The sequence below is a fragment of the Candoia aspera genome, chromosome 13 (genome assembly GCF_035149785.1).
Source record: "Candoia aspera isolate rCanAsp1 chromosome 13, rCanAsp1.hap2, whole genome shotgun sequence".
NCBI classification, from domain to species: Eukaryota; Metazoa; Chordata; class Lepidosauria; order Squamata; family Boidae; genus Candoia; species Candoia aspera.
In genome coordinates, this window is record NC_086165.1 from 21403484 (window position 1) to 21691841 (window position 288358).

A 288358-nucleotide genomic window follows, 5' to 3' on the forward strand; every position below is an offset into this window, starting at 1 on the left:
TTCTCCAACCCCAAAGTTCAAAGGCTTCAATAATCTTTCAATCCTGCTTCCTCAAAGTCCAACTTTCACTTCCATAGAGTGTCACAGGAAATACCATGGCTGCCACATGAAATGGTGAATCTTTTTCACCAGAGATTTCAAACAGAGGCTGGATGGTTATCTGTCAGAGATGTCCTAGTGGATCCTGTACTGAATAGGGGATTGGTCTAGATGACCTCTAAGTGGGTTGAGTGGCCATGCTGTAGAGGCGGTCTGTTTCCTATTTCTGGTGTTCTGGGTTGCTGCAGTGTGTAAGTGCTTGTCTGAATAATGCCCTTACGCAGCTCCTCTGGTGGGAGGTTGGGTTGTTGCTTTGGTAATGGAGCATTTGGTTAGCGTGGGTTGTTTTTCAATAGTCTTGCATTTCCAATTTGCCGTCATCTCCTCTGCTGATGAGGATATCCAGGAAGGGTAGGGGGTTGTTGTTTTCTTCTTCCCGTGTGAATGTTATTCCTTTGAAGATGTTGTTGATTTTTTTCATGTGTTTCTCTAGTTGTTCCTTTTTTATTATGACAAAGGTATTGTCTACATACCGGATCCACACTTTATGCGTCGGAGTGCTAGAGTTTCTGGATGCTGCATTACGGTCTCTGCTTTGAGTCCTGAGAGTGGGTGATCCCAGGAGTGTTCCTCTGATTTGTTGGTATGTTTGTCCATCAGACTGAAAGTAGGCGGTGAGGCAGAGGTCCATGAGGTCCATGATTCTGGGTATTTCGACCTTAGTGTATTTGGTTAGGTTGGGTGTGTTGCGTACAGCTGCTGCCATGGATTCTTTCACTAGTTCTGGATCTATGGACATAAAGAGTGCTGCGACATTGAATGAAGCCATAACTTAGTCTTCTTCTATTTTTAGGTCTTCGATTTTCTGGAGGCACTGTAGTGGGGAGTTGATAGAATATTCGTTCCCCTCTGTGAGATGTCCAAGCTTTTTTGTAAGTTCTTTGGCTATGTCTTGAGTATTTTGATTGTTGATCCCAGCTTATTTCTCTTTGGGGCTAAGTGTATGTGCATTGGGGGAGTGAAGCTGTGAATAATTTACCCTGGGCTTCTGATTGCCAACTACCAAGGCAATAATTAAAAATAATTGTTGGCCATAGATATATTTTCATAATGATTTGTTTTGCCAGACTGTCACAGCTCTGTCTACATTTTATTATGGACTGTCTATCTTGCTAACTCTTCATGACAAACATTTGAAAATGAAATAGATTTACCAGACTATTTTTCAGAAGAAGAGCCTTCTCAATTTAGCCAAAGCATCTGTAAAGGATTTTGCTAGACATTTTGGGTGTTCTAATACCCCACCCCACCCCTTTTTTGTGCAGGAGCCCACAGCTCTTTTTGAAACATCTCCACTGTAAATATGCTGAGGTGGAAAGAAGAGAACCTATCGAAGCGAAGAGAACCTATATAATGTTTCTGAATATCAGTGTTTGAAAACAGCCAACATTCCTGAATCTCTTTTTGGGGAGGTGGATTTTCTTCCCAAGGGTTGAGGGGTGTTTTCAAAAACCAAGGTGGCAGCCACAACAGGCAGAATTTTGATCATCGCAGCCATATTTACTTTCTTGGCCACACCCTACAGACACCCCTGCAAAGGTTGGAGAATTTCAGCAAGAAATCCACTGAAATCACCAATTCACCCTACATGTCTGGCAAAGCACTGCAACTCAAGGGGGAGAAAGGCCTCCCTGCTCCCTAAGAGTGCCTGACAGGCTCACAGTGCCTGCCAAGGGCAAATACTTCTTGTGTCCAAGTTGTAGGGAAAGCCAACAAGTGGATAAAAGCCCACATGTTGTTCATTATGGAGACTGTAAAGAAAAAAGTAACAACATAGCTGAGCATAGTGAAAATCCCACCTCACTGCTATAGCCTCCATTCCCTACAGCCTCTTGCCCACAATGAAGGCAAAGTCTCTTTCATGCTACAGAGCTATTCCTTCCTGGGGAAGTTTGGGTTTCCTTGTATTCATTGCTCAGGCTGGGGGAAAGGATGGCCTTCATTTACCAAGGAATCTTGGAACTGAAAAAGAGCTGCTGATGCACTCTTTCTCTTCCTGGGCTGGGAATTCCTCTCCTGAAAGAGGACCTCTGCTGAGATGCCCTTGACTGCTGTGATAAGACCTCATGAGCAAAGTTTGGGTTCATCTTCATGGCCCCCAGACTGCAGCACAAATATAACTATCTAGATTGTATTTACTTGTAAGGAAAAACTTCTTGGTGGTAAGTACAACAGTGGAACATCCCACCTCCAAAGGTTGTGGGTTCTCCATCTGTGAAAGTTTTTCAGGAAAGGCTAGTTAACCACCCCTCAAGGATAGTTGAATTGATTTCCATGCACCTGGCTGATGGTGAACTAGATGGTCCCTCAAGGCTGTGTTAGGTAAACCATCTCCCCTCCAGTCCCCAGGCACTGTCCTCCATGGCCATTTGGATTTGGCAAGAGAGACTGGACCCCTTTCTTCTGCAGAGACAGCGGCCTGCAGAATGCCTCACCAACACTTCTGGAAGTGCTCTTCAGGTCTTATGCAAGCTCCTTGTATCTGCAGGTTTACAGTTCTTCTGAAAGAATGCTAGATCTGCTTTGGTTAAAGCATGAGGAGTCTTGTGGTACACAGACAGGCAAGGGGGAAAGAGTGCTGGATTCAGCAGGTGGTTCTTGCTGGTCTGTCACCAGTGAGGGCATTAGTGCATTACAGCTTTTCCACTGCTTTTGTCAATGAGGATCTTTTGCAGCTTTTATTACTGTATGGAGGTGGGGTGGGGTGGGGTGGGGTGGGGGAATGCTACTGTTTTGCCTGCTTCCACACCATTCTGCCTATGTCATGGTTACTTCTGGATGCTGCTGGTCAGTCCCTTCCAGAACCAGTTAACATAGAACTTGCTTGTTATTGGTCACATCCTGTGCCTCTCCCCTCCTCCACACCAATGTCCTGTCAGCCAGGCTGTTTTTGGACATGGGTTTAGCGCTTTTGAACAGGAGCTGTAAACTCATGTTCAAAAATAGGTTGACTGATGACATGAAGCACCACCATCTCTGAAACCTGGTAGTTGGGCAACTTGGCAGATGGCTAAAGCAGCTGTTTTAATGCCAGCCCACTCTTGCCCATCCCACCACTCCAAATGTTTGTTGTTTATTCGTTTAGTCGCTTCCGACTCTTCGTGACTTCATGGACCAGCCCACGCCAGAGCTTCCTGTCGGTCGTCAACACCCCCAGCTCCCCCAGGGACGAGTCCGTCACCTCTAGAATATCATCCATCCATCTTGCCCTTGGTCGGCCCCTCTTCCTTTTGCCTTCCACTCTCCCTAGCATCAGCATCTTCTCCAGGGTGTCCTGTCTTCTCATTATGTGGCCAAAGTATTTCAGTTTTGCCTTTAATATCATTCCCTCAAGTGAGCAGTCTGGCTTTATTTCCTGGAGGATGGACTGGTTGGATCTTCTTGCAGTCCAAGGCACTCTCAGAATTTTCCTCCAACACCACAGTTCAAAAGCATCGATCTTCCTTCGCTCAGCCTTCCTTATGGTCCAGCTCTCGCAGCCATATGTTACTACAGGGAACACCATTGCTTTAACTATGCGGGCCTTTGTTGTCAGTGTGATGTCTCTGCTCTTAACTATTTTATCAAGATTGGTCATTGCTCTTCTTCCAAGGATTAAGCGTCTTCTGATTTCCTGACTGCAGTCAGCATCTGCAGTAATCTTTGCACCTAGGAATACAAAGTCTTTCACTGCTTCTACATTTTCTCCCTCTATTTGCCAGTTATCAATCAAGCTGGTTGCCATAATCTTGGTTTTTTTGAGGTTTAGCTGCAAGCCAGCTTTTGCACTTTCTTCTTTCACCTTCATCATAAGGCTCCTCAGTTCCTCTTCACTTTCAGCCATCAAAGTGGTATCATCTGCATATCTGAGATTGTTAATGTTTCTTCCAGAGATTTTAACTCCAGCCTTGGATTCCTCAAGGCCAGCTTGTCGCATGATGTGTTCTGCATACAAGTTGAATAGGTAGGGTGAGAGTATACATCCCTGCCGTACTCCTTTCCCAATCTTAAACCAGTCTGTTGTTCCGTGGTCTGTTCTTACTGTTGCTACTTGGTCGTTATACAGATTCTTCAGGAGGCAGACAAGATGACTTGGTATCCCCATACCACTAAGAACTTGCCACAATTTGTTATGGTCCACACAGTCAAAGGCTTTAGAATAGTCAATAAAACAGAAATAGATGTTTTTCTGAAACTCCCTGGCTTTTTCCATTATCCAGCGGATATTGGCAATTTGGTCTCTAGTTCCTCTGCCTTTTCTAAACCCAGCTTGTACGTCTGGCAATTCTCGCTCCATGAACTGCTGAAGTCTACCTTGCAGGATCTTGAGCATTACCTTACTGGCATGTGAAATGAGTGCCACTGTTCGATAGTTTGAACATTCTTTAGTGTTTCCCTTTTTTGGTATGGGGATATAAGTTGATTTTTTCCAGTCTGATGGCCATTCTTGTGTTTTCCAAATTTGCTGGCATATAGCATGCATTACCTTGACAGCATCATCTTGCAAGATTTTGAACAGTTCAGCTGGGATGCCGTCGTCTCCTGTTGCCTTGTTATTAGCAATGCTTCTTAAGGCCCACTCAACCTCACTCTTCAGGATGTCTGGCTCTAGCTCACCGACCACACTGTCAAAGCTATCCCTGATATTGTTATCCTTCCTATACAGGTTTTCTGTATATTCTTGCCACCTTTTCTTGATCTCTTCTTCTTCTGTTAGGTCCTTGCCATCTTTGTTTTTGATCATGCCCATTTTTGCCTGGAATTTACCTCCAATGTTTCTAATTTTCTGGAAGAGGTCTCTTGTCCTTCCTATTCTATTGTCTTCTTCCACTTCCGCACATTGCTTGTTTAAAAATAATTCCTTATCTCTTCTGGCTAACCTCTGGAATTTTGCATTTAATTGGGCATATCTCCCCCTATCACTGTTGCCTTTTGCTTTCCTTCTTTCTTGGGCTACTTCTAGTGTCTCAGCAGACAGCCATTTTGCCTTCTTGGTTTTCTCTTTCTTTGGGATGTATTTTGTTGCCGCCTCCTGAACAATGCTGCCAACTTCTGTCCAGAGTTCTTCCGGGACCCTATCTACTAAGTCCAGTCCCTTAAATCGATTCTTCACCTCCACTGCATATTCCTTAGGAATATTAGTGAGCTCATATCTAGCTGATCTGTGGGTCTTCCCTAATCTCTTTAGTCTGATCCTAAATTGTGCAAGAAGAAGTTCGTGATCTGAACTACAGTCAGCTCCAGGCCTTGTTTTTACCGACTGTACAGATGTCCGCCACCTTTGGCTGCAAAGGATGTAATCAATCTGATTTCGGTGTTGTCCATCTGGTGAAGTCCATGTATAAAGCCGTCTCTTAGGTTGTTGGAAGAGAGTGTTTGTTATGCAGAGTGAATTGTCTTGGCAAAATTCTATCAGCCTGTGTCCTGCTTCGTTTTGTTCTCCCAGGCCATACTTACCTGTAATTCGAGGTGTCATTTGACTGCCCACCTTAGCATTCCAGTCTCCTGTGATGAAAATAACATCTCTTTTAGGCGTGTTGTCCAGTAGGTGCTGCAGATCCTCATAGAACTGCTCTACTTCAGCTTCTTCAGCATTTGTGGTTGGGGCGTATATTTGGATCACTGTGATGTTAGATGGCTTGCCCTGAATTCGAATTGAGATCATTCTATCATTTTTTGGGTTGTATCCAAGCACTGCTTTAGCCACTTTACTATTAATTATGAAGGCTACTCCATTTCTTCTGTGGTCCTCTTGTCCGCAGTAGTAGATCTGGTGGTCATTTGATGTGAAGTGGCCCATTCCAGTCCATTTCAGTTCACTGACGCCCAGAATGTCTATCTTTAATCTTGACATCTCACCAATAACCACATCCAATTTGCCCTGGCTCATAGATCTTACATTCCAGGTTCCAATGGTGTGTTGATCCTTAGAACATCGGATTCGCCGTTCACCACCAGCACCGTCGGCCGCTAGCCGTCCTTTTGGCTTTGAGCTAGCTGCGTCATCATGTCTGGGGCTAGTTGAGCTCATCCTCTGTTCCTCCCCAGTAGCATTTTGACCATCTTCCGACCTGGGGGTCTCATCTTCCGATGGTATACCGACATATCTCTGGTTGTACTGATCCATTTAGTTTTCACGGCAAGAATACTGAGGTGGGTTGCCATTACCTTCCCCAGGGATCGCATTTAGTCTGACCTCTCTGTCATGACCTTCCCGTCTTGGGTGGCCCTTCACGGTTTAGCTCATGGCATCATTGAGGTGCTCAAGCTCCAGCACCACGACAAGGTAACGATCCTTTGCTGAAGACTCCAAATGTTAAGATGAGCAATTGGTGGTGGTTTTCCCTGGTGGCAGGCAGTGGTTGCAAGGAGGGGAAGCAAAGCTGGGGCAATCCGTTGTTACTTTCCTTGACTTGTAATTGAACCTGTAGGAAGCCCACTCGCCACTCTCCTTCTGAGCAGTCAAGTCCAACTGGTACTCATTGCAACGTGAGGGAAGCCCTGTTCCTTTTCTAGGCAAGTACAAAGGGGTATTGCTGTGAATACCATCTTGGTCTTTTTGACTTCTCCCCACAGTTTCTTACACCCAAAGCATAATCAAACCTAGTAAACAAAAAGGGGGACTTCCCTTGGAAAAACATACCTTCAGCAAAAAGAGAACCTGAAATTCATCTGCTTTAAAAATTAAATACCCTTTCTGGAAGTTTGAACTGAACATTAGGAAAAAAAGTCCTAATCATAAGAACAATTTGACCATGGAATCCGTAACCCAGAGAAGTGATGGCTGTTTATAGGTTGGATATGTTCAAGGAGAGGCTGGAATGCTTTATTTTGGATGCAGGCACTGAGCAAGGGTGGGAGTCCATGGTCTCAAAGTCCCTTTCTGACCCTGTTTCTGTGATGCTCAAAGCCAGAATACTGGAATCCTCCCATTTCCATTGTTCAGCACTAGCTGGGTCTTTGCAATGGGAAATGTAGCTAACACACCTTCAGTCTGTAAAAAGGAGTTTAACACTCCATTAATAGAATAGGCTCTTCCTCCCACATCCAGCCCGGAAAAGTTTCCATACAATCCTGTGCGCTGCATGGTTATAACGAAGGTGACAGTTCTAGCTCTTTCTTTATGAAGGCACCACTGAGCCGTGCTTCTGTGCTCTGCTGCACAATGTTGCCTTTCATCTTGTTGGAGGAATTTCTCCTTTTTAAAACTGCTCAGCATAAGGAAGAAAGAGACAGATAGTTTGCCCTCTAGTCGAGTCCCACCTCTGTCCAGCAGAGGAATCCATTACTACAGCACAAATGCAAGACTAATGCACACTGGGTGAAGAGTTGTTATTATATAAGAACAAACCAAACTCAGATATTCCTTTTGGATGCCCCACCTGGGTGCTGAACTTATAGTGAGTAGAAGTAAGATGGGGCACAAGAAAAGGAAAAAGAAATGATAAATATTACAACTCTTCCCCCCCTACACACGCTCACTCACTCTGGTTTAAATGCTCCTGAGCATTTAAAGCAATGCAGTGGACAGGGGCATGGGGGTGGGGGGGGGGGTCAGCTGCACAAAATTGGTGGGTGTGACTGAGTGACTGAAGCCCTGCCCATTTTCATGAGCATGCAATGCATGCAACGCACATTAAAGAGGTCAGCTGCACTCACCACCATTTCAAAGCTGTTAACTTGCCCCCCACCCCTCTGCCGGACACCCTTGGCCACGGGGGTTTCCTAACTTCCCTTCCTTTTTCTTCAATGAGATTGCTTAGTGCTCACACTTCAGAGAAGCCACTCTGGACCAAGACAAACACCCATCTACCCCAGCATTTGCCTCTCTCTGTGGCCATACCACAGAACTTTGATGCTGAGGCATTGAGGCATGCATGAGGTTCTATGGCCTGAAACTGTAGCTCCAGGTGGCCTCATCCTTCCTGGATTGGTCTAATCCACTCTCCCTCCTTCTAAGTTGGTGAGAAGTGTTTTCGCCTGCAGGGTTGTAGCATGTGTGTACAGGGAACACAAATAACAGTGGTATCCCTTTCATGTGCTGATCTGTGGAACTAAACTCTACACACATGAAGCTTTGTGGTATCTCAAAAACTACCTTCACCCAGGCTGGACACTGATGGAGAGGGGGGTTGCTAAAAGATGACTTTGCTCCTTGGACAGTTATTGTCTTGTGGATGTAGTTGCTTTTATGACAGAGTACAAACATCTGAAAATATTAAATCTCAAGGATGAGTTAATACATGTAATTGCTTCTTACTGAAATTGAACAATTTATTTAAATAAAGTACTAATTTCACTGCATCTCCAACAACAATGTCATTTCTATTATTTCTTCTTGAAAAGAATGTAATCTAAATATCTGTTGAAAATTTGGCATTTTTTAAAACTTCTTCTTTGTTAAGTAAAACATACCAGCAAAAAAAAAAGTAAAAAGCAAAAGAAATAGAATTTTTCTCTCTCAAAATCCTTTAAGTATATGTGTGCTTGTGTGTATGAGTGTGTGTATACACACACACATACATACACACATACAAACACACACATAGACAAACATACACACTTAAAAGATTTGAGAAAAAAAATTAAAATGCAAAATGAGCAAAAACAAATTAAAACAAATTATGAAAAGGGCATTCTGGTAGCCCCCTTCTTTTTCTTTCTTCCCCTCTACTTTTTTTTCCTCTCAGCCACCAATTGCTACTTGGATTTTTTTTATATTTTACAGTACTTTAGACATTATTACTCATTTCTTTTTGGATCATTTTAATTGTTAATATTTTAAAGCAGTTTCTCTTTTTCTTCAAAAACCATATTCTAAATGTGTTGCTATTATGGAATTGTTCTTTTTACTTTGTGAAGCCACCCAGAATCATTTGGGGTTATGTGGCCTAGAAAATAAATAGGAAACAAATACCTCCATTTTGTTATCACATACACTTCATAGATCACAAGATGAACATGATTCACGAAAGCCTGTGTGCCAATGGAAGTTAATCCTTCAAGTGCACAAAACTTACTATGTCCTGTGCTGAAAAGAAAAAACACTTTATTTATTAATTAAAATATTTTAAACTGTCAATAGTTGAAGGTCTCTGGGTGATTTACAATGAAACACCACATAGTGGCCACAGTGATGTGCTCCAACCTCTGCCTGTTTTTTATATGTGCTGTATCAATAGAGGCATGATGTTGAGGCCATGGAAAGTGATAGTACCACTCTGTACCACACTGGCCAGACTGCACCTGGAATACTGTACCATGTGTTGGAATTATCAGGGGTCAACTCAGCATTGTCTCATAAGCATAAGGGGGTCTCTCTAGCAAACACATCTCTATTGTGCTTGTGGGATGTCACATGGGTCACCTGATTTCCACTTCATCCTCCTTCTTGGGCTTGGGGATTAACAATCTCCATTATCCTTCTGGCTGTGAGGTTTTTATTTTAAGGCCTAATCTCAGAAACTCACAGCACAAGCCACAATGGATATGCGAAGTTCTTTATTAGGTCCTTCCCTCAGACTGTCAAAGCCACAACTGGCTCCACTTCCTCCCGCCTCCCTCCTTTGTCTTCCCACCTTTTCTTTGTCCCACCCCTTCCTCTGCATTGACAGCTTGCATGATGGTGGCCTCTCAGTCTCTCAGTTGTGAATGGGGTTGCTGCCATCTGCTCTCTTCTTATCCCTTGCCCCTCCATTGCTTGTAGTCTCTCCTGTATCCTTCCTTCCCTTTGAAGTGTAAGGTTAGAGCACCCAGGTGCAATTAACCATTGACCCTGGGTTCTCCATCCTTACATGCCACCTCCCTGAGGAAAGATGGCCTCCCCCCCCCATTTCATCCCCTGGATACAGAGGCACCTGGCAAAAAAAAAAAAGAGCTAATTAGGAGGTACATATGACAAAGCATTCTGTTTAAGCTATGTAGGTTTAGTGGGATATTGCTTATGGAACGCCCTGACTAGGCGGGGTGCTCGGACATGGTGGCTCGCCACCCATTCATTTTCTCTGTCTGGTAGGTGTTTCCAGCGTACTAAGTATTGTAAGCCCCTCGGACATAATCTGGAGTCTAGAATTTCTTGTATCTTGAAGTGCTGTTCACCATCAATCAGTGTGGGGGTGGGTGGGGGTGGTTTAGGGTGCCATCGTGTCGACGTTCGTACTGGTTTAAGAAGACAGCAATGGAAGACCGGGTGAATATTGTGCAATGTTTTTGGAAGTCAGAGTTGCACTGTGACATTGTTGATAGGTCGCGTGATTGGAAAAGGGCCGACATACTTTGGGCTGAGTTTCTTTGATAGCTGATTCGATTTCAAGTATTTAGTAGAGAGATAAACCATGTCTCCCACTTTTAGGGGCCACTCGGTGGACCTGTTTCTATCAGCGTATTTTTTGTAATTGGCCTTGGCGTCATCAAGCGCCTTGACAATTGTAGGCCAGCTGTCCCTGAGTTGTGCAATCCAATCATCCAAGGAGAGTATTTTGGTGTGGAGTTGTGGGAGTTCCGGGATGGGCATGAAGTCTTGTCCAGTGGCAACCTGAAATGGTGTAAATCCTGCACTCATGTGTACTGCATTATTATATGCTACCTCGGCGAATGGGAGTAAATCGACCCAATTGTCTTGGTGGCTGACGTAGCAGCGCAAGTATTGTTCGAGGATTTGATTCCTCCGTTCACTTGCCCCATCAGTTTCTAGGTGGTAGGCGGAGCTTAGGTCTTGGTCGACACCAATTAACTTGAGAAATTGCTTCCAGAATCTGGAAGTAAGTTGAGTTCCTCTATCACTTATGATACATTAGGGAGTGCCATGAAGGTGATAGATGTGGTGAATGAACATCCTGGCCAGTTGACTGGCTGTGGGAAGTGTGGCACATGGGACAAAGTGAGACTGTTTTGAAAAAAGGTTGGTGACCACCCATATGTCTGTCTTCCGTTTGCGCTCAGGGAGTTCAACAATGAAATCCACAGCGATTTGTTTCCATTGGTGGCTTGGACTCACCACGTTTTGTAAAAGGCCTCTAGGCTTGCCTCTGATACGTTTAGCTATGGCACAGATGGGGCAAGCTGCTGTGTATTCCTCCACATCTTTCCTCAAGGTTGGCCACCAAAATTGTCATCAAACTAAATGAAGGGTTTTCACAAACCTGAAATGTCCCGCCACTTTGGCATCATGGCAATGCTCCAGGATGTTCCTTCGTAGGATCTCTGGGATGCACAATTTCTCACCCTTCCACCACAGTCCCATCCTTTCCATGAGGAAAGATTTATTGAAAGTCAGCCAGATATCTTGTTGAGAGTCAAGTTGGATCTTGGCTCTCAAGTCTTTGTCCACCTTTGCTGCTGTTGTTTGGCTCCGTGTAGTAGCTGCCAGCCCAAATTGGGTATTTGGGATGATGGAGTCAACTACCTCCTTCCGTAAGCTGTTGTGTTGAGGTAAGCAAGAGAAGGCATCTGCCAAGAAGTTCCTGCCTCCAAGTAAGTATTTCAGTGTGAAGTTAAACCGTCGGAAAAATTGTGCCCATCGTATCTGCTTGGGGTTCAATTTCCGCAGAGGTTTTAGAGCTTCTACGTTCTTGTGGTCCGTCCAAACCTGGAAAGGGCGAGAAGCCCCTTCTAGGAGGTGCCCCCATGTCACCAGTGCCCACTGGACTGCAAACACTTCCTTTTCCCACACGTGCCAGCGTCGTTCGGTGTCTGAAAAATTTTGTGAGAGGTAAGCGCATGGCCTCAATTCACCAGCATTGCCTTTCTGTAGCAGAATGGCCCCAATTACCACATTCGAACCATCTGCCTGGACTACTAAGGGTCGTGTGGGGTCAGGATGGCATAGAATCGGTTCTGATGTGAACAATACTTTCAGTTGGTCAAATGTGTTCTGACAGTCAGAAGTCCAGGCCTCTTCGCTGCCTTTGAGTTCCCTCGCTCCTTTGTTTTCAGGAGGTTGGTCAGTGGTAAAGCCACCCGTGCAAACTGTGGGATGAATTGTCGGTAAAAGTTTGCAAATCCCAAGAAGCTCTGTAGTTGTCTCCTGGTTTGAGGAGGTTCCCAGGCGATAATGTCTCTGACTTTAGCCGGGTCCATCCCAACTCCATCGCTGGAGATTCTGTATCCCACGTAATCCAACTGCTTCTTATGAAATTCGCACTTGAAATATAAGTGGTTATTTAGCAGTTGTGTTAAGACTTCGTTGAAAAGTGCCACATGGTCCTCCATTGTTTCAGAATAGATGAGGATGTCATCCAAATAAACGAGGGCACCCCGGTATAAAAAGTCATGTAGAATCTCATTTATGAGATGCGTGAAGACACCTGGCACCCCCTGTAGTCCGAACGGCATCACGAGGTATTCAAATTATCCTAGCTGGCAGTGGAAGGCGGTCTTCCACTCATCACCCTCTCTTATACGCACCTGGTAATATGCCTCCCATAGGTGAAGTTTGGTGAAAATCTTGCCCTTTGAAAGGTGGGTTAACATATCCCTCATCAGGGGAAGAGGGTATTTGTTTGAAGTGCAGACCATGTTTAAGCCTCGATAGTCTGTGAAGAGCCATAAGGACCCGTCCTTTTTAGTCCTGAATAGTATGGGTGCAGCCATAGATGAAGTAGCAGGGCAAATAAGCCCCGTCATAAGTTTTTATCAATGAACTTGCCAAGGACTTCAAGCTCTTTGGTGGTCACGGGGTATAGTTTTGCCTTGGGGAGTTCTGTCCCCAGGATACGTTCTATGGTGCAATCTGATTTTCGGTGGGGTGGTAGCTGGTCTGACTCAGTTTCACCAAAGACATCCTTCCAGCATCTGTATTGTCTGGGAATGCGGGGTCACTCATTTACAGTTTCCTTCTTAGCCAATTCCTCAAGTGCTCCCATGAGCTCAGATTGTGTGTTCAGTGGCCCTACAGATAATTGGTTGTGGCCCCCATCAGAGAAATAGATTTGTCCTGACCTCCAATCTATTCTTGGATTGCATTCTCAGAGCCAGGCGAGCCCTAGGATCATGGGGTGGTGAGCAATTGGGGTTATGAGGAATCTCAGGACTTCTTTATGCTTCCCCACCTGCATAAGTATTGGCTCAGTACAGTATTTGACAGGGCCCCCTTTCATATCCCCCCCCCATCAAGCTGGGTGAAGATGACAGGGTTGTCTAATTTATCCACCCATAGCTTTAGTCTGGCCACCATTGTAGGGTGTAGTAAGTTGCGCATGCACCCCAAGTCTAGTAGTCCAGCTATTGGGATGGGGTCCCCACCTTAGTGTTTTCAATCGTGCACATACCAGCACTACTGGGTACTTCCCACTTACCATGGGGTCCTTGCACCCATCTTTCCATGCCTGCCCTTCAACGCTGTTTAGAGCAGGCTCACGTCATTTCTTGATGGGGAGTTTGTCTTTGGCAGCGTCCTCATATGACCCATGCCATCCCTTCTCAGAGGCTGCCGCTGCCAGTGTCTTGGGTTTCTTAGCTGGGGCCTTTGGGTTGCTTGCATTGGTCTTGGGCTGCCCCTGCTTCATGGGGCCTGGGCAGTTGGCTGCTCGGTGTCCCTCCTTCCCACATTGAAAGCACAAGCCTCTATGTGCTCTTCGTTCTTTTTCTTCACCCCATGGCCAGTCCACCACCCATCGTCCACTGGGGTCTTTTGTAGTGTTGTAGTGCTATCCCATGACATATGATTGTTGTTGGCATCACACTTGGGCTCGTACTTCCTCTACCTCTCCTGCTCCAGTCTCTCAGCAATTTGGGGTTTCCTCACGCTAGGGACCACTCTAGGATCTCGGGGCATAAGCCTCCCTTGAAATACTCAATCTTTAGGGACTCTGGCCAGTCAGTCAGCCTTCCTGCTAGAGTTTTAAACCCTATAGCATAGTCAGGAACCAATTTGTTCCCTTCTCTTATGGTTTGCATGCTGGCTCTGGCTCTCATTGTAGCCAGTGGGTCCTCGAAGCGTTCTTTTAGTGCCTTCATGAAATTCTGAAGCTTTTGGAGTTCAGGAGCTGCTGCCTCATGTAGTCCCTCCAGCGATTCAGCTGCCTCTGCCCTGAGGCACCCTGATACATAGCACACTTTGGCATCCTCTGAGCAAAATGTTCCTTCAAATTCACTCATAAACCCTCTGACATGTGTTAGAAAACATGCAAGTTGCTTGGGGTCTCCAGCGAATTTGATATTGAGGCCTCTGTCCCCAAAAAACTCCTCCCACATTCTTGGGCTGCTCAGCCCCCCTGTGATTGGTGGTTCTAATTGCCAAGTGCCTGGGGTGACACCTCCCCAGTTTGTGGGCCTCCTTGCTGTGTCTGGGCTTATTCCGTTTTCTCCTGTAGGGAGCACCCATCTCCCTTGTAGCTGAGGGATGGCTGTTGCTGTTCCTGACATTTTGAATGTCTGGTGCTCTGACTGCAGCCGGCCCTCTCTCTTCACATGCTCCACGTGCCTCCCTTAGAGTGGGGTTCACTGCCACTTCAGGGCCTCATGCCATCTCCCCCTAGGTGGGTAATCCTCCTTTTCTAAGCATTTCTACCCTAGATGTCTGGCTGGGTTGCACCCCTCTCCCTATTGCTGCCACGCTGTTCGCTTCAGCTGTATTCCTTAATTCAAATCTCCCACCTTCGGTTAGCTCTGCCCTCTCCTGCATTTCCTTCGCTCGCACATTCCCTCGCCCAAGGCTTGTGGCCCTCAATTCTCGTGTACTCTGCCATCCAGGGCTCGAGGTCCGTGGGCCCCATGGGTTCGTTGCCACCCTCTCTCCAGCCACGGCCCCGCCCATCTTCCCTGCAATCGCTCCTCCTGCCCCTCCCTCTCCCATTGCTACTGGATTCCACGTTCTGGCCTCAAACCTCTGGAGCAGGCATTCTACTGCCCCTCATAGGGCCTCCATATCTTGATCCAGCCTTGTCACTCTGCTCTCCGATCCTGCTGGTAAGCCTCTTGTTTTGGGGCCAGGGTTTTCTGCTCTTTCTCCCTCTATGCTCACCCGCGATGGAGTTTCTGGGGTAGGCAGGTTGCTCGGGAACCACGTTTCACTCGGCGGGGTGCGTGGAGCTTCTAATCGTCTCGGAATTTGCTCTGGGTAGGCCTCTGCAGTTCTGTAGTTTGGCCTCCCCTGTTCTCCCCACGTTTGAGGTGATCGGCCTTCCGCGGTGTCTCCCCATGTCATTGCCTCATGTGGGTCAGCGTTGGGGCATTCCGTTCCCTCCGGTAAGGTCTCCATGCTGTCAGTTCTGGCTTTCTGTGAGGTTTTTATTTTAAGGCCTAATCTCAGAAACTCACAGCACAAGCCACAATGGATATGCGAAGTTCTTTATTAGGTCCTTCCCTCAGACTGTCAAAGCCACAACTGGCTCCACTCCCTCCCGCCTCCCTCCTTTGTCTTCCCGCCTTTTCTTTGTCCCGCCCCTTCCTCTGCATTGACAGCTTGCGTGATGGTGGCCTCTCAGTCTCTCAGTTGTGAATGGGGTTGCTGCCATCTGCTCTCTTCTTATCCCTTGCCCCTCCATTGCTTGTAGTCTCTCCTCTATCCTTCCTTCCCTTTGATGTGTAAGGTCAGAGCACCCAGGGGCAATTAACCATTGCCCCTGGGTTCTCCATCCTTACACTGGCACACATGCAAGCAGGAGGTGCTGCAAGAATACAGCCCTCCCGCTACCATCTTGCTTGCAGGCAGACTTTCTATTTCCATAGAAAGTGTCTACAAAGAACCAGTGATGATTAAGTGCTTTCTACTATGAATCTACCTGTATCCAGATCTACTGAATAAAAGTAAGCTATCTCTATTTTCTTCATCTAACTGCAGTGTGAAGACTGAATTTATTTCTAAACGTAATTAAGCTTAATGTGCAAGTTCCTTTTTTTGGTTCACGCTTCTACTCTGCAAGATTGCTGTTAGCTGCTTGGAGTTATTTTATTAACATTTAAAAACTCCATCACCATGCTCACTCAAAAGAGTGGTGGAGATAGTGAGGGGCTCAGGGGCTAAATCCCATGAAGAACAGTTAAGAGAACTGGGCACGATTAGCCTAAAGAAGGGAAGACTAAGGCAGTCTTCTGGTGCTTACAGAGAGAGGCTGTGGATTTATTTATTTCTATAGTATCCAAAAGTAGAACACGAACCAACAGGTATAAGTTTTACAGAGAATGTTCCAAACTTGAAAAAGGAAGAATTTCCTGACTGTGCGGGCTCTTCAGCATCTTCAGCAATGGACCAGCTGGCCTCCTGGACTTGTGGGGGCTCCATCCCTGGACATTTTCAAGACAAGATGGGACAGCTGTTTGTCTGGGATGGACTAGAGGACCTCCACAGTCCTGTAGAGGAATGTGATGATAACTGTGATGAAGGAATAGATGAATGGGGCGGGGGGAGTCAACTCAGTCCTGTGAAAGTTGAAAGTGGGAGAAAGAAATTCAAACTAGCCCAGCCTTGATTCTCTTTGGCATAAGAGGGGCCAGAGAGAAACTCTGGCAGGCTCTATTTGGGACCAGGTTATTTGCTGGACTGCCTCTCCCAGAGGGGATCTGCCCATCCCACCAGGCCAGGGAGGGTGGGCGCATTCCAGGTCTCTCCTCTCAAAGGTTGTCATCTGGCGAGACCTCGAAAGTGCATCTTCCCTGTCGCTGTTCCAGCCGTTTGGGATAAACTGCCACTCCTTCCCCTTCCAGAAGACTGTTGAGACCTGGTTCTTCCCTCAGGCACTGAGCCAGGATGGGGTTGAGTCAGGGGGTCATAGGTACGGATGGTCTGGTGCCTGCTGGGAAGGATTTGACCTGTGTGTGTAGGGTTGCCTTTATTGGTTCTTATGAGCTGCCCAGGATGACTGTGTGAGACAGACAGCCACATAAATTCTTGAAATTAATTCTGTTATTATGCCCTACAACAATAAAGTAGCATTCGTGTAATGTTTGTAGTGTCTGTTTCCTGGCCTGGCCCACCTGAAAGGGCTGATAAATGCCTCCAACCCTGGAGGGGCTTTATGATTCTCGAGCACCTTTCTTTGCCACTGGCAGCCCCTTGTCCTCCACCACCCACCCCAGAAGCTGCCATTGCCTTGATGAGCATTATTTCTGCCCAGCCTTCTCCTCCTTCCTGAAAGGGCAAGGTGGACATCCAATCCTCTCCTCTGCTCCTCTGTTGTTGTTCAAGCCCTGGGTAGTGTTTACCTCCCTCGGTGAGTGCAACAGACAGATTGGAGAAGCAGCTAAACGCTGCTATCTTGTCACGCTGAAATAATAATAAGGAATGAACTTTGGGCCTCATGAGCTCACTGAAGTCTGCAAAAAACATTAAACCCGGCAGGCGACTGTGCTCTCCCCTGGAATAGCTGGGAGCAGGTCCCAGACTCCCATTATTTCATCTGTACTTTTTTTCCACAGAGAAACTCTTTTGGGAGCTTCAGGCTCTAAGCTGCTTTTTTACTGGCAAGGGAGAAGGCAGGGATGGGTCACTAAGAACAAGGCGGAGGGCCTTTGTCCACCCAGGAGAATGAAGATGATTAGTCTTGGCCAGGAGCCGAAATGAGCTCAGCCCCAAACTTGTATTGCAAAGGGTTTTGGATCAGGGGAGAGCGTTGGCCTCAAACCCCAAATGCTTTGGCACAGAGGCAGCTCTCCCTCCACACTGTCCCAGACGTGCCCCCTTGTGGACAGTCCAGGGACTTCCTCCAGCTCCCATCAAAAGCATCCTGCCGCAAAACGAAACAAAAGGAGGCTTGCTGCCGGTGAAGGGACTTTCTCATTACACAAATCTTGCTAAACTATGCTTAAGCCATGGCTTATTGTAGAAGTTGGTAACCATTTGGCCACTGGGGGATGCATCCTCAGGAGTTTTTTTTTAAACCATGTTAAGCCTATTTTAGCAGGTAAACAAGGGTGTCTGCAGGGTATGGTCAAAAAAGTCAAGACGATGGCTGTGATGGCGCAATTGAAGCTCCACAAAAACAGGGTGCTGGGTGGCATGTAGCTCTGAGGGAGGCCTCAGATTGCCCACCCTGGTTGGGTCAGAACAATGTTTTAAGCTAAAACAAAGACACACACACACCCCCCACCCTTGCAGGATGGTGTAGTGAGAGCTGTGGGCCTGTCTGTGCTGGCAGCGCTCCTCTTTTCCTCCCAAAAGGACAGCCAGCCTGCTGACCCTGCAGCCGGAGGTATAAGCCCACATCACCTAAGTTGCACCTTGTTTGACTATGGTTGACTGAACAAATTACAATTAACTGTTGCAAAGCCATAAGCCATGGTTTACAAACTGCAATGGATGGATTTGCACAATTTGCTAAGCCAAAATCAAACACAGTGGGGTGTCTGCAGATAGGTTGAAAAAACTCAAAAAGGGACTGTGTGGTTGAGCCTCATCCTTTTTTAAAATGTGTTGCACGTGTGATGCACATTAAAAATAGGCAGGGCTTTGATCACATGGTTATGGTTGCAAGCCGACTTTTATAACATTCCCATGGGTGCTCCAGAACTACACGATAGCCTCATGCAAAGTGTGGCCCCAGCGAACATGTCTCAGAACTTAAGGTTTGTTTGCTAAGAGCACTTTATGCCATAACAATTTGTGTTTTTTATGTAGAAGAGGCCACAACATTCTTGGTAGTGTTTGTTGCAAGAGGCTTACAGGACACTCCTCTAAATATTGTGGAGCAAAAATTTAAGTTTTCATTCTACAGGGCGTTTGTTACTTCTGCTAGCTTGCTACAGTCTAATTTATTGTATGCATTTGCTTAACAGATTTATGTCCCTCCTGATCAAATCAGCCCACATGAAGCTTGTTTTCCATCTCCATGCTGGCCAAGCCAGAAATGGCCACTCACTTCCTGGCCAGAGAAGGATCTTAAGGAAGCAAACAGACCTTTTGTGGCATTTGGGTTGGTTCTAAGGCAGAAATGTCTCCCACCTTCTTTTCTTTGGATGAACTGATAGGAAAGCGATGGGAAATGATAGACTGGTCCAACATTCAACATACAGTAATCTCTCCCCACTACCCAGTTCTCTTTTTCTTAACTGTTGGGCAGAGACAGAGGTTCCCTGGAGCAGTTTGTTTCCAACAACCTCCTTTCACCACCGGAATGAATTTCAGCAAACTTTGAATCATTCTTTTCTCTTGCTTGCTGTCAATTTTTAAAAGCTATAAATTATTTAAAGAAAAAGTGGATTAGGTGTGAAAAATATCCCTACAGCTTAGAATAAAGGAGATTGGAGGGTTGTTTCTAAAAAAGTTTTCTAAATAGTTTCTAGTTTGAAAAAGATTGCCTTTTCATGACATTTCAGTGAATCAGTTGTGATTATTCATCAAGGGGCCTTTCCCTCCTTGCATCAAGCCACAACACAAAGCAACTGTTTTCTGCCACATTTTCATGATATTTATTTATTTACTTTTATACTATCATATGCCATATGAATTGATGGAGGTGCATAAATGGAATAAATCAATATAATAAAAACTACAGCCAATAAAACCACAACTTCAGCATTATTATTATTATTATTATTATTATTTTGATGACACTCAATTCCAACTGACAGTACAATTAAAACTAATAAAAATAAGCATCCTTGACAAATGCCAAGTGCCAAATGCCCTTGGCATAGCGTTACTTTGCAGGCTTCCTCCCAACTCGGGCATGAAGGTCTTTGCTTCAAAGGGTGGGTGCCGCCAAAGAGAAACATGCATTACTTGCTCGCCCCTGAATCTACTGTGGAGGAGGCATCTGCAGTATATCTTCCTGGGATGAATGCATCAAACAGGTTGTAGGGCTTTCCAGATCAAAAACAGTACTTGGAATTGTACCTGGCAACTTTGGGCAGCCAGTGCAGCACCTGCAACACACCAGTTTAACATGAGTAGCCGCTGCATTTTGCACCAATTGCATCTTCTGAATAGTCTTCAAAGGCTGCACCTGCCCCCATAAGGCGCACTGTGGTGATCTAATCATATTGTGACAATGGTGGGAGTCACTGTAGCCAAGGCCTCCTCCAGAAACACCTGCAACTGGTTCCCAGCCAAAGACCCCCAGCCACTTGCCTATCCAGCAGTGGCCACAAGTCTAGGAGGAACCCCAACCCAAGCTGTGGGCACTGCTCCTTCGAGGGGAGTGCTAGCCTTCCAAAGGTGTCAGTGGAGGAGAGCGAGCACCAAGTGGTCACTGGAGAAACAACAGCTCCATCTGGCTGGGATTCAGTTTCAGCTTGTTTCTCTCCATCCAGATCCTTCCAGACTCCAGATAGTAGGTCAGGACTTCCACCACATCACTGTCTTGGCCTCAGGTGACACACAATACAATCTGGGTATTGCACTGATGATATTTCATCCCAGACTGACTCTGACCTTACAGTGGAGCTATTTGCACTTTGTTACTGAACCTGCACTTGACTGATGAACTCTAGACTGGACCTGGCTATATTATTGTCTTCTGTAGGGACCCTCTGCTGAACTTTGACCTGGGACTGTTGTGTGAACTATGGAGAACATTTCCTTCACCTTTGCAGCCTCATCTATGGGCTGGGAAGGGGAGTAATGTGGAGCAGCAGCATCTTGAACTTTCCCATTTGTTTCACACAACAGCTAGAGCACCTTTTTCAGCAACCCCATCCAGGTATCCTGGGGAACAAGCTGTGTTTCTTTGTGGTGCTGCAGGGCCTGAAAAGGAATAGATCTCCAACTTTACTTATGGGCATTTGGCATCCCCTCCTGTGTGGCCGCTAGAGGGCCTCCTTGGCCTTCCCAAGAATCCAATGGGCGAACTTCACACGGGGCAGAGCAGAAGCATCCTATGTTGGGATCTGTATCTGACAGGGCACAGATGCCTCAGGCAGCCCAGATTCCAGCCAAAGCCAGTAAGCGCTGCTTTTCTTTGTCTTAGGGAGGGAGCACACATTTAGTTAGTGTCTTTTCTGAGATTGGAACAAATGTATCAGTGCAGTTCTCAGCAAGTTGTTTTTCACCAATTCCTGCTTTCTTGGAGAACCTTCTCCTTTAACATAGCTGTCGTGCCTCCTCCCCAGAAGTTTTGCACATACTGATTTAGCCACTAGAAATATGTGTAAGGGGAAATTCTTAACTTAAAAATTTAAACACGGATGTAAAACGATAGCACAGAATTTGTCTCCACTTTCCATTACATGGAAACTCAGGATCATCCAGTGAGTAGCCTGGGACCAACTAAATGACCTCCTCCTCCTCCTCCTCCTCCTCCTCAGCATTATTGTTGTATTGTATCTTTGTTAATGTCACTGACATTTTTTAAAATGACACTAACTAACCTTCATGTGCATTACTCCCCCAACACCGACTGTTGCTCAGTGGCAGAGCAAAGAAATCAGTCCCCTTCAGCCCCCAACAGCATTTGCCTGAAATGCTGGGAAGCTACTATGAGGCTGTAGTGGAACGATTTGGAAAAAGATGGTTTCTTATGTAACGAGGAGGGTCAGCAGTTTTGATCAATATTATTTTTAAAGGGTTTATGAAAATATACATAGGATGGGTCTTCTAATAACTACTGGAACCTCCATCTTTAGATGCAGCGTACACCCCAAAATTAAATAATGGCAGCAAACAGGTTGTTGCTTTCAGGCAGGGATTGTGAGTTTCTGAGCGTCTCTTTGCTACTCAATTTTCAGAAGAGAACCCTGACCATCGGTGGAAGGGTGAAGTGAATGCACACATTCCATAGTCAGGAATCCAGATAGCAGATTCTATCATCTGCAAGAACAAATTAAAGACCAGACTGCATCCTACAAGAGGAGAGCTTTAGGGGTTGCTTCAAGCAAATTCTGCTTTATGGGAATGGAGAACTTTGGAAGAAACTGGGTTCTCTTTCTGCTATGACCATTACAAGACTAACATTGAGCTTTCTTGAGACGAGCAAGGGGAAAAAAGCAAAGATATCCAAGCTTCTGATACATTCTCCCTTAAAACTGAGGGCTGTTGTGTCTGTCTTCTCCCCAAAGAGGACAGATGAACAACATCCACATGTGCCTTTTGAGAGCCATTTAAGCTGTTTGTTCATTGCATTCAGCTCATAGTTGGCACAAGTAGAAACAACTCTGAATTTTTCTTTCAGTTCCCAAACCAAACAAGGATGAGATCTACTATAATCCAAACCAGATGATGATGCTAATGGCAGGCAATGGGAGCTGTTAAAATAAAGGCTCTGGCTTGTTTCTAACAGTTTTGAAAAGGACAACTTCCTGCTTCAAAAAACCATTAGGACAGCGCCATGAATGGTGCAGGAATTGCAGGAGAACACAGCACAACTACAGTGTAGAGAGAAGGGAAGTGCCCATATAGCGTTCTCGACCTGCTCCCACATTTTTTGGGAGTGCCGAGTCAGTGTTGACTCCTGGTGACTGCCTGGACAAGTCCCTGAAGTTTTCTTGGCAACATTTTCAGAAGTGGTTTGCCATTGCCTGCTTCCCAGGGCTGAGGGAAAGTGACTGGCCCAAGGTCACCCAGCTGGCTTCATGCCCAAGGTGTGACTAGAACTCAGGGTGTCCCAGTTTCTAGCCTGATGACTTAACCACCACACCAAACTGGCTGTCCTGTTCCCACATATAACCTACTAAAATGTTCTTCTCACACATGGATTGGGACATAATTACTTGGGTTTGAAGGTGGTTTCCTCAATCCCATTGCTGTAATACACCAGAAAAGGGAATGGTTCTTGGCCTCAACTGCATCAATCAATGTTACCCACATTTCCTTAATGGCCTTGTGTTTTTTCCTCTTTCAGAGTGTTTCATAGCAGTTTTTGATGTCATGAAGCAATTGGCAGTGATTCTGGCTGGGATGTTGTTGAAAAGCTTTATACAATCTCCTAAATTTCATTTTAAGATATTGGCATTCCATATCAAACCATGGGTGATACCTAATGAGATGGTGTATGTTGGATATATAGTGAGTCCTATTATGTGACAAGCATTGCTTCAGTTCAGGTAGTGTTTCCCCAATGTCATAAGTTCAAAGTTCTCCAAGTGGTTGTGGTTGGAGGTACTGAGGATTTAAAACATCTTTTTCCAAGCCCTTCCCTTCCCCCCACCAACAAACATGGAGCATTTCAACCTAACTATACTCTTGCCCATTTTATATTTTGCAGGGATTTTTCATCTTTGGGGGAAAATATGGGGGAAAGCGAAAAAAAAAATGCAATTTTATATCTCTGCTGTGCTGGTCAAAAGCTTACAGAATTTAGGAATCCCTGGAATACTTATGAAATCAGGGTTCTTTTTCATTCTGTTTTAAATTGCAGCTAACTTAAGCACTTACATATGTTACTAGTACTATAAATAGTCCAGGAAACACTGTGACCAAGCAGCATTGAAACATGGCCATGGGATAGGCTAAGAATTTTGGTTATAATATACAGATGGATCAGTGGGAAAGCATGTGATTAAAAGGGTTGAAATTTACATTATGATCTTAAAGAGAATTTTTATAAAATTATGTATGTTGGTACATGACGTCAGAGAAATTATCTAGTATAAAGGCACTTCAAATGTGTGTTGGAAATGTGAACAACATGAAGGGACATTTTATCATGTTTGGTGGATATGTAAAAAAGCCAAAAAAAATTGGATTCAAATACATACATCGATACAGAGGATTTTAAATATTAATATTCAATTGAAGCCAGAACTTTTCCTTTTAGGATTAATGGATAAACAGTTAGAAAAAAGCCATGGAAGATGATTTCAAAATATGATTACTGTGGCAAGATTATTATATGCACAAAGATGGAAGGATTCGACTCTACCCATCACGGAGGAATGGTTGGTGAAATTGACAGAACTTGCTGAGATGGACAGACTGACTTCTTTGATTAGAGAAAGGGCAATATCTACATTTATCGGTGACTGGACACCCCTTATGGACTTTTTGTGCGTAAAAATGAAAAAAATGAACTTGTGATTTATGGTTTTGACAATTAGACAGGATAGATTATAGAAAGGAGAGAGTCACAATGTAACTTTAGAGAGAGAGATTAAAATATAATTGTACTTATAACTGCTGTGAAGAATATTGGAAGCCACTTCTTTATACCTTTATATCTTTCTCTTTTACTTACTTCTCTTTTTTTTCTTATGGCACTTTTAGCTTTTTCTGTTATTTCTTTCTTTTTCATTTTCTCTGTTCTATCTTAGTTTGCATTTATTGCTGTTAAAACTTTCAATAAAAACTATATGTGTGTATGTGTGTATGTGTATATGTGTGTGTATTGTTGTTTATTTGTTTAGTCGCTTCCGACTCTTCGTGACTTCATGGACCAGCCCACGCCAGAGCTTCCCGTTGGTCGTCAACACCCCCAGCTCCCCCAGGGACGAGTCCGTCACCTCTAGAATATCAATGTGTATGTATATTTATATTTATATGTATATGTGTATATGTATATGTATGTGTGTGTGTATGTGTGTGTGTGTGTGTGTGTATACACACACACACAAACACACACACATACATACATACTGTATATATATAAAAACATGGCCATGGGATAAATGAACAATTTATTGCGGCATGTCACAACATTTTTTCCTCAAACACCGGAGCAGGGATTCCTCAAACGCTGGCTGACTGATGCACAGTCTGCATTTTTAAAGGCCTGCAGAAATTGGCTCAGTCTAGGTCAGCCTTGAGGAACCCGACTTTTGGAAGGAGGGAGAAAGCATCCGCCCGAGGGAGATGCAGCTGACACATTACTGCTTCCTGGTGCAGGGATTCATTCGGGGCTAAATGGGATCCTTCCAGCTTCGTTCTTTCCAGAGGTCTCCACAGAGCTAAAATAATCCAGGTGATAAAAAGTACAGAAGCCGACCGGATAAGAAGCAGGGAGACACCAGGCATTGGAGTCCCCCTTCCCCTGAAAAGAAACCTGGCTGCTCAGCAGCCAGGCCAGGCCGGCGGCCTCCAGGATCACAACTTGTGGTGTCCCAACCGTTCACATCCATTCAGTATCCCCCATCCTTGACGGAAACGTTGTGGGTAAACAAATATTTGTTTGTTTGTTTATTAGATTTATATTACCACCCCTCTCCCCCAATGGGGAACTCTGGGTGGTTTAATATGATGGAGAGCCGAAGGGTGGGGCCTTACAATATAACCCGTTTGGATTCTTAATGGAGTGGAAAGAGAGAAAAAGGGAGAACTTTTCATGGATCATCCTAGAAATTCTCATTTTGTCATCTCATTCTTCATCTGGTATTACTCAATCTGCCCCGTTACTGGCCCAGAGAGTGTGTTTCCCTATCACACTGCTCCTTTCCAAACTGCCTTTCGCCATCCAGAAACATCATGGATACCTCCTGGGGGGGGGGGGAAGGGGGACAAAAATGCCAAGGTGGTGACTACCTGATCAAGCCCATCCTTTTTCAGTCACAACATGCTGTTGGGAGGGTTTGAGGCAAACCCCCCCCCCCCCGCCACTTCTCTCTCAGAATGCCATTTTCAAAAGGCATCTTCTCCCTCTGGACTCCCTCCCACTTCTCCCAATATTGCCTTCCCCTCAAGCAAGGTAAAAGGTTAAAAGTCACAAAATAGAATGGGTCTATACAAAGAGGATGCCAGAAAAATAAAATATGACAGGAAACATCAACTGTTTAGACAAAAGATTCCCTTCAGACTTAATCAGAGACCTAGTCAGACAAAAGGTCGCTCATTCACAGAATTTAGCAGAGCCCATTCGGGTGAACATTCTTCCCCAGCCAAACAGATCGGCCCCCTCTGAGGACAGGAGACCCTAACCGCAGAGCGCCCCCTCTCCGACCCCAGGCCAGCTGCGCTTGTCTCAGCGGTTCCTGGAGGGCGGGAGGCCTTTCGCATAACAACAGCCGAGCCCTCCAATATAAAGGGCTCGAGGGGGAAATACAAGTGTGGCCACCTCCAACCAGCAGCCTCTGTACACGCTCTTGGAAAATAAAACGATCTCTGTTCAAGCAATCGCCTAAGAACTTTCATCCCTGGCTCGGAACGGACCTGGTAAGATTTCCTTCCAACAACACTTAAAAAGGGAGCATCTTCGATCACATGGCCACAGCTGCCTTCTTGACTTTTTTGACGCTCTCCCCCGTGGATGACCTTGGTCCAGTCTTAGCTCTACAATAATATTGTTAATGCAAGAACTTGGGGCAAACAGAAAATATTATCCAACAAAACCTCTCAGCTTTATATTCTAAAAATCCCCTTTTCCCTCTACCGTTCCCCAATATTACAAATGCTATTTGGTTTATGAGTTTTAGGGGGACAGACACCAAGGGATGTAAAAGTGCTAGATTTAGCAAGAGAGTGTGTTAGTTGCTGAATCTTTATCAAGAAGTTTTGAAATGCTGTCCAAGTTTCAAAAGGGTATTTCAAAGTATTCACAATTGGAGTGCAAGATGCTTTTGCTACTTTGTCTTAAGGTGGGGGTGGGATGATATTTCCCCTGACTCCCAGGGAGACCAGTGGAGAGAGGAGACAATGCCAGCAAGGTCTTTGTTTCCTGCTAGAATCCTGGTATTCCTGGAATCTGGCCTGGTTTCCAAGCTGACTTGCAGATAAGGCCCAACCACTTCACGCCCCCCATCCCCCATCAACCAAAGCACATTCAGCTGCAGGCACCGGAAGGGGCCTCGCCCAATCTAAGCCTGCGGCCCCCGACCTAGCAGGAAGCCCCCGGTTATTCTTGCTGGGGCCCCCACAGAGCAGAGCGCCCTCCCACTCTGTCCAAGCAGCAGAGCCTTAAAGCTGCCAGAGGGGGCAGGGGACTGTTTTCCTCAGGGAGTTGACAGTGGTTTGAGAAAGGGATCAGGGCTGGAGACCACTTCAAAACTGTTTCAGCAGAAGCAGAGGAACCAGATCCCACTGGAAGTGAGAGATATTTCAGCTCAGTTCCTTCTGGGAATGGAATTATAACAGAGAGGCCCTGCTGACAGCCACTGGGCTAAGCCATGGCTTGTTTGAACCATGGCTTGTTGAACAAAGCACCCTTAGTCCTACTTCATGGTGCCCAAACCACAGTGGCTAAGTTCACACCCAACCAACCATGCTCCAACTACTCTGATCGTGAATCTGGTTGTTGACTTTGTTAGGAGACTTTTGCAGTCTTCCATGCCTTATTCCTATTTTACAGGGTAGGAAGAGACCCTAGGAAGGGAATGAGCACCCAACAAAGAGTCCAAAGTAGCTGTGATGTAAAGATATCGGGATGAAGGCATGTGCAGATCAACATGGGAAGGACAGGGAGCAATCCCTGCGCTTGGAGAATGCGGGTGCAGGACTCCCCTGCTTTTCTCAGCAACAAATCCCACTCTTGACCGTAAGTGGGAGCTGTGGGCAACCTCACCAGCTTCTCAAAGCAGCAATTATTTCACCCAATGCCAGGCAGGGCGACTGGTGTCACTGTAGCTTTCGACAAGGGACGGATTGTCTGTGAAGGAGATACACAGCAGATGCCAAATCCAGGATGCTTAAGAGGGCAGCTCAGGACTCCTGATCTCCAGATTCCACGATGTCGTCATAGCGATGCTACTCCAGGCTGCTGCGAGTCACAAAGTCTGCAAACTAAAGCCCTACTTATTTAAGGAGAATGTTCTTCCCTCTACTATACATTGCTTCATTGCAGCAGATACTGCAATACTGACAGCAGCAGAAGCATGCATGTGGTGCCTGGAATAGAGTGTGCAAAAGCTTGTATGATAACCAAAATGCTAGTCTTTAAGGTGCCCTGAGACTTTTTCTGTTCTACCCAATACTACTACCCAGAGTATGCCTTATATCTTAATACACGTCTCTCTCATACAAATACCCCACACTTTTAAAAGAATTTCCAGTATCATATAATAAATATCACCTAACAAGATAGTTTTTAATTAAGTGGTTATTTATATCAATTTCTATTCTTTTGAATACTAATTTTTGCTCATCCCCTAGGGACCGGAGAAGTCAAGGTATGTTGAAAAATAAAAGCTTGTGCCCAGAGCTGCTACAGCCAATGTATATAGGAAAAGATCAGAAACAAAACTGTATTGCCCCCTAGCAACAGAGGAGTGTATTACAACATCAAACAGAATGGAGAGGGAGGAACCGGACTAGAGGGGGAATACAGAATTTGCAGCAATCACTGAGGCATCAAACACAGGTTAACCCTGACTGGCAACAGCTCTCCAGGGTTTCTGGCTAAATTTGGAGTTTTATCCATGCAGATCATGGGCTCTACTAAGCCTCCTCTTCTGTGCAGGGACGTGCATGGAAATGCTATAGTGATACTGGAAATTCGTACTGATTTTTTTTAGGAAACCAATATTCTGACTTCCAATTTCTGGGGAAAAAAAGTAGACATAAGGAGTTTTAAGTCTAATGGAATTAAATGGAAAATCTAATGTTTTCCATATGTGGCATGGATAGTCCACATGTTGTCCTCCAGATTTTAATTCCATCAGTTCCTGCAATCGTGGTTAATTACACAAAATTCTGGGACTTGCAGTCCAAAGCCATTTCAAGAGCACCCGATTGTCCAGCCCTTCTTCAGTCATTCCTGGCGCTTGCTCTGTGGCCTGTTGGACTCCGGTTCGCCAAGACTGCCAGTAACTGCTTCTTTGAATCCATGCAAGCCTATCCTTGGTCATCTGTGGTTGTTTCTAGCCACCGTGTCTTCCACCAGCCTCTTTTGCAACTGCCTTGAATTTTTCCAAATATCAGGTCTTCTCCTGATTCTTGCTTCCCATCCTGTGCCCCAAATACTTATTAGCTTTCTTATTAGTGCTTCCAGTGAACAGCCTAGTTTTATTTTATCTAGTATTGAATTTGTTCCTGTTCTTTCTCAACCTTAGCAACTTTAAGATAGGTGGACTTCAACTCCCAGAATCCCCCAGCCAGCATGTTATTTTTGAAGTCTGGGCTGCAAAATCTTGAGCATGTGAGGTAAGTGCAGTTATTCAGCCATTTTGACTATTCTTTAGCACTGCCTCTTTTCAATACTGGAATACATATTATTTTTCCCAGTGTGTCTTGGCCACTGCTGTTTTCTGCATCTGCTTACCAATTGGGAGCAACAGCATCACCATGCAAGATTTTAAACAGCTCCTGTAGCCTTGCTGGTGATATTTCTGGGGGTTCATTTAACTCCATTCTCCAAAATATCAGGCTGTAGCTCAGTGATCATACTTTCATACATATCAGTTTTTGGAATCTTTTTCTATTGTTCTGTATATCTGCACCATCTCGTTTTGATATCTCCTTTTTCCAGGAGATCCTTGCTTTGTCTTTTAGCGTTCCAAATTTTGCTTAAAAATAGCTTTGAGTTCTTTAATTTTCTTATATAAATCTCTTGTCCTTCCCAGTTGACAGCTCTCCTCAATTTCTTTGCACTGCTTATTTAGATAAACCTGTTTATCTCATCTTGCTCTTCCCTGGAATCTGGTGTTTAATTAAACAAATGTTTTGTTGCCTTTTGCTCTTTTTCCTTTTCCTCAACTATTTTCAGCAGACAACCGTTCCCCTTCTTTTGCTTTTCTATATTATTTATTTATTTGTCAAATTGTAGGTCTCCTTAATTACAAAATGACTATTTTTAATAGCTTCATCCTTAATGATACATTTCAATCCAGAGTTTTTGAGACATTAATGAAATGTCGTTCTTCAAATCTGTTCTGTCTTTGCAGCACTTGTATAAAATACTACTCAGATCAGACCTCATTAGCGTGATGATTTTACCTTCTTAGTTTCAGTTGGAATTTTGCAAGAAGACATTCATGGCTTGAGCCATAGCCAGGACAGATCTATTTGGCTGAGTGACTAGTTCTGACCAGTCTGACCAGTGACCAGTCTGATTTAAACACCCCTGGGACGATCTCCATGCAATGTTGTCTTTGTTAGAAAAAGATACTTCTACAGACATTGAATCCTGCGGGAGACCCTGATTTGTCTGTTGCCATCTTTGTTTTATATGCCAAAGGCCAATTTCCCATTCTTCCAGATCCAGTTTTACTTCCAACTTTAGCCTATGAGGAATGTGTCACCTGGTTTTGGGGCTGCGCTGACAAGGTGCTGCAGGTCACCAGAGGATGGTTCGATACCAGCTCCCTTGGCATTTGCAGTCAAGGCTTGGATTTGTCTTGCCTTGGAGTTGGGTTTCCAGGCTGTATCCAAGCACCCTTTTAACAGTTTTAAAAACATGATGATGGTGATGATGATGATGATGATGATCATGGCTACTTCATTTTCCATAGCAACCAGTACCAAAGGCTTGCTAAAGAGAGTGAGCAAAAGCCCTGTATGGAATGAGAGCTTTTCTTCCTGAATGTTTGCTTCTAGCTGCAGTATCCGAGGGATGGTGGTGAGGCCTTAGGACCGCATGCATCCAAGCATTTCAGCATGGAGCAGCCTCACCAATCATGCCGGCAGCTCAGCCTCTTCCAAGTCCTGTGTGCTGAACGGGACACGATGCTCTTCCCATTACCACTCAGGCAGATTAAAGGCAGCTCAGAGGTTCCCATCAGAATTTACTGCATGGAAGCAATTTGGAGAGAGCATCCTATCTGGCACAGCTCCCCACTCCACTCTCCTCCCCAAAGGGAAGAAAAGCAAGCTGGGTTGCCTCAACCAATTAATTGGTGCTAATTAATTCAGGCAACAATCCCTGGCTGACTGCAGAAGAGGAAACAGGACTAGGAGGAGATGTTTAGAGCCGTGCACGCAAAGAGCCAAACTGCCAGTAGCACCCAAACTTTCCTTCAGGGTATCTCGGAGTTCAGCGGTGAGGGCATCCAGGACAGTGACCTGGAACAACCCTGAATCGGAGGTCTGGTCACGTCCTTTGTGCAGAATGAGAATTCAATTTCTTAGTCCACTGTGGAAGGATTTCTTGTTGTTAACATCACTTGTTGCCGAGCTACAGAAGTGCTTTGTCCACTAATTTCCATGGATAGCCTTCACTTGTGCCGAGTGGGGAGAGGGGAAAACAACAGTGCCACTGCAAAGCTTGGCCCCCTGTGGCCTGCCCCTTGGTTTGTCTCAGTGGACACGGCCCCCCGGGCGACACAGGGGGCAAAGGCATGTCTGAGTCAAGGCCAGCCGCATTCAAGCATGGAGAAACAAAATGTGGAGTACTTTAACATCTGATCCCAAAACGGACGGCCCAGACTGGTACTGACTTTTATGAGTTTAATTTGGCAAACGTAGCTGATGCTTGATTTCGTGTATATTTTATTCAAAAGAATATTCCTCCCCTTCTGCATTCTCATGTGATACATTTTTGACATAAGCTTTTAAGCCCACCAGCTGCTCTCAGCACTAACAGGGCAAGACAGGAATAAGGGAATACAGAAAAAGTGCAAAGTCGTGTGCTGGACACATGCTTTTGTAGAGGATTCTGCCGGGGATCCCTTGTTGAGAATCCAATTTTCACTGTATCTTGCAAAGCGCCAGTTGGAGCGTTCTAGCCCACCACCATATAAGCCCTTCCTGAACTGACATGCACTACTTTTCCCAGTGGAACTTAGTCCCTGACGAACACGCCACAAAGAACATAATCAGTCCAAGCTTGGCACAAGTCTGGCACGTCTTCTGCTGCAGCACTGAGCCGTGGGGCTTTTGAAGCCAAGGATCATCCCTGGCGGCGGGCGTACAGAAATGCAAACGCCAGGCGGTTTCTTCGCGGCCGCCAAAGTGAGGCTCAGCCCCCCGCCCCGCTCCTCCGCCTGGAGAGAAAGCAGGCGCCTCCTTTCCCCTCGCCCTCCAGGTCCAGGCAGCCTCTCTCACCCCTCCGGGCCTTGCAAACAGACCGGGCTGGCGAAACGCCGCTTCAGCGGCCCGTTCGAAGCCCGCACGGGGCACGCGCAGCCCCCGTTTCCCCCTTGAATTTCCCCAGCTGAGGTAGGGAAGCCAGGGGGTGGTGAGGCGGCTCAGCCATCCGGTCTGGGGGGGAGAAAGACTCGGATGCTGGCCCGAAGGCCGGGCAGGGTCTCCGTCTGCCGACCCAATCGAGGCGGCGGTGGGGGGAGGGGCTCTCCTGCCCTTGCCACCTGCCTGGATGCCGGGGCGTCTCCGCGTGCCCTGAAAAGCCCGCCGCTCTAAGACGTTGGGGGCGGGGGCAGGCTGGCCCTGCCTTCCGCCGAGCACTCGGCACCCCGGCACTTGGCTGCCGGCCAGGGGCTTCTGCGAGCCCGCCAGTGGGAAGGGGCCGCCTCCTCCCTTGGCCTTACCCGGATTTTGCCCTCCGGTGCGCGGAGCTCCGCGGAGGGCCCGGCGGCCGCGTGCCTCTCCGCCTGCGCGCGGGAAGGAGGAAGGCTGCTCCCGGCCAGAGGCTGCCGCCGCCGCCGCGGCTTGGCTTGGGGCCAGCGAGAGACGCCGGCAGCCGCTGGACCGGGCGGAGGCGGCGGCCACGTGCGGCCCTTGAAGCTGCCCGTCCTTCGGCCCGCCCGGGTTCTCCCGCTCCCCGCTGCCGGCCGGCGCAGAGACCCACCCAAGGCGGCGGCAGGAGGCGGCGCTGGCGGCTGCGGAGCGCTGGGCGCGGTGGGCGCCGCCTTCCCCGCCCCACTGGGGCAGCAGAGGACCAGGCAAGCTCCCCGGGCTCCAGCAGCAGTGCGCCCCCCGCCGCCGCCGCCGCCCCCGCGACTCCGTCCGGCTCCTCCGACGAAGGAAGGGCGGCGTGATCGGCTTGCCCGGGCGGGGGCGGGCGGGGGTGGTCCTTCGGCGTCCTCAGCCTCTGACGCCGATTCCTCCGCAGGGGAGCGCCGGCCGCGGCTTCTCGGGGCAGCCCCCTCCCGCGCGAGCCCGGGAATTCGGAGGAAGGGCCGCCGGCTTCCCCCGCCGGCCTTCGGGGAGCTTGCCCGTTCGCCGAGAGAACTTTCTGCATGACGGTCTCCAAGGTAAGGACCTGCCGGCTCGCCTGGCAGCTCCCCGGGCCGGGAGCGGAGCCGGCAGCCGCTGCGGCGAGAGAACTAGCGGGCTGAAGGGACCGCGCCTTTCTTCCCGGGCTCTGGCCGGGGTCGAGCGGGCACGGCTGGCTCTCCCCGTCCCCCGCCGCCGCCTCTTCCTCCCTCAGGCTTGTCGCTGATGCTTTGTCATCGTTGCTTTTCCCTCCGCCACTCTGGAAAGGGACGGGATGCGGCGGTGGCTTTCGCGACGCCCGCGAAGCCAAGCCACCCTCTCCGCGGGGCGTGCTGGCGGACTGCGCGGCTCTCCGCCGCGGCTGAGAGAGAAGCAGACCCACCTTTGCACTTTTAAGACTGAGCAGTAGATGCGCTGCATTTTTAACCCTTGGAGAGGTGGGCAAGCCAGGGCCGCGTGGCTCCTCGTCTTCTTCCCTTAACGCCTCGCGCTGCCGGGTCTCTAGATCTGCCCGGTGCCTGCCCGGGATTCCGCCGATATCTGAGACTCCGCCTTGCAGAGCAGAAGGGCCCGAGCGACTCCCCTGCAGAAGTTCTGCCTGGCTCGGGGGCCGCGGCCCTTCCACAGGCGGCTGCTCGTGCTTCTGAGCCAGCTACCCGAGGCAGCTTTCCCTCTACAGGTGGTTGTTGGAGGAGGAGAAACGGAACTCTTCCCGGGGGGATCTGGCCGGCAGGATAGGGCCTCCCCCAGAATCCGCCAACTCCGAGCTGGCTGAACCGTCCAGCCTTCGGCCGAGTAGCGCAGGGGCTGTTTCACTGACCCGCGCGTCAAAGCTGGTCAGGGTCCACCTCGCCTTCCGGCCCAGGTTGGACTGCAAAGCATTTTCTGCTCCCCCAAGACCGGGAGCCGGGGAGGGGGACCCAGTTCCACAGCTTTCTGAAGCCGGGAGAATCACAGAGGCATTTGCAGTGAAGCAAATGGGGCAGGCATTTGGTTGGCACTGCCCGGGATTCCCTGCTTTGGGAGAGAAGATGGAGGACCACATAGAAAGAAATGCCCCATTTTCCTTGCTTGGGATATTTTTCCTCAATTTAGCAGCATATCCCATTTCTTTGCAGGTATGGGTTACCTGCTCTCTTTATTTCTTTTCTACCTGATACTACTATTTTTCCTGCAACAGAGAAAGTTTTTTTCCTGGTGTTTAGACAGGTTTTTGATCTTGCCAGAGACAGTAGCCTGGCTGGCTAGGGAATTTTGGGAGTTGAAGTCCACACACCTTAAAGTTGCCAAGGTTGAGAAATACTGTTCTAAGAGGACCTTCCATTGGACAGAACTCAGTCTCCTGTTCAGAGCCCTGCAGAGCTCATGCAAAGAAGTTATCTATGATGGTCCAGATGAGTAGAGGCTAGAGAGAAATACTTTCGCATCATCTTCATTATACATCTGCTGAGTATTTTCATCTTTGATAACCATCAGAACCACCCCTGCAATGTAGTGTAAAGCAACATTTGAAACCATGATTTTTTTTCTGATTTACAGTATATCCTATGCAGGATTATATTGCAATGGCATTTATTTATTAATCAATGTTTGTTGCTAGGGGTTCAAAATAATAATAATAACAATAATAATAATAACAACAATAGTAATTTATTAAACTTGTATGCCACCTAATTCTCATTGATTCTGGGCAGCTCACAACAATCAGAGAAATTACAATCAAGTCAATAAAAGATAAAAAGATGACAAACGCAATGGAACCAGGGGTCTCCCTCTCCATCACCATGTTCAAAATGTTTAAGTGGTATGCTTCACCCTGTGGAAACCTGGAAATCCACGGATGTGAAATCAGGTTTATATACTTGAATGTATGTGTTTGTGCCCCCCAGACCTACCCTGTCCTTAAATATGAGGATAAGCAATAAAGGGGGTTTCTGATCAATATCTGATTAAAATCACTTGGCTGATAGTCAAGGGTAGGGAATGCTTGCCAACTTCCCATGCCCTGGAAATAAGGTTGTGGGTAGAGAGCGGAATCTGGGGCTCTGAGACGGAGGATCCCAGGCTTTGCTTCATTCTAGCAGATGAGGCTGGGGGTGGCTGTTGCAGAAATACAGATGAATTGTGCTTTTTTTAGCCTTGTAGACACAGAATCCCCTTGCCAGGCGGGTTGGGACTCCTGAGTGTGAGGCCTCCAGATGCGGAAGCTGGTGCAGAGAGCAGGTTCAGGCTAGGCTAGATGGGGAGGGTGGGCTGCCCCTGCACCCAGCAAAGCCCTGGGGGTGGAGGGAGTGGACCTTGCCGGGCTTCTCTGGCTGCCTTTCTGGGGCAGGGAAGGTGGGGGAGGCTGTTTGCTTCCTGCCCAGGTTCCTCTCTGCCTTTGTCCTTTTGGCACCAAAGGTGTGGTGAGAATGGTGGTGCGCTGGTGCCCAGCTTCTTGGATGCAAAAGGAGATAGGACTGAATCTCTTCTAAAAAGTAATTAAGCACTCATTCTAATCTGGCTTGGTTGATCCTTTGGTTTGCCGTAGGTTAATGAAAATTATTCACTTAATCCCTTCCTGTATTAGTTTTGATAACTGTGACCGGCCTATGACTATGCATGTTTACTAGGAAGTCATTCTGGGGATAATGGAAAAAAAGTAAAGTCTCCTTTACATCAAATGTGACTCCTGGTGACTTTGTGAACATGGCCAGGTAGTTCCTTGGCAGTAATGTGGAAGGGGCTTGCCACTGACGTCTTGTGGGAACTTTTTTTTTTTGTAAACTTTCAGCCTACAGCCATAGAATCTCTTGGGGGTCTCCCATCCAACACTAATGAGGCCTGTAAGTCAATTGGGTGTGGCTTCCAAGTCACTGTGGATAGGTGTGTTTCCTGGAGCCCTGCAAAGGCATGCATGAGACATATCTTTACAATCTCAGTGGTTCCTTTTAATAATATAAATCTCTGGGTTGAGGATATAAGCTTGAAAACATCATCATCATCATCATCATCATCATCATCTATTTATTTATTTATTTATTGGATTTTGCCACCGCCCATATCCCCCCAAAAGAGGGACTCTGGGTGGTTTACAATAAAGCCTAATCTTCTGAGAATTTGGAAAGAAACTAAGTAGATCTTGCAGTAATGGGGGGGGGGGGGGGGACAGGAGCTATTGTATGTTGTGCTTAAATCATAATATGGTTTGTGTGATTTTGGCTTGCCTGTTGTGTAAATCCTGCCATGCTGGTTTATACATGGTCATTTAGAGTGCAGTGTATTCCACAAACTTAGCCAATTGCAGTTCATTAAACTGACCATGGTTAACCTAACCATAGCTTTCAATGAGCCATTGACAGAGAGAAGTTCTTTTTGACAGCCCTTGCTTCTCTTTAACTGAAAGGGGTTATGGGGCTATATGGGGCTAAGATTAGGGTTTCTGCCACCATTGACCTGCCAAATGCGACAAGAATTTGAAATATGACCCACGTCTACCTGGTCATGAGCACACAGTTGCTAAAGTTAACCTAACAAGTATACTAACCTGAAGATCCTTCTACTGATAAATTGTATTAGAGGAAATCTAAGTTTAAAATAGAGCCAGTCTGGGTAGTGGCATTAGGCTAGAAACCAGGAGTTCTAGTCCTGCCTTAGGCATGAAAGCTGGCTGGGTGACTTTGGGCCAGTCACTCTTTCTCAGCCCTGGGAAGGAGGCAATGGCAAACCACTTCTGAAAAACCTTGCCAAGAAGACTGCAGGGACTAGTCCAGGCAGTCACTGGGAGTCAAAAACTGACTCGAAGGCACAAAACAAAAAAAGTTAAAAATGGTTAGCAATGGGAAGTAGCAGCTGTTTATCTGTTGGATTTGGGGCGTGGAGCCCATACTAGGTTGGAGTCAATCAGAGTGCAAGAACATTACCATGCAGCAGGGCAGTTGAGCAGCTCTTGTCCCATGTTTCAAGTGTGTCAGGTGGAGAAAACTGAGGATCTCATCCTGATCCTCACCCCATGGATTTTAGACATGTTGCAAGTACAGGAAAATTTCCGCCCATCGGGTATTGTATAGGAAAAGGCCCAAGGTCAGCAGACAGCATGTCCAGACTGAATTGAGCTTCAAGGTCACTGTTTCTAGGCATGCAACGGTGGAAGTATTTTCTCTTCCACATCCTCAAAATCTGGAAGTATTTTCTACCCAAGATAATTTACTTCAGAACCCCAGTGCTAAATGTAAAGGTGCATAGATGCTATTCAAAGGGACAGAAAGCAAATATCTGGTGTTTAATTCAGTGATAAGTGCATTTCATCTGATTTGCAGTAAACTGAAATCTGCTCCACAGAATCTGTAATCTGTCTTCTCTGGATGGGATGGAGAAAGGGGTCGCCTGCTCTCTTGTTCCTCTCAACGTTTCCTGAAAGCTTGATAGGTTGTTTTCTGTTGGGGGAATGCAAAGAACTCAGCAGGCACCGACCGTTTTGTATCTCTTAGGAACTTTCCGTGCTGCTTGCTGCTGTTCCCAAACAGAAGCATTTGGTGCTACATGGAGCCGAGGTTGGAAAAGGGCTTGCCGTTGGTATGGCAACGTAAGAATGGTGGGGGAGGCTAAAGGACAGCTTGCAGGCTGGGTACGGCAGGCTACCGATTACTGAACACGTTTTGGGATGCCTTGGGGTTCTGAAATAAATTATCTTGGGTAGAAAATATAGAGAAAACTGTATCCCAGACTGTGGGTTCGATTGTCCCACATTGGTCTAATGGCTAATTAGCACTTTGTTATTTCATTAACAAAACATTAAGACTGGATATAGGAGACTAAAATTGGTTATTTGTGGTTCAGTGTGTTGTGGGAATCATAGAATCATAGGGTTGGAAGGGACCTTGGAGGTTTTCTAGTCCAACCCCCTGCCCAAGACCAAGACAGGAACCTTCATACCATCGCAGACAAATGGTTGTCCAATCTTTTCTTGAAAACCTCCAGCGATGGACCACCCACCGCTCTGGGAGGCAAGCCATTCCACTGCTTGCTAGTTCTCACATTTCTCAGGAAATTCCTCCTTGTGTCAGGTTGGAGCTCCCTCTGATGAGCTTCCACCCATGGCTTCTTGTCCCACCCCCAGGTGCCATGGGGAATAAATCGACGCCCTTCCAAGTATGGGAAGGCTGCTATCACGTCTCCCCTCAGTCTTCTTTTCGTTAAGCTAAACATGCCTAGTTCCTTTAGCCGTTCTTCATAGGATTTGGCCTCCAGACCCCTTATCATCTTTGCTGCTCTTCTCTGCACTCTTTCCAGGGCCTCAGCATCTTTTTTGTATTGTGGCCAGAACTGGTATTCCAATTGTGGCCTCACCAGTGCAGTATAGAGTGATGCTATCATTTCCTGTGATCTTGATGCTATCCCTTGATAGTATCCCACAAAATATCAAGGGGAATCCAACCCCTTGGTATTTTGTGTGAGCCAGGCCATTATGTTAATCCATATTAAGTTACTTGTTAGGCATAGTATGTGTTGTGAATACAAATACTGAGTTTTATTAACCTGAGAACAGTGTGTTTTTGAAGCTGATCTTGCAAAATGAGAGCTTTGCATAGCCCACTATCTATTTAATACTATTTTCCTTTTAGGGGACCATTTTGGAATTTTGAGACTACATTGGCATAAGGCTTCCATACAGCAGGGTTTGACTGTGTACCATGTTGGAGCTATAGTGAACATACATAGAACATACACGATGGCCTGGAAACCAAACGACTGAAAGCAAAGTAGCTTCCTTATAAAACTAAGCAGAGGGCAAAAGGAGATAGGAGCGCCAAAGCACAAAACTGCTCTTTGAAACCCCTCAGTTTCAGTTCCAATATCTATTTCAGTGATGACTAATCTGGCCAAATAAGTGAGGTCCAAGGAGTGCGGGAGGGCAGCGGGGTGCTGCGGGCGGGCACATGCTACAGAGTGTGGGCAGCTGGGTAGGTGCTACGGAGTATGAGATCCCTGGGATCGTGCACTCTGCAGCGGGACTCCTTGGGAGAAAAAGCAGGAGGAACTTGCAATCTTCCTGGCTGGTTTCCCCGTTGACTTTGCTTGTGGGAAACCGGCAGGGAAGGTCACAAATGGTGATCATGTGATTGCAGGACGCTGCAGCCGTCATAAGTGCGAGCCGGTTGCCAAGCACCCAGATTGCAATCACGTGACTGCGGAGATTCTGGGACAGCCAGAACTTCGAGGACCAGTAGTAAGTACCACTCATTCAGCCCTTTCACAGCTTTGAACAGTCACTGAATGAGTGGTTGTTAACCAAGGACTACCGGTACTTTTATTGTAACAGCTTAGTAACAGAACCTTGCAAGTCTGAATGTGCTTCCTCCTCCTTCACTTTATCTTCAGGTGAACCAGGGAGGGGCTTGTCTGAGACTTTCTCAAACTAATTTCTTGGCATTGGCTCAAGCTCTGTTTATCTGACTGTTGCCTTCATAGCAGCTCTTTCTCCTGTCCTTCAAGGCCATTCCCTATTCCCTCTGCATAGTGGAACAACATTCAGAATGGCTTGAATATTGTGACCATAGAAAAAATGGGAACTTACAAATAGCCTCTTGCTCCTTTGTTTCTTAACTCATGGTCACAAGAGTAGATGAGGGGGCTGTTCATGCTGCCTCCTACCTGCCATTCAACGCATAGGCAATAACTGCAACAATTTAAAAGCATTCTGAAGCTGAACATCAACAGGGGACTGGAGCACACACAAAGGACACACAAAGCTCATCAAACTATCCCAAGATAGCACTGTTAGTGGTCTTGGCATTTATAAGCAACAGTCGGTTGATCAGGTGGTTGCAGCAATGGTCCTGGATTTTTCTGTCCAGCAACAAAACAGAGACTATAGTAGCTTTTATATATATTTTATTAAAGAAATTTTAAAAGAATAAAAAATACAATTTTGAAGGAAAAAATTAAGAAAGTAAAGAAAAGGAATAGGTAAGTGAAGAAAGTGCAAAGAAAAAAATAGAGAAGAGGAAGAAAAAAGTAACAGTTATAAAGAAGTGGCATCCAATCTTCTTAACAGCAGTTACAAGTACACTTATATTTTACCCTCTCTCTCTAAGGTTACAACATAATTTCCTTCTTTCCATAATCTACCCTTGCTAATCATCAAACCCTTAAATCACAAGTTCATTTTTTCTCTTTTTCCAGCAACAAGTCCATAAAGGGTTTCCAGTCACTAATAAATGTAGTTGTTGTTGTTTATCTAATCAAACAAGTCAATTTTGCCATCTCTGCCGATTCTGTCATCTTCACCAGCAATTCCTCCATTTCAGAGCCTTTCCATTTTTATGCATATAATAATCTCGCAGCAGTGATCATATATAAAAACAATATTCCATGACTCTTTTCTGATTGCCGATCCATTAGCCCCAACAAGAATATTAATCTTTAACATTCTTTATATCACTATCTGTATTTGAATCCAAAATTTTCTGGCTTTTTTGCAAGTCCGCCAGGCAGTCTGTAGTGGCTTTTAGATTACGAGCCTTATGCTTAAGTAGCTGCTGCTCTTCCCCACCCCACATCACCCAGTATAGTCTAAGTCAGTAGCAGTCCTTGCTACTCTACTGGCTGGACTGGAAATTAAAATAATAATCTATAAAACAACAATCTAATTTTAGTGCTCTTAACAGGAGGAACAGACTTCCAGAACACAGGTATTTTATTTTGATCTTGGAACAAAGAATGACTATTTTTAGCTTAAAACATTTTGAATTCCAAAGCTTCTGGATGTCCCTATACTGTAAAACTCTTGTCTATGCAGTGCACCATATCCTTGATGGGTGTGTGTGGGCGGGAAGCACAGGCTAAATATAAATACACCACAGAGAAGTCCATCTGCACCATAGTGTTAAATAATTTAAGGCACACACCCAAAAATCAAAGCAAAAGGCCCACACAAAGCTAGGTAAACGCTTACATGCACCACACACAATTCAACAAAAGGGGGAAACCCCAGAGCCCCCCAGACAAAAATTCTGGAGGAAAAGCTTTTCATTACAGCTGTTCCCCAAACCCCAGGCAAAATATGGCACACTCCTGCCCAAGGAAAGAAGCAAAAGACTAAACAGACACACTACTGGTAAAGAGCTCCCAGTACAATTTTAGTCTTAATTATTGTGGCCTTACAGCCAGAAAACACAACATACATCAAATATGGGTGTTAGATATATTCAGAGACATATACAGCTAAAATCTATAGATATAAATAAAAAGCACAACATATAATAAAATAATAGTACAAATAATAGTGACAAGCAAGATGGCTGATCGTGTTGTCTCCCAGCATTCAAACCCATGGAAAATTGCTGTCCTGCAGCCTCCTCACAAGGAGCAGCTATCCGGAGCACGTGGGCAATATCCCATCCTCTCCTTATCCAGAGAGGTTCCAATCCATTGCTACGTCTACTCCTTGGTCTTTGCCGCAGTCGTTGGCTCTGCTTTTGCAAAGCTGTCTCCCGCCATCTCCATACCTCCCCTGGAAGTCCAGACCCAGATAGATTCTTGGTAAGCAAGGTAGTGTGGTGGTGGTGCTTCATAGGGGTCTTCCAGTTAAATAGCTGCTAAAAAGTCAAAAACAGTACAGAAGATCAGATGCTGTGGGCACCATGTTGGAGACCTCCAGGTATTTCAGACATAATATGTTTTAGCAGTTAACCCAAACTGACCTAAGTGTACTCAGCAATGGCTTAACTATGGCTTGTTCAATAAACCGCAACACACCAAGCCATTAATTATGGTTTCTAAATCGGAGTGTTTGGGTTCATTCAACATGCTAAGTTGGTATCAATCTGTTAGAACAAGAATGGCAACTTTTTTCAATCCAAGGCCTCCCTTTGGCCTTTGAGTGGCATTCTAGCAGCCACACTCCAAAAAAGTAGGTAGGACCTGAACAAAACCTTAATTTGATTTGATTTAATTTATACTTAATTAAAATCAAAGCTTTGGTTTCCACAGCTGTCCTTTCCATAAGATTTAGAAAACTTCACTGTTAGTGGTAGGACTTAGAAGGGGTGTTGAAGGCTTCATCCAAGGCTTGAGGGGCTGCAAAATGCCAGCGCCTTCTGTGAACAGATTAGACAGCTGCCACTCATCCGTTCTTCTTAACATTTAACACCTGCCTGTTTGGTTGGTAGCTGAACTGAAAAGCATGGTGCTTCTGAGAGGATGGGAAGGGGAAGAGAACTAGTTTCACCAGGGATTGGATGTCTTCTTGCATGCAAACTTTTCATCCTGCGGTGAGCAGGTGCAGGAAATCCAGGCCTTCACTTTCTCAAAATTGGGCCATGAAAGTGCCCATGAAAAATGCCCATGGAAAGGAGGACATTGGTGTGCAGCCTCAGAAATTAGGATCTCAGATCTCACCAAGAATGCTGACCACAATTGAACAGAAAGAAATTGCATACAGGATTTCACTTGATTTGATACTGGTTATATTGAATAACTTAGAAAATGTGTTTGGAGAAGCAATGTATGTTACATGAAAGTGGCCGTAAGTGGCCTAAACCCATCAAAGTTTAACTGTTTACTAATGCAATTAAGCTGCAACTTTAAAAGTTCTGTGGAGCAGCCCTTGGAATGCCAGCTACCCACTTTCCCCCTCTGTAAACCGGGTGTTGCTTCAAGAGGACTCTTGCTTTCTAAGGAAGGCCATTGAATGGGACCCATGTGTGGCCATTCTTCTTGCGCTGGTGACAAGTAGGAGACATTCTGTGCTCATGACCCGAGCCTAGTGAGGAACAGAAGTTGGTTTTCAGGTCACAATACTTGCTTTGTTTGGTTTTGACTTAGTGCAGTGTGTGAATGCAATTACAGAACCTTAGGAGAGGGCCTTAGGGATCACCCTGTCCAACCCCTGTCCAGTGAAGGAATCCATTGCTATGTCATCCTTGACAGATGGCCACTCAGCCTTTGTTTAAATATCTCCAGTGAAGGAGAGAGCCCCCCACCTCCCAAAGCAGTCTGTTCATACTGTTCCTTGTAATTTAAACCTATTGTATCTTGTCTACAATTCTACTCCATCTTCTACATGACAACACTTGAGGTATTTGAAGACAGATATCATGACTCCCCGTGGCTCCTCTTCTCCAGGATAAACATACTCAGTGTTGCCAGTTGTTCCTGAGTTCATCTCTTGACATGCTTCAGTTTGTCACTGTCCTTTTTTTTCCCAGCTTCATCACACTGTTGGCTCATATTCAGCTTGTGATTCACCAAGAGATTCAGATTCTTTTTGTATGTACTGCTGCCCAGGATGAGTCCCCCCATCGTACTATACTTGTAGCTTAGATATTTCCTACTCACATGTTGGCCTTTGCATCTGTCTGTACTGAAATTCATTGTACTGGTTTCTGTCCATTGTTCTGGCTTGTCAGAATCCTCTTGAATCTGCCCTCTGTCCCGTATGTCTGGAAATCGGATAATCATATTTTCTAACTCCTATCCAAGTCATTTATAGATATGTAGAACAGTACAGGTCCTAGAAGAGATCTCTATAATATATCACTCAAAACATCCCTCCAGCTTGACATTGAACAATTGATGTACATTATGATTGTTCAACCAGGGCTCTATTCATCTAAGGTCAGTCATTCTGTCATCTTCTGTACTAGAATCTCATGGGGGACTTTGTTTACACCTTTGTTGAAGTGAAGATACATTATGTTCACTGCATTTCTATAGTCAACTAAAATGTTCACTCTGTCAAACATGGGAAACAGTGTGATTTGGCATGATTTACTCTTGATAAGCCCATGCCGACTCCAGCCAAGCAATGCATTATTTTTTAAATGCTCACAAATGAACAACATAATCTGTTCCAGATTTTTGCCAGATATGAACTTCGATCTTAGCAATCTGTGGTTACCTAGGTCTTCTTTTTTCCTCCTTTTGAAGACTGGAACAACGTTTGCCCTTCTGTAATCCTCTGGCAGAATATCTGTCCTCCATAATTTCTCAAAAGTCATGTAAGGTTCCTCTGAGATTCTCAGATTTAAATGATCTGGTCCTGGAGACTCAAACTCATTCATAGTAGCTGAGTACTCCCTAGCCACATCTTTCCTTATCTTGGGCTGCCACTCCTACTTTTGGCAGGAATACTGCTTGGGTCCAATTGAACACAGTTCCCTTTGGGGAGAAGACTGAAGTAATTTAGGAGTTGAGCTCTGCCCTTATCTTGTCACCTTTCACAATCCTACCATCTCCTAGCAGTGGGCCCATCCCTTCCTTTTTTTCTTCTTTCCTCTGAGCATTTTTTTGCTGCTTTTAGCTTCCCTTGTGAATCTACTTTCCTTTTGCACTTCAGTCTTTTAAACCTCCCTTCTGTGGATATTTGCTGCTTGTTAGTACCACTTGCTAGTCCTCGGTGTCCCTTTTCATTCTGAACTCAGCTGAAATCTCCCAGTGCAGCCACAATGGTTTCCTAAGCTGCCTGCATTTTTACCACATTGGAATTGTGCACAATTGTACAATTGTACAAACGTACCTTACTTTTGAGGAGCTCCCAACCCTCCTATACACATTTTGACCTGAGGATTTCTGTCCCTCAGTACTTCGCTACATTGGTTGAAATTGGGTCTCCTAATATTAGTGTGGATGTACAACTATGTTCCTGTCTGTTGTATTTTAGACCCCAATACGATGTGGCCACTTCCTTTCAAAGTTCCCATGTTTGTATTAATGTCTTTGATGTTTCCCTCTCCTTGTATTTGTACCCAGTGCTCTTAACTGGACCCTCATGCTCAGATTCCTGGATCTCAGTACATGTGTCCACTTCCTTAAGATAAAATACTCCTTCCCTTTTGTCTGATTTATTCTTTTTGTGTAAGTTATATCCTTGGTCCTTGTCCCACTGGGTTTCAGTAATGCCTACAAAATCTTCTTGCCTTAAGACTTCTAGTTCTTCCTGCTGATGTTCTAAGGATAGAAAAATAACCTAGAAACCCTGGGTCATGTAGCTTGGCCTATTCATTATTCTATTTATGTGTTTGTATCCTGTATCCTGTATCTCTCCCTGTTCCATTTCTGGTGCTTAGCATTACACTATTTCCTGGGCTGCTTCTCCCTTGCTCACAAGAGTCAGTCCAAATTACAGGAGGCTTGTAAAAAAGACACCTTCCATACACCATTTGTCCATGCAACTCCTCTCTTGTTAAGTGCCCCTCAATGCAAAAAGGTGTCTTAGGGTCAAGAATCCAAGCTATTCCCAGCTGCACCACTGCATCGCCAGTTGTTCACTTCTAGAATTCTTGCTCATCCTGGGCTAAATTCTTTAATAGGAAGGGTGAAAATACTACCTCTTGTGCCCCCATCCCCTTTTCCTTCCTGTCCCATATTTCATAAGCGCCTGCAGTGTCTTCACGATTGTGTCCTGCTGTTTCATTTTTCCCATGTCAGTCAGTAGAGAGGGGTTTTTGAAAAAGGTCTTAGAGAGTCCTGGGATTCTTTACATCCCAAATGGGTGGCCAAGGAAGGCGGCACACTTTTCTTGATAGACTATCTGGCCAGTGGATTGCTGCTTTGGTCCCTCTCAGTTAGGGGGTCTCCAATTGCCACCATCCCATCACTTTTTCCTCTTCAGCACAGAGGCAGGAATCCTTCCCTCTGGAGTGTCTGAGGAGTCTTCTGGGCGTTGCTGTTCAACCAGAGGCCCTGGTGGTTATTTGGAAGCTCTAACTACAGGAGTTCTTCTTGGTGGGCTTGGATCTCCGGGTTACATGCCTCCAGCTTTACCTCCCCCTTGCTTGACTTTTTCTGTCTTTTGGGAGGGCTGTTGGTACTGTTGTCCCTCCACAAGGACTTTCTGTGTCCCATTCAGGAATCACCCATCTTCCCTGATAAGTCCGTGGCTGGAGTATCTTAGCCTCTGGCTCCTTTAGGTGCTCTTCCAAGATGGCAATCAACAAACAGCAGCACAAAAGAGAATGCCTCTCACTTGACCTTCCCCGCCAAATTCTTGCCCAATTATTCTTTTATATAAACCATTATTTATAGCAGGGGTGCAAGAACTGTAGCACAAGGGCCATATGCAGCTGCTAGCTCCCCTTTTGTGGTCCTAGGAGTCAAGTGAACAGGGCCAAATTTTGCGCATTTGGAGGAGGGGATTTGGAAGGAATTATGACAGTGATTTAAATGTTATAAGGACGTATGGCACCTATTTTAACCACAAAGCGCCCCACCTCCCACACTTTGGATCCTGACTTCACCCACTTGGAAAGCTGCACTGAGGTGCTCTGCAAAGCCTAGGATGCAGGCAGAGCAGACTGAAGTTACACACTCCGGACTTACAGCTTAATGGTATCTGTGAACTGAGTTATCGTCAGCAAACTGTAGCCTCACACACTGAAGGAACCCATCATTTTTGGGTAAGTGCCGGGTCACATTTGGTTCTTCTTTCATCTGAAAACATGACATGCATGAAGCAGCGGAGGAGGCTGGGTGCTGATCCAAGGAGTCCCCTGTGCCTTGCCATTTGCTCCTTGTGCAAGGGCTTAGAGCACTCCAAGCTGGTTTCTTGGTTCAAGATCTAGCTTAAAACAGAAAGTCCAGTCAATGCAGATCTGGAGTTTTTGAAGTGCAGCTTTGCAATCCTGCTAGACATCTTAACACTAGTTTCATTGACTGAAGGAAAGTAAATATAGGTTCCAATAGAAGAGATATCTGTAGCTCAGGGTTGAACTATGGAGTTCTTGATGCTCAATGAACTTTTTTAAAGATTTTTTTTAATCCTGCCTTTATTTTATTTTATTTTCTATCCTGCCTTTATTATTTTTATAAATAACTCAAGGTGGCGGACATACCTAATATGCCTTCCTCCTCCTATTTTCCCCACAACAACAATTCTGTGAGGTGAGTTGGGCTGAGAGAGGGGGACTGGCCCAAGGTCACACAGCTGGCTTTCATACTAGAACTCACAGTTTCCTGGTTTCTAGCCTGTTGCCTTAAACACTAGCTTAAACTGGCTCTTGACAGTTGACAGCAAGAGGGAGAAGTTTTACTACTGAAATATGTGGTGGTGATGCAGTGATATTTTGACTGACCCTGGATATGTGCACCCAGTGTTGCCCATTGTGTTTCAGCCATTCTCATGGTTGTTGGTCCTAAGTTTCTGAACCTGGTACAGTTTTTCACTTTCTGACCCTTGTTCAGCCTGACTGACTCATTGTAAATGGCCATATAATAGGCCCAGTGTCTTCTAGATGCGTCTCTCCCCTCGGAAGGGACATCAAAAGTTCCCCTTCAGCCTGATGAGCCTTTGGGCAAAGAGGATGTGGCTGGACAAAGCATTCTGGGCTTTCCTGTACCCCAGGGAAAAAAGTTTCCTTTTTTTCTTTTTTTGTTCTGGTGAGATTTTCATTTGAGCTGTTTTGTGCAGAAACAAGAGGAAAAAAAACCCAGCATTGCTTAGGGGGCAAAACAATTTTTTAACATATGTTAATCTTCATATAGCATGAACAGAAAAAAAAGATTTAGCTCTGTGGACATTGTTTCCTCTTTGCCAAGCATATCTATAGGCATGTTCCATGTGGAGAATTCTGTGACTTGTGTTGTATGTATAATGAGGGCATCAGGGCACGCCTCTTCCTCTGCAAGCTGCACCTCCTTTTATGGTGTGGGGTTTTTAGTATGTCTTTAGTATTCTGGGTGGCTGTACCTAAAGGAAAAGGATAAAGATTGGCCAAATTTGACTGATTCTCTGCTTTTGAAAGATCCTTGAGGGATTCTCTGAAGTGTAAAAATGCCTTAACATGGATTGTATAATATGTGTTCATTGAGCTACAATATTTTTTTTGCTGAATGACTGCAGAAGCTTATTAGAAAATAGTAATTTTGTATTGATTGATTGTTTATGAGCCATCAAGTCATTTTCTACTAGCAACCACTAGTAGTTGAAAAACTATTTTTTCTATTTTATTTTACTCTTGTATTGTATTAAATTTCATGTTTTATTATGATTATTGTTTTAATTGATTAGCTTATTGTGAACTGCTCAGAGTCCCTCCTCAGGGGGAGATGGGCGGTAGTACAAATTTGAGACACAAATAAATAAATAAACCACATAGGTAGATTTTCTCTATGACGGTCTTGTTTTCTACTACAGATTAAGGTTACTATGGTAACTAATCATTTTGGCCGGGTGAAGAGGTTGAATTTAATTGTCCTCTTTTCGGATGTTAATTTTTGCACCTGGGGGGAAGAATTTGCCTGGACTTGTTTTAGTTTCAGTTTCCCTTCTGTGTCGGCATGTAGAGAGTTAAGCAGCTCTCACTGAGAGCCTGTAAATATGTTTGCTTTCTGTAAATAAAATTATTTTTATAGAAATGCCTGGTGTGTGACTTTTCTGATCTCTCCTGGGGCAAAGGCTTTCCTAGCAATCTGCTAACAGGTTATGGGCCCAGTAAGCAGCCCAGTAAACCCAGTAAGCCCAGTAAAACCCAGAGAGAATAGAGAGATCAGCTCCACACCTCATGCACAATTTAAAGGCAGGTAGCAAAGACCTGTGAAGATTTTATTTTGAGCCACCTGGAGATTTTCCAGCAACTGCCAGTTTACAGGACAAAGAAGCCAGCTGAGGTGGCTTGCAAAAGAAGGAAGAAGCCATGGCTACCTCCCAGCCCTCAGCGATGCCTCTGGAGCGCCTATCAGAGACCAACTATTTGAATTGGGCCCTGAAGATGGAGATGTATCTTCGCAGAGAGAATCTTTGGCTGCCAATTGGTGAGCAAACCCCCCAAAATCCCAGTGCTGAATGGCTGAGACAGGAAGAGCGGGCTAGAGCCACCATTATCTTGGGAGTTGAGGACAATCAGCTAGTCCACGTGTGAGGTATGCAGTCTGCAAAGCAAAGCTTTGAGAGACTTGTATGTAAAGGCAACAGCAGGGAGTAAAGTTACCCTGACAAAAAAGCTGTACAAAGCCTACCTTGCAGAAGGAGATAGCCTTCCTGAGCACCTGCATCATATTCAGCAGCTGTTTGTTGAGTTGCAGGAGAGAGGAATGGAATTTACACCTCTCACAAAATCATATATCCTCCTGTCCTCACTGAATGAAACGTGGGACACGCTGATTTGTACCCTGGAGGCTATGCCTGAAGCAGACCTCACCCCATCGTATGTTACACAGTGCTTACTCGCTGAATGGGAGAAGAGAGAGGAAAGATCCCCCCCATCTCTTCTGGAAAGCTGCAAGACCAGAAAACGAGGGAAAGGAAGCTGAGGCCACAGCGCTAGCCAGCCAGCGATGCTTCACTTGTGGTTCAGCTGGACGTTTGCAGAAAGACTGTGCCTTGAGACCCAAGAGTAGAAAGACAGAGAAGAAGAACACAAGGGCAACACAAAAGAAGGCTCTTCAGACAACCCAAATTGCACAGGTTGCTGAGAAGGGTAATTCTGATGTATGGGTATTAGATTCTGGGGCCAACTGTCATTTATGTAATTGTAAAAGCTCTTTTGTGTCACTGTCTAAAACTGAAAGACAAAGTGTATCTTTGGCTGATGGGTCTGTGACCAAAATTATGGGACAAGGTGACTTGTATTTATCCTGCTTGGGAGAAACTCTAAAAGGTGTGTTGTATGTGCCAAATTTACAATCAAACCTTTTATCTGTGGCACAATTGGCTGCAACAGGGTATGTTATAACATTTAAGAAAAATGGTTGTGAGATACGTAAAAATGGGAAATTGTGTGCTACTGGTATATTAAAAGACTCCTTGTACATAGTGCAAAATGCAAGGAAGCCAAGCAGCAAGGCTGCAGTTGGCAACACGCCATATCATGACCAATGTGTACACCTGATGCACAGGAGATTTGGTCATGCTAATTTCAAGTATATAGCACAAATGCCACAGCTGTGTGCTGACCTAAAGATAAAACCCTGTGACAAATACTTAGACTGTGTAGTTTGCAAAGAATGCAAAACACTAAAAGCTCCTGTGAGTAAGCACAGTGACAGGGTTACAACTAGACCTTTAGAAATTGTACACTCTGACATTATTGGTCCTTTTGCTCCAAGACTTGGACAAGCAAGGTATGCAATGACCATCATTGATGATTTCTCAAGATACACATTTATCTACATCTTAAAACATAAAGATGAGGCATTTGAGAAATTTAGAAGTTGTGTGACATGGGCAAATGGAAAATTCCCTAGGCCTGTATCTGCACTCCAATGTGATAGAGGAGGAGAGTACCTTTCTCACAAATTCAAAAGGTTCCTAGTGGAAAAGGGGATAGAACAAATTCTTTCTAACCCTTACACCCCTCAACAGAATGGTGTTGCTGAAAAAAAGGGCAGAACCTTGCAAAATGCGATGGAATGCATGCTTAAAGATTCACATTTATCTTTTAAGTATTGGAGAGAGGCAATATCTACTGCCTGTTATGTACAAAACAGATTGTATAACTCTGTGATTCAGGACACTCCATTCCATTTGTTTTATGGTGTGAAACCAAAGGTAAACCATCTTAGAGTGTTTGGTAGCACTGCTTGGGTTCATATTCCAAAACAACAGAGAAGGAAAGGAGGCCCCACAACAAAGAAAGCCATCTTTGTTGGCTATGAACAAAGCCAGAGGAGCTACAGGTTCATAGTGGGAGAGAAATTGATAATTAGCAAAAGCGCTTCTTTTGCTGAACAAAACTGGGGGAGATTAAATTCTAGCTCTCCAGTTGATCTGACCACCACAAGAGAACAGCAAGGACTTGCTGATGGTGATCTTTTGCCTGATGAGGACATTAAACCAGAAAAGCAAACTGAAGATCTGTCTGATGAGATAGATGCTTCTCAGGAAAGTGATAGGAGTCAAAATTTAAGCCCTGTATTACCTCGCAGATCTCAGAGGAGTAATAAAGGCGTTCCTCCATCACGTTTTCAGGCTGAAACAGTAAAGGCTTTTCACATATTCACAGAACCTGAGTCTTTAGAACAAGTGAATGCTTTACCACCAGAGATTGCACAAAATTGGCATTCTACCATGCAACAGGAATTAGCATCCTTGAAAGAAAATAAAACATGGAAACTGGTAAATCTACCTCCCAATGAACGCTGTTTAGGTTGTAGGTGGGTTTTCAAACTGAAAAGGGATGCTGATGGCAAAATCCAAAAATATAAAGCAAGGTTAGTTGCAAAAGGGTTCACTCAAAGGAAAGATTTAGACTTTGATAAGACTTTTGCACCAGTTACTAAAGGTGAATCAATTAGATTACTGTTAAAAATTGCTGCACTGAAAGGAATGTCAGTTCACCACTATGACATTCAAACTGCATTTCTCTATGGTGATTTAGACCACAAATTATACATGCAGCAACCCCCTGGCTATGAAAAAGGGGAGAATCTAGTCTGTGAACTGCAGAAGTCAATCTATGGGTTAAAACAAGCTGCTAGATCCTGGAACCAAAAATTAGATGAAAAACTGCAGAATTTTGGTTTTGAAAAAGGAAAAGCAGATCCCTGTGTATATATAAAGAAAGACAAACAAGGCTGTATGTATCTGTGCATTTATGTTGATGATTTGCTGCTGTTCACACCAACAGAAAAACAAAGGCTTGATTTTGAAGCCTGCATGAAAAGCCATTCCATATTAAAAAGCCTTGGAACTGTAACAAATTACCTAGGTTTGGAAATACACAGGGAGAAGGATGGTAGCTTTCTGTTAAACCAACGTAGTAAAATTCAAAAGCTCCTAGAGGATTTTAATATGCAAGACTGTAAACCAGTCTCTACTCCGATGATAACAGATTTTCAGAAAGATATAGGAGAAACTCAATTAACTGAGGCAGAGAAATATAGATCTGCAATTGGAAGTTTACTGTACATTGCAAATCACTCTCGCCCAGATATCTCAAATTCTGTGGCCATTTTAAGTAGACAGAGAAACCTACATCTACTGGAAAAGCAGCACTGAAGAGGTTAATGAGGTATTTGCAAGGAACAAAGAATTATTGCCTGAAGCTAAATGCCTCTGGAACTGAGAAATTGCAGGCTTTTGCCGATTCTGACTGGGGAGCAGATGTCAGTGACAGAAAATCCACTTCTGGGATTTTAATTCAATTTGCTGGGTCAAGCTTAGGCTGGCATTCTAGAAAGCAAACACTTGTTGCTCTTTCCACTGCAGAAGCAGACTTTTATTCTCTAACACAAACCTGTAATGAGGTTATATGGTTTAAACATTTGTTAAAAGACATAGGCATGGAAGTGAACCAGCCTATAACTGTTTATGAGGATAATCAAGCTTGCATTGCTATGGCAAAATCTGAAGCCTGCAAAAATAGGACAAAACATAACGATATTAGATATCAATATATCAAAGATAAGATAAGCAAAGGAGAAATAACGTTGAAATATTGTGGATCAAAAGACATGATTGCTGATATTTTAACCAAACCTCTTGCTGTACCAAGACACAAAGAGTTAACAAAGCAAATTGGTTTGCATCTTATTCTGTAGTATAAAAGGGGAGTGTTAATATGTTTTCTACTACAGATTAAGGTTACTATGGTAACTAATCATTTTGGCCGAGTGAAGAAGTTGAATTTAATTGTCCTCTTTTCGGATGTTAATCTTCTCTGGGGAGAAGAACTTGCCTAGACTTGTTTCAGTTTCAGTTTCCCTTCTGTGTAGGCATGTAGAGAGTTAAGCAGCTCTCGCTGAGAGCCTTTAAATATGTTTGCTTTCTGTAAATAAAATTATTTTTATAGAAATGCCTGGTGTGTGACTTTTCTGGTCTCTTCTGGGCCAAAGGCTTTCTTAGCAATCTGCTAACAGGTCTATCCCCAACCTGGTTTTTCAGGTCCTCCAATGGTGCCCCCATCACCACTGTAACTGAGTCCCTCCACCCTGCTACTGGTTGTCCTCTCCTTCTCTTTCCTTCCACCTGTCCCAGCATCCGAGCCTTTTCCAGAGAGCTGCCAGGTCTTCAATGTGTCCAAAGTAGGATCATTTGAGCCTGGTCTTTTGTGCCTCAAGTGAGAACTCTGGGCTGATTTGTTCAATGAAACAAATCGGTTAGTTTTCTTGGCTGTCTACGGTATTCGCTGGAGTCTAACACCGAAGTTCAAAGGCACCAAAACTCTTCCTATTCTGCTTCTTGAAAGTCCAACATTCACTTCCATAGAGTGTCACAGGGAATGCCATGGCTTGCACAATTCTGATCTTTGCAGGTATAGACACATCACAGCATTTGAATATCTTTTCCAAAGCTTTCGTGGCTGTTCTGCCAAGTGCTAGTCTGCAGCATATTTCTTGACTGCTTGTTCCTTTACTGCTGATGGTTGATCCTAAAAGGCAGAAGCTCTCCACCACTTTGATAGCTTCATTGCTAATTCTAATTCTTCATTGCTGGATGTTCTACCTTTTGTCATTAGTTTGGACTCCTTTATATTTAATTTTAGTTCCATTTTTTCACTGTGCTCTTTGACTTTTAGTACTAGAGCCTGCAGATCCTTCGCATTTTCTGATATCAGGACAGGTTATTGATGTCCCTTCCTGCAATTTTAAAACCACACTCATCTTCTTCCTATTCAGCATATAGGTTGAGTAAATAAGGGGAGAAGTGCCCTGTTGCACTCCTTTGCTGACCTAGAGCCAGTCTGTTTGCCATGTTGTATCCATACTGTGGCTTCCTGACCTGTATATAATTTTTTCATGAGAACAATGAGATGTTCTGGAATTCCCATTTACACCCCCCTCCCTCCACAAGTCCTGCTGTGCTGCCTCATTGTGGTGATGGAGGGATGAGCGAAGAACATTGGCAGAGTATGCCAATAGTATATATTTGCAGCAGGATCATCTAAGGCATGAAGGTCATTCAGCTGCCCAGCTAAAGCAAGCAGGCACCTACTGTATATTGGGCAGCAATGATATAGGAAGATGCCAGAGATCAGTTTTAAGTTTTAGTTTTTTTGTATGCTCTGTGATATATTAATTATGATCCACCTTGATATCTGTGAGAATGAAAAGGAGTATGATCTAAAAGATCAGTCATGAACCATTAAGCTCTCTCATAGTAATCTTGTGAAAGGTTACCAGGTTATGCATGGTTCTGTGGGACCCTTAAATCAGGCCCAGCTCCTTTTCACATGTCCTGCTGCCCAGGATGATCCCTCCATGCTAACATGCCTTTGATCTTTCCTATCCAAATACGGGACTTTGCATTTGTTGCTCTTGAAAGTCATCTTGAAAGTCCTGAACCTTAATGACATTGTAGGAGGAGAGCCATATTAGTCTATGATGACAGAAAATCAGGAATCTGCTAGCACCTTTTCCAACTAACACATTTTATTAAAAGGCATAAGCTAGCTGATTCTGAACCTTGAAGCTCTCCTTTAGAGTGTTTACTTTCACTCCATAATTTGGGTCATCTGCAGATTTGATAATCATATCTAACCCCTACAAGTCATTAATAAATATGTCAATAGAATAGGGCCTAGAAATGAGCTCTCTGGTATGTGTCTCAACATTTCCCTCCAGCTTGACCCAGATTGTTGACTTATTTGAGGAAAGTCAAGGTAAACTGATTTTACCACATTCCTACAGTCAACCACTGTAAATTAACTACTCTAACAAACATGGAGATCAAGTTGGTTTTGTGTTATTTGCTCTTGATAAATGCATTGGCACACTGTGTATGCCAGGCAATGCCTTCTTTTTTAAATGCTCACAAATGACCAGCTTCTCAGAGATTACAAAGGGGGGCTCTGAAGTCAGCACACTCCTTCTGTGTCAGAGAGCTTGTGTGAGATAATGGTGGAGGCTTCGCTTCAGCCACTTGGTTTCTGTCAGTCCAGCAAGCCTCACAAGGCTGTTTGAAGGATGACGTGAGACCCCTTGCTGTGATGTCTTGAGATCCCAGAGGAAAAGTGGAATGTAAAGGGATTGAATAAATAAATAATATATAAATAATGATGATGATATATGAAGAATTGCTGTAAAAGCTGACTGAGATATATTCAGTAAATATTGAATTCATGTTTTGTTGGCACTTTTTCTAGATTTTTTCCCTCTGAGCCTGTGCTTGGTTTGTATGTGCAGGAGGGCTTGACCCCCATCAGTACATCCTGGAAGCAGAGCTATTTGTGGGGTGGGGGATGTCTCTGTGCGTGTGTGAACTGTCCAAGCTTATGGGTTGCTTCCTCCTTTTCTCACTGCATTGTCTCCTTGTTCCCCTTTCCAAGGAGTTTTCCAGCTGTAAGGTTGAACGTTAACCCCTTCCTTTCTTTCCTGTTGCCGCGGCAGCGGTTTTGTTTGCCAGAAGGAGCCGCCAACTCCCTTTGAATGAGCACAGCTTGCCAAACCATTTCTTAAAAAAGAAAGGTGGGGTGGGGGGAAGAGTTTTCAAAAGAAAAGAGCATTTTTCTCCCTTCTCGCAGCCTGGTGCTCAGCTGCTAAATGAATCAACACACGACTTGTTTGCAATTTGGTGGGGCCCAGCAGCTCCCCACCCAGCCACCAGACAGATACGGTCACAGAGGAGACTGCAGCAGATATCCGGTATTGCAGTTCAATTAAGTAATTTCATTTTCCTATCAATAAATATGAAAGCAGTCAGAAATGCCATCTTCTTAACGTTGGGAACAAACAAAGCAGAATAATTTAAACTCAGAGGTAATAGAGGGAAATTCATTGCTTTGTTTTTCTGTGAAAGGAGGGATATTCTGGGACAGTGGCTTCAAGTGCAAAGAAGCCATGTTGGGGGACCCATCTCTGGCTTTGACTCCAGTCTCAGGCCAGTGACTTGTCTTTTTCACTCATCAGTTTGCCTTTATGTGACAGGTCACAGCCGTTATGGCAGCCATCCTGTGAGTGGATGAAAAGCTGTTCCACAGCAGCTGTCTCCGATGGCTAAACCAGAAAATTCAGGTGGTCCAGCAGCTCAGACTGGGTGGGTACCTTTATCAGAGGTACACTTACGGTGTGTGCCATATTGCTCAAGCAATTGGACCGTGGAATAGTTCTGGAGCCCGACCAACAAGGCAGCCCCAGAGAAGAGATGAGATGCTGTAAATACTGGGACAGACATTGTGACCAGTAGTCGTTTCCTTACTAGTCAAGACAAAGATCCACTCAGCTGAATCTGTACGCCATTTTTTCTACCAGACTGTATCCAAAGGGTCACCTCACAAGATATTGTCAAGCGAATGCATATTAATATTCATTTTCCAACTAATCACAGATGGCCAGAATGACAATAGGAGAGGTATATATTGATCTACTGATATACTGAGTAAAAGAATATGAATAATCTACTCAATCCAGTAGTTTGGATGAGCTTTCTCCAACTTGATACCACCAGATGTGTCAGACAATCAGCTGCTATAACATAGGAATCCGGTTCTGGAGGCTGAAACCCTAACACATCTGGTGAAGCCAATTAGTGGACAGCTAGGACCACTGAACTGGAGCAGAGTTTAACACAGCAGAGAGGCTGTGCACAGAAAAAGAATATTATCTTAGATAGCTTTAATGAGCACGTCAGAGAAACACAGGTTATTGATCTTACACACTCAGCCCTCCCCAGCATAAAGAATCACATGCTTAGACATAGCAGGTTTAAAAGTAAAGTAAAAAGAGTTTTACTGGCTTTTATTCTTGGTTCTGTTACATTCATCTTTGGTGGAAAAATGATATTCCTTGTTTCTTCTGTTCTTTCCCTATGCTTAGTGATCTCTGTAGCTGCTAAGAGCTGCATGGAAGAAAGGGCTAGGCACATGGCTTTAGGCCCAAGTTGGAGACAGAAGCAAAACATGCTTCTCCGATGGTGAAGGAGGAAGAGAGAGAGAGAGCGGAAGTGGGAGTGGCAACAAACAGCTTCCTCTAACAAGCATGGAGAGTTGCATCTTGGGAACAAACTCTATTTACATGCTAATTGAGGCATGCTGATTTGCTAACACTTGCAACATCTGGAAGGCACTGGAAGGAAGGCTAACTTAGAACCAAGGTAGAAAGTGCATAAGACTAGAACTGAATTAAAATGTATGGTCCAAGCCAGAACAAAGAGGTTTTCATTCCATAGTGACACAGGCTCACTCTTGGTCAGCACATACCTTCATCTCTGTCCTTTGTCTCTCCCCTGGGTAGAGGCTGCTCTAGAGCCCTTGCCACGCACAAGGCACTGCAGTGGCATTTTTCTCAAATGAAAAATTTCAGAGAACAACAACAGCAACAAAAAGATTTCCTGTCCCTGATAGAAGGCATAGAAGGGGGGGGGTTCTCTCTCATCACCCACTCAGAGGTCTTCCATATATTAGCAGAGAATCCAATCCATAATACCATAGACAGTCTTGGAGTGAGAACAGAAAACTCCTCCCCCTGACACTATTGCAAAAGTGTAACTGGTAGAAACACAACTTTGAAACGTGGTACTAGGTGGCACACAGAAGTTCAAAGACCAAAGTACCCTTCACAAAAATGGACAAAGAGGAAAGGAAAAGAAAAGAAAAAGGGATTTTTGAGGAAAAACAGTACCAGTCCACACTCTCAAGTTCCATTAGTGGTGGAGTGGGCTGAACAAGATGATGGAGATGCCATTTCTTTCCCAGGTTCCTTTCAGTGTTCCTGTCTACCACTACCTGCTGATGGTAGGAAGCTGAGAACTGACAGCTTACCCAAGGCCACCACCTGAGCCCATGACATAAGAAGGATATGAACCACAACTCTGTTCCTTGTAGAGCAATTTCTGAACACTCCTCCTGTGGTCAACAGAACGTCCTTCAAAATATAAAGTCTCCTTCAAGTTGAGCTGAATTCCTGGTGACTTCATCCACGTAGTTCTGCTGTTTAAAAGTTAGAACCACTCCTTCCAATTTATCCCACCTGAATGGTATCTCCTTCTGCATTAGCTTGTTGGTCAAGAAGGCGTATTCTTTTCTTTTAGGTAAAATTCTGATGGGTATTTCTTTGAGCAGGATTACATCTGAGTTGCCTATCTAATTTAGTATTGAAGTGTTGTAGGATCTCATCTCTTGTCTCTTCCTCAGGAAGTGCATTAATATATCTCTTGGTATGTTTCTTAATTTGGCATAACTTGTGTTAATTCTATACACCTTATCCACTTCTGTTTCCATATCTTCTTCCCAATCCAAAAATTTTGTTGAACCATCCTGTCTCTAACATCCTCACCAGGTCCTTCTGAAACTGCCCTCAACCTCAGACAAAATTCCTTCTCTCTTAATTCTAATAGAATAGATCCCCTGATTTCATCTTGTCCCAATTGGGTGCCCCTAGTTGTGTTGGAATGCAATTCCCAGAATGATAAGTCAGTGTGGCCAACCTATCCCGAGGAAGGTGATCCTGCTTTCTGGCTCAACCCTCTGAATTATTTTTGGATTTGGTGACACTGAGGTTTGATTGTTCCTGTGGGGCAGGAAGCAGCATTGAGATAGGGCTGCCCTTTTAGTGTTTAGGGTTCACAAGCTACATCCAACTTCAGCTGTGCATAGAGAAAAGGCATTTTTTAGCCACAAAGTGTTCCCTTTGTTAGTGGACACTCCTGTTTTTGAATGTAACTAACTGAACAAGACTTATTCTGGAAATGTTTAGCCTCAGGATCCTGTTTGTTGGGCTTCGTTCCTTTCAGAAGGGCATGCAGTAGACTGTACATCTGCAGTACAAAACAGAGTGCTTGGCCTAACAGTGTTCAGAAAGCTCAGTGGTGAAGGCATTGTGAGACTTGGAGCAAGTTGTCCTGTGGATCTGCAGTGCGAACGGCTCCAATACCTATCACTTAGCTGGTCTGGTATTAGAAGGAGGGAAGCTGGCATTTGGTTTGACAAGATGCAGACGTTTTCAACAGGTGCCATAATGTTTTATATTTATGGTTTGATATATGAAAATAATTATTCCAACATCTCTAAACATCAGTGGCCAAATTGTTCTTTTTTGAAGTTATCATGGTAGGGGTTGTGGAAAGTTGCACTCCCATCTTCCACAAGAGAATAGTGTATTATCAGGTATTTTAAATACGGGAGTAGTTTATATTCTGAACTAATCTGTCTTGCTTTACAAGATAAGCCTATTTGTTCAAACTGAGATGCATTTGCAAACATGCAAATTGAGCTCATTTAAATCCATTCATTGGGGTTAATTCTGGCCACCTGAAGCAGAGGGATAAGGGCGTTGTAAATCTGGATGGGGTTATAAGGTACCCCCAAACAACTCTTAAGAGGGATAGGAGAATAACACAAACATCCCCTTGGGATGGGAGATGGAGGAACATGGTGGGGGAAGGGGAAGGGGAGGAGGGGTCTTTCTACTCTTCTACTGAGGAACACACAAAAGGAATTTGTGTGAGATTTAGTAGGGATTTCACTGAACGTTGGCACCAAAATGTCTTGTTCAGCTTTTCTGTAACATCCCAGTCTTTGGAGACTACCAGACAACAATTAATTTATTCATCTGTTTTATATACTGCCAGATAAAGTTTGTGCAATTGCAGAAAAACAAAACATGAAATATTACTGCAAATCATTTCAAAGTCATTAGAAGATTTTGCGATTGAAAAGCCTGGGGAAAACACCATCAGAGCCTCTGGAGAACTGGAGGCCCCTGACAGTAACTCTTGTCCTTAAAGGAACTCCAATTACTCTGGAGTTCCAATGTGTTTGGAGGTTGGAAAGGCTTAGCAAAGGCCAGGCTCCAACTGTCACTCCACCTGGCCCTGATTCCAGTGCTTTGAGTGTCAAGGCAACAGTAGGGCATGCCTGGTCAAAATTAGTTGGGGGCAGGAACCAATAAAAGAACCAAATAAAAGAAACAGGCTGGAGCTCTTAATCCAGATTGAAATTACTCAGATTAAAAAGCAGCTAAAAGCCAAGGTTTATAGAAACACTAACTGGCCCTTGGGTGACAGGCAATCCAAGGAGTCTGGTCCTGCGGCCTTGATATTTCTTTCAAAGCCGAAATGTGTGTGTGTCAGAAGCCTCCTGCAGCTGGCAGTGAAACTTGCCTGTGGCAGATGGGACAACCCATTTCAGGGACTTTCATAGTATTTGGTGTGGGCAGCCCCAAACGAAGGATGTGTTGTGGGGCACACCTGAGAAGTTAGATTAAAGAGCCATTGGTTAACATGGGGAGTGGGAGAGGTTGGAGAAACTTGGGAAAGAGTTTCACAGATAAATAACTGTAAATGAGGGAGGTCCCAACTGGGCTTCTAGTATGATGTAATAAGCATATTAGTTTGGCTGAGTTTTATTTAGTGTAATTTTTATAGATATAATTTTATTAACAATTTTTAAAAAGAAAAAAACTAATACAAACTAATGTAAAGTAAGAAAAAGAAAGAAAAAGAAATCAAAGAGAAAGCTAAAAGTGCAAGAAAGGAAAAAAAAGTAAAGGAAAAATAGAAAAGAAAGCAAAAAGACACAAAGAAGTAGCTTCCAATGTTCTTTACAGCAGTTTTAAGTACAATTATAAGGTTGCCTCTTGCTCTGTGGTTACAACATGCCTCTCTTCTTTCTATCCTAAGCATCAAAACCATAAATCGTAAGCTCATTTTTTTTCTGTTTCATGCAAAAGGTCGATAAGGGGTTTCCAGTCAGCAGTCAATGTATTTGACTGAGCCCAGGGCCTGGGGACCTGAACAGTCAGCTGTAGGATGCAACCCCAAGAGGCAAAGGAAAACAAAGCCTTTACTGATCCTTATGCTGAAATCAAAGTACCTCAAGAGGGACAGAGAAAATGGCCCTAAACGGCCAAACCTTTAAGGAGAGCAAAAGGAACAAGGAACTGGGCATCACAGAGGCACCTTCTAGAAATGGCAGCTGGAAATATGGGCCAAATACAGAGCAGGGTCAAAGAATTGTGTCAGTTTGACTCCCAATATTAGAGCTTTCTAGGAATAGGCAAACATCAGGGCAAGCAAATGAGCATAGTCAAGCTCATCAGAAAGGGAAACATGAATCCGGCCCCCTGGATCAGGGTTCTGATATCAGGAGCAGTGGTGGCTTTCACCTCTTTTCTGAGGCACAGGGGCTGTCAAACAATACTTGATTTCTGAAAGAAGAGACATTGCTATATAAATTTGCCTGGAAACAGCACCCCTGTCTCTCATAGTCCTCCTCTCAATCCATTTCTGTGCTGAGGCTTTCTCAGTGGTTGAGGGAGATATGCTTGGAAACCACCGAAGGCCCAGTTTGTCTATTCATGTTGTCAGTGCCTGCTTAGTCCCAGCATGAATGGAGCCTTTCTGCCCAGAGGACTGAAGGGGCAGTTGGTCTTCATGCCATTGTAGACATCTGCTGCACACAACCCTGAGTGCATTTGTGGAGAACAGTCTTGCTCTGTGACCATCTTGGGCAGGTTTTGGGCCTGTTTGGGGCAACTGCTGACTTCACAGGTGTGAAGAACATCCAAAAGAGCACAGAGTCATCCATCCTCACCACAATGCCCCCTGCAGGGTTACTGACATCAGAGTGGGCACTCACAACTTTCGTAGGCATGCTGAGTCATAAAATGCCCATTTGCTGGAAGGCAAACTGGTGAGGGGGCTTTGTGCCACCTCCTCCCATTGCCTAGGTACTTATCCTTGCCTTTTAACTGCTGGATGCCTCCAGACTAAGGCCTGGGCTGCAGCCATCTGCCCTTTTGTTTCCTGAGAATGCTCGGGTGTGGGGGGAGGTCTGTGTGGAGCTGGTAAGCATCTGCCAGAGGATGATGTTTTGCTCTTCAGGAGATCATCTTCCCTTTTGCACACTAAAAAACCTTCAAGCATTCCTCAGTGGAGGTGGCTGAGGGGAGCACACCGGTGTCCACAAGCTACTGTTTGCCTTTCCTGTATTTCACAGGCCACTCAAGTGCATTGGAATCAGCCACAGGGCTTACGCAGCTGAGCAGAGGTTAGGAGCTATGTTCCAGCCCAGACTCATCACACCAGTGGCTATCTGCATCTTCTGTTTTGCTGAATTTGTGTTCTGTTTTAAGCTGGCAGATGCAGGGTCTTCTTGACAAACCCTGGAGTGTGTGCATGCATTCTGGAAGGCCCTGAGCTCCACACTCCCTTCCTGTCACCCCTCCCTGCAGTTCAGCCCTCTCAAATGGCTGCCTGCACTCTGAATTCAATACATGCAGATAAGCTGTCAGTTTGCATCAAGCCTTCCATCGCTTTGGCGCCCCTCCCCAGCAGCGGTGAGATAATCCTTCTGGAATGATCCTGCTCGCCACGTCAAACCATTTAAAAATGCTTCCCCCACCACCCCTCAAAAGTCTTTTTCCCTCACTGATCAGCTTATAGTGTGGAGCAAAGCTAGAAGGAGCTTTGTTTTCCTAACTGCTATGAATGCAACTCTCCTATACCCCACCCAGGGAGGCCAGAAGGTGGTGGCTCGCTGCTGGCTTTTGTTCCAGCCAGTCCTGTCGAAGAAGTAGGCTTTGAGGAATTGTGTTTTGGGCTCATCAGACCTTCGATACTTGTAGTTCTCAATGGAATCCCTGCCTCTCACGCCTAGCCTCCCTCTTACGTGGAAATGAGCGTCTTCCCCTCTCCTATCTTTCCAGCACAGCTGCTGGATGGGCAATGGAATTAAAATCACAACTGATTTTGCTTCTCTGATCTGCTGTTTTACAGTTGTCTTGAGACCACAACTCCCAGAATTTCCAACCAACAAATTGGGAATTCCAGGAGGTGTAACCTTAACATTTCTAAAGGGCATCACATTGGGAAAAAAACTCTTCTATAGCATGGATTCATGGCCTTTGGTCAAGGAGCCAAATCCTCGCAACAGACAATACTCTGTTAGTTTACTATTCACCCAGGACCTTCAAGCAGCTAAAGCGAAGTTGTGACTCCTGGGCTGCTTGTTTTCAGGTAGCTTTAGAAGGAAATAGGGAGTGGTCACATTGTCCAGCATCAGTAGGCGCTGCTTTTCTATATCTGCTAGAAACATTATTAAGTGACTAGTGGCGCTGCGGGTTAAACCGCTGAGCTGTCGATCGGAAGGTCGGCGGTTCGAAACCGCGCGGCGGGGTGAGCGCCCGTTGCTCGTCCCAGCTCCTGCACACCAAGCAGTTCGAAAACATGCAAATGTGAGTAGATTAATTGGTACCGCTTCGGCGGGAAGGTAACGGCGTTCCGTGAGTCGTGCTGGCCACATGACCCGGAAGTGTCTATGACAACGCCGGCTCCAAGGCTTTGAAACGGAGATGAGCACCGCCCCCTAGAGTCGGACACGACTGGACTTTACGTCAAGGGAAACCTTTACCTTTACCTAACCAATATAGCATAATTTTCCCCTTAAAATCACAGCTACAAAAATGTACTCACTCAGAAAGTGAAAATATGCTGCTTTTGTAGCAAATATTTTGTGACATTTGTACAATATTTGCAATTTGCAATATTTTACAAATACTTTGTAGCAAATATTTTGTATTTGCTACATAAAATATGTAGCAGATCCCATTCCTACCACTTTATTCAGAAGCAAGTTTTCTACATTTTCAGAATTTTGGCATAGGCTCTCTTCTTAACCAAAGCCAAATGAAGATTTTAAAAAGCCTCTGCAGATGATTACAGCACATGAGCGGTTTGTAGAGGAGAAAGGTACTGCAAAGTCCTTCACAAGCATTTGGAATTGCACCTGGCAACAAACTGGAACATGATAATAGCTTTTTCAGCAAGGAAACTGACTGTTCCCATATTCAGTACAAGCCCTGCTAACAGTCCTGTGCCTGCATTTTTCAAAAAAAAGTTTCCAAATATTCTTATGCAGAAAAAGTATTGTAGGAATCCCCACCTGTAGTAACCAAGGCATGTGCCACTGTGCTGAGATTTGCTTATACTTCGTGTTTGGAAGGAAGTGTGCTCCTAATAGATACAGAATCCTGATATTGATTGGTATTTTCCTTGTATGGAAAATGGGGAAGGAGGGCAGGTGTCGCGCCCGGCATTGCCTGGAACCACCCGGCATTCCAGGGTGGGTGGGCAGCAACTCCGACAGCCCTGTGACCAAAGAGCAGCAAAGGCCTGGAGGGCTTTTTATACCAACATACTTTGCTCCCAACTCAAGGATGGCAGGAAACAAGGATGGCAGGGATGTGTGGAAAACCCTTAGAAGGGTAGGGTGCATGCTAATATGAGTTGGCGCTAGGAATATTACCATTTTCAGGTTGCAATATTCCAGGGAACACTGAAATGTTCCATTTTTTCCCCAGACCACTTTGGTCTAGACTGCTGACAGTGAACTGGTAGTTGTCTGGAGATAAATCTGGAACAGGAAGTGAATGTGATTGGCTCCAAAATACAACCCTGAATGAAAGCAACTCTACAGGGTGCAAATGAACACTAAAACATTTTGTTTCTGTACCCCACCCCACCCCACCCCGACCACCTTTTCTTAAAATTTTGGAATTCCTCTTTAAGCTGCATTTCTTTCCAATTTGACAGATGTAGAGTAAACACTCAGTTGTAACCCTCCAGCTTTTTTTTTTAATCTTTTCCAAAGGAGTAGAGCCAGTTTGGTGTCATGGGTAAGGCACCAGGCTAAAAACTGGGACACTGTGGGTTCTTCCCCTGCCTTAGGCATGAAGCCAGCTGGGTGACCTTGGGCCAGTCACTTTCTCTCAGCCCTAGGAAAGATGCAATGGCAAACCACTTCTGAAATCTTGCCAAGAAAACTGCAGGGAGTTGTCCAGGCAGTCACCAGGAGTCAAAACTTACTCAAAGGAAGCACAAAACAAAAACAAACAAAAAAACCTTTCAAAAGCAGTGGAAAAATTCATTGTTTCAACAGGATCGTATCTGGAGAATTGTCATCTTGAGAATGCATAATAAATGATCTGCTCCTTGCTGGATTGGGAGCTGTTAAAGAAGTCAAAAGGAATGCCCCATAAGCTGGCTTGGTGTGTGAGCCTGCGCAGCATCACAGCCAACAATCAGCCAGGCAGCTTGTTTTGATGTCCTAATCTAACTGTCCCAGGGAGGACAGGACTTTTTGAAAGACCTGCTTTCCAACCTCTTTGAAGGAAAGTTGGTGGTGGCGTGATGCGATTATAATCTCAAAGCTGAAGTTGAAAAGTTCTTTCTCCCTCAGGATAATAATATAGTAGGAGGGAGAGGGGTGTCTGTCTGCTGTGAACCTGCAGGGAGGAGGGAGGCATCTTGGAATCCATGACCTCCTTCAAATCTCTCAAGCGTGGTTTCTGAGCTGGTAATTCTGATTTAGCTGATGTGATATATTTCTGCAAAATTGCATTCAAGTGGGGCAGGGGCTCAGTTACCATCTGACCCCAAATCAAAATCAAATCTATGACCAGCATAGACCAGCATAAGGTGGGGTACAGTCATTAAAAAGAAGCACAAGTTGTGTATATATATTATATATTACCCATTAGCCACTTCCTCTACATGGATGACATCAAGCTACATGCTAAGAGTGAATAAGACTTCGACTCACTGATCCACCTGACGTGGATCTACAGCGAGGACACTGGGATGTCATTCGGACTGGAGACGTGTGGCCGGATGGTAGTAAAGAGAGGGAAAGTAGTTAAGACTGATGGGGTGGAACTACCAGCAGGCCACATAGCAGACATACAGACCAGCCACAAGTACCTTGGTATCCCACAGACACATGGGAACCACAATGAGGAGGCAAGGAAGACAGCAACATCCAAGTACTACCAAAGGATAAGACAGCTCCTGAAGAGCCAGCTCAATGGGAAGAACAAGATCCATGCCATCAACATGCATGCCCTGCCAGTCATCAGATACCCTGCCAGTATAGTGAACTGGCCAAAGGAGGACATGGAGGCTGCCAATATGAAGACCCGGAAGCTCTTCACAATGTACAGAGGCTTCCACCCCAAGTCCAACACCCAGAGATTGTACACCAGGCGGAAAGAGGGCAGGCAGGGTCTGGTGAGTGTCAAAGCCACTGCCCTGAATGAGACCCAGAGCATCCAGGAGTACATCAGTAAGATGGCACCTAAAGATGAGCTGTTGAGAGAATGCCTGAGGCAGCAGCAGACAAGGAAGGAAGATCAAGCAGAGGAAGTGCCATGGCAAGACAAGACCCTGCATGGGATGTACCATCGACAAATAGCTGAGGTGTCTGACATTGGGAAATCCTACCAGTGGTTGGAAAGGGCTAGACTAAAAGACAGCACTGAGGCACTAATCATAGCAGCACAAGAACAGGCACTAAGCACCAGATCCACAGAAGCACGGGTCTACCACACTAGACAGGACCCAAGATGCAGACTGTGCAGAGAGGCCTCAGAGACAGTCCAACACATAGTAGCAGGGGGTAAGATGCAGGCAGGAACAGCATACACTGAATGGCACAACCAAGTAGCTGGCATTGTGTACAGGAACATCTGCACAGTATGTAGGCTAGACCCTCCCAAGTCCAGATGGGAGGTTCCACAGACGGTCGCAGAGAATGACAGGGCTAAGATCCTCTGGGACTTCCAGATCCAGAGAGACAGGCAGGTACTGGCCAGTCAACCAGACATCGTGGTAGTAGACAAGGACCAGAAGAAGCGGTGGTGACAGATATAGCGGTGCCAAGTGACAGCAACATCAGGAAGAAGGAGCATGAGAAGCTGGAGAAGTACCAGGGCCTGAAGGAGGAACTAGGGAGGATGTGGAAAGTGAAGGCCAAAGTGGTCCCAGTGGTGATAGGGTCACTTGGGGCTGTGACTCCTAAGCTGGGAGAGTGGCTCCAAAAGATCCCAGGAACAACATCAGAGCTCTCTGTCCAGAAGAGTGCGGTGCTAGGAACAGCTAAGATACTGCACAGAACCCTCAAACTCCCAGGCTTCTGGTAGAGGACCTGAGGTTGAGGAAGACACATACCACCCATAGGGGTGAGAAGGGAATACATACATGTTAGTTATTCATTCAGTCGCTTCCGACTCTTCGTGACTTCATGGACCAGCCCACGCCAGAGCTTTCTGTCGGTCGTCAACACCCCCAGCTCCCCCAGGGACGAGTCCGTCACCTCTAGAATATCATCCATCCATCTTGCCCTTGGTCGGCCCCTCTTCCTTTTGCCTTCCACTCTCCCTAGCATCATCATCTTCTCCAGGGTGTCCTGTCTTCTCATTATGTGGCCAAAGTATTTCAGTTTTGCCTTTAATATCATTCCCTCAAGTGAGCAGTCTGGCTTTATTTCCTGGAGTATGGACTGGTTTGATCTTCTTGCAGTCCAAGGCACTCTCAGCATTTTCCTCCAACACCACAGTTCAAAAGCATCAATCTTCCTTTTCTCAGCCTTCCTTATGGTCCAGGGAACTACAGGGAACACCATTGCTTTAACTATGCGGGCCTTTGTTGTCAGTGTGATGTCTCTGCTCTTAACTATTTTATCGAGATTTGCCATTGCTCTTCTCCCAAGGATTAAACGTCTTCTGATTTCCTGACTGCAGTCAGCATCTGCAGTAATCTTTGCACCTAGAAATACAAAGTCTTTCACTGCCTCTACGTTTTCTCCCTCTATTTGCCGGTTATCAATCAAGCTGGTTGCCATAATCTTGGTTTTTTTGAGGTTTAGCTGCAAGCCAGCTTTTGCACTTTCTTCTTTCACCTTCATCATAAGGCTCCTCAGTTCCTCTTCGCTTTCAGCCATCAAAGTGGTATCATCTGCATATCTGAGATTGTTAATGTTTCTTCCAGAGATTTTAACTCCAGCCTTGGATTCGTCAAGCCCAGCATGTCGCATGATGTGTTCTGCATACAAATTGAATAGGTAGGGTGAGAGTATACAGCCCTGCCGTACTCCTTTCCCAATCTTAAACCAGTCCGTTGTTCCGTGGTCTGTTCTTACTGTTGCTACTTGGTCGTTATACAGATTCCTCAGGAGGCAGACAAGATGACTTGGTATCCCCATACCACTAAGAACTTGCCACAATTTGTTATGGTCCACACAGTCAAAGGCTTTAGAATAGTCAATAAAACAGAAATAGATGTTTTTCTGAAACTCCCTGGCTTTTTCCATTATCCATCGGATAATTGGCAATTTGGTCCCGAGTTCCTCTGCCTTTTCTAAACCCAGCTTTTGCATCTGGCAATTCTCGCTCCATGAATTGCTGAAGTCTACCTTGCAGGATCTTGAGCATTACCTTACTGGCATGTGAAATGAGTGCCACTGTTTGATAGTTTGAACATTCTTTAGTGTTTCCCTTTTTTGGTATGGGGATATAAGTTGATTTTTTCCAGTCTGATGGCCATTCTTGTGTTTTCCAAATTTGCTGGCATGTAGCATGCATTACCTTGACAGCATCATCTCGCAAGATTTTGAACAGTTCAGCTGGGATACCATCATCTCCTGCTGCCTTGTTATTAGCAGTGCTTCTCAAGGCCCAATCAACCTCACTCTTCAGGATGTCTGGCTCTAGCTCACTGACCACACCGTCAAAGCTATCCCCGATATTGTTATCCTTCCTATACAGGTCTTCCGTATATTCTTGCCACCTTTTCTCAATCTCTTCTTCTTCTGTTAGGTCCTTGCCATCTTTGTTTTTGATTATACCCATTTTTGCCTGGAATTTACCTCCAATGTTTCTAATTTTCTGGAAGAGGTCTCTTGTCTTTCCTATTCTATTGCCTTCTTCCACTTCCATGCATTGCTTGTTTAAAAATAATTCCTTATCTCTTCTGGCTAACCTAAAATCAGAAGATGTTTAATCCTTGGGAGAAGAGCAATGACAAATCTCGATAAAATAGTCAAGAGCAGAGACATCACACTGACAACAAAGGTCCGCATAGTTAAAGCAATGGTGTTCCCGGTAGTAACATATGGCTGCGAGAGCTGGACCATAAGGAAGGCTGAGTGAAGGAAGATAGATGCTTTGGAACTGTGGTGTTGGAGGAAAATGCTGAGAGTGCCTTGGACTGCAAGAAGATCAAACCAGTCCATTCTCCAGGAAATAAAGCCAGACTGCTCACTTGAGGGAATGATATTAAAGGCAAAACTGAAATACTTTGGCCACATAATGAGAAGACAGGACACCCTGGAGAAGATGCTGATGCTAGGGAGAGTGGAAGGCAAAAGGAAGAGGGGCCGACCAAGGGCAAGATGGACGGATGACATTCTAGAGGTGACGGACTCATCCCTGGGGGAGTTGGGGGTGTTGTCAACTGACAGGAAGCTCTGGCGTGGGCTGGTCCATGAAGTCACGAGGAGTCGGAAGCGACTGAACGAATAAACAACAAATGTGATCTGAGCACAGCCCTTTCTCCGTGGTGTTGTCTGGACATCCAGGAGGTAGAAGAATTTTCTGTGCTACAATAACATCTGCACTATCAGTTCCTTTAGATAAAAAGCACAGGGTGGCCTCAGACATCCCTTAATGAACATCCTGAAATCAGAGGTGTTCATTCAAAGGTAAACCCTGAGGAGTGTTCCTTCTGAGCAACAACCAGGTAGGTGATCAAAGAACTTGTGAGGTCAAAAATGTCTCCAGCTGCACAATCGTCATGCAAAATGGAGAAGGAACAAAACTGAAGACTTTCCCAGCTCAAAAACTCAGCAGTAGCAGTAAATACAATACTCTTATTCCAAGAGTATTTTGATGATCAGAAATGTCCCTGAGGTATGATGGAGGCTGAAGTCTTCTAGTATCAAAAGCCAGGAGAATCAACAATCAGCCTAAGGATGAGGTCAAGTACTTAGGGATGTTGCAGGGCAGCAAAAAGGACAGAGCACTGATAGCACCTCCAGCTTATCCCTAGCAGCCAATTTCACATGCAGGTGCAGTCTGGCTTGGAGCAGAACCCACACCCAACTGGGTAAATCTCAGAGAGAGGTACCCCTTTCTTGGCACAGCCAAGTCTTGATTATATAAGCCAGGGCTGCTTTGTGCTCCATGATTAGGTCATGAAGGGATATAATCATCTTGTCAAGACCCTGGAGTGGGCCTTGAAGAAGATAATGAGCAGCCATTATGTAAACACCAGCTTAACCTGAAAGGGATGAGGGATGAGGAAGAAACTCAAGATCCCCCCCTGCCCCCACCTGATTCTCTTTGGTGTAAAGGAGACAGGGAGAATCTTTGTCAGGCTTTTAAGATACATGTATTTGTAGTGTACAAAAGACTGAAGATACAGCACATGTATTATTTGAGCACCAGTTGTATAGATCATGGCTGCACGGCTCACTGGGACTCATAACTTAGAACAATGTATTTGATGTGTGGACACAACACAAATATTACATATAAAAAACCAACCTCCTTTTGGAATAAATACATAGATCTGATTGGGGTAAATTGTAAAGATGGTAAGGACATATGAGCCGAGTTGTTGTCTTTAGTTATTTTGTTGTGGATGATTTTATTCAAATTTTTTGTATTGTAATATGGTGTTATGGCTAATCAATACAGTGTTATAGTATTGTGTAATACCTGCAACAATAAAATAGAATTCCAGTGGTCTTTGTGGTATCTATTTCCTGACCCGACCTACCTTGAAGGGCCAACCAGATGCCAGGATCTCTCAATAACCTGGCATTCAGGACCTGTGGACAAGGCAGATGGGCAGAGAGGATCAGAACCATTCCCCATCCCCTTTCCCTGTAATGGCCTCCCATCATTCTTCCATCTACCCATTACCACCTCACTCCTCCCCTGCTCATTCTCCCTCCTAACTGAGCACCTTGATGTATCACCCACCAGTATCTGTTCCTTCCCCATCCCAAACATCTTGTTGCTTGCCCTTGGCTATTCCCACAAGAGGGGCCATAGACCCCTCCCATTACACCTCCCTCCTGCCCCCCGTGATATCCTTTCACCCTGTCCATCCTCCTCCCAGGTTTGTCACCTATGGGAGAAGAGAGATTCTTCTGTGGGATCCTTCGCCTGTTCCCACAAGGGAACCATATTTGTGGAGTTTTGGGAAGAACCAATGCCTAGAGGCTTCCTCCTAGAATAGCCTTCATCAAATATGTGAACATCAGTTCTCAGAATTCATCAGTCAGTAATGCCATTGCTGAGAATTCTGGGCATTGGTGGATACAGGTCTGGAGAGTTCTCAGGTTTTGGAAACCTGCTACTGAACTTCAAACCTGAATCAAAATTTCTGTGAAATCAGATACCTCTGTGAGGTCACACTGTTGTCTAGAAACAGCTGGGGACATTACACTGAGTCTGACATTAATGCTAAGGCATTCAAATGGGAGATTAGCCCCTGATTAAGTCTTTTGGATCACCCATCCAGTTAAAAATATTTTGAAGATAACTAAGTATAATTTGCTTGAAGCCTCAGGTTTTTCACAAGTTCCTTTTAACCTGTGTTTTCAAAGGAAGTGGTAGGGAGCCATGCCTAGAAAATATACTTCCCCAAAAGTAGCCAGCCAGTCACACCCTGTGTGGAGCCAGACATGTGGTCAGTGGAGTTATTTGTCCAGAAATGGTGCTGTGTCAAGACGAAGGGTTCTCTCTGGGTAGAAATGAAGTTTCTGCCCCTGAAAAAAAAAAAAAAACTTAGACTGCATGTATGGGATTGCTGGGATCATGAAAAAGGACTTCCTATTTTGGGGATCTATTGAGGGTGGTGTTTAGGGAAAAAAAACACAATAAATATGGGTCCTGAACAATGAATGGGAACTATCTGTGGGCCTAAGGATGGCTGGCTATGAACCATAGAGGGTCAACTGAATCTGCATCATTGGCTCTTACACTGCAATGGACTTTGAGGGCCTGGGCAAAGTGGTGAGATTTTATGGCTGGGTTACTTTTTTGCTGCCAGAGATTCTGAATGTGCTTGCTGAGATGGTGACCAGAGCAGTTCATAATTCTCCCATCTCCCAGAGTCCCTCTGGTGGGAGGAGATGGGTGGTGACAAATTTGAGAGAGAGAGAGAGAGAGAGAGAGAGAGAGAGATATCTTCCCAGGGAAACATTCCTGACTCAAATCAACACTATGAAGACATCTTTCTTTACTGCAATTATACATAGGAGACACAGGCAGTAAAAATCAAAACGTCCCTGGGCATTTCTTCCAACTTTCTTCCAGTTGGAACCAAAACTTAAAATGGGAGTCCTAAGCCAAGATCTCTGAGCAATGTCAGACAAACCAGCAGACACCAGAATACATGATGCAGAGAGATATAATTTCCGATCTCCGCTATATGAGTTACATATCCAATACAGGATAGCAGGTAAAATCTGGACTGGGAGTAGAAGGACCCAAGTTCAAGTCTATAAGGAAGTTTACTGGATTTGGGCCAGTCACTGTTCCTGAATCCAACAAAACTACTGAGAGTATTCTTGTGAAGATAAAATAAGCAGAGACTTTTATCTGAACCACTTTAGATGCTTTAGAAAGGAGGAGTATAAATGTGAAATTATCATTATCTGCTTTTCCAAATATGTTTTTATTATAGTTTCTAACCTAAATATGACCCCCCAAAAATTTAAAATAAAAGTGTCACCAAATGAACATAAAAGTGGCAACCTGGCAAGGGCCTTTTGAAATACCACTGTCTGAAAGGGCACAGCACCCTAGGAACCCAACTCCACAGTTATGGACCACAATCAAAGAGGCTTTCCTGTGCTTATTTATTGGATCTGTTAAAGCAAAGCGCCACAGAAAACTTGCACTTGGAGCTGGAGCCAAGTTGTTGGATGTGTCCACTATTTACTAAAATAAACAAATGCCTGTTGAAATAGATTGAGGGACTGTCAAAATACGCTCTGCTCTGCTGGGCCCAGAAGCTAATCTGGAAGCTGACTTACTGACCAGTTGGATTGTTTAAGAGAAACTGTATGTAAAAGGCATGTCTGATGTCCAATGATTGAAAGGAAGTGCCTTTGGAAAGAGAGAAGAGGCCAATTCTCCCAAGTTCCCTTTTCTTTCAGAACATAGGCTCCCACTTTGCCCTGGACTAGAAATCTCAAGGGAATGGCAGAGCTTGCAGGACCTTGGAGAGCTCCTAGTGATCGCTTTACACCAGTCAAGGCTTGGCCTGACACAGGCTTGATTCCTTCAGGGCCAGAGCCCACCTCTCAAGGATGGGCTCTGGGCCTTGCCCTGTGTCTCCACTCTAAGAACGTGGGAACTGATGTGGTCCTTCTTGGGAGAGGTAGTTTATCATGCACTTGCAGGCCCAGAGTTATTGTCTATGGGGGTTTCTAGCTTCTAAGGAGTGTGGTGGAATTTTCCTCACCCAGGTTGGTGTCCGGCTGGCTGCTGCTCAGAGTTGACATCATGCACAGCCACCCTTGGTGGGCAGCTACTCTTTGGGAGCTATTATGGGATATATCATTCCCTGTAGATCATTCCTTGCCCAAAGCAAGTGAGATTCCTTGCTCAAAGAATCCAGGCATGGATGTCCTGGATGGAGTTGTGCCTGTTTCTAGGGATATGCCTCATTTGCATTGGGAAACATGATAGTTTAACAAAATGAAATGGGTGACATTAAATACAAGTAGTTCCTGTTTGGCATAACCAAGAACAGCCACTCACTGTGAAAGGAGGCCTCTCTAGTCCCAAAGAGAATTAAAAGGTTGGAAGGGGCCTTTTAGGTTCAACTTTTGTTCGAAGCAGGGATCCAAATTAAAACTTCTGCAAGAGATGGCTGTCCAGCTTTTTTCAAACACATTCAGGATGGGTTCTGCTATCCAGCTGCTCTTATTGTTAAAAAGTGTTTCATAACATACAGCCTTCTTGTAGCTTAAGACCATTATTTCCTGTCCTGCATTTTGGGAAGATATGAAACAGTTCTGTACCTTCTTCCATATGACCCCATTTCAGGTATTTGAAAAGTGCTAGTGTAATCCCCCACCCCACCCCCTAGATGACTTTTCAGAACACTGAAATGTCCAGTACCCTCAGTTTCTCCTTCTAAGACTTAAATTCCAGCCCCATTCCTTCCTTGACCTTCTCTGCACTAAGTCCAGGTTTCCTGAATCTTCAACATTGGTGCCCACGATGGAGCCATGTAGTTTTTGTGTCAGTGATACAGAAATGATTTGCTGCCTTCTGAAATTTTTCGATTGCAGCCCTGGAATTCCATGGTAGTCCGAGTACTAACCATGTCCAACCCTGAGAAAAAGTTGGCCAGGCACTGCCACTTTCTGAAATATCCATGTTCTCCTAATTATGTGAGTGACAAGGTAAATGTTAGTAGAAGTCTTCTCCAGATTGAGCTGTATTCCTGATGACTTCAAGAATCCATCCATGTAGTTTTCTGTGTAATGATACAGAATTTCACTGCCTTCATGGTAAGGGGGTTTCAACTTTCCTCCCACAACAGTGTGGGATTTCTTGATGGTCTCCTATCCAAGTACTAATCAGGTCCAATCATGTTATCTTTCTGAAATCAGCCATGGGGAGGTGCGGAATAAGTAGAATTACTTTGACATATTCTGCACAGAGGAGAAAAGGGGAACTTGGAAGCACAGCTGAATTGAGTCAGTGAATTCCAAATTGTTGCAGCAGAATGCCCTCAAGCAACCCAATGACTCGGTTGTTCCAAAGTTCGGGATTACATCATAGAGTAGACTCTTCTTTGGAAAATCTCCCCACGGATCCTCCCTCCTTTAGTTAGAGTATGATTTGCACTGAAGAATCACAAAGTGAATGATTTGCGACTGGAACTTTGAGCACTATCAGCTGAACAAAAGAGACTGACACAAATCAATCCATTTCATATGCAGGGTAGTAGAAATGGCTTTTGATATTGACATTTTTCTGAATGTGGATAAGGCAGGGTATAAGTGCATCATTCATGATGCTGAGTTTAGCCAATCATGTGAAAAATAGAACTGCAGTATCGCTGCTTCAGGATGGTGCTGTTATCTCTCCCTGGAAATGATTTTGTCGATCTTCCTTTGTCAGCCTCATGAAGGAAGGGAGGAGAGATTTCAAAGCCTGAAAGGACGACACAAATGGACAGCTGTTTCACTCCTTATTCAAAAAGCCTACATTGAAAGGCATGGTTGCTTGGAGTTTTAAAATATAAAAGTGATCTGTGTGATGGTCTCTGTGATAGATCTTCATCCACATTTTGGAACACAGTCATTTCTGAATGACTGGAGGAGCACCAGTTTTACCATCAGTCGAAGAATTAAGAAATATCTGGGAGGAAGTCTGTGCCCTGGGCATACATTTGGAATTGGACCAGGAAGATCCAGGTTCAAACCCGCTCCCCAACATGGGAAAATCTCTGGGGAACTTTGGGTCCCTTTCTTCCTCTCAGGTCAGCCTACCGCAACCTTAGTGTGGGAGACTTCCATGTAAGACATCTTGATTTCTTAGAAAAAAGCAAGATATAAATGCAAATTACAGCAACATGATCAATTAGATAATTTTTGTAGAAGTCATATATTGATCAGAGTTGACTTTGGAGCACAGTAAAAGTGGAAATTCTTTGCCAAGATTCTGGGCTAGTTGATGTATTTGTTAATTGAGCAGATTCACACAGAGTCTGCTCCTGGGACTAAGACAGGCACCCAAGGCCTCATCTCTTGTCCCTGGAGCCACCCTTTGGATTCTGGGTTTTCTTAGGTAGCATCTGACTGTTTTCAAGCTGACAACTTTCTCCTATTGTAATATGCTTGATATTTTGGCCTTCAACAACAAATAATTCCTTCCTTCCTTCCTTCCTTCCTTCCTTCCTTCCTTCCTTCCTTCCTTCCTTCCTTCCTTCCTTCCTTCCTTCCTTCCTTCCTTCCTTCCTTCCTTCCACCTTGCTTTGCTTTAAATAATACAAGATCCTGAATTCAGTACAAGGCTTTTGAGGTTTGTGCAACATGGCAGAGCTTGAAGGCCACTACAGCTGAGGTGTTCAGGGTTTTGTGGATAGTCTTGGATGGAGACTGTCCTCCTTTTTTCTAATTTGTTTTAGCATGTGAGCATTGTGAGCCATTCCCCAAGAGCCTTGGGCCAGTGTGTGAGAGCCGCTGTCTTGAGACCCTCACATGACACCAAGGACCCTTTTGAGGAACTTTCTTCCTCTTGGCCCCTAAAGGAGCCATTCATCCCATGAAAGAGACCAAGGAGGAGCTCAACTCTCTCCTAGCTTCCCCAAGGGCAGTTCTGGCTCCTGCTGGCTTTTGTCACCCCAAACAGCCTTCTAGAGAAACCACTGCAACCAGCCAGAGAGCTTCTGCTTGTATTTCCGGAACAAAACATTGGTATTGTTTACAGGAATCCCAGAGGATCAAGGGGGCACCACCCCAACCCACAGAGTTACCAGTTGAAGTGCAAATTTGTAGCTCGGGGTTGAACTGTGGAGTCCTCGGTGCTATCTGAGCCTTGTTGTTTTCTTGCAGTTGTTTCATTGCCAGGCTAGGCAACACCTTCAGTTCTCACTGAAGACGTTGCCTAGCCTGGCAATGAAACAACTGCAAGAAAACAACAAGGCTCAGAGAGTACCAGGGACTCCACAGAGCTACAAATTCTCTTGGATTTGTTGGGCTTCTGCTATTTAGGAGAGCACTCTGGTAGGGTATTTAGCTGTGATCTCTCTCTCTCTCTCTCAGAGACAGAGAGATAGAGAGACAGAGAGAGAAGGAAGGTAGATGGGTGAGGTAAAAGCATCCTTGCAATCATTTGTTTAGACTGAGTGGCTGCATTGATTGACTTAGGCCATGTCTCTACTTATCCTTAACCATATCACAAACATACCGGGTAACTGCTTTTCCCTGCTCTGTCCTCATGATGTTGCCTTCATCTCATTCCCCCCACCCCCATTTCCAGACTGTCCAAGGGGGAGCCTCAAAGAGTGTTAATTCTATTATGGTTTTACACCACACTGGATGGACAACACTAAAACTCAATACCGAAAAAAGACTGTTACTAAACAAACATGAATTCGGATTCTGAAATCAGTAACTTTAAACACGATGTTGGGGAAGACTGACTATTGGTAGAGCAAGTGAGACCAGCATTTGGGGAAAGGTTGTACTTGGTCCATGAGGAACAGAAATTGCCTAGATGTTTGTTTCTAAATGTCACTTTGAGGCCTTTTGGCAAGATGGATCTTTCTCTGTGGCTTAAAGCAGCCTTTCACTTGTTCAGTGTTGACCATTGTCCAAAAGAGGAAGTGGAGACTCTGTTAGAGTCCTTGGCTGTTCTCAGAAAATGGAGCAGGGTCAGGTCTGGTTCATACAGTTAATGGATGGAGAAGCCACCAGGAAACCCCGAGGCTAGCGGCTTGAATGGGAAGTCAAAAAAGCATCCCAGAAAGAGAAAAACCACTATACCTTATTACCAAGAAAACCATGTGGTGGTATCCATGCTGTCAAGAGCCATGAAGCTCAGCTCAAAATACACATGGTTTTTTCAAGAAGCTGTTGCTGAAATATTCCTCACAGGTACACCCTTGAGCATTGGCTGTTTTCATTCCTTGATCAGGCCTAGAGGCAAAGCATCGGGTCAGGGTCGCATAATTTAGTCATGAGCTGTTACTGGTTTATTTGTTGATCTCCTGTTGGGTTCCAGTTTTACTGGAGATAAGAAATAGAGTCTTCCTTCCTGTCCAAGGCTAGTTGTACAATGACAGGGGCTCAAAGGCCAAGATTTTTAATCCTCAGATTCCTAGTTAGACAACATGGCATCACTCCCACACTGCAAGCTGTCTTGGGTTAAATGAAGGCATCCTTCTGGAAGGGCAGATGGAGGCTGTGTCCAAGAAGGCCCTTGCCCAGCTGATGTGCCAATCGCAGCCCTATTTGGAGCAGGAGGGCCTTGGGACAGTGATTCAAGCCTCATCATTGCATGGGTGGTGGGGCTGGATGGGCTACATGGAATTGCCATGAAAGAAAGAAAGAAAGAAAGAAAGAAAGAAAGAAAGAAAGAAAGAAAGAAAGAAAGAAAGAAAGAACCTGCCACTGTCAACTGACTCTCAGCAGCTTACAACATATACAACACAATAACAATTAAAACATCTGTAAAATACAAACATAAGGAGCAATACAAATAAAGGTAAATAAAATAACAAAACTGGGGCAATACATTAAATCAAGAAAGTAAAGGAAATGCCCTTCAGAATAATTCAGATCTCTAAGGGGAGGCCATTTCAGAGCAAAACAGGGCTACCACAGAAACCTTGGCTCCCTTTACCTCCAGAAAGTGTGGAACCATCAGCAGTTGTTCCCTACAAGACCTAAAGGGTCAGGCTGATTCTGATGGGAATCAGAAGGAAGGGGGTCCTGTAGGTACCCACAGATGCCAAGCCAGCCCCTGAAATTGTACCTGGAAACCGAATGCAGCACCTGCAAAATCAGTGTTCTATGCTCCCATCACTGAGAGTTGGCAAGTACATGGGCTGCTGTATTCTGGCCCAGTTGCAGTTTCCATTTAGTCTTTAAGGGCAGTCCAGTATAAAGTGATGAGGCATGAATTACAATAGCCAGCCCCTTCTGCACCAGATAAGGATGCAACTGCTGCAGATCTAGCTATTGATGTAAAGGTCCGGATACATATCCCGACTGAATTCCTGTAATACTCTTTGTGGTGTTTGCTTGAAGAAGCATTTAGAAATTTCAGCTGGTACCAAGTGAGATACCATCTTGGCTTCTGGGGTCCTGTGTGGATGGCATTACTCCAGTTCTGTTTCATCTGCACTGCCTTCCAGTCTATTTCCAGACAAAACTCAAAATGCAGATCTTTCCAACATCTTCAAACAGTCTGAAACAAAGATACTAAGAGGCCTGTTTTCTCTCACATGACCCTTTCATTGTGTTCAGAGTACACCCAAATCTTCCAAAAATACGATGTTTAGAGATTTGGGAAGGAGTGTTTTCTACCCATGTTGTGGAATTTACTCCCTAAGAAGTTTGGGCCCAAACCTCTCTTCTCTTAAGTTTTTGGCAGGTGGCTGAAACATTTGATTTCCATCAAGCTTTAAGTATGGGCTAAAGACTTTCTCTCTGCTTAATGCTGAATTATGATACTGTAGCTTGATGTTATTTATATGGTATTGCTGTGGGATTGAGGTTCATGACTGGATTTTTTAGTAGGCCATTTTGACTTTCCGTTTATAAAGAGAAGTGGAACATAAATATCTAAATAAGCTCAGAGCTGTGAGTCTTCCACTATGAAAATGATGGATCCTGCCCTGGGGACAACTTTGGCATTGCTTTGTTAGCTCTGGTTTCCTGCAGATACCCAGTAGTATTTGAGGGCCCTGAACCTCTTGAACTGGCTTTTTCTTAAGTATTTGTCTAAGGTGGTGTTTCTCAACCTTGGCAACTTGAAGATGGGTGGACTTCAACTTCCAGAATTCCCCAGCCAGCAATCTATCTGCCCTTCCAGAAGGATGCCTTCATTTAAGTCCACCCATCTTAAAGTTGCCAAAGTTGAGAAGCACCGGTCTAAGGTAAGAGTGTACTTTGGGCTGATACCTTTGGTGGGTTGAAAGGATGCCTTTCTTTTTGGTGGGCATGCTGTTTTTTCACTGATCATTTTAAATTGCTGCGACCTGAATGTCAGCAGGGCAGGAATGTTTCTACCTGGCTTCTTGGTTAGCTCATATTGAAAAGGCTCTGAACTCTGGAATCTCTGCCTGCAGAAGGCTTTGGCCAAAACTCACTGGGTTATTTTCATTGGCTTACATCAGAAGGATCTCCTCTGTGGCTGATTCACACAAAATGGAGCACAGTGGTGCGATTCTCCTCGTACATAATAGCATTACTAAAACAGTGTGTGTTTGCTTGGCAGATGTCATGGCGGCCACAATATCGCAGTTCCAAGTTTCGAAATGTCTATGGCAAAGTGGCCAATCGAGAGCACTGCTTTGATGGGATTCCAATTACCCGGAATGTCCATGACAACCATTTCTGCGCAGTCAATACCAGGTTCCTTGCCATAGTAACAGAAAGTGCTGGTGGTGGCTCTTTCCTTGTCATTCCACTAGAACAAGTAAGTGACGCTTCACTTCATATTATTATTGGAATAGATCTTGATTCATCTCAGTTTGTTGGCTTTTCAGTCTGGGAGAGAAACTTCTTTTGTTTTATCTTCCATTTTCCAGCAGCATCTGAAAAATGGTACCACTATCATGGGGCTAAATGAAGAGTGGCTCCCTCTGATTTCCTGCAAAGAACCACATGCTGACTATTACCTTGGAATTTCCTTAAGATGCTGGTGTGAATTTAGAAGTTACACCTGGAAGTCTAAGACATAAATGTTAAAATAGCAAGCCATTGATCAGAAAATTCAGAAGTGGGCCAGTGAGAACTGGCCAAAATGTTTGTTCATGATAAAACACTCCCAGGTGACTTGCTTGAAGTGTTCCCACTATTTGCTGTACCTGTTCAAAGAGTGCAGGTGGGGTGGGGGTTGAAAGTGCCTAAACTTGGGTTGCAGCTGGACTCAATGCTTTTTGAGTCTAGCTGCTTCTCCTTCCTTGTATTCTGAGATGTTCTGAAATAAAGCTGCAGGCACCGGCAAGCAGTATCTAATGCTGATAATTCAGCAGATTCTAAAGGTAGGATGGGAAGAGTATTGAAGAGTTTGCCAGGGAACCAACAATGGTGGGCTTTGTTGGGTGAGTTCATATTATTGTAGAGTTGGAAGCAATCTCAAATATCATTTAATTTAACCTCCAGCTCAGTGCAGAGTCTGGAATGCTCTTTGATTTGAGGATTGTGCTTGATGTCCTCAAAGACCCCTCCAGCTCTAGGTTTCTACAATTCTAGATACAGCTATTCTTGACAACCCAGAGTAGGCAGGGGAGGAGGGGAAACCATAGTAATTGCCAGCTCTGTGCTGAAGGGAGAAGGCAGTGGGGTATGCATGACAATACTATCTGTAATGGGCAATGATGTTGTAGGGTGTTCAGCTTTCCAGATGGTTCCTTCAGCCCAGTGGAAGATCATTTCTTCAGGGTTCTTTTCCTAGTAAAAACTCACAGAAATGAAAACAATGACCAAATACATAAGGCAAGCATTTTTTAAAAAAAATGTAAATGTTTTCATGGATTGCCTTCCCTCCCACGGTTACCTTGAAAAGTTTGAAACGGATGCAAGGGAGATGAGAGCTTTGCTGGTTCCTTAGCTGAAGAGCAAAAAGGAGTGTGCAACACACATAAAAAGGGACAGCCTTTAATCTCATCCACCATCTTGATTTTTTTGACTCCTTGCAGATGCCCCTGGAGATTCTCCTAGCTTTAACCTCTTGACTTGCTGATCAAATTGACATTAGCAAATGAAAACTGTCTCCTTCTATTATTAGGTAGCATGTGGACTATGTAAGGAACATAATACAGCATACCACCCCCAGCCCTCCCCAAAAAAAGAAGGAAGAGGGAAAAAGCCTCTGGAACTGACCTGAGTAAAAGATTTCTTTGTGAAGGGGGGGGAGGGGAGGGGCACAACAAAATAGCCAGTCAAGCCAAGTCACTGCCTGAATGCTGGGCAGAAATAGGGGAATGGAAAGAGAAGACATGGTGGGTGGGGGCCTTCCGTAGAAGATCTGTTGACATAGCAACACTTTGCAGTGTGATGCTCTTCAGGTCACTTTAGGCAGCTACCCATGTCTCAGCCTAACCTGAAGATGATTGTGAATATAACATAAGGCACATACGCCACATTGAGTGCCTACTTGAAATGTGAGATTTAAATGGAATGAATGAATGAATGAATGAATGAACAAACAACTGAAATGAATTTGTGAATTAATTAATGACACAGGTATACACTTTGATAGCTTTCTTAACCTAGATGTTTGCTCTGCCAAGTAAACTCTTTGTTCACCTTGTTCAGGGTTATCTGTGACTGGCCTGTCTTTCTTTTGTCTTAGGCAATGGGCCAAAAGAGACCTTTCCCATCATCTGCCAGGGCCAACCCTACACTTAGATGGCAGCACAGGTCTGAGTTGGGCCAAACTCCCACCCGCTATCCCCTCCATCTACTGCCCAAAGCAGCTGCTTTATGGTACCTAAACCGCAACTCTGTGGAGTGGGTTGGTGCCCCTACCAACAGACTTCCGATGGGCATCCCACCTTGTATCACTATGTCTATTAAGAGGGGCCATGTGGCTGGCTGCACAGCAGATGGTGACATCATCCCTGGTGCCAGGAAGGGGTGCTTAGGAAACTTCAGGGCCACCCCATCATCTGCTACTTTTAGCTCAAGCTGCCTGGACAGAAACTATGTCCTGTATGCTAAGTGGCCCCTGAGTCTCAAAGGTCCCTTGGGAGCTGGGGCTACTTGCTTTCATGCATGTGGAATTTCCACTCTCTACAGGGGATCCTGGACTGTGTTGGCTTGATCTTCCCCATCTCCATGCTATGTGGAGTGTGGGAGTTGTAGTCCAACACACTTGGAGGGCACTAGGTTGGGGAAGTAAGTCTTAGGCCATTAGTGGACACCAACCCTGTATCTATGTTGCCAGATTCTGTGCCCGCAATTCTATGTAAGTCATGGCAGGTAAATATTTAGCCTTTCCTGATAAGACAGAGAAGATTCCTCCTGCTAACCTGGATAGCCACTGACAATGATGACTGGTTCCTTTGAGCTGGGAACTGAGAGAGGAAAAGGTGTTTCTGAAGTTAGTGGTTGAGGAAAGTGACCGCCTCTTTAGGCCTTTTCTAATTCATGGGTGAATTGGGAGAGTAAAATGAGTTTATTTCCTTTGCAATCAACTGGAGTCTCTTGAAGTGAGCAGCTTTCTAATTAATATGCTTCTATATTTAGCAGAAGTAAATTAAGGTAACCTAGAAACTACTGAAAAGAACAGATTAAACTTAGAAATCTAACTTCCTTGCCATTATATTCTTGCTGGCTTTTATGAAAATGATTCCCCTCATCTTCCCCCCCCCCCCACGCTTTTCTCTTGAGGGAATATGTTCTCCTGCCAAGAGATCAGAAATCTTAGCTACTTACGATTTTTTAAAAATCCCAGCTTCCATGTACTAACTAGAAGCCAAAAAACACCCACTCCACACACTGCAAGCCAACTACAGAGATATTTTAAAAAGAAAAAGCTCCTGCAAGAAACTCTGAAAAGAACCCTATGTGTGCAAGAACAGACGGTTCCTCCACGAAGGAAGGGCCAGGCAAGGATGGGGGCAAAGGACCTGATCCACTGCAAATCCTCCTGCACGTGAGGATTGGGGCCAAGAACATGGTGCAGCCTGTCAGAAGGCAGAAGATCACATCTGCGGAAAGCCTGCCTGCCTTTCGAAAAATATATGTCCCGCATCTTAAATACATAACTCAGACAAACAATCTATCATCTGTCTGTCTGTCTGTCTGTCTAAGAACCCGATGACCAAAGTTTAAAAAAAAACAATAAAGAGCAGAAAAAAATTAAAAACAAAAGCCCTGAAGCACCATATACAGTAACTGATTCACAACAGAGGCACACTTATCTTAGGCTCTCTTAGCATCCCAGCCCTAACTCCAAGGGAAACAGTCAGGCCTTTAACAGCCTTCTGGAAGGCCAAGGGGGCCAGGGCTGTTCCACTGGAGAGATGCCAAGATGGAGAAGGCACGCCCCCTCAGTCCCACAAGATGGCATTGTTTAATAGAGGGGATCTGGAGTGTGCCCACCCAGTTGGATCTGGTAGAATGGACAGAAGCCCTCTGAGATAGATGGCCCCACAAGTATTCTGGTTTTCTAGACCTGGTTATGTGCCCGGGCCTGGGGGCCCAAGTGTGTTAAGGGCCCCATTTCTTGGCTATACTAACATCTATGGCATTTATTTACTTGGCAACCATATATATTTATTTTGTATTGTTTTAATTGTTTTAATATATTTTATGGTTTTTAATGACTGTATGCGGCCCAGAATCACTTGTTGAGATGGGTGGCTATAGAAATTAATTAAATAAATAAAATAAAATTCTGGCCCTGTGCTTTAAAGGTGATAATCAGCATTTTGAATTGCACCTGGAGTCATTCTAGAAGCCCATGCAGCTCATACAGCCATAGTGATGCACAGGCAAACTTTGATGTGCCCTGAACTATATAGACGGCTGCATTTTGAACCAGTTAAAGCATCTAAATGTTCTTCAGGGGCAGCCTCAGATGTGGTTTGCATGCTTGTGATTCAGCATATTGTAAAATTGTGGGTTGCAAACAATGGTTAATGGCTTAGTAGGTGGTGTAAACTCATCCAGTCTACCTAGTTCAGGAAACCATGATTAAAGTAAGCTGGCTTAGTGCAATGTGTGAACACAGGCAGGGAATGCCAGGGAAATCTGCTTCCAGCCTCAGTTTATTAGGTTCAAAAACCAAATTGCAGAGACCCTGGCAACTCCACAGCAGCAGTCACATATATGTCCCTAAAAGGGAATGATCGTGGCAAAAGCTTCTGTTGTAATTTTAGCAAAAAAACTGAAGACTCGAGAAGTGGAGGTGGTTTTTAAGGACAAGGGAAGATGGAAAGTTCTTGTGCATCTTTAAGGGGCTCCCAGTTCTCTGGAGGAGACCTAAGGAATTTGAAAGATAATACTATGAACCTAAGTGAGACTTTGCTGGTCGCTGACCAAGATGGAGAGGAGCCGGCCCCTCCGGATCTAGAGCCTAAAAGTCCAGGGAGTGCTGCACTGGTCCTAAGGTGGATCTCACCATGTTGCCTAGGGCTGTCAGAGAAGGTTTGCCAGTCTTTCCTCCCCACATAGAACCCCTGCCCTTCCATGCCTGCCGTTGAGCCTGTTGACAAGTCTGGAGGGAGCTAACAGTGAGAAGGCAGAGCGCAGGGCTCAGGCTTTAAGGCAGGTATTCGTGCAACTATGGAAACTCCCTAATTGTGGAATTGATGTTTGGCAGCAAACAGTGCAATTGCAGAGAGATGAATTCTGACTGAATTTAGGCAGGAAAGGAACTGAAATTGGTGTGCTGAAACTTCCACAGGCATGCTACATCAGTTGAGGTAAAAAATCCAAAATCCTCAGTTTTCACCCACAATAAAAGCACACACACAAGCAGATATGTGCACTGAAAAGTCCTCCCTCTCCCCTTGTGTGGTGTCATTTTGTCATTCAACGTTCCCTGCAGCCTCTGCGGTCTGAAAGCTAACCGTCCAGAAAAGCTGTCCCTTGACTGGAAACGCTGCTGACCTCTCTGCTTTGTAACTGCCAGGAACCACCAGGACCTGGAAGGAGAGATCTGGCCCAGGAGCAGCAAAGGCATTCCTGCCCAACAGGCCTTGTAGGGGGAGCACTGTAGGCCTGCATGTCTACCCTGTGGCCTCCAGAGTTTCTGCTCAGCTTAAGATTGGTGGGGGGGGAGGGGGGGAGGTCTCACAGAAGTCAAGGGAGTCAAGCAGCTGGAGAGGAGCTGTTGGTGTGTAACATGGGTTGCAAAGGAGAGTGACTGTATTCACAGGACACATTATTCCCAAATGCAGCTAATGGCATGATGGAGAAAGTTGGTTCACATCACCTGCTCAGACAATGGCTGGATTCCTATGGCGTGCCAAACAGCAAACTGTTGAACCCCATTTCAGCCTAGTCTACTGGGCTGTGTTATCTAAACCTATGCTCTAACAGCTGGATTTAAATCTGACTTAGCATTGCATTCTCCATCCCTTTTATTTCTAGTCTGATGCTCATAATTCTGGGTTGGCCCTATATTTTGAGGGAGAGCATGCTGGCAAATTCGCTGTTCATTAGCTCTGCTGTGCTCCAATCAACAGTTGTCCTTGCTATCCACTCCCAATTTCATCTGAGCACCCCTGGGAATGGCAGGAAAAGTCTTTTTCCTCTCCAGGTGTTGGTGGCTCCTCTCCTCACCCGGAGTCCATCTACTTGTCTAAACTCAGTGCAAACCCCCTGGAAGCTGGCCAGGAAATCCCATTTGCTCCGTTGGCTGGGGAGAAGTGTGGCTGAATGTAGGCCTGAGAGAAGGCCTTCCTTGGAGACAACATCACCTAAGGTCTGCCCGCAGAAAGGAGGAGGGTCAAAATGGCCAGGCCCTTGAATGATGCCATGCCTCATGCTGGCTGGCTGAGGAAAAAAGCTTACTTTTGTGGCAGAGAAAGGAGCAGGAAGGAAAAAGAAACAGACAATGTTACAGTTCTCTGCATTTGGTATAGCCTGGGCTGCCTTTCTATGAAAGTGGAGTCTTGGGATTGGAGGGAGGCTCTGTTCTGCCACAAGGGGGTTGAGCACAAAAGCCTAGATTTGTATCCCTAACTGCTGACTAGAAGATCCGAAGGCAACAAGATGCCACGGTGGCTAAGATCAATTTCCTTCCTTTCAGAATATTAATCAGAACCAAGCTGTGCTGAGCAATTAAAATGCTGAATGTACTTCTCTCCATCTGCAGTCGGTTCAATGACAGAAGGCACTGTGGAAAAGTGCATCTGGGGAATGAACTGATGAGTTAATTGGGGAATGAAACAGTGTTTGGTGTTTAGGAAAGAAATGACGTGCAAGAGTTCAGAATAGTTCTGGTGTTGGTGTAGCAGGACAGATTTCCTGCAAGTACAAAGATCTCTCAGCCTGCTGTTCCCCCACCGTCCTGCCAATGCAGAGGACATTAGGGAGCACAGGCTTTCCATTCATGGAGTCCCAACTCAATCCATGACACCTCCAGTGAAAGCTGAAGCAAAATCCTGGATTGGATTTATATAGGAGCTCTGTTCCCTGTGAAGGCAGCAATATTCAAAACACAATAAACCAACAGTAAAGTTCAATATCTGCTGTGGCATCAGGTATAAAGGAACGTGTGGTGTAGTAAAACACTTTTGGGCTATAGCATATGCAAGCCTCTCTCAGTCAAAAGAACCATCATAAAAGCAGACAGGGAAAAATAGGATATTAAAAAAATTTATATATATATATATATATATATATATATATATATAATTTTATTAGGAATTGTGATTATAATAGTAAAATCTAATACAAACTAAAGGAGAAGAGAATAGAAAGGATAAAAAGTGCAAGGAAAAAGGAAAAAAGAGAAGAAAAATGTAAGAATATAATAAAGAGAAAAGAAATATATAAAGAAGTGACTACTGACCTTCATCACAACAAGTATAAACAAATTTATTGACTCTCCACCCCCTCTAAGGTTACAAACATTTATCTCTTTATCCCATCCTTTATCTATAAACAAATCCATAAAGCATCATCTTTTCAATCCTGGTGTCAGCAGAAAGTCCATAAAGTGTTGCCAGAAGTAACGACATATCTTGTTTTAACCTTGATCAAATAAATCAACTTTATATTCCTTTCTTTTACTTCTAACAGTCTTAATCTTTAATTCGTTCAAATATTGTTGTAGGATTTGATTTCTCTTCATTTGTTCTTTGTCCTATCGCATACAGTTCTTCAAGGCTTTAATAAGCCTCTTCTGTAAATCCAATTGGAAAAAATTGTCCAGGTCACTCACTTGGTTTATCATTTGTATTTCCCTTTTGAATTTAAAACATCAGCCAATTCCTTTTGTAGATCCAGTGAAACACCCTTTTCCAAGTCATTCTCTTGGCCTGTCACTTGTAAAATCCACTTTTGGTACCATCTCTATCTTGTCAGATAAAATTTGTTCTACACCTGTCATTTCTTCAATAACATCTTTTGGACCTAGACTATCCACAGAAGCAGACATCATTACCGACATTGTTGATATTGTGGCTACTAATTTCTGACTCCATTCTTCAAAAGTTTCCTTCAGTATTTTCATTATTATAACATTTTGTGTAACTTTACAGGCTCATACATCTTCCTTCTACCTCAAAACTTTAGCCCCCTTTAGTCCAGTTTTTGAAATCATGCAATTGCTTATCTTTGTTATGTCTTGTAAAAACCAAAACAGAATCTGTTTCCCGTGAGAATGTTTGGAGAATGATTTGGGGCTTGTGCTTGGATGGTCACAGGCAGGCCTTTCCCATTCTTCCTCCCAGCGTGGTTCTCATTCCTTCTTGTGCTGAGCATTTATCCCCAGTTTTACTGAATGTGGGGGATAAGTGACAGTCAGCCTCTTTGGCGAATCTGATGGTTGCTTTGCCTACTCAAGGACAATGCTCCTTCTGTGAAGCCCTGCAAAACCCATAGCCCCAATGACCTCTGATGGAATTATAAACAGGCAGTCTGACTTTTATCAGTTCTCCCTTTGGGTAAAGTTACACAGGAAAACTCTCTTTGGAAACCAAAACTGAACTCCACTTCTTCAGGCCTCTCTGCCTGGGAACAACTTATCAGGGGATATTCTTGTGCCATAACAAAGCTAGGGGGTTGTCACAGTCCCCTAAAACGTGCTTCCTGGGCCTGTGTCCCTTTGGGAAGCTCTTCTCGTGGCAGTTTTTTCTCTGTGATTCTCAGTCATCTTTCAAGATCTGGAGAGCTGGGCCATACCAACAACAATGTCCTGCTCACTCCCTCCCCCATTCCAATTGTAGCTGTGCAGGTTTTGTCACCTGCAGATAGCTATGTCCTTAAGGAACCAAAACCTTGGTCTCCACAGGATGAAAGATAGTGACCCCTGCCTTTGTGCTCTCACAGAGGCACTTCTCTGGATGAGTTCAGAAGATGAGATGCATCAGGCATCCACAGTAGCAGTGCTTTAATTGGGCAGCCCCCAAGAAGCATGAACAGGAACAAATTTGGCCACTAATTACCCGCTGAGATAGACTAGATCATCAGAAGAGCAGGGAGTAGTGAATATCATCTGACTCTGCCAAATGTTTGCAAGCATCCCATGTTGGCAGGCTTGGTTGGGATAAGAGATGGAGAAGGGGGAAATTAATAACAACAACAACAACTGCCTATCCTTGGGAAGGACTTGATAGGTGGATAAAAATGCCAAACCCAGTCTAAAAACATCTGGCTGACCATGTGAACAACAATAGTAATTTATCTAATTTATCATTTGAACAACATCATCACTGACAAAATTACCATCAGTCAATTGCAAAAGGCAGCTTTACTTGGAATAGCTTTCATCCTGCAATGTTACCTTTAATATTATTAAACAGCAACATCTGCCTATCTCAGGTCCTTGGGAAGGACTTGGTAGGTGGACAGAAATGCCAAATCCAGTCTAAACATCTGGCTGACTGTGCAACCAACCATAATAATTTATTAAATTTGTATGCTGCCTGACTCCCAGTGACTCTAGGCGGTTTACAATTGTTTAAAACATTTAAAAACAAAGAATAATAGGGAAAAAAACCACAAAACCAGCACAAGACAAAAGAACAACAATGGCAAAGAAAATAAACCTAGAGGACAACAGAATTGTAGGGTGCCACAGGACTTGGTACTCTCTCCACTCCCCTTTAACATCTACCTGAAGCCGCTGGGTGGGGTCATCTGTAGCCACGGGGTGAGGTATCATCAGTATGCTTTTTTAAAATAAATTTTATTGCAAGTTTTACAAAGAACATAAAAACTAACACAAACTAATAAAGAATAGAAGAAACAGAAAAAGAAAGAAAAAACAAAAAGTGCAGAAAGAGGGAATAAAAAGAAATAGAAGAAGCTTCGGATTTCCTTTGCAGTAAATGTAAGTACAATTACAGAATTATCTCTTACACTATCGTGACAAAAAAAGCTCACTTTTTTCTATTATCCATTTTTTTTTCTAATCATCCAAACCAAAAAACACAAGTGCATTTTTTTCCGTTTCATGCAAAACCTTTATAAGGGGTTTCCAGTCAGCCTTAAATATGGATACTGTTTTTTCTCTGATCAAAGAAGTCAATTTAGCCATCTCTGCAAGTTCCACTGTCTTCACCAGCCATTCCTCCATGGTGGGGAGTGTTGAACCTTTCCACTTTTGAGCGTATAATAGTCTTGCTGCAGTTGCCATATACAAAAACAAAGTTCCATGACTTTTTTCTAGTTGCCTGTCCATTAGTCCCAAAAGAAAAGTCTCTGGTTTCAGTTGTACTTTAATCTTTAGGATCTTCTGAATTAATATATATATTTGTATTCAAAATTTTAAAGCTTTTTTGCATATCCACCAAACATGATAAAATGTCCCTTCATATTGGTTACATTTCCAGCAAAGATTCGAGGTACCTTTATACATTCTAGATAATTTCTCTGGTGACAAATACCAACGATACATCATTTTATAAAAATTCTCTTTAAGGCTAGAACACAATGTAAAGTTCAATCCTTTCACCCACGTATTTTCCCACTGATCCATTTGTACATTATAACCAAGTTTTTAGTTATAACCAGAATGTATATTTTATCATACATTCTTTCATTTGTTCTTCTCCTGTCTCATATTTCAACAAAAGTTTATACATTTTAGCATTAACATGTTCATTAGTACATAATTCCGTTTCAAACTCAGCTTTACATTGTTCAAAACCATGAAATCTTTTATCCACTTTAAACCTTTCTGATAATTGTGCATAAGAAAACCATTGACAAGCATATCCTGCTGCTATCAAATTTCCTCTTGAGGCACCATCAGTATGCTGATGATAACCCACTTTGTATCTCTGCCCCTGGTGAAGTAGACAGCGCTGCCAACATCCTGTCAGTGTCTGAAGGCTGTGGGGGTCTGGATGGAGAACAACAGGCTTCGGCTCAACCCTGGCAAGACTGAGTGGTTTGGGGTTTGGGGGCCTACTGGCTCTAGGACTATACCATCTTTGGTTCTGTGTGGGGCTGCACTTCCCCAGACAGACCCTGTGTGCAGTCTGGGGTTCCTTCTGGACTCACCACTCCTGCTCAAAGAGCAGGTAGCAGTCGTGGTGAGGAGGGCCTTTGCACAGCTTTGAGTTGTGTGCCAGTTGCCAGTTGAGACTCTATGCTCAGTCACTCATGCCCTGGGCACCTCCCATATGGATTACTGCAATGCATTCTACATGAGGCTGCCCTTGAAGAATGGGCAGGGCAGTTATATGCGCACCTAGAGCTGCTCACATTACACCTCGGCTCTGCGAGGTACCAATTTGCTTCCAGGCCCAACACTGGTGATAACTTATAAAGCCCTCTTTGGCAGGGGCTGGATTATCTGAGGGACCGCCTCTCCGCAGGGACATCAACCCATCCCATCAGGTCCAGCAAAAGAGGCTTGTTGTGGGTTCTGCCCACTAGAGAGTGCCATCTGGTGAACCCAGGAGGAGGGCCTTTTCTGCTGCCACACCAGCCCTAGGAACATCACTCCCTACAAAGGTCAGGCTGACCCCGACCTTGATGGCTTTCTGGAAGGGCGTGAAGACCTGGCTTTGCATCTGGCCTGGGGATCGGAGAGTGGTGTGGAGCCCATAAAGTGGCTGTGCTCTCTGGGGACTGCATTGTATGGCTTTTAATTGTTCAATTATTTTTATGTTTGTATTGTTTGCATGGCTGTTTTACTTTTTTATTTTTATGGTACTGCCTATGTTTTAATTGAAAGCTGCCCAGAGTCATGAATGTGAGATGGGCAGTTATATAAATTGAATAAATAAATAAATGCCGAGGCATGCCCATCACTCCACACATTGAGCAGGAGCTGTGACTCCAGGAAAACCCCCAAAGTGCACACCATCCTTGAACAGGGAAGTGCAGCCCCATCCAAGGTCAAGGTTGGAATATCCTCAGATCGGGGCAGTCCAAGTACCCACAGCCACTCAGTCTTGTTGGGAGGTTCTTCTCCATCCAAACCGACACAGCCTCCAGGCACTGGGGCAGAACCTCGGCAGCCTCCCTTGGCCAGCCCAGAGTCAAAAGTTATAACTGGGTATCATCAGTGTACTGATGATACCTTACCCCAAACCAGTGGATGACCTTGCCTAGCGGTTTCATGTAGAATTGAACCCTGCAGCACCTGACAAGTGAGGGGCCTAGGGACTGTTTCTCCCTCAGAAGGATATGTGGTTGACGGTATTAACGATGCCAGAAGATCAAGATCAAGGATTACAAGGATGGATGCACCACCACCATCCTGACTCTGCCGCAGGTCATCAACAAATGCAACCAAAGCTGTCTCAGTACTACATCCCGTCCTGAAACCTGACTGAAATGGGCCTAGATAATCCATTTCCTCCAGGGTTCTCATCAGCTGCAGACCAACCACCTTCTCAACAACTTTCCCCAAAAAGGGAAGGTTGGAGATTGGTTGATAGTTGTTGAAGACTGTTGGGTCCAAAGACAGCCTCTTGAGGAGGAGGTGCACCATCACCTCTTTCAAGGCTAGAGTACCACTTCCTCTGTCAAAAAGGCTGACACTATTGCGTGGACCCACAGGTCATCTCCCTGGCCACTTTCCTCACTTCTGGGCCCTGTAGGCAGCGGAAGATGACCAGAATAACTGCTTAAGTCAGTGGTGCTCTCTTAAAGCTAAGATAGGTGCTTAGAGGGCACCATTTTCTCCTAGGTACTTTCAGCACCAGCATGGCTAGAATTAAAGCAAATTCCCACTAGCTCCTTCTGGGATCCAGAAGTGATTCTGAAGCTTATGCAATCCAGCAGGATCAGGTGGTCACCCATCACCCCTTAGAGGTGGAACATCACAGTAGGACAAAACTTGAAAGAATGGTTTGTTTGAGAAAACCACCACCACCACCAAGAGTCTTGTGGCCCCTGAAAGACTAGAACTGTGTATTGATAAGCTTCTTGGCTCACAGGCCAGTCTGTTCTGAAGGCCTCACAATTTCTGGATGTTTATGCAATTTGAAATGTGTGACTCTTCAAAGGGCCACAAGACTCTTGGCTGCAAAAGAGTAACACAGCTGCCCTCTGAGAATTATTTACAAAATAAAAAGAGATCCCAGACACAAAAAGGCCATGCAGCTCTTGAACGTTGCTGTCTGAGTCATCTGAGCCCCCGTGGGGTGGGGCGGATATGGCTTTTGTGCTGGCCTTGTTTTCTGTTCTAGTGGGATGGGCATGACCTTTCCTGTGGGGACAGGGGCATTTTCCTGATTCTCCTTCTGGACTTGGCTCTTTAGTCCAACAACAGGGAATTGTTCTGTAGCTGCAGAAGAAACTGTCTTGTCAATAGGTTTCTCGGTTGCTACAGCAGCTTTCTGTAAAAGGGAGGATATAAATATAGAAGAAATTTGTAAAGAACTTTTATTTCTAATTTGAGAATATGGACATGATTTTGACCCAAAGTGTTGGATGATTCCAGAGTGATGCACTTTATAAAACGGAGGGTGTACATGAGTGTGTATGGATACTTTCAATGCATTTCTTTGAATGAACTGAATGAAGTGAATTCATCCTTGGATTAACATTTCCCACACAACTAAGGTTCTTGGGGCACAGACGACTGCCCAGCTGAAGGCCCTCTCCCTTTATGGCATCTACGATGCATATAAAAAAGGATGCTCACATAGATGCAGCTGCCATCGAGTTTTTCCTCCACCCCCTCCCCTTTTGGAAACTCAAGAAACTCTTTCATGTTATCCTTTCAAAATAACCCTGTGAAGTAGGCTGGGCTAAGACAGAGCCTTGGCCCAACATCACCCAGCAGGCACTTGAAGGCATATCTCCCCCTGTCCCAAGCCAGCACCTTAACCACAACTTCATATTGACATCACATTAAATTTGGTGGACTAGAATTCACTTAGCAAACTTATAAGGCTACTGCTGTAAACTTTTATCGTGTACAAATGAGGACAACATTCCTGTACCATTGGCCCTTTTTCTCCTATTCAACTAGATTAATGCTTTATCACATGCTGCCTGTATTGAAGCATGGGCATGGCCTAATCTGCTTCATACCTCCAAACTGGTTGCTGCTGGAACAGGTGGTTTGGATCCCTTGGGCCCAAGAGAGCGCTCATCGCTGCTTACAGCAGGCCTTGTATGAAATTCTACACTAAATTAAAGAAACTCCAGGATTTCTGCAGCGATTCCAGACAGAACTTTCATTCAGATCATTGCCTTCCTGGGCAATTAGAGCATTTCACCCCCACCCTGGCCTGATCAATTTTACTCAGCAGCGCATGGGTGCAGCTCCTCAGATTCAGCAAGGACAAAAGAAGTTTGGGGTTCCAAGAGATGGAAACATTTGTAGGCACGGATTCCTCCGTGCAGAGGAAAATGTGATTGAAATATACCAGCTGGAGAACTACTGGTGAAGAGACGTCCTTCTCCTCCCACACAACAAAAGGGCTTCTTCTAAAGGAAGACATCCACAGCGAGGTCTCTGGGGTGTGCTGAGGAAGCAAGTCTGAGGCGCTTCCTGAGTCACCATTTCCCTGGCTGGTGCTGGGGGGCTCCTTCCCTTGCTGGCAAGACTTGGGGGGAGGGGGGAGACAGGCCTCTTGTCTGGCTGGCGCTTAAGAGAAGGGTTTGGTTTGGACAAAAAGAAGCTTCTTTGCAACGGGCTAGGCGGTGGCAGCAGATACATCAGCCTCCCACCACGTGGGGCCTCCCAGCAATTATTCTTCTAGGTGGGGAGGATGGGGCAGGTAGTCCACCACAGCTGGGCAGCACCAAGCTGAGAAAGGAAACAGGCCATGAGACACACGTTTATGCCCTTTTTTCCCTGGAAGAACGGGACTGAATGCCCAGGATGGATAAATTAATTGGTTGTGCAATTGATTGTTGTTTTCCCCCAGAAATTTCCCCCAGACTTTCTTTTGGATTAGATATTCTGGGTTTTAATTATTTTTTATTGTTGCGTCCTGTAAACCGGAGCTGTACAGATTATAAATCTAAGTGTGGCCTGTAAATCTAATTCATGCATGAAAGAGGACTCCTGGGGAACAGAGAGGGATGGCATATCCCACTTCATTCTCTTTGGATACATGTAGGGTTTTTCTCAGAATTGTGAAAACCAGAAACTGAGGGACAAACTACCCCCTCCCCCCCAGTGCAGAAGCCTGTGTGCTCCCCAGTGAGAGCCTTTTGGCCCATCCTGCCCAGAGGCTCTGGGCAGAAAGGCAACTCCCCTCCCTGATTTTGGGGTGGGGCTGCCTCCCCCTCAACCCTCAGACATGCTGTCCATTTTTAGCAAATTGATGAGAAATAGCTCTGTGATTTCCCACTATTGCTTGGAAGAAAACCACAGAAGCCAAAGTAGGCTACGTTCCCTCTCCCCGCCCCCCACAACCTCAAAAACCAACTTCCTGGAAACCCCGCTGACCATTTTGATGATGTCACCATGTCATCTCCCACCCACTGCAGAAAAAGAATGGCTGCCCCCCCCCCCGCTTCCCCCAGCCCGCCTCTCTTGGCCTATTTCAGCGAAGGCTTCTGAAGCCCCTGCGGCATTTGCCTTTTTTTCAGCGCTCCACCTGGAGCGGAGGTGGCCGTGAAGCCGCCAGCCACAGTTCCTGGACCGTTTGCTTTGCTTCAGAGGTGCAGGAGAAAGCTGCTTGGGGCTTGACTTGCAAAGAAGAAATCTTCCCTTCAGTGGGGAACAAAGTAAGCTAAGAAGGGGGCCCAGCACAGAGACGACTTTTGCTTGCGTGGGGAGGGGACAGCACATGTCCTCTGAACAGGAAACCATCCAAGAAATAACCCTTCTGGCTGGATGCAGGATGCCAGGATGGGAAGATGCCAGAGGCTGCTTCTCAGAGCCTTGGCTGGGCATTTCCACACAGCCGTCAGCCTTAAACCTCTCGTCCTCTTGCACAGCGCCGGGCGAGCATCCATGCTGTGGTGCTCCTTTTTCCCATGTTGTGGCCAGTGCTCCCTCTAGTGGTGTGTGTGTGTGTGCACGCGTGTGTGCGTGCGCCTCCACAAAAACCAGCCAGCTGGTTGCCTTTGCTCTTCCATGCATGGTTTCCTCTGGCAGTGAGGAAGAAAGATTCAAAACCTGGACCAGCCACAGTGGAGGGCTGGGGCGGCATCCACACAGGATCCGGCCCTTGGGAGGCCTCAGGACAGGGGGTGGATAAGGCTGGAATCCACCCAGAGGGGAACCAGCACCTCTGCGGCTTTTCCTCCAGACCTGAGCCACAGCAGTTGTCCCATGGCATTTGTGGGAACGGAGCCTTAGTTTTCCATATTCTGCATAATACCAGTTTAGCTGGAATGGAGCACTCAAGACATTAAAAGCCAAACTAGACACCACGTTGCATGAATACACCTAAGGGCCTTACATATATTGAAACAATTTGCTGCCATAGGAAGAGAAGTTTTGAAAGGGGAGCTCTACTTGTTCCAATGGGACCTTTCCTGAAATGCAGATCACATGTTTTGGAGCTTATCAGGAGAATGATGAGGCAAGAAAGAGTTAAATCCGCCCCAGCCCATCCCTGCTCAGCCTTTTCTCCATTGCTATTTGCATAGGAAGACTTGGTCTCATCCACATGGCAGAACTAAAGGGCTGGTATTTTCTGCAGTCAGTGATCACTAAGGGTTTAAAGAACTGGCACCAAAGAAGCCATTCTCCTCCTCATTCCCATGGCCAGAGAGATGGGGAGAGAAGAGAGCTGGTTCCCCAGCTTTGTTTTCCCTCCCATGTTAGCTGCCTGGGGGGAAAGCCATCACCAATTGCTGCCCTTGGAGTGGTGGGGCAAGGATAGGGGTCTGGACAGAGGCTTTAGCCACCCATCACGTAAGCTGAGTGATAGGTCACAGGTGCAGAGTGTGTGCACTGGTAAGCTGTCACCTTGGCTAGTCCTGAACCCACTGATTGTCTGTGAGATTGGTCAGCCTCTGCCCAAAATAGCCCACAGGATGGAGGAGGACTGTAGAGTGAAGCTTCGCCCATCTTCCAGCCCACCTCCCTGTCCATTACGGTATTTTTGGACAGACATTTACGGAAGACAGATAGACAGTCTCCTGAGTTATCACCCACCACCCAAACTGCTAAGTGGAAAATTGGCAGCAAGTCAGGGCAGCATCAGTACCCCATGGAGTTTGCAGAATGACCTTAGCCTCGGCAGAATGGAACTGTCTCATTGAATTTATGGGGGATGTGCCTCGGTAGGACAGCCAGCAGCAACAAGCCGGTGAAAGCAGTTCCCACATTACCTGCTCACATCAGCTGAATTTCTTGAACTACTTAGCAGTGCACGAGCATCACATGTGTAGGAACTGGTGTGACAGATCAGCAGTATCCTCAGGGATAGAAGGAGCCCATGTAAGGCCAGAGATGTGCCTTGCAGAGTGAACTATGCTCAGGCTTTACCTGGGAAGGTTCCTTCTGACAAGGGAGACAGTCCTGTGGCCCAAGACTAAAAGGCCCTGCAGAGCAGCTCCCAAGGGCTGGGGGGGCTGGGGGGCATGTCCATACCATCCAGTCGGAGTGGAGGCATTGCCTATGGAAAAATGACCGCCTGCCCAGCATTGCTTGTGACACACTTTGGATGATGCTCAAGAAAAGACAGGTGAGCTCAGCGCTCACAGTGGCTCAGGCAGGGCCGCAACTAGGGTCTGCGTCACCCGGGGCAAACCTGGATTCCGTGCCCATTTTAGCGCCCCCCCCCAGCACTCATTTTGGCATCCCCCCCCCGTGCTCATTTTGGCACCCCACCAGTGCGGCGCCCAGGGCACATGCCCCAGTTGCCCCCCCTAGTTGCGGCCCTGGGCTCAGGGGCAGGTTAGGGACAGCACTGTGCACTGCCATCCTTGAAAAATAGTTAGGGGGTGTCTTTGCACCAGGGCAAACAAGTTCCCATACCATTTGGCCATGCAAGGAACTGAAAGAGTTACTTCGAGCCCTGTCTGAGTAGCACTTGCTTCTGCTACTTGCCAGGCAATAAAGCCTCTTTCTCTGACAGTAGCAACAACAGCTGCAAAGTGTTTGAGTGGAGGAAGGGAACAGATGGAGGGGAGACACCATCTTTGGAGGGAAGGAGCAGGAAAAAAAAGCTCCGCATAATTGCAGCTGCACTCAAAGCTCAGTAGAGAAAAGAACATATGGTGTGGCTGGACTGGCATATTTCCTGCAGTTGCCTTTCCGAAAGCTATTCCTTCTGCTATTGCAGGAAACAGCAGGACTCTGGTGCCTCCTGAACCAGGGCCAGAACTTCATGCCTGAGGGCCCTCCTGCCTGGGACTGAGATGGAGTGGATCTGGCTGCAGTGGGAAAAAAGGCTGTGGGAGCAGGAGGCCTGACCCTCTGCCTGTTATCCCTGTCACATCTGTAAATAAGTCCTTCTGTACTTTCTTAAGTCCCATTTTAGAGGCAACAAGTAAAAACATGGGACAAAGCCTCAGAGAGGGGAAGTGCCTCTGGGAGCATTGAAAAGCTACTGAAATCTCTGCCTTGGTCAGCTGGGCCGCACGACAGCGGAAAGTGCAGCTGTTGAGACTTGCTCTTTCTTTCTAAGCAAGGTGCAGAATTGGCTTTTGCAGTGCTTACTTCTGCAGGCCAAAATGAAAAGGGAAATGTTCAGATTAATAAAGACATTCTTCTATTTTCTCTCTTTTTCAAATTCTCCTTGTGTTTATACAACTCAGGGAACCCGGAAACAGACTTCAGCCTTCTCCCCACACCACACCCCTCCCAGAATGGCAGCATCCATGCACGCTTCTGAATGTATCTTCCAGAGTTGTTGTTCTAGTAATGTGCCTTGTAGGACACAGCCTGGTTGGGAGTGTTCGCATCAGGACTATAAACACCTTCCCCCTTCTAAAAAGTAACACCAAACTGCCATGGTTGTGAGCTTCACATAACTTCTGAGGCCTGCTCTGGCACATCCAAGAACTGGAAAAGGCCTTTGGTGCAAAGGCAGTCCCCAACACCTCTTCCAACTGTGGGATTTGCAAGTCCTCAGAGGCTGTTCACAGCAGCTTTGTGAGGGAATGCCTGCCATGGTGGTGCCTCTGTGCAGAGCAATGGGGCAGTCGCACAAGCCCTGAGCCCAGCAAAGCGCAGAAAATCCATCCGGGAAGTGTTTTAACAATTATTATTATTATTATTATTTATTAAATTTATATCACTGCCCATCTCCCCCAATGGGGGACTCTGGGCAACCAGAGCACTAAATAGCACTAAAAACATAGCCACATACAAATTACATTAAAATATACATAAAAACAAATGTAAAATCCAAGTGGAGATGGAACACAATCACTAAGAGGTGCTATGGCGCCAGCCATCCCCAGGTGGAGCTATCACTCTCCCCCTCCCAAGCAAGGCGGCAGAACCAGGTCTTCAGTTTCTTCCGGAAGTCCGAGAGCGAGGAAACCTGTCTCAACTCCAGGGGCAAGATGTTCCAAAGGGTGGGCGCCACTGCAGAGAAGGCCTGCCTCCTGGACCCCACTAGATGAAATTCCTTTGCTGATGGGGTCTATAGCATGCCCTCCCTGCCTGACTGGGTGGGACGGGTCGATGTTACGGGGACGAGACGGTCCCTCAGGTACCCTGGTCTCATGCCTTGTAGGGCTTTAAAGGTGATAACCAACACCTTGAATTGGACCCGGAAGCAAACTGGTACCCAATGCAGCTTGCGTAACAGTGGTGTCACATGGGCTGATTTTATAGCCCCGATAACTGTCTGCGCAGCCGCGTTCTGGACCAGCTGAAGCTTCCGAATACTTTTCAAGGGTAGCCCTTTGTAGAGCACATTGCAGTAGTCTATATGGGAGATGACAAGGGCATGAGTGACTGTTCGGAGGGCATCTCGATCCAGGAATGGGCATAGCTGGCGCACCACCCAAAGATGTGCAAAGGCCCTCCTGGCTGCGACTGCCACCTGCTCTTTGAGCAGGAGTCGTGAGTCCAGGAGGACCCCCAGGTTCTGCACTGGTTACGAATGGGGCAGTGCCACCCATCCAGAACCAAAGATGACAGCTTCCTGGAACCCAAGGAGCCATCAATCCACAGCCACTCTGTCTTACCAGGGTTCAGCTGAAGCCTGTTGTTCCCCATCCAGACCCCCACAGCCCCCAGGCACCTGGAAAGGGTGGAGACCACATCACTTACTTCACCCAGGATGGAGATATATAACTGGGTATCATCAGCATATCCCATGGTCTCATGTAGATGTTAAATAGGAGAGGAGAGAGTACCGAACCCTGCGGCACCACACAGTGGAGGGGTCAAGGGCCAGATCTCTCCTCTCCTATCACCACCAATTGGGAACGGCCCTGGAGGAAGGAGGTGAATCAGTGCAAAACTACACCGCCTACCCCAACCCCCTGAGCCGTCCCAGAAGGATACCATGGTCGACGGTATCGAAAGCCACTGAGAGGTCCAAGAGAGCCAGGGTGGATGCACTACCTCCATCCCGCTCCCGCCTGAGATCATCCATAAGTGCGACCAATGCAGTCTCCATCCCATATCCTGGCCTGAAACCTGACTGAAAGGGGTCCAGATAATCTGTTTCCTCCAAAATTCTCTGGAGCTGCAACGCAACCACTTTCTCAACCACCTTTCCCAAGAAGGGAAGGTGGGACACAGGGCGAAAATTGCCCAGTATGGTAGGGTCCAAGGATGGCTTCTTGAGGAGGGGGTGCACCAGCACCTCCTTAAAGGTAGCTGGAAACACCCCCTCCCTCAAGGATGCATTAACCATCACCTGGACCCAACCACAAGTCACTTCCCGGGCTGATTTTATCAGCCAGGAAGGGCATGGGTCAAGCTGACATGTGGTGGCATTCACAGTCCAGAGAATCCTGTCCACTTCCTCAGGCCCAACAGGATCAAACCATTCCCATATAACAGGGTAAGTACATTCCCCTGGCATCTCCCCAGACTCTGCTTCATGCTTAGAGTCCAACTTAGAATGGATCTGAGTGATTTTATCCTGCAGATGCTGTGAAAACTCTTCCGAACGGCCCTGTAGGTGGGTCCCTAGATCTACCTTTCCCAAAAGTGTTTGAGTGACCTTAAACAGGCATTCTGCGGATGCAATAAGAGCGGAGAAATATTCATGTTTCACCACTCTTACCACCACAAGGTAGGCCTTAACATTGGCTCTAGCTTGTGTTCGGTCAGATTCAGTCTTCGCCTTCCTCCAGCAATGCTCCAGACGTCTCTTAACCCTCTTCAAAACCCTCAACTCCTCCGTAAACCACGGGGAGTGATGGGTCGAACGAGGCAAGAGAGGACGCACAGGTGCGTTCCTGTCCAAGGCCATGGCCATGGCCGTATTCCAGGCCGTGGCTAGGACTTCCGCTGGACCATGCAGCAAGCCTTGGGAATAACCCCCAGCTCCCTCTGAAACCCTACTGGGTCCATCAGTTGCCAGGGGCGGACCAGTCGAATGGGTCCAGCCTCCCTGTGGAGCGAGGTGGCACAATAGAATCTCAGGGTCACCAGGGTGTGGTCTGACCATGACAATGGGGACAGATCTAACTCTCCCCTCAGATCACATTGCCACTGCTCCAACAAGAAAACTAAGACCAGGGTGTGACCACTGTCTCGAGTTGGGTCCTGGATAATCTGGCCCATGGCTGCCATGGTAGCCATGAACACCCGGGCCGTCTCCGAGGCACGTCCCAGGGATGGCAGATTGAAGTCCCCCAGAACCATAAGCCTGGGGAACTCCACTGCCAACCCCAAGATGGCCTCCAGCAGCTCGGGCAGGGAGGTTGCTACGCAGCAGGGAGGCTGGTACAGCAGCAACACCCCCAACTGTTCTTGGGATCCCAGCTTGAAAAACAGGGTCTCACAACCGGCTACTTGTGGAGCAGGGCCCCTGAAGGCCACTAGAGATTCTCTGATGACAACTGCCACCGCGCCTCCCCTGCCCTGGCGTCTCGGCTGGTGCCACACTTGAAACCCGGCCGGGCACATCTCGGAGAGGGCTACAGCCCCTTCCGAGCCCAGCCAGGTCTCGGTGATACACGCCAGGTCTGCCCCCTCCTCTGTGATTAAATCACATATGAGGGGGGCCTTGTTGTTCACTGACCTGGCGTTAAGGAGCAGCAGCCAAAGACCAGGGCTCGCGAGGGTCTGCCGTCCAGGGCCTGGGTATGACCTCAGAGGGCCGGAACACGCCACTGGTAATAAAAATAAATAGATTATGTGAAATTCTCCAAGGATTGGAGTGAGTGAGTTGAATGGTAGGCTAAGGCTGGGTTGTGGAATTACTAAAGGACAAGTATGAAAAATACAGGAGGGGGTGCATCCATTTCTGTTTTCCTAAAGAGTAAAGGTAAAGGTTCCCGTTTAGTCATGTCCGACACTAGGGGGCGGTGCTCATCTCCGTTTCATGGCCGAAGAGCCAGCGTTGTCTGAAGACACTCCGCTGTCATGTGGCCAGCATGACAGTCACGGAACGCTGTTACCTATTTATCTACTCGCACTTGCATGCTTTCGAATTGCTAGGTTGGCAAGAGCTGGGCCGAGTGCAGGAGCTCACTCTGTTGCGCGGCACTTGGGTCTCAAACCGCCGAACTGCAACCTTCTGGTTTTTAAGCCTGGCATCTTAACTGCTGAGCCACCACACCCCCTTTTTTCCTAAAGAGACTAGTAGATTAATTTCTTACTGTTTTTTTAAAACTGTCTCAAATGTATAGGACATATAAAAGGTTTCCCTTGACATTAAGTCCAGTCATGTCTGACTCTAGGGGGCGGTGCTGACCTACGTTTCAAAGCCGAACAGCCAGCGTTTGTCCGTAGACATTTCCGTGGTCATGTGGCCGGCATGACTAAACGGAACGCCGTTACCTGCCCGCCGAAGCGGTACCTATTAATCTACTCACATTTGCATGCTTTCGAACTGCTAGGTTGACAGGAGCTGGGACTAGCAATGGGAGCTCACCCTGTCACGCGGATTTGAACCACTGACCTTCCGATCAGCAAGCTCAGCAGCTCAGCGGTTTATCCCGTAACGCCACCGCGTCCCTTATAGGACATATAGGAGTGAAATAATGATGGTTGCTTGCAGCTCAGGCATCCATGGGGGTCAAAAAAGTCAACATGGTGGCCATGACTACAATCAAAGCCCTCCACTTTTTTTTACATGTGATGCATGTAAGGCCATCTTGACATTTTCTAACTCCTCCCTGCAGATGCCCCTGGTTTAGGGACATGACACTGGGGAAACTGTGCCCCCCCCACCCCCACTACAGCAACTGGAGCCCATAACAGCAAGTGTGCTGGTTGTGTTCTCTTGCCTTCTGTTTCTCCTGCCCTGTGAGGTGTGTGACACATTCTAAGCCCTCTGCATATTTGCTGCATAGGCAACTTAACAAGCACAGTTCACTACATACCATTATGACTGAAACTCTCCTGGAAGTTGTTGGGCAGGAGGGAAACCAGAAAATCACACAGGTATAGCACAGATTAATTGATCAGCCATTTCTTGATTATACCATAAATTGAATGTTTCATTTGATGTGGTCCAGCCATCTTACGGATGCTCAAGAGCACCCTCTGCTGGTTAAAGTTTCAATTCTTAAAAATAGTTTTGCAGTGTAAAGGTAAGTTTTTATTTAATATTCAGAGAGTAAGATATATTTGATGCTTTATTTTGGCTGTGCATTGTTTGAATAAGGCCTGAGACTCTTCTAATGCTTGTTTTGAAATAAACATTTCTGAATTGTATATAGCAATTTCTTTTGTAATCTGATGGCATACAGTAATACTTCCTGCATTATTGTGCTATGCTGCTAATGTGGCAATTTGCCAGGAAGACATTATCTCCATTTGATTTGAACAAAAGACATCCCTGTTCAGCCATCCCACTGTGGCCCCACCCTGTTCAGCATCTTTTACATCAGTGACCAGTCAGGAAATGCCTTAACTTCTCAAGTTTTTTCTCCAACAACTCATCTTCAGGGAAATAATTGAAATTGGGGAGAATAATCCACATGAGTAAGTCAGGAGGTATGTGAGAGGGCGATGCATGTCCAAGCTGCTCGTTCCAGAATGATTTCTTTCTTAGTAAGATGCCACTGAGTCTAGTTTTATTCCAAACACTCACCAACTTGTAGCTTTTCAAGGGCATTCCAGTAATGTCTTGATTCTGTCCATCTACCATATCTGTGCTATCATTTTCTTCTGTTTCCCTCAGCTTTGCCAAATTAGGGTTTTTTTAGTCCATCATCTGCTCACATTGCATGCCCAAAGTATGTGAGTTTCTAATTGAGGATCTGTTTTAGTCCAGGGCTAATTGACTGGTTCTTTTTGCAATGCAGGTATTTGTTTACAACAGTCTACAAATCCATCATTTGAAGGCATCCGTTCTCAGTGTCCAGCTTTTGCAGCTATTATTCCCACTGGAAAGAACACAGCTGTACCTGTTCTGATCTCTATCATCACTGAAATGTCCTTATCCTTCATGAACTTGTCTACCATTGCCTTGCATCATAGGATTCATCTCCCTTTCTCTGGCACCCTGCTCATTTTTACTTAGTCTTGAATCTAAGAAGACAAAACTATCAATAATCTTCATTTCTTCATCAGCATCTCTAAGTTCATTTAGCACGCAGGTTACCTTCCTAATATTTAACAGTAACTCCTGTTTTCTTCCCCTTCCATTTTCATTTTTCTATAAAGCTCTAAATCTTCTTTAGTTTCAGTTTACAACATGGTGTTGTCCAAGACCTCCCTACAGGCTGCCACCCCTCCAGCTTCTGCCATATTTGGTGTCTCTGAGTTAGGATCTGCAAGGGGAGAATAATATTCCTCAGAAACATGTGAAGAGCACTTTTCTTAAAAATGAGGCAGCACGTACTTGGAATGGGGAGAAAGCAGAGAATTCACCAGAAGCAAAGCTTGGTTCTTCTTCCACTTGCGTGGCTCCAGTGGTTGACTCTTCTTGGTACCATAAGGACATCAAAGTCTTGTATGACTGGAGGCAGTAAACATCATGATTATGCTATGCTATTTAATACTAGATATTAAATTATGAAAAGTGACCAGCATAAAATAAATCTGGCATTGATAGTGTAAAAGCACATTTTCTAGCACAAGTGCCTGTAAGTCAGACTCACTTCCCCCTTGCATATCTGACACCTTCAGCAGGGACTGAGCTTCAGACAGCAAGCTTCCTGGGTGAAAGTGTGCCTCTGGTGTCCTAGAAACCTTCTCCTTTCTTTGACTTCTTGTTTGTGTTTCAGGCCACCTAAACTTTTTGCTTAGGCTCTCTAGAACAGAGGACCTGGATGACAGGTTCCTGAGCCTGACAGCAACTCTCCCGTTACTGATTTGTGTTCCTTTTGGTGTCAGCACAGCAAGTCCCAGACGGCAAATTCAGTTTCAGACACCTCCATGTCCAGAATGCTGGGATATTTATGAGGATATATATCTACAATGGGTATTTTCTCTTCAAGGAAGGAATTTTCCCTCTTAGTTCCATCAAAACTCTCATTCAGTTACTTGTTTTAATCAGTGAATAAATACCAGCTCAGTGACTTCTTAATTCTCTTACCATTGCTGAATTGCTTGTCAGATTTTTATTCTGTGGTAACTCAGCAACTCAACAAATGACTGGTGGAAAGCAAAAATAATATGGAACATCAACATCTGCTTTAAAATAGATTCCCAGATGCATCTTATCCAGAAGAACAAAATATACAGTGGCTGAATACATAAAATTATGGCTGGTTGTCGCTTAAGTATCAATTTTCCAATGAGTTGGTAGATAAATATAAAGCATAATTTAAATCTCCTCGCTTAATCTGCAAATGTCAGTAAAGAAATTGAAATGAAGTGGAAAGACTGGCAAAGTGAGATCAATGAAGCAAGGGTTGATCAGATGTTTGGTGCTGTTGATGGAGGATGAGATGGGCTTCAGCCCAGTTAGGCCCACAAATCATCAATAATTGGAGCTAGAAAATGGTCTGAGCTGCTGTTGGGCAAGTCACTCCCTGAACTCAACTGTTGGGACCCCAGGAGTCCCCCATGGAGAATGGTCATGGCTGCTTCCTCCATGCAGCTCTTACCATGACAGCTATCAATGGAGTGTTCATGTTCAGTGGCAGTATATCTCTGGGTTATTCTGACTCTGGGTTGGGGGTAAGCAACAGGAGATGGTTCTATGGCAGACAGGATACTAACCTGAATGGCCCTTTGACTTCATCTTACAAAAGAAAGAATTCATAAGCTTGAACAAGTGTGAATATGTGTGTGAATAAAAAAAATGTAAAATAATCAAACAACTTCCCCAGTGATGTTAACATTTTCTATTTCTTTTCACTGATTTGGGGTTTTCCATACCACTTGCTGGAGAATTTCAGGAAAACAACCTGCTTTCTAAAACAGAGATTCTCATTTGCCTCATATTCTAAATTTTTACAAACAAGTTGTTATTCCTTTAACTAGCCAGTAAAATCTGGGAAGTCCCAATACTTCCTTGGGTCATGTTGACTTTCTGTTGATAGCATCATTTATCTTATTGAAGGTAAGTCTTTTTGTTCCTGGGTTCTTGGTTGTTTTTATTTCAGACTGGCCGAATTGAACCAAACTACCCCAAAGTCTGTGGCCACCAGGGCAACGTGCTTGATATTAAGTGGAACCCTTTCATTGAAAACATCATTGCTTCTTGCTCAGAAGACACTTCAGTAAGTAAGAATCATTAGAATCACTTGCTGAGATGGGCAGTGAAGAAATGTGATGAATGAACGAACGAACGAATGAACAGCTGTTTTGGGGAGTAAGAATTAAAAACAAGAGGAGCTAACTGCTGAAAGATAATTGGTTTTGTCCCATGAAAGAAAATGTACCAGCTTATGTACACAGGTTAACCAAGTAACTGAGAGGTGAGAGTTGAACCCCTTGGAGAAGACCAGGGCTCTGATCCTTCAGACTCCCCGTGCCACTCAGTTGCTGCCTTGTGGTGCCCCTCTGCAAGGTGGACCATCCTCCTTCTCTCTCACCATTCAGGCAGCTGATCCTGCTGGGCTCCAAGGTGCCTGAATGGACTCCAAGGTGCCATTCAGATGCTGATCCTGCTGGGCTCCACAAGGTGCTAGTCCAACCCTCACAGTAATTTTAAACCAGTGATAATTCAGAGCAGAAGGGACCCTGCTTGAAACGAGAGGCAGCTCCAGGTCATCTGGGCATCAGCAGCCTCCGGGACTTGGCTGTCACAGACCTTTGCAAGGAGTCAGAACAACAAAAGGTTAAAGAGGCAACAATTTGCAACCAGTGTAGTAGCTTGCCTGATTATATAAGCCGCCATCCTCTTCCCAAGTATTTGCTGCCAGTTGAGAAGACAACTCTCTGCCCAGGGAGTTTACAGTCTGTAATTTAGGACAGGGGGCAGATCAGCCATTCCACCCACTCCAAAAGCCAGGTGTGGCTACAAGGCAGTGGCTGCTCCAGCAAAGGATGTTGTTATCATAAAAAGGTGGCTTTAATTTCTGTCCACCCAGGGATATTCATTCACAAGGGACAAAACAGCCAAGATGGTGGCCATGACTGTGTGATCAAAGCCCTGCTCCTTTTTACACGTGCCACGTACACAACACACATAAAAAGTGATGGGGTGACAATTGCATGGTTGTGGCTGTGGCTGTGGCCACCATCTTGACTTTTTTAAATCTCAGATACCCCTGTGCCCACGCAGTAAAGGCTCCGGTGGGTGGTCTTCTGTTCAGTCCAAGGGATGATCCAAGACTTTGTGTAATGATGGGAGACCAGAAAGGCCTGAACTGCTGTCTCGTGATTTAGGATAAATTATTCTTTATGCCCCCTCTCTCTTGCCCCGGAAACACCAAGCTAGGCTGCTGGGTTGGACAGGGCCAGTCTTTCACTTAAAACAATGTATCTCTGAACCAGAATTTATAAATAAATCAAAATGTGTTGAGTCCCCACACCATGTTAAATCATAAACCATGATTTACAAATCATAACATGTGGATTCATGGTACTCCATGAACCTGAAGTAATCCAGACTACATACAGGTAGTCCTCACTTGACGACCATTTGTTAAACGGTCCAGAGATACAATGGGGCTAAAAAAGTTACCACCCATCTTCAAAGTTATGGCTGTCACACCACCCCTGCAGTCACATGATCACGATTTGGGTGCCTGGCAACTGGCTCATATTTATGACAAGTTGCAGCGTCCTGTGATCATACGATTGCGATTTGCGATCTTCTCAGCCAGCTTCTGAAAAGCCAGATCAATAGGGAACCATTGATTTGCTTAACAACCACCATGATTCACTTAACGACCACTAAAATGGTCATAAAATTGGATCCTGTCACTTGATGCCTCGCTTAACAACTGCCTCGCTTAGTAACTGAAATTTCAGTCCCAATTGTGGTTGTTAAGCAAGGACTGCTGTAGTACTTTCGTGCTGGTGTGAAGTTGGTTGCCTTCCTGCTCTACCGCTATAAGCTCTTCTTTCTCCCCTCAACTTTCTCAAGGTCACCTGCATCCCTCCAGCAAAGAGAAGGTGGGGCTCAAAGCAAGTTGTTGGTGCACATAAGCCAAGCTTTAGGGCAAAGGATATTTGCAGCTCTTTGCAGCTGATGAGAAAGAGGAGGAAGAAGGGCAGAGCTCCCCAGAAAGCACAGCCTGCCATTTCTGTGCCGTTCTGCTCAGCAGGGCCCTTCCTTCCTCAGGGTGTATCTGTGGACAGCATCTGCGGATGTTAACTGAAAAGCTATTGGACTACTGGGGGCTCAAGGGCCCAGTATAAGGGAATCCAGGGAGATGTCCAGGAGAGGAAGGAAAATCTTCTCCAGGGGCCAAGATTTTCCAAGGGATCCCCAGATTTCCTGTTTTAAAAAGGCAGATGGTTCCAGGTGTGCTGGAATGGATAATCTAAAACCGCCTCCCTGGGCCTTTCAGTCTTTCTGCCGCTCCCAACAGCCTCAGCGTGTCTTGAATCCTGTTTTGTCCAGTCAGGCAGAGAGACTGAGGGACCAGCTCACAGCAGCCCTTTGCTCTCCTGTCCCTTCAAGGTTCGGGTATGGGAAATCCCAGAGGGAGGCTTGAAGCGCAACATGACGGAGGCTGTCCTGGAGCTGTATGGCCACAGTCGGCGCGTTGGCATCATTGAGTGGCACCCAACCACCATCAATATCCTATTCAGTGCTGGATATGACTATAAGGTAAACGGGGTAAACATCCTGAGTAGTTGGGATGTCCTTAAGAGCAAAAGTCATGGGCCATTTGTGAGTTTCATTAAGGTGAAGAAGGGAAGATGGTATTGGATGGTATCATATGTTACAGAATTTAAAGGAGCTGATTTAGACTCCCCAGACAGCTTGAGAGGTCACTAACAAAGAGCTCAGGAAGTGGCAGTCCTCAAAATTTGGGATTGATACAAGGAAGAAAGATGGTTAAAAGAGCCCATGCCCCAAACCACAGAGTTGCAGGGAGTCATTGTGGGCAGAGCAAGACAGAGGCCTCCCCTTCTCCCCCACTCCACTTTGACTGGACAAAAGGAGGTGTCCATCAGCTGCATCCTGCTCTTAATTCAGTGGTTCTAAGGTGGGCCAGGAAGCAGGGTTTTTCTTTACACCCCTAACTTGCTCTTCTTTGTCCTTGCCTCAAGGTATTCTGTTTGACTGCAGACAAGAACATCTGCTTGGAGTACAGTTTTTGTCCGTTACTCCCCCCGCCCTTCTTTTCTGTATGAATTGGCAACTTGTTGGTGCTCCATTTTGGACCACCTTTTATCCATAGGCAACTTGGCTTATTTCTTTGAGGCACCTGTCCTTGGAATAACCCTAAAGGGGATCAAGGGGTAAAGGATTGTCTTGAAGGCATCAACTACTTCCAGCCAATGCTGGAACTACTGCTTTTTGACCTTGTTCCTCCCAGGCCAAATGTTGAAAAACAGGCTTTCCTGACATGGTATCCTTCAGACAAGTTAAACTACAACCCTCACCATGTCCACCTAACATTACCTGATGGGAAATATGGTCACTGGCGATATAATCCAGCGTAATAGATACTGGACTACAAATTCCATCATCCTATCCTTCCATTAAAAGAGCCAGTTTGGTGTAGTGGTTAAGGCATCTGGCTAAAAACCAGGAGACTGTGAGTTCTAGTCCTGCCATAGGCACAAAACCAGTTGGGTGACCTTGGGCCAGTCCCTCTCTCTCAGCCCTAGGAAGCAGGCAATGGCAAACCACTTCTGAAAAGCCTGCCAAGAAAACTGCAGGGACTTGTCCAGGCAGATGCCAGGAGTCAACCCTAACCTGAAGGCACCCCCCCCCCACACAATCCTTCTGTTAGGGCATAGGCTTATTAGATGCCTATTAGATGCTGGTTTACCCTTCCTGTGTGGTTTTCTGCCCAATTCATTTGAACAGATCATGTCAGGAAGAAAAATATATTTCACTCAAAAGTTTAGAAATTTCAGCTGCTTCTGCTAGCATAAAGAACCATCCTAGTCCTGAAGGAGAGGACCTACATTTTGGAAGTTTCAGGGTATTCATTGGAGGGGATATTAACCCTGGAAGCTCATACGTGTAATGGTTGCCTATCCTAGATTATACTCAGACTCACAAGCAAGAGCTTGAATCAAGTCTGGTTTATTTAAGAATAGTATGCAAGTACAAAGGAAGCTGAGAATGAGCAAAAGCGCGCCAAATACAAACTAAAAACCCTCGGTGCAAACGTAAGCCCTCCCCCTCGTACAACCGTTTCAAATTCCCCATCCCAGGTGCTCCTAACGAGTTCTGCTAATCAACGGGTAAAAAGGACCTTGAACACAAACGATAACCCAAACACATTCCATCCCCATGAGAACAGATAGCAAGCCTGGTACAAGGTCTCCCAGCAGCTCCCTCCCAACCGGAACGCGCATCAGCACCATGGCATGCGAAACGTTACAATGGACATTAACCATTGCAACGGCGAACATGACATACCGCCCCCCCAAAAGACAGAAAACCCTAATAAGACGAATAGTAAAAGGAACAGTCAAGCCATAGTGTCATGCGCTGCCTACTACTGAGTAAAACACAGACGCTAATTCAGGGAAGATCAGGTTCTGGTTTATTTCAGCATAGTGCATAGCTAGAAAAAGCTGAGAGTGAAGGGAGCGCGCCGGTGCGGGGTTTAAATAGCCCACGCCGGTCAGCGCCCCCCCCACCTTGGGTTGTGTCATCCCCCCAAGTCCTGTATGCTTCGTTGCCGGTAGGTGAGGGGTCGCGGGGCCCCTGCTGGTGCCCCGGGCTTCGCTCATAATCGTTTTCTTCCTCCGGCCGGTGATTGCTTTCAACTGGGCGATATCCTTTGCGTTCCTGCTGACAGCTCCAGGCGTGCCTCGTGATCCGCCCTGTCTTTGTCGCTCTTTCTTCCCCCTTTGTGTTCTCTTGACTGGTTTTTCTGGCCGGGGTCGTTCCCTTCTCCTCGGGGTCTGTGTCTGTTGTTGTGCGTCGCTTTGCTTATCTTTTAATCCCTTGCTCTTGTTTCCGTGGTATTGTTATGTGTGCTGTTGTGCTGATGCATTCAGCTCAACGGTGCTCATGACACATAGGCTTCAAAGGGTAAGCTAAGTGAAAGTGGCGAATTAAATCAGGAGCATTGATGTGGCGAGCAGGCACCCACTCAGGGTGGGAGAAGTGCTTCCAGCGAACGAGGTACTGCAGGGAGTTGCGAAGCTTGTGGGAGTCAACAACCTCCTTGATTTCAAAGTGTTGCTTGCCATCGATCATGATCGGAGCAGGCGGAGGAGGTTGGGGGTGCCAGTGAGCGGAGTGTTGGGCCGGCTTGAGTAAGCTGCAATGGAAAACAGGGTGCAAACCTTTTAAATTGTGGGGCAACTTGAGCTTGACAGTCACAGGGTTGATAAGAGCAACAATGGGGAATGGCCCGATGAATTTGGGGGCAAGCTTCTTGGAAGGTTGCGTGGACTTTATGAACTTTGTGGAAAGATAAATATGATCCCCAATTTTGAAGGTGTGTTGTGGAGAACGGTGTTTGTCAGTGTGGCATTTGTAGGCAGCCTGTGCATCATTCAGAGCCTGCTGAATGATCGGCCAGGAGTCGGCCAGCTGCACAGCCCAATCGTGAGCCAAGCGGGAGGTAGAAGGGGGTTGGGGCAATTCAGGGATGGGGACAAAGTCCTGTCCGAAAACAACCCAGAAAGGGGTCTGCCCAGTACTTTGGTGAACAGCGTTGTTGTAAGCCACTTCAGCAAAGGGCAGCAGGTCAACCCAATTGTCCTGATGGTAGTTGGTGTAGGAGCGAAGAAATTGCTCCAGGGTGGAGTTAAGAATCTCAATAGATCCGTCCGTCTCCTGATGCGACGCCGTTGACACGCTTGTTCAGTGCCAATCTGTTTTTAAAAAGACTGCCAAAATTGGGAGGTGAATTGTGTGCCGCGGTCAGTCACCAAACGGGAGGGGCAGCTGTGGAGACGGTAGATGTGGCATAAAAAGAGGTGAGCCAGCTGCTGAGCAGATGGCAAGGAGGTGCACGTAATAAAATGGACCTGTTTGGAGAAGTCCTTTACAACCCAAATGACAGTTTTCTTTTGACTGGGAGGGAGGTCAATGATAAAGTCCATAGAGATCTCGGCCCAGGGACGAGATGGGTTGGCAACAGGTTGGAGAAGCCCTTGTGGTTTCCCCACTTTTTGTTTTGACATGGCACAAACAGGGCAAGGGGCAACATAGTCTTTGACATCCCACCGCAGCGAGGGCCACCAAAATTGGCGGCGGACCAAATGCAGGGTTTTGACGAAACCGAAATGGCCTGCCAATTTATCATCATGGGAGCGGTGCAACACCAAGGCACGTAAAGTTGCAGGCACATAAGACGGTGGCCGACCCATGCGAGATCGTCCTTGAAGGAAACTTTGTCTCGATTAGCCAGCAACCAAGTGTCAGATTTCACTGCTTGGAGAAAGTCGGATTGTAACTGACAAGGGATTGGCTGTCTGTGGGTCGGGGGTGGTGGTGGTGCCCTGAGCTGGCAGAGCGCGGGTCTGGCTTCAGGTGACAGCAGCCAGTCCCAATTGTGGTAAAGAGAGAACAGTACCAACCACTTGAGGGGTTTGGTCAAAGTCTTGAGGCAAGCGGGACAAAGTGTCTGCGAGAAAGTTTTTCTTGCCGGGTATGAACTTCAGTTGGAAGTTAAACTGACTGAAAAATTGAGCCCAGCGAATTTGCTTGGGGCTCAGGCGGCAGGGGGTGCGGAGAGCCTCTAAATTCCTGTGGTCCGTCCAAACCTCAAATGGGTAGGCAGCCCCCTCAAGGAGGTGGTGCCAAGTTTCTAAAGCAGCTTTGACAGCAAAAGCCTCCTTTTCCCAAACATGTCACCGGCGCTCAGTCTCAGAAAATTTCCTGGACAGATAAGCGCAGGGTTTCAGGATGTTGTCAGAGTCTTTTTGCAACAATATAGCCCCAATTGAAAAGTCAGAGGCATCTACTTGGACAAGGAAGGGGCGTTCAGGATCAGGGTGCCGCAAAATGGGTTCTGCAGTAAAGAAAGTCTTTAGTTTCTCGAATGCAGCCTGGCATTCTGGAGTCCAATTCAACACTGCCCCGGGGTGTTTTACCTTGTGTGTCTCCCCCAACCCTTTTGTGCGAAGCAGGTTTGTGAGGGGCAAGGCAATTTCAGCAAACCCCTGGATGAACTGGCGGTAATAGTCGCTGAACCCCAGAAAACTTTGCAGCTGCCGTCGGGTGCGAGGGCGTTCCCAAGTTAAGATGGCTCTAATTTTTTCAGGGTCCATCTCGATCCCCTTGTCAGAGACACAATAGCCCAAATAGTCCAGTTGGGTTTTGTGAAATTCACATTTGGACAGCTTGGCATACAGCTTGGCTGCCCTTAGTTTTTCCAACACCTGCTTAAGAAGGCGTTCATGCTCCTCCTCAGTTTCAGAATAGATAAGTACATTGTCCAAATCGACCAAGACCCCTTTAAATAAGTGATCATGTAACACTTCATTAATCAATTGCATGAACACTCCAGGTGCACTGGCTAAGCCAAATGGGAGGACTTTGTATTGGAAGGAGCCCAAGGGGCAATTAAAAGCGGTTTTCCACTCATCTCCAGCTCGTATGTGTATACGAAAGTAGGCTTCGCGGAGGTCGAGCTTAGAGAAAATTTTTCCTTTTGATAGGTGGGCTAACATGTCTTTCATTAGAGGCAAAGGATATTTGTTACATAGGGAGACTGAATTTAACCCCCGATAGTCTGTACAAAGACTTAGCCGGGGCTTTCGTCGCTCGATCTCCAGACTTGAGTTTCGGGCACTCGGCGGCTCAATGGCCTCCTTTCCCACAACAGAGGCACTGCCCTCGCGCATAGCGGCAATCCTTCTCCTCGTCTCCTGCTCGGTGGCTCGGTGGGGCAGCCGTTGCTCTGCTTTGGGGTCCCTGCGTCAGGGTTGTTGTTTTCTCGGTTCATCGGGTCTGCATGTAGGTGCGCTGGGCATGCTCAGCCTTTCCAGCCAAACAGATCCACTCGTACAGTGACTCCGGGTCATCCCTGCCCAGCGCCCATCTGAGGATGTCTCGGTTAAGTCCTTCTTTAAATCTCTTGATGAGTGTTGATTGGGACCAGTTGGGAACCTTGCCCGCCAAAGCTTTAAATTCTAGGGCATAGTCGGCTACTGACCTGGGTCCTTGGGTGAGTTCCTTGAGCGCCTCCTTAGCCCTGGCTTTGGCGAGGGGGTCCTCAAAGAACAGCTTCAAGGTGAACATGAAGTCGTCAAACGACCCGAGTTCAGGAGCATCAGCTTCTGTCAGTTGGACATACCAGTCCGCTGCTCTGCCTTTCAGCTTAGGGGTAATGGCCGATATCTTAGCCTCCTCAGAGGTGAAACACGACCTGTATTGCTTCATGTAGTTCTTCGCATTGGTTATGAAAAAGGAAAGTTTGGTGGGGTCCCCGTCGAATTTGACAGCAAAGTCCTTCTCCACCTTCCTGGTTGGAGTGGAACCAGCTGCGGGTTGAGTGGTAGGGCCCCAGGACACCCCAGAGGACCCTCTTCGTGGTGAGGCTCCGTCACGATGTCGTCTCCAGCCTCGGACCACCTGTGGTCCACTAGGAGGAGGGGGGAGGGCTGCGGGGAGCGAGGACTCTCATCGCAGCTTCCCTGGTCACCCATCGTGATCGACAGGGTTTTCAACAGGTCCTTCATCGACTCCACCTTCGCCTCCAACCTTCTCATCCTCTCAGGGGTCACCAATTCTTCCCCTCGTTGGGTGTCAGGTTGTTTCTCTGGTACCACTTTGGTCGATTCCCCCTCAGGGGTCAAGGGGAACCGATACTTCCAGGAAGTCCCAGCCACCTCTTCCTTAGGTTCTCCCTCATCGCTGGATCCCCCCATCTCAGGGCTTGAGCTGGAGCCCCTCGGGTAGAATGAAAGGTCGGGGGGAAGGGGACACTTTGGCGCTGGATCAGCTTGCGGTTCCAGCCCTCCGGATGTTGGTCTTGGTTCGGTCATCGTTAACTATTTTCCTCACAAGGAATATACTTGGAAGGAGTTAACGGGAATCACAAAGACTCTCAGCTTTATGTAATGGTTGCCTATCCTAGATTATACTCAGACTCACAAGCAAGAGCTTGAATTAAATCTGGTTTATTTAAGAATAGTATGCAAGTACAAAGAAAGCTGAGAATGAGCAAAAGTGTGCCAAATACAAACTAAAAACCCTCGGTGCGAACATAACCCCTCCCCCCATACAACCGTTTCAAATTCCCTATCCCAGGTGCTCCTAACGAGTTCTGCTAATCAACAGGTAAAAAGGACCTTGAACACAAACGATAACCCAAACACATTCCATCCCCATGAGAACAGATAGCAAGCCTGGTACAAGGTCTCCCAGCAGCTCCCTCCCAACCAGAACGCGCATCAGCACCATGGCATGCGAAACGTTACGATGGACATTAACCATTGCAACGGCGAACATGACAATACGTAAGGCTTGGGTGTGCTACCAATGGAGCCTGCTGATCACTCAGCCACCCTCAATCCACTAAGCAGAACTCTTTGGAATGGAGACTGCAGTCTGCAGATGCAGAACCCTACCTGGGAGATGCCCCTTTCCGTAGCAGCAAGACTAAGGAAAGTGTCTGCTGAAGAGTAGTAGTCTTCAACCAGCTTTACCATTTTGCTTTGTCTGCTGCAGAAACTCTCTGATGCTGAAGATTTGCATGCTGCAGTCTTTTGGGGAGGCATGCCAGGTTGCCTGGGATGTGAGCCAGGCATGCTGCGCTTAATCCTTAGTCCTCTGCTCAGAGGGAGAGCCTTAACGCATGTCCCCTGAAATGGAGGGTTTCCAAGTGAAGATGTGATGGGGTGGAAGCTCTCTTTAGGGAGAGGGGATGAACCTGTACCCATCTTCAGACTGATAAAATTCAGGACACAGAAAACACAGTCCCTCACCCTTCCTCCTGCTCTGATCACTTTTGCTCAAGCAAATGGAGTGGATATTTATTGGTTCTTCTCTCTTCAAGCCTTTTGCTTTTGGGTTGTGTTGTGTGTGTTTGTGTGTGTTTAAGGGCAGAAATAATAATGCTTGTGGTTGATCTGTTTATCATTCTGGGCCATCAGAACACTAAAAAATGCCTTAAATTAAACAAACAAAGCATGTTTTTGTGCCCAGTTCCAAACACTGTATTCCAGAAGCATGAAAGTAACTTGACCTTCTCAGGGAGCTTGTGAAGAACTCAGTTCTCTCTTGATTTCCAGAAAGGTTGCTGGCTGCTGAAAGGGTTTAGATACCAAATGCTGATGAGCTGGATGGATTTTCTTGTTTACTGTTCCTCTGTGATTTTAGTTATATTGCATCTGGTTCTGAAAATATGTTGTTTTCTTGCTGCTTTCTGTTTTGGCCTTTGGAAGCTGTCTTGAAGAGCAGGAGGGAGAGGACGTTGAAGTATTTTCTATGAGTTGTCTGCAAGCAAGTCATTGCACTTGCAGAGCAATTTCTGTTTGTTCTGCATCTTCTCCTTCTCAGGTCCTCATCTGGAACTTAGATATCGGTGAGCCAGTGAAGATGATTGACTGCCACTCTGATGTCATCCTCTGCATGTCCTTCAACACAGATGGCAGTTTACTCTCCACCACTTGCAAAGACAGGAAGCTACGGGTCATTGAGCCACGTTCAGGCAAAGTCCTCCAGGTGGGAGCTTCTTTGAAGGGCCAAAATGGGCAACATGTGAAGGAGTTCTGATTTGGTCACCTGACTGTTGTTTTTTTTAAACAGCCACCAATGAGAAATGATGCCTGGTAGATATGGAAGAGAGAGCATTCAGTCTTGTTGCTCAGATCTGTCTTCTATTTGCTAGAATGCCTTTTCTCTCCTCAGAGCAATCAGTTGAAGTTTGGGCTGGGGCATTTCAGATTAAGGAAATGGTTGAAGGAAAAAGTCTTACCTACCATCCCCTCTGACAAGTTTGTCAATCAAAATCAGAGTCCTCAAGGGCTGTTTATAGCTTAAAAGAAAATAGACAGATTCCTCTGTCTTAAATTTAAACAGCTTTAAATTTAAATTTTGGCATTTGATGTAACAATGGGCCTTTCCTAAGTTGTGGAGGCAGGCTGTGCATAGGTGTTCTGTGTGTGTCCGTAAAAAAAAGTCAGAATGGTGGCCCCAGCTGCAACTTTTTTGGGCCCTTCCTGCAGTCACACCTTCAACTGTGGCCATAGTTCAGTGGGTCTGTAACTCAAGAATATGTAGAATGAGTGTTCAGAGAGAAGTGTGAACATAGTTGAGAATTTGGTAAGAAACTGTTAGCCCTGACCCCCCAGCCTACCCTACTGTACCTCCCACCTCCCTTCAGCTGAGCAATGGATAAATTGCTAAGTGAAATTAATTTTCAGTAGAGAGAACCAAGATTTCACTGTATCGTGTAGTTTTTTTTTTAATCTGTTCAGTTGTGTCCAATTCTTGGAGACTGCCTGAACAAGTCCCTGCAGTTTTCTTGGCAAGGTTTTTCAGAAGTGGTTTGCCCTTGCCTCCTTCTTAGGGCTGAAAGAAAGTGACTGGCCCAAGGTCACCCATCTGCTTTCTTGCCTCAAGGTGGGACTAGAACTTATGGTCTCCTTTGGTTTCCAGCCTGATGCCTGAACTACTACACCAAACTGGCTCTCACATCATGTAGTTTATTAAAACGTTGCTTTAATTTTTTATTAATTATATATAGCGTTGGATGAAATTGTTTTAAAATCTTGGAATTTGGCATTTTTTGAAGGTGATGTTTTGTCATTCCAACAAAGGGGTGGCCAGCTTTTTGAGTGGATGATTGTGATTGTTTTCACAGGAGGCAAACTGCAAGAATCACCGTGTGAACCGTGTTGTCTCCTTAGGGAACGTCAAGAGGCTTCTAACAACTGGTGTGTCACGCTGGAACACCAGACAGATTGCCCTCTGGGATCAGGTTAGAAAAATAATTGCATGTCTGTGCATGCATGTGCATGCGCACACATGCTACTGTAGGTGCGAGATCCAACAAAGCGAAAACCTCCTTTTGCAACTTTATGGAAGAGAAAGACTTCTACCACCTCTTTCTTAGCTCATCCATGGAATTGTGAAAGAAGGGCGAACTCAGGATAGCAACAGCTAGAAGCATTTCCTACAAATGATATTTAGTTTTTCCCCTTTTGGGCTTTGGTTTAATATATTGTGTGAACTTAGCACTGTGTAAATCATGATGTTATGGTGCTGTGAGTGTATGAACCTCATTTTAGGACTTATTCAACAACCCCACGATTAAGCAAGCCATAGCTTACTGCAGTGTATGAGCTCAGCCAACATGCTGAAGGTACTATAGAATTTGTCTGTCTGTCTGTCTGTCTACCATCTATCTATCATGTTTATATAGCTGCCCATCTCACAAATCTGTGACTCTGGGCAGCATACAGTAAAAAACAATCACAAAACACTAATTAAATAAAAACATTCAACAATTGAAATACAAAGTGACCAGTAACAGACTAGCAGAGAAAGTTATTTTATGGGCAATAGAGCCATCTCACTAATTCACCACCACCTTGGCCCCCCCAAGCCTGTTGACACAACCATGTTTTAGGGGACTTCCTGAAGGATATCAGGGATGAGGCCAGTCTCACCTTGGGGGGGGGGGTGATGTTCCACAGCGCGGGTGTCACAGCAGAAAAGGCCCGTCTCCTGGGTCCTGACAGATACAACTCTTTAGCGGGCAGGACCCGCAGCATCCCTCTTCTGCCGGACCTAATGGGACAGGCAGATGTAATTGGGCGGAGGCAGTCCCTCAGATAACCTGGCCCCATGCCATGGAGGGCTTTAAAGGTCAAAATCAGCACCTTGAATTGCACCCGGAAACAAACTGGTAACCGATGCAGCTCGTGGAGCAGAGGCACACGTAACTGCCCACACCACTGCACTTTGCACTGGCTGAAGCTTCCAAATACTCTTCAAGGACTTAATGTGATTTTTTGTTTAGCATTTATCTTGAGAGTTGCACCATTTGCACACAAACTTATAAAATATTTGTTTATCTATTTTGCGTTCCCCCAGGAAGATCTGTCCATGCCACTGATAGAGGAGGAGATTGATGGATTATCGGGGCTTCTCTTCCCATTCTATGATGCTGACACCCACATGCTGTACCTGGCTGGCAAGGTGCTTGAGGCTTGCTTCTGAGCATAAATGCTTGCAGTGCAGAGGGCCTGTTGTATTTGCACGTGTTCTACGCTGTCCATGATTTGCTGGGAGGGATGCAAGCACATACACATTCATACCCACTCAAAACTGTATTCATTCATCTAGAATTGGGGACCAGGACCAAAACCCAACTGCAAAGGTCTCATGTGAAATTTTATTCTATTTAGATAGGGGCATACCTTGGGCACTTTGGGGCACCATATTGTCCATCCCTGATTGAATGTGTCAACCAGTTTAATTCCATATTTAAATATTGCTTTTTTAGTTTGATATTCTGTACCCACATTCTTAGAATTAATTTTGTTGAAATTAATCAAATTCATTTCCTCTGCCTTGAAGTCATGAGGGAAGAGGCAAGCTGCTTTGAACAGATCCAGGAGAAGTAATTTAGATAAAACAAATAAGGTCACGTAAGGAATGAAAGATCAAGAGAGACAATTCACTGGAGGCCTCGTCTTGCCAAATTCAGGGAGCTGTGGGTAGTTTTGAGTTAGATGAGTTGGAGACACGTGTTGCTGCCATGGGTTGCCATGGTTGAATTAGTAGCATCGGATGGCAGACCATCATTTACCCATAAGCACTCACAGACTCCAAAGCAGGACGCAGATCCAGTTAACGAACCAGGATTTCCTCAGATCAAGGGGAAAGTCAGAAGCATAACACGGAGAATTAACAAGGAGTTCCACTTCCAGTGGTAGCTTCTAAGGAGTGAGGGCTTAGAAAGCCAAAATTCTTGAACCCAACGGCTCCTCCTCATCTTAGCTGTCAACCTCCAGTTCAACAAGAAATACTCTGTTTGTGAGTAAGCTTTTATTCATGAGATAGCCTAATTTTCAGCCTAGCAATGTACCTTTGGGCCTAGATTCTAAAATATCTGAAATCTCTAAGGCTAAGCGGTCTTTTGGCCTCATCTTCAGTCCTAATAAATGGCCTCTGGACACCCTATACCTGTATCCTGAGATAGTTCCAGAATCCAGGACTTCAGCACTCAGCATGGCCAACAGTGGTCCTCTTGAAGAATCTTATTCTGGAGGCTTGTCCTCTCTCTGAAGAAGATGCCTCCAAAAGGGATACAGCCAAGTCTGTTCTTCCATTTACCTCACTCTGTGGATGCTCACTCTAATTCTTAGGAAACTGGTGATGTTTTCTAGGGCCTCACACTATTGCATGGGCAAGGAAGAGAAATGTTTCAGAGAATCATTCACAAGGGTAATGGAAGAGGTATGTCTGGGCTGGAAAGATAGAGAAGGACCCTCCCCACCCAAGTGGAACAAGTTGTGGCCCATCTGGATCAGAGTCTTCCTCTGAGTGAAGTTGGGCTTTAAAATCAGAGATCAGAAATATGGATACATGCAGGCCACCCCTTGTTTTCTGACAGGCATAAAATTTAATTGAATCTAACCAGATTAGGGATAAATAACTCTTCTTTAAGCACCTTTTGGGATACTAACTTGAGGTTTAGTTCTTATCTCTCAGTCTTAGTTTTTCTGCCTTAAAATGAAATACCTCACAAAACTGCTGTGAGGAGAAATGAGATTCTATAGGAGGCTGCTTTAAACATGTTGACAGTGTTGACCAATATGAATTCAAACAGAAAGATGTGTTCCAACTTTTGAATTCTCCACAGTTCTTCATTTTAAAAGGTAGAGTTTGGGAGCACTCAAAAGCTTGTGACATCTTTTCTGCCATGGTCCCAATAATGATCTTTTCTGACTACAGATATTGTCTTCTCACAGTCCAAAGATCTATTTTTTTTCTTGCAGATGAATTCATAATATACAGAGGGTGCCTCTGATTTTCTTTTCCTCTTCTTGTTCTCTCCTCAGGGAGATGGGAATATCCGATACTATGAAATTAATACTGAGAAGCCATACCTGACCTACCTAATGGAATTCCGCTCCCCAGCCCCACAGAAAGGCCTTGGTAAGGGGTGCTTACTGTCTGCTGGGCTGTCTGAAGGGGAAGATTGAGATATGGGAAAAATTTTCTCCATGGTCCCTCTGCCTCAGCTCCACCAAGCTCTCATTCTCCCAAATAACAGAATATATGCAGCTCAAGATTGAATTGTGGAGTTCCTGGTGCTCCCTTGCACTGATGATGTTACCTGGTTGGGCAATGACTTGTCTGCAAGCAAACCACCAAGCCCAGAGAGCACCAAGGACTCCAGCCTGCTTCTCCTGTCACAGTGTATCTCACCTAAGTCATTCCAAGCTCCTTTCGCTTTAGCCGGTGTTCTTCAGAGCTTCTTCTCCCTTTGCTCTGCTGCCTCCTGCATCTTTCTCCAGTTTAGCTTTCCAATCTTTATCTTTCCTGTCTTTATTCCGCACTTCTCCCCCACCCCCAACAGGCTTGGCAATTCTCAAGGTTCCCTTTCGCTATTTGTCACAGTTGTGTGACTGATTCCTTTTCCTCCTTGAATAGAAGGTTTATGAACATAAGAACAGTAGTTCAGCCAGCAGCTGAATCAGCTGTGCCCTTCAACCACAGAGAAACTGTAGCTGGTGCAGTTGTAGGAGTAAGGGAACACCTAATGACGGTAGAGAAAACTGCAGAGTATTGTTGTGGGGCTGCTGTGCTACTGTGATGTCATATCAAAAGTCTTTCTCACAACTGAGACAGAAATTTTCTATGAGCCATGTCTGCTTAAATTTAATTCATGCAGGAGTGATGCCAAAGCATGGCCTGGATGTGTCTTCGTGTGAGGTGTTTCGATTTTACAAGCTTATCACACTGAAAGGATTAATTGAGCCAATCTCTATGATTGTACCAAGGAGGGTGAGTAATGAGACCCAGTATTGGTCTTTCCTGCTTTCAGCTATGAGCCCAGGGGTGTCTGCGGAGGTGGGGGGATCAAATAAGTAGAAATGGCAACTGCATCATTTTAACCAATGTTATTTTTAATTATTCTTGTTTTCTGGATTTTGTCTGTTAACTACCCATGGGTACCCTAAGAGATAAATTGTTGTGCTGATAAAATGAAACCATACATACATATGAGCATGCATACCGTATTCAAAGTGATTGATCCAGCTGGGTCAGATATGGGAACAAGTTCCATGGAATTCAGTGGGGACAGTGCTGAAGTACAAGTCTAAGTCTGCAGGGAAAAGTGGCCCTTAAAAAGTGAAGTTATTTTGCCACCATAGCCATGCCAGCTTTTGTGGTTTACACAAAGGAAATGTTGCCCAATTGCTTTTTATGGAAAATTTGCAGGTCAGTTCCATCTTTGGATCATTTTTCTTCCTGCTCCACAAACCCAAATATTTTCTATTGAGATTTCATTGTCTTGATTTCTCCTTCAGATCATAAATACCAGGAGCTGTCACTTTTTTTCCCTGCTCAAAGCAGAGGCTTTTCAGAGGAAGGGGAAGGGGAAGTGGGAGGATGCTGATGCTAATCATCATCTTCCTAATCCTCCTCCTCATCATCATCTTTACTGTAGTCAGTGACCACTCCATAAAACACCTACGTACACAACACTGATAACTGATTAACCAATGAAGAAAACAGATCAAACAAACCACTGCACATCTTACATATACAGTAACATGCCAGAATTTGGCCACACTTAAGAAAATGGAATCATCTGAATCTGAAAGTAAATGTTTTAAATAAAACTGATTAGAGTGAATGGAATATTTAATTAGGCTTGGGGTTAACAGCTCACACCAAGTTTCAACATAAAATGGACAGTATAATAGAACATTATTAGATGTTCATAATAGAACAGTGCAAGGGCTACTTAAAAATACAGTACCTCTTGGGGGGGACATGGGGTCTATTTGAATGCCAGTGTCCTTGAAGGGTTGCTTGATTGCCTCTGTGGTGCGTCCTTTCCCTAGTATGTGCACTAAGGACAGACTCAGAAGTTCCAGTTGTTCATGTATCAGAAAGGACCTGGGGAGTTAGACCTGCCAGGGAGAAAAGTCATTTAGTCCAATATGTGAAAATGTTTATCCTGACACTGGATTCAATCTTTTTAATGCCAGTCAAATTGGTGTTGCTTGAAAATATTTGAATGCACATTTCTTCCCAGATGGCTGCCTGAAAATCAAACTTACCAACCACTTTGAAATGGCTTTAACTTGGCTCCTCATAGTATAGGATCCTGGAGAAAGCCTGCAATTATGGGACAAATGGCTATTCCATTTTGGTTTAATTATCCTCACTGCAAATCCTTTTGAGGTCCAGACCCGGCAAATTGGAACCAGCTCATGATTTCAAACAAGTTGTTTCTCTTCTTTCTGATTTAGTCTGAAACATACCAGGAAGATATCTATCCAATGACTCCAGGTCCAGAACCTGCCCTCACCCCAGATGAATGGCTGAGTGGAATGAATAAGGGTGAGCATATTGGCACCTGCAGCTGCATCTTCTGAACTTTGTTTAATCATGTACAACCTGAGCTGAACCATCTTGCATGGTCAATGCTTTGGGGAGATTCTAGTGTCAACTGCATTAAAAAAAATAGTTCCCGATTTGTCAGAAGTTTGACATCAAGGAAAGAGTTGTAAAAATATGCTGATATCCCTAGTATTTTCAAATATAATTCTTCCGATCTATTTATCATGTCAATATCTGTTCAAGATAAGAAGTGTTAAAGAATGTTGCAAGAATATTCAGAATGACAATGCTTTTCCCCCTTTCCCTCAATATTTGCTGAAAATAGGTCTAAATGCCACGGCCTTCAAATTCACTCTTGGCAATGACATGGAGGCAGATCTTTTCTTTAGTGGCATCCATGTTCTAGAATGGTGTCCTCTCCACAGGATACCCCAACATCTTCAACATCTTTTAAAAGGACACCTCTTTTCACCATGCTCAGACACTGATTTCACCAAAGGTTTCTATTTTAATGGATTCTTTTTTTAAAAAATCCTGGGCTGGTTAATAAGTCCCTTCCTGATCATATAATTTCATTCTGAAGTGATGAACTTCCCTGAGTGAGAAGGAAGTAAGATTATAGCTCAGTAGTTCCATCAGGTGCATCTGTTTCCACCACAAAGGGTTTCTCAGAGTTTAGGTACTAGAGGATAGGCTTGGATGTAAACGCTTGTTTCGGGTGTTGAAATGTTGGGCTGCCTCATTCCCTTGGATCTGACCATGTGGCTAGAGCAAATTGGGGAAGACATCTGCAGAGAGAGACAAGGGGATCAGGGTGATGTAAGCAGTACTGTGACAGTGATGTTGCACTGTCCACCATCTTCTAGGGGTAGAGCAACATCATGCACCTGCACAAAGGGATGGAGCTTGTGCTGCACCACTTTAATAATTTTAACAAAATCTCTAGTGGCTTTCAGGGGCCCTGCTCCACAAGTGGCCAGTTGTGAGACCCTGTTCTTCAGGTTGGGTTCCCGAGAACAGTTGGAAGTGTTGCTGCTGTACCAGCCTCCCTGCTGCGTAGCAACCTCCCTGCCTGGGATGCTGGAGGCTGTCTTGGTGTTGGCGGTGGAGTTCCCCAGGCTTATGGTTCTGGGGGACTTCAACCTGCCATCCCTGCAGCGTGCCTTGGAGGCAGCTCAGGAGTTCATGGCCACCATGGCAGCCGTGGGCCTGTCCCAGATTATTTGGGACCCGACTTGAGACAGTGGTCTCACCCCGGACTTAGTTTCCTTGTTGGAGCAGTGGCAATGTAATCTGAGGGGAGAGCTAGATCTGTCCCCGTTGTCATGGTCAGATCACGCCCTAGTGACCCTGAGATTCTCTTGTGCCACCCAACCCGGCAGGGAGGCAGGACCTACTTGATTGGTCCAGCCCTGGCGACTGATGGACCTGGTAGGGTTTCAGAGGGAGCTGGGGGTTATGCCCGAGGATCTACTGCATGGTCCAGTGGAGGTCCTATTCACAGCCAGGAATAGGGCCACAGCCGGGGCCTTGGACAGGATCGCGCCTGTGCGACCTCTCTTGCCCCATTCAGCCCAACACTCCCCGTGGTTCACGGAGGGCTGAGGGTTCTGAAGAGGGTTAAGAGATGTCTAGAGTGCCACTGGAGGAAGACAAAGATTAAATCTGACCAAACACAAGCTAGAGCCGCTATTAAGGCCTACCTTGTGGCGATAAGAGTGGCGAAATGCCAATATTTCTCCGCTCTTATTGCATCCGCAGATTGCTGCCCGGCGGCCCTTTTTAAGATCACTCATTCCCTTTTGGGTAAGGTGGATTCAGCTATCCACCTACAGGGCCATGCGGAGTAGTTTTCTGGGCATCTGCAGGATAAAATTGCTCAGATCCATTCCAGGTTGGACTGTATGCGTGAGGCACAGTCTGAGGAGATGCTGAGGGAGCGTACTTCCCATGTTATCTGGGATTGGTTTGATCCTGTTGGACCAGAGGAAGTGGACAGGATCCTCCAGACTGTGAATGCCACCACATGTCATCTAGACCCATGCCCTTCCTGGCTGGTAAAAGCAGCCCGGGAGGTAACATGTGGTTGGGTCCCGGTGATGGTTAATACATCCTTAAGAGAGGGGGTGTTTCCAGCTGTCTTCAAGGAAGCAGTGGTACACCCCCTCCTCAAGAAACCATCACTGGACCCTACTCAGTTGGACAATTTTCGTCCCGTCTCCCACCTTCCCTTTTTGGGGAAAGTGGTTGAGAAAGTGGTGGCACTGCAACTCCAGAGGGTTCTGGAGGAAATGGATTATCTAGACCCCTTTCAGTCAGGTTTCAGGCCAAGATATGGGACAGAAACAGCATTGGTAGCACTTATGGATGATCTCTGGCGGGAGCGGGATGGAGGCAGTGCATCCATCCTGGCTCTTTTCGACCTCTCAGCTGCTTTTGATACCATCGACCATAGTATCCTTCTGGGTTGGCTCAGGGAGTTGGGGGTGGGTGGCATGGTTTTGCACTGGTTCACCTCCTTCTTCCAGGGCCAGTCCCAATCAGTGTTGATAAGGGGTGAGAGATCTGGCCCGCAGCCCCTCCATTGTGGGGTGCCACAGGGTTCGGTGCTCTCTCCACTTCTATTTAACATCTACATGAAACCATTGGGTGAAATCATCCGTCACCATGGGATGAGGTATCATGAGTATGTTGATTATATATCTCCATCCCGGGTGAGGTAAGCGATGCAGTGTCTGCCCTGTCTTGGTGTCTGCAGGCTGTGGGGGCCTGGATGGGGAACAACAGGCTCCAGCTGAACCCTGGTAAGATGGAGTGGCTGTGGGTTGATGGCCCCTCGACACCCAGGAAGTTGTCATCTTTAGTGCTGGATGGGATTGCACTGCTCCAGGTGCAGAACCTGGGGGTCCTCCTGGACTCACAACTCCTGCTTGGAGCAGGTGGCAGTCATGGCCAGAAGGGCCTTTGCACAACTTTGTGTTGTGTGCCAGCTCTGCCGTTTCCTGGATTGGGAGGCCCTCCAAACAGTCATTCATGCCCTGGTCATCTCCCATATAGACTATTGCAACGCGCTCTACATGGGGCTACCCTTGAAGAGTATCCAGAAGCTTCAGTTGGTCCAAAATGCGGCCATGTGGGTAGTTATTGGTGCCCCTATATTGGCACATGTGACACCACTCCTGTGCGAGCTGCACTGGTTGCCAGTTTGCTTTTGGGTCCAATTCAAGGTGTTGGTTATCACCTTTAAAGCCCTACATGGCATGGGGCCAGGGGACCTGAGGGACCATCTCATTCCCATAACATCAACCCGTCCCACCTGGTCAAGCAGAGAGGGCGTGCTACGGATCCCATCAACAAAGGAATTCCATCTAGCAGGGTCCAGGAGGCGGGCCTTCTCTGCAGTGGCGCCCGCCCTTTGGAATATCTTGCCCCCGGAGGTGAGGCAGGTGCCTTTGCTCCCAGACTTCCGGAAGAATTAAAAAACCTGGTTCTGCCGCCTTGCCTGGGATGGGAAGGGCAATAGCTCTTCCTGGGGGTGGTTGGTGCCATTGTGCCCTCCCTATTGAATGAGAGCTTTTCGCCACAAGGGTTGTATATTTATCTATTTATAATGATATTTATATTGGAATTTATGTTTTATGGTTTTAATTTGTTCTTGTGTTGTAAACCACCCAGAGTCCCACTTGGGGGAGATGGGCGGTGACAGAAATTTGATAGATAGATAGATAGATAGATAGATAGATAGATAGATAGATAGATAGATAGATGATAGATAGATAGATAGATAGATAGATAGATAGATAGATAGATAGATAGATAGATAGATAGATAGATGATAGATGTAGCAAGACCTGGCCAATGCCACTGAGAAGAGTGCAGCCAGCTCAGAAAATCTGGGGATGAACCACTGCTAATTTATTGGTGATGTCTAGAAACTGCTGGACATCCTTAGCTCCTCAGGCTGTTTGCCAGTGCGGTACAGTTCTGTTTCCATCCTGAAAGGGTCCATTTGAATGCCAAATGACGAAAAGTGGTACTCTAGAAAATCTACCAAAGCCTTGTCAAATTCACATTTCTCCAGGTTCAAGTAGCTACTGTAACATAGCCTGGGCATGTTGCTCATGCACCTAGAGGTGTCATGAATAAATCAGAAAACTGTCCAGGTAAATAATGAGAAAGCAGTATGGTATCTCAGTTGTCATTCATAAAATGCTGGGAAGTAAATAGAGCATAAATTCCAAAGGGCATAATAATGGCTGTAGCGAGTGCAAAGAGACTTCCTTCTTTCACCTCTTCCAGGATTCACACCTTCCTCTGATCCAGCTTGGTGACTACTCTAGCCTGCATAGTCCCTTCCGAAGGGTGGCAGTTTCAAATCATGCTTTTCTTCAACGCTCCATGGTCATTAAAAAAGAAACAGATGTCAGAATGCTTATACAGGCAGCTGCTACTCAGGTGGAGGGCCAGATAAATCCCTCTTTAACTATTTTCCACAAAACAATCTTTTATGCCAACTGATTGAGAATCTTCTTCCTTGGTACAAGGACAATCTTGTAGTCTGCCTCTTCTGAGAACACTGCCTGGAAATCACAATATTTTGCGGGTAGACAGTCAAACTACATCTCTTTCTGGGTAACTGAGAATGCCTGCATCACCAAGCAACCACGAAGGAGCCAGTTTGGTCTAGTGGTTAAGGCAATAGGCTAGAAATCGGGAGACTGTGAGTTCTAGTCCCGCCTTAGGCACAAAAGCCAGCTGGGTGACCTTGGGCCACTCCCCCTCTCTCAGCCCAACAGCCAATCAGGTGTGGTAGGAGAGTTCTAGTCCCCCCTTAGGCACGAAAGCTGGCTGGGTGACCCTGGGCCAGTTCCTCTCTCTCAGCCCAACTACCTCACAGGGTTGTTGTTGTGGGGAAAATAGGAGGAGGAAGGAGTATTTGGTATGTTCCCCGCCTTGAGTTATTTATAAAAATAATAAAGGCGGGATAGAAATTAATTAAATAAATAAATAAATAAAAAGAAGCTGCTTGGCCAGACATTATGAGAGCCACGTCAGCTTCAGAACTATGGGGAACAGTGGAATAGTTGCCAAGCAGAATTGGATCTACGGGTTGGTAATTCCAGGCGTCGTGACCTGCTTTCATAGAATAACGAACTTGGTGAGTAGGAGTCCTCCCACCCCATGACTTGTATGGAGAGGTTAGGACTGCTGGCAGAAGGGATATTCAAAGATTGGTGGCTCTTGAATCTATCATTTATTTTTCCATTGGCGCCCTTCCTGAGATGTGGGTTTTGTATTGTTTTTCAGATCCCATATTGATGTCTTTAAAGGAAGGCTATAAAAAAGAATGCAAAGTAGTTTTTAAACCACCAATTAGAGAGAAGAAGAGTGTTGTTGTCAATGGGATAGACCTCTTGGAAAATGTGCCACCCAGGACAGAGAACGAGGTGAGGAATAGCAATTATGCTCTCTCTCCAGTCTGAAAATGGAAATTATTACAGCTCCTTCCTGATGTTAAGCCCTGTGAATCCTGGGAAGTGTGGGTTATAGGATCTCTGCAGGTCGATCTCCAGCAGTTCCATTCTTGTCTATGCAAAATGAAGTCTCTCCATTTTTTCTAAGAAAAGGTTATCCAAGGTTACAAAAAGGTGCATCTCAGGTCCTGTGGCACAATAGCTACAATTGTTCCAGCCTAGTTAATCTTGCACTGTGTTGACCCTTTTCTGTCCCTTTTCTTGTGTGAAGCTGCTCCGAATGTTCTTCCGGCAACAAGATGAGATCCGGCGATTGAAAGCTGAGCTTTCGCAGAAAGACATCAAAATCCGACAGCTGCAGTTGGAATTGAAAAACTTGCGCAATAGCCCCCAAAACAATGGACTCTGAAGGACATTTTCTAAGCAAACTCTTCGTTTATACCCACTCTTTAATTTTACTGTATTGACTTAACACATGATATGAGCCAGAGACTCTGTGCCAGCACATGGGTACACCTGCTCACTGGAAGCCTGTTCTTCTGTGGTCATTACCTAGCACTAAAACGTTATTTGTATGATTTAACTTGAGAACTACTGCATGAAAAAACAAGGGACACATATATTCCAAATTTCTCTTGAAGTAAGTAGAAGCATACTGCTATTTGTCATTTTTGCAAGATTATGGAATCATTTTTTCATCCCTGATTATTCCAGGGATGAAAAAGCAAAGCATTGTAAGCCCAGCAGGAAGCCACTGAATTTATTGTTACCTAACCTTTTTTTCCTGAGCGAAGTGTGACTGTCAATACCCAGTGGGCTCACAGTTGGGATGCAGGCTCACAAACTGAAAAGATACACGGAAGAGCCCTTCTCCCGGGAACTCTCCTGGCATGCGCCAGCTGGCCTGAGAGTCCCTTTAGCCTACGGTCAGTTTGGGCTTGAACACTCTCTGGCTGCTCACCTCACCCTGCCTGCCGAGGGCCTGCTCCGTTTGTGCATCGCTCTTGGGCTGGTAGCTAGACAGCAGGACATGCCTGACCAGGACTTATTCTGCTGGAATATACCGATGGGCATGAGGTAATGAATATGTGCAGGCTGCCTATCTAACTAGGCTCTTCAAGGAGTAGCATTCGCCCCAAGTGGTTGTAAATGCACCCATGTGCGCACACATACTCGCATGCAGTTGCAAGAGTCTTAAAGATAAACTTGTTCAAAGAAGAAAATGGATGCTGTTAATTGACAAGTAGATGAAGCCTTTGAGGGAATAGCGATCTGAAATACAAATGTAATAGATGGCAGCCATGAGATATAAAACACTCAATCATAAAAGCGTATCAGAGCTCATTCTGTCTACCAAGAGAGTCCCATATGAAGGGGCCAACAGGGCCTTTGCAGGTGGGGGGCAGTTAATCTTAATCCAGCAAAAGTTAAGCACTTTTGATGTACCACCCATAAGCACTGTATGAGTTATGCGTGTGTTTTATTCATTTCTGTAGAAGCAGCGGACTGTAGGACTGTATTTGTAGCTGCGTACATACATACATACATATATGCATGCATGCATGCAAGTAAGGCACAATACTGGATAGCACCAGGCTACAAGGTATTAAATTTGACACCCCTGTCCTGACAGTTTTCAAACAGAGCTCGATCTTCAGCAGCTGATGGAGCAGTTGGCAAGGGGTCAATTTGTGGCAAGAAAAAGGGGTGGCAATCCTCACCCAAGTGTGTCCAGGGAGATGGGCTGCCATCACCCACCCTGTCCAAATGCAAGTTTGCTTGCTGAGTGAATGATTTAAACATGGTGTGCAGTGCCCTGATAGCTTTCATGACATTCACAAAACTGCATGCCCATTCTGTTTAGCCTAAAAAAAAAATCTGTTCCTATTTTTTTAAGATAGGGAGTTGGCAAGTTACATGCACAACAAAGTGCCAGCCTTTAGCATCAGCCAGGTGCATCCATGGGGTGGGGTGGGGTGGGGGTCAGGCCTTAAAAATCAATATGGTGGCCACGATGCATTAAAAAAGGGGAGGGCTTTGCATTGATTGCATCACACTGATTGCATCATGATGGCCATCTTGACTTTATTTCCAAGAATGCCTCTGGAGCATTGTGTGTTTCCAAAGGCATTCACTGTGGGGAGGGAGAGTTCATCCCAATCAAGTCTACCTACCTGCCCAGAAAACAAGTTATTGAAGAGGGCTGGCAGGAAGCATCCTGCAGAAGAAAGAGCTGGAGTGGGCAGTAGGTAGGGTTCCTCCATAATAGCCATTGTGTGAGAACACCAACATGTTCTGAGATTTCTGAATATGCCAGTTGCTGATGTCTCCTGTTTCTCACGATGGTGGAGCCCATTCTGTCTCTGCCTTTACGCCATAGAGACATAACAAACGCCTTACTCAGCCATTGCTGGTTGATCTGGATTTCTTGGTCTCCCACTCCAGGAACTCTGTTGATTGGTGGAACATCCCAAAAGAATTGTATCTTCAAGGCTGGTCCCATGTACTTCACTGCCTGAGATAAGGGGGAAGATGTTTTGCACAGATGGTGGGCAGTGGAGGCTCCTGGCTGCCTCCAGGCTGTTTTGAGAGTAGATTTACCTTATCTGGGCTGCAAAAATCCAGACAGAACAAGATGGTAGCCACTCGTTCAGTGTTTTATATCTCATGGCTGCCATCTAGAGCTGTCTTGGAATTTTGCTGACCTGATCTGGTAGCCCTTCTTTGGGGGCAAAGAACAGACTGTGTTCTACCACAGGCCACTCTGTCCTCCCAAGATCATTTTTAGTGCCACCCTGGAATCTGCTTTCTTAATCCTTTTTACTAAGACCAGGCACCTTCATTTTCAAGAAAAGTGCTGCTGAAAGGTAAATTTTGCAAGAGAAGCAGGCAGAAGCACCTGCCAATAACCACAGCACAGCTTTCAGCTTGGAGTCACCCAGATGTGTTGAGTGCCCAGAATTTCCAGGCAGGACGGCCAATGCATCCTGAAAGCATTCAGCTGGAGAAAATTGGCATAATGTTTAATTCCCTACCACACTTTCCAAAAAAATGAGGCTGGCTGGCTGCCTCTGCAGTTGAGGGGGAAAAGTTGTGACTCAAGTAAGTATCTTTGCTGCAAGCTCTTCTAGTGGGGGTCTCCTCTCCTTCCAGAGACACACCCTTCGCTCATAAATAAGATAGTGGTAATTTTGCTTGTGGAATCCTGACCAAATTACAACAGCAACTGAGTTTCAATGCCCATTGGATGGGAAGAAGCGAAGTACCTGAAATCCTTGTGCTCTTGTATTGGGGAGTTATTTACACATTTACACACTACCCAGAGAAGCCTGCATCATGAGGATATCACTGGGCCCACTTAACACATCTGCTAAAAGGGTTAGGAGAGGATTTGTAAATGCAAGACTTAAAGCCAAGTGGCACTTGGAACTTCTGGAAGTAGCAGGAGTATAAAATGCTGCCCTGGACCAGCCAGCATGTGCAGCTGTATTAATGATAATTCTGACTTAGATCCAGCTAGCACTGGCTTTCATTCAAGCCATACTAACCCTGCTCTCCCCTCAACTTTGGCTTGGGAGTCACCCCATTCATATGTCACAGGGAATAAGCCAGCAGGTTAAGAGGACAGGCTTTTACTGGTCAGAAGAATGAATCTGGACAATCAGCTTTGTCCATAAAGGCCAGGAAAAAGCTCACCTTCAGCCTCCCCCGCCCCCCTGGTGCAACCTCTCAGGGTGTCTGGTCCTGCTGTGTTTCACATTTCCAACCCCAGTATGTAGACAAACACTTCCTTGAAAACTAGAGCTGGATTACAAGAGATTTCACATCATGCACCAAAGATTTCTTTGGGGTCTGCCTTTCACCAAACTCTTAATTCCCAAGGACAGCCAGGCAACTGGGCTTGTTTTCTCTTTGCACCCTGCCATTGATGTTCACATTGTATTCTGTGCCTAACACTGATTTCCCTCCTGAACCACTTCAGTGTTCTCATTTGCTTATTATTTATGCTGCCCTACAATAGTGACAAAATAAAGCTACCAAAATAGCAAACCAGTTGGTGGTGATGTCTCCTTGCCTCCTGGGTGGAAAGAGGACACCTTCAAAGGACGGCAGGGAGGTGGGCAGGGCGAGTAGTAAGGCTCATGGCAAAACCCTGAAATAAAGCCCAAGGTTTTTAGACAGGAACTATTCACCATCTTCATACCAGAGTCTGATGGATAGTAAAAGCTGGGCACATGCAGCCTTTTGAATTAAGATGATTTCCTCAGGGGAAAGAGGTCTCTGTGGGAAAAGATGCCACCTAGTACAGGATCCTCCCATAGGATCTAATGGGAATGGGGAACCACTGAGGCTGCAGAGGTTGGAAAATCCCTCCTCACTAGCCTGCCAGATACCCAATAAGGGGTATGCAAAACTGCTTTTTCCATAGAACTTTGGGTGGTTCCCATTTCTCCTCCAGAGCGGATAGGTCAGTGAATGAATAACTTTATTGATTAGTCAATTGACCGTATCAAAAGGCAGGTCAGTGTGACCCACAGGAGAAACAGCTTATTCCAGAGTTTTCTGGAATGTTCCATTCCCAGAAAGGTAGCTTCTATGCATCCTGGATACTACCATTCTTCCAGGATCCTAGTGGGCTCCCCTGGGAAGTCTGCAAATGGCACAGTGGAGGTGGAGCCAGGCAGCCAGTCCCCATCATCTGCTACACTGAAGCATCTTGCTTCTGTGGATTGAGCCATTTTGATTAATTAATTTTAAAAGAATATTTTAAAGGTTACTAAAGTAATTATAAGTTTGTTCTTAAAAAAAAAACTCTTTAAAATCAAGCAACAGATTCCCAGGTGGCCCATTTACTGCAATAAGCCACAGGAAAAAATTGTATAAAAAGATTTATTGAAATTCATAATTAACAAAGACATAAAACTCAAAATGTCTGGCTCTTTGGGGAGCAAGAGGGAAGGTCGCAATGGCTGTGTTTGTTTATATACAGATGAGACACTGGCTAGAAAATACAAGTTACTTCTAATGCTCTTTTTGAAGAGGGACATGAAATTAAATCTGTACATTCAACTAGGTACTTTGCAGTCAATTTACTGACTTTAAGAAAATACAACTTTTCTATCAGCAATCTATGCCTGAGTGTATGAAGCAAGACCCCGCTGGTCTGGGCATTCAGTACTGTCCTCTCTGGTAATTAAAAGGTTTGCAAAAATCTTCAGAGTACTGTAGAGCACAAGTGGAAACATTCTCATCACCTAATATCAAGGAGATGTTGATATGTTTTTATATATAGCATTTTACAAACCAAAATAGTACACACCTTAGTTAAAAGGGTTCAAACATTTTCTTTTTTTATTACAACTGTCAAATGCAATTCACCAGTTAACTCAGGAAATTAGGAACACTTTTTATATATATTTATAGATATTTCCATGACTGCAGTTTACAGAGAACTGTTCTATACCCCCTTAACAGCCAGAATACGAGCCAACTGGAATGGGAGCTGAACAAGAAGCCTGCCATACTCTTGAGCAGTTCCCATTCAAGGAGAGCTGACCAGGGAGCCGTGCTCTACAAGATTTTTTAAAATAAAAATTTGCAAAGTCACCCCCACAAACCAAATAGAAAGAAAGAGAGGAGAGAGAGAGAGAGAGAAATTACATATTTGGTCACTATTTACAAACAGCCAAGTAAATGTTACCAATAGGAAGTGGAAGAAAAGGGGTTTCTGGGAACGGCAGCCGTTCACAAAACAGGTAACAAGAAAACACTTTGCTTGTCAAGACGCTGCTGCACCCCTGCGGCGGTGGCGGCGGCTGGAATGCTCCCACGGCCAATTTTGCTGCATCCGGAACAGAAGAAAGAAATACTTACAATATCCTCATAAACTGACAAAAAGAAAAAAAAAGAAGCCACTGAGTCTCCAGGCTCAAATTATCCCTCTACCCTCCCAATTCCGGCCATCAATCTGAATCGTGGAAATCTTCTGGCTCATATTTATTTTTAAAAAACTTTTTTTAAAAAATCCAAAGAGTCCAGGACGAGCCACTCCAAGAAAAACAAACTCATCTTTTGTGTTCTATTTGCTATTGCATGAACAGGAATAACAGATAAAGTAAAATTTTCAGAAACAAAATGTAGCAGTTTGAGCGGCAGTTTTTTTTTTAAAAAACGTTATTTTAATTCCCTTGCCCACAAAATTAAGCATTTCCTTCTTGATCTCACAGCAACATTACATTCCAGGGAGGGGGGTGAGAAGGGGTGAAAATACAAGGTATAAACAGTCAAATCACAATAGGAAACTTATTTTTCCCCAAAACAGATTACGTCGCAATTAATCGTCCTCCTCGCCTTCATCATCGGCCTCTCGTTTTCTCTTCTCCCCCCGTGCTTCATCTGCAAAAGCAAGGGGTGCAGGGTCAGAATGGAGGGGCCATCTCTCTGCCTTGGCAACTATCCCCCCCAATCCCGATGCCTGACCACGGGCAACCCTGCCTGCTGTCACTCCTCCTCCAGAACAGGTTCTCTGGCCAGGGCAAGTGTTGCGCTGGAAGCCCCCACCCCCCAGGGTTTGAGTGGCTTCTCTGTGGCCAAAGGCCAGGGCAGCCCCAAGGGAAGCCGCTTCCCCCACCAGCCAGGTTCAGCAGCACCCTCTGCTCCCACTTCCCCCAGTGGGACATGGGGAGCAAAGTTTCACCCCACAGCCTTTATGGCACAGGCTGCATGCAGCTGTTGAAACCTGTTAGCCAAGCATTGTTAAAAGCAGTGTGCCATTTTCCCACATAATATATGTGCAAAGAAGAGGAATGAAATGAAAACATTAACCCAGAACTCTTTAATGCCTTTATGGACCACTTTTTATGCTTTTAATTTTAAACATGGTTTTCTTTCAGAACATAAGAAGCAACAGAGACTATTATCTGAATTTAGCAGCCACCCATGTCAAGAAGAAATGAGGGATTGGTTTTTGATTGTGTTGAATACGACTCACAGTTTCATGCAATTATAATGTACATTGGTATTAATTTATTTGATATGTTTAATTCCAATTGCATATTGGAGAGCTATAGGCCACTCAGGGTTGATTGACCAGAGCAGCCTCTAAGCCCTGTAATCAATAAACTAACTAACTTTTCTCTGAAGAAATCTCTGTTCCCACCAAAGAGAAGCTTCAGGTCTTGCATATCTCCTTCGTATGTCACCGTTCCTCTTGAGAGCTCAAGGAAGCCTCTCCTAATTTTCTCCCACAAGAACTTCCCTCTGAGGGAGGGGCTGGCTGATGGGGAGAGGCAAGCTGAGATCACCAAGCAAGCTCTCTGGCTGAGGGATGACCTGAGCCTGGCCTCCCTGGTTCCAGTTCAAGAGCATAACCCCATCTTGGTGCAACATTCAACCTCCCAGATCTGTGCTACTGTCACAATTCTTAGCCTTTAAAGGAGGGCAGGTTTTCCCAATGTTTGTTCTGCACATACCAGCTTCTTCATCCTCCTCTTCATCATCTACTTCACCATCATTATAACCCTCTTCATCCTCCTGCAACAGAAAAAAGGCAAATGGGTTTTTATTGCAGTCTAGAACTCATCTAAACTGGAAAAGCTACTTTGGAAGAGGAAATGCCATGACTACACCTCTTCCTGCTGAGGCAATCCCACTACCCTTCACCCCAAAGCAAGATGCCTGCAGCTGGTTTAATTCCCACCCCCAATTATTACTTTCTTACCTCCTCTTCTCCACTCACATCCTCCTCTTCTGCTTCCTCTTCCTCCTCTTCCTCTAACTCATAGTCTCCTAACTGAGCCTCTTCATCATATTCCTCTTCTATAAAAACAAAACAGAAAAATCAAGCTGGTTTATCACTTGATCCATCAGAGGAGTCAATCCTGTCTCCTTTCGGCCTCCCAAATCGCCTCTTGGTCTGTCCCAGGCCATAAAGGGCAACAGCAACATTGCGGTCAGAACAGAATTAAGCCCTGAACATTTTCAGAGAAACAAAGGGGGGCACCACTGAGCAAGTACAGAAATACCAGACTCCCACTCTTCCGCTCACCCCCCTTCAGCTATCTTGATTCAAAGTCAGGGCTACCGATTAAGGGTCTGTACTCTGCTTCTCAGAGAGTAAGATCAACCAGAGCTTACACTGGGGACCCAAGGGTTGTGCAAGGAATTTTGTGCTCAAAAAGGAGATGGGCCCCAAAGGCAGGAGATGTACTTAATGAGATAAAGAAACAGATTAATATTCTGTCCTCTGGCAGTGATCAAAGTTGCTTTCAGGAAACCCAAAAGGAAGACAAAGGAAGTTCAGTGAGCAGAACACGCTATCATATGTAGTTCTACCACTCTTGCTTCATGCAGATTGAAGGGGAAACACTCCAAACCAGCTAAATATATTTAAAACAAACAAAAGCACTTGATTTTGTCATCAAGTGGAGCATTTGAGAAAAAAGAAGAAGTGCAGGTCAGTTCCAAGTATTTCTGAAGTTTAGCTTAATTAATGCTTACATCTGCTATTTTTCATTTGTCAACTTTATTTCTAGCTCCAACATTTCAGAGGTAACTGACCTGCAATGAAACTGCCTCTCCACTAACCTTAACATAATGAGGATGGTGTTTCCCACAATCTCAAGGCCAATCACCAATGGCTCCTTAGCTGCATGATGCACACCTCTGCAATGTGCAATTTGGCATGCAGCTAAAGCCATGCACTTAAGAATACGTCAAAGAGATCTGTGATACCAAAGAGAGTATGAATGTAAGAACCATCCTCTGGATTGGATCCAAAGGGGTCCATCTACTTGAGCAGTCACTGATTTTCAACAGCATCATGCCTGAAGCCTGTTGGAAACTCAGAATCAGGGTGTGCATTGTTGGCAGTTGTTTTGGGCCTCTGCTGTCCCCTCTAAACAAAGGTCCCACTTAGCAATTGTACATAACCACCACTGAGTACTCTCTCTCCCTCCAATTGATTGTAATCCTCTTGAAAGCAGTCTGTAGGAGCAGATATTATGATATCCAGGAGTTGTGTTTCCAAAAAGTTTAAAGAGGAGCAGAATCAACATTTAGGCGCTACCTCTGAATGTCATTCAGTGGTCCCATTATAGGTTTACCCTTTACCCCACCATTCCAGTGCACGATGGCAATATTCATCCTATCTGGTGGCAATGAGAAGTACAGGACATTAGAATCCAGGAATTTTTCAGGATTCCTCTGTCTCCTGCCTCCAGGGCAAACTGGAGTGGTATGATGTGGATGGTTTCACTGCATCAAATAGGACAAAGGTATGGAGTTTTGTTCTTGGGAGTCAACCTCAAGCTAGGGATCAAGGCCACACACCATCCTCCTCCTCCTCCTCCTCCTCGTCATCATCTAGGCCTTCCACACAGCCTTCTGCATCCGAATCAGGGGCCTCTTTATCATCTCGATCGTAGCCATCCAGATATGTGAGTTGAGGGAGAAGTTTGAAGACATTGTCTCTGTAGTCATTCAAGTTAGTGACCTCACAATTGAAAAGATCTAAACTCTTCAGGTTTTCTAACTTCTCCTGAAAGACAAAGGAAGGGGTTCATTTCCAACCCTTAGCCCAAGACCATTGTGTCAGAATTATAGCAAATTATTACAAACCCTAGCTTCCAGATATGTAATCAAAAGTTTTCTTAAGCAGAAAGCACTCCATTGTCTCAATTTGGTGACCAAGAACTCACAACATCCCCATTTGGGGAGGATCACAGAATTGGCTAGAGGCTGCCACATTCAGGTGGGCTGGATTTAAATTTCACCTGGAGCCACAGGCTATTGGGAGTCTTTGCAAGACAAGCTGTCTAAAGCCCAAGAGTGAAGTAACGCTGGCTGGATCATCCCAAGGTGTGCCAGGAATGTTAAATCCCATGAAGGAAGCCTTCTCCTGTTTGTTTCCAAACTACAGACAACATCCCTTTAGACAACCACCAGAGGGAGATGCAGAAACCTACAACCAATTCTGCAGATACACTCTTGTCAAGCCATAAATAAAGGCAGGAAAAAGTAACACATCATAGCATTTATTATTATGAAAGTCAGTATGGTGCAATGTCTATGGTGTTGGAGTAGGAACAGGGAGACCCAGGTTCCAGGCCACCTTCAGCCACAGAAGCTCACAGGATGACTGGACCAGTTTCACTCTGTCCTCCTAACCTACCCCACAGGGTGGGAAAAACAGGTTTCATACTATGCTTAAATATCAGTGCATACCAGCTAAAAATACCAAATACTTAAGTCTCTTATCTATTTGTGTCAGCACTGAAAGGGCTTCTATTAGATTAAAAAAAATGGAAGATGCTTAGTCCCATTCAATGGGGGAGAGGCTGCCAAAGGCACCACACAGCACCACAGTTTTATTATTTCATCTTTCATAACCTTTTTTTGTGTACTTTCCATTTTAAACTGTGTTGATTCTCTCGGCAGAAAGCCAGCACAGACACCCAGGCTGCAAACGAAGTGTGACAGAAGCTGCTATCTGGAGGCCAGAAGCAGATCCAAAAATGTTGCCTCTCCCAGTGTTACTCAGTCGAGTTTTATTACAGCTATTCACAGGAACTGGAAAAGGTAACAGAGGACAGTAGTTGCGCCCCAGTTTAGGGGACAGCTGCTCTCTTTCCTTCAGGTTCTACATTAAGGTGTCTGCCTATCTTGACCTGCTACCTCACTTGAGGCACTCCATGTTTCTATGATCCTTCTTTATTCTCTGGCTTGTCCACAGAAATTGTTTCTGTGGATATGTCTAGAAACGTGAAGGGTCAAGGAAACAACAGAGCTCACGAGGCTCTTTTAAGTTTACAAAAAGGGGGGAAAATTCCACCTGGAAAACTGAAGGAACTATGGAAAACCGCAAGGATCTTTTAAAAATGCAACACCAGTATGAAGACTAGGCAGCCAAGGAAGACAAAAGTGCAGAGCAGGGGAACACACCTTGAACTAATTTGGAAATGTCTCCTACTCTACTGAAAGATCCTGAAATTTGCTCCCTTTTTTGTGGGGAAAAGAAGGGCCATCAAAATGCAAGGGTGACTGAAATTGCCTTTAAAGTACTTAACTTTATACTACATGTCATTTGTCCATTTCATCTTCTGGCTTACAGGCTTTTTTTACTGCCCAGGGATAAGGTAGGCCCCAGAGACATGATGAAAGGAAGTCAAGGGTGGGACACGGGGCAAGGTGTGGGAAGAAACCCCAAACTCCTTGTTCACTTGGGCGCTGTGGGCAGTCCGTGAAGGGGCCAGAGGCCAGTCAGGGCTGAGGTGCTGGGGGGCAGGCAGGAGCCAGGAGCAAGCAGGAGAGGGGTAGTCAATCCTGGGGGTGGTTAGCACCTAAAGAGGCCCCTGTGAATTCATGAATTTAAATTAAGAACTTTTAATAACTCCATCTTGGATTTATATTTATATTTAAGAAGTATTGTTTTTATTGCATTTTATCTGTATTTATTTTTAGTTTTATTGTAAACGGCCCAGAGTCACTCTTTGAGTGAGATGGGTGGTGACGAAATTCAAAATATAAATAAATACAAAGGGGAGCGGGGAGGGCCAAAGAGGATGCAGGGTGAGAGGCAAAGGTGTGCGTGCAGCTACAATAACAACCCCAGGGGTATGAAAAAATGATAATCTTTAAGAAGTCTGCATGGACTCACCAGAGGTTCTATTGTACTAAGATCCTTTATTTTGTTGCCACTTAGGTTTAGATGTGTGAGGTTTGGACATTTTTCTGCCAATACTTCCAGTCCTCCTGAGATTCTGTTGTCACTTAATTCGAGCTGAAGAGATAAATATTGATCCAATTAAAAAAAACACAAATATATTATCTTAGAATTACATAGCATTTGCTCTTTAGTATCTGTAGTAAGATCCTATCCTTGAACATATATCATCTCACAGAGGACACGTCCCTTTTCTGAGGCACCAACAATCTGAAATTCTATCCAGATTCCCCTCCCCCCCAAAGAGAATGAGTAAATCTAGAAGCGATGTGCCCTTGTCCCAGACGCAGAGGATGTAAGAGCGATTCGAAAGGAAGCTACAACAGCAGCATCACAAAGCTACTCGGAGAAAGTGAGGAACAGAAGCAGCAAACAACAACAAAGGAGGAGAGGGAGCCTGGTGAGTAGAGAGCCTGGGAAAGGTTTTGGAGGCGAGGTCACAGAGCTTGTGCTGAATCCAGAAATGGACTGAGAGCCAACCATGGGACCAGAGGGAATGACACTGGTGGGCATCAAAATAGTTGCCAAGACAGGGGGCAAATATAGCATACCTGGAAGTCAAGATAAAGCTAAACAGGCAACATCTGGAGAGGGACGGTGGGCTGTGAGATGATCATTCATTCATTCTTTTGTTCATTTCCAAGAGAAGAACAAGGAAAGCCACAAGAGCAACCATGGAGCAGAAAGGAAGGCAGAATGGTGAAAGAGAGGAGAGGCAAGAAATGAGAGGGGGCGTGATCAAGAAGCCTGGAGAAGAGAGCAGAGAGACTCCGACAAAGCAAATGGCTGAACTGGCTCCTCCAGTGGGGTAGGGAGAAGAGCCAAGGGCTGCTGGAGGAAGGCAATGAAACTGAAGTGAGGCAGCAAGCAAAGCTGAGGGTTTCAAACCAAACAGTGAAGAGGAAATGAATTTTGTACACAGAGTGAGAAAAAGGAAGCAACAGGGCCGGTCTTAGCTGGGCATCAGCAGCAGAGAAGAGTCAGGATGATGCCAAAGGTGTAGTAGTTTTGGGTTGGCCAAGAAAAGGAAGGAAGGAAGAACAGAACAGGAGCTGGTGGTGGGCGGGGACAGCCAGTGGTTCTACCATCCTCTAAAAGCAGCAACCTGCATGATACCTGAGCCAGCTGTCAAAGGAGACAGAACTGGCAGTCAGTTGGAGAGAGAGATGTGTGTAGAATGAGGGTGCAAATTGCAGAATTCTAATAAACAAAAATGAGAAATCTTAGGAAATCTCTGCATTTTACACTTTACCATTAGATTATACCACCTTTATAACAAAGATCCAGAGTTTTGCTTTACTTTTTTGTCACACAGAAACCTCCATTCAACATCAGGTTCAATGACCTTTTAAATACAGTAAGTAATTATTTGAAAAATCATGTTTTTCTTCATAAAATAGCACAGGATTGGACATCTACCTACCTTCTTAAGTTTGTTTAACTTTGGTAAGTTTGCAACTGAGGCGAGGCCTACATTGATTATACTTAATAGTTCCAGCTCTTCAAATTCATCTGTGAGGCCTTCGATTTTTCCTTCATTTGACCTGCAGTTGTCAAGAACAAGTTCTTTTACCTGAAGATAAAAGTTAAATAAAATAAGGCTTAGTTATATCATTTTCAGATTAAGTCACCCTTGGTTACAACTGTCAGAAGTAGGAATGGCATCACCCTCCACAACCACTGGACTTTCCAAGAAATAATTAGGCATTTAATTTATCAGACTACTTTACATAGCCTTCATAAGATTCTACTGAGGTCTTGACCTACTCATGCTGATCTTTTCCATGCTGGCTTTAATCCTATACCCATCTACAGTATTTGGGAGGAAGTCCCACTGAACTGAAGAGGACTAAGTTTCAAAGTGACTACAGAATTGCATGAAAGCTTCAGGCTAGAACAGAGTCACTGTGTGGAAGATGGAATCACTTACATTTATTTCAGTTCAACTACATTCTGGCTACTGACCAACGCTTCACTCTGTATTTATTGAGGCCATGGTATAAAAAAGCAAATGGACTTAAACTGACACACCAACAAGTGTAACTGGGTGGAATACTGATTTGGGCTATCTTGCTGGGTCAAAAATATGTTTTTCAACCAGCTATGCTTTCTCAGCAAGTTTTCCAACCCAACTGTTATGGCAATAAAATCAAAGAATTCTCCCATGGTTGCTGTCCCTTGTACTCCTGGAGGAAAGGTGAATTGTGAATGTGACCCGGCCTTCTTCCTCCCTTAGCTGAATTGCTGATACCAATAATGCTGTAACTCCAAATGAACACATTGAAATTAATGGAAAGGAATTCCAAATGCATTTTGAAAGAGAGAGCTGTCCAATAATTTGGAGAGAAAACATTGCTGCAGTTTAAGCTAATCCAGGTTCAGAGTACAATTGAACAAAATCATTAGCTAGCTGGACTCCTCAGTCTCTGATGCTCTTTTTCAGCTTTTAGTATAGACCTCCACATCTTGCCATAGTGTTAAATCCTGGAATTTTGTTCTTTCGTTGAACTTAAAACTAATTTTACAAACTGGTTTCTCTGGAACTTCAGCTTTCTCACTGAAGTTTGCCATTCTGTATGTCAGGTCAGTCCTCAACTTTTCATCTTCTGCATTTTGGAATTATCAAGGTACTGACAGACAGAAGACTGGCATCTTTTCAGGAACATGAAATGCTTGGGGCTCTTCTTGTCACTTTTGTAAAGTCCATATTGAATTATATAGTATATAAATGGGATACATTAATGAATATTGGAATTGGAAAAACAAACAAATAGCAGCAATTAACTCTGTGTTTTGTGGGAATATGATTCTCCCTCCATTCTCTCAGGAAAACCAGACGGCTGCACTGCCATCAGCTGAGGGAGGGCCCACGAGCTGTCTCAGCAAAAGTTATTTGGAGAGGAACTGAATAGCAGTTGGGGTGGGCGAGGTGGGGGGGTTGAATAGCAAATGGGGGAGGGGCAGGGGGAGAAGACCAAACTCCCCTTAAGGCACCATAGCACACAGTATGAGTGTAATCTCATACAGAGAAGCTGCCCGGCTCTAAACTGGTAATATTCCCAGCTGTCTAGCACCCATTTCTGTTCCTCTAGGCAGAGGATTTGAGTATCATGGCCCTTGCTACTGGAGGTGGAAAAAGCAAGAGCATGGAACACAGGACACCTGAAAAGCTACAAGGTCCCAGCATGGCCCTTCTTCGATCTAGCCGATTCAGAGGAACAGAGAACACACGTAGCTGGGAAGCCATCAGCTCTTTGACTAGGAAAATACTCTTTATTCTACATCTACAGTTGGCCTGGCCTGTTGGTCTATTTTGTGGGCTTGACTTATTGGTCACTCCTTTCTATTAATTAAATTGAACTGCCCATAAAGATCTTCATATTCTATTCTTCATTTCCAGAGTATGCAATCTGTATGTTATTTTGAAGTATTGCTTTCTAGAATTGTTCATTTTATTAGATCTGTAAACACCTTGAAAACAATAATTACTTGGAAGTCAGCCCAATTATAGAGTTAACGATTTGTTCAGATTGCAAGATTTAGTTCTTAATACAGGCAGTCCTCACTTAATGGCCACAACTGAGACTGGAATTTCAATTGCTAAGTGAAGTGGTCATTAAGCGAATCCAATTTTACATCATTTCTTGCGGTGGTCATTAAACAAATCACCACAGTCGTTAAGTGAATGATGTGGTTCCCCATTGATTTTGCTTGGCAGAAGCTGGCCAGGAAGGTAAAAAATGGCGATCACGTGACCATGGGATGCTGCGATGGCCATAAATGCAAATCAGTTGCCAAGTGCCCATATTGTGATCAGGTAACCATGGGACAGTGCAACAGTTTTAAGTGTGAGCACTGGTTGTAAGTTGTTTTTTTCAGCACCGTCATAAGTATGAACCGTCACTAATGAATGGTCATTAAGTGAGGACTACCTGTAAGACAAAGATAAAATCCCTTCAAATTTTTACTTCACAATGATCTAGTTTACCTAACTGATTTCAAGTATCTGTATGTAACACAGAATCAAAAAGAATTGCAAAAACAAGGGGGGAAATGAGATATTAGACTGAACTTGAAAATCTTATAATATGTAACCAGGTGAGCATCTGCTGGGCCCTCCTATAAATTGCCGGTGAAGTCAGAAACCAAATAGGTCAAAAATTGCATGATTAAATGGATGCAGAACTTGAATACAGTAATAGAGATGCAACAACCTCTATTACTGATTTCAAGAGAGGGCATGTTGTGGGTTCTGTCTCAGAAAGAATGTCAACTGGCAGGTCCCAGGAAGAGAGCCCTCTCTACCATTGTCCCTGCCCTATGGAATTCTCTTTCCCCAGAGATGAGGTGAGCCCCCACTCTCCCGGCTTTCCGGAAAGGAGTGAAGACCTGGCTCTGCCATCTCGTGTAGGGTGTGGGGGGGTTTACCAACCCTGGGGTTGGTTAGTGTCTTGAAGACACTCTCTGGAAATTAAATTAAGAACTTTTTATCATTGACCTCTTGGAATATATTATTTATTAAGAGGGTTGTTTTATTCCTGTTTTATGTAAACCGCCCAGAGTCACTCTCTGAGTGAGATGGGCAGTGATTAAATTCGATTAACAAACTGTAAGAATTTCAATGGAAGAACATTAAATTTACTCCAAACATTATACTCAGAGAAAATTGCTATACAATGTTTTATTGTTGGTATTTTACCTCAGTTTTGATTGCTAAAATGGACAATTCATTTAAAAAAAATGCTGAAAATGTAATGAGCAAGTTGTACCATTTTTTCATATTTGGTGATTATGCTGTAAAGCTCAACAATTCTGGAAAATGATTTACACCAGTATGGAACAAATCTTAAAAGCCCAATTCCCATTTTAACCCACAATACTATTAAACTTCAAAATAAACTGAATTATTTCCATATATAATAACTGCTACAAGGATACTATATGCTTCTTACTGGAAAATTGTCTGATCCCTTCAGTGGAAGAATTGGCTAATCAAGTTGTGGGAATATGCTTTGAAGTCTGGAATAACTTCGTACCTTAAAAGCAAATTTGACAGATTTCAGCTTGAAATCATTCTTAGACTATACATGGATTGGTACCACACCCAACTTTGGCTTTATGCATAGAATCTATATTCAATTTTACATGATACTTAAATTAGAACAGATTTTTTAGCAGCATAGACTGAACTTACTACAGTATATAATTCCACTGAGTGATTTATATTGTGCTGACCATGTATCTTGGAATTCATTTTTAGTTCAAGAGTGATTTTTTTGTCCTTTAATGGGATAATATATATATTTTAACTATTTACAACTAATGGATTATATATTGGAAAGCTGTAACCTTCACTACGGCTACAACCTCCATGACTTTTTAAAATCCCTGGTTTATTTATCTATAAATAATTTGTCATATTCTCTTTTCTACACATTTACATACTTTCTTCAAAGTGTCCAACAAAAAAGTTTTTAAAAAGAGTAAATCTTGCAAGATTAAACTAAGTGGAGGGAATGCTTATAACATTTATAACATTTGCCAATTACGTAGTACTCCATAAGAAGACAGAAGAAAACAGGTTATTAGACTGGAAAAAGATTTGAAATAGGAGTTGCTTGGAAACTGACTTCAAGTCAGCAGTATGACATGGTTGTAAAAAAAAAAGTCAAGTATAATTTTAGTTTGTATTAATAAAAGCACCTGAGTACTGAGTCCTGTTTTGGGCACCACACTTAAAAAAGGGTCCACCGAAACTGTAACAGGATCAGAAAGAGTTACTGAGGATGGAGAGACTAGAAACTAAATCAGGTGAAGAGAAATTGAAGCAACTGTTAATAGTTAGGTTTAAAAAGAGAAGACAAGGGAAAATATAATAGCACTCTTCAAACAGTTGAAAGGCTGTCACACAGAAACTTACGATTTCTCTGTCATTCTGGAGAAAATGGATATCAGCCACAATACTGTAACTCCAACTGACCATTAGGAAAGAAAATGGCTAACAGTAGCTTGACAAGACCCCCTTTATTGAGTATGTGCAGACCCTAGACACCAGACATCAGGGATGTTTTACTTTGCATTTCTACACTCCAGCAATGGTTGGACTTGAGGGCCCAGTGCAGTCAAGACATCAGCCTGTAAGGGCGGATGCTATGGATGGGCACAAATCTAACTCTTAGTAATAACATTCTAATGCTCCCAGCCACCTTTCAGAGCATCAAAGCAGCATCTAAACCACAGCTGGCATTTAAACACTACTAGGTAGCCATCGGTGCACTATAAGCTAATTGGTTGCACAGCCTTCTCTAGGCTAAGGCCCACTTCCTGCTCCTTCAATATTGTCAAAGCCTATAAAACTGTCTGCCAGGATTAGGGAAGAAGGGGGGCAACTGATCCCTCCCTCTATGCCATGCTGCTCACAGATCAGGCACAGGCAACCATGGCTTGCCTCTGCTGGCAAAAGGCTGTTCCTCAACAACTGTGGGGTTTGTGGTTCTTCCTCCTTCCTACACTACTCTGGCTCTGCTATTGCTGTTGCTGCATTGCAATTGCTAACAGACTCCACCTGGGTGGCCTGAATAGCCGCTCTGGCAGTCTGTGTGAGGACTCTATGGTTAGCCAAAGCACTCTTAAAAACAATTTCCACTGTCTCACAAGGATTAGCGAAGCTGAGGACTCTGGTTGATCATGGAAATACCTGAGAGAGTGGCTGTAAGCACCTGCAGGGCCTCATTGAATCCTAGGGTTAGAAGGGATTTAGGAGGTCTTTCAGTCCAACCCCACACCCCAAAGGCAGGAATGCTCAGAGCACTCCAAACAAATGGCTGTCCAACCTTGGCTTGAAAAGCTCCAAGAATGGAGCCCCCATGACTCCAAGAAGCAGGCTGGTCCACTGCTGAAGAGCCCTCACAGTCTGTCAGAGTATAGGAGCTAGGGAAATAAAACTTAATCTGCTCCAAAGATTCCAAGTGTCTGAAGGAGTATTAGGTATTGTTTATATGCACATCGACCAACACACCCCATGTGCAATCCCGTGGCCCCAAACAGTTGTCCATGCATGAATTAAAATATTTTGTAAAAAACATTAATGAGACAATTAAACATACTCTTTGTTTATACACCTTTTAGAACTGCCCAACAGAAGGTTTCATTTCAGACCCCAAACCATTACAACCTCTCATGGATCATATTGCCAATTTTAGATGAATTTCATTAGGGTCCAAACGCTGCTGTGAGTGAATTCAGGCTGGCTTCTAGTTTTTACCATTCTAAAATTTCCTTTGGTTTGCAGGAGAGATTGCATATATGCAACAAAATCTAGCATCAGTGGTTTTTTATCAGGGGAATTTTGGCTATGACTGTGTCTTTCCTTGTTAATGTTGATGTCTTTATCATAGGTTATGTTGCTGTTCACGGGTATCGTCACCCTCAAATACTCAGCATCAAAAATTAATGAAATATGGGTTGTTTTCTGAGAATTATGTAGGCAGGTTTATTGGTTTCATCAGTTTCTAAGCAGAGCCAAACGTGTTGCTCTTTCTATAAGAATTTCAAGGTAGCAGGAAAACGTGCTCACTTCTTCTGCACTTTTGAACTGTTCAAAGGACCTCTTCTATTTGGAAGCAAAGCAGATTTAAGCTATTCAGATATATGCTCAGACTACAATAATTTTCCGAAGACACGAGTTAGCAGTCAATTCACTTTCCTCTCACCTATCTATGAGATATGGTTGAATCTGGATTTGAATCCAAGTTATCTGGATGTAATTTTCAGAAGCAAAACAATAAATTTTCATATGCTCTAACATGGCATGTCTAAACTCACCAATTTTAGAACTATTAAATACTAAAAAGCCTATATGCAGACAGGACGGAAGGACCAGAAAAAAAAATACTCCTTGGGTAAGTTCAGAAGGCTATTGCCCAACATATGGAGGCAAGAAAAATGTCAAGTTGCACTAGAATCTGGAACACACTGCTAACAGCAGCACAATACTAACAAGTTACTTCGGTACTACTGGAAAGTAGCTCCAAAGGGGTTTTTCCCTTCTTGAATCAAAATTGCAAAGTGTGGTTAAGTGGCTGAAGCAATAGACTGGGTCTCGGCAGCCCCAGGTTCAAGTCCATCTTCAGCCATAGAAGCTCACTGGATCACTTTGGACCAGTGATGCCTTCACTCCTACTTCATAGGCCTGTTGTGGGGAAAAACTAGAGTACTCTAAATTCATGGAGGAAAGGTAAGATAAATCTAACAAAATAAAGTCCATGGACAAATCTGAGAACTGCATAGTTTGTTATTGTTACAGACCCATCTCCAAGGTGAGAGATGACAGGGTGTCTTTTTACTAATCTCACTGAGCTTCAAATGTGTTGCTACAGAAACACGATGGACAGACACATGGAATCCTCAAAAATCTTCTCTACATCCCTCAGCCCCAAATGAATGCAGAAATCCAATCCCATTGCATTTCAAAAGCTCTCAAACATAATACCGTGTCATGCTCTGAATGAAATACCATTCTCACATCAAATGAGCCTGAATGTCTTGGGACTCTGGTGCCTTAAGGACCACCATATGTTCCTCCCTCCATATCTGGAGCCCTTCCAGATCCTCTGGCTATCAGAGAAAGGCAAGTGCTTCATAAAAGTAGGCTCTACCTGGAGCAGACCTCTTCAGGCATTTGGAAAAAAAATCAGGCTGTTGAAGGCCACTTGCAGAATATTTTTAGTTTGATGTATGTTTAATGCTATCTCTTCTGCTGGCTGTTTGCTATGTTGTTTTGATACTAATTTTTGGTACATTACAGCTTTGTTTTCATTTAGTGAACTGTTCTGAGTCCACCTGGTGGAAAGAAGAAGAATTTAAGTTTCTGAAAATTACATGTTTAAAAACAAAAGTCCCTGATTTTGGTGATGTACCTGAATGTACCTTACTTGCATTCACTGACGTCTGCATCCCTTGTCTCACCCTCAATTGTTTTATCATTATATAATTAACGAATGTCTTTTGTAAATCAGCAGGATTACAAGACTGACAGGATAATCCTATACACAGCTATTTAGGAGCAAGTCCCACTGAATTTACTGCCAGGAAATCAGAGACAAACTTCAACCTCAAGAACTCAGAAAAGCTCATAAGAATGAGGAAAGCAGTTTTGAGTAAAACAGAAGCAAAATTGATGTTTTTTTTAAAACAAACTAGCAAAGTACACCAATTTACCACAAAGCCAGAAATTACCACAGAAGGCATCATGTCCTAGACTAAATAACATCTTTCAGCTTTGCTTCTGAATACAATCCTCTGGGTTTTCAGCAAAATTTACATGAGAACTGTGTTCAGAATTTCAATATTCCTGCTGATTTATTGTTCACCTGATTTTTTTTAATTAATTACATGCACTTTTTTCAATTATTTTTAAAAATCCCAAAAATCTCCAACCAAATAATCAATACAAAGAATACCAGGAAATTTTTTCAATGAAAGTTTTATTGAACATTTAACTAGGCTGCTTTAACACATTTTAGTCCCTTTTATGTAAAAAAGTAAATACTGTATTTAGCAAAATTCTTAAGGGCAATAAATAAAAAAAATTGATATAACCAACATACGTTATTCATGTGTGAAAAGTCACATACTAAGTACCTTCTAAATAGCTGAATTTCTGTATTTCCCTTTGACTGCCCCAGGAATCCACTCTTCCTACCCTTGTATCTTCTCTACAACCTGCATCTCTCAATGAAGTATCAAACAGAAAGTATTCTAAGAGTTTACAGAATACAGTGAAGTCATCTTGAAACAGTATGACTCCTACCAATGAATATTACACAGCCCTAAAATCGTGAGGAAAAGACAGAGTAAGACCAAGAAGTTATTTTTGTAGCTTTTAAGAGTCCGGAAAAGAGATGGCCCTTTCAAGGATAGTCAAACCTTGCTAAACATGCCAACAAGGAAAAGTCCATTACTGAAGAAAAGGAAAATACAATCCAGCCTCAGCACCTGCTCTTGAGGTATCTTGCAAATGCCGTTTCATGAAGAAGCTGACTTGTTTGGGGGGCGGTAATTGCGGTACAAGGAAGGTTAAAACCAGCCAGAGTTGGGTTTTGCGTTTGCGGGTAGGGGAGAGGAGCCTCGCGCGCGAATGCCTTCTCTCTCTTTGAAGGTTTTCATGCACCGAACCGCCTTGCGACGCAGGACTCAGGAGATCCCTACCTATCCAGCGCCCCCCCAGGTTAAAGGCTGCCACGCTCCCCCCCCCCGTTTTTCTCGCCTCGCCCGGCGGGAAGCGACCGCGGCGGAGCCCCACGTCCCTTTGGCCAAAACACCCCGCCGTCAGTTGCCGGCCGCCCCCGATAAGGCCCCCGCGCCTGTCCCCTCCCGGGCTCGCCGGTCTAAATGCGCGCGTTCGCTTCGGCGACAACGGCGACAAAATGGCAGCCCTGGAGAGCGACTGTCGTGCCAGGCTGGGCGAAGACAGCGAGCCGTGGGTGGGCGGCCGAGCACGGCGCCCCCCGGCTCCGAGGCCGCCCGATCGCCGCCTCCCTTCCTCACCGGAGCGGAGCCTCCTTCAGCCTTCCGGTCTGGCAGGAGGGAAAAGCGGCCATCCTGAGCGCGCGTTCCGCAGGGCGCCCGAGAGCCGCGGGAGACGCTGGGCGGGCGGGGGCCTCCCGCTGTCCCCCCAGGTCCAGGAGCCCGCGAAGGTGTCCGGGCAGGCCGCGCCCCCCGCCGCCGCCAGGGAAGGACCGATCCGAGGGCTCCGCTCGCCTTGGCAGCCCTTTTTCCTCGTTGCAGTTCGGCGGGGGAAAAAGATGGCGCCGTGTCCTACTTCGGGGCGGGCGTGTGGCTGGCGCGGCGGCGGAGGCCGGCTTCCGAGGGGGCGAGCGCGCCCCACGCCGGGCCGCACGACCCCGACCGGCGGCCTCCCCGCGCTCCGCTCCGTCAACGGGGGGGGGGCAAGACCTCGAGGCGGCCGAGCAGGCTCCGAGTCCCCCCCCGCTGGCCCGCCGCTCCCCGAGCGCCAAACCAGCCTTACGTAAACGGCAGGTCGGCGTCTCTGGTGGACCGGGCGCGCGGGGGTGGGAGGGGCAGGCCAGGCGCTTCGCCCGGGAGGCAGGTGACACTCGAGGCGGGGGACCGAACTGCGCCGCGATTCCGAGTCTTACGTAAAGGCCCCCCCGCCTCGGCCGAGGAAAACATCTTTCAGCAGGGTGGGGCTGGGCGCGCTCGCTCCCCGGCGAGGCGCTTCTCGGAAAGGCGAAGCCCCCAAGTTCTGAAATCATCGCGCTGCGCCCAGCGCCCCCCCGCAACCTTAATTTCTCCTTGGGTGAAAGATGCAGCACCTCCGCGGGAAGCGCCGCTGGCCTGGCGATCGGGCAGGCGCGGCCGGGCCGAGGCTCCGCGGACAAAGTTTCCCCTTCCAGGCAGCCTCCCAGCAGCATCCCAAGTTCAGCCCCGAGCCAAGCGGGGGCCGCCGCCCCCTACCCGGCTGGAGCGCGGCAGGGCGGTCCCGGGGCTGAGGTCCGCCCGGAGGGCGATCGGGGCTCCAGCTCGCGCCCCGCCGCCTCCCCCACGAAAGCTCTGCCCCAGCCCCGCACATCTGGGGCGGGGGAGGAAGAGAAAGGGCGCGTTCATGAGGACTACAAAGTTGCAAATATGGCTCCCCGGCCAACCTCGCCTGATCCGCGGCGCAGGAGCGACCCATCCGGCGGGCGCCCTCAACTTGTCGGCGACCCCGGCCCCCGCGCCGGCGACCCCCACCCCCGGGGGGCGCTCCGGGCAAACTCCTCCGGAGCGCAGGGCCAACTCGGCCGCCAGTCCGGCTTGGGCGGCGCGCTCTTGTTCTTCCGCCCGGGCGACCCAGCCGCCCGCCGCCTCCTCCGGAGACCAGGCGGGGGGGGCGCCTTCCTTCCCTCCCCCCAGCCATCGCGGCCCCGCGCGCCCCTCGGGCACAGACCGCCGCCCGCGCGGCGCGCGCTCGCCCCGTGGGCACCTCAAGGGCAGCGGCGCAGCACCCACGACGGCAGCGGGCAGGACGGCGCCCCTCGCCCGGCGCTCCGCAGAGTGGCTCCCCGCGCGCCTCGCCTCGCGGCCCCGTTTCTCCCCCCGCCACCGCCGCCAAGCCCCCCGCGGCCCCGTACTGGCTTACGTCGGAGGGCGTCCTGTTCCGCAGCTCTAAGTGGATCCTTTTCTTCATGTCCATGTCCCCGATTCCGCGGGAGGCTGCCTGGCTCCGCCGCGCCGCGCTCCGCTCCCTCTTTTGTATTGACACCGGTGGAACCAGCAACGACCCCCCCTCCCGCCCCCCCGACCAAAGCCAGCGCGCGAGGCGAAGAGAGACTTTGGGCGCTCAACCAGCTCCACTCGGAATCCCCCAACGCGGCCAACTAGCGCGCACACTAACGTGATCGCTGCGGGGGCGGGCGCTCCACGAGAAAAGGCTCCCGCTTGACGGACGGGCGAGGAAGCCAAACCGAGGACGAGGGAGGCTGGGCCGTCGCCCGACGCACCAATGGAAAAACGCGACAGGCCGGCGCGGGACCGCCCGGTCCCTAACGAGGGAGCTGCGGAGCAGTCGGCGCGAGCTGCGGAAGGAGCTGGCGGGCTTCTGGCGGAGGGCCGGCCGTGGTCGAACCGCGGCCGGCGGGCGGGCGGGCGTCTTCGGGGGCGGGCAGGGCGCCGCCTGCCGATTCTCGGAGCTCTCTGTCCGCCTCGTAGGGGAGCGCCGGAGCGGTCGAGGCGCTGCGTCTGGCGGGCAATGGAGCAGCTGCTCGCGAGGAGGCGGCGGCGGCTGAGCGGCTGCGGGAGAGATTCGCCGGAGGCTGTGCGCCGCGGCCGGAGCTCATCGTGCTTTCTCGGCCGGGGAAGGCAGAGTTGCGCGGCGGGGCCCGGCTTCGAGGAGCGGGTCTCCCAGCTCTGGCGAAGCGTCGCGGCAGCCTCCGGCTTGGAGCTGCCTCCCGGACCACCCGTCGGGAAAGCCCTGCATGGAGAACGGGCCGGGCGTTTCGGGGGCCTGGTAACCGCGGGTGGCGGGGCGGCCGGAAGGGCAGAGCGGGACCCCTGGTGAGGCTGGCCTGATCTGATGAGGGAGCCGGTGCTGGGCGTGGCGCCGTTATTAAGGGGAGGCTGGACGTGGAAAGCCAGGAGCTGCCGGGGATTTCCGGCGCGGGAAATGCTGCGGCGGGGAGGGGGCGCTCTTGCAGACGCCTTTCCTCCTGTATGGGGGGGCGCGACAAAGCCCCAAAGGGCCTTGAGAAGCTGCCTTAGCTGGAGTTGCTTCGAGTGAGTTTCCCTCTCCTCTTCAGCTTAGACGCCCCCGGTCTTGAAAGTGGGGGATCTTGTTCTTATGGGTGGAGGAGGGAGAACAGCCTTAACCAGGCTGATTTTCCTCCTGTAACCCTGGTGGCGTTGCGGGTATGCCGGCCTCTGCCCTCCCTCTTTCCGGCACTTGAAACAGGCAGGGATACGCAGAACAGGCTCAGAGTAGTGGGACTATTATAAAATGTTTATTTATTAACGTTTCTGGTTAGCACAGTGTTGTTCTAGAAATATCTGGTGGGATGCAAATTGCTGTTAATGTTTGCTAATAAGGCTAACTACTACTATACAATAGTTAAGTTATTGTGCATTGACTTTGATTCTGCAGCAGGCACATCTTCTGTTACAGGAACAGTTTTTTAGTGAGACTTCCAGTGATTTTGGTATCCTGCTTTCTCCTTTCCCAACAGGGCAATAGGGCAGTTCTGGCAACAGCTTGGGCTGCTGGGCCTCTCTCACAAGAGTTAACAGTGTAATGAGTCTCCATAAATAGAAGAGCACAACGTTTCCCCCATAATTGCATATTCAAAGGTAAACACTCTCTCAAGCCAGAGTCAACTCCGTGTCTTCACAGACACATCTCTGTACTTTTGTCTCTGAGCCACGGCCTTCTTCCCATATGTTATTGCAACTTTCCATTCTACCCTATAGCCCTGAGATACCTTTGGTTGTCTCCCATCCAAACACTAACTGGGTCCAACCCTATTTAGTATTTCATAGTCAGCCAGCTGGATGTTTGTATGTAGGCAAACTAGAGGCAGAGAATATGAACCATTGGGGAATCCTTGAGGTTGTTTTGTACCTTTCAAAGTCTGATTGAGTTCCCAGTGCCATGAAATGCATTTCACTGGTGGTTGCAGAAACTGCTCTTGGTGTGCTAATAATAAAATTGCTTCCACAGGCAAGGTGAAAAATCGGCCTGTCTCTACTGCTACTCTAAGAACTGCTAACTGTCCCCAGTGCTTAGATACCAGAGTGGCAAAACCTTCAGGTAATTTTCAGAAGGCAAAAGGCTTTACCAGATTTAACTGCTGAGACCAGAGACTGAAATAATTGAAACACTTCAAATTTCTGAAACTGTTTTGCAGCAATAAACTGTTCGCAAAACTGGTTTTGAAAATGTAGGGAAAAACAGCCACCATCCCTATATTAAAAGTCTACAGTAAGGCCCTGCTCTCTCTGCAGTCTGAAGGAGCCCTTCTCAGCTCTATTGCAAGAACCTCAGTAGTTCTGAAGAGAAAAAGATGTATTCTGAATTTTGTTTGATGCTTTCTTGCCTCTCAGAAGAAAATGAGAGTGCTTAATTTTTATTTTATTTTTTTGTAATTCAGATGCAAGAGGGTAAACAGGGAGAGAATGCTTTCTTTCTAAAGGAAACAACTTAGGAAATACAATAGGGATTTCTGCTGCTTGCTATCCACTTATTGTGTTTGAACTTAAGGAAAAGCTAGGAGTTTAAGAAAAAAAGACTGCTGAGGATAATAAGTAATGAATATGTGTTATCTGAATAACCATACTAGTGATACCATTAATATGTACACTGTGTGCACAATTATTAGACAAGTGAGTATTTTGACCATATCATCATTTTTATGCATATTTTCCACCTCCAAGCTGTATAAACCTGAATGCTTATTGGATATAAGCATATCAGGTGATGTGTATTTGTGCAATGAGGGAGGGTGTGGCCTAAGGAGATCAACACCCTATGTCAAGGTGTGCATAATTATTAGGCAGCTTCTTTTCCTCAGGCAAAATGGGCCAAAAAAGAGATTTAACTGACTCTGAAAAGTCAAAAATTGTAAAAAGTCCTTCAGAGGGATGCAGCACTCTTGAAATTGCTAAGATATTGGGGCGTGACCACAGAACCATCAAACGTTTTGTTGCAAATAGTCAACAGGGTCGCAAGAAACGTGTTGAGAAAAAAAGACACAAATTAACTGCCAAAGATTTGAGAAGAATCAAATGTGAAGCTACCAGAAACCCATTATCCTCCAGTGCTGTCATATTCCAGAACTGCAACCTACCTGGAGTGCCCAGAAGTACAAGGTGTTCAGTGCTCAGAGACATGGCCAAGATAAGGAAGGCTGAAACTCGACTACCACTGAACAAGACACGTAAGTTGAAACGGCAAGACTGGGCCAAGAAATATCTGAAGACAGATTTTTCAAAGGTTTTATGGACTGATGAGAGTGACTCGTGACGGACCAGATGGATGGGCCCGTGGCTGGATCAGTAACAGGCACAGAGCTCCACTTCGACTCAGATGCCAGCACGGTGGAGGTGGGGTACTGGTATGGGCTGGTATTATTAAAGATGAGCTAGTTGGACCTTTTCGGGTTGAAGATGGACTCAAAATCAACTCCCAAACCTCTTGCCAGTTTTTAGAAGATACTTTCTTCAAGCAGTGGTACAGAAAAAAGTCTGCATCTTTCAAGAAGACCATGGTGTTTCTGCAGGACAATGCTCCATCGCATGCATTGAAGTACTCCACTGCGTGGCTAGCCAGTAAAGGCCTCAAAGATGAAAGAATAATGACATGGCCGCCTTCCTCACCTGACCTAAGCCCTATTGAGAACTTGTGGGCCCTTCTCAAATGGGAGATTTACAGTGAAGGAAAACAGTACACCTCTCTGAACAGTGTCTGGGAGGCTGTGGTTGCTGCTGCACAAAAAGTTGATCATCAACAGATCAAGAAACTGGTAGACTCCATGAATGGAAGGCTTATGACTGTTATTGCAAAGAAGGGTGGCTATATTGGTCACTGATTTTTTGTTTGAAATGTCAGAAACGTTTATTTGTAAATTTTGAGTTTTGTTTATTATTCCCACTTTGTTGTTTATTCGCTTAGTCGCTTCCGACTCTTCGTGACTTCATGGACCAGCCCACGCCAGAGCTTCCTGTTGGTCGTCAACACCCCCACTTCCCACTTTAACAGATGAAAATAAACGAGAGATGGGGGAATTTTCATTTTTCATTTAGTTGCATAATAATTCTGCACACTAATAGTTGCCCAATAATTGTGCGCACACAGATATGCTCCTAAGGAAGCCAAAACCTCACTTTTACTTTCTTAAATATTCAGGTTTGAGGTTTATTAACATTTTGGATTGACCGAGAGCACTGCAGTTGTTCAATAATGAAATTCATCCTCAAAAATACAACTTGCCTAATAATTGTGCACACAGTGTATATTACCCAATAAGTCCAAAATTATACTGCAACATGTGTGTGTGAACACAGAAAAACCAGGGCATTAAAAATACCATGGCAGCGATAAGCAATACACATCGTAATGGCACTGATCGACAGGGATAGAGACCACAGTCGTAATATCCCCCAAGGGTTTTCTCCCAAAGCCAAGTTCTTACTTTGTCATGGAAACTCATTTGGGGGAGGGAGTTCTTCAGTATAAATCTGAAGCTCCATCTCAGTGGGGCCTGTGGGAGTCCCCTGCTTTGCTGCAGTTCAGTGCGCCTCTTCTGCTGGGGTTGCACCTTGCACAGTTTTCTAAGGGCTCTTGTGGTTGGCTTAGCCGGTCACGGAGTGAAGCCCCTCCCCCTGGGTGTGACGCTGTGGCTGCTTTTTTGCCTGGTCCAGTGGAGGCTCTCTGTGACCAAATTGGTTATTACACTGATCATGCGCATAAAAAGGGGTAGGGGTTTTTCCAGCAACAGATGGGGCTGGGGAAATAGCCTTTCTCTCACTATGCCCGTGGTGGTGGTGGTGGTGGTTCAGTTGTTAAGTTGTGCCTGACTCTGTGACCCCATGGGCCACAGCATGCCAGGCCTTCCTGTCCTCCACTGTCTCCTGGAGTTTGCTCAGATTCATGCTCATTGCGTCAGTGATGCTGCCTAACCATCTCATCCTTTGCTGTCCCCTTCTCCTTTTGCCTTCAGTCTTTCCCAGCATCAGGGTCTTTTCCAGTGAGTCCTCTCTTCACGTTAGGTGGCCAAAGTATTTGGGCTTCAGCTTCTGTGTCTGTCCTTCCAATGAGCAGTCAGGGCTGATTTCCTGATAGTTATGGTTGTACTCCCCTATTTGTTTGTTGTAATAGAAATAGGGAATGGCCAGACACTGCAAAGGTTGCTGGCAAGGGAGAAAGGACTGGTTTGCCAGGTTACCCATGGATTTCCCCGTAAGTTAGACTCACCATAGTTAATCTTAAGGGTAGGTCAGCATGTTCTGTACATACGCTTATAGGATAACACAACCCAGCCTTTGTGATTTTTAAACTATGATTTATTATATATGAACCAGACTGCTGTGGCTTGTTTATGAAATTACAATGGAAACAAATGGTTTACTGTTACAAATGAAATCAGACATTAAACTGGCTGCTGCTGAGTTGTGCCCAGCGCTCTGCAGTGGACCTTTCACTATTTCTGGCATTTGGGGGGTGATACGTATTCTCTTTGGTGGTTCAAAGAATATGGTTAAACAACTTAGCGGCAGCCCTTTTAAGGTGAGGGCCTCTAACTTTAGTACATTTTGCACTGTGCTTAGAAGGCTTGCTTTGTTGTGTCAAAACATAATTTGTTTGAAAAATCATGCCCTGAGACATGATTTTGCATGTGGCATTAATTTCTTAACTACAATTAAAATCAAAGAATTAGCAAACCTTGAGCATTTTTTACAGAAAAGTAAGTAATTACACAATTATTGATAATTGTGGTAGCTTAGTATAGTGTGTGAACCCAGCCATTTTGGTGTGTAGATTATGGTGCATCACAAGAGTAGCATTTTGTATGAACCAACCTGCTGCAACCTATGTGACAAACCATGTCTGCATGATACTGGTGGATTTTGAGTTCCCCAGTTGTTTCTAGAAATAAACCTTTTTAAGTTGTGTGTCTGGAAACAGATGGGGACCTGTGCTACACAACCCACATGAGCTAACTTCATCTTAATCTTTGTCTTTTGTCAATCCCACCCACTCCACACCCCTCATCAGGGTGGTTAGCTTAAAGTTAGTTGTGTCATGCAAAACTGGAACAGAGTAAACAATAATTATGGGGAAATTTTGTGTGATCAAACCAAATTGTGCCCTGGTCATTGCACAGCCACCTTCAAGGACAGCCCTGGGCGCAGCCGGTTGCAGGAATCGCAGTTGTAAAACGCCCTGTGGGCTTGTGGAGCCCCTCATCCTGCCTAGCTGGAGTTCAGCACCCTGGGCCTCACCAAGCCTGCCCTTCCCGAATCTGTTTCTCGCCTGAACTGGGGAAAGGGGTGGGGCCACCCTGGGAAGGCCCCCTCGCCCCGGTCTGCTGCCAGAGCTCTGGTGGCCGAGAGGGCCGGTGTCCGAGTTCCAACGTGGGTCTCCTGGGAGTCCGGTCTGGGAAGGCGTCTGAATGGCTCAGGCGGAGGGGGGGCGGGGCAGGGAATCCCTACCCACCCCCAAAGATGCGGGGCTTCCCGAGTAAGAACCTTCCTCGCCGGGATACCCTAGCAAGCTGCCTGCGGGGAGCCGGCGCGGCGGCTAAACCCATCCGGCGGGGATGCCCGGGGGCGGGGGTCCGCCGGGGCGGGGCGCGGGTTCTGAGGCGGGGGCGGCGGCGACGGTTGCGCGCTCGGCCCCGCCGCCGGAGGAGGAGGAGGCGGCGGATGGCGGCAGGGCCAGGGTGGCGGGGCGGCGGCTTCCCGGGCGCGCGGCGGCGGCGGCTGCTGCTGCTGCTGCTGTTCCCGGGCGCGCTGCTGAGCCTTCCCGCGCTGGCGAACCCGGACAGGAGTGAGTGGGGGGGCGGGTCCTCTGCGGCCCTGCCCGGAACAGGGCGACCCCGGAGAAGGAGGGGCTCTGGGTCCCGGGGAAGAGCCCGGACAGCCGCCCCCACCTTCGCCCGCCCCCCCCCCCCCGGCCGTCGACCGGCGTGAGGGAGGCGCGGCCGCGGGCGTTTCCTCGGCGAGGGCCGCGCCTGGCTGGGTTGGGGGCGGCGGGTGCTCCGTGCGTGGTAACAGGGTAGGCCGGCAGAAGGCCGGAGGACGCGGGGAAGGAGCGAATCGAGCCACGCCTCCTTCCGGCAACCCGCCTCCTGCGACTTCCCGCGGTTTCTGCCCTTGCGAGCCCTCTTCGCCCCACCGAGGGGCCTCAGGCTTGGCCTCGTCGTCGTCTGCTCGCCTGTCGGGGTCTCCTCAGCAGCGTCCGGCCAGAACGGCTTTGGCCGCAGCCTTGGGGGCGGGCCGCTCGGACCAGGTGCCGCGCAAATCCCGCTCGCAGGCCGTGCGGGCCGGGGTCCTTGCGGCCCGCTGAGGGCGCTCCGGATTTTTGCAGCTGCCGCGTGCCCTCGGTCATTTATGAACTTGTTTTTCGGTTAGATCCTCCATCATTCTACGAGCACTCTCACATCAGCATTTCCTACTCCCAGTCTTTCCCAAAGCTGTTTGAAACGGGGCTGCAATCACGTTTTCATTTCAATTTCAGTCTTCTACTCTCCTTGTCATTCCCATTCCAATCTTAAAAATATTCCTTCTTTTACTTCAGTTTGATCCCAAATAATGCTATCACTTAATTCTTAATTCCTTTCATTCCTGAAGGTTCTTTTTTTAGCCTTTTTCACCCACTTGCAAAATAACTTTCTATTGTCAAATCACTCTTCATTTTCTCTGTGTCTCTTTATATTAACCATTCCTCAGTCTTTTTTGCAGCTGTTTTTTTCTTTAAATGCACATTATATGTTTAGTCTTCATCCATGCTGTAATGCATGTGTTTTCATGAAGACATGGGTGCATTTAACCCTAGTTCTGATGTTTTGGTTGACTGTGCTAGGATCTTAATTTCTTTAATTTTTCATCAAAATCATTCATTTTTTTCCCTCTAAATTGAGAAGGAAAGAAGGGAAATTCATTTCATTTTGCTGCTGCTTGTTACTAAACAGTTGGAGTGGGCTTGATTTCTGGGGAGAAGTTGGATGCATCCATTCCACTTTCTTGGCATCAGGAACAAAGTGGTTTGCCTCTGCCTTCTTTGGGGATTATGTTTTGACGTCCCACCCAATGCAGACCAGTTCCAACCCTGATTAGCTTTTTGAGATCAGTTTTTTATTGGCTCAGTTTGTTTTGAAACATCAGTTCAGCCATTCTCCTAACATGGCCATCAATGCTTGGCCAAGATGGTAACTCAGTGGAATGACAGTATGTTAGAACGCTTCCCTAAACTAACAGGTGGATTTGTTCAAGTTTTTTCAAAGGGATAGTGGCAGTGGATAAAAAACATTCATGATTTTTTAAATTAAAAATGAAGAAAATAACTGCCATATAAAATTAATTGAAAATCAAATGCTGTACTATGTGACTAATTATATTCTTGTTTGCTTTTTACTCTTGTTTTTTTTAGGTGTGACGCACCGTTATGAAAATGTTAAAGTAGTGGAGGTAATGTTAGTTTCAAGATAAAGGAAATGGGTTGTATTTCTGATACTGTAAATTTATAAAATCATTTTCTAATAAGGACAATAAATACAAATGAATTGATGTACGTTTTTCTGTGCCAGCAAGAATGGGGAACAGTTTTTAGAACCACTAAACTCTATGTGCCTTCTGGGCAGAAGATGTGCGTGGTAGTGGGTCGTGGGTCGTGGTATTGACAAGAACTGCATCCAGGTCCTTCCTACTTTTCCAGTGGCCTGCTCACACACCAAATGGTCTGTGGACCTAAAAATGCATGCTCTTTTTCTCACAAACATGCATGCATTCCCCCATACAGCCTGCATCCAATCATTGCACTATAGCCTTAAATTATTTATTTACTTGTTTATTTTATCATATTTTTATCTCCACCATTTGAGGGACTCTGGGTGGTTATTATACCTCAGAAATCACAGTTTCATACAACACTCTTAAGGTAAAACCAAACAAGCTACATACAGTAATGGCTAAAAGTGACTCTAATGACTGTATGGGAGAATGTCTGTGCAGGTCAAGATTATGTGAAGAGGAACGTGTCAGACTTTCTGGCGAAACAAATTCCTGAGATCCGTTCCGTTCTGCTGTAGGAGACAGAAACATGTTACCCCAAGAAATGAGCCAGGGAATGCAGTCCTTTTGCTTGTCCTGGCTGTTCAAGTGTTTCTGAAGCTTTCAGCCATGCTATTCTTCCAGGCCATCTTGAAGGGATGAATTTAGGACATTGTTTCTGAAACTAGTGCTCAGGGAACTTCCAGTTAAGAGGTACCATATGGTTCATTTGTATTTATTCTACTTTTTAACAATGAGGTGGTTGGATTAGCTCACTTGGGCATTTGGTCTTCAAGCCATGTATCTCTCCTTTTCTGAGAAGTCAGCAAAAGTTCTGAACTGGTGTCTGGAGCAGTTTAGGAGTAGAAAAGACAAGTCACCTACAGCTGGACAGGAAAGGCACTTCTGCTCACAGCCTGGAGAACTCCTGGACCAACCCTGAGCATACATATTGTAGCCCTCCCATTTGTGGGGAGAGGTGGTCATCTGTACCAGTATTGAAAGAAATTGGGGCTCGCCTCGGGTGCCCATTGTCAAATCACGAACTAGTTTGTCCTAAATTTATTTATTTATCTATCACATTTCTTCACCATCCATCCCGACAAATGACTGGGCGGTTTACAAACAAAAGAATAAAAGATTAATAAAGTATTTCCATAATTTTCAGGAATTGCAGATTGAACCAGTAAATTCAGTCTGTATCTGAGGGTCTCCTTATTGGATCAGGAAAGTCTTTTTGGTAGGATGCCGACTGTGGAATGGCAGCCTAGGATGTGGCCTCTTTTTTAGCTGCCCTTATTTTAAAAAAAAAAATTTAGGCCAGCAAACTTTTTCTGGCTCTTCATTCTTTTTAACTAGCTGCTGTGTTTAGTTAATTCCCGTTATTTTTACTGTTGCCATTTGCTTTGTGATTTAATATATTGTAAACATTTGTAAATTGCCCTCAGGTGTATTTGGTACAGAAGGATATTCTTGTAACCATTTATGCAGATTATACTGTCCAAGCCAATGCCTCAGACTCATAGGAGAGGCAGTCCAGTGTCAGGATTAAAATGTTGGTTCTACCCTTCACCACTGAGGCTCACTGAGTGGCTGAGTCTATCACACCCTTTCAACCCGATCTACCTCACAGGGTTGTGGTTGTGGGGAAAAATTGGAGGAGAGGGTGCTGTGTATGTATTCTTGACCTACTAACACATAAATAATTTGTATTATAATTTTGGAGGATGGAGAAGTAGTAGGAACTGTTAAAACGTTGCACAATGAAACGTGCAGGACTGTCACGGTGTATAACAGGCAAAAAGAAAATCCAAAACGTTACTATAGCCACCACATCTCAGTAAGAGGGGAGGAATGGATGAAAAAATGAGTAGGGAAGAGAGTAAATTTGTCTGTTCCAGACCCCAAATACAACCTGGAAGGAAACCTAGGGGGAGTGAGGCAATCTATCCCAGAAGATTTTAAAAGCCCTCTGTTTTCCTCAGAATGATAAAATAGCTTCATAGCAATCGCATATTCTAGAAGTCTTTATAATAAAATATTGAATATCAGACTACTGTCTCAGATGGTCTGGAGGCTAAACAAGAGCTCTCCTTGTTGAGGTATGTACAGAGTGGATGTATTACAACATTGTGACTGTCTTTGTTTCAGATAAAGCTACAGCTGTGCTTTCCAAAGTGGGGTGCATGGACTCCAGGGGATGCACAAGATGATCCATTGTCATGTGGGAAGAAAATATTAGAATATTGACATATTTATTTATCTCATCCTTTAACTCATCTTTAATTTCTGTTTTTGGGTTATAATGTCCCTAACGTGTTAGTACAGTACTGCGTTTATATGATTAATTGATAACATATATTGGTGCATGCTTAAAATAATTTTACTGATAAGGGTGCACAATCCCAAAAGTTTGGGGGCTACTGTGCTAGAAAACTCCTGAAACTGAAGTCCTTTCCTGCCCAATTATGAGTGGACCTATGAGGGAGGAAACATTTTTGAGAATGCATCAATCTGACTGACTTGATACCTAGAAATTAATAACATTGTGGGGCAAGTGTCCAAAACCATCATTAAGGTAAAGGCTCTGACTAGCTTTTGGACCCTTAGCTGTTTGACCATAGTTTGATTTTCCTTCAGTGTTAAATATATACTCCTGACAGTTTTTAAAAATCAATTTAAGCATGCAACAGAAGATAAAAAACTGATTGCCACAGTAAAATGATTCATTTTTTCTCTTCAACAGATATCTGTGGAGCCAACTGCAACTGAGGCAGTTATATCAGAGGGAAAAGGCAGTGCTGAAGTCCAGCGTAAGACTTCTTTTGTTTTCCCATTATGTGTTCAAAGCTACTGGATGCACAGTCATTTTAAAGTCTTCTCAGAACAGCTTTCTGTTGTCTCGACTGGCCTGTTGTCATTGCACTAGCCTTTTTGGCTCCTTCCTTTCAGTCTTTGCACAAGTTAAGTTTTTAATACAGTCATTATTCATTCTTTTAATGCATACACTTATTTTGTAATGTGTTTGTGGAGGTGAAGGTCAAGAAAAGATCTCTGGAACGATGGGGTGAATCAGTGCTGTGTTTTCCCCAAATGTAAATGCAAATGCCCTCCAGGGGGCAACATCCATGGGAGATTTCTAAGAAAGCGGTGTGAAAGCTAGCATGGTCATCACAAATTTTATTGAAGGTAAATGCTCACAGGAGTAAACACATAACGCTTCCTGTGACAAACACCAGGTATGTATGCTGTGTTGTGGCACGTCCATGCTAAGGGGCAGGTTTGTAAAGCTTTTACACTGAGCATTTATTAATCATGGGTGCAGAACAAGATGTATGAGAAACTAGCTTATCAGCCTGTGAAGTGCTTTTCCTGGGAACTCCTCAGTATCTCTGCCCCTGGCACTACCCCCACATACATTCCCAGATACAGCCTGTGCCGTGCTGTCCGTCTACTGTTTTTTATGCTAAAAGTCCATGCAGCAGTTGAACATGGTGTTAGCTTGGTTCAGTGTGTACATCAGCCACATGGTCAGTAAAAGCACTATGTTAACAGGTTTGGGGGTTTTGTCAAGGAACAGAACTGAATGAGGGCTATATGGAGCCAAACTGTGAGGAATGTTTCATGGACTCCTGACAGGACCTCAACCCAAATAAGGGTAAGAGAAGAGGCCAGGGGGGCAACTGGGCTTCTGTTGGACTGCGGAGTTGTCAAGTGAGGAAGTGAATTTATTTATTTATTTATTTATTTTTCAAATTTCATCACCACCCATCTCACTTGAGAGTGACTCTGGGCAGTTTACAATAAAACTAAAATAAATACAGGTTAAAATACAATAAAAACAGTATTCTTAAATAACAGTATAAATATAAAAATAAAATCCAAGATGGGGATGTTAAAAAGTTATTAATTCATGTAATTCACAGAGGTGTCTTCAAGGCACTAACCACCCCCAGGATTGATTATCCCTCCTCCCACCCCAAGCGAGATGGCAGAGCCAGGTCTTCACCCCTTTCCGGAAGGCCAGGAGAGGGGGGCCTGCCTCAGCCCTGGGGGAAGAGCGTTCCACAGGGTGGGAGCCACAGCAGAGGAGGCTCTCTTCCTGGGCCCTGCCAATTGACAGTCTCTCATTGATGGGTTCCATAACATGCTGTCTCTGCCTGACCAGGTGGGACAGGTTGATGTAATGGGGATGAGATGGTCCCTCAGGTCCCCTGGCCCCACGCCATGTAGGGCTTTAAAGGTGATAACCAACACCTTGAATTGGACCTGGAAGCAAACTGGCACCCAGTGCAGCTCCCGCAGCAAAGGTGTTACATGTGCCATCCTTGGGGCACCCAAGACTGCTTGCATGGCCGCTTTCTGAACCAGCTGTAGCTTCCAAATACTCTTCAAGGGTAACCCCATGTAGAGCACATTGCAGTAGTCTATACGGGAGGTGACCAGGGCGTGAGTGACTGACTGGAAGCTGCCTGGTCCAGGAAGGGGCATAACTGGCGCACAACATGAGGTTGAGCAAAGGTCCTCCTGGCCACGACTGCCACCTGCTCTTTGAGCAGGAGTTGTGAGTCCAGGAGGACCCCCAGGTTCCGCACCGGGTCTGTCTGGGGCAGTGCGACCCCATACAAAACCAAAGTTGGTAAATGCCTGGATACAGAGGAGCCCCCAACTCACAGCCACTCCGTCTTACCAGGGTTCAGCTGAAGCCTGTTTTCCATCCGGCCCCCCCCAGGCTCCGAGAGAGGGTGGTCACAGCATCGCTTAAATCACCCGGGAATCTTTTGGAAATGAGACTAAGCCAAGCCTCCCATGTGCATTGGGACTGTCACATGTGCATGCACCAACTGCTGCCAGCCACACTTGCCCTCTTTCCTTTCCCCATTTCATGCCCATCTTTCCTGTCTTTCAAAAAATAAAAGTTTGTTTTCTGCCATTCCCCAGTAGCATCCCACTGCCCGTAATCCGTTTCTGCTGCTGACATCCAGGAGCCCTGCATCAGAGTTATTTTGCAAGCCAGTGTGCTGTGCAAAGGTGGGAAACCAGGCCCTGGGAGGGGGGAGTGACCTGGACTCTCCTCCAACAGAGCAATGGACCAACACTCTTGGTAGCAAGAAATAAGAAGCCATAAAAACGTAACAGAAGTTGGGTAATTTCATCTGAATTTAAACTAGGAATGGTTATTAGTGAAATAGTGAGATAATAGGCATCCAGAGTTAGTTTGAGACAGCTTACAAGTTGATAAAGAAATAAGAAATAAAATAGATACCTAGCTGGGCCATAAAACAAGGCCATCTAATCTCAAATTGTGATACGTAGGAGTGTAGACATGTTCATAAAAGCTGCTGCTTTTACAGAAGACAAAAAGGTAAACAGGATACACATTTACATGGCTTTACTTATTGCTTTACAGAATCTTCCAACACAGGTGAAATTGCAGCAGAAAAGGAAGAGCAGACTTTGAATGATCTTGTGAATCTTTTGCAAGATGTGGTAAAAAATATCCCAACAGAAATTGTATTGTCAACTGAACAACCACCAACTATTTTGGTACCCAATATAGTATCATCTCCATCTGTAGCAATGGACACTGTTTGGGTGAATGTGAACCCCCCAAGTAGTGAACAGTCAAAAACAATTGCCTTGATCAAAAAAGTTACTCCAACTACAACAGCCTTTTGGAAACTCAGAAGTGATGCAACTGCATCTGTCGTCCTGCATTCTAGTACAAGACCTTCAGAAAGTCTCCCAAGTGAGACAAGTGAGTCTGTTGTTCTGATTTCTGAAGAAGCAACTCCAGAAAATACACTGGAGACCATTTCAGTTCAGGTAGAAAAAGAAGCTACCACCAGGGAGGGAAGAAAGAGTTTTGATCAGCTAACGAATGGAGCTTTGGCTAGTCTAGTGGAATCTCTAAAAAATGTAAAAAAATTACATATGACACTAACCGATAATAAACCACACCAGAACAGCCATTCAGTGAAGTTGCCTCATAAGCCTGGAGGTATAGACATCTTAGAAGCAATTGATACTCTAATTGAAACAATTAAGAATGCACCATCCTCTGTTAAAGAAGATCCAGCTCTCCATGAGTATGTTGAGGAAGCAGAGGGCTACTTAAAAAATGCTCTGGAATTAGCAGGAGAGGCAGAGAGGAAGCTCTTGCAGAAGAAAGAACAGCAGATGAAACTTGATGTTGAGCTTCTTCAACCCCCATCAACAGCTCCACCTATAACAGAAGTGAAGTTGGACTTAGAGCTGCCCTCCCTATCATCAGAAGCATCTGGGACTGAAGCGAAGCTGGACATAGAGATAACTCCTTCCCCATCAACAGCTCCACCTGTAACAGAAGTGGAGTTAGAAATACCTCCTCCTGCATCAACAGCTCTACCTGTTACAGAGGTGGACATCCTTTTGACTCCATCTGAGTCTCTGGAAGAGAAAGCAGAAGACAATCAAAAAGAAATGGGGAAATTAAAAGCATTTATTAATTTGTTATATGGCTTTAGTCCCCAATTAACTGAATATGCAGAGAACTCACCAAATAAAAAGGTGGCTCAGGATATTGTTGAAAGATCAATGGAAGTCCTTGATGCTATAAAGAGTGTTTTCTGTGGAAAACCTGAGAGGAGAAGTAAACATATTTTGAAGCAGTTGTTACAGAAAGACGTGGAGCTTGTAAGACAAGCCATGAAGGAAAAAAGAGCCTCTTAAGATACATTTACTCCTTGGTATGGAGGTTTTTATGTACAATTAGAGGTCTGGTTTCTTATTTCTAACAGCCATTGAAATATCTGTAGCCGTTTTCATGTCTGAAATTAAATGTTTATTTTTAAATATTTTTGTTTTCATTTTTCACCCTCATTTTGAATTGATCTTAAGGATAATAGAATTGATAGTATGATTAAATTATTTGAGAAAAAAATTAAAGAATTATTGTAACAGTTGGATGTTAAAAATCATTCCAGCAAAACCCTGTTCTTGTCCTTGGACTAGTTGAGTGGTAATTGACAGTTCTTGCTGGACAAGGCAAGCTGTCTGTGGCCTCCACTCTTCTTGATGGATTGAGTGACAGTAAGAATCACATTTAGGAAGTTGGCAGATGCTTCTGGGGATGATGACTTTTCACTGTTGTTTGTTCTCGGGAAAGGAACCCCAGAAGACTATTTGTGGATAGCCATGATTAATCCATACCTTATGGGAGAAAAAACCTTGTACGTTAGATATGTGTTAAACAAAGGTGGAAGCCTAAACAGATAGGAATAAAGGGTGAAACACAAGTTTTAAGATACTAAAATTCAAGATGAATAATGTAATCCCCAGGGAAAAGCACCTATGGAAAAGTTATTTGAAATGTTCAAAAGATTTACAGTTATGTAGAAGACAAATTGTTTTTCGTCCTTCTGTGTTACTCAGTTCAGTGAATTAGTTAAGAACAAATCAGTTGGACAAGCAAATGCTTTGTTCTTCAGTTTAAAAGTATTATCTGAACTAATTATGTTTTGGCCTCCTGTGAGCTGCTTTTGCATTCAGCTAGTCAACAGCACCTGTCACAAGAGTATGGCATAAATTTAAGCGAGCTCCTCTTGAACAGGGTACAATTTGGCTGGCTATTAGCGGAGCAGGTATTAAATGCTACAATGCAATATTCAGTTTACTGTATGTCATTACATCTTTTTTTATGTGCGTTAAAAAGAAATTCTATAAATTGTTGGTTTTAAGGAGCAAGACAAAGAAGCCTCTGGCACAGAAACTTCAGGTAATCGGTTATTATCTTTTGCAGTGCATTTTTGACTTGCATGCATGAATCATCCAGAGCCATTTATTTTAACAATCTTCAGAACAAATGTTCTTGCCTATGATTTGAGTCTCATGGGTTCAGCTGAGATGGGTGAGAGAGACCTGGGGAACATGCAGCCCCTGGATAGGAAGATTTAATTAATTCTCCCAATCCTGTGATTTGAGCAAAGCTTGAAACCGTTTCTTATTTGGGGACTTTCCATAACAGGAAAATGGAGCATGTTGATTAATTTTGTGAGAGAGATTATAATCATTACTTGACTTTATGAGACGAGGTTTTCCGCAACTTAAATGATCAAACTGCGTAGATAATTGAAGGTTTAAAAAAAAAATCAAGAGTATCTTCTTTCTTTGATAAATGTGGCTTCTTTCAAGCTAAAATCTGACAGACAGATGTGAGGCAACTGAAAGTGCATGCAAGCATGTGCAAAACTATAATCTTTGTAGTGTTTTTCACTGCACAAAGTGCCTCATTCTCAAAGTTACTGCAGCTTTCAGCATGACATAGCTTGAACCTGAGCCTCCTGTGCAATGACTTCCAGGTGTTTGTCACTCCACAAAATTTGGCTTTCCTAATCCGGATGAGTGTGTATCTGGTTAGACTTTCCAAAATGCACAGCTGATCACTGGGACACAAAGCTTTGTGCAAACTGGAGTGAAAAATGGCCAGTTTTTCACATGTCCACTGCAGTCCCCCCTTTATAATTTTGGAGCAGCAACTTCATTTTCAGCTTCTTACCCTACAAATAGGATTTGTCCAGAAGGGGAAGGAGAATTTTTGCTCTCTCTTTCCAAGAGCTAGAAAATATAGATAATATGATTCTGAAGTTGTATTAATTTGAGCAGCACACAGTCCACTCAGCACTAGGGATGAATGTAAAGAGAATTAATAGAGCAATATGGCTGTCCTGACTAAGCAAAGACCATGCCGAGACGAGGAGAAAGTCTCTAGTGTTTTATTTACTGCTATTGTAGACAGAAAACCCTACCAAACTGAAGGAGCGTGGGAAAGCCCAGACAGATAAACCCCAAAACTCAAGGCGGGTCTGTTCAGGGTTTCTTTGAACGACAGCTCAGTCTCTTAAACTATGCATGCGTTTTCCCCCCTGGATAGGGGGCGCCTCCTGCTCACCATCCGTACTCATGACAATGGCAGTTAGAATCTTCTCTGCTTGCAGACAGAATGTGATAAAGGGTCTCTAGATAATTCTGTAAAAACAGTAATAAGATGAGACTATATAAAGGAGAATTGCATAATTTAGCTGTGTAAATTACAGAGCAACTAGTGAGAGACAATTTTAACCAGATTGGCTGAAATAAGCAATGAGCCACAAAGAAAAATGCTTCCCCTTATCTCCCGACAATCACAGCGTCAAATGTAAACTCTGTCCATAAGATTCTCAGCTGAGGCACAAAATAGTATGAGGGTTTGGGTTTAGTCACTATTACTATTATTTAGAGAAATAACATGTCTTACTAAGTTCACATTTATGAGAGACCTTTGTTAAGGTCCACTGGGGTGATCATTGTAGTTTTTATGCTTCTGCTCTGGTTCCCAAGCTGAATGTGAGCCAAGAGCGTGATGCAGTTGCAAAAAAAAAAAGCAAATGCAGGAAATAGAAATACAGTGTCAAGATCAAGAGACATCATTCCTCTTTATTCTCCCTTTGATCATTCCAGTCCTAATGCTAGAATTCTGTGCTCTCTTGCCCTCTCCACTATATTATGACTAACATTTCCAAAATCTGCCAAATGATACACGTGATTGGACAGATGCTTCCTATAAGCTACATACTACAGTATTCTGTTAATGGCTGTTGCAAGCCGTGAGACAAAACTGGAAAGTCCTGACATCCTTAAATGATCTGTCCCTTTGGTTTGATACAATGGTGAGCTATTAATGTTACCTGTGTAACCTTACTCTCTTTGCACCCTTGGCTTTTCTTGGGGGGGGGCATGTGTGTATGTATAGAATAACCCTTAGTTTATAGAATCTTAACCCCTGGAGAATCGTAGGAGTTTCCCGGGGGGCAGGAGGAATCGTAAAAGTCAAGGGGGTTTTGCAACCATGCAGTCAAACTCCCACTTCAAGGTAAGGTTTCAGTTGTGTGGTTACAGCCACCATCTTGACTTAACATCCCGGGACATAAATGATGAAGCTCAACCCTCTTTTGCAGCTGCTGCCATTTCATCTGCCACACACACTCTAGTCAATCCAAAAATGTGAGCGAACAAAAGATCTTAAAAGATGAGTCAATGGAGGGGCTAGAGCCATAAAACTGCTACCTTCAGTTAACCTATCTAGACAGCAGTAGCCAAATAAAGCAGCCAAAATGTAAGGAGGGGGGCAGAGAGAACAGTAAGACTTAGATTTAATAGACCTGGTAAAATCAAGCATTTCCCTTGGTGTGTTTTTAATGTTTTTACTCCTTTCATAAGCCACCCAGCGTTGCTTGGTGAGTGGGCAGCCTTAAAAATCAAAGCAACAAACAGATAATTCAATAAATAAATAAAATAGCTTTGAAAGACAATCTCAAGGTCTAGAATGCCTTCTATGGGAAGAGGTGACTTTCAAGTATTGAAGGATCTTAAATTTCTGCAGCATCCATAAACAGAAGAGATGCCAACAAGATGGCCAAGGGATAGCATGAAACATTGGTAGCGCTTCCTGCAGTTTGCAGATTTTCTACAAAGGAAGCCCAATATCCAGTAGACTGCAGGAATCCAAATGAGGGTAACCCAGAGAGAACAGGAGGAACACTCCCCTTGTCCAGGAGCAGGACAGCAGCTGCCCAAGACCAACGAAGCAGCATTCCCAGACTGCAATTCGAACTGCTTAGGGGGTCTGTAACCCACTCATCTAGTGCAGCGCCTCTTTTTTTCTGGATTAAACTTCTAGTTACTGACCCTACTCCAGATTAGAAGGTTCCTTGGAAATTCCCATGCTGGGCAGAGTGTTGGACTGGATGATTTCCAAGGTCCCAACCCTCCTATTCCTGTGATCAGGAAATTTTTCCCAACAGCAGGAACTGTTCAACGATAGAACAGCTGCCTCAGGAGGTAGTTGAACTCTTCTTCTCTGGAGGAATTTAAACAAAGGCTAAATGGCTACCTGTAGTGGTGGATTCCTACATTGGGCAGGAGGTTGAACTAGATGTTCTCCAAGGAAACTTATGCCTTAAAATGAATATTGGTTAGTCATAAAAGGTGCTACCAGGCCCTTTCTCATTTTGTCCCAAATGGGATTTTCTGACAGACAGAAGTCTGCTGAATTGAAGGAGACCCTGGAGACCTTATCAGCCTCTGGAGAGGCTTCCAAGAAAACTTTCCATTGGGTTCCAGGTAACTTAGAAAAATGGTTACATCTGAGCAAGCCAATTGAAGCAAAGTGACAACGTGGAACATTGGGGAGTAATTTTAATGGAATTATAATATGAAGGGGCACGGCCACATTCTTGATTTTTGTTTTTACTCTTGCTTTTTATTTATTTAATTTTAACTAGAAAATTGCCTACTAACTTGATGATTTGCTGAATTTTGGAAGTACAATCAGGCTGAAAGAGCTAGAATGAGGCAGTGGTTTAGGACTGGAGATGTGGTCACCTTTTCTGCCATATAACATAATCCTGTTTCTTGCATGGTGCCATCATGGTCTTGATTATTTGACTAGAAATATCATATATATGGTTCAAATCAGAACCATAGAAATCTGAACAAGCTGTTTATGACTGATTGTAAAGCTGACCTTTTTAAAAAAAAATGGTTCTAATTTCCTAGCATCAATGTAGAAAGTAAGGAGGATGACCTTGATGGAGAGAGGAAAGATCCTTTACCAAGGCAGCAAGGAGATAAACATTGCAGAAGCCCAGATGAAGGAGGAGGGTTTTGAAAGCATCTTAGCCAAGCACCCCCTTAATTCACATGATAGAGGGAGGAGGGGAAGCACATGCAGGCTTGCAAGATTCTGCTACTGTGGCCAATCTTAAGAAAAGTAGCTTTAGGCCTATGTGGTATCTGTTTCTTGGTCTGGTCTACCTTTTAGGGCTGACAACCATGAATCTGGATGACAACACAAAATGGCTCATGTGGGTAGCCAAGCAGTTTGAGAATATTGCTGGCCACAATAAAGAAATCAACTTGGAGCAATTCAAAACTGCACTCAAGGTGAAGGAGGCAAGTTACGTCTGATTGAGCTGAGTGGATGACAGTTATACTGTAACTCGGAATGACTACTGTTGCAAGCAAAAAGTACAGAGATGTTCTATTTTCTCCCTTCCTTGATAGAGTTGGGGAACTGATCCATGCATGTGATGTGCTACTTTAAGTCTAGAGACCTGACAAAGAAGAAGCAGAGGGGCAGAGAAAAAAGAGCAGAGATTTTAAAGATTATGTATTTGTTTGTTTGTTTAAATTTATATAGCCACCCATCTCATGGGACTCTGGGCAGCTCACAAGTATAACTCGTATAAATAAATTAAAACAATTAAAACAATGTAAAAGTGTGGGAAAGTGCCAACCTACAACTCAGGGACAATACAGCCATCTGGCAGACATTCCATTAATTTACTGTTGATCTCACCAGAAGGCCAATAAGCAACAGAGCAGGAAACTAATTGCCACTCAGAAAGTCAAGGGGAGTTGCTGGGATTGGGACAGGCTGGATAAGCCCCAGAAGTTATCCTGTTGCTGGATGGAGGGAGACTGAAACATGAGGGGGCGGGTTCATCTGATTTGGACCATCACCCAAGCATTTTTTGTGAGTCTCTGGTTTAATATATCAATGCTGTGAATGATACGCCTTCCTTTCTCATTTGTTTGTGCTCTCAGACTAGAGAGTTATAGTTGTTAATTTGTCTGGGCCTTACACCAGAAGCCTCAAGACTTCCCTCCACCACCACCACCACGGAAGTTTTATAATGTTGCATTTACCGTGGTCAGTAGGGAACATCACCACTGTAGTTTATATATTTCAGGGATTTGTTCACTTATTTTTAAATCAAGGCTGCTGGATCCTGAGGATCACCTGACTTCATAAACATTTCCTACCTCTCTCACAGTCTTTTTTTGCTGAGCGGTTCTTTGCTTTGTTTGATTCGGATGGAAGTGGCACCATCAGCCTGGATGAGCTCCTGAACACCCTGAAACTGCTGATATATGGGAGTGAAACAGACAAGCTCCGATTCCTCTTCCAGGTCTATGATGTGGATGGTAAAATTCCAAACTGGTGGAAATATATAAAATATAGGTTATTTGATAACCTATATTTTATCAAAATGAGATTTTGTTTTCCAGATCCTTGTTTTGCTGCCAACAATTGTGCCTCATAGAATAGGGTCCAGTGCTCCTAATTTTGCATCTGGAATAGTAGGACAGTTGTGTATTTTTTATGAATAGATCTACTGCCTTTGAGTGATAAAACATGTAAAGTTCAAGATGTTACTAGAAGTTACTTTTAAATTGACACAGAATTCCTTGCCAGCTTTAAAGGCAGAAAATTCCAATTATGACTCTCTGTATCTGAGACAGATCTTCAAAAATTGAACAAAATCTTGACCATACATAGATAGGCTGCTCATTTGCAAGATCCACAAGGTGTCATAATCCATTGGGAAAAGACAATGGATTGACTCTGAAACATGGGAGTAAAGAATATGTCCTAGTTTAATCTAGAGTCATCACTTGCGCCTGGATTGGCTTCTGTCTTTGGAGGAGTTTGTAGGACAAGATCCCATCAATGGGCCCAATTTCTCAGTGATTCCTTAAGGTGTATATAGGAAAAAAGGTAGGACTGTTTAAATAATTTTAAATGCCCCAGTTCTACAATTTCCATATGATTACATTCAGTCAGGGAATACCTGCAGCAATTGTGGGCTCTCTAACTCTCAGAGGAAGGACCTGCAGGAGTTGTCACTGTGCCTCTTCCAGGCTTTCAGTGCTCCAGGAAAATGGCTTCATGTCTTAGGTTGTATAGATGCAGACTTCTCACAATCCACCAAGTAAGCAGAGTCAGCTGACTTTGATTTCCTGGTGGCCACTTTTTGTCTGTTGAGCTCCTCCTCCTCTGCAAAATCTTAAATCTGGCCTGTCATGGTAACTTACACCAAGCCAAGTGATTCTTTTTCTTTGTAGGTGGTGGCTCCATTGAACCGGATGAATTACGCATGGTGTTAAAATCATGTCTGAAAGAGAGCTCTATATCTTTGTCTGAGAAGAAGCTAGATGACCTGACAATGGCTCTTTTTGAGTCAGCAGACTCTGACAACAGTGGATCAATAACCTTTGAGGAGCTCAGAGAGGAACTGGAACATTTTCCAGAAATCATGGAGAACTTAACAATAAGGTATTTTCAATACAACCAACAGCAGCCATTTCTGGTCAAAGACATTTCCGCTCTGGGTATCCATGTTCTGGTGGCTTTCCATTTCTACTGATATATCAGGAGCAGGAAAATGATTTGCAAACTTCAGCTGGTTCATTCATTTCCTTTTTGTTTCTAATACTTACATCTGAAACCCTAAATGGCTTCAGGTAAGTGAGAGAGCATCTGTTACTGTACATCAAAAGAGATCTTCTGCAGAGGTCCTGTTCTAGATGTTTTCCTTATCAGGCATTCTGCTTAAAAATAAAGAGAAGAGTCTTCCCACCCATTGTTCCCCTTTTGAATGCCTTCCAAACAGAGCCATCTGTTACCTCTTTTACAATATTCTTTCATGGTAGGGAAACATGTTTTTTGTCCAATCAGGCATTTTGAATAGTTTTTAAATTTTATCTGTGTTTGTTATTAATTGTATTATGATACTAAAAGTCTGCTCCCAACCTGGATATCAGCTCTCTAAAATTTATGATGGCTTTTTAAAGTATTTTGGTCTTCCTAGCTATTTGTGGCTTGACCCAGTATTTTTAATTAGTTGTGTAGGTTTTTCCAGTTTCTGGGAGGGAAAGCATTTCAGAATGAACTCTCAAGGCAGAAGGGAAAGCAGAATTTAAGTATTCAAAAGGGAGGAGTGGCTTCAATATTTTTTTTCAAACTTTTAAAATCCACCAGCTTGGATATAAGTACAGTAGCACAACCCTGGCACCTTAGAAAAACATGGTTATCTTGGCAAGGCCCATTTCTGTTTGTCCAAAGTTGCTCCTAATTAAAAGCTTTAAATAATCTTTTAAAAAGGAAACCCACAAATTGTTCTATTAAGTGGATCCACAGCTGGACATTCTGAGTTAAAGTCTGAGCCAGGCAGGTTAGAAAGATCCACCTAGAATCCAGATAAATGAATTATCCTCTCTGGCTCCTGCTTGGATATGAAGCTAGTTTGAAGAGGATCCAGAGAATCTCCATCATACAGGAAACTCTCCAGCTGAGATACTCCACTCAGTGAATGTCTCTCTGCCTGTGCAGTCCCAAGCATCCGTTATAGAAAGCAAATCCCACTGAACGTTTAGAGAAAAGAACAGGTGGACAGGGGTTGCCAGGTCCGTACAACACACTAGGTTGGTCTAAAAGGTGGTTGGGTAGTTTGTAGTTCAGGGCATTGCAGGAACCCAGCCATTCTCTGAACAAGCTGGATAACCACACCACCATGTTGAGTTACTGTATATTTTGATTTGTTCTCTATATTCCAGACAGCAGGACGTGGAAGAACTGATTTAAGATACAGGAAAGCAGGTTCTGATTGAATTAAAAAACAAACACTTCTTCATAGTGAGAGCAGTTTGACAGTGGAACCAACTACCCAGAGAAATGGAAGGACTCTCTTTTAAGGAGAAGATGCCTTTCAGGAGAAGCTAGACAACCACATGCCCAGGATGAACTTGAATTTGGATTCCTGCACAGAGCAGGAAGCTGGGCTTGATGGCCTCAAGAGTCCCTTCCAAATCTAGGATTCTGTGTGAACAAAAGAGTTATGATCTGTTACCCCTGGTTTAGGGATTGATGTGTTGTATGAACCTGGCTACAGAGTGAAAATGAATGCGGATGAAGGTCAGGTGGGTGTGATGGAGAAAAAAAGCAGAGGAGGTCAGTATTCAGGTGTTCTTGGATAAGCTGCCACTGCAGGTTCTTGAATACTTTTATTAATGTGTCATCATCTCCCTGGTCAGCCATGTCTCCCACTTTGATAGGCCATTTTTATTAGCAGATTTAGTAGCTTTTTCTTCTCTGACCCTTCCTTCGATGTTCTTACTGGCATCCCAGATATGGAAGGATTTCTGCTCTTGCCTTCTAGGCTAAGGCCCAGATTGGCCTATCAAAGTGGGAAAGAAGCTTGAAGAGAAGCAACTCTGCCCTTTTTCATCAGCTGCCTTTGAAGCAGCTGCTGTTGGCCTTCTCTTGAGGATGTTCCACATTCCTTTGTTGCCTTTCATCTCCCTGTAACTGGTATCTTGAGCTTAGAGCTGCCTCTACTCCTCTGAGTTGTCACTGCAGCAGAAAAGTATTGTGCCCTACAAGACAGAGAAACAGAACAGCAGCTTGCAGCACCTTGAAGATTAGCATGGAGATTGTAGTGAGTTTTTGTTGGTAGGAACCCATTTCTCTGGATGCATTGTGCTATGGGCCCATACAAGTGTCTGCCGTAGTTAATAGAGATCTAAGAAAAAGCATTCTCCCCCTTCAGATTTTTTGAATTTTTGTATGTTGGCAATTCAATGCTATTAGAATTTGAGAGGGGTCATAGTGAGATGAAAGGGGATCTGATTGAATAAATAGTACCAGGGTTTGATGTTTGTTTCATCAGTCAAATGGGCTAGAAGTCTATATCTGTTCGACAGGAGAGTCGGTTTCCATATGTCTATTCCTTTGGTAACAGATTGATCTGTTTGCTTGTGACAATGTGAGAATTGCCTCCTGTCATTACAGTGAAGTTTTCACTGTCCAGACCCTAGAGATATACTGTAATTATGTCCTACTCAGAAGAATTTCTGAAGATCTCTGCAAAAAAAATCACTGACAGCTACTATCAGGCTTCGGCCAGACTACTGCTTGAATTCAATGGCTAGCAAGCAGAAATCAAAAGCACAACTCTTTGTTAAACAAATTTTATTGCAGATGTTAGAAAAGCCAGAATTAGAGCAGAAATCCAGCAACTGCCAATTATAAACTCAAAGCCTTGTATATAGTATTCTTGAGGTTCAAGTCTTATTGTGAACCCCAATAATCTGAAGGCCAGTCACTTCTCAGCAGAAAGAGCAACTGATATCTAATGCCTTGTTACTGCAAGTGGACTTGCCTGGTCTCAAGCTGTTTGCATCTGGTCCCAGTCTTATGCTCTGCGCTGCCTCCTCTTTCTTCTCCTCCCGGACTCTAAAGCTTCTAGGAGTTTCAGCCTGGGACCCTCTCCTGCTTCCATCTCTATCAAGGCTGCTTTGCTTCTTCTATTTTAGCAAAGAAGTACGGCTGTCTTGTAACTTCCACAACAGATGAGTAGTCAGGAAAATGAAACTGCTTCTGAAAAGGAATCAGAATTTCCTTTTGCCATTTTGACTTTGATGAGCTAATTTCAAACGCTGTCTGCAGTTTAGACCTCTGCTAAGAACAATTTATTTTTTAATTCATTCAATCATGTCCAATTCCTGGAGGCTGCCTGGACAAGTCCCTGCAGTTTTCTTGGCAAGGTTTTTCAGAAGTGGGTTGCCGTTGCCTCCTTCCTGGGCCCAAGGTCGCCCAGCTGGCTTCGTGCCCAAGGCAGGACTAAAACTCCCGGTCTCCCGGTTTCTAGCGTGGTGCCTTCACCATGACGCCAGACTGGCACTCTAAGAAAAATACTATTCTCCCTTTATTTATTCAACCCATATGCTGAATTGGAAGAAGATGAGCATGGATTTAAAATTGGAGGAAGAAACATCAGTACCTGCACTAGGCTGATGGCACTACTCAGATAGCCAAAAATACAAAGGATCTGCAAGCTCTAATAATAAAAATCAAGGAGCACAGTGAAAATATGGAACTAAAGAAGACCAAACTAATGACAAGAGGTACAACAGCCAGCCTTAGAACAGACAGTGAACATAGTGAAGTGGTGGAGAGCTTCTGCCTTTTACGATCAAATGTTGGTGGTAAAGGAACCAGCAGTCAAGAAATACAGTATGCCACCGACAAGCACTTGGCAGAACAGCCATGAAAGCCTTGGAAAAGATATTCAGATGCTGTGATGCATCTATAACTACAAAGAACAGAATGTACAGGCAGTGGTATTCCCTATGGAGTCAAAAGTTTGAAGAAGCAGGATAGGAAGTGTACTGAGGCTTTTGAACTGTTGGAAAAGACTCCTGAGAATACTGTGGACAGCTAAGAAAACAGGTAGATCATCAAGCAAATCAATCCAGAGTTTTCACTCGAGGCAGGAATGACCAGAGTCAAATTATTCTACTTCGGACACATTATGCGAAGACCTAGCAGCTCTCTGAAGAAGCCTTTAAGGTGGAAGGAAAGAGAAGAAGAGGATGACCAGCAGCAAGGGGGAGGGACTCAGTTACAGTGGCAATGGGTGTGCTGTTGGAAGACCCGAAGGACTAAATTAGGGGTGAATCATCATGCAGAAAATCTATCTTTGTGGTCACTAACAGTCAACACTGACTTGATGGCACATAACCAATCAATCAATGAATCAACCAGAACAATGAGGAGAGAAAATGAGGGTAAGAAAGAGAGGAAAAAAAGGGAGGGACAGAAAGAGAGGCCGGTTGGCCTGGCCATACACACCGCTGATCTGAGAACTCTTACAGGATTTCCCCAGGGAGGGAGCCCCCAAGAGGAGGGCTGCATCTCAGCTGGAGCTCAAATAGCAACAGGTACTCACAAGCTGCTAATGCTGCTGCTGCTATGTACTCAGGACCCTTTTTTCCCCCCTCCAGTAAAATCCATTTAGGTAAAGGTAAAGGTTTCCCTTGACGTAAAGTCCAGTCGAGTCCGACTCTAGGGGGCGGTGCTCATCTCCGTTTCTAAGCCTTGGAGCCGGCTTTGTCATAGACACTTCCGGGTCATGTGGCCAGCATGACTCACGGAACGCCGTTACCTTCCCGCCGAAGCGGTACCTATTGATCTACTCACATTTGCATGTTTTCGAACTGCTAGGTGAGCAGGAGCTGGGACGAGCAACGGGAGCTCACCCCACCATGCGGTTTCGAACCGCCAACCTTCTGATCGGCAGCTCAGCGGTTTAACCCGCAGTGCCACCGCGTCCCAAAATCCATTTAGCACAGTTTTAATAATAATAATTAGCCTGAATTACTGGTTAATGATAGAGGTGGAGGATGCTCACTAACACTGAATATGAATTATCCCTTGAATCTGAATTGGCTCAGCCTCAGTTTCTTTGTTTCTTTTTCCATGGCAGAACATGGCATTCCTTTCATAGTTTTTCTCTCTTCATTTTTGTAGAGAAGTTTTAATCATACCCCCCGCCAAAATATCTCCAACAACAAAAAAAACAAAAGGAAAGGGGGGGAAAGTATGAGAGAAAATCACTAAAGTTGGCTAAAAATAATAGACAGTTTACTTGGTATTTTAAATAAATAACCCACCATCACCATAAAGATGAAAACTGACTTTGGAGCAAGGTTAGAAACTGTTTAGGAAGCCGGAACACCTTACCCGTTGTTATTAGGAGGCAGGAAACTGGTAAACCTACAAAAAGGGATTTTTAATTGTCTGGAGTAGGTAAGCTGGTCCTGCACTTGCATTTAATTATGTAAAAGTTATCAAACAGGAGGAGAAATGTAATGATGGCATACTAGCAAGATAATTTGAATTCTCAGTGAGGTATTGGTTCCAGGAAATGGGGCAAGTGCAGAAGGATCCTTTTTTGTTTGTTTCATCGGAACAATTTTGAGGGGCAGCATTAGTCTTTTCTAGCAAAGACACAAGAAGTCATGTGGCATGTTAAAGACTAACAAATAATTATGCCATCAAGTTTTCTGGATCTCAGCCTACCTCATTAGGACTGTGCTCTCCGTATCTGACAAAATGGGCTGAGATGCATAAACTTTTACATGGTAATGCACTTGTTTCCCTACAGAATTCCCCAGTGTTTAGACCAAGATTTGTGGTTGGAGATGGATAAGTCCTATATTTCTCCAGCTCTAATATCATTGTCTTTCTTCCTATCAGAAAATATTTGTTAAGAAGGGAAAGGGAAGCTGCACATTTCCCCTTTCCACTGAACTAGCTTTTGGAAGCCTATTGCCCCCAACCCAGAATAATACTGAGCCCTCAGAACGAAGAGCCCTTAATAGGCCTGTTGTCCATGAATTTATCTAACCCAAAGTCATCCATCTGCTGCCACAACTTACAGTAACAAATTCCTCAGGTCGATTACGAGCTGTGTGAAGAAGTGCTCCTTTGGTCTGCTCTAAATCTCCTTCCAATCAGCTTGGACACTTTGGTCCAAGTGTACTAGGGAAAACTGGCCTATGCCCAGCAGCCTAGCCTCGGTAGTTCAAGGGAAGCCAAGCTGGTTCTTCTATGACATCTGGCAGGCATTTGCTGCTTCACACATCTCTCTCTCATTCAGTTGGAGGATCCTGCAGCCTGCAATTCTTTGTCTCCAGGTGTGACTCAAATACTCAACTGAACCAACACGTGGTTCTGTGTAACCAGAAAGGTGAACTGGGCCTCAGCTCATCCAGAGCCTTTTTTCTCTGAAACATCCACAACGAGATCCTCTGCTTTCTATTTGAACTTATAAGTACAATTCATAATACATGAAGTGATGCGATTTTGCTGTGCGGTTTCTCAAGTATTTTGCTCCTGTTTTCAACCAGATCAGGTTGTTTGGGAGAAACTCATTGCCATTTTCTCTTGGTCATTGTTTTTAAATTCACTTTATTGTGGAGGCAGTGGATGGTGAGAGTACTGGCATTATTTTCTGGAGTGCACTTTGGCATCGTTCTGAAGTTCCCCAACTGCTTGATCTGAGAAAGATCCCCCAAGAGGAGCCTCAGAACTCAGGGAGGCTGCAGGTGGCTACAAGGAGGAGTCTGCCATGAAGAAGAATGGCCTTCTCATGCACACCTTAATGATCTTGTTACTCAGAAGTGCATAAGAACACCACTATCCACCTAGGAGAGTTTCTCCAAAATTCTCCTTTGAAAGAAAATTTAGAGCAAATTTCCCACCCTTGGATTGAACTGAGAGGAGAGTTTCTTTGCCCAGTTCAAACCTAGGAACAAGGGCTCAGAAGATCTTTAAAGGGGCACTTTTCTTTGAAGCAGCTTTGGCTGAACTGCCCTGGACTTCAAGCTGGACCCTGAACTAAAATGGCACTTCCTTCAAAATGAGGGGTGGGGGCCAATGTGCCCCTTCAGCCTAGATGCTGAAAGAGGTTTCTGCCCAGGACTAAGGCTTGCTTCTGGCAAAACAAAGGAGCCAGCCAGAGAGTCAGCCTTCCTTGATTTGGTGCAATGAGGCACAGCAGGTCAAAGTACCACCTTGAACTGGATCCTTGTATTGTTTGGAGGATAGTGATACCTTGAAATGGAACAAGACCCTCCACAAAAGCCTCTTGCTAATAGCACCTATAGAACAATAACTGAAAATAATGTATGGGCAAAGGAATATTTCCCCTACTCACCCACTCTTTTTCAACTCACAAGACCATCTGTCCTAGGAGAAAACTTTTCTCACCCTAGAATGGCAGTCACTCATTTGGTGCGGTTGAAGGAAACACAGTAAAGCCCATTATGATGGGCTCAGGAATGCTCTTGAACCTCACTCTCCAGAGCCTGGGAAAAAGTCAGCACAACCATGGTGGAAGGGACTGATGCGTGACATTTTTGCAGCCAAGATCAGGATGAGCAACCTGGAAGTCCAAAGGCAGCATTTCACTTGGTTAAGTAATTCAGTTCATTTTCTGGGTTAGCCATGTTGGCACTGTTCATACAACATGCTAACAACCACAACCATACATCTATGTGTGATTACAGCCACTAAGAACATTAATCAACCAGATTAAGTGTGCCAGGAAAACATGGTCTTTTGTACTCAGTTGTAAAAAGGTCTGTGCATGCACGGCTCAAAAGCAGCCTGACAACTAGTAAGCCTTTAGGAATGGCTGCCTGCTCCGCACTAGGGAGAAGGACTGCCTTCTGACTTACTTGGGTTGAGTCTTCCTGTATCTCCCTCAATGCTGAAAAGCCCTGAATGCCTCACCAGCTCCTCTCTCCTTTCTCTCTCAGTGCTGCAAGTTGGCTAAAGCCTCCCACAGCTCCACGGAAGAGTCACGCCCCACACCACTTGAGCCTTGTATATTGGCACAACAACATGAACAAGCTTCTTCTCCTGGGTAGCTATGCATGTGTGAACGTGGTCCTCTTCATCTTGGCAGCCCTAAAGCAGGCTGGCTCTGGCATCTGGACTGCGGTGGCCAAAGGCTGTGGGCAATGCCTGAACTTCAACTGCGCATTCATATTGGTGAGGAATAGGGCTGCATCCCACATTCCAACCTGTCAAGGGCATTCATGACCAGGGATAATTGGAGCAGGGGTTCAGGAGGAAAACAATATTGTAACAGTTGTTCACTAGGAAATGAACGCTTTGTTTTAAATTATGATATTTGAATAGCACATTTCTGCTAAGAAGCCACCACAGCATTGTACAGATTACTTTTTTACAAATGATGAAAGTTTACTGACTCCTACAGATGGAAACATCTCTAATTGAGCAGTCACTGCTGAACGGTTCTGGGGCAGGCCAGGTATGGGGCTGTGGACAATTTGGAACTTTGAAAGCATGTGGGCATTCTTACAAAATGCCTTCTGTGCAGAGTCACAGAGATGTTGAACTAATGTGTGCAATTGGCCAGAAATTACTCATTTCCCACCTCCTTTACCTGCCTTCCTCAGGGTGGTCATCAGTACCGCTGCTTCACTTGGGATTCTGGCAGAGGTGGCAAGCAGGCATTCTTCCTAAGAAAGCCCTGGTCCCTCAATTTCTGTTTTCCAGAAATGGGTATATTTTGCCCAGGGACCTTCTTTGAAATGCAGATGATGCCAGAGGCTGGTGCTTTAATTATCCCCCGGGGCTGACAGACTGCCAGTGGCTATACTGTTGCCCACATGGCCTATCCTTGGCATAATAGTCCAAAATGTTGCATTGACACTAATGCGTGTCAGGATGCATTTCCAGTCAAATCCAGTGCCATAAGCTCCCATCCACAGTGGGAAGCAATGAGGGCAGACACCATGAATCCACCTTCCTCCTTTTCCCACCTTCTGGGGCAAAGCCAGATGCAAATCCTGCAAAGTCAGAATTGACTTTAATAAATCCTCCATTCATTTCTATGTCACCTTTCTGAGTCAGAAAGCATCTTGCAGAGACGGATGGCCAGTTATGGAGCAGTCCAGGGCAAAGCACTTTCCAAAGCATAAGAGCAGGAGCATCCATCTATGGGAGTGGGTGGACTTTGTACTGAAACGATCCTAGTGGGCAATTAAAAGCAGTTTTCCACTCATCCCCAGCTCTTATGCGAATGTGGAAATAGGCTTCGCGAAGATCGAGCTTGGAGAAAATCTTGCCCTTTGACAAATGAGCTAACATGTCCTTCATGAGAGGGAGAGGGTACTTGTTGACAATAGAGACAGAATTTAACCCACGATAGTCCGTACAGAGTCGAAGCGTGCCATCTTTCTTTTCCCGGAATAACACAGGAGCCCCAACTGGGGAATTAGCAGGTTCAATAAATCCCCTGGACAGATTTTTGTCAATGAAGTCCCGTAATGCCTCAAGCTCCTTCTGAGTCATTGGATAAATTTTTGGCTTGGGCAATTGAGCATTGGGGACCAACTCTATTGCACAATCAGTTTTCCAGTGAGAGGGTAGCTGATCTGCTTCCATCTCCCCAAATACGTCTGCAAAGTCTTGGTATTGGTCAGGCAAGCCTTCTAAATCTGCCAAGTTAGGGTGCGGCGTGGCGATCGCAGCCCTTCCAACCCCCGCATGTGCAACTATCTCTGCTGTAGGAGCTTGGTAAAATCCATCTTTAAAAGTCACAGTTCTGTGCTCCCAGTTTATATAGGGGCTTCGATAGGTCAACCAGGGGATCCCCAGGATTACCAAGGGGTTGCCGACAGGTGCCACCACAAATTTCAAAGTCTCACGGTGGCTGCCCATTTGCATTGCCACAGTTCCAGTGAAATGGGTTGCAGCCCCCCCCCCCCACTGTTGAACCATCCAACTGTGTGAAGATCAAAGGCTGCTGGAGGGGGGAGCTAGGCAGGTCCAAAGCAGCAACCAGATCAGGGTGAATTAGACACCTGGAACACCCAGAGTCCACTAAAGCCCATACCTCTGTGGTTTTTGTGCCTCCGTAGCACCGATCTCTCTCCTCATCCCAAGCTCTATAGCTTGGCTGAGCAGCAGTCGTAGCACTTCGGGGTCCCCTCATGGTGGTGGGTGGTTTTTCAGATTTTCTAGTTTGCATGAAGGTATGCTGAGCATGCTCAGCCTTGCCTGCCAGACAGATCCAGTGGTACAATGACTCGGGGTTGTCTCTACACAACACCCAATGTAGGATGTCCCGGTTGAGTCCCTCTTTAAACCGTTCTATTAGGGTTGACTGAGACCAGTCAGGGATTTTCCCAGCTACAGCCTTAAACTCTAGGGCATAATCAGCTACGGACATTTGGCCCTGGGTAAGATCCTTCAGCGCCTTCTTAGTTCTTGCCTTGGCCAGAGGATCCTAAAATGTAGCTTTAACGCCCACATGAAATCATCGAAATAATCAAGTGCAGGGGAGTCAGCATCAGTTAATTGAACATACCAGTCAGCCGCTCGACCCTTCAACTTGGTGGCAATGGCAGTTATCTTAGCCTCTTCGGAAGGGAAGTATGCTCCAAACTGCCTCATGTAACTTTTAGCATTAGTTAAAAAAAAAAGATAACTTTGTTGGATCCCCATCAAACTTGACAGAAAAGTCTCTCACCCCCACTCCGGTTGGAGCAGAATCGGCAGCTGCTTGAGTGGTTGGGCCCCAGGTTATAGTAGCTTTCCCTCTTCAGGGTAGGGACACTGGTGATCGAGCCCTGCGGGGTGGGGATTCATCCCCGAGCCGTCTCCAGCCCCGCTCCGCTGGTGGTCCAGATGGGAGGATGGGGGATGGTTGCGGGAAGCTGGGATCTCCTCCGCGCCTCCCCTGCCCCTCCAATGACAGACAGGTTTCTTAGCATGTACTCTATCGATTCTATTTTGGCCTCCATCACTCTTAGCCTTTCAGGGGTTTGAGAGTCCTCCCTCCCTCGCGTGTTCGGCTTTCTCTCTGTTGACACCGTAGTAGATTCTTTGTCTGGGGTTAGCGGGAACCGATGCTTCCAGGATGCCCCCGACATCCCTGGCTGGGGTTCCTCTACTTCATCCAAGGTGATCAACTCTGTGAGCAATTCGCTGGGGGCCGGTTGCTCTGGCTCTTCCCCGTCGTTAGATTCCTCCACATCAGAATTGGAACTCGATCCATCCCGGGAGTCTGAAGGTTCTGGGGTGAGGTTCAGTTCTCCGCTCTTGACCGTCGACTTGGGCATCAAGCTAGCCGTCTCCTCAAGTCCCCTGGTCGTGAGCTTGGACTCAGCCATCGTTAACTATTTTCCCTCGCAAGAAACTGATCTTGGTAGGAGTTAACAATACAACTTTGGGGATTCTCAACTTTCTGTAATGGTTGCCTATTCTAAAACACTATCAGACTCATGAACAGGAATTCAAAGACAACGGATTTATTAAAGAATAGTATGCAGGATCACAGAGAAAGCTAAAAATGATGAAAGCGCGCCAAATTCAAACTAAAAACCCTTGGTGCAAATGAAATCCCTCCCCCCATAGAATCTTCTCAAGTTCACAATCCCAGGTGCTCCTAACAGCTTCTGATGGTCTGCGGGAAAAGGCCTTGAACAGATAACATAACCCAAACACATTCCATTGTAATGAATTCAGATACAGAGCTTGGTACAAGGTTTCACAGCAGCTCCCTCCCAAACAGAAACGCGCGTCAGCGCCATGGCATGTGAAACATTACGATGTATAAACTACATTGAATCAGTGAACATGACAGAAAGCCTGGCAGAGTTTCCCTCTTCCCATTCTTAGATCAAGGAGAATCAAGGTGGGACCATCTAGAGTTTCTTTCTCACCTCCCCCTCTCTTTCTCTAAGCCAATGTTTTCATAGCCATAATGCATTCCTCCTTCATGGTTATTTCCGCTACAATATCTGAGTTGATGAATTTGTGGTTCTCCCCATAAAATTATCAATTCAGTTCTTTTCTCCCTCTCCACCCCCCATCCCCAGGTGCTGATGTTACGCCGATCTCTGACCTGGCTGCGGGCCACCTGGGTAGCCAGAGTTTTACCTCTTGACCAGAATGTCATCCTGCATCAGCTGATGGGCTACATGGTGGGTGCTCTAACTGCAGTTCACATGGGAGCTCACATCATCAATTTTGGTAAGTGCTGCTCAGATTTTCTGTATTGTGTTGATATTTTTTCTGTTATTTAATTGCTTTAATTGCTATCCCAGAGCAGCTTATAAAACGGATTACACATTTAATTTAAATGTTAATTTAATTTAAAATGTAAATCAAAAAACATATATCCCAAAATTGAAAGCCAGAGATTTCTAAAAACAACATAAACTTTTAGCAAGCTCAAATTGTAACTGAAATTTCAGGAAAACAAGGGGCTCTCCCAGACTAGAGATTGATAGCATGGTGCCATCACAAAGAAGTTCCTGCCTCACTTAAGATGTCATCTCTCCTCTTAATAATATGTTCATCCAGTAACCAGCAAACCTTTTAAGCACCTGGAGCATGAAGGGTTATAATAGTATAAATTAAATTATAGCATAAATTATAATAAATTCAGCATTCTGAATTTGGGGCCAAAAATAGACTGGGAGCCAGCATACCTGAACAACCTAGTATGTGCTTTTTAGACTACTAATTGTAGTTTGTGAACACTTTTCAAAGGCAGACCTTTGCACTCGATCAGTAGAACCTAGATAACAATGGCTGAGCTCTCTTTTCAAATTGTAATTGTTTGTATGCTTAATTAATCTCTCTTCAGATAGGTTCTTAGTAATATACCCGGTACTATAGCTGGAAAGCTTTCTGGCTACAGAAACATCAAAGAGCTTCACCCAATAATGGTCACTTACTTTAAAATCAAAGCTAAGTGTTTACAGGTTGAATTATCTTAAAAATAAGCTAGATTTTGTCTCCTCTGCCAATAATTGAATGCCATTTTTTTAAAGTTTCAAAATGCATTTAGAAACTTTTAATCTTGTAATTCACCCAGAGAACTTTGGTTTACTGGGTGAGTAACAAGAACCAGTGCTACTACTACCACAATAAAATAATAGTAATAGTACATGGTGCCCACACCGTTTGTTGTTGAACAGGCAAACTTTGCTTACTCACTGATTATGGTCTATTTATCAAGCGCTCAGCAGGAGTTTCTAGGTGTGGATGGTGAAAAAGGGGTGAGCCTTCAATGTGCCTAGCAGCCTTCAGGTGTGACCACCTTGACTTTTTTTACCCCCTCTGCAGATGTTGCTGGTGATGAGACATTGTGGATCTCTTGTGTTTTTTCTAAAAATCAGGAGGAGCCTAGCAGCATGTTTTCAGACTAGTAAATATTATTACAAAAGCTTTTGTGAGTGATACAAAAGCTTATATACTGTGGCTTATGCCATTGATCATGAAAGTGTCTGCCGTTTAATAAAATTTAGTTGGAAAAGATACTACCACACTGCTGATTTGGGGCTACAGTAGCCTAACATGGCTCTCCACCTACTGTGCTTTTTCTCTGGTGTTTCAAGCTTTTCTCAGACTATAGAAAATGGGGCATAAAATAACAAAATATTGGTAGAGATATGGTAGTGTTGGCAGTGATATATATTTTTAAAGGGGATATCATCCTGACATGTGAGGTTTCCTCCTGGGCAGCTGAGCAGGTCAACAATCACCTCTTTCTGCATGATTTTGGCCTTTATTATGCACTTTGCCAGGCACATAATTTTTATCAGTGGGTTTTATGCTGTTTTGGTACTGAGCTTTAGTTAAAGATCTAAAATACCACTTTTCAAAAATTGAAATATTGGCTTAATAGCTCTTAATGAAAAACTGTTTAAATGCAAATTATAATACTGCATGTTTTAAAAAAGAGAGAGATTGTCAGTTCTGGTTTGACCATTTTATCATGATGGGTATTACACTCACAATTTTCTAACACATTAAAAGATTTTAAAGTTATTGAGGTAGCTATGATATCATTTAATAAAGAATGTTTTAGCATGAATGTTAACAGTGGTGTTCCCGTGATGTGCTTGAGCCAAACCAGTAAAACACCTGGAGGCTACATGCTTACAACATGCTAGGCTTGGGGAAATTTGCATTTGATAAGTTTAGAGGCAAATCCCTTGGCTAATTTATTGTTCAGAGTATTGTACAAGTCAGAAAATGAGTTAATTTAGTAACCAGGTTAAATGTGTTGTGTGAATACAGACAAAATATTATTGGAAAAAATGTGATTAAATTTGGTCCCTTTGTCACCTCCACATCTGATCTGAATAGAACCTAACCAGCCTACTGATATTCCTTGGGCCAACCATAATGCAAAATACTGTTTTAGGGAGTCACTTACCCAGTCTTTCTCTTGCCTATAGTGAGAATGTCTCAGGCCAAAGGAGGGTATCATCTCTGGGAATACCTGCTCACCACCCGGCCTGGCATTGGATGGATTTACGGAACTGCCTCCCTCACAGGGCTCCTCCTGCAGCTTCTCATCGGCCTGATGCTTGTGTGCTCCACTACCCTGGTCCGCAGGAGCGGTCACTTTGAGGTGACGGGCTCAGCCTTCCCTTGCTTCCTGTGCCATTTTTGTCTTTTTCAGTTGGCAAGACTAAGCAACTGAGTTCTTGTGTGCCCAGTCACAGGACATTTCCACACAGCCTCTGGCTTTGCCCCTCAGCAGCAGTGTCATGAAATCAAGTTGGTCTTTCCATGGCTGTTCTCAGTCCTCCACCAGGTTCCCCAGTGTTCCCCCAGCTGGCTAGTGGGAGGGCTGCAAAATGGCATCCTGCCCTCATGGATTATGCAGGAATGGCAAAGCACCTGAACTCCTGGCAGAGGGGTGGGAAATCCCAGGTCGTGGGGCAAAGTGATGTTCCCTGTGTTGGGGAGCTGCCCACTCCACAGCTCCAGAGGAAAAGCTAAAACTCTTTCCAGCATTTGTTCTGTTGGAAGGGGGAGATGGATGGTAATATAAATTGAATACAATCAATCAATCAGTCAATCAATCAATCTTACCAGGTCTATTCCGAGCTGGGAACACAGAGCTTAGGCAGTTGCTTGGACAGAGGTGAACTTTATTTTCCAAGAGCATGGTACAAAGTCTGTTGGTTGGAGGTGGCCACGCTTGTGTTCTCCCCACAAGCTCTTTATATAGGAGGGCTTGGCTATCGTTATGCAAAAGTGTTCCCGCCCTCTAGGAACTTCCGAGAAGGTGCACTTGGCCAGTTTCTTGGCAGGGGGCGCTCTCTGGGAATTCTAGGAAAGTGCAGTTGGCCTGGGTTCGGAGAGGGGGCGCTCTGCGGCCAGGCCCCCCTGCGGTTTGTGTCTCCTGTCCTCAGATAGTCCAGGTCCCCTGTGGGGCCGTGGCCTTGTCTGCTGGCCTGGACTGTCCACCTTGGAAGGGATCTTTTGTGCTTGGAGCATGGAGATCTGTTTGGCTGGGGAAGAATGTTCACCTGAATGGGCTGTGCTAAGAAGGGGCAACCTTTTGTCTTACAAGGTCTCTGATGAAGTCTGCAGGGAATCTTTTGTCTAAAGAGTTGGGGTTTCCTGTCACATTTTAATCTCTTGCTTCCCCTTTAGCACTGAACCCATTCTATTTTGTAACTTTTAACCTTTTACCTTGCTTGCGGAAGGGGAGACAATATGGAGGAAAACAGTGTTTGGGGAAGACTGTATGCCTGGGGAAGACAGTATGGTGGAACAGTGTGTGGGGAAGACAATATGGCAGAGAAGGGGAGGGGGGTCTTGAATTCTTCTCACAATCCTCAAGGAACCCCTGAGCTGAAGGTTACTCAGCTCACCTTAGGAAGGTCTCCAGACATCCCCTGATCCCATGGAGACAAGGGCATGGCACCAATCTCAGGTGAACACAGCCCTTATAAGTGCCAGAGTAGCAAGGCTTAGCCCCAGAAGAAGGAGAATGGCAATTGTTACAATAGAGAAGTAGGTTTCTGTTGTTGAGAAAATATCAAGCCAAGCTAACTTTATTACAGTCTTAGACCAGAATACATGGTTTTTGTTGTTGCTGTTGTTGTTTTTGGTGTCTTTGAGCCAGTGTTCCCTCCTGGCAACTGCCTGGACAAGTCCCTGCAGTTTCCTTGGCAAGGTTTTTCAGAAGTGGTTTGCCATTGCCTCCTTCCCAGGGCTGAGAGAGAGCGACTGGCCCAAGGTCGCCCAGCTGGCTTCAGGCCTCAGGCAGGACTAGAACTCACAGTCTCCTGGTTTCTAGCCTGGTGCCTTCGCCACAACACCACACTGGCTCTCTCACATGGTACATAACACAATCAAAACACAAGCTGAGAAAATATAAGGCATTCCATGTCAGGGAGCTTTGAACAGAAGATGAAAGTGCCCATAAGGTCTTCCTTCAGACCTCCTATCTGAAAAACAATTCTTTGAATTAAAATAGCAAAACAGAGGTTAAGCCAGCATGCTTCAGTGCAGCCTTAAGCATCCCCTTTATTTCCAGTGGTGTCTGATTTAAATTCCACTTAACCTCCAGAGGCTGGAAAATCAACATGTTGAGTGTTTGCACTCTGCTTGGTCTACCAGTATGTCTTCCTACCCAGAAAAAGGTATAAGATGTTTTGTCAAAGGGAGATCTTAGTAACAAAATCCAGCCCTGGAAAAAACATGATGCTCAAACAGAGAGAGCCAGTGTGGTGTCGTGGTGAAGGTGCAGGCCTAGAAACCAGGAGATGGGGAGTTCTAGTCCCACCTTAGGCACAAAAGCCGGCTGGGTGACTTTGGGCCAGTCACTCTCGATCAGCCCAACCCACCTCACAGGGTTGTTGTTGTGGGGAAAATAGGCAGGAGTATTTGGTATGTTCACTGCCTTGAGTTGACCAAAATATATATTAAAAAGGTGGGATAAAAATATTAAAACAACAACAAAAATACCATATCCAGTCTAAACATCTGGCTGACTGTGTGACCAACAGTAATTTCAAATCAATACGTTTCCTTTACAAAGCTCCTTGTTCTTCCTCCCAGACTCTATTTATATTTTGTATTTATTTATTTATTTATTTTCCCCTTCTTTTTTATATGATTTTTATTGAAACTTTTAGAAAAGAATATTAAAAACTAATACAAACTAATATAAAGTAAGGAAGAAAAAAGAAAAAGAAAGACAGCAAAGGGAAAGGAAAAAGTGCCAGAAAAGAAAAAACAGTTTAAAAAAATAGAAAAGAAAGAAAAAAGATACAAAGAAGTGGCTTAGAATATTCTTCACAGCAGTTATAATTATATTTTAACCTCTCTAAAATTACATCATAATACTCTTCTTTCTGTAATCTATCCTGTCTAAACACCAAAGCCATGAATCGCAAGTTCTTTTTTTTTTCATTTTTACACGAAACGTCCGTAAGAGGCTTCCAGTCACCAATAAATGTAGATAGTGTCTTTTCTCTAATCAAGTTAATTTATCCATCTCAGCGAGATCTGTCAATTTCACCAATCATTCCTCCATAGTAGGTAGTGTCAAATCTTTCCATCTCTGTGCGTATAATAATCTTGACACAGTAATCATATATTGAAATAACCTTCCATGACTTTTTCCTAATTGCTTATCCATTCATCCTAAAAGGAAAGGTTATGGCTTCAATTGAATATTAATCTTTAAAATCTTCTGTATCGAGGTATCTATTTGATTCCAGTTTTTTTTTAGTTTTTTTTAGATGTCCAAGCAAGCATGATAAAATGTCCCTTCACGTTGTTCACATTTTCAACATACATTCTAGATCAGGGGTCCCCAACCCCCGGGCCGCAGACTGGCACCGGGCCGTGGCCTGTTAGGAACCGGGCTGCACATCAGGAGGTGAGCGGTGGGTGAGTGGGCGAATGTACAGCCTGAGTGTTTACAGCCGCTCCCCATCGCTCGCATTGCCGCCTGAGCTCTGCCTCCTGTCAGATCGGTGGCAGCAGTAGGTTCTCTGTTGGGATGCAGTCTGAGTTTTGCAGCAACGGTGGGAAAAGTACTGAGCTCTGCAGCAGCAGCAGAAAAGTCACAACAGAGCCCAGCTTGACAGTTAGGAAGAGCGCCAAAAAGAAAGCAAGCCCATTGGCTGCTATCTCCAAACGGCTCAAAGAAAAAAAAAAAAAAGTTCGGGAAAAAGAGGAACGTGTTGTTGGGGACAGCCGTTCTTCAGGCTCAGCTTCCAGACCTCGCCTCTTAGGATCCAGAACTGGGAAGACCTTCCAAGCCTTGCACAGCCAGACCACCAGGCAAGCCCGCCTTCCTGTGCCTGCGCTGCCCTCAGCCGCTTCCAGCCCTGCCCTGCTGACCCATCCTCCACCACGTCCTACCTTCCTACGCCTCCTCCAGTCTCCCCCGCTGCCTCCATTGCTGCTGTGCTGCTGCCAAAGCCTCCAAGAGTTACCAGGCTGGAGCTCCGTGCCTGAACCTGCTGGTTTCCGTGCCGGTCCTAGGGCCTGACGTGTGCCTTATGAATCCAAGGAATTCTGTGGCTGGGTCTGCTTTGACTTTGCTGGCTTTCTGGAAGGGACTCTGCTCTTCAACCCTGCTGGCAAGCACGCAAGTACTCTGTGTCAAGCCTTGTTGTACCCAGTGCGAATCCTGCCAAGTCTTGTGGTTGCCTGAGTAAATCTTGCCAAGCCTTGCTTGGATCCAGTGTGAAATCTACCAAGCCTTGCCACCGCCAACGCGACCTTGCGAAGCCAAGCCATTACCCTGCTTACCACCATCCTGAGTTTCATGCCAAGCCTGCCGTGTGCCAACCAGCAACTAACCACTGAACTTGTATCACGCTTACTGTATTAATAAAGGTTAATACTTCATCTTCCGTGTCAAGTCACAGTTCAGAACAGGACATTCTCATAGGAGCGCGACCCCTACTGTAAACTGCGCATGCAAGGGATCTAGGTTGCACGCTCCTTATGAGAAGTCAGAATCCGACACTTATTTTAGTCCATGCGTGGCCCACCCATCGTTTTATTTACTACTTCCATCTGCACCTCTTTCCTGCACTGCGCACTTGTCTCAGTCACAGTCTTGGTAAGCCCACAAGCTACCCCTAGCCAAAATGAGTAAGAAACAAACATCGCTGGAAAGCTTCTTTGAAAAGGGGGAAAGACCCAATGATGAGACAGCAGAAGACTCTAAGACTGCCAACAAAAAGAAAGCTGCATTTAAAAGAAAATACCAACAGCCTACTTAAATTATGGGTGATTCACATTCTCCAAGCCCGCTTTGTATAAAATGTGGCAATCGGCTATCCAACGAAGCCATGAAACCTTCAAAACTGCTTCGCACATGGAGACCGAGCACCCTGCATTAAAAGACAAGCCTTTGGAGTTTTTCCAAAAGAAAAAAACATGAACACGAAGAACAGAAGCAACTACTGAAGGCCACCACCACTTCATCAAATGCATCTGCACTGAGAGCATCATTCTTAGTGGCTAACCACATTGCTAAAGCTAAGAAGCCCTTTACTGTGGGTGAAGAGTTGATCCTGCCTGCTGCTAAGGATATTTGTCATGAACTTCGAGGAGAGGCTGCAGTTCAAAAGGTGGCACACGTTCCTCTTCCGGCTAGACGAATTGATGAAATAGCAGAGGATAGTGACGCACAATTGTTAGAGAGGATTAATGAGTTACCGTGGTACACAATCCAGGGGGACGAGTCTACCGATGTTGACAACAAGGCAACAGTGCTTGTTTTTGTGCAATACGTTTTTCAAGAAGATGTGCATGAGGGTATGTTATGCGCACTTTTGTTGCCAACCAACACCACAGCTGCAGAACTATTCAAGTCTTTGAATGATTACATATCAGGAAAACTGAATTGGTCATTTCGTGTCTGTATATGCACGGACGGAGCGGCTGCCACGCTTTCTGGTTTCACTACTTGGATCAAGGAGGTCGCTTCTGAATGTGATTCTACGCACTGTGTCATCCATAGAGAAATGCTGGCTAGCCGAAAAATGTCACCTGAATTTAATGTTTTGCAGGATGTGATTAAAATGATTAACCACATTAAAGTACATGCCCTTAACTCATGTCTGTTCGCACAGCTCTGTGAGGAGATGACAGAAGGGGGCAGGGAGAAGCACTGAGCATTCCACTACGTGAAGCCCATCAACATAATCACATCCCTGTTTCTGATTCTGAAATGAGCGGCGGCTGCAGGAGGGGTAAAAAAAAAAATTAAGATGGTGGCCTCAACCAGTTGCTCAAAGCCCCAGCCCTTTTTCATCTGAGCTGCCTGTGTAACCCACAGAAAAAAGAGGCAGGACTTTGTTTGCTTGGTCTTAGCCACCGTGTGGGTTTTTTTTACACCCTGGATGCCCCTCTCTGAAATATGAGCAAATGTGGAATTTTATTTCTGTTTAGTTCCTTTAAACCATTGGTATAATTTCACCTTGCCATTCAAAATGTGTCCCTTCCTTTGTCACCAGCAGGTCTTCTACTGGACTCACCTTTCTTATATCCCCGTCTGGGCTTTGCTGATGGTTCACGGCCCTAATTTTTGGAAGTGGTTTGTGATCCCTGGATTTCTGTTCCTTGGAGAGAAGGCCTTTGCAGCTGCTTTGTCACGTGTCGGTGGGCTGTGCATTGTGGAAATCAACCTTTTGCCCTCCAAGGTGTGTTCCACAAATGGTAAGGTAAAAGGAAATGTGTATGAACATGTGTAACTTGCTAGTAAGCATAGAAAGGAACTGTGGCTTCTGGTTCATCATCCACTGAATCCTTACCACAGTGTGACTGTATCCCTATGAAGGCATGTTATTTCTTTTGAAATTCAGGTGACTCATTTGGTGATTAAGAGACCTCCCTTTTTCCACTACAAACCTGGTGACTATGTGTACCTGAACATCCCGGTCATTGCCCGGTATGAGTGGCATCCCTTCACCATCAGCAGTGCCCCAGAGCAGCCAGGTAGGGGACTGAGTGTCTGGAGGGGCATCTGCAAGGGAGGAGGGTCCTCCAGGTCAAAAGTGGAGCTCCCTTATCATCTGGACTTTTCTGACCTCCCTTCCCAGACATCCCTGGGTGGTGAGGAACAGGATTTCTTGAATTCCCATACCCATTGACCTGCCCAGCACTTCCTGGCTCAGGGTACAGATTCTGATAAGCTTTAACCATGAAGGGTCTGTTGCTGCTGCCTGAGCTTGGGATTCAAGATTGGATCTGTTGAACCCCCAAACGCAAGCCTCAAGGCAGCACTATCACATTGGACATCCGATTTCTGGATCATGTCTTCCAGGGATCTTAGAAAAATGGAAAGCTGAGAGTTCAAGAGTCTGAATTAATTCTTTCCCTGATTTATTCACTGCTCTATACCCTGCCCAAATCTTGTCACATCCAGAAAATGGGTTTCAGTCCATCTTGCTAATTTATACTAACCTGCTTCTTTCTTTGAGATAGCTGTGCTTCAGTCTACTAATTCAGATCAATCAGGAAGCCTTCATTCAAGGATAATATTCTCCTTCTCTTCAAAGAGACTATCTGGCTGCATGTACGATCGCTGGGGCAGTGGACCTACCGATTACATGAATACTTCTGGAACTATCATGAGCCTTTGGATGACAGTCCTGAATTTTCAGTGGCCAGAAAATCAAGGAACAAGAACAGACTCTCAAAATGTGTGCAGGTCTGTAGTTTAAAATACCTTTCCTTTCGACTCTGGAGTTTTTCTAGTTCTTGTTACTGGGTGATCTTAAGGTCAACTTGGCAGATCATCTTCCTCCAGCTTGGTGTTAGCTGGGAATTATGGGAATTGCACTTCACAGGTTGCATGTGATCCCAGGCCTGGTTTTGCAGCCACATGGGATCTCCAAGACTACATTACTAAAATATGTCAACAACATATCAAATGGAGATGATGTGAATTTTTGCCTATTTTCAGTGCAATATCAAAAAATCTAGCTATGTTAAGCCTCACACAGATGTTCCTCACACGCAGGTGTGGAAATCAAGTAAAAAACAAAATCCTGCCCACAGAGCAGCATCATGAGATTCACTGGTCGTGAGATTGGCCTGGGATAGAGCAAAGCACACTAACTGCTTTTTGTGCCATCTCATGAACCACAAGAGATCACATCTGGACAACCTCATCAGTGCCTTTGGAGGCACAGCGATCTGGGCATCTGGCAGCGGGGGCCTGTGTCATGATGTCATAACACGTTTTGTTATTTTTTTGGTATAATTTTTATTTAAAAAGGAGACAGAAACTAACACAAACTAAGATAAAGTAAGGAAGAAAAAGGAAAAAGAACTCAAAGCAAAAGCAAAAAGTGCAAGAAAAGACAAGAAAAATGTTGAGGAAAAATAGAAAAGAAAGAAAGAAAGATATAAGGAAGTGGCGTCCAATATTCTTCACAGCAGTTATAAGTACAATATATTTTAACCTCTCTCTCTAACAGTACATCATATTACTCTTCTTTCTATAATCTATCCTGTCTAGTCATCAAAACCATAAATCAAAGTTCATTTTTTAATTTTTACACAAAAAGTTCATAAGAGGCTTCCAGTCACCAATAAATGTAGATTGTGTCTTTTCTCTTATCAACAAAGTCGGTTTATCCATTTCAGCAAAATCTGTCAACTTCACCAACCATTCCTTCGTAGTGGGTAATGCCGAATCTTTCCATCTTTGTGCATATAGTAATCTTGCTGCAGTGATCGTATGTTGAAACAATCTTCCATGGCTTTTTTCTAACTCTTTGTCATTAATCCTAAAAGGAAAAGTTCTGGCTTCAATTGAATATTAATATTTAAAATCCTCTGTATCAAAGTATGTATTTGAATTTTTTAGCTTTTTTACATATCCAGCGAGCATGATAAAAATGTTCCTTCATGCTGTTCACATTTCTAACACACATTTGAAGTCCATACATTTGATAATTTCTCCGGCATCATGTACCAACAATACATCATTTATAAAAATTATCTTTGTGATCGTAACACAATGTAAATTTCAACCCTTTTAACCACATATGCCAGAGGTTTGGATGACATGGACATTTATGGTATGATAAAGTTAAGATTAATGTGGACTTTAAAAATCATTTTATTAGATGTGCCATATTGAGAATATGGAATGGTTTTCCATTTACGGTTACTTGAAAGATTTAAAATGGATAAAAAAACTTATGATATGGAGCAAAGGTAGTCAGAATTTGAAATACAATTGTGTACTGATGATGAACATGTAATTGCTAAAATGTACAACCTTTTGTTGAAATTTGAAGCAGAGGAAGAACAAGTTAAAGAATGTATGATAAAGTGGGCTAAGAACTTTGATTATAATATACAGATGGCTCAATGGGAAAATATGTGGTTAAAAGGGTTGAAATTTACATTGTGTTATGATCAGATTTTATTATTGTGATGAAATCTCAGCTTGCTACAGATACCCTTCTATAGAAATGGTTATACCAAGGCACCAGTAGCCTCTAATGGGGTGCTACAGCTCATCAGAATCTCTGTGAATTCTTCTTTCAGAAATGTGTCTTTTGCTCCCCTGATTTGGACCAGCCTGTGGCTACCAGTAAGGATGATATGATCCAGGTAGTATCGTACACACCCGTCCATGATCCCAGCATCACTGTAACAGGTGAACCTGAAGAGGTGAGCACATAAGCCAAGGAGGAGAGTTCTTGTGCATCTTCTCACCTAAAGATACAAGTGTCCCAAAGAAAGTCTTTTGTCATATGATTGCTTGCTTTCTATTTCCCTGAGCTGAGAAAAATTAAGAATTTAGATTTCTTTGGAGAGAACTTGCAGATTTGTAATCCTTTCCTTTCTTGATAAATGTTCAAGCAGAGCAGATCAGAAGCAATCAGATTTCTCTGGCAAGCAAGAAAACCTTATCCGGGCCCCAAAACAGAGATCTAGACCTCAAACACAGCTCCCAACTTGCAGCATTAAACATCTTTTGTCACTGACTGTTCACATTTCACATTAAGCCATTAGTTCACAGCCTATAACCCGCTGATGGTCCTTCGTAAATGTGGTGGTGAGATAATGTAGTGGTATGAAACATTATCCTCATCCTCTTCATCCTCCTACTCTGTACTTCCATATGATATTTGATGTTGCATTCCCTAAGTAATTACCTTTGCAAATATCTTGTATAATACAGCATTCACTGAATTGCAGTATTGGTGCTTTTCTATAAGGTGGTCCTCACTTAATGACCATTTATTTAACGATGGTTCAGTTATGATAGGGCTAAAAAATGTTACTTACAACCCATCCTTGAAGTTATGACTGTCGCACCACGCCTGCAGTCATATGACTGCAATTTGGGCACTTGGCAACTGGCTCGCATTTACGACCAATTGCAGCATCAATTGTGATCGCGATTTGTGACCTTCCCAGCGAGCTTCCAACAAGCCAAATTAATAGGGAACCATTAATTCACTTAATGGCCACATGATTCATTTAACAACTGCGGTGATTCACTTAACTACCACAGTAAAAATGGTTGTGAAATCGGGTCCAGTCATGTGATGCTTCTGTTAATGACTGCATCACTTAGCGACCAAAATTCTGGTTCCAATTGCAATCATTAAGCAAGGACTAGCTGCAGCATTGATACTGCAAAATATTTAATTTGGTTTGATTATGGTGATGGTCTGCAAAAGGTTTGATGCTAGTGTAGTGGTCTGTATAAAAAAAGGTTGGGAACCTCTGCACTAAGTGATAATATGTTTTATTTTATTTTGGCTTAATATATTAACACAGCCATTGTGGCAGTTGGGTAGCGCTTCTCTTCATTGTGGAAGTTGGGTAGTGCTACACCCACGTTGCTGCAGTTTCACTTGCGCTCGGGTTTCCTCTACTTCTCCAGCCAGGCAGATCCAATCTCGCAGGGTAGTTGGTTTCTCACATGCCAGAACCCACTCAAGATCTCTGATTTCAAGCCAGCTCTAATATACTCAATTTTCAGCAATTTCACTTACCAACTTCTTAAATTCAGATGCATACTCTGATACTGACCGGTTCCCTTGTCTAAGGATTTGTAGACTGGTTCTGGCCTGCATTGCAATGAGGGGGTCTTCAAATCAAGTATGTAGCACAGATATAAACTCATCGAAGTCTTCCAGCTCTGGGGCCTCAGCTTTGAACAGGTCCACAGCCCAGTCAGCTGCTTGCTCTTCTAGGTGGGCTGTCATGTACCAGATCTTAGCTTCATCATCCAGAAAGTCTCTTCCCCATTCATTCATGAATCCATGCACCTGATTCATGAACCAAGCCAGTGTAATGGTTGCCTATCTTAAAGTATTCTGACTCACAAGCGAGAGCTTGAATAAAATCTGGTTTATTTAAGAATAGTATGCAAGTACAAAGGAAGCTGAGAATGAGCAAAAGCATGCCAAATACAAACTAAAAACCCTCGGTGCAAATGTAAGCCCTCCCCCTCGTACAACTGTTTCAAATTCCCCATCCCAGGTGCTCCTAACGAGTTCTGCTAATCAACAGGTAAAAAGGACCTTGAACACAAACGATAACCCAAACACATTCCATCCCCATGAAAACAGATAGAAAGCCTGGTACAAGGTCTTCCAGCAGCTCCCTCCCAACCAGAACGCGCGTCAGCACCATGGCATGCGAAACGTTACGATGTTCATTAAACATTGCAACGACAAACATGACATACCACCCCCCCAAAAACACAGAAGAAAAGCCCAGTAAAATATAACATAAAAAGGAACAGTCAAGCCGCAGGCTTCAAGGGGTAAGCTAGGTGAAAGTGGCGAATTAAATCAGGAGCATTGACATGGTGAGCAGGCACCCACTCAGGGTGGGGGAAGTGTTTCCAACGAACTAGGTACTGTAGGGAGTTGCAAAGCTTGTGGGAGTCGGCGACCTCTTTGATTTCAAAGTGCTGCTGGCCATCGATCATGATAGGAGGAGGAGGTTGGGGGTGCCAGTGGGTGGAGTGGTGGACCGGCTTGAGTAAGCTGCAATGGAAAACAGCGTGTAAGCATTTCAAATTGTGGGGCAAGTCTAGCTTGACAGTAACAGGATTGATAAGAGCAACAATAGGGAATGGCCCGATGAACTTGGGGGCAAGCTTCTTTGAAGGTTGAGGGGATTTTATGAACTTAGTGGAAAGGTAAACCTGATCCCCAATTTTGAAGGTGTGCTGCAGAGAACGGTGTTTGTCAGTGTGGAGTTTGTAGGTAGCTTGAGCATCACTCAGAGGCTGCCGAATTACCGGCCAGGAATCAGCCAGCTGCGCAGCCCAATCGTGAGCCGAGCAGGAGGTAGAAGGGGGCTGGGGCAACTCAGGGATGGGAACAAAGTCCTGTCCGAAAACAACCCGGAAAGGGGTTTGCCCGGTACTCTGGTGAATGGCGTTGTTGTAAGCCACTTCTGCAAAGGGCAGCAATTCGACCCAATTGTCCTGATGGTAGTTGGTGTAGGAGCGAAGAAATTGCTCCAGGGTTGAGTTAAGAATCTCAGTAGATCCGTCCGTCTCCGGATGCGATGCCATTGACAACGCTTGTTCGGTGCCAATTAATTTCAAAAAGGACCGCCAAAATTGGGAGGTAAATTGTGTGCCGCGGTCAGTCACCAAACGGGAGGGGCAGCCGTGGAGACAGTAGATGTGGAACAGAAAGAGACGAGCCAGCTGCTGAGCAGATGGCAGGGAGGCACACGGAATAAAATGGGCTTGTTTGGAGAAGAAATCTTTTACAACCCAAATGACAGTTTTCTTTTGACTGGGTGGCAGGTCAACGATAAAGTCCATAGAGATCTCGGCCCAGGGACAAGATGGGCTGGCAACAGGCTGGAGAAGCCCTTGTGGTTTCCCCATTTTCCATTTTGACATGGCACAGACAGGGCAAGAAGCAACATAGTCTTTAACATCCCGCCGCAGCGAGGGCCACCAAAATTGGCAGCAGACCAAATGCAGGGTTTTGACGAAACCAAAATGACCCACCAATTTATCGTCATGGGAGCGGTGTAACACCGAAGCACGCAAGGTTTCAGGCACATAAAGGCGGTGGCCCATCCATGCAAGATCATCCTTGAAGGAAACTTTGTCTCGATTAGCCAGCAACCAAGTGTCAGATTTCACTGCTTGGAGAAAGTCGGTTTGCAACTGACAAGGGAGCAGCACTCCTCGGTTCTCTGAGGGGGCGGGGCCCTGAGCTGGCGGAGCGCGGGTCTGGCTTCGGGTGACAGCAGCCAGTCCCAATTGTGGTAAAGAGAGAACAGTACCAACCACTTGAGGGCTTTGGTCAATGTCCTGAGGCAAGCGGGACAAAGCGTCCGTGAGAAAGTTTTTCTTGCCGGGTATGAATTTCAATTGGAAGTTAAACCGACTGAAAAATTGAGCCCAGCAAATTTGTTTTGGGCTAAGGTGGCGGGGGGTGCGGAGAGCCTCTAAATTACTGTGGTCCATCCAAACTTCGAATGGGTAGGCAGCACCCTCAAGGAGGTGGCGCCAAGTTTCTGAAGCAGCTTTGACAGCAAAAGCCTCCTTTTCCCAAACATGCCACTGGCGCTCAGTCTCAGAAAATTTCCTGGATAGATAAGTGCAGGGTTTTAGGATGTTGTCAGAATCTTTTTGCAACAATATAGCCCCAATAGAAAAGTCAGAGGCATCTACTTGTACTACGAAGGGGCGTTCAGGATCAGGGTGCCTCAAAATAGGCTCTGTGGTAAAGAAAGTCTTTAGTTTCTCGAATGCAGCCTGGCATTCCAGTGTCCAATTTAACACCACCCCAGGGTGTTTTACCTTACGTGTTTCCCCCAACCCTTTTGTGTAAAGCAGGTCGGTGAGGGGCAAGGCAATTTCAGTGAAACCCTGGATGAACTGGCGGTAATAGTTGCTGAACCCCAGAAAACTCTGCAGCTGCCGTCGGGTACGAGGGCATTCCCAATTTAAGATAGCCCTAATCTTTTCAGGGTCCATCTCAATTCCCTTGTCAGAGACCCGATAGCCCAAATAGTCCAGTTGGGTTTTGTGGAATTCACATTTGGACAGCTTGGCATACAGCTTGGCTGCCCTAAGTTTTTCCAACACCTGCTTAAGAAGGTGTTCATGCTCCTTCTCGTTTTCAGAGTAGATAAGTACATTGTCCAAGGAGACCAAGACCCCTTTAAATAAGTGATCATGCAACACTTCATTAATCAATTGCATGAACACTCCAGGCACACTGGCTAAGCCGAACGGGAGGACTTTGTATTGGAAGGAGCCCAAGGGGCAATTAAAAGCGGTTTTCCACTCATCTCCAGCTCGTATGTGTATACGAAAGTAGGCTTCGCGGAGGTCGAGCTTAGAGAAAATTTTCCCTTTTGATAGGTGGGCTAACATGTCTTTCATTAGAAGCAAAGGATATTTGTTACATAGGGAGACTGAATTTAACCCCCCATAGTCCGTACAAAGTCTGAGTGTGCCGTCTTTCTTTTCCCGGAAGAGCACAGGAGCTCCAACTGGGGAATTGGCAGTTTCAATGAACCCCCATGCCAGGTTTTTGTCAATGAACTCATGCAATGCCTCTAGTTCTTTCTTAGTCATTGGGTAAATTTTTGGTTTGGGCAGTTGCGTGTTGGGAAGCAACTCAATTGCAGTCAGTTTTGCAATGGGGTGGCAGCTGGTCTGCCTCCATTTCCCCAAAGACGTCCACAAAGTCTTGATAACGGTCCAGCAGTTCTTCCAACTGTGGCAAGCTGGGGCGCAGCTCTGCGATTGCAGCCCTGCCCCCCCACACACACACTTAAGGGACTCCCCACTGCAGGGGCTTGGTAAAACCCATCTCTAAATGTAAGGGTCCGGTGCTCCCAATTTATATATGGGCTTCGCCAAGTTAACCAGGGGATCCCTAGAATTACCATGGGATCACCAACAGGCACAATGATGAATTTTAAAACCTCTTTGTGGCTGCCCATTTGCATTGCTACATTTCCAGTGAAATGAGTTGCTGGACACCCCCCCCCCCCCCCCGCCATTGATCTGTCTAGCTGGGTGAAGATCAAAGGCTGCTGGAGAGGGAAACTAGGCAGGTCTAGTGCAGCCACTAGATCGGGGTGGATGAGGCACCTCGAACACCCAGAGTCAACCAGAGCCCAAACTTCCGTGGTTCTAGTGCGGGAGCCCAGCTTTACTTTCACTGTTAGAGTGGGGCAATCAGCACTCACCATAGCGTCCTCATGCCCATCCTCCTCCACCTGCCCCAGGGCGCAGTTCAGGGCAGGTGGCTGGTGTTTCCCACCAGTTTTTTGCAGCATCCTCAACCTCTGCATAGAGATATATGTCTTCTTCAATGTCAGTAGCACCTTTGGCCATGGTCGTTCGGCGCGATGCCTGTGGCGACTTGGCCAGGACTTTCGTCGCTCGATCTCCAGACTTGAATTTCGGGCACTCGGCAGCTCAATGGCCTCCTTTTCCACAGCGGAGGCACTGTCCTCACGCATAGCGGCAATCCTTCTCCTCGTCTCCTGCTCTGTAGCTCGGTGGGGCAGCTGTTGCTCTGCTCTGGGGTCCCCGCATCAGGGTTGTTGTTTTCTCGGTTTGCCGGGTCTGCATGTAGGTGCGCTGGGCATGGTCAGCCTTACTGGCCAAACAGATCCACTCGTACAGCGACTCTGGGTCGTCCCTGCCTAGCGCCCATCTGAGGATGTCTTGGTTAAGTCCTTCTTTAAATCACTCAATGAGCGTTGATTGGGACCAGTCAGGAACCTTGCCCGCCAAAGCTTTGAATTCTAGGGCATAGTCGGCTACCGACCTGGGTCCTTGGGTGAGCTCCTTGAGTGCTTCCTTAGACCTGGCTTTGGCTAGGGGGTCCTCAAAAAACAGCTTCAAGGCGAACATGAAGTCTTCAAATGACCCAAGTTCAGGAGCGTCAGCCTCTGCCAGTTGGACATACCAGTCTGCTGCTCTGCCCTTCAACTTAGGGGTAATGGCCGATACCTTAGCCTCCTCTGACGTGAAATACGACCCAAATTGTTTCATGTAGTTCTTTGTGTTGGTTAGGAAAAAGGATAGTTTGGTGGGGTCCCCATCGAATTTGACAGCAAAGTCCTTCACCACCTTCCCTGTTGGAGGAGAACCAGCTGCGGGCTGAGCGGCAGGGCCCCAGGACACCCCGGAGGACCCTCTTCGGGGCGAAGCTCCATCGCGATGTCGCCTCCTGCCTCGGACCACCGGCGGTCCGCTAGGAGGGAGGGGAGAGGGTTGCAGGAAGTGAGGACTCTCGTCGCAGTTTCCCTGGTCACCCATCGCGATCAACAGGGTTTTCAACAGGTCTTCCATCAAATCCATCCTCGCCTCCAACCTTCTCATCCTCTCAGGGGTCACCGATTCCTCCCTCCATCAGGCGTCAGGTTGTTTCTCTGGTGCCACTTTGGTCGATTCCCCCTCTGGGGTCAGTGGGAACCGGTACTTCCAGGAAGCACCAGCTGTCTCTGCCTTAGGTTCTCCCTCATCGCTAGATCCCCCCAGCTCAGGGCTTGAGCTGGAGCCCCTTGGGTATAACGAAATATCAGGGGGAAGGGGGCTGTTCGGTGCTGGATCAGCTTGCGGTTCCAGCACTCCGGATGTTGGTCTTAGTTCTGTCATCGTTAACTATTTTCCTCACAAGAATTACACTTGGAAGGAGTTAACGGGTATCACAAAAGATTCTCAGCTTTATGTAATGGTTGCCTATCTTAAAGTATTCTCAGACTCACAAGTGAGAGTTTGAATAAAATCTGGTTTATTTAAGAATAGTATGCAAGTACAAAGAAAGCTGAGAATGAGCAAAAGCGCGCCAAATATAAACTAAAAACCCTCGGTGCGAATGTAAGCCCTCCCCCTCGTACAACTGTTTCAAATTCCCCATCCCAGGTGCTCCTAACGAGTTCTGCTAATCAACAGGTAAAAAGGACCTTGAACACAAACGATAACCCAAACACATTCCATCCCCATGAAGACAGATAGAAAGCCTGGTACAAGGTCTCCCAGCAGCTCCCTCCCAACCAGAACGCGCGTCAGCACCATGGCATGCGAAACGTTACGATGTTCATTAAACATTGCAATGATGAACATGACAGCCAGATGCTTTGAGTTTCCCCCAAATTTCACTTTTAAGTCTCGTATTTCCCAGCCTCCACCACCAGCTCGCTGTCCCAGCCCTGGAAAGTAATTTACAGGCTGGGACCCAAAAGAGGTGGTGCTTCACCTTCCGGGAGAATATTCTTCTTGCGGGTCTCTTGAAGCTCTCTGACCAGTCACTGCTATGGCTATCTGACACATTTGTCAGCTCATCTCTTTGAGTGCACCTTGCAAACCTGACATCCGGTCACCCATCTCCGACATCTCGTGCTTCACTCTTCCGATGCACTGCTCAGATTCGGCCCAGAAACCTCTCTCCATTGAAGTATATCAGCTGACTTCTAGTTCTGCTCCACGTCCAATCTTGCAATCCATGATCCATTTCTTTTGGGTCCTGCAGCAAGGGGTTTGGGCAAGAATCCACTTCTGCAGATCAGGTTTTAGCTCTGGCTCCTTCAGCTTGCACTCTTTTTGACTTGGCCATAATTTCTCCTGCCAGTAAATCCATCATGATGGTATTGCCCACCTTTGGGTGCTGTAAATCCTCAATTTCAGGGGAGTACTGCTGGGAAAGTCTCCTTCTTTCCAAAGGGACACCTCCAGCATTACTCTCTCCCTCCGCTTTCTCCATCTCAGCAGACAGTGAGTGATCTGTCATGGATGGCTGGGGAAGTCTCACTCCTGTTGAGAAGATACATCCAGACATCTGAATAAGTTCATCATCTTGCCACTCATCCAGGACGGTTAGCTCCAAGATTAGTTGACAACCCGAAATCCACAGAAGGGACTGCTCCCTCATGAAGATCAGTGTCCTCAGGGTAGGTTGCCATTTCTTTGTGACTTGGAGCTTTCTGTGATGATCCCAGTACCAAGTTCCCAACTTAGAAATTCTCCAGACAGGAGAAGCTTAAAGAATTCTTTATTGAGAATCTGATTAACACAGGATAGTAGCCAAAGCTCCAAGTGAGGATTTGGCGCCAAGACATTCAAAGTGATTCTTTCCCTTCTCTGATCTCATCCCTCCTCCCTGTCTCGCAAACAGGCTGTTTCTCACTCCTGAGTTCCCCCCTCCCATCTCGGTAGTTTGTTAGAGGAGGTGCTGATCAGCAAAGCAGTTAGCAATGTGAAGCTAACACAGGTTGGTTCTCTGGGAATGTGATGAATCTGTGAAGGCAGTTAATGCATGTAAAAACTTCTAATAGCAGGTGAACCAAGAGAAGGGAGCCTGACAAATGTGGACCACCAAAATTGTCTGCGTACTAGATACAACATTTTCACAAACCCAAAGTGCCCAGCAACCTTTGCATTATGACAGCGCTCTAATATTTTCTTTCTAAGGGCTTCGGGTACATTAAGTCTCTCCTTCTTCCACCACAACCCTTGTTGCTCCTTTAAAGATGTTTTATTTTCAGCCAGCCACTCATCTGTTTTTAAGGCTTCTCACATCTGCATTAATAGACCCTCTTCATTCTCTGCTGGGTTACTGAGACTCAGTTTTTGGCTTCATGTTGTTATGCCCATGCAGATTTGCTTAGAGGGGATGACTGTATCAATGACCTCCTCCTGTTGGCTGTTATGTTGTGGTAGGCAGGACAATATGTCGGCTAGGAAGTTCTTTCCCCCCAGGAGGTACTTTAGTGTAAAGTTGAACTTCCTAAAAAAATGAACCCATCTGATTTGTTTTTGGATTTAATTTTCTTGGGGAGTTCAGTGCTACCAAGTTTTTGTGGTCGGTCCACACTTCAAATGGGTGGGGTGCTCCTTCTAGTAAGCGGCGCCATGTGGCTAGCATCCATTTTACTGCAAATGCCTCTTTTTCCTATACATGCCATCACCTCTCAGTCTCTGAGAACTTCCATGACAGATATGTGCAGGGTCTTAGTGTGCTTTCATTATCTTTCTGCAACAGAATTGCACCAATCACCATGTCTGAGGCATCGGCTTGGACCACAAAAGGTTTTTGGGGATTGGGGTGTTTTAGTACTGGTTCAGAAGTAAATAGTCCTTACAGGCGCTCAAATGCCTCTTGGCATTCAGCAGTCCAATTCAGGCCTGCCCCCAGTTGCTTTGCTGCTTTTGGGTCAGCCTTTGTCATGATCACCGTTGCGATGCTTGTGACATCGCAACGGCTCGCATGACAATACAGGGAAATGGGTCCCTGGCGGATTAAGGCAAAGGCAACTATGAAACACAAAAGAAAGCAACAGGTGCAGGAAACTAAGTAACAACCGAGACCGGTGCGCGGAAGACAGCGATACAAAGTTGCCAACAAGCAATTGACTAACAACAAGAGAGGCGTGCCCGAGCTGTCAAAGGATTAAGAGCCTGATCGCCCAGCAATGGATCATTACCATTCAGGAAGGCAATCGAGGTGACGCCCGGGGCGCAGGGGGGCTGAACAACCTCTCACCTGACAGGGACGAAACCGGTGGGACTCATGGGATGCACCTGGAATAAGGTGGGGTGGAGCGCTGATCAGCGCGGGCTATTTAAATCCCGTTCCGGCGCACTCCCCTCACTCTCAGCTTTTTAAAGGCATGCACTCTGTTCCTCAATAAAGCCAGAACCTAAGCCCACGCTAGCGTCTGTGTCTGTACTGGATCGCAGGCAGAGCCTGACATAAAGCTGAGAGTCTCAAAAATGAACCTCGCCAGTCTCCACCGGGAAAAAAAATTTTCTGCGGGAGAAAACACCGGTGATGACGGAACCAGGGATGGCCATGGAGTCGGCGCTTCACACTGGAGGCGCGAAGGACACAACGCAAGAGGGGAGATGACCCGACAGCTGCTAGAGTCGGCGCACCTGAGATGGGACATGGGCTCCCTCCCTGCCCACACCGCACCCCAGTTCCAAACCTGGAGCTCCAGCCTGGAATGGAGAGCCCCGGCGGAAGACGAAGTTGGGGGCCAACAACTCTTCATGTGGGATGGCGGAGCAGGACCCCGGACAGGGACATCCTACACCACCTGGAGACTCCACTACCCCCAAATGCCCGAGCAAGGAGTCGCAGGACTGCCGATCGGGCAGCAACCGGCAGCACCGAGGACGGATGACCCTGTCACACCAGACAGGGTCAGAGCCCTGGAAGCCAAGGTATGAGCCCTGGAACACATGCTCCAGTCCATGGCATCAGTGGTGAGTGAGCTCACAAAGACTGCTGCTGCACAGGGGGCAAGAGGGGATCGGGGCACCCTACCCACCCCATCGACAACCACGAGAGGAAGGGGCCAAGAACGGGACTCTTTCGCAGGGCTTCGTGGTCCCAGCCCAGTGGGGGTCATCCCTAACCACCCACAGGTGGGGGTCTCGCAAGTTGGGGGATTCGCCAAGGACTTCCCCGTGAAATTTGACGGAGACCCCATGAACCTGTCATTCTTCCTGATGAACGCCAGGAACTACATGGCCCGGTATGGACATTGCTTCAAGATGAAAGCGTCCAAAATCTCAGCAGTGGCCACGAAACTCAAAGGCAGGGCTGTGGACTGGTACGTCCAGATGTCAGAGTCCGGAGCCCCAGCCCTGGCCACTTTTCACAACTTCCTAGCCGCGCTCAAACAATACTTGGAAGACCCCCTGGCAAAGGAAAGGGCCAAGAGTACCCTTAAAGGACTTTGCCAAGGGAAAAAAGTGATGGCAGACTACACTCTTGAGTTCAAGGTCCTAGCGGGTAAAATCCCGGAATGGTCTGAGGCCACCTTGATCGACATGTTCAAGGATGGCCTCAACCGTGAGGTGCTACAATGGGCACTCTATAGGGACGACCCAGACTCCCTACACGGGTGGATTTTTCTGGCCGGAAAGGCTGAGCACGCCCAGCGCACCTTCATGCTGGCAACCACGAATGACAGAACCCCTCCCAGCGGGAGAGGACCAGTCCCACAGTCGGGCCCGACCTGGGACGCAGAGCGACAACAGCGGTTTGCCCATGGGCAATGTGCCAGGTGTGGGAAGACGGGCCACTGGGCAGCTGAATGCTTCAAGGACAGGACGACGGATCGCCCGCCCAGACCAACACAGAAGGCGCCGCAAAGCCGCCCAACCCTCCCAGACGGCTGACAGGAGCACTAGCGACCCTGGATGAGGAAGCGGATGCCTACCTCACAGGGGACGTGGTTGATGCCCAGGAGCAGCCAGCGGGAAATGCCTCCCACCTGCCCTAAGCAGCGCCGCCGGGCAAGTGGTAAAGAAGGGGTGCGACAACCCCAGGGTGAGTGAAGATTACTCCATCCTGGCAGGGAAAATTGAACTGACTTACGGCTCTAGAGCCATCGCGGTCGAAGCTCTGGTGGACTCTGGGTGCTCCAGAAACCTAATCACCCAGACATTGTCACCGCACTAAAACTGCCCTGCTCCCCCCTCCCTAAACCGCTGGTGTTCCAACAACTCAACGGCTCTACAGCGGGGGGGGGACGGGGACGGGACGGACCGGCCACCCAGGGTACAAGAAAAGTCACCCTGAAAATGGGCACCCACAGGGAGTCCATAGACTTTGTGGTAATGCTGGTGGGGAAGCCCATAGTGGTGCTGGGGATCCCCTGGCTAGCACGCCACAACCCCTGCATAAATTGGAGGACCCGCTCTATAATGTTCGAGGACGGGGTCTACCAAGCACCAACAAAGGAGAAATCCTCTGCTCTGACTGTGGGGAGGGCAGAGATCATTGACCAAACCCATGCCCACCCCCCCAGAAGGACTGCCGGAGCAATACTCGGACTTCGCCGACGTCTTCGGGGAAGAGGAGGCAGACCAATTACCCCCCCATCGCAAGACGGACTGTGCAATTGAACTGATCCCAGACGTCCCATTACCCAAGCCCAAAATCTACCCCATGACCCAGAGGGAATTGGTGGCGCTGCAAGAATTTTTGGACAAAAACCTCTCCAGGGGCTTCAATGAACCGGCAAACTCGCCAGTTGGAGCGCCCATCCTATTCCGAGAAAAGAAGGATGGCACCCTGAGACTATGCACAGATTACCGCGGATTAAATTCCTCCTCCCTATCCAACAAATACCCCCTTCCCCTCGTAAAAGACATGCTGGCACACTTGTCAAAGAGAAGGGTGTTTTCCAAACTCGACCTCCGTGAAGCGTACTACCAAATTCGCATCAGGGAGGGGGATGAGTGGAAAACGGCGTTCAACTGTCCCTTGGGTTCCTTCCAGTACAAGGTACTGCCTTTCGGTCTTGCGGGGGCCCCAGGGGTTTTCATGCAACTCCTCAATGAGGTGCTGCATGAACATCTGTTCAAGGGCATACTAGTTTACCTAGATGATGTACTAATCTACACAAGGACTCAGAGGGAACACGAGAGATTAGTGAGACAAGTTCTCACTAAGCTCCAGAAAGCCAAACTCTACGCTAAGCTGTCCAAGTGCGAATTTCACAAGGCGCGCTTGGACTACTTAGGGTACAGAATCTCTGACAAGGGCATAGAGATGGACCCCGCGAAGGTTCAGGCAGTTTTGAGCTGGGAACGCCCACGTACCAGGCGCCAGCTTCAAAGCTTCCTTGGGTTCGCGAACTTCTATAGGTCCTTTGCGAGGGGGGTTGCGGAAATTGCCCTGCCCTTAACTGATTTACTAAAGACCAAAGGTGTCGGGGAGACACGCAAGGTCAAAAACCCAGGGGCCGTGCTTAATTGGACTCCCGACTGTCAAACCGCTTTTGACAGGATAAAAGCGCTGTTCACAGCAGAGCCAATCCTGTCCCACCCGGACCCCGAACAGCCTTTTGTGGTGCAGGCGGACGCCTCTGACTTCTCAATTGGGGCCATCCTACTGCAAAAGGATTCTGCTGGAATCCTGAAGCCGTGCGCCTATCTCTCTAGGAAATTTTCAGAGACAGAGAGGCGCTGGCACATGTGGGAAAAGGAAGCCTTTGCAGTTAAAGCAGCACTGGAGGCGTGGCGTCACCTTTTGGAAGGGGCGACTTGCCCGTTTGAGGTCTGGACAGACCACCGCAATCTCGAGGCGCTCCGTACGCCCCGGCACCTCAGTCCCAAACAGATACGCTGGGCTCAGTTCTTCAGCTGCCAGGAAATCTGTCTCTCGATCTGTCTCTCGATCTCTCTCCTCTTGGCTGAAGGTTTACCCAGTGGCTGATGACCAGTTCTGTGCCCTCTCCCACTCCTGCTGACCAGCGATGTCGGTGTCTACTGGCATCGCCTGGTGATTCCCATTCCCCTTCTGCTGGTTCGCTGGGAACTGCTAGGGCACTAGGGAACCACTCTGGCTTTAGGTGGGGAGCCTCTGGTTGAGGGTTCCATTGAGCAGCAGGCTCCATATCCATGAAGTCAATGAGCGAGACCCGGGTTCATCCTGGGGATCCCACACAAGGCTCTGTTGCTCCACTTCTCCATCTTCAGAGGCATAATCTGCATAGTCCTCTGACTCCAATACTGTTACTTCAGGTTGCAAAGGTTGAGCAGGTACTTGCTCCTGGATGGTGGATGAACCTTCCAGTGCAGCCGCTGCTCTGGTGGAACTTTCCTCATCAATCAGTTGATCAGCGGGTAAAGTTGCCATGGTAGACTTGAGTCTTTCTGTGAGGATCGTGGGTTCAGGTATCCCAATAGTAAGAAACCTCTCTGGAACCATTCGAAGTATTTCTTATTGTAAGATACAGTTCCATCTCCATCTAAAGACTCAAGTGAATAAGATTCCCTAGTTCCCTCCTTTTTCTTGCCCCAGTTTCCCACCTTCATTTGAAATTGAATATTTACAACTGCTATTGGTTTTACATGATTCCCAGCAACATTCTTCACTGTCTGTTTGCTGATAAGGTGTTAGCCACAACACTTTGGCATCAACTTGCTGGGTCAGTCCATGAAGTCTCTGTTTCTGACACAGCAGTCAATCCTCTCCCTCCGTCCTTTACAACCCATGACAGAGGAGAGGGACCAGAAGGGGGTTTTATGGCTTCTGGGGCCAAACCTCTGACACACATATGCCACCACTGGGAGTAATACCCTCAATAGTTTGAGAGAACATAGGAACATGAGGATAAATTTCTGACCAAGAAGTATTTTAGCTATATTGTGAGCTAGAGGTCCATGAACTGTTACAGTTGCCCCACAATCAGAAATTATCAGTACAATGTGTATAATTTCCATAAATTAGGCTTCAGTAATTTTTTTCAAATTGAGACCAATGTTTCCAACTTTTGTTCCATCTACCCCTACTACAGCAACAAAAGCATATGCCTGGGGCAGTAACGGTAAAAATGGAAGAGATGAAAACTAACAGTGTTAAGTTCTATAGATGGGTTTGAGAATAGCCAAGACCTCTCATTATTTGTTATTCTATACAAATCATCTATCACTGGGTGTGGGATAGTAAGAAGAGATGGAATAAAAGACACTGTGGTTACTGAAACTGGATGTGGATATAATAGAGTAACATTACATCCATAGGTGGAAAACATGCCAGAGCATGCTGTACCCACATGTTGCCAGCAAGTCCATGGGTAATTAAATGTCCCCATACAGTAGGAAATAAACTAAATATAAGCCAAAGCATCATCTTGAAGCATTTTATGTTAGTATTATTATCTGCTACTAAAATGTCCCAAAACTTAGAGACCCAAGCAATCCTTGAAGTTCCACTCATCAGTCCCAGGATCCCTCACAAGATGGATGGGTGGCACATGTTGTTGCTCCTCTGGACTGTGATGCATAACAGCAGGTTTGATGTGTGACCAATGAATCCAAGTGTTCCTCTCAGCCACTGTCACTGCAGATTGGGTAGTCATCAAAACTTGGAATGGACCATCCCACTTTGGTTCGAAAGGCATCTATCTATTAAAGGACTAGATCCATACCCAATCGCCTGGTTCATAGGAATGGAGAGATTCCTCCAATGGCAACATCTGCGTTAAGGTACTCTGTCTCCACAACTGCCTGAGATATCTGTAAAAAGAGGATAAATAGGAAAACAAAACAGAGTTCCCCCTTTCTAAATGAAGAGAATGTGGATCCAGCCCCTTAAGGACATCAGGAGCTCTTCCAAACAGCAATTTGAAGGGAAAGAAACCCAGATCTTTTCTAGGGCATGTATGCAAATGAAACAAAGCAACTTGGGGCCAAAATAAGTGTGTTTCCTGACACAATTTACCTAACAAGGTTTCCAGCTCTCTGTTTGCCTGTTCAACCCCCCTGAAGATTGTGGATGATAAGGAACATTATTTATTTATTTATTTATTATTCCAATTTCTATCACTGCCCATCTCCCCCTGAAAAGGGGGACTCTGGGCAGTTTACAAGAAAATTAACCATTTAAAAACATGAACGTATGAAATTACAAAGTAAGCAACCAAGATACTAAAATAATAAATATAAATATAAAATCCAAGTGGGGGAGATTACATTTGGCAGGGAGGACTCTATGACACGAGCCACCCCCAGGAAGAGCTATTGCCCTTCCCATCCCAGGCGAGGTGGCAGAACCAGGTCTTCAAATCCTTCCAGAAGGCCAGGAATGAAGGGGCCCACCTCACCTCTGGAGGCAGAATGTTCCGAAGGGCAGGCGCCACTGCAGAGAAGGCTCGCTTCCTGGACCCCACCAGGTGGAATTCTCTTGCCAACGGGATCTGTAGCATGCCCTCTCTGCATGTTTGGGTGGGATGGGTCGATGTTATGGGGATGAGATGGTCCCTCAGGTAGCCTGGCCCCATGCCATGTAGGGCTTTAAAAGTCAACCAATACCTTGAATTGGACCTGGAAGCAGACTGGCACCGAGTGCAACTCATGCAGCAGTGGTGTCACATGTGCCAATCTTGGGGCACTCATAACTGCTGTGCAGCCACATTCTGGAACAGCTGACGCTTCCGGATACTCTTCAAGGGTAGCCCCATGTAGAGCGCATTGCAATAGTCTATGTGGGAGATGACCAGGGCATGAGTGACCATCCAGAGGGCATCTCAATCCAGGAAAGGGCGTAACTGGCACACAACACAAAGTTGCACTGATCTGCATTGGCTCCTCTGGTCCTGAGTAAAGAGATGCTGTGGAGAGAGCTGGAAATCCTGGAAGTGCTCTGAGGCCCCTGTTTCTCCCCGGCTGCATCTGTCTGAGCTCTTCTAGCCTGGTGTCTATGACCACAGACAGTTGATATAAACCTTCTAGGGTAGCTGGTGTTCCCTGGCGCACTAATTCATTTTTAATTTCTTCATCCAGCCCATTTGAATTGGTCTTTCAAGGCATTCCAGTCCAGATCTCCTCCTAACAGCTTGAAATCAGCAATGCAAATTCCCACCTTCTTGTTGCCTTGCTTGAGCTTCCGAATTTCCTGGCTGGCAGTGACCTCTCTGATCGGGTCATCAAAGTGTGCTTGGAACCCTGCCAGAAAATTCTGGTAGTCGTTGAGAATTGGGTTGTTGTTCTCCACCATGGGAATAGCCCATTTGGCTTCTGGGCCCTTTAGCAGACTTAAAATGAAGGTGACTCTGGTTCTGTCTGTGGGAAACTCTGCCGGTCTGCTGTCGAAAAACATTGTGCACTGTGTGAGACAGGTTCTCAACTGTCCTGCTTCTCCTCCAAACTTCTCTGGTAGACTGCCGTGGGATCTCAAGACTACTGGCGGAGCTGCTGCTGCTGCTGCTGGCACCGGTTGTGGGTTAATCGGAGCTGGTTGTTATAACTGCTGTAGCATGGCTGCTTGTAATGTGTTGATTTGGAGATCTACTTGTTGTTGATGTTGTTGCAATGCTGCTGCCAGTTGTTGGATGGCTTGCCGAATTTCCTGGTTTTCCGAAGACATTTTTCCAAATGTCTCTTCCTTTTTTTTTTTTGTTCCTCCCTCTTTCAATGGGAGTAGGGAGTTTGTTAGGACTGATGTCCTAACAGTCAGGAACCATGCTGAGACAAGGAATAGGTCCCTAGTGTTTCATTACTGCTACATTAGACAGAAAATCCTAACAAATTGAAGAAGTGTGGGAAAAACCCAGACAGATAAACCCCAAAAGTTAAGGCGGGTCTGATCTGTGTCTCTCTGAATGGCTGCTTAACTCCTCAGTACTACGCATGCATTTTCCCCCCTGGATAGGGGCCCCCTCCTGCTCACCATCAGTATTCATGACAATCATCAGCATATTGATGATACTTCATCTCGTGGTGACGGATGATCTCACCCAATGGTTTCATGTAGATGTTGAATAGGAGAGGAGAGAGAAACAAACCCTGTGGGACCCCACACAGAAGAGGTTGAGGGTTGGATCTCTCTTCTGTCACCACCATCTGGAACCAGCCCTGGAGGAAGGAGGTGAACCAGTGAAAAACCATGCTGCCCACCGCCAGCTCCCTGAGCCGTCCCAAAAGGATACCATGGTTGATGGTATTGAAAGCCACTGAGAAGTCAAGAAGAGCTAGGATAGATGCATTCCCCCCATCCCGCTTCTGCCAGAGATCATCCATAAGTGCGACCAATGCAATCTCTGTCCCATATCCCGGACTGAAACCTGACTGGAAGAGGTCTAGATAATCCATTTCATCTAGAATCCTCTGGAGTTATTATGCCATGACTTTCTCAACCACCTTCCCCAAAAAGGGAAGGTGGGAGACAGGACGTAAATTGTCCAACAGAGTAGGGTCCAGTGATGGCTTCTTGAGGAGGGGGTGCACCAGCACCTCCTTAAAGGCAGCTGGAACCACTCCCTCTCTCCAGGATGCACTAACCATCACCTGGACCCAACCACATGTCACCTCCCGGGCTGCTTTTACCAGCCAGGAAGGGCATGGGTCTAGATGACATGTGGTGGCATTTACAGACTGGAGGATCCTATCCACTTCCTCAGGTCCAACAGGATCAAACTGTTCCCAGATAACAGGGTAAATACATTCCCTTGGCATCTCCTCAGACTCTGCCCCACGCTTAGAGTCCAACTTGGAATGAATCTGAGCAATTTTATCCTGCAGATGCTCAGAAAACTCCTCCACACGGCCCTGTAGGTGGGTGACTGAGCCCCCCTTACCTAAAAGCAATCGAGTAATTTTAAACAGGGCTGCCAGGCAGCATTCTGTGGACGCAATAAGAGTGGAAAAATATTGATGTTTCGCTTCTCTTCTCGCCACAAGGTAGGCCCTAATAGTGGCTCTAGCTTGTGTTCAGTCAGCAGATCCTCTGGTATAACCCCCAGCTCCTTCTGAAACCCTGCCGGGTCCATCAGTCGATTGGTGGACCAATCGAATGGGCCCTGCCTCCCTGCAGAGTGGGGCAGCACAAGAGAATCTCAAGGCCACCAGTGTGTGGTGTGACCATGACAATGGGGACAGCTGTAACTTTCCCCTCAGATCACATTGCCACTGCTCTGACAAGAAAACCAAGTCCGGAGTGAGACCACTGTCTTAAGTCGGGTCCCAAATAATCTGGGACAGGCCCATGGCCACCATGGTGGCCATGAACTCCTGGGCTGCCTCCGAGGCCCACCCCAGGGATGGCAGGTTGAAGTCCTCCAAAACCATAAGCCTGGGGAACTCCACCACCAGCCTCGAGATGGCCTCTAGCAGCTCAGGCAGGGAGATTGCCACACAGCAGGGAGGCTGGTACAGCAGCAACACTCCCAACTGTTCTCAGGAACCCAACTTGAAAAACAGGGTCTCACAGCTGGCCACTTGTGAAGCAGCGCCCCTGAAGGCCACTAAAGACTCTCAGATGACAACCACCACCCCTCCTCCCCTGCCCTGGTGGCACGGCTAATGCCACACCTGAAACCAGGCCTGGTACATTTCCAAAAGGGCTACCGCCCAACCAGGTCTCGGTGATACATGCCAGGTCTGTCCCCTCCTCTGTGATCAAATCACATATGAGGGGGCCTTGTTGTTAACTGACTTGGCATTAAGAAGCAGCAGCTGGAGACCAGGGTCCTCAAGGATGTGCTGTCCAGGACTTGGGTCTGAACCCAGAGGCCTGGAACACGCCACCGGTAACAAACACTGGGGACGTCTTCCCTGAAGATTGCCTGCCCTCCAGGTCCTGTCCTAACATCCTTGGCCCGTCACCACCACAATGCGGTAGCCTGCCTTACGGCCCCCAGTTTCCAAGCCCAGTTGCCTCCTCTACCAGACCTCTGGAAACCCTGGATTGACACAAGGGTCCCCTCCCCCAAGTACCCATCCTCTCGCCCTCAGTCAACTTCGGTTAATGGCAGGCCCCCTAGTGCACCAGCTCCTTCTCTCGGCACTGTTAGGGCCTACCCCCCATCCACTCACTCACTGTGCCCCCCTCCACCTCTCTCACTGATCGCAGGGGGGGTACCCCACCCACTCCTACCCACTGCCTGTCTCTCACTCAGGGGTGGGTACTCTTACATACAACCATACAATCCTGGGCTCCCTCCGCATCTCTCATACCTGGAGGGAGGCCCCACACTCACCCCGAGGGGACCCCAATAACTCTCTGCTGCCTCTAACTAAATCGGGGGGGGGGGTAACCTGTCCTCCACTCTGGAACTCCCTTCTCCCTACTGCTGGGGCCTACCACATCTGCATCCCCTGGGTCCCCTGTGCTGACAAGATCTGCAGGGGTGACCCAGCAACCACTCCACCCGTGTCCCCTGCCCCATCAAGCCAACCCCCTGGCCCTGCCAAAGTCCACCATGTTGCCAAGCCCCACTTAGCAGTGCCTTGACTCACTGCTGCTTCAAGGCCAGAGTTCTATATGGGGGCTCACTGTCTCCCTAGGCCTCCAGACAAGAGGCTGGAAAACCCCCAACAGCCCCCAGAGTCCACCGAGGCCTGCAGGGGATCCACCAGAGTCTGCCGCTGCCACAAGATCCACCCTCCCCATCTCCAATCAGGGGGCTCCAACCCCAAGCCCCTTCGTGCTCTGCCATTCTGCTGAGGTCACCCAAGTCCATCAGGGATCCACTGGGGTCTGCAGGGGTCTACCTCGGTCCATGGAGTCCTCTGACCCCAGAGATGGCCCCACTCCCCTGCTCCACACGAGGGGGCTCCACCCATAAGACACACCACCACCTCATTGAGGCCACCAGAGTCCACCAAGGCCTCCAGGGTCCGCCAGGGTCCACAGGGGTCCACCAGGGTCTGCCAAGGGCTGCCAGGATCTACTGGAGGTCCCCCAGAATCTACGGGAGTCATGCCAGTCTGCCGCTTCCCTCAAAGGTCCGCTGCACTCCGCCATACCCTGCCGCTCCACCTGGGGGGGGGGGCTCCAGTCTTCTCTGACACTGGCACCAGATGTCAAGGTCAGAAAACCCACAAAATTGATAAAAAAATCTATCCCACAAGCCTACCACCAACAAAGGGGGCTGGGGAACGGGTTTGCGGAGACCAGGATCCTTCCCCCCAGAGCAGCAATCAGCATCCACTCTTGGTCACCATCTTAATAAATCTCCTCCTTTAGTTTTGGACTCTCTTGTTGTTCTGTTCTGTTCTTTCTTACTTCCTTTCTTTTCATTTCTTTCAACATGGAGGTTCTGAATAATTCCCAGAGCTTGTAGAACATGCATGATCATGTGTGCTGCAAAATGTTGAGTGCAATCCATATCCAACACGCTAGGGATCCCAAACCTTGGCATAATGTCTTTCAATAGGTGTTTGGCGATTTCCATGGCAGTAGCGTGCCTGCATGGGAAGGCTTCAATCCAATGAGTTAGCTGATCTCTGCAAACAAGAACATACTGAAAACTATTTTTCTTAGGCAATTGAATATAGTCCAACTGTAATTTTTCAAAGGGTTGTTGTGCCCATGGTCTGCCCCCTAGATGCACTGGTTTAGCTGATGATGCATTGTTGGCTTGACATATTAAACAGTTTTGTGTTACCTTTGTAGCTTCAACATATATTCCAGGGGCAAACCACATTCTTCACACCGCATCACCCATTGCCTTGGTGCCACAATGTCCCTTTGAATGAAGTTGCTGACAAATGAGGCACAACAAACATCCATCAGGTACTCTCCAAAATCCATCAGAAAAAAAAATAGCCTCAAATTTAGCCTGCCATTGTTCCACCTCCCCACTTTCAACAAAATCATCATAGGGAATAAATTATTGAAGATAAAAAGTGGATGCAGTCACAGAAAGGGGAAGAGGCTGCAGGGTGGCCCATTTAGCAACAGAGTCAGCATAGGGATTACCTTTAGTAATAGTGGAGTCATCCTTCTGATGAGCCGCACAATGGACAACAGCAATGGCTGAAGGGAGCTGAATAGCTTCCAAAAGGCTGGCAACAAGTGCAGCATGAGCTATAGGGGTGCCAGCAGGTGTTAAGAAACCTCTTTGCTTCCATACCACTCCTGTAGCATGGCAGATACTAAAACCATATTTTGAATCTGTGAATATAGTGACACGTTGCTCTGTCATAGCACGGCAAGCCTCTGTAAGAGCAATTTCAGTAGCCTGGGCACTGAAGTGAGATGGGAGGGGCAAAGCCCAGACAACAGTCCATTCTGCAGAAATGAAGAGCCATCAATAAAATACAGTCTTAATTCTGTAGATGAACATCAGAAAGGTCAGGGTGCGGAAGCTCGGCATCATGTACAAGATGAAGGCAGTCATGTATGTTCTTGGTGTCATCAGAGGATGGAAGTTATGTAGCAGGATTGAGAGTAGAACAGCGTTCAAAAGAAATATGGTTAGAAGTAAAAAGCTCTGTCTCATATTGTGCCAGACACTGGTGAGTAAAGGCTTGAGTCTGTGACTTCAAAAGAATGGCAGCAACATCATGTGGAACTGCTTGGCAAGTTCTGCAGCTGCAGTAACCACACAGAGGCAAGGGACAGTCCCCTGTGCCACAGGATCTAATTGCATGGAATAATAGGCCACTAGTCTGGGAGTAGGTCCCAAATATTGAACTAAAACCCCTGAAGCCATGCCCCTGTTTTCATGAACATAAAGGAAAAAAATGGTTTACTATAATCAGGCAATCCCAACACTGGAGCAGAAGACAAAGTCTGTTTAATTTTGTCCAACAAGCAATTAAGTTCAGAAGTCAAAAAAAAAAAAAGGATCAGGAGACGCTTAAAGTAGGTGGGCTAACTCTCCAAAAGAAGGAATCCATGAGTGGCAGAAACCCAAAACACCCAGAAGGGCTCGAACTTGCCACTTAGTTTTAGGAGGCTGAATACAAAGGATAGCTTTAACACGATCGGGGCCAACTTAAGAATTCCAGGGCCAATCACATAGCCTAAGTAAGTCACTTCTTGTTGTAAATATTGTAATTTAGTAGAAGTCTTGTGTCCCCTGTCTGCTAGAGATGAAAGGAGAAAATGAGTGTCCGGCAAGCCCTCTTGGAAGCAGAAGCCATCAGTAAATCATCCACATATTAAATAAGAACAGACTGGCATGGCTAGGAAAAAGATGCCAAATCAGCTTTCAAAATTCTAGTGGACAGCTAGGACCACATAATGGAGCAGTGTTTAACACAGAGGAGGAGCTGTGCATAGAAGAAAGAATAGTATCTTAAATGGCTTTAATGAGCATGTCAGAGGAACACAGGTTATTAATCTTACATACTCAGCCCTCCCAAGTATAAAGAATTACACACTTAGACAGAGTAGGTTCAAAGTAAAGTGAAAAAGAGTTTTACTGACTTTATTCTTGGATCCAGTTACATTCATCTTTGGTGGAAAATGAAGTTCCTTGTTTCTTCTGTTCTTTACCTATACTTGGTGATCTCTCAGCCCTATAGCTGCCAAAAGCTGTGTGTAGAAAGGAGAATTCCAGGCCCACCACATGGCGCCAGAGATGGAGCAGCACACAGCCACATGCTTCTCTCCCGATGGAGAAGAAGGAAGAGAGAGAGGAAATGGGAGTGGCAACAAACAACTTCCTCAATAGCACGGAGAGTTGCATCCTAGAGCAACCATCCATGTGCTAATGAGGCATGCTGAAATCTAGAACTTCTAACACCCCTTCTCAAATCATTCATGCATCATGCCTACATAAGATTTAACTCATTTCATAGGCCTAGATAGACACCCTTTGCTAGCAGCTTTGTCAGGATGTCTGTGATCATATTCTGAGGGACAATACTCCAAATTTATTAGTCCTGTCTCCTGTGCCTCTCTAATTGTGTAGTAACAAACATCCTTGTGCTTGGTCCGCCCTCCCACCTTCTTTGATAGAGAGAGTCTTATACAACTTTGGTTGTCCTCAGTGACTCTTATTGGAGCAGGAACACAAACCCCCAGATCCTCAAGTAGATACTTGAGCCATTGTACCTCTGTGCATGTCTCAGCCGCTGAGACATACTCTGCTTCAGTAGTTGAGCTTACCAATATAGTCTGTTTGCGACTAGCCCAGCTCACAGCCCCTCCCCCAAACAAAACACATCCCCACTAGTGGATTTATGATCAGTTGCATCTTCTGCCCAATCTGCATTGGTGTACCCCACTAGTTCAGGAGAATCAGTTGCTGGCAGCTTAAGCTTCAGGTCTGCAGTCCCCTTCAGGTATCTTGCCACCCGCTTAATGCCTGTTCAGTCCCTTTGGGTGGGTGCGCTGGTCTTTCTGCAGAGGATTCCTACTACAGTTGAAATATCTGGCCTTGTGGTTGACAGATATAACAGCTTCCCAATGGCCTCTCTGTAGCCATTGTTCTGAGGCAACAGTTTACTAGTGTCTAACTTTGTGAAAATCTGTGTCCATTGGAGTTGGGATTGTTTTTGCATCTTCCAGCCCCAGGCTCTCCAATAGCTCTAGAATTTTTTCCCTCTGACTAAGAAAACTTCCATCCTCTTCTCTGTCAATTTGTATCCCCAAGTAGTAGCTCACCTTCCCAAGGCTATTCACCTGTACTTCTGTGTTTAAATTGGATACAATTTCATCAATGTCCCTTTGATCCTCATAACAGAGAAACAAATCATTCACTAACATCAGAATGAACACATCTCTGCCATTCTTGTGTTGTGTTTACCTTGAGTGAAACCTTGTCTTTACCTTGAGTGAAACCTTGCTTTATTAGCATCTGGTTTAATTTCACATTCCAGGCCCTTGCTGCTTGTTTCAGCCCACAGATCCCCTTCTGAAGCCTACACACTAAATGCTGGTTCTTTGGATCAGTGAACCCTTCAGGTTGTTGGAAGTACAACTCCTCCTGAATTTCACCATGCAAGAACGCTGTGTTCCACTTGTGTGTTTCTGCTTGCTGCTAGACTTAAGTCAAATTGTTTTGTGGGTCACAACAGGTGCAAAAGTTTAGCTGTAATCTTCCCCATACTTTTGTGAATAGCCCTTGGCTGCCAGTCTAGCTTTGTACCCTTGGACTTCTCCTTTCTCATTCTGTTCAGCCTTAAAGACCCATTTGCAACCAACTGTCTTTTTGCCAACAGGTAACTTTGTGTCCAAGTGTTGTTGTGTTGCAGAGCCTCAAACTCTTCTTGAGCTGCTTTCCTCCACTTACTTGCTTCAGCTGGTGGCAGCTACTGCACTTCCTTCCATGATGCAGGCTCTTTCGGCAACACCACCCCATGAGGTAGGGCAGTCACTTGGCCAGAACTCCCTTATTGGCCAGAACTCTTTGTTGGATCACAATGAGTGCCTCAGGTCTGGAACAGAACTCAGGTCTGGATCGTACTGCATCTCTGCCCCTTCTGTTCCTCCTGGTTCCTCATCATCTGAGTCAGGCGGAGTCTCCGTCTCAATGTCCTCTCTCTGGATTTGCCTGCTTGCTGCATCTGGAAACACTGAGTAAGGTATTTTGAACAAGTGATCATCACCTCCCCCTTCTGCAGTGCTATTGGTTAGAGGACGTTTATTTGGCTGTTTCATCTGTTGCTTTCATTGGTAATTATTTTGTAGGTAAGCAACTGTCATTGCTACTTCTTCTCATCTGTTACCCCCAACAGATGCCTGAATTGGCCCACACAGCTCAGTGTGAATTTGCTCCAGGGGCTGCTTGGCGTGCCTGGTACTTTGTTTTGGAATTGCAGGCCTAGTGGCCTTTCCCTGTATGCAGGCTTTGCACCTTGCATCAGTCTTACCACAGTTCTTGACTTCCAAATTACTTGCCAATCCATTTTTCTTCATTTGAAGAATTGCATTTGAATCTCTGTGTTCAAATCCTCTGTGCCAGACGGTGGCGCTGTTGTCCTCCTCCTAGCACATAGTATCAGTAAATTCAACAGGAATGACTGTTCCCCACCCCCCAATAAATTATCACATGCGCCTGGTACCATAGATCCTTGAAAAGGTGCATGTGTTAACAAAGAAGAAGTAACTCCCATATCCACAAGGCAATCATATTGTTGTCCACTTAGAGTTAGGGACAGAAAGGGTTCACCCTCAGGTACAGATTTCAAAGGGAGAGAAAGTGCCCTTAAGGATGGGTGGTCTTGGGCATCCCCAAGACACCATCATTGTGAAGAGCCAGCTGGTTGAGAAGTATCAGCAACAGGCAAAACTACATACACACGAGAAGGTTCTAAAGGGAAAGAGGGGCGAGGTGGCTGAGAGCTCTGGGATGCCAGATTTGGAAGAAAGGGATTCCCTCTTCTGGTCAAAGGTTGAAAACCATTTCTCTGTTCATCTAGCAATCTTTGCTGACAATTCTTTCTTAGATGACCTTTCTTTTGGCAATAATAACTAATTGGATCCTGGTTAACGCCAAAATGTAATCTTTGTGCCCAATTCAGTCCAGGACCCCTTCGCAATGCTGCAAACATCTTTAAATCTTCTTTCCTATCCTTCTTCCTCCTTTCTGCCCTTTTTTGCTTCTCTTTGTCTTCTACCTCTTTCTGTCTTCTTTGATCAAAAACAAAATTAGCAATTCTGCATAGTTTAGGAATTTCCAGGAATTTCCAATTTGAAACAATGGTTTGGAAATGATTTCTAATGTCACTAGCAGATTGGCTAACAAAGGCTGAAGCAAGAATCCTCTGATCTTTAACATTGTTAAGGTCTAAATGAGCATATGCAATCCCTGCTTCAGTCAACTGTACCCAAAAGGCATCAGGTATTTCATCTATGTGTTGTGTAGTATGCTGAAATTCTGACATCTCAAGGGCTCTAAGTAAATAAAAAATAAAAAAATATATGGGGTGGTTCCCAAATGTATAACTTTATGTTTGTGCAGCAAGATCACCCCTATTTTCATCCTGCTACTTTATTAGTTGGTCCAGGTATTGGGATCACAGCAACAGAACACACTTGAAACATAACAATTTCCTTTCTTTTTTCCCTCTGTGATTCACTCCACAACTCTCTCAAGCCATCTTAACATAACAGATTCATTCCTGTATCTATCCTTTCCTCACATTCCCAAGTCTCCATCTTCCCTTCATTCAACTTACTCTTACCCTACTTACAACTTACTCTTACCCAACTCTCACTTCCATACAAATCAAATTGGTTATCTACTTACAGCAGAATTAACATGCAAAGAGGCAAGCAAAAGATCTGCAAACAACAAACCCTCAACTTTCTTCTTGTATGTATACAACTTATGAAACATACACAAAACTTACACAACTACAGGAAGTGCAAATAACTGGACACATGGCACAATCAAATCCCGTGCCCAGCCACTCACAGTAAATAACAGAAAGGTTTGCATAGCCAAAAATTTAGAAGACTCGCAGCCTGGCCAGAGCCATCGATTTCCAAAAATTTGAAGCTCTCCCTTACAGTGGAGAAATTCAGTTCCATAAAGGGACAGACTGTAATGATTGCCTATTCTAAAACATACTCGGTCCATTACTGCTTGAATCCACATACTTGGTCCATTCCAGACATAACTGTTGTGCACTGCTTTTTCTCATACTCACTTGGACCCTCTTGTCCCAAGCCAACAAAAGCTTCTCCAAAGGAGAAGTCGATGGGGTCTTAATTCCCCATGCTACTACCGCCCTAAGCATGACACTTGTGTCCACCAGGTTTGGGGTTCTCCTGACCTTCTGGAGACTTCCTAACGAAGTACTAGTCCTCCGTGCATTTCTCTCTTCCATAGATCCAGACCCTCTAACAATTTGGAGCAGTAACTTTTTGCCCAGTTATGGTTCACTCATACAACCTTTTGCAACCCTGTTGAGGCACGCAGATCAACTGGTCCCACTGGCTATCCAGGTTACTCTGGTCAACACCCAAAAGAGCTAGCAGAGGCCTGGGGGTGTCCTGAATCAGCAGACACACAGCCTTGGTCAACAGGTGGTTTTATCAATGAAGGGTATCAATTACACACACATTCACTGGGCACACAAAAGACAAGAATATTAAGGATACTTAGCAAACTATGAAGTGAACTAATTCATACAACTGTTTGGCATAAGACCAAAATTCCCTTTACTACCTCCCAGGTCAAGTCACCAGATAGACACCTCCCTTCAGGCAAATGGCCCGGTGCTGGCAGGGTGTGACTATCCCAAGACCCGGCCCATCAGGTGAGCTCAGGGCTCCTAGCTGGCTCGCCAAAATTGTTAGAATTTTTTTTATTCCTTACCAGGTTTGTTTCTGAGCTGGGACCAAAAAAACAGGCAGTTGCATGAAGTTAAGTTCTTTATTCCAAGAGCATTGAAAATTAAGAAATTAAAGAAATTAAGTTCTCTATTCCAAGAAATTAGTTATTTATTCCAAGAGCAAAAGAAATGACATCAAGCTGTTAGGTGTGCAGCCGTGCAGGACCCCCTCCTTATAGCACATTATATACATCCCATTCAACAACTCCTTTAGAATACCATCCCTTACTCAGTTACCCATACTCTACCTTAACCTCATTCCAATTAGGAATTTCCTTCCTTTACTCTGTCTTAACCTCATTGCATATAAGGGACTTCCTTCCATCCATGCTAGGGCACCTTGACCATTATTAATGCCCTTCTTCTGGAGAAGCTATCCTTGGAATGTACATGTGAGGTTTTTATTTTAAGGCCTAATTTCAGAAACTCACAGCACAAGCCACAATGGATATGCGAAGTTCTTTATTAGGTCCTTACCTCTGTCAAAGCCACAACTGGCTCCACTTCCTCCTGCCTCCCTCTTTTGTCCTCCTGCCTTTTCTTCATCTCACCCCTTCCTCTGCATTGACAGCTTGCGTGATGGCGGCCTCTTAGTCTCTCAGTTGTGAATGGGGTTGCTGCCATTTGCTCTCTTCTTATCCCTTGCCCCTCCATTGCTTGTAGTCTCTCCTCTATCCTTCCTTCCCTTTGATGTGTAAGGTTAGAGCACCCAGGTGCAATTAACCATTGCCCCTGGGTTCTCCAGCTTTACATGCTGCCTCCCTGCAGAAAGATGGCCTCCCCCATTTCGTCCCCTGGATATGGAGGCACCTGGCAAAAAAAAGAGCTAATTAGGAGGTACATATGCCAAGGCATTCTGTTTAAGCTATGTAGGTTTAGTGGGATATTGCTTATGGAACACCCTGACTAGATGGGGTGTGTGGACATGGTGGCTCACCACCCACTCATTCTGTGTGTCTGGCAGGTGTTTCCATTGTACTAAGTATTGTAAGCCCCCCAACATAGTCTGGAGTCCAGAATTCCTTGTATCTCGAAGTGCTGTTCACCCTCAACCAGTGTGGGGGTGGGTGGGGGCGGTTTAGGGTGCCATTGTGTTGATGTTCGTACTGGTTTAAGAAGACAGCAATGGAAGACTGGGTGAATATTGTGCAATGTTTTTGGAAGTCGAAGTTGCACTGTGACATTGTTGATAAGTCACGTGATTGGAAACAGGCCGACATACTTTGGGCCAAGTTTCTTTGACGGCTTATTTGATTTCAAGTATTTAGTAGAGAGATAAACCATGTCTCCCACTTTTAGGGGCCACTCGGTGGATCTCTTTCTACCAGCGTATTTTTTGTAATCAGCCTTGGCATCATCAAGCGCCTTGACAATTGTAGGCCAGCTGTCCTTGAGTTGTGCGATCCAATCATCCAAGGAGAGTATTTCGGTGTGGAGTTGTGGGAGTTCCGGGATGGCCACGAAGTCTTGTCCAGTGACGACCTGAAATGGTGTAAATCCTGTGCTCATGTGTACTGCATTATTATATGCCACCTTGGTGAACAGGAATAAATCGACCCAATTGTCTTGCTGGTGGCTGACGTAGCAGCACAAGTATTGTTTTGATTTGATTTGATTCCTCCATTCACTCGCCCCATCAGTTTCTAGGTGGTGGGCGGAGCTTAGGCCTTGGTCGACACCAATTAACTTGAGAAATTGCTTCCAGAATCTGGAAGTAAATTGAGTTCCTCTATCACTTGATACATTTGGGAGTACTGTGAAGGCAATAGATGTTGTCATGAGTACTGATGGCGAGCAGGAGGGGCCCCCCATCTCGGGTGGAAAACTCATGCATAGTACTGAGGAATTAAGCAGCCATTCAAAGAGACACAGATCAGACCCTCCACATCTTTCCTCAAGGTCAGCCACCAAAATTGTCATTGAACTAAATGAAGGGTTTTCACAAATCCAAAATGTCCCACCACTTTGGCGTCATGGCAATGTTCCAGGATGTTCCTTCATAGGCTCTCTGGGATGTACAATTTCTCACCCTTCCACTACAGTCCCATCCTTTCCACAAGGAAAGTTTATTGGAAGTCAGCCAGATATCTTGTTGAGAATCGAGTTGGATCTTGGCTCTCAAGTCTTTGTCCACCTTTGCTGGTGCTGTTTGGCTCCATGTAGTAGCTGCCAGCCCAAATTGGGTATTTGGGATGATGGAGTCAACTACCTCCTTCCGTAAGCTGTTGTGTTGGGGTAAGCGAGAGAGGGCATTCGCCAAGAAGTTCCTGCCTCCCGGTAAGTATTTCAGTGTGAAGTTAAACTGTCAGAAAAATTGTGCCCATTGTATCTGCTTGGGGTTCAATTTCCACAGAGATTTTAGAGCTTCTAGGTTCTTATGGTCCATCCAAACCTCGAACGGGTGAGAAGCCCCTTCTAGTAGGTGCCGCCATGTCACCAGTGCCCACTGGACTGCAAACACTTCCTTCTCCCACACATGCCAGCATCGTTCGATGTCTGAAAATTTTTGTGAGAGGTAAGCACATGGCCTCAATTCACCAGCATTGTCTTTCTGTAGCAGAATGGCCCCAATTGCCACATCTGAAGTGTCTGCCTGGACTACTAAGGGTCATGTGGGGTCGGGATGGCGTAGAATCAGTTCTGATGTGAACAACAGTTTCTGATGTGGTTGAATGCATTCTGACAGTCAGAAGTCCATTGGATTGAAGCTCCAGGCCTCTTTGCTGCCTTTGAGTTCCCTTGCTCCTTTGTCTTCAGTAGGTTGGTCAGTGGTAAAGCCACCTCAGCAAATCATGGGATGAATTGTCTGTAAAAGTTTGCGAATCCCAAGAAGCTCTGTAGTTGTCTCCTGGTTCAAGGAGGTTCCCAGGCAATAATGTCTCTGACTTTAGCCAGGTCCATCCCAACTCCATCACTGGAGATTCTGTATCCCAAGTAGTCCAACTGCTTCTTATGCAATTTGCACTTTGATAACTTGACATATAAGTGGTTGTTTAGCAATCGCGTTAAGACTTCGTTGACAAGTGTCACATGGTCCTCCAGTGTTTCAGAATAGATGAGGATGTCGTCCAAATAAACGAGGACACCCCGGTATAAAAAGTCATTGTAGAATCTCATTTATGAGATGCATGAAGACACCTGGCACCCCCTGTAGTCCGAACGGCATCATGAGATATTTGAATGATCCTAACTGGCAGTTGAAGGCGGTCTTCCACTCATCACCCTCTCTTATACGCACCGGGTAATATGCCTCCCGTAGGTCAAGTTTAGTGAAAATCTTGCCCTTCGAAAGGTGGGTCAACATATCCCTCATCAGGGGAAGAGGGTATTTGTTCGAAGTGCAGACCACGTTTAAGACTCAATAGTCTGTGCACAGCCGTAAGGACCCATTCTTTTTAGTCCTGAATAGTACGGGTGCAGCCATAGATGAAGTAGCAGGGTGAATGAAGCCCGTCGTAAGTTTTTATTGATGAACTCGTGAAGGATTTCAAGCTCTTTGGTGGTCATGGGGTATAGTTTTGCCTTGGGGAGTTCTGCCCCTGGGATAAGTTCTATGGCGCAATCTGATTTTCGGTGGGGTGGTAGCTGGTCTGACTCAGTTTCACCAAAGACATCCTTCAGGTGTCTGTATTGTCTGGGAATGCGGAGTCCTCATTTGCAGTTTCCTTCTTAGCTGATTCCCCAAGTGCTCCTGTGAGCTCAGATTGTGTGTTCAGTGGCCCTACATATAATTGGTTGTGGCCCCCATCGGAGAAATAGATTTGTCCTGACCTCCAATCTATTCTTGGATTGCATTCTCGGAGCCAGGCGAGCTCTAGGATCATGGGGTGGTGAGCAATTGGGGTTATGAGGAATCTCAGGACTTCTTTATGCTTCCCCACCTGCATGAGTATTGGCTCGGTACAGTATTTGACAGGGCCTCCTTTCATATCCCCCCCCCCCCATCAAGCTGGGTGAAGATGACAGGGTTGTCTAATTTATCCACCCATAGCTTTAGTCTGGCCACCATTGTAGGGTGTAGTAAGTTGCGCATGCACCCCAAGTCTAGTAGTCCAGCTATTGGGATGGGGTCCCCACCTCTTAGTGTTTTCAATCGTGCACATACCAGCACTACTGGGTACTTCCCACTTACCATGGGGTCCTTGCACCCATCTTTCCATGCCTGCCCTTCAACGCTGTTTAGAGCAGGCTCACGTCATTTCTTGATGGGGAGTTTGTCTTTGGTAGAGGCTTCAGAGTCCTCATATGACCCATGCCGTCCCTTCTCAGAGGTTGCCGCTGCCAATGTCTTGAGTTTCTTAGCTGGGGCCTTCGGGTTGCTTGCATTGGTCTTGGGCTGCCCCTGCTTCATGGGGCCCGGGCGGTTGGCTGCTCGGTGTCCCTCCTTCCCACATTGAAAGCACAAGCCTCTATGTGCTCTTCGTTCTTTTTCTTCACCCCATGGCCAGTCCACCACCATCCACTGGGGTCTTTTGTAGTGTTGTAGTGCTGTCCCGTGACATATGATCGTTGTTGGCATCACACTTGGGCTTGTACTTCCTCTACCTCTCCTGCTCCAGTCTCTCAGCAATTTGGGGTTTCCTCACGCTAGGGACCACTCTAGGATCTCGGGGCATAAGCCTCCCTTGAAATACTCAATCTTTAGGGACTCTGGCCAGTCAGTCAGCCTTCCTGCTAGAGTTTTAAACCCTATAGCATAGTCAGAAACCAATTTGTTCCCTTCTCTTATGGTTTGCATGCTGGCTCTGGCTCTCATTGTAGCCAGTGGGTCCTCGAAGAGTTCTTTTAGTGCCTTCATGAAATTCTGAAGCTTTTGGAGTTCAGGGGCTGCTGCCTCATGTAGTCCCTCCAGCCATTCAGCTGCCTCTGCCCTGAGGCACCCTGATACATAGCACACTTTGGCATCCTCTGAGCGAAATGTTCCTTCAAATTCACTCATAAACCCTCTGACATGTGTTAGAAAACATGCAAGTTGCTTGGGGTCTCCAGCGAATTTGATATTGAGGCCTCTGTCCCCAAAAAACTCCTCCCACATTTTTGGGCTGCTCAGCCCCCCTGTGATTGGTGGTTCTAATTGCCAAGTGCCTGGGGTGACACCTCCCCAGTTTGTGGGCCTCCTTGCTGTGTCTGGGCTTATTCCATTTTCTCCTGTAGAGGGCACCCATCTCCCTTGTAGCTGAGGGATGGCTGTTGCTGTTCCTGACATTTTGAATGTCTGGTGTTCTGACTGCAGCCGGCCCTCTCTCTTCACATGCTCCACGTGCCTCCCTTAGAGTGGGGTTCACTGCCACTTCAGGGCCTCGTGCCATCTCCCCCTAGGTGGGTAATCCTCCTTTTCTAAGCATCTCTACCCTAGATGTCTGGCTGGGTTGCACCCCTCTCCCTATTGCTGCCACGCTGTTCGCTTCAGCTGTATTCCTTAATTCAAATCTCCCACCTTCGGTTAGCTCTGCCCTCTCCTGCATTTCCTTCGCTCGCACATTCCCTCGCCCAAGGCTTATGGCCCTCAACTCTTGTGTACTCTGCCATCCAGGGCTCGAGGTCCGTGGGCCCCAGGGGTTCATTGCCACCCTCTCTCCAGCCACGGCCCCGCCCATCTTCCCTGCAATCGCTCCTCATGCCCCTCCCTCTCCCATTGCTACTGGATTTCACGTTCTGGCCTCAAACTTCTGGAGCAGGCATTCTACTGCCCCTCATAGGGCCGCCATATCTTGATCCAGCCTTGTCACTCTGCTCTCCGATCCCGCTGGTAAGCCTCTTGTTTTGGGGCCAGGGTTTTCTGCTCTTTCTCCCTCTATGCTCACCCACGATGGAGTTTCTGGGGTAGGCAGGTTGCTCGGGAACCACGTTTCACTCGGCGGGGTGCGTGGAGCTTCTAATCGTCTCGGAATTTGCTCTGGGTAGGCCTCTGCAGTTCTGTAGTTTGGCCTCCCCTGTTCTCCCCACGTTTGAGGTGATCGGCCTTCCGCGGTGTCTCCCCATGTCATTGCCTCATGTGGGTCAGCGTTGGGGCATTCCGTTCCCTCCGGTAAGGTCTCCATGCTGTCAGTTCTGGCTTTCTGTGAGGTTTTTATTTTAAGGCCTAATCTCAGAAACTCACAGCACAAGCCACAATGGACATGCGAAGTTCTTTATTAGGTCCTTCCCTCAGACTGTCAAAGCCACAACTGGCTCCACTCCCTCCCGCCTCCCTCCTTTGTCTTCCCGCCTTTTCTTTGTCCCGCCCCTTCCTCTGCATTGACAGCTTGCGTGATGGTGGCCTCTCAGTCTCTCAGTTGTGAACGGGGTTGCTGCCATCTGCTCTCTTCTTATCCCTTGCCCCTCCATTGCTTGTAGTCTCTCCTCTATCCTTCCTTCCCTTTGATGTGTAAGGTCAGAGCACCCAGGGGCAATTAACCATTGCCCCTGGGTTCTCCATCCTTACAGTACACCTTATCTTGTTCTATGCACATAGCTATCTATCAAGGCCTGTAGGCCTGAGAGAAAGGAACAGGAAGAAAGTAAACAGTACTAGGAAATACAGCTTGGTTTCAGGGCCATAATACAAGTACAAGTGTTCCTAACATATGAATACTACATATAAAATATAGAAAATGAAATATATTTGTATTTAAGTTCCATATATGTAAAATCTTCTATCATGGATGAGTTCGCTCTAGGATGCAAATTCTCCAAGTGCTTCCAGAGGAAGCTGTTTGTTGTCCCTCCCACATTCCTTAGTCTTCCTCTTCCTCCTTCTTTTTCATCTGGGAAGGGAACAAGCAGCATGCTTTGCTGCTCCCTTCCATCTTGGGCCATGTGGTGGGCCTAGAATTCAGGAGGTTCCCCCTTTCTCCACGCAGCCTTCAGCAGCAATGAGGGCTGAGGGTAAATTTAGTTTAGGGAACAGAAAGAAGAACCAGAATAACCAACTTTTCTTCTGAGATGGATGTAACTGGATCAAATAAATCAGTAAGACTCTTTTTACTTACTTTTGAACCTACTTTGTCTAAGTGTGTAATTCTTTATGCTTGGGTGGGCTAAGTGTGTAAGATCAATAACCTATATTTCTCTAACGTGCTCATTATTGTTATTTAAGATAATATTCTTTTTCTGTGCGCATCTTTCGCTGTGTTAAGCTCTGCTCACTTCAGTGGTCCTAGCTGTCCACTAATGGCTTCACTTCCAATATTCTTTGCCAGTAACTCTTAGCTCCATTGAAACTCCTTATATATCCACAACAACTTCCTAAGCTTTTTTTTTTCCTCATTAGTATGGTGTGTGATTGTACTTTTTTTTTTTTTGCCTTTGAGTCAGTGTTGACTCCTGGCACCAAAACAAAACAAAAAAAGCCCAGCATATGAATTGGGTATAAATTAGAGTAGTACAAGACTGAAGGCCATATTAAGGAATCTGATAAAAGTCTGAGAGGAGAAAGGTTCTAGGACACTGATTTTGTCACAGTTAAGAGAGTTAATAATTCAAGCTTGATTGGCACCTATTCTAATAAATTTATAGGAATCCATGTTAGTCTATGGTAGCCAAAACTCAGAAGGATTCTGGTAGCACCTTTTCAGATTAACAATTAATAGGCATAAGTTTTTGTGAGCTACAGCTCACTTCATTAGATGCATGGAGTGGCTAAACTGGTGTAAGATTACAATCTGTCTCACATGTAACCTGCATCTGCATAAACACTCGGTCTCTCTATCCTCTCATCTTAATTTAAATCCTACATCAGTTTAGCTACTTCATGCCTCTAAATAAGTGAGCTGTTGTTCATGAAAGTCCTAATCCTTTTAATCAAACTGTTAGTCTGAAAAGGTGCTCTCGGACTTCTAATTAATTTTGCCTCCTAAAGTTGTTTTTGCTTTGCATTTTTAGATATCAAGGCCCAGATCACAAAGAATTTCTCTGCTTCCATTGCTGGAACAGGATTTCATGCAATTCATTATCTATAAATCGATACTTTCTTTTCCACAATCCTGTTTTATAATCCTTCCCATCCTGAGCTCTGCAGGTGTGTTGATCTTCCATCTCTAAAACCATCCCCGATGGCTGAGAATTAGCTCAATGCATCTGGAGGATTAGGAAACTTCTACCTGAAGAAACAGTTCAAAGCATTTTAGCTGCAGAATGATCTGAAACCTAAACATTAATATTTATTTATTTATATAAATACAATTTACATGGCCACCCATCGCACAACAGTGATTCTGGGCAGTGTATGAGGTTTAAAACAACAACTATAGCATAAAATCCATGATGCCCAAAGTTAAAACAATAAACTCCAACTCACAAAAACTACATCAGCAGCAGAGCTTGCCAAACCTCCAGCCAAGTCTTCAGAGCCTTAGGAAAGGCTAACAGGATCAGGGCCATCCAGGTTTCCAGAGGGATACTCTTCCACAGGGAAAGTACTGCCACAAAGAAGGCACAACTCCTGGGTCCAACAAGATGGCACTGTTTGATGGAAGGGACCTGGAACATGCCCTTTCTGCTAGATCTAGTGGGCCAAGCAGAAATGTCTATCTTATGAAGTTGGGTACAAGAACCTGTGAGTAAGTAAGTAAGTAACTGGGGTTAGTGCATAAATAGATGTACCTTTGTGTCAAATACTCAGTCAGTTTGATCTGACTTGCTAGTAGCCATCGTAATAATATTTAATTGTATTTATTTGATTTAGACACTGACCAACTCCGACTGACTCTGTATCTAAAAAAACAGAATGACCTATTGCTCTGCTCCTCAATACCTGTGGGTTAGAACTTGATGAACCCAGAAATCTTTGTGTTTCTGCACTTGTTCTCATTGTTTCTTGTAAAACTTAGATTACTGGGGTTTTGACTATATATACACATGTGCACACAGAGTATCTACAGTATGCTCAAAGTAGAAGCTGAAACCCCAAACATTTAAAGGGCATCAATTTGCCTTCTACCCAATATATATATAAGATCTTTTACTAACATAACAATCTTTTTATCAGATTTCTGGCAGGTCTACCAAGAATCATAGATTCTGTAACATCAAGGTAAGCTGTACTGCTGCTCACTGATATTCTTTCACTCATTAAGCACTAGTACAAGTGGAATTCTATCTGTCCCAGAGAATTTGCATTCTCAGTTTGATGGCTTGGTGGGGAACGAAGGGCAATTATGTACCAGGAGGAGGTTCAGGGCATTTGGGTTGCTTGGCAGCGTGCAGAATTCAAAAGGAGCAAGGTTAGGGGAGAAGACCTGTAGGCATTTGTGGGTGAGAGAGGTGGGATTTGAAATGGGAAGAGGCAGCCCAGCCCCTTCAGTGCTTGGGAAAAAAAAACAGAACTGGTAGAAGACTGTATTTGCCTGCAGTATTTGTCCCATTAAAAAGTTACCACCATGCACACTTTTTGTAAACATTCAAGCTCCTTTGCAAAAGGCTGCAAACTCTTTGCAAGAGATGTAATGCTGAGGACTAGGAAACAAGTCCCTTTTCATGAATCAAACAGCATGATATTCTAGACATATTCTGTGACTCAGTGGAACAAGGTGTGGCTGTTTTAAACAACGGTTGAAATCCCATGGAAGAGATCTACTGAAGACAGGTGATCACCACAGCAACTGCAGTGTGCTGAGTACATTATTTCCATGGTATTTCATCAGTTCATTTCTATCCTGCTACCAGGATAATCTATATAAGAACATTTCATAGTAAAAAGCCAGACTGCAATGAAAACAGTTGTCTGGCCAATGAAAGGTCACAGGCTGCTTTGGCTGAACAATGGGAATTAGTTTCCCCCTCTATTTGGAGTGAGACCAGTGGAAACCATCTTTTCAGTGATATCATCCTTGCCAAATCAGTTGGATGCAGATAGTCCTGTAATTTTGTCATACCTGCTTGACTGGTATCATGAACTGAAGAACTTACGACACAAACAAACAGCAGGGGGGAATCTGTGTCTCCTGATAAGCCTTAAAAAGCCTGGTAATGAGTATAACCCTATAAAAGTCTGGCCTACATTCAGAAGACTCTGGCTGCAAGGAAACAACCCACCTTTGCCAGAAGCAGGGTCAAGCACAACAGCACCCTTTTCCCCTCTCCTCAGTGTTTCATCGATGGTCCCTACGGCACTTCCACACGAAGGATCTTCACTTCAGAGCATGCAGTGCTGATTGCGGCAGGAATTGGTATCACCCCCTTTGCCTCCATTTTACAAAGCATCATGTTCAGGTTGGTCTGCAAGAAATCAGGGTTAAGACAACGGGCTAGAAACCAGGAGACAGAGTTCTAGTCCCACCTTAGGCATGAAAGCCAGCTGGGTAACCTTGGGCCAGTCACTCTTTCTCAGCCCAACTCACCTCACAAGGTTGTTGTTGGGGGGAAAGTAGGAGGAGGAAGGAGTATTAGCTATGCTTGCCACCTTGAGTTATTTATAAAAAATAATAATAATAGAGGAAAGGATAAAAATAAATAAATAAAATGCTGTACCAAGATGTTCTTTCCATAGTATTCACATGAGGTCTTTATTTTGATTGACTTTTTTTTAGTTCTAATTGAAAGCTTGCATGCTGCTTTTCCAAACTTCCTTAATAAAATAGAGGCACTTTTAAAAGATTGTGATGAAACTCTCAGACTAATAAGTAAACAGGCATTTAATGGCAACTGAACAAAAACATGTTGAAAGCATTTATTGACTGCTCATTTCTCTTCCCAGGCATCATATGCGAAAACAAGCCTCCTGCAGCCACAGTTATTCTTTGGGTGAGAATATGAAACTTCAGAAGGTGAGATACCCAGCTGTAGCCTGAAATTCCCCCAAAATAATATTTTTATTTCTAAAACCTTGAAGCCACTGTGCCTGAAGGAATGCTTCTTCCAGAATATCCTTATCAGAACCCTAAAACCACTGTTGGAGGCCCTGATCTTTTCCCAGTAAGGGAGAATGCGCTTTTCAGGACTAGCTCCTAGATCTAGAAAATCCTCCCCTGCCTGGCTTCTACTTTGCGGACTTTTTGGTGCTCGTTGAAGATCTTTCTACTCTTCCCAGACTTGTAGGGTTTTTGTCAGGCTGAGCCCAAGAACAACGAAGAGTCGGTCCATTCAGACTCCAGTTCTTTATTTGCTCACACCGTACAGACAGAATCTTGCCAGACTAAAGCTACTCTACCCAACCTCAGGGGAAATAACCTGGGAGACTCTGGGGCAGGGATATCCTGAACCTCTTCGTTTTCTCACCATTGCCTCCCAGACTGGGCCTCCGCTTATCTCCTCCACCTCCTTGGAATGTGCTCCCTCCTTGCTGAGAACCAGCAGCACTGTAGAAATCCACCACAGTTTTTAGCTACAGTGCAGTGATTTTTTAAAAACTTAATCTCTACTATCTAGTGGCTGCTCTAATAGTTTTAATTGATTGTAACCACTATTTCATTTTTTAAAATATGGTTTGAAAGCTGGCCTAGGAAAACATGTTTTGAAAGGTAGCATATTTATTTATTTATTTGTCAAATTTGTCACTGCCCATCTCCTCCCACTGGAGGGACTCTGGGCGGTTTACAACAAAATACAAGTAAAACAATAAATATATAAAATACATTATAAAATTACATATTATTAATAATATAAATAAAAATAAAGTCCAGGTGGCTGTATCTCATTCAGTCTTCACGTGGAAGGGGTACTTCAACGCACTAGCCAACCCCAGGCATGACCCCTCTCCTCCCTGCCCCAGGCCAGCTGGCAGAGCCAGGTCTTCAAATTTCTCTGAAAGGCCAGGAGCGATGGGGGTAGCCTCACCTCTGGGGGCAAGATGTTCCAGAGGGCGGGTGCTACTGCAGAGAAGGCCTGCCTCCTGGACCCCGCCAGATGAAATTCTGTTACCGACAGGGTCCTCAGCATGTCCTCTCTGCAAGATTGGGTGGGGTGGGTAGATGTAACGGGGAAGAGGCGGTCCCTCAGGTAAATATACATTTGTAAATAAATAAATACAGGTAATGTATTTACCTGTATTTATAACAACCACATTGTTGTAAACCACCCAGAGTCCCCACTTTGGGGGGAGATGGGCGGTGGCTAAATTTAATAAATAAATAAATAAATTGTAACATATAAAATATTTATAATGACCACAATTGGGACTGGCAACTCGGTCATTAAGCAAAGCTTATAGACCTGTGAAAGTTGTAAATGCAAGGATTGGTTGTAAAGTTACTTTTCCATCACTGTTGTAACTGTGAACAGTCACTAAATAAGACAGTTGCTAAATGAGGACTACCTGTACTTTGTTTTTTCCAGGTAGACTTTGTTTGGATCAATCGAGACCAAAAATCTTTTGAGTGGTTTGTCAGCCTGCTTACCCAACTGGAAGTCATGCAAGCCAGTGAAGAACCAAAGGGTAGGTGCTTTGTTCCTCCTGATCTTTGTTCAACCCTCTCCCAAACTGAGCAGTTTGTATTCCTAAAACAGAATGGCTTCCTCAGCTTTCAGACTGGATAAAATTGGGGTTGTGATATTCACTAGAAGTTTTGACAAAATCCACCCAGAAACAGTTTCATCCTGTTTTCTCTTGTCAGTGTAGCTTGATGAATTCTCAGCAGGATCATTGGGTGGAATGCCCTCCCGTCTCCTTTAGCCAAGCCTTCCCTTTTTGAACTTTACCAGGAATATCAAACAAGGGGGATGAAGACTGATGACCAACCTAGGTAGACACCCCTCCTCTTCATGTAGTCATTCTTATCATCCTTGATTTCAGCACAGATGAAAAAGTGCTTTTTGCATCACCTCCCCCCGCAGCTTTTCCAAATGAATGGAGATCTTGCCCCAACCAGGTCTGCCCATTAGACAAATAAGTTCTATATGCAGTCTTATTGATATGTGTTTTCATGAATGCTGAAGACAGAGGTACTAAAAGGGGGGGCATGATATGGTCCACTAAATCCACCTGGGTTCTCCAATTCCTAGCCTGTTTCCTGGAGATGCATTTGTACATGACCTCAGCACTTAACAAGAGTGACATTAAGGCTGTTGGCCTGCAGATGGCCTTAGATCTGCTTGCAAAAAAGGAGAAGAAAGACTCAATCACAGGCCTCAGGACAAGAACAAAGCCTGGGAGACCAGACTGGAAACAGGTAGGTTTTTCCTCTAAACCATACCTGAAAACATGTATTTTCAACATGTGTTTGGTTATAGTGTGGCCATGGTGAGGGTAGTCATTTCCTAGCTCAGTCCAGATTCTAAGTTAGTATCTCATATGTTAGAGAAATTATTTCCTGCAGTTGGTTTATGGAGAGAGACCACTCTCTGAATGTTTGAACATCCAGAGCAGCACTGGGGCAAGACAAATGCAAAATCTTCCCAACCAATATAGCAACAGCAACCATCTGTTATATCCTTGAGCAAGCAGTAAGAAGAAGTAATAGAACAATCAGCAAGATAGTGAGTCCAACACATCTGGCACATCAATTCTAGTTCAGGCTAACTGGATTTTTTTCTCCCTCACACACAGGTAGAACAAAGGCTGTCCTGACCAGGTAGAACAAAGGCTGGTAGAAGCTTTAGTCAGAAAAGTGGAGTTTTACATGTTCAAATGGAGTTGCTTTCCCAAGACATTTTGATGGATACCTTTCACCAGCCAGAACATGCATACCAATTCCAGATCAGATTAATACACTATATATTTACATGGGATAGACATTAAAGATGAAAATTCCAGTCCCAAGCACCAGGAATCTGAGAATTAAAACAAATGGGTGGAGGACTTTGTAGAGCCATTCTGAACTCTTACAGAGAAAGAGAAGAGATATATATTAAAAAATTCCCTTCTCACCCCTATGGGTGGTATGTGTCTTCCCCAACCTTAGGTCCTCTACCAGAGGCCTGGGAGTTTGAGAGTTCTGTGCAGGATCTTAGCTGCAGTCTTCTGGCCAGAGAGCTCTGATGTTGTTCCTGGGACCTGTTGAAGCCACTTTCCCAGCTTGGGAGTCACAGCCCCGAGTGCTCCCACCACTCCTGGGATCACTTTGGCCTTCACATTCCACATTCTCTCTAGTTCCTCCTTCAGGCCCTGGTACATCCCCAGCTTCTCTCATAGATAGGTAGGTAGGTAGATAGGCTTAAAGGTCAATTAGAACGCTATAGAACAATGTGACAATTGCTATCAAAAAGAAGGCAAAAAGACACAATGCATTTCAGCTACTGATGGATTTTTCTCTTTCCCAGCTCTTCCAGAAAATTGATAAAGAAGACAAAGGAAAAGTCCAGGTCTTCTTTTGTGGTGCTCCAGCCCTTGCCAAAGTTGTCAAAACTCACTGTGAACAGTTCAGTTTCCCCTTCTTCAAGGAACACTTTTAGCTGCAAGGTGTTAGATTTTTTCCCCTCTTGGACCAACATGGTCATGACTGGTTTGTTTTTAGTGAACTTAAGTATTCTGTTGTCTTTAAAAAAGCCCTAGAAAACACTTGTGTCCCTTTATCCTTATTTTTATGGAACAAAATTTTATGTACAAGATTTACATGGAGCTGGTAGGAATCTCTTTGCTTGCTTGCTTATTTAATACAAGCCTCCTCTTGTGAACCATGTCACCCAAGGCAGCAACTAAAGTACACATATAAAAATAAAAATAGAATAGTAGTAACAAAAACAGTAAACTTAAAACATTATCAACAATTGACAGTGCATCAAAATAATGAAGACTGCACAAAATCTTCTCAGAGGTTCTTTCTCACTTGCTCTTAACCATGAGACAAACACTCCCTGGAAGTCTTTTTTTCCCCTTCACTTCACCATGATGCTGCTTTCCTCTCATCCCAAGGCCATAAGGGAGGGAGGTTTAAGTTGTTGTTAGTTCTACTGGCATTAGTGTTTCCCCACTTATTTCAACACCTTCCAAGGCAGGGCCACAACTAGGGTCTGTGTCACCCGGGGCAAACGTGGATACCGTGTCCATTTTGGCGCCCCCCCAGCGCTCATTTTGGCACCCCACCAGCGCAGCGCATGGGGCATATGCCCCGGTTGCCCCCCCCCCAGTTGCGGCCCTGTTCCAAGGGCAGCTTTAAGGTGTGCAAAACCTGTAAGCAGTGCCACTAGGCACATACATTGCTTTAGCAAAAGAGTGACAAAGCCCCAGTTTTATGCACTTTGAGGCTGTTCCCCTTGAAAGATGTTGAAATCGAAAGTACTGCACATCCCAATCTATCACCCATTATCTTGAAGGGAATTCAAGTAATCAGTCCTGGATGTAAAGAGAAAAGTGCTTATTGGGTATTTCTGGCTGACATGGCCATGCCCCATTCTCTCTGTACCCAGTCAGCCTCCTTCACTGCTGCAGTATTCTGGTGCTGTCTTCCTGGGATTTTTTTTAAAATTTTTATTCAAATTTAATTACCGCCCATCTCCCCCAAGAGAGGGACTCTGGGCAGTTTACAATAAAATCAAACTCCGATCATAAACATTAAAATCTCATAAAACCAGACACATTACAATTATTACAAAATACAATAAATAAATATAAAATCCAAGAGGGTATAAAATCCAAGCTGGTGGGAGGGGCTGTAGGGTACGAGCTACCCCCAAGAATGGTTGCTCACTTTCCCACCCCAGGCAAGATGGCAGAACCAAGTCTTCAGGGCCTTCCGGAAAGTCAGGAGTGAAGGGGCCTGCCTCACCTCTGGGGGCAAGATGTTCCAAAGGGCAGGGGCCACTGCAGAGAAGGCCCGTTTCCTGGACCCCACCAGATGAAATTCTCTTATGGACGGGGTCCGCAAAATCCCCTCTCTGGATGATCGGGTGGGGCAGGCCGATGTAATGGGGATGAGACGGTCCCTCAGGTAACCTGGCCCCATGCCATGTAGGGCTTTAAAGGTGATAACCAACACCTTGAATTGGACCTGGAAGCAAACTGGCACCCGATGCAGCTCGCACAGCAACGGTGTTATATGTGCCAACGTAGGGGCACCAAAAATGGCCCACATGGCTGCATTCTGGACCAGCTGAAGCTTCTGGATACTCTTCAAGGGTAGCCCCATGTAGAGCGCGTTGCAGTAGTCTATATGGGAGATGACCAGGATGTGAGTTCAGAGGGCTTCTCGTTCTAGGAACGGGCGTAACTGGTGCACAACCTAAAGTTGCGCAAAGGCCCTCCTGGCCACGACTACCACCTGCTCTTTGAGCAGGAGTCGTGAGTCCAGGAGAGCCCCCAGGTTACGCACTGAGTCTGTCTGGGGCAGTGCAACCCCATCCAGAACTAAAGATGACAATTTCCTGGAAAGCGAGGTGCCATCAATTCACAGCCACTCTGTCTTACCAGGGTTCAGCTGAAGCCTGTTGTTCCCCATCCAGACCCCCACAGCCCCCAGGCACTGAGAAAGGGCAGTCACTGCATCACTTGCCTCACCCAGGATGGAGATGTATAATTGGGTACCATCAGCATATTGATGATACCTCATCCCACGGTGACAGATGATCTCACCCAGCAGTTTCATGTAGATGTTGAATATGAGAGGAGAGAGAACCGAACCCTGCAGCACCCCACAATGGAGGGGTCGAGGGTTGGATCTCTCCTCTCCTATCACCACCGATTGGTATCGGCCCTGGAGGAAGGAGGTGAACCAGCGCAGAACTATGCCGCCCATCCCCAACTCATCCCAAAAGGATACCATGGTCGATGGTATCGAAAGCCACTGAGAGGTCAAGAAGAGCCAGGATGGATGCACTGCCTCCATCCCGCTCCTGCCAGAGATCATCCATAAGTGCGACTAATGCAGTTTCTGTCCCATACCCTGGCCTGAAACCTGACTGAAAGGGGTCCAGATACTCCGTTTCATCCAGGATCCTCTGGAGTTGTAAAGCCACCACCTTCTCAACCACCTTCCCCCAAAAGGGGAGGTGGGAGACTGAATGAAAATTGTCCAGCACAGTTGGGTCCAGCGATGGCTTCTTGAGGAGGGGTTGCACCAGTGCCTCTTTAAAGGCAGCCGGGAACACCCCCTCACTCAAGGATGTATTTACCATCGCTTGGACCCGACCACACGTCACCTCCCGAGCTGCCTTCACCAGCCAGGAGGGGCATGGATCTAAATGACAGGTGGTGGCATTCACAATCCTGAGGATCCTGTCCACTTCCTCAGGTCCAACAGGATCAAACTGCTCCCAGATAACAAGGCTAAAACGTTCCCTTGGCATCTCCTCAGACCCTGCTTCACGCATGGAGTCCAACTTGGAACGGATCTGATTTTATCCTGCAGATGCTCAGAAAACTCTTCTCACAGCCAAAAGGATGAGTGTGATATTAAACAGGGCCGTTGGACGGCAATCTGCAGATGCAATAAGAGTGGAGAAATACTGCCGTTTCACCACTCTTACCGCCACAAGGTAGGCCTTAATAGCGGCTCTAGCATGTGTTCGGTCAGATTTGGTCTTTGTCTTCCTCCAGTGGAAGACAAAGCAGGGGGCATGTCCAGGGCCCCCCCAAATTTGAGCTCTCTCGGTCAATTCTTAGGATCGGAGCAATGGCAGATTCTTTTCTTGAGGGAGAGAGAAAAAGGTATTCCAAACACACACACTTCCCTGCATAGGAAAAAAGAAAAGAAAATCTGTCTGTCTGCCTGGCTGACTTAGGTGTCAGCTTTTGAAGGCAACTGGGAAAAAAAAATAATACAGTTCAGCATTTCCACAAGTTCTTGAATAGTTTATATTTAGTCTGGCCAGTTTAGGAATTAAGAAAAAGAGTATGGTTGGAAGAATGATTTTCTATTTAAAGACAAGTTTGGTACCCAGACACGGGAAGCATGGAGAGGTCCAATTCCTCTTCTCTCAGGCCAAAAGTTCTTGCTAGAGGAGACCTTTCTCACTCTCCCCCGCCAACTTTTGTTATCAGTAAAATACCTGGGTTTCTCCTTGTTCTCAGGGCAGTTGCTTCATCAACAGAATGCACTGGTGGGAAACTGAAGGAAGTCTTTTCTTCCAGGGAAATCTGGCAAAGTTTCAAGCAGACAACCTGCGCCCAAAGATGTTGCAAGGGCTAAGGGCTTAGAGGAAGGACAGGCAGGGAAAGTCACCCTTTCTTTCACCGCCTTCAGCCAGAGCAGAGAATAAGGAGGGAAGAGGGGCTGCTGTGTTTAGCAGATATGTAGGTCTGCAGGCCCCTGCTCGGAGGGAGTGCCCAGGATTAGGCCTGCTCACAACTCTGCAGGTCTTCTGAATGCAGAATTTGGAGCAGCCTTCTCTTGCAGTGGAGAAAACAAACCTAACAAAGAAAATGGATGCTGCACCCTTCCCCCGCATCCCTGTCTTTTGGATCTGACCAGGGTCAAACCCAGTTCATCTCTTTGCCTAATCCCATCAGATCCAAGCTGACCCTCCCTGCCCCAGACCAAGCCCCTGCCATCCCACCTAAACCAAAGAATACAGGTATTCGAACTGGTTATTTTTCCCCCTTCCCTTGCCCTTTTTTTTCCTTTAAACCAGAAGAGGGAGCTCCAACATAAATAATAACGTTTATTTGAAATGCAATTCAAATCTCTAAACTCCTTTTTCAATTGAACATTAAAGATATATAAAGAAACAATGAAGAAGACAAGGAGGGAATAAAAAATAAAATACAAATGAAAAACAAGGGTTTAGAAATGTCAAGGCTATAATTTTCCAGTATAACACACTAAAAAATAACTAAATATATTGCTTTAACAGATTAGAAATCACTATTAAACTCTAAACTAAGAATGAACATACACTCAATACATTATAAACCAATCGTTTTCCTGCTACGATTCATTGCGGCCCTTGTCCTCTTGCAATGGACTGCAAAGATCTCTGTATTTCAACAGGCTTCCTACATTTACACTTCTATGGTTCTATCTAAGCTGCGATACGGTAAATTTCTGCCTTCTTTTTCTCTTACTGATTTGTGTTTATTTCATTTGTATCTTGGTGTTAAATGTTACTGAATTGTCAAGTTAAATCCAGCTTTAAAATGCTGTCATCTTGTATATGCATTTTGTCAGTGGCAAAGCTGATCACAGATGCATTGGTAAAGTAGACACAGATGGCTTTGCCCCATGAAACCTGCTTTGACAGTAGCCCCTGCTTTCCTTCTCCTACCCATCTTTTAGGGAGGGAGGTAATGTAAGCTTGCGTAAGCATGTTTGCAGACACCCAGATAGTCTTAAAAGTGACCTGGCTCCTGCCCCACTTCTCAAACTGTCCCTCCTTCCCACAGTATATTATCAGAAATGAAGTAAGAAGGACAGCTCCATTTTAATGTGAATGGTGAATGGTGCTTAAGAGACAGTAAGAAAGCAACTTTGTCAGTATGGTTTTTTAGGATAGTTTCTAAGTAGTATGATCTTTTGTTAGCTTTGCTACAAATGGTGATTTCAACAACTTGTGGAATATACACAACTGTACTATCTCCCTCTGTTCAACATCTCCCCCAAACATTGTGCTTCCTTTTATCAGGCCAGGAAACCTATTTCTGTAAGTTTGAGACTCTTAGGGAAGAAAGACTCTAAATAGGAAACCACCAACATCCTGTGGCCTGGGGGCCACATCCATTAGCCTCTGAGCGGATCCAGGGGCTGGGAGATGGTTCCAATGTGGGTCATGTTAAGGAACTGCCATTGCCCTCAGTAGCAGCGGGGCAGGGCTTTTGTGTCTGAAGTCCTTAGGAATGCAATTATTTAGAGAAATGCTTCCCTCCCTTTCCTGTTGCCAGCTAAGAGCCCCACTAGGGTCTGTAAATCCCTGTAAATCCCAGGAATCCTGCCCAGTCCTGAATTGTTTCTTATTCTTTCTAGGCTGTTACTGCCGATTTGAAATGTTCTCTGCCCGTCAACAGAAAAGTCTTCTGGCATAAGATTATTTGCAGTTCCTAGTGCAGTCCCCCTCTGCCAGGCCCTGCAGTCCTGACTTCCTGCTGAGGAAATGAGTGACAAAGTCCAAAGATTTTATACACCTTGAGGCTGCCCTCACCAGGTTCCCCCTTCACAGCCACATAAAAATAATTTGTGGCTGAAATTAAGCTGGTGAGACTACCCATGCTGCCCTGTTTACATGCAAGTCTGAGTTTGTACAACATCCTTCATTTGCTTACTTACTGGTTTCTGGATTTGCATAGTCTGCTAAACAAAAGCTAACCAAATGATTTCACACAACACAGTAAACCACAACAAGCTACCCAGAAAATTATGTAGTAATTTAATTACATGAGGGATCCTGTAAGTCATAAGTCCCATTTCTCCCCTATTCAACATGCTTCTGATCTGCAAAATCCAGTGACACAAAGGCTCAAATCATATGTTGCTGCAGCAGACCCTTCTTGGACTCTGCCCTTGGTTAGCTTTATGGCCTGGGACAACAAACAAGACTTATTAAAACTAGATATATGGGAGAAAAGAGAAAGGGTGTTTCTGAATGGGAAGAGGTGAGATCAATGCAGCAATTCGGAGACTCCATGACAAGCTATGTTCTTGGTTCACATCTGTGCAGGGCATACTCAGAGGGGTCAAAAGTCAAGATGGTGGCCACGATTGCATGCAAAGCATGTAAAAGGGGGCAGGGCTTTGACTGCACGGTTGTAGCCATCATCTTGACTTTTCTGACTGCTCTCACGGATGACCCTGTCTCTGCACATCAGCTAGGAAACAATTAGGCTCCCTTTTTCACATCATCATGGCACATTTGTGGAACGCCAGCAGCACTTGAATGCCTTTGATGATCAGAATAGTGGCCCTTTACCCCCACAAAAGCAGCACATGCTGCATGACATTGCTTGGTTCTAAAGCTCCAGCAGTTTTCACACATCAGCCCTTTGAGGCAAACAAGATCAGTAAACAAACACGTTCAAAGATATGGCCAAGTCCTGTAGCATAAGCCGTTCCATCCTAAGCCATGAATTGTTTTGTTGCAAACCATTAGTTATAATTCAAGAAGACAGTCAATGATGGTGCAGGGAGATGCAAACATGTCTGCATAAGTTCCCCTGCAGCAGAAATCAGTATTTAATGCTTTTTTGTGTGGTCTCAAACATGTATGTAGAATATGAGCATGACTTTCCAGTGTTCCTTTTCTCTCATCCCACCTATAGCTCTCTTGACATCCGGAGGGTCTTTTCCACCCAGGACTACACCATTAAGCTGTACTATCTTCCTTTGGCGTAGTGTGGGGTGAGCAGAGCAGGGTCAAGGGTCAGCGAGTGCTGCGGGCAGGCCAAAATGAGCTCGCATTAGAAGGTCCGGCCTGCCGAAGCCACGGCGCGGTTTTCCTCGTTTGTAGCTCGGCCAGCTGCGTAAACGCTACCATCCCGGTTTCTTCCCGTCCCCGCAGGGGAGCCCACCCGGCAACTCCGCCCGGGAAACGGGCCTCCTCCCGGGCACCCGCCTCCGCGCAGGTGCCGGGCAGGGAGGGGCGAGGCACAGGCCGCCGCCGAGGCTCCGCCCCAAGCGCTCGGAAGGCGCCGCGGAGGGATTCCTCTCGCTGGGGAAGGAAGCGCGCCGGCGCCCCGCCATCGGCTCCAGCTTCCCCTGCAGCCCGGCGACTAGCCCCGCCGGCTTCCGCCCGGGACAGAAGACCCGCCTTGCCATCGGTGCCGGGGCGGCCCTGCTTTGATTGACGGCGCCCCGCCCTGCGCTCTCTCGCGGCACGTCAGCGGGGGCGGAGCCCGCCGCCCAAGCGCCCCCCCTCCGCGCCGAGCTGCCTGGGCCGGCGGCCGGCGGAGTGGATCGCGGCTGCGCCAGCGCCGGAACGAGCCCCGGCCCGGGACGCGCCGAGCGGGTGAGCGGGCCGTCTGCCTCCGCGCGGGGGAGCTCCGGGCCGCCGCCGCGGGGTGGGGGTTGGTCCGCGTTGCTGCGGGGAGGAGGCGCGGCGGGCTCTCCCGGCCCGCGGCCTGTCCCGAAGGGCTGGCACGGCTGCAGGGCTGAGCGGCGCCCGGAGCAGCCTCTCCGATGCCGACGGGAGCGGCGGCCGCCCTCGGCTCTCCGGCCTCGCGGAGAAACTCCCGTTAGGGCCTCAGTCTCTACGGCGGAGAGTTCGGAGCAGGCGCCTTAGGCTTCCCGGAGGAGGAGCGAGAGGGCGCGTGGAAGGGCCGGGTGCTGCTCGGAGCCTTCGTTTCCGCGGAAGACGGGTCCGCTCTCCGGGAGCTGGAGCTCGCCGGCTGTGGGGCGCGCGAGGCCGCTGCTCAGGCCTGCGGACGTGCTCGCCGCGGAGGCAGCGTGCCGGAACCGGGCTGGGCGAGCGGTCGCGCGGGCTCTCCGGGTCCTCCTCCCGGGCGCAGGCAGGTTCCCGGCTTCTGCACTGCTGAGGGGGCAGAGGAGGCCTTGGGCGGCGGAGAGGCTCTCACGACCTTCTTTTAGCAGCGAATATTACAAAGGTGTCATTTGGGGAATCATAGCTATTGAAATGCGATCCCTGCTGCCATGAAATGTGAGTGAATTTGAAAATGTTGCCTTGTGGCCCCTTTTGTCGTCTTGTTACAAGGTTTGGTCCTATACTTCGGAAAGTGTGAGGAAGACTTCAAGGGCTCTCTTCCTCCCACCAAAATTGTCAGAGTTGTTTGAGTTCATCTGGAAGACCTGCTGTGCTCTTGTATGGCTGATCTGATAGCTGCAAAGCTTTGGCCCAGAGACATCGGATAATGATTTATTCCCTTGTTGCTGCTGCTGGGTTATAAATGAAACCAATTAAAACATGCAGAATTCTAGGCAGTGAGTGGTATGGATCAGCATGATGCCATTTAGATGAGTTTATTCGCCCTGTTGAGATCGCCTTCAGGTGGGCCTGTGCGCACATTGCGTGGTTCCTGATGTAGCTGCTGGTGCCAAAGACTCTACCGGTGGTTTTAGTATGCTGTGGTAGAGGGACTGTCAGTGACTCCTGCTTTTGAAGCCAGTTCACCTCTCTGCCTCCAGAATGTCTCCCCTTGCCGTTTGCACCTGCCTGTAATCCCCTAGCTCTTTACAGGTTCACTGATTGCCCGTTTCATCTCTTGCTAGCACCTGATTTTTGTACCTAGATTTGTGTCCTGTTTTTTGAAGGAAAGTGGTTCCAAGAGATTGTGTACGTGACAGTCCAGGAACTCTTAGTTTGATGGATGAGCCATCCCTTTATGCCTCTAGTCCTGGGGCAGTTAATTGTGACAGTCAGATGTCATGTCTTAACGGATGAGGAAAGACTCTTTTGCCCTCTTGCCACAATGTCCTTTCTTTTTCCCTCCCTCCCAGCGGCCTTGGCTTCTCTTGCTAATGGCTGGAGCCAGTGTGTCTCCGGTCTGTTCTCTTATCCCAGAGCCTGTGACCAAGGCTGGATAGTCTTTTATAGCTCTTAATGAAGAAGGAGCGAAGGCTACTGTAGACAAAGTGGATGGGGGCATGTCATGCAGGGATGTGGGTGTTTTGCTGGTCCTTTATTGCTAATATATGTTGGAATTTTGTGAGCAGCCACCTGTTTTACATGCTTTGCTAGCACGTGATAGAGTAGCTATACTATCTCTGCAAGCTTCCATCCATTCTTCCATATTTCTTTCTTTTCAGATAAGTTGTTAGTTGGAATTAATATGCTACCCTCATTTTCAGGAGGAAAGGTATACACAGTTGGTACTGTGGGGGGATCTGAGGCTGCAGTAGTGCCTTGATGTTTGTATAAATGATGCAGCCTTGGCAAACAGCTGAAAGGTACTAAGAGACAACAGGATTGAGTCTACTGCTGCTGGGGAAAGGAGTTTTTGCCAGCTGCTTCCATAGTGTGGTTCATTTATTTGCAGAAATTAAACTGCAAAGGCCAGTGATTAGCAGCTGGCTGACAGCCCAGAAAGATGCAAATGATGGTCTGCTAGTGCTTGGCAATAATTTTGGGAAAACAGTTGTCCCTAAGCACTTCTTTATCATCAAATAAATCCTTTGACAATGACACTTGTATTTTACAGTGTTCATTCTGTCCAAGTACTCGGGATGGATGGCTGGATATGACTTGATCACATAGTTTCAGGCCAGTTTAAGCTTTTTACATGCCTGTTTATAGTCAGGTGTGTGTTTATATATTTATATTTATATATATTTAATCTGTTCGATCATGTCCAATTCTCGGAGACTGCCTGGACAAGTCCCTGCAGTTTTCTTGGCAAGGTTTTCCAGAAATGGTTTGCCATTGCCTCCTTCCTAGGACTGAGAGAAAGTGGCTGGCCCAAGGTCATCCAGCTGGCTTTGTGCCTAAAACGAGACTAGAACTCACAGACTCCTGGTTTTTAGCCTAATGCCTTAATCACTACACCAGACTGGCTCTCTCTCTCTCTTACTTGTGTCTCTGTCTCTGCCCACTCACCTTGTTTGCAGAAACAGTGAGCTCTTGGCAGTGTTATAAATTAATTCATGTTTTCCCACAGCCAGTGCATACAAGATGTTCTCTTTTCCAGCATAAACAATGTCTGTCCTCTTTAATCGTCAGAAAATCCAGCTTGTTGTTCTTTAGTTTAGGAGGCAAATTAACGAAGCAATGGCATCCCTTTCTGTCTTACACAGATGTTATTCTTTCTACATGGAACATGGAAAGTGATGGCTCGCAGTCTCTTGCAGCGTAGATGAGTGGATGACCTTTAGGCTGGGTATTCCCTTAAGCCATACCTCTTGCATCTGTTCCTCTGCTCTAGGTGTAAACTGAAGTGAATGCCATTGATCTGATAAGTCCTAGCAGAATCTTGGCTTGATTTGACTCATTAGTGCTAGAAGAAGTAAGTTGTGTCCTTTGCAAAATAATTTCAGAGTAAAAAAACAGGTAGGATAAGAGAAGATCTTTAATGTTTTTAGATGGATCTCTCCTTAAACAATGCTACGTTAATGTTTCTTCCTTAATCTGATATACACCAGATTTTATTGGATTACAGTTCCTGTTGTCCCAATCATTGGCCATGTTATGTAAAATGTCTGCTTGGCACCACGTTAAAGAAGACTTGTGAGTATTTCTGTCCTAAGCAGAGCATTCTGAAGTATTCAGCACCAGTCTTCATCTTACGGCCCATGTAGATGAAGTGACTTGAGGGACTGTATTGAGTCTGGGGATGTCTGGACCTAGAGAATCTGGGAATGTGGTGGAATGTGCCATTGCACATGTGTCATGATATGCTACATTTCTTCTGAACTCAGAAGCATTCCCTGATCAGTGAATGTAAAGGTTGATGGGAGTAACTTTTTTTTTTGGCAGAAGAACAAGAATAAAAAAACCCAGAAGAGCAGATATAGAAAAGTTGGTACCTATATATACATTTTGTATTATGCAATTAAATTATTAACATTTAGCCATTTTATTAATAGAAGACAGAGAAATTAGGCATATAAATTAGTATATGCAACCCCAATTTCTACATAGGCTTCCTGTTTTGACTCCTGCTGATACAGAAAGTAGGATGATCTCTTCAGAACATTGTGTAATTGGAGGAGGATAGAAATCTTTCCAGCCTTTTGGTATTGTTGTTTTTCAATCATAAAAGTGCACAATATCCATTTCTGTTGTCTTCCTGTTAGTTTCCATGCCTTGGTAAATAACTGAAAAGAGCAGATGCATCTACAAGAATAATTCAGTCTTCCAGAGCAAAATTTTTCAGTGAAGAACTACTGTCCAAAAGGGAGCCACTGTAGCACATTACAATGTCCTATGGACCCGGGTTACTTTTTGAGCACCATCTTCCAGCAGTCAAGGGACAATTTTTTATACAAATTCACCTGGATGCCCATTATCCATGCCTCATTTTCACCTTTAAGAATTCCTTGTCAAACTGTTTACAGGTAGTCCTTCATTTACGACAACAACTGGGACCAGAATTTCCATCGCTAAGCGATGTGGTTGTAAAGCGCAGCCGCATTGCTTAGTGACGGCAATCCCTGCAGTCCTGGTTGCCATTGTTAACTGAATCCCAGAGTCGTTAGACACGGCAACTTCTTGCCAGCTTCCCACAACCAAAGTCTGTGAGGAAGCCAGCAGGAAATTGCGAGTCCCAGGCTGGCCGGCAGGTAAGTGGCTGCTGCCGGGGGAAGGGGGTGCGTGAGAGGTACAGCGTGAGTCGGGGAGGGCATGTGAGTGTCCAGCGCAGGTTGAGGGTGCACAGGTGTGCATGAGTAGCTGGTTTGAGAGCACAGAGGGGCTGGGGAGGGTGCACGCGTGGGGGAGACTCACCCCAGCAACTTGTAACCTTCCCTGCCGGCTTCCCCATTGACTTTCTGGGGAAGCCGGCAGGGAAGGTTGCAGATGGTGATGACGTGATCATGAGGTGCTTGGCAACTCGTCCTAAGTGCAAATGGGTTGCCAAGCACCCAGATCACGATCATATGACCGTGAGGGCACTGCAATGGCCGTAACTTTGGGGACTGGTCGTTCAGCACCTTAGTTCAGCACTATCATGACTTTAAACGGTCACCGAATGAATGGTCAAAAGTAGAGAACTACCTGTATTTTCTATCTCTATTTGACCTGACCTCTGAAATACCATTCAGTATCGCAGCATACATATTGAAAATGGTGCTGCTGTATCAATATTGATTTCATATAGAATGAAATTCTCCTTCACCTAAAATTTGTCAGCTATTTTAAGTTCTGTTTTAACAGCTTTTGAACTCTTTGACAGATGCGTTGCCAAGTGCCCAAAACTATAGTGACCATATGTCAGTATAAATCAGGTTTTAACTTTTTTTTTCTGCCATTGAATTGTGTCCAATTCTTGGTGACTGCCTAGACTAGTCCCTGCAGTTTTCTTGACAAGATTTCAGAAGTGATTTGCCATTGCCTCCTTCCTAGAGCTGAGAGAGAGTGACTGGCCCAAGGTCACCCAGCTGGCTTCATGCCTAAGGCAGGACTAGAAATCACAGTCTTCTGGTTTCTAGCCTGATGCCTTAACCACTAGACCAAATGGCACTGTACATGAAGAACTGCAAAATGATTCCAGCTGTGCTAACCCAGTGACATCCAGAAAAATGGACTTTCTCTGGAGTATGCTGAAGGGCTCAGATTTCAGGAGAAGACAAGCTGGTTCCAGGGGACTTGAGGGCAAGCCCAGTAAGCTACAAAGTCCTTTCAGATACCGAGTGTAGAACAAGTCATCTTATATGATTGAGCAAGAGATTTATCAATCACATCTGGTGATTTCTCTTAAACAAAAGGGAAGATTGAGCCACCCATGCTGTGTTTAGTATGTTATTGAACTAAAAATGTTGGCTTCTTCCACTCAGGACAACCCTGGGGAAGAAATCAAAACCCAAATAATTTAAACAATGTGCTAAACCACAAGGAGCTTCCCTTTTTCACTGTTCATCAGTGTCAGGCCTAGAATCATATTAATTCTACTGATCAAACTTTCCTATTCAAGGCACCAGATACAGTCATTGGTAGGTTGAGTCTTTTGAGATTTAATTTTTCTTCATAATTACAAACTGGTGATGTTGACATACTTATCTTAAACAAGAATATTATTAGGCTATCCAACTTTTTGCAGTTGTCAGGGGAGGTTTGACTCTGTGGTACATTTTGGAATTTGTCAATTAAAGATGCATATGGCTTGGAAGTTAACATGAATGGATTTTTCATGACAATATGTCTTTTTTAAATTTAAAACTTTATTAAATTTTCAAGATATAGATTAAAAACTAAAAAGCACGAGACAAAAAACTACAAAGAAAGGAAAAGAAACTAAAAAGGTGTGAAGGTACCAAAAAAACTACAGAGTAACTTCTGACTTTCTACAGCAGAGATAGACATAAATCAATATCAGTCTCTTACTCCAATTTAAACTATGATGAACTTTATTTCTGTAGACCGTTTCAATTCTCAATGCAACATTCTTCTCTAAAACAAATTTTCCTTCCCACTTAACATAAAAAACCCCCTTCAAACACAGTTTTTCACCTAAAGAGCAAACAGGTCAATATTATCCTTCTTTACTATAATTTTATTCCTCTCTGCCAACTAAACTAACAAAACGAAACCTGCCTATCTTATTACTTACTTACTTACTTATAACTTTAATATTGTTTTACCAAAAATAAGACTCTTATCCAAAAAGCAAAAGCATTCCTCTAAACCCTTAAAAAGCCATCCTGATAAACATATTTAAGCAATTATCCCACTTCAAAATAAACCAAAGCATTTACTTACCTCAACATTGTAAACAGAGTTTTCCCCTTATAAACTTCCAGTTTTGCAGCCTGCCTTAAAAAGTCCAAATGTTCTTCAAGAACCTTCCAGCGTTTGAAGCCTTTAGATCTTTCTCGATCATGATGTTCCAACAAAACAGTCTTTCCCAGCTCTCTTTTTAAATCCAAATCTCTTCTTCAGACCCCAACAATTCAGTTTTTCAAGTCACTGATCCTAATCTTCTTCCCTGGAGAAGCAGCTTTGTACTTGGGGTAACTACCAGTTTCCTCTGATCGTTGGCACAATTTGAACTCCACAAGTTCTGAGGGATGGTCCAGAACTTGAGAGACTTCAAGATAAAATTCTTTAAAAATAGCTTTAATTTCCTCCATGTCTCTCCACAGTAGATTATGGCACCCTCTAGTGACTCAAAAAGGTAAAGGCAGTTGTGTTAAAAATATCCTCCAACTCGTTATCTTCAGAAGTAACCAATCAGCATAGTAGAAAGTGAAAACAAAGACTGTTCCCACAAGAAAGTAAAAGCAGGTTGAAATTCAATTCTGCAGATTCATCAAAGTAGGAAAAATCTTTTATAGTCCTCAAAGCTTAGTTTATTTTTTTAAAAAGGCAATAGAAAAACAAATCTTTAATTCTCAGTGTTTCTATCTATCTATCTATCTATAGCAAAATTTCCAAATTAATCCCCAAAATAATGAACATCACCAAGAGATTCTGCATTTCTTTGCTGTAAAAAGCCTCTCTTGAGTAACAAATATACAAAAATCCCCTTGGTGGTTTAGAAATGGGGTGGTTGGTTTTGGAGTCCATTTTTGGCTTCAGTGCTGCTTGGGAAAAGATGACAACCTCACCTCCCAGCCGATCACGTACCAGTTGAACATGAAACGCCATTTGCGATCTTCTGGCTATGGCCAGCTGCCAGAGGACACAAGGGGTGATTCCTGGGGCTCTCCTTGTTCTGGAGAACACTTCTGGGCTCCAAGGAAACCTGTCTGAGCCTGAAAAAAATGCCACGCTGTCAGGTCAGCCCGCGGAGCTCACAGGAAAACCTGTTCAGCCATCATTGTCCCCACAGGAAGCAGATTTTTCATGACAATATGTGTTTTGAAGTGTTGCTTTCATCTTCTGATTACTTAATGTAGGATAGCTAGCAACGAATATAGTTTGAACCCCAGTGGATTCAGAAGGTTAGTTTTCCTGTTTTAGAAATAAAATTCTCAGTGCAGTTTTATTTATAAAATTAAACAATTTTATAAGGCTGCCCAACTCACATACAGTGAATCCAGGCAGCTTACAGAATTATTGGTACCCCTTCTATCTGCTGCAGCAACCTTAATCAGATGCATGAACCACTTTCTGTAAAGAAGCAGAAGATATTTCCATGCAAACTGTAATACTAAAAGGTTCTGGTTTAGGCTTTAAAACAAACCAAAAAAAAAAATACAGGCATCTTATCCTTTGTGTTAGCATTCAAACACAATGTACAGTTTCTATTTTTTTTTCTTTTGGAATCTTTCTTACCTTTTTCTTTGGTTTGTTCTTTTCTTCAGCCATGGCAGAAGGTTAACTTCTCAGCATTCTTCATACTGTACAGTCTGAGGTGCTTACAGTTCACTTCACAAACTGTTCTCCAAAGTTATTGTAGTAAAGAAATAAAAAAGGGGAAGATTATCTGTGATATCCTGATTGTTCACTAGGAGGCAAGGAGGACTGTTTTCTCTATAACCTTGGGTGTGAGTATTTTTAAAAAACTTAGGAAACTTGATGCTGATTTTTCATGAGGCACTAAAATCCATAAAAAGCCAAAGCTAACATTTCAGGGGATTCTTTAGTTTAAGGGAGAAAGAGATACTAATGACTGACAATATCTGGATTATTATTTGTTACCTTTCTATTTTCTCCAAGGAGTTAAGTAATACATTACTTTTTCTACATACCGCTTTTTTAATAAAATAGCAATGGTTTGGTGTGTTGTGACTGAGCTTTTGGGGGGCAGGGGTTGGTTAGATGGAGTTTGGAAGAAGGAATGATAATGTTGGTGTCTGTTGTGGTAGCAAGAATATTGGAGAGGCGTTGAGCTACATGCCTGAACATGTGGCCCTGCTAAGGAACACCAGAGTGGCAGGGAGAAGAAAGGTGGCTGACAGAGGGCAGAAACTGAAGGAGGAGGAAGATCAGGGAGGTGAGAAATATTAGAAGGGATAGTTGTTGTCATGAGTAAGGATGGCCAGCAGGGGGCTCCCATCCAGACTGTTAAGCGCATGCGTAGCACTGAGGAATTAGGTAGCCATTCAAAGAGACACCGATCGGGACCGCCTTAACCTTTGGGGTTTATATGGCTGGGTTTTTCCCACGCTTCTTCAGTTTGTTAGGATTCCTGTTATGTACAAGCAATAAGATGATGCTGTCAAGGTAATGCATGCTATATGCCAGCAAATTTGGAAAACACAAGAATGGCCATCAGATTGGAAAAAATCAACTTATATCCCCATACCAAAAAAGGGAAACACTAAAGAATGTTCAAACTATCGAACAGTGGCACTCATTTCACATGCCAGTAAGGTAATGCTCAAGATCCTGCAAGGTAGACTTCAGCAGTTCATGGAGCGAGAATTGCCAGATGTACAGGCTGGGTTTAGAAAAGGCAGAGGAACTAGAGACCAAATTGCCAATATCCGCTGGATAATGGAAAAAGCCAGGGAGTTTCAGAAAAACATCTATTTCTGTTTTATTGACTATTCTAAAGCCTTTGACTGTGTGGACCATAACAAATTGTGGCAAGTTCTTAGTGGTATGGGGACACCAAGTCATCTTGTATGCCTCCTGAAGAATCTGTATAACGACCAAGTAGCAACAGTAAGAACAGACCATGGAACAACGGACTGGTTTAAGATTGGGAAAGGAGTATGGCAGGGCTGTATACTCTCACCCTACCTATTCAACTTGTATGCAGAACACATCATGCGACAAGCTGGTCTTGAGGAATCCAAGGCTGGAGTTAAAATCTCTGGAAGAAACATTAACAATCTCAGATATGCAGATGATACCACTTTGATGGCTGAAAGTGAAGAGGAACTGAGGAGCCTTATGATGAAGGTGAAAGAAGAAAGTGCAAAAGCTGGCTTGCAGCTAAACCTCAAAAAAACCAAGATTATGGCAACCAGCTTGATTGATAACTGGCAAATAGAGGGAGAAAATGTAGAAGCAGTGAAAGACTTTGTATTCCTAGGTGCAAAGATTACTGCAGATGCTGACTGCAGTCAGGAAATCAGAAGACGCTTAATCCTTGGAAGAAGAGCAATGACAAATCTCGATAAAATAGTTAAGAGCAGAGACATCACACTGACAACAAAGGCCCGCATAGTTAAAGCAATGGTGTTCCCTGTAGTAACATATGGCTGCGAGAGCTGGACCATAAGGAAGGCTGAGCGAAGGAAGATCGATGCTTTTGAACTGTGGTGTTGGAGGAAAATTCTGAGAGTGCCTTGGACTGCAAGAAGATCAAACCAGTCCATCCTCCAGGAAATAAAGCCAGACTGCTCGCTTGAGGGAATGATATTAAAGGCAAAACTGAAATACTTTGGCCACATAATGAGAAGACAGGACACCCTGGAGAAGATGCTGATGCTAGGGAGAGTGGAAGGCAAAAGGAAGAGGGGCCGACCAAGGGCAAGATGGATGGATGATATTCTAGAGGTGACGGACTCGTCCCTGGGGGAGCTGGGGATGTTGACGACCGACAGGAAGCTCTGGCGTGGGCTGGTCCATGAAGTCACGAAGAGTCGGAAGCGACTAAACGAATAAACAACAAACAAGCAATAAAACATTAGAGGCCAGTTCCTTGTCTCAGCATGTTTCCTGGCAGTTAGGACAGTTGTGATGGATAACATTGTAGGGATGAAGGAAAGAGTATCTAGTAGATGCAGATTGAAAAGAGTGGGCAGAGGCCTTTGAAGAGAAAAGGAAGACTGGTTGATGAAGAATGGGTTGTGCCAGGAACAAGATGTGAAGGTGGCACCAGATGAACGTAGTGTGATCATCGATTGGAAATCCTGTGAATACGTCTCCTGGGTGAATGGCAGGTAGGGAGGTAATGGGAGCAAAGTTTGCTAGAGCCTCTGCTGTGGTGCTGAGTACCGTTGTAGGGGATGCTAAATTAGGGCCAAGCTCAACAGCTGAGTCCATGTTGTTGGGCCAGGGTTCCTAGTAGGTAGGGGAAGGATGCACTGTGGAAGCATGGTTGTGGGTTGCCCTGAGTTTGTTACAAGTCCCCTGGAGAGTCTTGGTGTCTAGTAAAGACCTTGCTCAGCTTGGACTCAAAAGGTCAGCGCAGGCAGGCTGTTTGTCCAAGAAGAGCAGTTGGGAATTCCGGCTGATTGGAGAATTTCTTCCTATGGAACAGGATTGAATGAACAGGAATTTGGCTATGAAGAGATGTTTGATATTACAGATCAAGGGAGGGTGGGTTGTCAGTTCTTGCTGGTTCTGTCTTTGTCTGGTCAGGTGGAGACTGTGAGTTGAGCTGCTAGTTTAGCTTTTAATTTTGGTTTGCCTCATCTCTGGGAATCTGCAGGCCTGGCATGGTAATTATCCTGCTTATAAACTTATACATGAAGCTGCTCCTTTACCTGTTGGGTAGAATGTAATCTGGTGCTTTTATCTTTTAATATTGGCAGCTGTAGTTTCAGGTCTGGGAAAAAGCGAAGGGCTTTTTTTGCATTCTGTTTGACTGGAGATGCCTGGGATGGATGGGTGGATGGGTGCTTTAGTGGCCCTTGCTAACCTTTTCTACAGTAAATGTCTAGTGCTATCTCCTTAGTGATGTGGTTGACAATTTTTATAATCTGCAAATATCTATACCAGCCATATGTTACGTCCTCCTGCACTGTCTGCATTCTGTGCCATTGCTTCTATCTAAGGTAGACCTAAGAGATTGGCAACCCTGAGGACCTGTTCCACCACCTGCTGCCACAGCTTTTTATGAATTAAACAGCAACTTACCTACAGTGACTCAAGACAGCTGACTACAAGCCTTTATTAGGTTAGTAAAGCTGCTTTTTCAGTGAAATTCCAGCTTGTCACAGCAATATCTCCTGTTGGTGCAATGATTAATCACAGTGTAGCTACCAGCACATGTTGGATCCTAGGTGCCTATATAAAATAGGTCAGTTATTTTAAAGGCAGGATTATTTTATCAATGCTGCTTAGGATATTTCTGTTTATTTAAATGCACAGTTTCATCAAAGCATTATTATTTAGGTGGAAATGGATGTTTTTTGTAACGTTTTCCACTTTTGTTACTGGGAGTGATGCCAGATAATATTTAACCTCCAAATATCATGTGAGCATTTGCTTTTGATGCTCTTGCCTTTCTTGCTTCAGTTTTTGGGAATGTTATATTCTCATTTTCTGATAGGGGGTGCTTTCAGAGCCTTCATCTTCGCAACTGTGTTTGAATAAGCATTCTGTTTAATGTATTTTATGAGAAGGAATTCATTAAATTCTGGGTTTCTAGGGCACTTGGTAGTTTCACTCTGGGCTTTTGTCTTTTCCAATGCAAGTAGGACAAAATCTTGGATGCTCAGATAGTTTGGGAGCACTCAGGACCCAGCTGTCTTTAAGAGAATTTGCTTACTTGGGGTTTAGTTGATAGTGTTAATATCTAAACTAGATTCAGCCTGGGCAGGTGATTGAACAGCTAATTAATCCATCTAATTCATCTGCTCTTCTCTAATACATATCAGTCAGTGAATGTGGGATTTCTTAAAGCTGTATTTAATTTTTAAGCTAGTTATGTTTTCTGTATTTTTAGTTAGGTACTGGAGGAAGTGATCTAAACTATATGCCTAGATCAGGGTTTCTCAACCAGGGTTCCATGGCACCCTAGGGTTCCGTGAGAGGTCACTAGGGGTTCCCTTGGAGATCATGGTTTATTGTAAAAGTTGTTTCAAAGTCAGGCAACTTCACTTTAAAGAGGTAAGTTTCATTCTTTATTTTTATATTTTTCTATATTCCTCTATTTTTCAGGATCCCTTGCATATTCAGGCTCAAATATAAGCCAGAAGTTACAAAAGTATTATATTCATTTCATGTATGGGCCTGTATATATGCATTAAAAGTGTTCTTAAACTAAAAATAAGGAATGAAACTTACTTCTTTAATGTGGAGGTGCCCAAATTTGAAATAATTTTAAAAATAAACTGTGATCTCCCAGGGAACCCTTAGTGACCTCTTGAGGAACCCTAGGATTCCATAGAACTCTGGTTGAGAAACCCTGATCTAATTCAACAGAGAACGGGGAAAAGGGTTCCAGAATGACATCTGAGTTCTTCCAAGACTTCCAAAAGTAATTGAGCTGGTCCTAAAGACCCTCCTGGGTAGCACTTCATAGTCCTTTGCAGTGTCTTCTAAATTGTGTATGGCTGTGTAATTTGTTCTCGCTTCATAGTTCGCTTGGAAGGATTATGTCTCAGTAGCCTTAAACAATCTTGGAAGTATTTCTGTCACATCACAAATGTGTGCACCAGGAAGGCTGTCTAGCCAGCACATTGCTGATTTTCTTGGTAGGAAGTCTCTAATCACCATACATTACTTGCCCCTCTTCAGGGGGGAATCTGTCTGCTTGAAGAATTTCCTGTTATCTGATAAGCTCAGGGATGGACAATTTTGATTCTGGCCCCTTCACCTTCTCTTCCAGGAAGGTAATCAGTCTGCACGTGTACCAAATATAGTTCTGGTTGTCTGCAGGGAAGAAAACAATCATGGTGCATTCCCCTCCATCTCATGAGAGCAGTTCTATCCATCTCCATGTTTGATTGTTTTCTCCACTGTCAAATTTCTTGTTAATCTCCCTCTTTGCTCTACTGTCTAAGGAGCTGACTTCCTTATATATCCCTGAAAGCTAGTTCAACCAATTCAACAGCAAACAGTGCTCCAATCACACATGGATCAGCAAAACAATTAGCAATCAGCAGCACTCAGGAAAAATGCAACAGCAGCAATCAGTCAGCAATCTCACTGACTCTTCTGCTTCGTTCTTCCTCTTCCCTCTTCTGCCCGTTCCCTCTCAGTTAAATTCCCTTGCCAATCTCTTATTTGCTCTCTTCAAGGGTAGCCCTACGTAGAGGGCTTACTGTGGTCATGATGTAACCAAGGCACATAGTGTAGAACAGTATTCTGAGCACCATTTTTGTGCACAGCAGAAAGGACCAGGATCATTGCATAACTATGCCTTCAAGTTCAATCCTGCCAAATTGATCAGAGTCAATTAAATACCTTGAATAATGTACTTAAGTCCAGTGAGGTCCAACAGAATCCATACTGCCTTGTTCTTCCTTCAGGTCCAACAGAATCCATACTGCCTTGTTCTTCCTTCTGTACCTGTACAGATCATCTACTAGGCTGCAGATCAGATTTTGACCCACATCTTAGTGGGTTTTTTAATATATATATATATATATATATATATATATAAATGTCTTCTCAACCTCAGGTCCTCTACCAGAAGCCTGGGAGTTTGAGGGTTCTGTGCAGTACCTTAGCTGTTCCTAGCACCGCACTCTTCTGGACAGAGAGCTCTGATGTTGTTCCTGGGATCTTTTGGAGCCACTCTCCCAGCTTAGGAGTCACAGCCCCAAGTGACCCTATCACCACTGGGACCGCTTTGGCCTTCACTTTCCACATCCTCCCTAGTTCCTCCTTCAGGCCCTGGTACTTCTCCAGCTTCTCATGTTCCTTCTTCCTGATGTTGCTGTCACTTGGCACCGCTATATCTATCACCACCGCTTCTTCTGGTCCTTGTCTACTACCACGATGTCTGGTTGACTGGCCAGTACCTGCCTGTCTCTCTGGATCTGGAAGTCCCAGAGGATCTTAGCCCTGTCATTCTCTGCGACCGTCTGTGGAATCTCCCATCTGGACTTGGGAGGGTCTAGCCTACATACTGTGCAGATATTCCTGTACACAATGCCAGCTACTTGGTTGTGCTGTTCAGTGTATGCTGTTCCTGCCTGCATCTTACCCCCTGCTACTATGTGTTGGACTGTCTCTGAGGCCTCTCTGCACAGTCTGCATCTTGGGTCCTGTCTAGTGTGGTAGACCCGTGCTTCTGTGGATCTGGTGCTTAGTGCCTGTTCTTGTGCTGCTATGATTAGTGCCTCAGTGCTGTCTTTTAGTCTAGCCCTTTCCAACAACTGGTAGGATTTCCCAATGTCAGACACCTCAGCTATTTGTCGATGGTACATCCCATGCAGGGTCTTGTCTTGCCTTGGCACTTCCTCTGCTTGATCTTCCTTCCTTGTCTGCTGCTGCCTCAGGCATTCTCTCAACAGCTCATCTTTAGGTGCCATCTTACTGATGTACTCCTGGATGCTCTGGGTCTCATCCAGGGCAGTGGCTTTGACACTCACCAGACCCCTCCCGCCCTCTTTCTGCCTGGTGTACAATCTCTGGGTGTTGGACTTGGGGTGGAAGCCTCTGTACATTGTGAAGAGCTTCTGGGTCTTCATATTGGCAGCCTCTATGTCCTCCTTTGGCCAGTTCACTATACTGGCAGGGTATCTGAGGACTGGCAAGGGCATACATGGTGATGGCGTGGATCTTGTTCTTCCCATTGAGCTGGCTTTTCAGGAGCTGTCTTATCCTTTGGTAGTACTTGGATGTTGCTGTTTTCCTTGCCTCCTCCTCATGGTTCCCATGTTTCTGTGGGATACCAAGGTACTTGTGGCTAGTCTGTGTGTCTGCTATGTGGCCTGCTGGTAGTTCCACCCCATCAGTCTTAACTACTTTCCCTCTCTTTACTACCATCCGGCCACACTTCTCCAGTCCGAATGACATCCCAGTGTCCTCACTGTAGATCCATGTCAGGTGGATCAGTGAGTCGAAGTCTTGTTCACTCTTAGCACACAGTTTGATATCTTCCATGTAGAGGAGGTAGCTGATGGTAGTTCCACTGTTGAACTTGTATCCGTATCCAGTTCTTGTGATAATCTGGCTGAGGGGGTTCAAGCTCATGGAGAACAGCAGTGAGGACAGTGCATCACCTTGGTATATGCCACACTTGATGGCAACTTATGCAGGAGCTGCCTTGAGTTGACTTCCAGTGTTGTCTTCCACAGTCCCACTGAGTTCTTGAGGAAGGTCCTGAGTGCCCTGTTGACTGTATAGTGCCAGGCATTCACAGATCCATGTGTGTGGCATTGAGTCGTAGGCTCTCCTGCGGTCAATCCAGGCTGTGTTCAGATTAGTTTGTCTAGACCTTGAGTCTTGGGCAACTGCTCTCTCTCTCTGTTTGGAGCCTCTGGTGGTGTTCCCAATGCCCTTCTGAGCTGTGCTCATGTACTGGCCGACATGTACTGGCCAACATCCTGCAGCTTGGCAGCTATGATGCTTGATAGGACTTTCTATATTGTGGGGAGGCAGGTTATTGGCCAGTAGTTGAATGCTGTTGTTCCCTTGTTGGGGTCTTTCATGATCAGCACTGTCCTACCTTGTGTTAGCCAGTCTGGGTGGGAGCCTGCTGCTAGCAGCTGGTTCATCTGCTGGGAGCAGGCTCCCACCCATATCCATATCCATATATACAGTGAGTGCATGCGTGTATGTGTGTGTGTGTTTGTGTGTATGGTGTCTAATTTGCAGGTGTGTTTTAGAATACAGTGAGAGTTTTAAATCTAGATGGGATATTACCTGGGCAGTTAGAGCTTCCTTTGTGGGGGGTGCAGTCATGATGTTCAACTGTTGGTCAATAGAATGGAGATAAGAGGGATGTGTGTTAGTTGAGGTGGAGGACACCAGATATGGTTAAGTAATGTGAGGCTTCTGCATGTAGGACTGTGGCATTGGAGCAGGACTGAAGAATGGGAGAATCAGGGACTGTTTGGAAGAACAGGAAGCTAGAAGTATGATAAGCAGAGATCCTGTGACCAGCAGTAGAGGAGTAAGAGATGGAAATGAGGAATGTGTGGATTGCCTTTCAGGGATCTTCATCATGCAGCTGATCTAATTAGTATTACTGAATTGTAGTGGATTATTATATTATTTTTCTGTGTATTGCTGGTTGTGACTCACCCAGAGTCTTGGTGAGGTATACTAAAGGTTTGCAGTATTCAAGTCCAAACAGGGAAGGTGCTTCATATCTGGCATAGGTATACTTACCTTTGCACACTGTTCCTAGTTTCAAAATGGCTCCTTAATCCAAATGAGTAGTTTCCTGAGCCTATGTAGCTTCCATGTGAGCCCAGGAAATGGTGCAGCTTTTTAAAGAAGCCTACAAGAGGTACCAAATGCCATTCCTACATCAGATCTGAATACTGGATACTTCTAGGCAATAGGCACATTTTTGTAAGAAAGCTTCATTGAATTGACTCCAGATAATTGGTGTTATTCATATTTACCTAGAATTATAGTGACATCCCTCCTCAGCCAACTAAGCCAAGATTGGTTTGTTTGAGACTGGTATATAATTGTCCAAATATACTGAGTTCAGAGAAGGTTTTTTCTGCCTCTTTAAGCTACCAGAAGTATGTCTTACTTTAATAAGCCTTCATCTTTCCCTTACCTAGGGACCAATCCCACTTCGGTTGATTGAAACAGCCAGACAAATTAAATGCTGAGTAAATGTGTGGTAACTCTTTCCTTTTCAGATATTCAGCTACACCCTTGAGATCTACAAACTAAAAAGATTCCAAACAACCAGGCAGATATTTGATAGTTATATCCAGATGACATAACCCAACATTGGAGTTGCAAGTTGAGGTATGGTTGACTGACTTCACCCATAAAGAATGAAGTCCTTTGTTTTCACAGCAAGCCTTTGGCCATTCTCACTGCTACATTCTGGCATTGGAGGTGCTGCAGAGTAGGAAGAACAAAGCACTGCTCGTCTGGTATGTGTATACAAAACTTTTTTTTCTTGTAAGTTCTAGATAGCTAAGAACTAACTAACTTCCTGCCTGCCTGCCTGCCTGCCTATCTACAACTTGTATTGGCACCTATCTCACACAGTGATCCTAGGTGGCTCATAACCAATAAAGACGACAATATACAAACAGATCAAACCCTTCCCACCAGGCACCAGACCACCTCCTGACCCCCTGACTCAACCCCATCCTAGCCCAGTGCTTGGGGTCTTCATTTCTGAGTTGTACATGGAAGGATTTGTTTTTACAAAATACCAACAGGCAGAGAACATTTCACCTGTTGCCTCTTGAGAACTTGTAATGGTGACATCCAGAAAGTATGTTTTTATGGCATTTGCTTAAAATCAAGTTTTACATGGAAAACTACTATCTTTTCGTTCAGTAACCTAAGATTCTACCTTTCAAATTCTGCATTGATGAAATTGTGCCTAACAGGTATAATTAAATAGTAAATCTGTTTTTTTTAAAAAAAATCACTCAGCATGGAAAATCTCTGTGTAGATTCTACTGACATGGTTCTTTTCATTTGTATGTACAGTACGGTTTTGCGGTGTGAAGAAACTGAATGCATTATTTAAATTTTGGCCGGGATTTTTATTTTATGTCAAGATACATTGAAGAGCTGAAAAGAGTCAGTATCCAAAAACACTTCTAATGTGAATGGAATCTTCCATCTGTATCTGAGTTGTTTTGTCCTTAACATAGATGCCAATAATGCAAATTGCTTTCTTTTCCCTGGGGGTGTGGGGGGCAGTATCTTGAAATATTTGAATTTGTTTCCATTGTACAGTCAGCAAAGTTTCTATTTGCTATTCTATTATACTGAGATTATGCTTTTATACTATTATAGGTTATATTACTACATATACTATATAGTAAACTATAGATTATATTACTATTATTATACTATTATGCTATTATATATTATACTATCTATTATACTGAAAGTATGCCATCTCTTGTTTTTTTATGTTCAAATCGTACTAATATATCTGGTGGTGGTTGTCTTCCATGTGTGTATCTTGAGTTTATTCTATGGGTATATTGGATATTTGGGAAATCCCCTTGAATTTTTAAAAAGTTTAGCATCTGATCTCTAATTTTGGCTTCTACATCTTCCTTGCTGAAATCTTCCAGGATGCCTCTAAAGTTTAGTTATCTTTGCTGAGGATCCAAAATTTCCAAAATATCCTCTATCTCATGATTTTTGTTGAGCTTCCTGGTCTCTCTTGAGACTTTCATATTTTTCTTTCAGATTTGGTATGTCTTGGGTGTTGGCTTGCACAGTTTTTATAAGTCCTCTTACAGGTAGTCCTCGTTTAACGACCACTTGTTCAGCAACCATTTGAAATTACGACGGTGCTGAACAAGGAGACTTATGACTGGTCCTCATAGTTGTGGCCGTCGCAGCATCCCACGATCACGTGATTGCCATTTGCGATCTTCACTGCTGGCTTCCGACAAGCAAAGTCAATGGGGAAGCCAGTAGGAGATTGCAAATGACGATCACGTGACATCACACTTAATGACCATGCAGAATTTGCTGAACGATGGCAACCAGAACTGCGACAAATGCCATCGTAAATCGGCACAGCACATGATGTCACACTTTATGACTGTGTCGCTTAGCGACAAAGTTGGTTGTCCCAATTACCATTGTTAAGTGAGGACTACCTTTATTTCTGTTTTCAGCTGTATGTTTAATACCTTTAATTTATACTACTTTATCTTGTAGTTGCTGAAATTGGTTGCTCTTTTGAGTGAATGTTTCAAACATCTGACTGATTCTGTCAAATTCTGATTCTTTAGATCCTTTTGAGTCCCCATCTCTCTTCCTATGTTCACAAGACATTCTTTTATCTTTTCTGTCTTTAAAAGATGGGAAAATGTTCTCCATACAAGTTATGTTATTCCAGTTATACATTTACTGAGGGTTCACAGGCTTTTTCCCTTGTGTATTTAAAAATAAAAGAAAAAAACGTTTTGCAAAATTGCCAATCTGGTAAATACAGTATTGTCTTTGGCCTCTGTAACTCCTTTATCAATTGTACAATGTTCTGGTGTATTTAGAAAGTGAGTGAAAAATTCATTCAAGGAATTTCAAGGTCAGTGTCTAGCCTAAACAAACTCAGAGAAGATCATTGCTCAGAATATTACAACACGTTACCACCCCTTCACAAACCTCATCACATTCAACTCCTGTCCCTCTAACCAAACTTAAATTCTCTGCAACTTACATTGCAATCCACACTGAATTTCATTTATAATTGTTGTTTATCCCCTATAAAAAATATATGCTATACCCAAGTTAATAATAATTTAAAGCCTTTGAAATTCCTTTTTTTTTTTACTTTTTTCTTGGTCTCCTCAACAACTGTAAATCCAGTTAGAGAAGCACAGTTTTCTCTTTTAAGATTCAAGATCTGTGCCTCACCCAAACAAACTTTTTGAAATGCACCCAACTCACATGGTCATTGCAAGAAGATATGATGGCAAATTGGTAACCCTTCACAAACCTCAGTATAACCAGTGCCTGTACCTTTAACTAAAGTTGAATCTACAAAATGCTTTACAATCCATATTTAAGCTCTAATTCCAATTGTAATTCTTGTTGTAATTTAGCCCCTGTAAAAGATATATGTTATGCACAAGGTAGAATTAAATCCCAGGGAAAAAAAGTTTACTTATCACCACAATTTTATCGTAAAGGTGTTTATAATGGTTTTAAAGTTCCCTTGGAGTCCCCTTGTCTTTATCTAGTGTCCCCAATGATTGTAAATCTAATTAGAAAAGTGCCATTTTCTCTTTAAGATAATTCTTGATAAAAAGTTTGTGAAGCTTTTGAAGTTATCAGCTTAGAAAAAAGAAATACAAACAATATCAATAATAAAGAAAGGATCCAAACGGTTACATTCAAGATCAGAAATAAGAGGAGAATTGGCAGCTTTTTGAAAAGAATTATACTCTTAAGACCAATATCAACAAAGCTGCTATGAATAAATATATTGAAAAGTGAGTTATCAAAGAATGTAATAATCAACATAGGCAAATATTAAGTACATCTATAACTGTTCAAGAAATGAAAAAAGCAATAAGACAAATCAAATTGGGAAAAGCACCAGGCCCAGATGGGCTGAAAGCTCAATATTATAAAGAATTTGAAGAAGAATTAGCACAACCATTGACAAATATATGATGAATGAAATTGAAGAAACAAAGGCAATACCACCAACATGGGAAGACACATATATAACTTTGATGTATAAAGAAGGGAACGATCCAGAGAAACCACAATCATATAGACCAATTTCCTGGCTGAATGTAGATTATGAGATTTTCACTACGATATTAGGTGACGGGCTGAAGAAATGTGTTTCAGATATGATACAGATTGACCAAACTGGTTTCATCCCAAAGAAAATTATAAAGGACAACAGTAGGTTCATAATTAACACAATAGAACACATAAATAAAAGGAAGAAAGCTGCACTAATTTTCTTAGATGCTGAAAAAGCCTTTGACAATTTGCAGTGGCAATTCATGCCGGCAATATTGAATAAAATGAACCCCAGAGAAGAATTCCAAGCCTGGGTCAGAAGCATACATCAATGGCAAAAAGCAAAGATTATGGCTAGTGAAGCTCTCTCTGCAGATTTTCAGATCAGTAAATGAACAAGGCAAAGATGTCTACTCTCTCCCTCACTACTCTCTCCCTCAAATTTGTGGAGAGGATTATTTGCTTAAATGCTATGCAGATGATGCAATATTAACTATTATAGAACCACAAAAGGCAATAAAACAGCTGATTAACATAATCCCTAAATTTGAAAAATATTCTGGATATAAAATCAATGTTCAGAAAATAAAAATAATTACAAGATTTTTAACACAAGAAGGAATTAATTTTTTGCAAGAATTGGTTGTCTGATAACCCATCCAGCTAAATATCTTGGTTTGCACCTGACAGGAAACAATCAAGGAATATATCAAAATAATTATGTCACACTGTGGCAAGAAATTAAAAAAGACCTTGAAAGGTGGAAGAATTTAAAGTTATCTTGGTTAAGATTGATTGCAATTATTTAAATGAATGTATTACCCAAGACAAATTATTTATTTCTAGTGGCACCAATCAGAATTTCAGAGAGAATTTTAGAAGAATGGCAAGAAACCATCAGTGAATTCAGATGGAGTGGGGAAAGACCCAGAGTTAAACAAAACATTTTACAAGATTCCCAAGAGAGGGTAGCCTCACCCTTCCAAATCTAAAACTGTATCATAAAACAAGCTGCTTATCATGGATAACGGAGTGGATAAAATCCCTGAATAGTAGAATGGCAATTTTGGAGGGGGCTGGTTTAACCAATGGACTTCAAAGATGCAGAGAAGGATGGTACAGAGATACAAAGAAAGATAAAAATTTAAAAGGACTTATCAAAGTTTGATAAAAATTATGGAAAGCTACAAATAGAATAACCCCAACAATTTCACCCTTAGTTACTCCTTCAGATGCTTTTCATGTTGGAGACAACTACAGTAAAAGAAAGGCATTCATTCATATGAGTGAATTAATATGGTTGACTCAGATTCTATGAGCAAATTAAAAACGCAGCAAGAACTACTTAGTGAAGGTTGGAATATACCATGGTTGATGTATTTACAAATACAGGTAGTCCTCACATAGTAACCACAACTGGGACCGGCAATTCCCTCACTAAGCCCCGTAGCCACTCCATGGAAAATCACGTGACTGCAACTTACTATTTTTCTTCTGCATTCATTAACTCTGCTTGTCACAAGCCGGTTGGGAAGCACACAAATGGTGATCACATGATCATGGGACGCTGCAACGGTCATCAATATGCACCAGTTGCAAAACGCCTTAATGGCGATCATGTGACCTGAGGATGCTGCAACAGTTGTAAATGTGAGGATTGGTTGCAAAGCTTTTGTTTTGTTTTGTACCTGGAACCTTTGCTAAATGAGGCAGTCTGTAAGCAAGGACTACCTCTACCTGGAAAGATAAAATCAGATCTCAAAAAGGAATGTTAAGGGGAAAAACAGAATTTGAAACCGTCATACAAATCAACAACCCCTATTAGGGTGTATATTTAAACTCTTACTTAGATATGATACAGAGACACAACAAACCAAAAACTTTCTCCAACTCCTCTTTGAACTTTTCATAGAAATCTCTCACCTTTTGAACTGAACTTAATTGGTATCTCTGTTGGTTGAGGTTAGAATTATTCCTTCCAATTTATCCCAACAAAATGGTGTCCTCTTCTGTTTAAGTATATCTGTCAAGAGGTATATCCCCGCCCAGAGTCCCCCGAAGGGAGGAGATGGGAGGGGACAAATTGGATGGATGGATGGATGGATGGATAGATAGATATTCTTTTCTCTTCTGGAGTGTTCTGATAGGTATTTCTTTCAATAAAATTACTTCTGAATTATTTAGCCTTAATTTAATATTAAAAGATACAACAACAAACCTGGTAAGAGGCCTGTCTTCTTCCTGACAAAGCATACATCTCTTGATGCCTTTCTTATTTTTGCATATCTTGTATTTATTCTTCATCCACTTCTGATTCCATATCTTCTTCATCCCATTCTAAAAATTTTATTAAGGATTCCACAGCTTTCTCTCTAATGACTTCGCCGGGTTCCTCTGGAACTATCCTCAATCTTAAGCAAAATTCTTTCTCTCTTAATTATTATTCTCTCCAATAATGTCACTTTATCTTGATCCTTTTCCATCTCTCTATTTATCATTTGTTTTATTTTCCAAAATTTCTGTTTTTTCCTTTAATTTGTTTAATGTCTTCACTCATCTTTATTATTAATTCTACCAATTTTTTTGTTCATCTTTTGTTCCATAATTGTAAATCTTTCTTCCATTCTCTCTTCCAGAGTAGTCAAGTCTCTCTTGACTGATGCAGTTACAGTCTTCCATAATTCCTCAAACATTTTATGTAAAGACTCTGGAGTAATCCTTTTTTCTATTATCTGTTGACCTTCCATAAACGATCCTCTCCTCCCTGTTCCTGCAGCTTTCATTGCCTTTCTTGTAGTAGCCATTTTTTTCTTTTTAATTTGTAATCCAAAGAGGGTAAGAAAAGATTAAAAAGGGAAAAAGAATTTTTTAAAATATGTATGTATATGTACTTGCAATATATAACTCCGTATTCTCCTCTGTAATACTGTATGCTTATGTCCCATTTAGTAGCTCTTTAGTCTCTCTTGTTACCTCATATATCCATAATCACATGATCTTTCACAACTTCCTGTTTCTGTTCTTGGTTTTTTGTTTCACAAAATCAGCCAATTGCCCTCCTTTGAAAATTTAAACAATTATTTTTCCTACGGGGATTTGTTTTATTTAATTATTTCAAAAGTACTTTGTTAATAAAGCAATTTTCCAAAGTAAACTGTCCCCTTAGTCCATTTTTAACTTTCATAATCCAAACTCCCAGTAAGCTTTTTGCTTTTAAATCTTAATTATTTTCTTGCTCTTTATATAATCCTTCCTACGGGTTGAAGGTATGCTCACCCAGGTGGCTTTGGATGCTCTGTTATGTTGAAGGTGTCTTTTCAAGTGGATTGGGCAAACCCAGAGTCCTTAAAACAGGCTTTGTCTGAGGCTGTGAGTTTGCTGTATCTTCCTGTGGTTACAGGCACTCTGCTAGGGAGTTACTGACAGGTTCCCTCCGGATCCTGCAGGCTTCCCCCCCAGGAGCTGCCTTCTGGAGCTCGAGTGGGCAATCTCCTGGTTCCTCCTTGCCCAGGGAAGTTCTGTTAGTTCAGGCACGATGCCCAGCTGTCAGTATTTGCCTTGGTGTCGTCCCCACTATTTTGCAGAGACGTGCTAGTCTGCCATGTGTCACCCGGAAGCCAGGACTACCTGTATTTTGTTGATGGAAATCACCTTGCAGCTGTCCAGGGCCTGGAAGGCTGAACAAGAAATACCCAGGTTCCTCTTAAAATGTTTGTGAAATGCACAAGAAGTATAAAGGAATCAAACAAGTGAACTGGATCCCAAGGCCTTGGGATTTTGGCATGTGGTATTTTGCCTGCCTTTGTTTCCAAGCATTTGGCACCCACAGTGTGTTACTTTAACCTTCAGTATAGGGTTTCCTAGATCATCTTTTCTTCTGTAAACTGCACAAGTTTTTAGAACATGTACTGATGTATGTAAAACTATATGGATATCTGTCAGTACATCATCATCATCATCATTCGCCGTTCAATTGTGTCCAATTCTCAGCGACTGCCTGGACAAGTCCCTGCAGTTTTCTTGGCAAGGTTTCAGAAGTGGTTTGCCATTGCCTGCTTCCTAGGGCTGAGAGGGAGCGACTGGCCCAAAGTCCCCAGCTGGCTTTGTGCCCAAGGCTCAAACTCATCGTCTCTGTGTTTGGTGTGGTGGTGAGGCATCAGGTTTTCAGCCTGGTGCCTTAATCTCCACACCAAACTGGCTCTCTTTACTACCACTACTACTACTACTATTATTAAAATTTATATGCCATCTGACTCCCAGCAACTCTTTCCATACTAGAGATAGCTTAGCTAAATGTAAAATGTGCTTTATATTTTTATGTGAACAAGATTATTCTCACATTCAAAGTGAATCTTAAATTTAGTTTTTAGCCTAGTAGCTGAAAGGTGAGGCAGCAAGACATTAGTAGACATTACCTAAAAGGCATTTCTAAAAATCTGCTAAAGTAAAAAAATAGTATTTCACGTTGGCATTTCCATAAAAGTATAGTTAAATCATTTAAATTTTGTGAAAGGCACTTGTTGCAGTGATACAGGGTAGCTTCCATGCTATTCAGTGTTGAATAGTCAGATGAATGAAAGGGTCTCAGTCAGTGGACGATCAAAAGAAGTTAATGTTTGCCAGGCATGTGAATGTGTAAGTACTTCTACATATTCCCACTCCTGCTTTGAGTTGGAAGAGCTTCGCCTGGATGTGCAGTTAGAGCCCAAATCATTGGTGATGTGTAAAGTCAACTAGCACACTGTACTATGTAACCCTCTCTGAATATTGCATAGGCAGTGCCGTCTGTGACATCCTTGTGTGAACATTTTGGGAAGAAGGAAAGCTCAGTTTATCGATCAAAGCAGAAGCCTTGTGACATTGTATTCTTCCTCAAACTGGTGAATAAACCACAGTAGCTCTGGGCTTTATTTGGGAGAGCATATTTCTTCCCTTATTTTGTCTGATCTCTCAAGGGGAGATTTTAGGCCACAAGATCAACTGTATTTGAAATATTTTCCGTTTTAGAGATTGAATTAAGATAACCACATGTGAAGTGCTGTACAAGAGATCAGAGCCAGAGAAAACATGCAGAGGACAGTGTCTGATGTGTTTGGCAGCTGTTTCTCCAGTTCTGGGCTTCTCTTTCCACCTCTCTGCCTTTCCAGGGCAACTGTTAGCTACTGTTGTCCTCTCTTATCACATGGCAGTACAAAATTTCCTTTCCAGCACCCCATTCAGTTTCCAGGTAGGTTTATAGGATGGTGAATGTCCAGTGGAATCTCAAGTGTTACTGGCTTTGAATCTTTAAAGTGAAACTGTACCACCACCACCAAAAAAAAAAAAAAAGCAAAATTAAGGGCTGAAATAGAGGTTTCATTGATAAAACGGTGGACTTTCAAGTAGAAACACTTGCTCCGTTTGGAAACAAATTTGACTTATTTTCAGATAGAAGATTGTTCAAAACCAGTAAAATAGGTTTCCCTCTTGAGCACCTATGGTGAATGCTTTTAGAATTGAGGGCCACATGTTGTCTTGGTGGGGTGTCAGGGACAAAATTGAAGTAGGAAAGGTCAATAAGGAAGGTGGGCATGAGCAGAGTTTAAAAAGATTTAAATCCAGTCCTTTTTAATTGATTCTTAACATAATTTCCAAGTATTAACTTTCTACCCATTTTAAATCATTTTAATTAAATTACGCAATTATTATAAATTTGGAGGGTGGTTATTAATAGCAGCTGGCACCTCTACCAAAATTCAGTGGCAAATTAGGTTCCAAAGAACAGAATACAGGTTGTCCTCGACTTACAACCATTCCTTCAGCAACCATTCGAAATTAAGACGGTACTAAACAAATGGTGGTTATGACTGGTCCTCAGAGTTCCTGCTGTCCCAGCACCCCCACGATCTTACCACAACCTGGACACTTGGCAACTGGCTCACACAACAATTTGCAGTGCCTTGTGATCACGTGATCGCCATTTGCAACCTTCCCTGCCAGCTTCCCCAGAAAGTTAATGGGGAAGCTAGCAGGGAAGGCTGCAAGTCACTGGAGTAAGTCCCCCTACCCACACACCCTCCCCTAGCCCCTCTGTGCTTGCGCTGTGCTGGCAACTTGCACACCCCCGCGCACCCTCCCTGAGCCTCACCACACCTCCCTTGCACACCCTCCCCAAACCATGCTGCGCCCCACCCACACCCTCCCCCACCCAGCAGCAGCCACTTGCCCGCCTGCCAGCCTGCTTGCAGGTCGCCTGGGATTTGCAACTTGCTGCTGGCTTCCCCACTGACTTGGTTGTGGGAAGCCAGCAAGAATTTGCCTTGCCTAACATCTGTGGGATTCAGTTAATCAGGACTGCAGGGATTGCTGTTCCTAAGCAATGCAGTTGTGCTTTACAATCGCATTGCTTGGTGGTGGAAATTCCAGTCCGGTTCCCCTGCTGGAGAGGAAAGTTTGTGCTGCCTTGTGATAAGAGAGGACTACCTGTAAAGCTTGACTTGCGGGAGGGAGTCTCTTCAACTACACAGCTGCAGGATGAATGTAAGCCAAGCCTCCCAGGTGGTTGGTGTCCTGATATGCGATGAACGACTTCAGCTGAAGGCCTCGGGAGATGTACAAAAATACATTTTGTCCGGCTTGTCCTCTCTCTTCTCCTCTAAATCTTTCTGTACTTATTAACATTCATAATTCTCAGATTCTCTGCTTCAGAAGTGTGTTGATGTGTTTACAGATAAAGAATGGCTTCCCGCTATGGGGAGCTTGCAAATCCTTAATGGGACAACACTCCCTCATGTCAGGGTATACTCCAGATAGTATATTTCTGTCTGTGTGCGTGGAGCACAGCTGGGCTGCTTGTCATATCAGCTCAGTGCCCACACCTGTAGGGTGTGGCATGACACAGCACAACGCATGTATAAAGAACAGTGCACCATGGGTGTTGGTTGCTGGGGTGTTGGAGTAGTGGTCGTAAGGTCTGTAGATTGATTGTAATATATTGCACAGTAAAGTCTGTTTAGTGTTTTTTCTACGACAGACTGGACTGTTCGCTTGTTTGTGCATCGTTCACGGAACACCACAACGCGTTGTATGGGCAAACCCCGACACCTCAGAGAAAAAGAGAGATGGAGTCAGGGCTACCATTGGAGTTCCTAGTGATTCAAAAATGCCTATTGTCTGCATCAGTAGTCAGGGAAATTATTTGCATACTGATAATTATACTTTTAGGTTGCTGTAACATGCTGCCCTTGTGCTTGGTCTAGGGCTTGCAGCTGGTGCAAAATGTGACAACCAGTGCCATCAGGCAGCCACTTGCCCACTGGCAGGCCTTTTGGTGGTGCTGGAATGTGTTCTCACTGAAATTCACTTTGTATATTGTTTGCATATATTGTTTGCATACTGTTTGGTTTGCATATTGTTTCATGGGGAGCTCTGTGCCCAATCAGCTCTTCCATTCTGACTTCTAATATAATTTAATTTTTGTTTTAGGTATGGTGTGAATATGCGTTGCTTGGCAGCTCGGGTGAACTATAAGACTTTGATTGTCATCTGCATTTTGTTCTCCTTGATCACCATCCTGCTGTGGAATCGGTGCAGCAGTGGCAAAATACCACCTTTCCCACATAACCCGAGCAGCAGTGTGAAAACAGGTGGAATAGAGAAACAAGCGGCTGCATCAGAGAGCAGCCAGTGTGTGAACAGACCAGCCAAGCAGCAGAGTGAGGAGGCGTCACCCCAGGAGCAGCAGAAGGCTCCCCCCATTGTTGGGGGCTTCCATGGGAACAAAGTCTTGGGCCTGAAATATGAAGAAATCGACTGTCTGATCAATGATGAGCACACTATTAAAGGCAGAAGGGAGGGGAGTGAGATCTTCCTTCCTTTCTCGTGGGTGGAGAAGTACTTCGAAGTTTATGGGAAAATAGCCCAATATGATGGCTATGATCGGTTTGAGTTCTCCCATAGTTACTCCAAAGTGTACGCCCAGAGAGCACCATACCACCCAGATGGCGTTTTCATGTCATTTGAGGGCTATAATGTGGAAGTCCGGGACAGAGTGAAGTGCATCAGCGGCGTTGAAGGTTTGTCCTTTTTGTTTAAAACAGGTAGAAATCTATGAGTGTGTGAAAATTGATACCTAAATTTTGGTTCAAATTTATATCAAAACTTTAAAACTGGAGATTGCTTTCAGTATTTGAAGCAAAAATACTGAAAGTAAAACCCTAAAGAGTTTTGTCCTTTATTTCAAAAACTTTGTTAGGCATCAAACCTTTTAATCCGATTTTACTTCTGAACATCTTTGGCTTCCTTTTTTCTGTGCCAGTCATAGAAGAATTGAGAAGCAGCACAAAAATATGCCTTTCTCTTAATTATTACTTCCTAAGAGTAAGATGGAACTAAGAAACAGAAATACTCTATGTTCCTCACATAAGGCCCGTACAAATATAAGATAGGGCCTGTTTTTCCAAAAAAATAGTTACTAGCCATCAATTTTTGCCTATTGGATCTGTACATAAGAGGCTAAGAGTAGTACTCCTGTGGTACTAGTCCAGCCAACTTAAGATGTAGTTTGATTTGTAGCAATTTGTAGCAATTTGGCTATTTTGTATTGCTTTTTTTATTTTTTAACAGCACTTACCACATTTATTTGACCTGAAACTTTACTTGTCATGGAGACTCTTTCCTTGGAGGCTTGTCTCTCTCCCTGAGCACAGTTTTCAGTGCAGCATTTTACCTGCTCTTCCCACTCTCCTTAACCTGAATCTTACTTATAGTGTAACCTTTTCTATTTTTTTATTAGAAGTTTTCAGCACAATAAAAGTATACAAAATTAAAAGAAGATTAAGAAAAAAGAGTATGTAGAAAATTAAGAGGGAAAAATTTTAAAAAAGAAAAAAAGAAAACATAGAATTATGACTCCCACCCTTCTTTCTACAGGTAGTCCTCAGTTAACGACCATTTAGCAACCATTTGAACTTATAACAGCGCTGAACCATGGTAGTTATGGCCAGTCCTCAAAGTTGCATTACCTCTGCAGTCGCATGATCAAAATTTGAGTGCTTGGCAGGCCCATTTACAACAGCAGCGGGTGCTTCAGTTCCCCCCTGCCTATCTCCCCCCCATCTCTGCCCCTTTAGACGGGCGGGGGAGTTGAAGCAGAGATAAGCACAGCAGGGCAGGAGAAGCATGAGGTCCTCGCCCAACAACTACAGTGAGACTACTGGAACTGTTGTCATTAAGTGGTGCGGTCATGTGATGTTCTGCCTAACAGCTGCATTGCTTAGCTAGAGTCCCAATTAGGGTTGTTAAGTGAGGACTACCTGTATCGAGTAATTGCTATACTCTTTTCCCTTTCTCTTTGGTCCTTTCTAATCCCCAAATCATCAATTCAGACTTTTCTTCTTTCAACAAAAAATCCATATAAGGCTTCCCATCTTTTAAAAAAGTCTATCATTTTTTTCTCTGATCAAACTGGTCAGATTTGCCATTTCCATGAGCTCTGTCAATTTTAATATCCAGTCTTCTACTGTGGGTATTTTTTTATTATTCCATCTTTGTGCATACAATAATCTTGCTGTAGTTACATATACAGTATTAGTTTCCCATATTTCTTTTCTAGTTCATTGTCCATAAAACCCAATAAAAATAATTCCAGTTTCATTGTAATACTATTCCACAATATCTTTTGCATCATCGTGTGAATTTTCACCCAAAATTTCATTGCTTTTTCACAGGTTCACCGTGCATGAGAAAAAGTTCCCTCTTCCTTTTCATGCTTCCAACACTGATTTGCTATTCCTTTATACATTTTTTTCAGTTTAACCAGTATCATATACCATCAATATATCCTTTTATAAAAATTCTCTCCTCAGTTATGACACAATGTAAATTTAACACCCATTCCCACATTTTCTCGTAAATATTAATATTTATATTATAATCAAAATTTGCAGCCCATTTCACCATACATCCTCTGTTTCAGATTTTAATAACAGTGTATACATTTTAGCTATTACATGATCATCACTTGTACATAATTCAAATTCAGTTTTTCTCTTCTCAATTCCAGTTGTCCTTTTGTCCATATTAAACCTCTCTTTCATCTGATTATAAGAAAGCCATTGAAAAGAATGGCCTCCTGTGGCTAATTGTTCTCTTGTCTCTTGTCTTCATCTCAGTTTGTGTAGCCTTTTATAGAGTTTGTCAGCCTGGTTGTTTGGAGAAAATGACTCACCACTAACAAATCGATCTTTTGCAAGGACCTCACTTCATTGATAAGCAGTCTACTTTGTGGTCTTTGCAGTACTGTAATGCTCACTGTTTGTAGTTCTCTTGGTGCCTTGTACCCTTCAGGCAGGAACATCTGGCAGGTGACTGAATATTGGAGACTCTTGTCAGCATTTTAAAGTATTTATAAGATGTGTTTTTCATTTGCTTATTCATTTTACTCTATGCCACTTCATCAGACAACTCTAGGTGGCTTACGACAGATAAAGACAAAGACAAATCTATAAATCCATTATAAATCAGTACAAATATCTCTGAGCAACATCACCTGCAGGTTCCTCAATTATCAGTCATCTCCCCCCCCCCCCCCGGTCTGTCTGGAAAAACATGGGTTTTCAAAAAAGGATGGGGCCATTCTACCCTCGGGGCAAGCTATTCCAGAGCAAGATAGCTGGGACTGAGAAAGCCAGCTTCTGAAATCCCTCCCCTTGTACTCAAGCCAGCCAGGGGTGGGGGGGCAGATTCTACCTGGAACAGGTGTACCTGAGGTATAAATGGCTTTAAGGATAATAACTAGCACTTCAAATTAGACTCAGAAGCCTATTGATAGTCAATGCACCTTCCCTAAGTTCAGCGTTATCCTGCTGCAGTAGCTTCCACTGGTCAACAGTTAGCAGCTGCTTTCTGCATTGGCTTCTGAATTGTCTTCAAGGTAGAGTGTCAGGCTCTGCCTGCTACTAAATAAGACACAGACGCTAATTTAAAGAAATCAGGTTCTGGGTTTATTAATAGTATAGTGCATGCCAAGTTAAAGCTGAGAGTGGAGGGAGCGCGCCGGTGCGGGGTTTAAATAGCCCGTGCCGGTCAGCGCCCCTTCCTCATTGGTTATGCAAACCCCGAACCCCGGATGTCTCGCTCGCTGGTGGGTGAGGGGTCGCAAGGCTTCTGCCGGTGCTCCGGGCGTCTGCGTAATCTTCCTCCTCCGGCCGGTGATGGCTTATCGCTGGGTGATAATCTTCGGCGATTCTTTGGAGAGTCCCGTGTGTGCTTTGGATCGGGCGTTGCCGGTGTCAGCCTTTGTTACCAGGTATCATTTGATGGGATCTTTACTTAAAGTCGTTACGTCGTTGCCAGAGTTTTTATGCTTTTCTTTTGTTAGTCATTTATGTGTCCTTTGCCCCATTTCCCTGCATTGTTGTGAGTGTCGTTGTGCTGACGCAATCAGTGCATCGGTGCTCATGACATAGAGCCAGTAGAGCAGACTACAGTAAACCAAGGAAAAGGTGATAAAGTCATGAATTACTGTTGCTGAACCTCTTGGTCTAGGTTGCAGCAGGTGCAGCTGAAGCTGGGCAAAATCTAGGGTTGCCAGGGTTTTCCACCTGCTGCTTCACCAGGCCCCATAAATCCAGGAAGAATCTTTCAGAGGTAGCGTGGCACTATATAGAGCCAAAGATGGAACCAGAAGCCTTTTGTGCAACTGCAACAAAGGTCTTGCTGGTACTCAGTGTTAGCCTATTCCATCGCATCCACACTTCCTCAGGCTGCCACCACTCAGCTGAAATATAGTCTGTACTATACTATAGGTTAGGATCAGACTAAAGAGATTAGGGAAGACCCACAGATCAGCTAGATATGAACTCACTAATATTCCTAAGGAATATGCAGTGGAGGTGAAGAATAGATTTAAGGGACTGGACTTAGTAGATAGGGTCCCAGAAGAACTATGGACAGAAGCTCACAACATTGTTCAGGAGGCGGCAACAAAATACATCCCAAAGAAAAAGAAAACCAAGAAGGCAAAATGGCTGTCTGCTGAGACACTAGAAGTAGCCCAAGAAAGAAGGAAAGCAAAAGGCAACAGTGATAGGGGGAGATATGCCCAATTAAATGCAAAATTCCAGAGGTTAGCCAGAAGAGATAAGGAATTATTTTTAAACAAGCAACGCGCGGAAGTGGAAGAAGACAATAGAATAGGAAGGACAAGAGACCTCTTCCAGTAAATTAGAAACATTGGAGGTAAGTTCCAGGCAAAAATGGGTGTGATCAAAAACAAAGATGGCAAGGACTTAACAGGAGAAGAAGAGATCAAGAAAAGGTGGCAAGAATATACGGAAGACCTGTATAGGAAGGATAACAATATCGGGGATAGCTTTGACGGTGTGGTCAGGGAGCTAGAGCCAGACATCCTGAAGAGTGAGGTTGAATGGGCCTTAAGAAGCATTGCTAATAACAAGGCAGCAGGAGACGACGGCATCCCAGCTGAACTGTTCAAAATCTTGCAAGATGATGCTGTCAAGGCGATGCATGCTACATGCCAGCAAATTTGGAAAACACAAGAATGGCCATCAGACTGGAAAAAATCAACTTATATCCCCATACCAAAAAAGGGAAACACTAAAGACTGTTCAAACTGTCAAACAGTGGCACTCATTTCACATGCCAGTAAGGTAATGCTCAAAATCCTGAAAGTTGACTTCAGCAGTTCATGGAGCGAGAATTGCCAGATGCACAAGCTGGATTTAGAAAAGGCAGAGGAACTAGGGACCAAATTGCCAATATCCGCTGGATAATGGAAAAAGCCAGGGAGTTTCAGAAAAACATCTATTTCTGTTTTATTGACTATTCTAAAGCCTTTGACTGTGTAGACCATAACAAATTGTGGCAAGTTCTTAGCGGTATGGGGATACCAAGTCATCTTGTATGCCTCCTGAAGACTCATACAGAGTCGACCAAGTAGCAACAGTAAGAACAGACCACGGAACAATGGACTGGTTTAAGATTGGGAAAGGAGTACGGCAGGGCTGTATACTCTCACCCTACCTATTCAACTTGTATGCAGAACACATCATGCGACATGCTGGGCTTGAGGAATCCAAGGCTGGAGTTAAAATCGCTGGAAGAAACATTAACAATCTCAGATATGCAGATGATACCACTTCGATGGCTGAAAGCGAAGAGGAACTGAGGAGCCTTATGATGAAGGTGAAAGAAGAAAGTGCAAAAGCTGGCTTGCAGCTAAATCTCAAAAAAACCAAGATTATGGCAACCAGCTTGATTGATAACTGGCAGATAGAGGGAGAAAATGTAGAAGCAGTGAAAGACTTTGTATTCCTAGGTGCAAAGATTACTGCAGATGCTGACTGCAGTCAGGAAATCAGAAGATGCTTAATCCTTGGGAGAAGAGCAATGACAAATCTTGATAAAATAGTCAAGAGCAGAGACATCACACTGACAACAAAGGTCCGCATAGTTAAAGCAATGGTGTTCCCCGTAGTAACATATGGATGCGAGAGCTGGACCATAAGGAAGGCTGAGAGAAGGAAGATAGATGCTTTTGAACTGTGGTGTTGGAGGAAAATGCTGAGAGTGCCTTGGACTGCAAGAAGATCAAACCAGTCCATCCTCCAGGAAATAAAGCCAGACTGCTCACTTGAGGGAATGATATTAAAGGCAAAACTGAAATACTTTGGCCACATAATGAGAAGACAGGACACCCTGGAGAAGATGCTGATGCTAGGGAGAGTGGAAGGCAAAAGGAAGAGGGGCCGACCAAGGGCAAGATGGATGGATGATATTCTAGAGGTGACGGACTCGTCCCTGGGGGAGCTGGGGGTGTTGACAACCAACAGGAAGCTCTGGCGTGGGCTGGTCCATGGGGTCACGAAGAGTCGGAAGCGACTAAATGAATAAAGAACAAAAAGCAGAGCTACATGTTACCTCCTGGGAAGCCTTAGCAAGCCAGGAGGGATGTGGATCTAATAGGCAGGTGGCTGAGCTAGCAGTCACAAAACCCCTGTCCATTTCTTTCAGAGTAACAGATTCAAACTCTTCCCAGGTAACCAAGCCACAATGAGCCTGTCATCTGCATGAAAGCTACCTCAAGGGCAGAGTCCCACTTGGAATGAACCCAAGCAGCTTTATCGGGCAGATGCTGATATGCGTATTTCTCACTTTCGCCCTACAAGTAAACCTCCAACCAACCCCCCTCCCTCCCCTCCCAGGAGGGCCTGAGTCACCTTGAACTGGGTGGCTATCTGCAGACACAACAAGGGTGGGGAAATACCGATGTTTTACCAGCTTACCACCACGTGGTAGTGTCAGGCTCTGCCTGCTACCCAGTAAAAACACAGACGCTAGTGTAGGCTTAGGTTCTGGTTTTGAGTAACGGTATGCGTGCCCTTTAAGAAAAGCTGAGAGTGAGTGGAGCGCGCCGGAACGGGATTTAAATAGCCTGCACCGGTCAGCGCTCCACCCCTTCTTACTTCGGGTGCGCCCCGAGTCCCGTCGGTTCCGTTGCCTGTAGGTGAGGGGTCGTGAAGCCCCTCCTATGCTCCGGGCGTTTCCTTAATTGCTTCCCTGGCCGGTGATGGTTCATTGCCGGGCGATCAGGTTCGTAATCTCTTTGACAGCTCAGGCGCGCCTCGTGGTCTGGTCTTGTCAATTATCTTCTTTGCAACATTGTATCTCTCTCTTCCGCGCCTCCGGCTAGAGTTGATACTTTGTTGCCAGCACCTGTTGCTCTCTTTTGTTAGCTAGTTGCCTTTTCCCTTGATCTGCCCGGTACCCATTTCCCTGCATTGTCATGCGAGCCGTTGCGATGTCACAAGCATCGCGACGGTGATCATGACAGGTAGTCACTAATAGTGGCTCTAGCTCACTAGGTGTGAACAGCCTCTACCCTCCTGGCTTTTTGGAAGCAGGTTAAAACCATTTCATTCCATTGTGCCTTTGACTGATGATGGTTTTTAATAGGAAATTTAATGAAATAGTTGAGGTTTCTGTTAATTATATTGTTTTTGTTCTATGGTGAATAAAGTTTACTAAAAAATTAAATATAGTCTTCAAGAATACAATAAAATTACAATAAGACATCCATGATATAAAATTAAAGATAAAGTAAAATCAAGTAATAGCAATGTTAATATACCAGCGGTTTTTATCCTTCATTGGCTCTCTGGAACAATCCAATTTTTTAAAGGATACAGAAAACCAATAATGGAGGGGAGGCAACCTCTTTTTCAGTGGGAGGTGGTTTCCTAATGCAGACACCCCCACTGAGTTGTAATTGGGTTAAGTCATCCCATCTGTCTTGGGTAGTATCCTTTGGTATCTGCATAGTTGAGTAGAAGTAGGTTGCACATCTCTCAAGGCTTAGTTAATTCAAGAAATTCCATCTTGGCATGATTATTTGAGATCTTTTAAAAATCCAGTTGAGCAATACCTTTATTTGACCAACAGGAGCAGTATGCCATGTTAATCATCAGTAACATTCTCCAGAAATGTTCATCAGATGAGGATATACAAAAAGCTAAGAGTGGGGGAAAAGCAAAAAAGAGGAAAGGAAAGGCCGCAAGATGATTTTGGCTCTGAAGTCTGCCACTTAAAGTCTCCATCTCAAGATGAGGATGATAGACTGGGTGCATTAGCCATTGGTAGGGAGTTTCAGCTACAGAATCTCACATTCTGGGACAGTAATACCATATGGGATACCATATGCCTGTTTTGAAATCACAGAAACATAAAGCATCCCCAAAAGGCCACATTGGCATATAGAGGGAGAAAAAAAGAGGTTTTAAGAAACACTGGACTTTCCAGGAAGAAAGTTTTCCACAAACACCTTGGAGTTTGGCATAGAGATGTATGAAATGTTCTCTTGTGTTTCAGGTGTGCCGCTTTCCACACAGTGGGGACCTCAAGGCTACTTTTATCCCATCCAGATTGCCCAATATGGGCTCAGCCATTACAGCAAAAATCTGACTGAGAAACCTCCACACATCGAAGGGTATGAAACAGCAGACGAGAGGGAGCAGAGCGGTCAGCCAGGCAAATGGATGGTTCCCAAAGGCTGCTCTGTTACAACATTGCTGGAGAAATCCAGATTCACAAATGTCAAGCAGTTTGTTGTCCCTGGTGAGTCAGTATAAGGCAAGTGGGCAGCAAGTTGCCTTTCCTTGTGTAGAATTTGGGGATTCCTGGTTCACAGCTCTCATTTGGGCAATATACCTGGATGTCTCTGCCCATCCCCACCCCACCCTTCCCAAATTGTTGAATTCCCATAAGATGTTGGTGCACAAAAACCTACCTGAGGCTGCCAAAATCTTCCAAGTTTTCTGTGAATTTGGATGTCCCTGATTTAACATTGCACATACCTGGGCTCCAAGCTAATCTCCTGTTGAGGAAGTCACATGCAGTTTGATTTCATTGTGGCTTGGACAGCAATTCCCCATAGCACCCCTGGATGGCCAGGTGCTGTAGAAAGAATGAGTCTCTTTTCCAGAGATGTCTCTTATGACAATATTGGGGTTGGAGGAGTAGAAGGAGGGAGCAGTGCCTGACCAAGTACAGCTACAGGGAGGGATGCCAAATAGAAATCGGGCAAGCAGAAAAATAGTTTTCTGGGCCTGAGGGTGGAACCTAAAAGATACGGGCAACAAGCATTAATGATGCTGCAAAAGGGGACAGAATAACACATGAAGGCAATGGAAGGGAGAGCTAAATGCATAGTCAAAGGCCAGAGACACTCATCTGAACTGTGAGCTGGAAGTCCCTAATGGCTCTCCTTGGTAACCCAGGATTTCTTCCAGATAGGGATATAGCTGCCAGACTTAGCAAACAGTCTAGCATCAGAAAATACTTCCAATTTTCTTCAGGACCCAAATGCATCCTATGGAGCATTGGGAGGAATGGGTATGTTTCTATATACATCAACTTCCCTAATATCCAATTTTGTTTAACGATGAAAGGGAAAAAAAACTCCTTCAGCAAAATTAATGATTGCAGATTCCTCCCTGCCCCACCATCTTTTGTATGAAAATAGCCTCATTAATAGGGACATGTTTTCCCATAGCCATTAGAATTAATGAAACAATTACTTTAGAAGGCATTTTAGCCTCAGGCTAGACCCCCCAGAGCAAAGCTGAGGACTCCCTTGTCTTTGTAGTAGAGAAGATACCCTGGGGGCAGGAGAACTTCAAGAGCTGAGCAGTAGTAGCCTGGACCCTGTTCCCCTCCAGATTCCCAAGAGCAGTGAGGCTTGAGCAATCCAGACTGCTTGGGGGTGCTTGGGATCACAGAGTTCTGCTCTTACAGTTGCTTCAGAATTGAGTTCTGACTTGTCTTCACTGCTCTGCTGCCTTCCATTAAACACCGTCGGGGGCCTTGTGGCCCCAGACTCCCAGCCAGTCCCTCCAATAATGAAAGCCTTTGCCTGGTGGATCAGGAGCTCTGTAGCGCAAAGGGGCTCCTGCTGCAAAAGCTTTCCATCAGCTTAGCACTGCTTTCCTCAACTTGTTGGATTCTGACTCATCACCTCATGCTAGTTCCAGTAGATGGGAAGTGTGGTCCAGCACATTGTTTCGGGAGAGTTGCCTAGCAAATAATCATATAATAGAACCTGTAACAAAATATTGCAGGATGGAGTGCTCCCCTCAGTGAGTGATACCCTTCTCTACAGCACTTTATTCCATTCTGCCTCCTTCAGTTTTATGGCTCCCTAACAGCAGTCAGCATCTCTTTGACTTCGGTTTGGTATTTTTCTTCATACTACTGCAAATCTGAACTTTTCCCTCTGGATCTTTCTTCTGCATGGATATTGGCCTTTTGGCTGTGTAGAGAGAGAGGCACTTGGAGATTTGCCATTGGTTTAATAAGTCTGGTGCTGCTTATTATATCCTACCCCAGATGAGCTTAATGAAATACAAACCTTTAGCCTGACGTTACTGATGTTTTTAATGTGTAATAATTAAGGGATTCAGGGTGACATGTTCCTTTCACCCTATTGATTGAAGGTCCTTGGGAGTTGCTAGAACATGCATCTTGGCTGACCAGCTAATTAAGGGAACTAATTTTATTGGGTCAAATCTTCAGTATGCAGCAAAAAAGCCCCTCACACTTTGCTTCCTGACCATCTCTGTATTTCTTCATTCGTTTCACTTTAGAAAACTCCGAGGGAGCATCTCTCCAGCTGGGGAACACAAAGGACTTCATTATTTCTTTTGACCTTAGATTTGTAACAAATGGGAGCATTTCAGTGGTTCTTGAGACAACAGAGAAGAACCAGCTGTTTACAGTGCACTACATCTCAAATACTCAGTTGATCACTTTCAAGGACAAAGACATTTACTATGGAATTGGGCCCAGGACCAGTTGGAGCACAGTCACACGAGATCTTGTAACTGATTTAAGAAAGGGTATTGGACTCTCTAACACAAAAGCAGTCAAACAAACCAAAATCATGCCCAAAAGAGTGGTGAGGTTGATAGTGAAGGGAAAGGGCTTCATAGACAACATTACTATTTCAGGTACTGCCCACATGGCAGCCTTTTTTGCTGCCAGTGATTGGCTGGTAAGGAACCAGGATGAAAAAGGTGGTTGGCCAATTATGGTAACTCGGAAGCTAGGGGAAGGCTTTAAGTCTTTGGATCCAGGCTGGTACTCTGCCATGGCACAAGGACAGGCAATTTCCACCTTGGTCAGGGCTTATCTGTTGACGAAAGACCCTGTCTTCCTCAATTCAGCTTTGCGAGCAACAGCCCCTTACAAGCTCCTGTCAGAGCAACATGGCGTGAGGGCCGTCTTCATGAACAAGTACGACTGGTACGAGGAGTATCCAACGTCTCCCGGCTCCTTCGTTTTAAACGGATTCATGTATTCTCTGATTGGGCTCTATGATTTAAAGGAAACAGCAGGGGAGAAGCTGGGAAAAGAAGCGAAGCTGCTCTACGACCGGGGCATGGACTCCCTAAAGGCAATGCTCCCGCTCTATGACACAGGGTCAGGGACCATCTACGACCTTCGCCACCTCATGCTTGGCACAGCTCCCAATTTAGCCCGGTGGGATTATCACACCACCCACATCAATCAGCTGCAGCTTCTGAGCACCATCGATGAGGCCCCTGTATTCAAAGAGTTTGTCAAGCGGTGGAAGAGCTACCTGAAAGGCAGCAGGGCGAAGCACAACTAACCCAGGCTGGTCACCAAAATCCCGTGTCCTCTGCCTGCTGGGCTTGGGAATTGCCGTCTTTAGGTACAGCAGTGGAACTCATAGAAAGGTGGGGTCTGGACTCTGTCTGTGTGTTCTTT

General features: G+C 45.1%; 6 protein-coding genes across 9 annotated transcripts in view; 4 read left to right on the forward strand and 2 right to left on the reverse strand.

Moving 5' to 3' along the window:
• Window positions 1-32709: 32709 nt before the first annotated feature.
• Window positions 32710-129422, forward strand: CORO2B (coronin 2B). The gene is made up of 12 exons (XM_063313866.1): window positions 32710-32898; window positions 79466-79666; window positions 105892-106008; window positions 108363-108512; window positions 116334-116498; window positions 117640-117756; window positions 118875-118979; window positions 120848-120944; window positions 121684-121796; window positions 123275-123365; window positions 128673-128812; window positions 129111-129422. Exons 1-12 carry the CDS (start codon window positions 32884-32886, stop codon window positions 129246-129248), a joined length of 1449 nt encoding a protein of 482 aa, XP_063169936.1. The 5' UTR covers window positions 32710-32883; the 3' UTR covers window positions 129249-129422.
• A 4293-nt stretch (window positions 129423-133715) lies between these two features.
• On the reverse strand, window positions 133716-152862 carry ANP32A (acidic nuclear phosphoprotein 32 family member A). Of its 2 annotated transcripts, XM_063314421.1 has the most exons (8): window positions 152704-152862; window positions 141985-142134; window positions 140496-140618; window positions 138170-138377; window positions 136560-136657; window positions 136312-136372; window positions 135167-135235; window positions 133716-134681 (listed from the first exon to the last, which is right to left on the reverse strand). In XM_063314421.1, the coding sequence occupies exons 1-7, from the start codon at window positions 152755-152757 to the stop codon at window positions 135174-135176; spliced, it is 756 nt and encodes a 251-aa protein (XP_063170491.1). In that variant the 5' UTR covers window positions 152758-152862; the 3' UTR covers window positions 133716-134681; window positions 135167-135173. The 2 variants fall into 2 exon arrangements, with proteins under 2 accessions (XP_063170491.1, XP_063170490.1); XM_063314420.1 differs by having other exon boundaries at window positions 133716-135235.
• Window positions 152863-154511: 1649 nt separating this feature from the next.
• Window positions 154512-168155, forward strand: LOC134504592 (uncharacterized). 2 transcript variants are annotated; one of them, XM_063313863.1, is made up of 4 exons: window positions 154512-154863; window positions 161203-161240; window positions 164068-164134; window positions 166732-168155. In XM_063313863.1, exons 1-4 carry the CDS (start codon window positions 154710-154712, stop codon window positions 168030-168032), a joined length of 1560 nt encoding a protein of 519 aa, XP_063169933.1. In that variant the 5' UTR covers window positions 154512-154709; the 3' UTR covers window positions 168033-168155. The 2 variants fall into 2 exon arrangements, with proteins under 2 accessions (XP_063169933.1, XP_063169934.1); XM_063313864.1 differs by lacking the exon at window positions 154512-154863 and adding an exon at window positions 159458-159600.
• A 4187-nt stretch (window positions 168156-172342) lies between these two features.
• Window positions 172343-241217, forward strand: NOX5 (NADPH oxidase 5). Its single transcript, XM_063313997.1, has 17 exons — window positions 172343-172460; window positions 173161-173291; window positions 174176-174326; window positions 175248-175458; window positions 183288-183522; window positions 187383-187536; window positions 189756-189931; window positions 195807-195989; window positions 196152-196284; window positions 196848-196999; window positions 198853-198978; window positions 235773-235817; window positions 236871-236995; window positions 237480-237549; window positions 239057-239156; window positions 239723-239889; window positions 240980-241217. The coding sequence occupies exons 1-17, from the start codon at window positions 172358-172360 to the stop codon at window positions 241109-241111; spliced, it is 2394 nt and encodes a 797-aa protein (XP_063170067.1). The 5' UTR covers window positions 172343-172357; the 3' UTR covers window positions 241112-241217.
• Window positions 241218-248049: 6832 nt separating this feature from the next.
• On the reverse strand, window positions 248050-255772 carry LOC134504939 (skin secretory protein xP2-like). The gene is made up of 3 exons (XM_063314386.1): window positions 255733-255772; window positions 248856-249095; window positions 248050-248768 (listed from the first exon to the last, which is right to left on the reverse strand). The coding sequence occupies exons 1-3, from the start codon at window positions 255770-255772 to the stop codon at window positions 248050-248052; spliced, it is 999 nt and encodes a 332-aa protein (XP_063170456.1).
• The window catches only part of GLCE (glucuronic acid epimerase), a 43805-nt gene continuing 3880 nt past the window's right edge, over window positions 248434-288358 (forward strand). Inside the window, exons 1-4 of one of the 2 annotated variants that reach the window (XM_063313858.1) lie at window positions 248434-248527; window positions 276539-277128; window positions 284942-285187; window positions 287215-288358. The exon at window positions 287215-288358 is cut by the window's right edge and continues 3880 nt beyond it. In XM_063313858.1, coding sequence (XP_063169928.1) covers window positions 276552-277128; window positions 284942-285187; window positions 287215-288239 — 1848 coding nt within the window. In that variant the 5' untranslated portion in view covers window positions 248434-248527; window positions 276539-276551 and the 3' untranslated portion in view covers window positions 288240-288358. The remainder of the gene's footprint in view (window positions 248528-276538; window positions 277129-284941; window positions 285188-287214) is intronic. The other variant, XM_063313859.1, reaches the window with a different exon arrangement.

Bases quoted from the DNA above. Each gene is read 5' to 3' on its own strand.
- NOX5 (XM_063313997.1), top strand. From the start codon at position 172,358: ATGGGATTTTCTGACAGACAGAAGTCTGCTGAATTGAAGGAGACCCTG. The intron at 196,285-196,847 runs GTAGGGGACTGA...TTCTCTTCAAAG, and splicing joins CAGTGCCCCAGAGCAGCCAG to AGACTATCTGGCTGCATGTA. The intron at 198,979-235,772 runs GTGAGCACATAA...TCTTTTTATCAG, and splicing joins TAACAGGTGAACCTGAAGAG to ATTTCTGGCAGGTCTACCAA.
- LOC134504592 (XM_063313863.1), top strand. From the start codon at position 154,710: ATGCATTTCACTGGTGGTTGCAGAAACTGCTCTTGGTGTGCTAATAAT. The intron at 154,864-161,202 runs GTAATTTTCAGA...TGTTTTTTTTAG, and splicing joins CAGAGTGGCAAAACCTTCAG to GTGTGACGCACCGTTATGAA. The intron at 164,135-166,731 runs GTAAGACTTCTT...ATTGCTTTACAG, and splicing joins AGGCAGTGCTGAAGTCCAGC to AATCTTCCAACACAGGTGAA.
- ANP32A (XM_063314421.1), bottom strand. From the start codon at position 152,757: ATGGACATGAAGAAAAGGATCCACTTAGAGCTGCGGAACAGGACGCCC. The intron at 138,378-140,495 runs GTGAGTCCATGC...TTTGTCTTTCAG, and splicing joins TTAGTACAATAGAACCTCTG to GAGAAGTTAGAAAACCTGAA. The intron at 136,373-136,559 runs GTAAGAAAGTAA...TTTCTGTTGCAG, and splicing joins ATGTGAGTGGAGAAGAGGAG to GAGGATGAAGAGGGTTATAA.
- LOC134504939 (XM_063314386.1), bottom strand. From the start codon at position 255,772: ATGGCGTTTCATGTTCAACTGGTACGTGATCGGCTGGGAG. The intron at 249,096-255,732 runs GTGAGGTTGTCA...TGCTAAAAGAAG, and splicing joins GGTACGTGATCGGCTGGGAG to GTCGTGAGAGCCTCTCCGCC. The intron at 248,769-248,855 runs GCTCCGAGCAGC...TCTCCGCCGTAG, and splicing joins CGTCTTCCGCGGAAACGAAG to AGACTGAGGCCCTAACGGGA.
- CORO2B (XM_063313866.1), top strand. The intron at 118,980-120,847 runs GTGCTTGAGGCT...TTCTCTCCTCAG, and splicing joins TGCTGTACCTGGCTGGCAAG to GGAGATGGGAATATCCGATA. The intron at 121,797-123,274 runs GTGAGTAATGAG...TTTCTGATTTAG, and splicing joins CTATGATTGTACCAAGGAGG to TCTGAAACATACCAGGAAGA.